A 288,358-nucleotide genomic window follows, 5' to 3' on the forward strand; every position below is an offset into this window, starting at 1 on the left:
CGAGGAGGCAGAGAGGTGAGTAACGTGAAGGGAATTTATTAACTGAAACAAACAAGGACAAACAACGTGGCATGGGGCTAGGGAACAAGGGCAACCAAAACGGGACTAATAGAAAAGGAGGACGAGGAACAACACAGAGCGAGATAAACGGGAACGAGGAGGGGAACAAGAGCATGAGCATGAACACGAACGTGAATAAAGCGTGGTCGTGGCAGTCCGTAGTTGCGGAAATGACCCGACACTGCGTTGTCGGTATGGGAAGCTTAAATAGACCGAGTGATCAGGGGAGCAGATGGGAAACAGGTGTGTGATGAGGGTAACGGGGAACAGGTGCGTGGCTGGTGAGGACGAGTGCTGAGGGGAGGCGCTATCACAGCTGACCAAAACAATAACACAAAACACATGGCGGGAAGGAGGGGACGAAAACAATAACAAAAGCCTGTCATGCCCGACGCGGATCATGACAGTACCCCCCCCTCAAGGGACGGATTCCAGACGTCCCACAAAAAGAACAAAAAGAAAAACCATGTCCAAAAACGAGGGTGGGCGGAAGGGGTCGGGCGGTGGGTCAACGACCCGTGATCGAAGCCGGTCTGGCGGATGTCCGGGAGGCCAGACCAGCGAGTCCTTTCTTGGCCATTCAGGCGGGCGTCCGGAAAGCCAAACCGGGGAGTCCGACTGTGGCCATTCAGGCGGGCGTCCGGGAGGCCCAGATCGCCACATCGAGTGCGCCGCAGAGGCTGAGACGAGAAGCGGCGGCGGACCGGGCACCGCCGAGACAGGAACTTGGAGCGACGGCTGGTCGTCCAGCCCCGCCGAGTCAGGAACGTGGAGCGGCGGCTGGTCGTCGAGCGTCGATGAGACCGGGACGTGGATCGGCGGCAGGTCGTCGAGCGTCGCCGAGACAGGAACGTGGAGCGGCGGCTGGTCGTCGAGCGTCGACGAGACAGGAACGTGGAGCGGCGGCTGGTCGTCGAGCGTCGACGAGACCGGAACGTGGATCGGCGGCTGGTCGTCGAGCGTCGACGAGACCGGAACGTGGATCGGCGGCTGGTCGTCGAGCGTCGACGAGACCGGAACGTGGATCGGCGGCTGGTCGTCGAGCGTCGACGAGACCGGAACATGGAGCGGCGGCTGGTTGTCGAGCGTCGACGAGACCGGAACGTGGATCGGCGGCTGGTCGTCGAGCGTCGACGAGACAGGAACGTGGATCGGTGGCAGGTCGTCGAGCGTCGCCGAGACAGGAACGTGGAGCGGCGGCTGGTCGTCGAGCGTCGCCGAGACCGGCACGTGGAGCGGCGGCTGGTCGTCGAGCCCCGCCGAGTCAGGAACGTGGGGCGGCGGCTGGTCGTCGAACACCGCCGAGGCCGGAACGTGTGACGGCGGCTGGTCGTCGAACCCCGCCGACACAGGAACGTGGAGCGGCGGCTGGTCGTCAAACCCTGCCGAGACAAGAACATGGAGCGGCGGTGGGTCGTCGTCCACCGCCGAGGCAGGAACCAGGAGCGGCCGTGGGTCGTCGAGCGCTGCCGGAACCAAGGCGAGCGGTGGCGACGGGTCGTCGGATGCTGCCGAGGCCAGAGCGGGGCGCGATGGTGGGTCGTCGTGCGTCGCCGAGGCTGAGGCGTGACGCGGCGGCGGACCGTCGTCCATCGCGGGCACCGGAACCGGGAGCGGCGGCGGGTCGTCGAACCCTGCCGAGACAGGAACCAGGAGCGACCGTGGGTCGTCGAGCGCTGCCGGGACCAAGGCGAGCAGTGGCGACGGGTCGTCGGAGGCTGCCGAGGCCAGAGCGGGGCGCGATGGTGGGTCGTCGTGCGTCGCCGAGGCTGAGGCGTGACGCGGCGGCGGACCGTCGTCCATCGCGGGCACCGGAACCGGGAGCGGCGGCCCTTCGTCAGGCGCCGCTGAGGCAGATACGGCAGGCGGCTGCTCGTCGTCCACCACGGATGCAGGGACCGGGGGTGACGGCTGCGGGCCGTGTTCGGCCGAAACGTGAGCTTGGGGCGGAGGCAAGGCGTGCCCCACCGGAACATGGACTTGGGACGGACGCACAACGTGCTCCGCCTGAACGTGAGCTTGGGACGGGCGCACAGCGTGCTCCGCCTGAACGTGAACTTGGGTCGGAAGCAGGGTGTGCTCCTCCTGAACGTGGACTTGGGACGGACGCACCACGTGCTCCGCCTGAACGTGAGCTTGGGACGGACGCACAGCGTGCTCCGCCTGAACGTGAGCTTGGGACGGACGCACAGCGTGCTCCGCCTGAACGTGAACTAGGGACGGACGCCGGACGGGCTCCGCGTGAACGTGAACTTGGGTCGGAAGCAGGATGTGCTCCGCCTGAACGTGAACTTGGTTCGGGCGCACCCCTTGCTCCGCTGGCTCGAGAACTTGGGGCGGACGCACAGCGTGCTCCGCTGGATCGGGAGCTGGGATCGCCATTGGGGCCCCGGGACGGGGCTCGGCCGCCGACGGGGAGCCGGTACAGGGCTCAGCGGCTGGCGGGGAGTCGGGACACGGCTCATCAGCTGGCGGGGAACCGGGACAGGGGTCAGCAGCTGGCGGGGAGCCCGTACAGGACTCAGCAGCTGGCCGGGAGCCGGGACAGGGCTCAGCAGCTGGCGTGGAGCCGGGACAGGGCTCAGCAGCTGGCGGGGAGCCGGGACAGGGCTCAGCAACTGGCGGGGAGCCCGTACAGGGCTCAGCAGCTGGCGTGGAGCCGGGACTGGGCTCAGCAGCTGGCGGGGAGCCGGAACGGGGCTCGGCCGCTTTCGGGGAGCCGGAACGGGGCTCGGCCGCTTTCGGCGAGCCGGAACGGGGCTCGGCCGCTTTCGGGGAGTCGGAACGGGGCTCGGCCGCTTTCGGCGAGCCGGAACGGGGCTCGGCCGCTTTCGGGGAGTCGGAACGGGGCTCGGCCGCTTTCGGGGAGCCGGAACGGGACTCTGGAGGCTGCGGCTGACGTGGAGGCAGCATGGTCTGCGCAGTGGGGGCTGCGTTGGTCACTGCTGCTGGCGTGGGGGCGACAGCGGGCCGGGCGCAGCAGTCGATCCGGGCACAGCCGAACCTGGGGCCCTGATCCCTATCAGCCTGCCGCCATAGGGAATCAGGGGAACGGGGAACACGAGGGACCGTGACTACTGGTGCTGGTGATCGTGAGCCGTGAGACGCAAGGGGGACGTGACAAGGCGTGGGGACCGACGGTGGACGAGGTGCGCAGCGTGAATGTGGCTTACGTGACTTGGGGCGTGAGGCGCGCGAGGTAGAGTGAGAGGTGGTCTCGAAGAACTCGAACGAAAAGGGTGTCAGGAATTGCTCGGAGGAAGGAAGGGAACTGGTCCTAACTGAGCCCGGGTTGCGCTGGGCGTCTAACAGGGCGTAGATGTACTCGGCATCGTCCTCGTGATCCGAGTCAACCAAAATGTGCGGGGCATAGTGCTCGGAATCATCGATGGGGTCGGCAATTAGCAGGAAGTCAGTGGGTGAGGGGGCATGGTGCTCAAAATATTCTGTTAACTCATAATCAAAAAATGCGTGAGGAGGTGCATCGGCCTTGCGGTCAAAATTGTCGTCATAATCGGGATCTATGATAAGGTGGGGAGGAATGACGGGTAAGAAGTCGAGGGTGTTACCGTAAAACGAAGGTGAGGTAAGGGGCTGGTCGGCAGGCTGATGAGGGCGGTTGTCTGTGCGGCGGTGTCCGTGACGCCGCCGCGAGCTCCTCGCTGGGTCCTTCTTCTTTGGTCGGGTCATTCTGTCAGGGTTCGCCTTACGGCGAGGAGGAGGTGGACCCAAAAGGCGAGGAGGCAGAGAGGTGAGTAACGTGAAGGGAATTTATTAACTGAAACAAACAAGGACAAACAACGTGGCATGGGGCTAGGGAACAAGGGCAACCAAAACGGGACTAATAGAAAAGGAGGACGAGGAACAACACAGAGCGAGATAAACGGGAACGAGGAGGGGAACAAGAGCATGAGCATGAACACGAACGTGAATAAAGCGTGGTCGTGGCAGTCCGTAGTTGCGGAAATGACCCGACACTGCGTTGTCGGTATGGGAAGCTTAAATAGACCGAGTGATCAGGGGAGCAGATGGGAAACAGGTGTGTGATGAGGGTAACGGGGAACAGGTGCGTGGCTGGTGAGGACGAGTGCTGAGGGGAGGCGCTATCACAGCTGACCAAAACAATAACACAAAACACATGGCGGGAAGGAGGGGACGAAAACAATAACAAAAGCCTGTCATGCCCGACGCGGATCATGACAACAACTAACGTAATGGTTGCAATACTATTACTTTTTTCTCCGAAAATATCTGACTTTATTATTTTTTTATTTTTATTGTTCACTGTGGCTTTACAACTCCTTCAATTTGAATGTGTGCAGCATGTACAGTAGAATCAAGCTGCTCCAGTCCATGTTTACGCAATCTGTTCTGCTCTTCTAACTCACCCACGATTCTGAACACCCAAACAAGCCGACCTTCAGGTGAGTAATAATAATAGAGCGCTTGAGATGTGTCACGACACCTAACAGACGTCGCCACATTTATGCCCAAAGGCCCCCAGCGTCAACGGAGACCTTGAAAATACAAGAAAACGAGAGTCGGACGAGGCGTGAAGTGAAGCACCGTCACGTCGACACATGAAGATGGATGGCGTTTGACGACTCGAGTCCAATTTTTGGCAGGTCCTCGCCATGGGAAACGGAGGTCCATTGACATGACTTTGTCTTCTGTGTTTTTCATTTACCGGTGAGAAGAGCAGAGAAGGGTAGCAAAACCCTCGAGGCCAAGTCAATCTGGGTAAAGCTCAGGTGGCAAAACACTGCAGGACAGCAAAATGGTGACATGTTGCAATCTCTACTTTCACTTTCATTTCTCCTACTACAAAGGTGGTAAAATTACTCACACTTTATACTTAGAATGGTAAAGGTTCTTTTCCACCTATTATGGTACACACTCACAGGCTTGGCATCCACCTACTGATGACAACGTGTCAGGAGAAATTGGGGCTTCAGTATCTTGCCCTTGGACACTTTGACATGGTCGGGGGTTGAACCAACAACAACATCTGGGTTGGGAAACGACCACTCGAGCACTGAGCAATCCTGTCCCAAGTCGAATAAATTACAAGTGCAGATACTTGTGAAAAAAAGACGGGCAAATTATATTGTAAAGCCTCTTAAATGGACTAAAGTCTCGTTTAAATATATATATATATATATATATATTACATTTCAGCTCACTACACCACATTTGCCACAAGATGGGGACAAAGCACTAATTCTACCTAAATTAGGCTACTCAACTCGTTTCAACATAGTTCCTTGGCACCAAAACAACTAATAATTTTATCTGAATGAAACTCTTCAACTGTTCCTTGGCATCAAGATGTTACAAGATGGCAATGTCACTACTTTTTACTTTTGTTTGAAGACCAAGTGTGAAGTAAACTTGACCAACCATATTTTGAGTAATAAATCTATTTTAAGAATACTCACGTTATTAATTTAATTTTTTTAAACACAAACGTCCTAGATTCATATTTACACTCTAAAAAAGTAAATTATTTTTTGGGCAATCACCAGTATTCTTCGGTTATGACGTAATTTACAGAAAGACGAGTCACCAGTCATCATTGCACTTCATTTTTGATTGCCCGGTGAGCTGCTCAATTGACATTGTTGTTGCGTTATTCGGCGAAATGTCTCTGCGCTGTGTGGCGATGCATTGTTCGCATCTGTTTGAGTGGCCAAAATAAAAAAATAAGGCACGTAATGGACCAATTTCATTTTGGCAAGGAGAGAGAATTTCAAGCCAGTGTCGAGGTCGTGTTCTTTGCCACAAGCGTTTCAAAGATCTCGATTTTCTCAACCGTTTTGCTTATGACAAAGGTTTTGCGAAAAGGTAGGTGTAGTTGCAATGCATTTTGAAAAAAGTGTGGTGTGTTGCGTGTGTTTTGACAGCTTCTGTGTAACCGATGGGTGTGATGTATGTATGCGGAATGCACATGCGCTGAATGAGGACTGCGTGTGTGTGAAGGAGCCGAGGAGAGCGGGCGGGTGAAGTAGAAAGTGTGTATATATACCTTAAATACCTTACCAAGACAACATAGGAAATATAACGTGTGGTACTTGCAAAATAAGTATACCAAGTAGTTGATCTCAACATGAGTCATTTACAGCATCGGATTTAAAACAACAATAACGCAAAGGGAACAATTCCAGCGAATATATTTTACCATTTTTCTCGATGAGTCAAACAGCACTTCTTGTCCGCTGTTCTGTCAAAATGTCCTACTCGTGTGAATCGTCCAACCGGAGTCAGATTTGACAGCTGCACAATATTTTCGTTCTCACGTCAACACACGTTTCCCCAGAACAAAATGCCACTGGATGGCTGCAAAGCAGTATTCTCGTTCAAATGAAGATCCCCAGCTGACTTTAACCTAGTTTCTCAGCACCAAAATGTAGGTAAAGACCAAGAATAACTTGTTAAATATTAGTTGGTGTCTTTTTTGCTGAGTTGTTTCCATTGCAATTCTAATATTATGAACTGACTAAAAAAAAAAAAAAACAGAAAACCAAAATTATCTATTGAGCTATTTTTAGCGAGTCACAGACCTTTGACGCTGTGTGTTCGTCTGCATAGTTTGAAAAATAAAAAAAAACAAGGTTATTTTGAAACATAAGGAGCAGAGAGGGTAGAAAAAAATTAAAATGGGTTTGATTAACAAAGGCCGGAGGTTGATTTTATTTGAATCAGCCCTCTTGTGTTTGATGAACATACTCGCGAAATGGGCAAATGACAAAAATTGCCTCTGGACGCGTCAAAAGCGCCACTACCAACTGTTTGTGGAAAAAGAGAATTGAGACAGCAGTGTGTGCTCAAACGTGCCTGTATTTCCCTATTGTGACATCACATAACCCGCGCCTCCTGCCTGCTACTGGGGCGTACCATTACAAAAGGGGGGAAGAGGGGGGGGCAATACCACGAACCCTTATGCATACTCACTTGCATTGGGCTCGTTCTTGGCGAAGAAAAAAGAAGAAGAAGACGAATGATAAGAAGGCGACGAATAAGGTGGATTTGAATAGTAAATTAGCATCTCTCCCGCAGCGGTGTCATACACGGAAGGTTTCTTTTGGGAGGAGAGGACGGCTGGTCGTGTGGCGGAACAGGGTCAGGGGCTGACAATTTTTATGAAGAACGCCGGAGGGTCGAGGCCGGAACCGTACAGAGATAGCGGCCAGAGGGCGGCAGACTGACCTGCAAAAAATTATCAAGTGCCCAGCTATGTTTAGATATTTATTTAGTGTACACTGTCAGGAAAAAAAGTTCAGGTTATGCATGACAGTAACATTGCGCCAACACAGAGAGAAGGCCAACTTCAAAATAAACCTTACCTTACCAAATAACATGGACATCAATGCCTTGGGATGCTTTTATTTTTAAGTTGTTCCAGGCGGCGCGTCACTGCTGGACGGCTGACGCTATCGCTTAGAATTAGAATTAGAAATCCCTTTATTGTCATTGTACTCAAGTGTGCAACGAGATTAGAGAACTTGTTTACCTGACTTTGGTTGGAGGCCACTTGATATTGCCGTCACAAACTGTTGCCACTGACATCAATAATACGATGTTTTCCTGAAATCAAATTCAATCGCGACATAAGGACGCTAAATAGAACTCTAATTACGATATTATTGTATTATTTGGCTCCTGTTAATAACGTTTAACAGTGTTAGTGGCTTACAGCTGCTAAGCAAGTGCCTTATAGGCTGGTGAGAGTCAGCTGACTGCTTTTCAAAGGCAGTGTTAATTGGTGAAAATGACTGCACACTTTGATGCTGACAGACCCACGAAGTTGCATTTTCAGCAGATCACCATATTTACTCAAATGTGAGAAATCACTACTGTGGTTGTGATGTTACTTCGTCTCATATCCCAAATATGGGGAGAAATATACCTAAAATCTCACTTATGTTTCTAGTTAGTGTTGCACAAAGCTCAGTTTAAATTTATGTTAAAAAATTATTCAAAAATGAAAAACAGCTGGGCTTAGCACGATGGCCTCACAGTTGACAGGAGCAGGGTTTGATGTGCATGTTCTCCCCGTGCCTGTGTGGGTTTTCTCCGGGTACTCCGGTTTCCTCCCATAATCCAAAAATGCATTGTAGCGTTGATTGGACACCTTGAATTTTTTTTTTACCGGAATACATTCTATTCAATATAATTTTTGGTGGGATATCCGAATACCAAAATATTTGATAGCGGCAGCCATGGTAGATATCTTAACACTCCACTGGAAAATACTTTCTACGATATGATGAAGTGTACGGGTTAACAGGGTGTCAAGAGTGCATTAGGATTTACAATCCCAAGCCAGGTTTATGGTTTCAGGTTAGGTTTAGGCTAACCCAACCTATTAAGACTGTTAAGTTTCAAGCACAGGTGAGGGTTTCAAGTTAGTGTAACCAGCCAGCATTAGAGTATTAAATGAGGGTTTAGTTCTTGCCTCAGCAACTGCAGGAAGTTGCATTCTGCTTGCCTCATCGGTACCTGTAGGTTGCCTCTGCAGTCCCACAGGACAAAAAGGCCTGATAGGACTTTTTCTTCAGCTTGACAGCATCCCTTACTGCTAATATCCACCAGCGGGTTCGTAGATGGCTGCCACGAGAGGCACCGCCTGCCTTGTGGCCACAGTTCAGATGGCCTCCCTCAACAATGGAGGAATGAAACATGTTCCACTCGGCCTCAATGCCTGCCACCACCCCTGGGCGCATGGGCGAAGTTCTGTCGCAGGTGGGAGTTGACGATCTTTCTGGCTGTGGATTCTGCCAGACATTTCCAGTCACAATATGTTCGGGGATGCCGGGTCGGGCTGGCATCATCCCCCACCACCAGGTGCCAACGCACCACCAGGTGGTGATCAGTTGACGTCTCTGCCCCTGTCTTTACCCGAGCGTCCAAAACATGCGGCTGTAAATCCGATGATACGACTACAAAGTCGATCATCGAACTGCAGTCTAGGGTGTCCTGGTGCCAAGTGCACAAAGGGTAAGGCAAAGTGAGGCTACTTGTCCACCGCGGGGATCCCTAAAAGTACAGGCACTAAGCTGGGGGAGGGGGGGCAATAAATATGCCCCTACCTGCTCTGAACCTCTCACCTTTGGCAACTCCAGAGTGGAAGAGTGTCCGACCCCTCTCTCGAGGACTGGCACAAGAGCCCAACCTGTGGGTGGAGGTGAGCCCGACTATATTCTGCCTCGTGCACCAGATTGGGCTCCGTCCCCGCCAGAGAGGTGACCCAAGATATGTCCCAAGAGCTAGTTTCCGTAACCTTTTGCCGCCACCCAGTCAACAGGGTACCTGAGCCATTTGGGCCCTCCCACATGTGGTGAGACCATGAGAAGGGAAACCCACGTTGCCTTTTCGGGCCGAGCCTGGTCGGGCCCCATGAGAGCTGGCACTCACCAACGAGCCCCACCTCCAGTCGTGGTACCAGAGGCGGGACCCGGTGGTTGGTTCCCATCACAACTTTGGACAGTGGAGAAAATGTCACTGATCAATTTATTGAAATTATTTCCATATTTTAGTTTTAAAGAAGACCATTTGGCACAAAGATTTAATAATCTGGTTGAATCTCCTTGAGGAGGTTTCTTTGTGCACCTTCTTCAGCTCATCTAACATCACAACGAGTAGTTCAGTTCAGTAATTAACCTGTCAGGGATTATTCTGCTACATTAAAGCCAACGCATTATTCATGGCCCCCATTAAAAGCCTTATAAATGAAAGCGAGAACAACACTTTTTGATTCCCAGCATTGGCACAATGGAAAACAATCATTTACAGCTTGTTCTAAACTATTCTTGTATGGATACAATCAATTGGCAATTTTACCAGGATGAACATCACACTGGCTGGCCCCCTCGGACAATAATGTGGGGAAGATTTCAGGAGCTGGTGAGGGTTACGAGTCAGCGAAGTTGGGCTTTTAAAACTGGGTTAAATTGGGGGTCAAGACGGGTGTAGCGGTTCAAACTAGGTTTCAAACATAGATTAGGGTTTGAAACTAGGGTTAGTGTTTTAGACCAGTGTTAGGGTCTCAAATATGGGTTTCGGGTCAGTATTTGGATTTGAAAGTAAAGTAAGGGTTTTAAATTAGGCGGTCAAATCAGAGGTAAGGATTCAAAATTTGGCTTTCAAGACACAGTCAGGGTTTTGAATCAGGGTTTAAGTTGCTGTTTCAAATCAGTGTTAAGTTTTCAAGCTTGGGAAAGGGTTTCACGCTAAAGTTAGGGTTTCAAGACAGAGTTTGGGTTTGAAATAAGGATTTCAATTCAGAGATCGGCTTTTAAATTAGGGTTTCCATAAATGTTTACGGTTTCAAGTTAGCTTTTAAATTAGGCTTCAAGACAGTGATTGGGATTTCAGAGAAGATTTTAAAAGACATTTTCAAATGATGGTTTAGATCCTGTGTTGATTTTTCCAATTTGGGTTTAAAATCAGGTTTGATGATGCCAACGCACTCCAGCTTCTGCACTCAACCTGCTTCACATTACAGAGATTAAAGGATGAAGTGTGAATCTGGTAAAGAATGAAGCGCCACACACTGGGGAACAATCACAAATATACTGTCTGCTCACACAGAAGCGCCTTATGGAGTCATACACAAATATGTATTTCTTTCTTTCACTGACAAAGAAATTGCAATAAAATGTAAATGACATTCTGCACTTCATTTGATGCGTGTACAAAGAAAAATAATGTCATGTTTTGGTTGATTATGTGCACTATGTTGGTTGTTGGTTGTTTTCACCCTCTTGTGTAACTCCAAGTAATGACAATGTCAATGTCAGTAAAACCGTGTTAGATTTAACTCACACCATGTAGGCATACCTGTTTTCTAATTACATTTAGAATTGTATCCAAATCTAGTATAACTTTTTAGAAAATCAGTTTTAATTTTTAAAGAGTCAATTTCATTTAAAAATTAGTCAACTGCTCATCTCAAGAAATCTTTTAAATTAAAAAATATATATTTCAAATATCAATTTACTGTTGTATGGAATTTTCAAGGAATGAAATATAATACAATCAAGGGGTGCACCGATGATAATTTTTTTGTTCCAATCTTGTTTTTTTTTTGTAAAACATTGAACATTACCTACGAAACAATATAAATGGGTTGTTTTAACTGCACATGAAGTAGTTCTCTATTTAAAAATGAAAAGAATATTAGTCCTCTTACAGAAATGAAGACAGTGGCTGACTTTTTCAGACCTCTGTGGTGGAAGATAAGATCGCTTGACAAGACTGGCTTTGTTTTAAGGGTTTGGACGATCACGATCCCCCAAAAATGGAAGGAAATCGACAACAACCCTGGCCGATCAATCGATACACCGCTAATTACAAATATTTAGGTCACTTAAAAATAATGTATTTACTTGTATGTTTTCATAATCAATTTAATTAAGAAAAATCATTTTAATTTGGTTTATTTTTATTTTCATTCAAAACAAAACATCTTTAATAAAATCAATTGAAAAAATAATGAATGAAATACAGTGGAACCTTGAGGTATGAGTGCCTTGAGTTACAAGTTTTTGGAGATATGAGCTACCACTTAGCCCATTATTTGAGATGCAGGCAAGTGTACTCTGCAGACCCCCACCGCTAGAAGCAAATTTCACAGCCACTAACTACTCACATTGTTTCACTTGTAATGGAGGACAATGGGGGCCTCTTATTTTTTAATGAATGTTTTTTTAAAACATTACTTTAAAGTTGAGCATAAAAGCCCGAGCATGTTCCCGTAGTCAGATAACTCTTGTTGTCCTGATGCTTTAAATGTTGGTGGCGTCAAAAATTGTGGGTACACAAACATCCTTTCGTAAAGTTTCTTCTGGGGTAACCTATGCTGAAGTGGGCTTAAAGGTTGCATCTAGTCACCTTTCCCAAGAATTTTCAGTATTTGAACAATTCCAGGTCGTCTAGCTAGGTTAGGATATTATAGGCAAAAAACGAAAATTCAAAGAGGGCCAATATATTGTCAGAAGTAATGTGCCATTAAGCTTATGTACCAACCGCCACTAAACACCACAGAAGAACAAGGAGTAGTGAGGCCAATATACCATACATTTTTATAAGGTGCAATATAGTTGAGCACAGACTTTGTTTTAAAAAAAAAAATAAAAATAAAAAATACTTTTCAGGGCTCGGAATGGATTAACGGTATTCTATTCACTTCACTCATATTCTCAAGGCACCACTGTAATAGTTATTTTAATTTAATTCAAGCCATTAGCGATTTGACAATTATATACAATAGCCGCTTTGTGTCATTAGTAAAGCTGACCAGCCACAGGTACAAATACAACTGCATTTATTCCACATACATATATTTTTTTTAAATGTTTTTTTAAAATTGTCACAATCTAAATGATTCAACAACAAAATGAGGAACTACCACAACAAAGTCATTTTTTTCTACAGGGGGAAAGAATAAAGAAACGATGCAAATATCACTGTAGCAAAAAGTTGACACATGGGCCAAAAAGTTGACACATGGGCCAAAAAGGTACACTTCAAAGGAATAGAAAGACACTAAAGTCGGACAAAACGGTGGTTCATGTTCATCCAAGGGAAAGTCCTGATATTATATTGGACACCCGACAGCAGTTGAGGATTGATTTTTGACCAACATCATTCATAAATAAAATATTTTATTTGATAAATATGTATTTATTCATATTTCTTATTTCTGAGTCAATTGTGGGGGAGCAGGAACACATCATCACCCATAGAAGCCCTTCCTGAATCTATGGAAACTTCAAAAGTCTCAAGTGTTTCTTTTTTTTTGTTGTTTTTCTTTTTTGCTGAACATACAGTATAGGGTTATATCAATTTTGGCTAATGCATCCCATGAATATTGCTATGAATATTTCTTTTCAATGAGTATGTACATACAGTAGGTGTACATAACAAAGCATTAGGTACACACGGGCAAAAGTATCGAACAGAGGAAGCGATGGTCGCCGTCATTGGTTGATCGGATGGGTGACGAAGCATGTGGCGCAAGACTCAACAAAGGTTATTTTTAGCATAAGTTACAAATTGGTACTGTACACGGTTCAGCCGAGTCCAGAAGATCCAACCCAGACACGTCAAAGGGCATTCCTTTTTTTCGGGAGAGGGCATATAAATCTCAAAAAGCAGATAAATGACACTTAATTCCCTGGAAACTGTTCACTCCTTGTCTGAGCTGAAGCAATTCCGACATCCCACAAGCATTGTATTCAAGGTCCCGCTCATTGTGTCTTATCCCAAAGTCCTTTACGACCACTCGTCCGTCAGCTGTGGTTCCATTTGGAAAAAAAATAGAATGTACTTTGGGTTATTTTCCACGCACGATCAAGATTGTTCACCTATAAAACAAATCACATCATTTTCATGTTGAAACGATGAGGACCGGCCTGGATGTCTGCCGAGTCCACATTAGTGCCGTTGGACTTGGATCGAGGCACGTATTCCACGTCGATGTTGTTTTTATGTTTTCCTTTGCCCCTGCTCCAGACGAACAGGAGCAGGAAGCAAAACAAGACCATCCCTAGGAACGTGAAACAACCCATGGCCGTTGACACCAAAATGGTCTTTAGGTCCAAGCCCAAGGTGACGTTGCTGGTCCCGTTGGTGGTGCTGTTGCTGGGGTCAGTGTAATATTGGGTCCTGTTGGCGTACAGCGATCCCAGGCTCTTGACGGCCAGCGACGTCATCAGGGTGTCGTTCCCGGCTGTGTTGGAGGCGAGGCAGAGGTAGACGCCACCGTCTTGAATCTCGGCCGACTTAATTTCCAGAGTACCGTTGTTATGCACCGTTACTCTGCCGTGGCTCCTGGCCGTCAGGATGCGCCGCCGCGGGGACAGCCAGGACACGGTGGGCCTTGGCGTCCCCTCAGCACTGCATTGCAGCAGAGCGTGCTGGCCCTCATCCACTGTCAGCGTTTGCGTCTTGTTCTCACGGATTTTCGGTTTGGTACAGGTCACGTAATAGGACAGCAGGCTTTCCTTAAACTCCTGGAAAGGCCTTCCTCGGATCCCCTCGGGTGTGTTACACTCCGGCTGGGAATCTCCGAACAAGATAGAGTGCCTTTTTTGTAGGATCCACATGAGGCGGCAGTCGCACACCAGTGGGTTGTTGTCAATGAGGAGGACCTCCAAAGCTTCCGGGGACTGGAACACTCCCTTCTCCAACGTGTCCAGCCGGTTGTGCGAAACGTTGAGCACCTTCAGTCCCCGCAGGCCCTGAAAAGCGTAGGGTTCGATGGCGGTGAGCTGAGCGCCGACCAGGTGAAACACCTGAAGGCGAACCAGGTCCATCAACATTCCACCTTCAATGTGCCGGATGCGATTATAGGACAGGTTGAGGTGCGTCAGGTAGGGCAGGTGTTTCAAGGCCTGGTAGGGGAAGGATGACAGGTTGGTGTTGGTGACTGATAGGGTGGTGAGGTTGAGGCCGTGCAGGGTGTTTGCCGGGACATGGTCCAGCGAGGGCCAGTTGTCGATCTCCAAGTGGCGCAGTCGAAACAACTTTTTGAAGGAGTATGGATGCAAAGTGCTGATGCTGAGGTATCGCAGGTGCAGGCTGACCAGGTTGTGGAGGTGCGAGAGGGCCTCGGACGGCACCACGGTGAGGTTGCACCTCTCCAGAGCCAGCGTCTCCAAGCTCAAAAGTCCGCTGAATGCGCGGTGCGAGATGTAAACCAGGTCGTTGTCGCCCACCTCCAAAAACTTGAGATTGTGCAAGTCCTGGAACATGTAATCCAGCAATATGACGATCTTATTGTCGCTCACGTCCAACCGAGTGAGGTTGGCCAGGCCCGAGAAGACGCCAAGAGGGATAAGCTTGATCCGGTTGCTCTTCAGGCTGAGTGAGTGCATGCCAAAGAGAGCGTTGAAGGCACCCGGTTCCACGTAGCTAATAATATTCCCGCTTAGGTCAAGTTCCTCCAGGCCTGGGAAGGCTGCGAAATCATCCGGGTTGATCATGGTCAACTTGTTTTTACTCAGGTCCAGGATCCTGGTCTCGCCTGGGATGCCGTCAGGGATGGTTGGCATGCGTTTGCGGTGGCACACCACGGCCTTGGTCTGAGCCGAGCACTCGCAGCGAGAGGGGCAGCCCAGGGAGGAGCCCGCGAAGACAGCCAGCAGGGCCAGTCCCAGGACTGGCTGCCAGCATGAGATGACCGTGTGCAGCATGACTTTGCTCAAGCAGTCCACCATTCTGTCACGGCTCTGAAAAACAACACAACACAACAGAAAGACCGTGAGTGACTCAGGTTAGAGCGATCCTTTACAATTCCCAATTTAAGGGAATTTTACCACATTGTTCGTGCAAGTAATTCCTAAATCATTAATGCCAAAGTGAGAACCCACTGAGAGGCATCACTGAGCAACCACATTTTAATAGACCACAATCAAAATAACTGCAATGTAACACGCTCTTCTTTTAATTGTATATAATGAACCAGTTACAAACAATACAGGCACCAGAATGTAACTGTTTTGACATATTAAATAAACTGGTACAATATATTTCATATCATACACATATCACATTTTTTTTTTATCAGTATTGCTAAAGGAAAATAAATACATGCATAAGTTAACATCAGAACATGTGTAAAAAAACACAAGACAAGCCAGCAGCACCATGTTGGTGGGCGGCAAAATGTTTGTCTATTTTTAATTCAGTTGGCTACATTTTCGGAAAATATTGCTTTCACTCATGATTGATGGGGCAATATTTTGTGTTGAATGTCAAAGGTACATTTTAGAATAAGGCCGTAAAATAAGTGTATGGTCTGAATGTAGTGTGATATAGACAAAATAAATAGTATAACATGTTTGTGCTGAACAAAGACATCTTAATTTCTAATATTTTAAGTATTATTAAGAGGGAAATGTGAATACATATTTTACAGTCATTATAGATAAAGGAGCATAAACTGTGTAAGGACAAAATAAATGGCTACGATACTGTAAATCTTTTTTATTTTATTTTTTAATGAATTGGCTATAATTATCAAAAAGGGAGTTTTTTACCTTGTATATTATGTGACTTTTTTTCTAAATTTAAGAAACTAAATAATTTAATAAATTTTTAATGACGATATTTCATGAGAAAATGCGTGACATTTGACTAGGTTTGAAGTTGCAATGCATGCTATAAGAAGTTGCCATAACGAAAATTGTACTGTACTCATTCAATAGTAGCCTTATGATGATAGAGAGATGCTGGCGATGTCACGTTTGGGAAGGAAGAGTAAAAAAAAATTATAATTTAAAAAAAAAAAAAAAGATGTTACAAGTTACATTTGCAGCCCGCAGGCGAGAAACAGCTGGTGAACTTAAGCATTATGAGGCGAGCGTTTATGCATAATCGCCAACTGGAGGAATGACTTATTGGCAAAAACACACTGCAAAGGCTTCATTTTCATGGAAGACAAGTTTTAGCTGTAAAAAAACCCAAAACAAAACAAAAAAAAAAAAACACACAATTTGACAACACCACGCACCCTCTCGGACTGAGACTAAATGAGTGTTAATTATTGAATGTGTTTTTCATTTGACGAGTCAAAACATCAAAAATTCATTATCTCTACATGTGATAGTGGCTGATTGTTGCTTTTCGTAGCACAAGTCAAATTTTCCAGATTTCACACAGAAAGATAAGATGTAAACTGTTATGTATCAGATTTATATTTTTCATCTCATCCTTTACTTTCTCATGTTCATCCATCCATCCAATTATCTAAGCCGCTTTTCTTTACGGGGGTCGAGGGTGTGCTGGAGCCAATCCCAGCTGTCTTCGGGCAGGAGGCGTGGTACACCCTGGACTAGTTGACAGCCAATCGCAGGGCATACAAAGGCTTACTTTCTTATGGTTACAATTGAATTATTTAGTGGAGAGTTTAAACTTCTATGTAGAATATAGATTGACGTCTAATCAAATGGTTAATGACGGGTGAAAAGGGAGAAAAACAAAGTGGCTGCTGAGGTGTCACACTGGGCACAATAACAGTGGCCAACACTGGGGTGTTTTTTTTTTTTTCATCTTTTTTTCTGGGCTCTGCAGGCTCGGTTGCCACGGTGGCAAGGGCCTATAATTAGTCTACGCGTTAATAATTCAGAGCGGTGGCGGTGGTGTCAAATGAAAGCGTGCAGAGAAGAACAAGTGTGATGTTTGCACACAGATTGTCTCTTGACGAGTTCATAAAAGCTTAAAAAGAAAAACACGATTATTAGGATGACAGTCAAAGAGAAAATAAAAGATAAACACAAAAGCGACAAGGCAATAAAACGTTTTTAAAAAAATAAAAACTCACACATGGGCTAAAAGGATACTGTCAAAGTAAAAAATGTCAGTTGAATGGAACCATTTGACCATTTTTGTTCTTTTGTTTCTCTTTGGCTTGGCTTGACTTGCAAACACCACACCTGTCTTATAACCTCAATTAGAAACACAAACACTGTCTTGAAACCTTAATTCAAAAGCTTGTCTTGAAATTATGCCCCGGTCTTCAAAGCCAACTGTCGTTTGAAAACCCCACTCCATCTTAAGAGTTGTATTTGAAACCCTAAAACTGTCTTGACACTTCAACTTGAAAGCCAAATCTTTTTTCACGCCTAACTCTGCATTGAAAACCTGATTTGTGGCTTCATACCCAAACCCTGGCTTGTTTTAAGAGCTTTATTTAAAACCCTAAACCTGACCCAAACTCAGATAGAAAAGGCAAACTTTGCTTGAAACCCTAATCTAGGTTTAAGACTCTAATTTGAAACCCTAACTCTGTATTAAAATCCAAATGTGAAAACCGAAGCCTGAGTCCAAATCCTAATTTGAAAGCCAAATCTTTCATGAGACTCCGACTGTGTCTTGAGAAGCAGCTTCGAAACCTTATCCCCATCTTGAAACGTTGGCTCTTATTTGTCAACAGACATGTTAGCACCGAAAACGATGGCGTGAAGCTCAACGCTGCGCAGCTAAAGTCGACGCCCAAATAAACATGTTGCATTTCCGCGTGGTGATTTTCCACTCGGGCTGCTAAACACGATTACACAGCCAAAAGGGATTAAAAGGCCTTTTGGTAATAAGCGCTTGACCCACTCCACTCTGCGTCAAATGAAAGTAAACAAGACGTAAAGTATTTGGCTCACACATTTAATTCTTCTTCTTCTTGGCATTAAAAAACACATCATTAAAACATCTAAATATTCATTTGAACGCTTTTTGCACGCCACAAATGGAGCGGAGCTGGTGACAGGTTGCAAAGATGGCGGCGAGCTTCCCTGCTTAATTTGCTGTGTCACGGCCAGTTCTAAAATTAAACAGCGAGCGGAGAATCATCTCCATTTTTCCTCCCCGAGGGGGCCGCTGCTACGCCAAGACAACCGCTCTCATAAAAGAAGAAGAACACAACACTGGATTAGACGCAAATACAATGAAGACACAACAATAAATGTCATGTCATTTACAACTCAAGCGTTGATATAACACTTCAAACAGTCACTAAAAGCCACTGTCTTAAAACCCAACGTAGGGACCCCAAATTCCAAACCTTGCCTTGAAGCCACAACACAAAATCCAAACCATCGCTTTCAAAACTAATCTGAAACACTAACACTGACTTGAAACCCCAATTCAAACCCCAACCCGACCTTGGGAACTATTTCAGACCTCATCACTCGACTGGGAATCTTACTCGAAACCCAGACACTAATTTGAAACACTGACCTAATCATGAAGACCAAATTTTTAACACCAGCCCTGGATTGGAGCGCAAACCCTGAATTGAAGACCCAACCACAGCATGTTTTAATTCCTCATTTGAAACACTGACAATAATTCAAAACCCTAACCCTCGCCTTAAACCCGGCGTGGGCAAACTACGGCCCGGGGGCCACATGCGGCCCGTTAAGCGTTTCAATCTGGCCCGCTGAACTTGAAAAAAATTAATGAATAAACCTTGTTAATGTTTTATTTTCTAAATACTGTGGTTTTTCAAAGACATATATATTGTTGTAATGCTTTTCTTCACTTTCATTTTTTTTTCTCCGATGAGGTGAGTTTACCAAAACACTCAATCCATCTGCTCCTGGTCAAGCCAATCTGTCAAATTTTAGAACCCATTGTGGCCCGCTAATCAAAAAGTTTGCCCACCCCTGCCTTAAACCGTACTTCGACACCCTATCACTGCCTTAAAGCCCGTTCATGCTAGAACATTCATTAAAAATACTAAGCCCATCTTGAAGTCTGACTTGTGAAACTGCGTTGAAAACCTACTTTGAAACCCTAACACTAACATGAAACCCTAACTTGGACCTCTAATGCAGGCTCCAAAGACTAATTTGAATCTTAGCACTAAACACTACTTTAATAGCCTCTCACCAATTTAAATTCCTGACCCATGCTTGAAACCCCACTTTGAAATCTTACCACTGTCTTGAAACTTAAATAAAAACATCATCCCTGTGTTTAAACGTAAACCCTGCGTTGAAACCCTAATTTGAAGCCCTAACCCTGACTAGAAACTCAAAGCATAGCTTCAAACTCCAATGCAGGCTTTAAAGACTAATTCTGCATTGACACCCTAATTTGAAATGTCTAACTTGTCTTGAAACTGTAATGGGAAACTCTGATTCTACCTTGACACCTTCATTTAAAGCCCCAAAGCTGACTTAAAGCCTGCGGCCTTGACTTGAAACCCTAACGCCTGGCTTGAAACCCAACTCTTTGCCTGCCTAAAACAGTCACTAAAAGTTCAGGTTGAGTATTTGCCATTCATGTCTGATTATTAGAATTAAATCCACAACGTGTCTGAGCCGCTTACCGTGTAGTTTTTTATTGCAGTAGTTAGCAGAGCTCCATCTGGCCAGCTCGCCGTCACTGCTGACTTGTAAAAGCGCAGCCTAATGCGCGAGAGGCTCTTTAAAACTTCAGATGCTTTTTCCGCCACATTTATTTCTCACGTCTAAGATGGAAAACTTCTCACTTTATAAAGCAAAGCAACTTGACGAACTTTGAAACAAAATTGACCGTAAAATGCTTTGTAGCTGTTGATATTAGCCGAAAGAGGAGAGGAGTTTGAAACCCTAACCCTGTCTTAAAACACTAACCCTGTTTTAAAACAATTTCTGAGACCTTAATACAGCCTTGAAAGCGCAATTTGAAGGCCTAACCTTGACTTGGCTTCAAAAGCTACATTAAAAACCAAGGGCCATCGCCGCAGAAAGCAAAGGACAAGGACAAGGACGGTTGCCAATCAGACAGACACGCTGCACAATATTACAAGTTACACAATACTCCAAAATCAAGTACAATTTATCAATTTATTAACAGCAATACACGTATAATTAGAAACCCTTCACAATGACCAAACTTAAAAAATAAAAAATAAAAAAAATAAAACAAAATGCCCGAAATGTGTCTTTTTAAGATGGATTCTTGGGGATCTGGTCATGATACCCTTGTCAACCAAATTCCATTTTGCAAAGTGAAACTGGCTTTTGGAGGAGAATTGAAGCAAAAAAACAAAACAAAAAAAAAACAAAAACGAAAAAAATAACAGGCGTATACCTCTTGCTTCATGTAAAAGCTGATGTAATTCTTTGACAGATGGGACTGTACCATTTGCATTCTGAGGGAGTGTTGCAGCATGCTGCGAACTGAGACTGAAATGGTTTCTTAGAACTATCTCTCCGAACAATTTCACAGATATTAGGTTGTGATTAAAGTCTTGGCTGTGTAGTAATCGGTCAAACTGTAACACGTAATAATCCCTCTTGTGAGGCAGTGAGCTGCACAGTCCACGTCATACTAAGCATTACTTTCATATTACAGTCGACACCTGCTCTTTGTACGGGATAGGGAACCCGAGTAGCGAAAATCCATCCATAATTGAAATGCATTGGGGGTGGGATGATCAAACCGAAAATGATGATAAACATCTTTGCACGAAAAAAGGGGAGCAGAAAAAAAAATCATGGAAAAATGTTTTTAAAATACATTTCATTCATTCTGCTGTTACCATTGTGAGTTACGTTTTACGTCATCAATAAAGCCCGTTCCAGAAACAGCCATGCAAGCCCAAGCCATGATATTACCTTCAAATTTTGGATCACAAACAGATATACTTTCTTTCTCCAAACTTTGGCGTTCACTTTGGTCGAGGTTCATCTTGGTCTCATCAGTGCGAGAACAAAATTTTGTTCCAAAACATTCGTGGCTCATACTTCATTGCTAAATCCAATCTGTCCTTCCAATTCTTTTTGTTGATGAGTAGTTTGCATCATGATGGTCAAATTCTGAATTTTGTCTGGAAATTTATAATCATCCAAACTATTCGGGAGACGCTTCATTATGCAACAAGATAATGAACCAAAGCACACTGCCTGTTGGCAGCAAAGGAATTCATCTGGGGGGAATGGAAAGTCTTCGACTGGCCAAGTCAATCAGCGGACCTTAACCCAATAGGGCACATATTTCACCTCCTGAAGAGGAGACAGAAGGGAGAAACCCTCAGAAAAAAAACTGAAAGAGGCTGCAGTAAAGGCTTGGAAAAGCATCTCAAAAGGAGAAAGTAACAATCTGGAGAAGTCAATGCAAGCCAGGGTTATTCCACCAAATATGAAGTGTTGTTCATTTTAAGTTCAGTTATAAATGACCGTTCCAATCCTATTACTCATTTGAAAAGTAAGAAGCTTCAAACAAAAAGCCATCTGTCCGGAATTGCTGAACATAGAGAGTGGCTCTGTAATAGTCACTAACAAGTCAAGTACGGTGCGTATAGAATTAAAATATATGCACTCAGAGCAAAATTAAATCTTAAAATGGTATTGCATGGTACCAGGCTTTTAACTGTAAAATGAGAGATACGCACAAAAACACGAAAGCACAAGCTGTGTGAAGAAGCAGTTGAGAGCCAAAATAAGTATCTTCAGTTAATTTGAGCAAAAGGAGAAGTGCAATAAATCCAGCCATCTCTACAGTGCGACCCTAGACCAAGCTCACTGTGAATTTGCCTCGTGTGACAAAAAGCATCTACCAGAAAGGTTCCGGTATGCGCAGTAACTAGAGCGGCATTTGACGTTTTTTACGTCACTCCACTTTATCGAAGTGTTCTTTATAGGGCGATTTGGTTTGCAGCAGATCACACTGACAAGCATACAACAAAACAGTCAAATAGACCCAAACAGTGGCAATACTATTACTACTACTAATGATAAGCTATAAGCAGAACATTGCATCAAATGCACGGGCATAATATAAGGCAATATAAAGTAATGACATAACAGCCGACTGCTCAGCAGCTGCTGCAAATGAAGTGCAAAAACACAACAAAAGAATAAGAGATGACATAACATACTACTGGTCATGTATACCTTAAGTGTAAGTAGTAAACAGGGGCATAAAAAGCGTCTCTGTGTTTATAATATAGATTATCTTCTTGTTATTTATCATCCAAGGCTGACAAATATTTAATTTTGAAAAGTGACCGGCTTCTCTCCATTCCATCCATCTATAATAGACTCTTGATGCATGTCAAGATGCTAATTGTCTCTGTGGCATTGTAGCAACTCCAACATGTCCTCGCACGATTTGTTTCTCACACTCGGACTGGACTGATGCTCGAGAGTCAATTACCCACACACGGACTATGACGTTTTTCCAGTCAGCGCGCCAGACGTCAAGCGAGAACCAGACAACCGATCAGCAACCCGGAAGGCCAACCAATAAGGTTGAGACGTTTACCCCAACTAAAAATATTAACTCCCGAACCAGGTTTATAACCATACTTTAAAACCCTAATCTTGCCTTGAATCCTAACCTTGCCTTGATCCCCAATTTGAAACTCTTACCTTGGCTTGAAACCAGGACTTAAAAATTGAACTTTGGCAAGAAACCTTCCTTTGAAAACCTAATCTCCGCTTGTTACCTTTTTTGTAGTGATGTTGGCAAATTTGGAAGCACTCTTTTATTTTTTAGACACTTCATTAGGCACACCTTCACACGCCAGCACCAGTCACTACAAAAGCCGCAGCAAACATTTTGCCTCTACAAAGACAAGAGCACTCACTTTTGATTGACGCAGTCCCGGAGGTATTCATTGAACAACAGGAACGATCAAAGTGGAATAAGAAACAAATAAGCTAAAAAGAACACTCCAGGAAGGCGATGAAAGTAACATAAACACTGATCCTACTTGTGAATAATGTTGTGGAGCGTAACAAAAACTGTTTGTTGCGTCCATTAGTCGCAAAGTTTTGCTGATGCAGCATAACAACATTTTGCGTGTATATACAGCGGTGTGAAAAAGTATTTGCCTCCTTTCTGTGTTTTTTGCACATCATCAATCACAAGGTTTCATTTCATCAAACCAATTTTAATATCACACTGAAACAACACATTAAATGCACTTTATATATGATGATTTTATTTACCAAGGGGGAAAACAATAAAAACCTATCAGGAAAAACCTATGTGGAAAAGTAATTGCCCCCCATTTGTTAAATCACAAAGTAACTGTGACTCAGCACAGTTTTAGGAAAGCTGAGTTCAATTTCACAGGCAACACCCAACCTCTACCTTAGTGAAATCAAGAAATCTCTTCAATATAATCTGTTAGCCAAAGTGAAGTCGGCTACAAAATCTCAACAAAGAAATGCATCATAGCATGATGCCAAAAAAATTCCAGAAAAAAAAGTGATTGAAATCAATCAGTCTGGAAAAGGTAACAAAGCCATTTCCAAGGCCGTGGGGCTCTGGCGAACCATTGTCAGAGCCATTATTCACTAATGGAGAAAACTGGTAACAGTGGCGAACCTTCAGTGGTCGACCAACTGAGATTACTTCAAGAGTGGGCCGACGACTCCTATATATATATATATATATATATATTCATTTGACTTGGGTTTCACATCAAAAGGTGAATGTCTGACAAAAGTTCAGAAGCCCAGCTTTTATTTTCATGGTATTTACGTCTCGATGTGTTGACCAACTCAGGACAGAGCATCTTTTGTTCTTATATGCAGTACACAACAGTGTGTACTCATGGAAATCATGAACATTTGTTGGTAACCCCAAACAATTTGAACAGTTGGATATATATTCGATAAAAACAATAATAAAATAAAATGTTTTGCTATTCTCGTCAATGAATGTGAATGTTGAGGGTTGACTGTATATTTTAAGCTTCATGCCGCATCTTCCGCTGTTTCCAAACCAGTGTTTGTGGACATCACTGAGCTAATTTGGGTTTCCTGTGGCGGCGAGACGGCTCATGTTGTTCTTCCTGCTCATTAGCATCCCGTTTGATAGCCTGCCGACGCTCTTTTCCGTAGAAGGTGGGCTAATTGCGCTGGCCGACTAACCTGCGAGTTAATAACATCTCTCCCTTCCGGGCGGCATCATTACCAGATGTACGCCTCATTAAAATGAAATTAGGATTTAACAAGTGCGCCTCGCCACTGCCCGTTATTTCGTCGTCCACCAATGAATACGTCAATCGCCCCTTCTTCTTTGTCTCGTTTCTGTCAGTGAAGCAAGGCCATATTCAATAGTTATCGGCCAGATTCTCCGATGTGCAGGAGTCAGAAATGGTGCGCGGCATTCTCCCGTTCATTCAAATGTGTCATTTGCGCACTCTCATGCCAGGCACGCACACTAGGTGGAGCAACTCTAAAACGTTGCCGTTTCCGTCACAGCTGGTCCTGCGCCCCTGCTGCGTGCATTTTCCCATGGACGTAAACACTTCCTCTTCGCACTTCAGAGACTGTAGTAAATCCAGTGCCCTGTGAAGGTGAAACATCTTTTTGCAAATTCTGATTCAGTTAACTGTCAGGTGATAGTACGGCAATGGCTGCCTTGTGCTGACGGTGCAGGACGCATCTTGCCCTTAACGCTCACCTACGCTCACCGACTGCCCACAGCTGTAATGTGACCCTTGCCCAAAAGCCAGAAATGTTTCAGTGGGGTGATTGCTTGCGCCATTCTTTATCATAGACGCTACATTCAGGCTTTCATGATATAAAATTTAAACATAACCGGAAAAATGCCCGTCACACTCATAATAAACAGAAACAATAGATAAAAATAGCCAACACGGTCACTTCCTCTCCAGACTTGACAACACACTCATGTATCGATGTTCAATGAGTTTGTTGCAAATGATATGAACATTTTTAAAAAAACATCTTCTTTCAATACTACAGCAACCAAAAGATCAAGTATGGGGTCCTTTTTATTGTATATACACATTCAATAAAATAGATCACTCAATTTTTTTCATGCTAGTTGACTGTGTATTCTTAGTGTATTCTTGTGTGCGATTTGCCAGGATTTTAAAGGCGCACAATTCAGTTGCAGGAATTATGTATTTTGCAAAGCGAACGCTGATCATTTGTAGGTATGTACCGCGCCTCCAAAGTAACGCTACAAAAATGACACCCATTGTCATAATTCTTTTTTGCATGCTGTGATCAGTGTCTTATTCATTCAAATCATACATAAAATGCACAATTGCACAAAAAGTTCTTAATTCTTCACAATTCTTCAATGTTTCTTTGTACTTTAGTTCCTGCTTGTAGTTTGTGAATGATATGATAAACAATGACTTGTGTGCCATGTTGTTTGCTTGCGATGATGTGAAGGTAATGCTTTTGACTGTAAGAATCGAACGTGCTGTACTTAAGAGAGATTCTTTTCAAATTTGCATTCGGCTCTGGATATCACATTTTCTTTAACCGGGCAGTTAATATAAGTCACTCTTATTAAGTGGTCAAAGAATACTGCGTTCATGTGAAAATGGCAGAAAAAAACAATCACAGATTTCCAAATTTTTCCCTTGGGTTGGTGGTGTCCAGAGAAGTGGCCGGGACGTAACAAGAAGTGGCCATGACCACACCTGGCCACGACGTAGCTGCGCCCTTGCTAGCGCATTACTCCGATATATGACATTACATTTGTTAACTATTTTCTTCACCTGTGAGGAGCTTTTCTGTTTCTATCATGCTGCTTGCGGCATGGAGATTTTTTTTTTGGAATGCGCAGGACTCTCTCTTTTAAAATAGTTGAAGTCAGAATGGTGCAATAGTGAGTTAGATATTGAGTCAATTCTTTCCATTTGCTTCTAAGTTGGTCGTCAAATACGTTAGAGTGTCTCGCCTGGTCTGTGTTGCAAGGAAGCTTGGAAACAACTGAGCTATCCCTTTTTTATTGATGTCCAAACATAAGCACAGTATAGCGATTCAATTACTTTTATTGAATTTATTTCATATTGAATAAAAAAAGAAAAAACGCACAAGTGTAGTTGTGTGTGAGACGGAGAAGTGTGCACATCTCACTGACGATGACACATGATACAGACGGTACGTTCATATTGTGTATTACATTTTTTCAATTGTAAATGCAAGACATTTACAAGCATCACGCAAACTCTATGCAAAATGATTAATAGCCAATCTCAAACTTCAATGAGTTATGTCTTTTTGGTGCTTGCACACAAATTCAACTGGTCAGAATGTGCGGCGGTGTAAGAGGAAAAAAAAAGGTGAATCTACCAACGGAAGCATATGGCTTTATAAGAAATAAGACCGTATTTGAGGGCACAATTTTGCATCGGGCTAAAGTGGGTACGAGGTTGTCAGCCCCATCACTGACAAATCATCAGCCATCTTTTGGTGAAATCATGCTTCTGAATAGTTGCCCTCTGCAGTGATGAATGCGCAACTTTGACATCAAGATAAAAGCTTTGGAATGGTTGTTTACCGTCGAGAGTGATACGCAATTTTGCATCACACATCCAAGCAAAAAGAGCAGTTGCCTGATGCTGATGTTTTTATCATTTACACGCATGATACAAACAGCTCACTGTCCACTGTAGAGACTCAGCTGTCAACGTAGTTGTCATCAGTTAATACATTCAGAAGAAATCCGTGTTTGAACATTTGGTCACCATGGTTACTGATGCATGAGTTTAATATTCCTTATAGAGGAGATATATGCATTTAAAAAGCTGCCCACTGTAGTGATTTAGGTTCAGTCGTCGTAGTGTATGCGAGACAACCTTTACATCAAGACTGATTTCTATAGAAAAATAATATTTTAAAGAGTTGTTCACTTTCGTTATTGATGCACATCTTTCTCATCAACGTATAAAATGACAATCAAAACAAATTTCTGTATATGCTTTTTAACCGCTGTTGACTGTATTGACTGAAACTAAACTTTAATATCAACACTCCCACATATAGAAGAAATCAACTTTTGAATATGCACGACCTTTACTGTATCTTTTGCACAACTTTGACATCAAGACTTAAACATTTAGAAGATTTTGACCATGGTCAATTTGTGGTGATGTTTTCGAGAGCCGCACAAGGCAAAAATGATGCGCATTCTCTTGCCGCATGATTAAACATCATGTTGCTTTCACTTCGCCTCTCTTTCCTCACTCAGTCTTGTGGTTCATATGCCTTTTCTGGCCAGTAGTCGAGTATATATCCCTCTGCTTTCATGCTCTTTCCCCGGAAACCCTCTTCTCTCGAGTCAAAACATCCAAATGCGAAGCTTTGATTCACCCCCCACCCCTCCACCTTAAGAACGGGGTTGTCGATAATTGCCTGGTAAAGAAAACGCCAGCGTGGCTTCTCACCCTGCCATAAAAGTGCGGGATACTTTTTTTTTTTTTTTTAACTCTGTGTGAAGGATCACATTATGTGCCACGATCAGTGCCGCGGGAGAACATCAAACACAGTCGGAGGGGGAGAAAAAAAAAAAACTTTCCAGAGGAGATAGACGCGGGCCAATTTCACAAGTGGCTTTTTATTGGTTGATTGCACAGAGGCCAAGTTGTTATCTAAATCCTCAAACTACATGGGGGCCAAGCGGGAGAAAAGCCTCGCGGCTGTCTGGGAGTGGGGGTGGTGGTGTAGGGGGATATGTGAGCTTACCCACAAGGAGAAAGAAGACCCACGAAAATGTTTACAACCGCTTTCTTTTTTTGTATAGCGAGGAAACATAAAAGTGGTAGTCACAGAGTCAAATGCGAACATACTGCCACTTCACGGAGATTTCTGGTCTCGTTCTCTCTTGGAGACAGATTTTGAAAATTACATCAATGTTTGTGCTTAAAGAATAAAATAGCTTTTGAATAACTGCCACAGTAGTGACGGATGGACATTTCATATCCAGACTCACCCGTATAGAATATGAATGCTTTTGAATAGCAGTATGCTGTAGTGACTGATCGGCAATTTTGACATCAAGGGCTCTATATTCGTACACAGCGCAAAATTGACGCATGTTTATTTTCTTCCTCGGGCAAGTCCAGTTTACCGTGTTTGAGAATTTGTCAGACCGCGAGCGAAGGCAAACAGAGCATTTCTGCCCCTGCGCATCTGACAACATGGTAACAGAAAGTGGACTGGATTTGACTTCATGTCACACACAGACAGGAACAATCAGGATGGAAGTGCCCTCTTAACAGCAGATCCGCTGATATGTGATTGCATTGGCCAATTTTCCATCAGCCACCCGTGGAAGTCTGCTTGCAGTCCCTTACGGGCGTACTTTGGGCGCTTCGATCATCTTTATGGACACTATCGGGTCAATTTCTGTTTCGGCAATGTCAAGGACTGGACGGACTTCAAAGGGAATGAGAGGAGCTACTTTGATTGGCCAGGAAGTCAGCTGTGTTCACCCCCTGAACAGCGCAAACGCCTTTCGTCCTATGCGGTCGTCTACAAAAATACCAAAGGGGGGAAAACTCCTCCCATGCGCACAGTTAGACTGCGCTTTGCACTATTCTTGCGCCCGGCACCAAAATAGGGCCCCATGTGTCAAACGTAGCATTGGCTGCAATCTACCAATGACTGATTTAATTTCTCATTTTCCTAATGACTTCACAGAGGAGTGAGCGAGGGGGGGTGCGGCTAATTAGCTGGTAAATAGTTTCGAGTCCAATACGAGTGCTGGTTGTCCACTGTGTCGGTGTGTGGGGGTGTGTTTGTGTGGGTGTGTGTGTGTGTGTGTGTGTGTGTGTGTGTGTGCATGTGCCTGGCAGGAGGAGAGGCGATGATGTGCAAACTGACCCATGATTGCTCCACTCAAGCGGCTCCAATTAGAGAAAAGTGAACTGACTTGTGTGGAGTTTAGAGAGCTGAAGTTTACCTCACCGTGGGCGGTAAACGCGCCCTCTGGACTCAGTCGAGTATGATTAGCTGCCAGCTTTCAATTGTTCAATTCAATAACATTCAAAACACTTTTTTTTCTCGACTGGGGGGCAGTGTGTGAGTGCGTGTGTGTGTGTCTATCTATCTATCGATCTCTGAAGAATGGTGTTTTGAATGTTCTCGATTTTATTATTTATATATCAAGTTGTTGAACATAATAAAATCATTTGCATCTATTTTTTAAGTAGATGTATAGACTATTTAAGAACTGTACCTGGATTTTTATTATTTTAATTCATGCAAATTCTTGACAAAATTAAATGGAGTGAATTCAAAACACAGGGCGGCACGGTGGGCGACTGGTTAGCACGATGGCCTCGCAGTGAGAGACAGCATCGGGCGTGGGTTCGATCCCGGCTCCGGCCATCCTGTGTGGAGTTTGCATGTTCTCCCCGTGCCTGTGTGGGTTTCCTCCGGGTACTCCGGTTTCCTCCCACATTCCAAAAACTTGCATGGCAGGCCGATTGAACACTCTAAAAATTGCCCCTAGGTATGAGTGTGAGCGCGAATGGTTGTTCGTCTCTGTGTGCCCTGCAATTGGCTGGCAACCAGTTCAGGGTGTCCCCCGCCTACTGCCCGAAGATAGCTGGGATAGGCTCCAGCACCCCCGCGACCCTAGTGAGGAGAAGCGGTACAGATGATGGATGGATGAATTCAAAACACCGTTTTTTGTTTTTTTTTTCCAATGTGCCTATTTTCTTGTTGTTTGGTGACACTGGATTTGGGGGAAGTTAACTCAAAACTTTTCAATTTAATTCACTTGCGTACTGCAATCCAGAAAATCAGAAACTGTGTTTTTCTGTGACCTTGCACTTGTAGTTTTCTTCGTAGATTGCATGTGTGCACTCCATTAAACGCAATGAGTAACATGCTTGCAGCAATTGACTCGCAACAAGATGGAATTTTTGGTCAGTGTATGGATCAGCAGCTTCAGGGGTCACTAAGTCTCCCCCCCAGCAGTGCATAAATGGGCTTCCGCTTGGTGAAAGATGAGCCTTGATTAATCTGTGTTAATTAGCAATGAACACGCTCGATTGAGCTCTTTTGTGCGCATATGATAGCCTTTGGTTTACAGTCAGACTCGTGATCTGCGAGCTAATCCAGCGTTTCATTGTTTGAAAAAAAATAGATTAGATTACAGGCAAGGGTTTACAAATTTGGGCTGGGGTGAGGGGAGAATAAAACATGACAATGAAATTTGCGAGCAAGACAGGCCAAAGTTGCCAAAATGGAGATTGGTTACAGAGCAGTTTGTACCGTATTAGTGGCGTTGTTTAAACGACTGTGAGCCCTGCTTTGCGCTCATACAATATAAATGTTAACGCACCATTATATTTACATTGAGGAGACGCCATTGCTTTTTATCGGGCCATTTAAGCGTGCCACACTGCTCTCTGGAGAAGGTGCGCTAAATAGGACACAGGTGGCAAGTGGTCAGGATGGATGCTGCATTGATACAGATGCATTCGTGAATCATTTTCTCTGCAAATAAAACACCTTCCCTCCTATAAACATGTTCTTTACTAACATGACTCAATTCATTGCAAGGGCATGTTCCACTTGAAAAAATAACTGCCTTGCCTCATATAATCACATGTTTTTATAATTGCCATGTCCCAACACAGCATCCACAAACAATGAATGTCTTTCCCCAAATTAATGTTATTTTCTAACAAACACCATGACCCATTTCAGTGCCAGGCATCCCATACACATTAGAAAATAATTCCCTTGCCTCAAAGAATCACATCAATGTAAAATACCACACCTTACATGATCACCAGGTGAGTTGTCTGATTAGAAAATTAAATACATTGTCTGAGTAATGACAATGAAATTTTTTAATACCATGCCTCAATTGACAGCCAGTTACAGTCCAAAAATAAATGCCTTGCCTCAAATAAAATAGTTCGACTGTAACACAGCACCTCAGCTATGTTGTACCATCCACTAGCAAAAGACAGACCCATGCACGACCACAATTCCTTGATTCTAGTTTGATGGTGTCCTTCCACACAGGCACAACCATCTTGGTCATCATCATCATATCTTATCGCTCCATACTGATAGCCATTGACGAGCGGTGTTATTTGCTAGCTTAAGGTCATTGTCTGTGCACGGGCTGCTCAGGCGACAATCCTGGAGAATGTGGGCCATCGTTTGGTTGGGGTTTCCGCACGGGCAGTCAGCGCTGTTCTTGAGGCCCCACTTGACTAGGTTATCCCCAGTCTTTCCAACCTTGGCTCGTGCGCGGTTGAGCGTGGCCCAGTGACGTCTTGGGAGGTCTTTTCCCGCAGACAGGCTCTCGCAGATGTCGGGTAGAGCCTCGTTTGGGTTGTCGCTATCGGTACGTCTCCAGGTTCTGAGTCGGAAGCTTGGGGCTGTCGTCGCGCCGAGTCCGTCGATAGTGACGAAGCTCTTCCTAGACACGAGGCGCCTCTGCTCCTCCTGGTGTCCATGTAGTGGATGGCGTGGATCTTTTTGCTGCCTATCCCTCTCTGCCTTTGAGATTGCAAGGCGGCGGATGTTGGGCATCTTGGTAACTAGACCATATCGGTGCTCATTAATCACAGGAGCCCGACTTATATTTAGAAAATGATTAAACATGAGTGACCATCTGTACCCTGACCACCAACGAGCAACTCTACTCTGCTGCAAATCTCCATTCCACTGCATAAACATGTCATATGATTAGAATAATAATATCGGGGCTCTCTTCACAATGCTGGTGGCGTAATGAGGCCGCATAGACTTACACTTTAAGGGGATGAGCCAGCCGGGATGGTCGATTTTTCAAGAAGAAGCTCTATTAAAGTATATTTTTAAGCAGGAAATGACATTAGCTTGCATTTTCAATGTTATCAATTTGTTTTGGAAAAATCAATACAAAGCTAGCGCCTTGAATAAAGCCTCCTGGAAATGAGCAATATGGCCACACTGCCCTCATCTTCCTCCATGTCTGGGTGGGAGTTATGTCAGGGACCGATCACAATTTGTCCATTCAAAGTCATTGTAAATATGTCACAAATAATGTTAAAATAACGGGACCAACCAGCCCCAAAATGTAAGTGGACATCTTTACCACAAAACGATGAGTATTTCCATGGCTGACTCAAAAAACGGAAATGAGCACCTTACGTTTACTTTCTGTCATGTCATTTCTGTTTTCTTTAATAAGTCAAGATACGCGATTACTGAAGTCAACAAGGGCAATATTGCAGAATTTTCTGACAACCCTCTCTCATTTTTAAAAAAGATCTCTTGAAACGCTAACAAATCTGGTTAGTGCAGCAAAACTTGCAATATGTACGCTAAACCCGCTTCCTTGCAAACTTTTTAAAGAATTGTTTAGTGTGTTTGAATTGTCTTAAAAAATGTTATAAGTGCAGGACCCTCTATGTCAAATATCATTAATTTATCACTCACTTGTCGATTAACAGCAGCTTTTAAGACTGATCCAGAGAGCCAGAAAGATGTCCGCAGGTTCTGGAGCGTCCAGTGCTCTGGAATGCCTTACCCACGGATATTAGTGGTGCCACTTCAGTAGAAATGTTTAAAACGTAACTAAGACTTATTTACATTACTCTGCATTTAGTTGAACTATTTGTTGGCCTGTTTATAGCCGCTTCCATTTTCTTTTCTGGCCCGTTTTCCCGGACTTGGGAATTAGGTGATGGTGGAAGTCGTTGATCGGATTCTTCAGCAACTGACTGGTACAAGACTAGATAGAGATTGACCACATCCTCGGAGGCGCTGCAATGGAGATTTTGGCAACTGGGCAGCGCTTTGTTTGATTTACTTCCACATTATTTCAACTAAGATTGTATCGCATCATAATGTGTTAAATGTTGCCCACTCAGCATCCATTGCAGCCTGGTCATCCTGGAAGGGGATTCCCCCATCTGTGGTCCCTTTATCAAGGTTTCTAATTTCTCCCTAGATGTTTTTTTTTTTTGTTTTTTGTTTTGTTTTGTTTTTCCTTGCCCTCCTGAGGCTTAAGATCAGGGGATGTCGTTAATATTTGTCAACTGTGGGCATGTGAAGCCCTTTGAGACTTTCTTAAGTGATATAAATCAACTTGACTTGACAAAGACAAAAACACAAAAGGTGAATTTGTAAATCGTGAACAGAAAATATGTGATGGATTATTGTATACAAGTCAAAGCTATTATTCTTATTATAATTATTGTTCATTTTAGTGTTTAATCACTGGCATGCAAGTGATTAAAAAAAAAATCAGGGGTCCATCTACTATTTGCACATTTTTGCTATCCGCAGCATTTCTTGGTCCTTAACCTCTATGAGCTTTTGACTAGAGCACAAAAACAGTGAATAGGAGAATTTTCCCAGCAAAACACAGAGAATAGGGTTCTCAAAAACCTCCACAAAAGTGTACATTTGTAAACGTTGAATCACAAATGGGTGGGTTTATTTTACTTCAAACATTGCCAGTACAGATCATATTTTTATGAAAACGGTAAGTAAACCGTCTCTTTCCTTTTTCTCTCAAATCCCAACCAATGCTTTTCCCAGAATAAGACAAATATATCCAACCCTACAAGCAGTTCAAAAGAAAAGAAAGCAGCTCCAATGCGACCTACCAGCGTATCTCCAAGAGGCCGCACCAATGTCCACCTGGTACGAGATGTGGCCTAAGCACCTGCGGGACATCGCTCCATCTCCTTCCCACATTCATACTTCTCATTAATGCTTTTTTGTGCTCGTGAGCCGCTCGCTCCACTCGCTCGCTAGCTCTCATCCTACCGCTCGCTCTCTTTCTCTCTCCCCTCACTGAATCAATAGATCTGACCTCTCAACCTGCTGCTCAAAGCCAATAAATTCCTTTCAGCTTCGCAGCTTGTAGCCAAAGACAACAAAGCCTGACGCCAACTTTATCAGCCCCAGTAGCAGCGAGCGTGCTTTTCTGTGTGCTTCTGTGTGTGTATTTTTCTCTCAAATCAACTTCGTTTATCCGAACGCTTTAGTATGGCCCAATATAATCTTGAGGCTTTAGTGTGATAAACAATTTAGGTAGTCTGGGGAAAGGTATGTGTTCTTTATGTGCTGAAAGCCTTATTTAGCTACATGAGAGAGAGAGAGTGAAAGAGAGAGATTCATGTTGAGTAATCAAATTTCGCCACCATGAACAGCAAACACGCAATTACAGAAACTCAAACGTTTTATTGGGTCACACGTCTGTCAAGTAGGTCCAAATTTGGTAGCATCCAAACAATTATTTCAAAACGGCTGACTAGCTGCATCTTTTCAGGTATGGTTTCTAAAGAGTTTTTTTGTGGGTCTCCTGACGAAGACTTGATATATTTGTTCAGTACGCTCAATTTCTTATTGCTTGGTGAAACTGGCTTTAGGGTCTAAATTTTCAAATGAGTATAAATAGCTAAAATTTAATAGAGTTTTCAAACCAAAATGGCTTAATTCCTGTGTTTCAAGCACGGGTCGCCCAAGCATCCCTGAGACTTTTTTGTGGGTCTATTTTATTATTGACGGCACATATCTATCCTCTAAATTTGCAGTGGCAGGAAACTGGCTATTGGGGCTAATGTTTTTTTTTAATTAGTCTGAATGGCCAAACTAGCCCTAAAGTGACCACTTCAAACCAAAATGTCTGACATCCTGTTTCTTTATAGGTCGAAATTCTTGAGAGTTTTTTTTTGTGAGTCAAATTATGATAGAAATGCCTACCGAATTACATGGAAGCATGTGAAAATGGCTTTGTGGGCTGATTGTTAAAAATATTCCAGTGGATTCTTCCTCGCCAATTTTCAGGGGGCTAACACCTGCCACTCCTCTTTTGTACACCTGTGAATGTAAAAATGGAAATTTGACATGTTGGAACTTTTAAAAGCCTCCATTGAATTGTACTCTTCAAACTTATCTTGTGTCTTTTCAAGTATGGCTACTCAACACCTTTTTTTGTGGCTCTAATGATGTTAGATAATACCTTTTTTTTTTTGTATCGGAAAGCCCTAAAAAATGCCATCAAACGCTACAAAATGTTTCCATTTGAATGATTTCAAACAGGGTCACCTTCACTATCATCTAATGTGAAACAATATAACAGTCTTGTTGATTAATTACAGATGGGTTCATATCTATAATTGCAGCACCTGTCATCCGACAAACTAAACTTTACAACATTAAAAAACAAAAGCAGAAAGCGAGGTAAATGTGACACACAGGAAAGACAAATCAAAGCAGCCGATGACAGAGATTTGACAGTTTTTATTGCTCGCTCTTATCAGCCTCTCAATATGGCGGCCCTCACGGGATTATGAGTCGCACGAGGATCACAAAGCCTTATTGGATATCGATCAGGTCATGTGATTCACAGTTGTCATAAAGCAGCGGTGGGATAAAACAGATCCACGTAGGTGGCAAATGATTGCCAGCATGATCGTCATCCTGATTCTTGTCTGATAGGTCGCTTGTCTAGCTTGGGAAAAGATGTGGAAATTGTTTCTTCTCATGTTTGTCCTCGCAATCATGAAGACAAATTATTTAATCTGGGTTTAATATTCACGCTGAGTCTCCTCTGCAGAATTTAGTGAAATGTTTTAAAATGACGCTAAAACAGCTGACTTCCTGTGTCATTTTGGGCATGGTTCCTTGAGACTATTTTGGAGGTGTACTAATTATAGACACATGCATTGAATTTCATGTTGCCAAATAAAACTGGCTTCGGTGTCAGCTTTTTGTGTGTTCAGTCATCAAGCTTACATCCTATTTATCCATCCTCACCCAATGACATGAAATCAATTCAGCCTCATCCATTTGTCTACTATATCTTTCCAATCTGAAAGTAATTGTACACAATATTGAGGCCAATGTGATGACAAGAGAGCTGCTTCAATCAAAATAGCATTCTTTATGTATTTTTAGGCACAGATTTCAGGTATGATTCCTTGAATTTTTTTAAATGGGTCTACTCATGAAAGACAAGCCTAAAAAAACTCAAGTTGCTAAGTGGGCTGAATTTTCCAAAGAGTCTGGATCTAGAGCTAGGTAGATATAGGTTGGCAGGGATAATTGGATAGGTTGTTTATAAGTATACTGTAGGGTTTGTTCGAAAGACTAGGTAATTGTAGGCACACTATAAATAGGTAGGGTAGGTATTTTGGTATGTGTAGTTTGTTGGAAGGAATAGGAAAGTGTTTGTATATGCTAAGTAAAGGAAGTAAAATACTTGGATATACAGATAGGTAGGAAGATATGGGGAAGGAGTTGTACCTTTGTGAACACTGCGGTCAAATCATCAGGTAGTGAAGTGACACTGATTAAAACATAATTGAGCATCCTTTGCAGGACTCACTGGATGAATTACAAGAGACTATTTGTAAGGTATTAAAACAGAGGGAACCAAAATAGCCAATCGCGTTATTCATCACAATGACAAGCGAGCGGCACGCAGGAGAAACAAACGCACGGCACACTATTCCTCCTCAGCGTCGGTGTCACATCCATATATTAACACAGAGAGAGCGTCCAGGCTTGGGCGACAAAACATGGCCTTCATCTAAATTTAGTTGTGTGATTAATTATCCAAGCGTGATACTGATGAATAATTCATCAAGAGCTTGCCGGGTGGTCTCTGTGTATCTTTTTTCTTATACTGTGCAACATGAATGAGGCTTGTTGACTTTGAATGGCTCGCTTGTCACATGTAATAGCTATTGGCTGCATTCAGTCAAATAGGCAGGATGTGCGTGGGCGTCGCCCGTGGGCGTGTGCGTAACAATGTTGATTATGGAAAATGTAAAAAAAAAAAAAATGCTGTAGTTGAGTGAAATGAAAATCAACATTCTTATTATTATTGCCTCAAGTACAAACACTGTAACATCACTGGACCTATGCCCGGCAGATTGGGATTTAGGTAGGTAGAGAGTTTTATATATATATATATATATATATATATATATATATATTGCTTAATTTGCGAAAAATGAATAAGCAGCCTCCAAGATATGTTTTTGGAGTCCAGATTACGGAGTTCAGGTGGTTGTGAGCTCCAAAGAGCTGTCTCCCACTGTGGACAGACAGGCAGAAGGAATGGTGAGGTGGAGGGAGTATGAAGATCTGAAGGAGTGAGCGGGTGTAGCAGTGTGAAGTAGGTCCAAAATATATGGTTGGGAGCAGGTAATTAATGGTCTTGAAAGTGCAGATAAGTATTATATATTGGATACATGCCGGACAGAGAGCCAGTAGAGACTGGACCGATGTGTTTGGAGGAGAGCAACAGAGATCAGAAGTTGTAATTTTTAAAGAGACTTAAGGGAGAGAGCATGCAAAAGAGAGTTGCAGTAATCCAGGCGGCAAACGACAAGGCTATGAACAAGGATGACAGTATAGATTTAAAATTTCCCATGACAGTGTCACTGCTCTGTCTATGAAGTAGTAACTGACACCCATGACGGTGATTAGCTGTCATTCTAAAGACAGTCGGTTTTGTGTAGAGTACTGTATACATACATTGTAGTATGACAAACAATTGTAGCATGTGTGAATCCAGAGGATTTCACGAGCTTTAAGATGCTTTGTGGAGTTGAGTCTTTGCCATGAATGTTTGCTTTTGATAAGCCACTACCCTGTCGCTAATGCCGGCGAGTAGTCATTAACTCGGTCGCGCTGGTGGCATCTCGCCAATTTGAGCCAATCGTTCGTCTATGCGTCCTGACAATGATGACTAACTGTCTGCTTGACTTATTGACTTGGCTGCCTGCAGCTCAGTGAAGCGTATCATCTTTTCAGAGGTGACGATGTCTCCTGGATATTTCTCCAATGTAATTAAAAGCCATTGAATTTATCTTTTGCTTAATCACATGCACTGACAGCTGTCAAGAACAACTCATTAAAGTGCATAGAAAAGGAGATTTGTAGGTTTACAGTCGCTATATAGGTATAGGTAAATAGGTAGGCAGGCTGGTCTCAGTTGGTAAGTAAATATTTGTTTAATACTGTTTTAGTTTCAATGTTTGCAAACACTATCAAGGAGGTAGAGCACTCGCCCACTCTGTAAAGAGTTGCCGCACATGTACCGCTGCAGGACAATTATTATTTAAAAAACCTTGAAAAACCCAATAAAGAACCTTATTTAAATAAATTAAAACTTACATTGGGAGTTCAGCTACCTGAACCTTTCTTGCTACCTGCCGGTGAGTGGAATGATATGTCACGCTGGCCTAGTTTGGAGTTTCCCATAATTACGTAGTTTGTGGACATGTTCGGATGTTTTTTTTTTTCCATCAACCAGCTGAAAATTGCAACTACTGTGTCCTGAAGACAGACGTTTTGCCTGGTCAAAGACAGGTGCAAAAATCTTAGTGTTATTAGACATAGGTTTGTGTTAATCAGAAGACTGGATGTATACTGACAGCTAACTGCACATGCATGGCAGTGGAAGTACATTGAAATTTTAATTTGTCAGTGAACTATCAAATGAAATTATCGCCTGGGCACTTAAACTGCCTTGCAAAAATTCTGAAAGGATTATTTAGCTGATAAACATGCAGTAGATGTACCTCACATTTGTGTGAGTTGAATGATTTTTATGATTTTATTTACCAGCTACAACCGTTAGATTAAGTAGATTCTACTCATGAACACCAATGTCTCAACAAAATCACAAATACAAATTAACTATGATGATTGTGCCACATTTCAGTTTCATTTATTGTTATCAGCCTTGGCTCATGTTGTAGCCATGCTGCAGCTATCATGTTTAAGGTAGACATGTCTGAAATCCAAACTATTGATAAGATTTTTTTTTTTCAAGCTTTCTTTTTTGTACTTGCAAATTGTCTTTGAGTATTTGCAGTATCTGAGGGAGCTGTACATTTAACAGGTACAGGTGGTTGATCATCCGTACAAAAATATATATAAATTATTATAAATTATTTATATAAAATATATTATGAATTATTTATTTACTTTTAGCCGAGTGAACTATATTTTATTATATCACGTGTGTGTGATTTTTTTTAAATTTTGCCATTGTTTCACATGTGCAGGAAGAGTTAGCCGACTTCACGCACAAAATAATAAATGCCTGACTGTACATATGAATTGTTTCTCTCGTGCTATATAGCTGGCATTTTCACACAGGTGTTTCTTTCACTAATTGAACATCATGTTGCTCTTTTATAACAGAGTAAAACTTAACAAGGTGGATTTTCAAGCACTTCCCAGATAGGAAGTGAGCCCTGCAAAGACGAGCATTTTTTAATTTCCTCCTCAGTCCAATTCTAACGTCGTAAAGCTTGTAGCCATAACTTTCGCCATTTTTTCTTAAAGAGGTGTTCACCAGCAGAAGTTCTATAAAACGTTAAAGCGCTGTGTGTATTCTTTCTGTACTGACAGAGAGAGGGCCATTGTTTTGTAGTTACCACAAAGACGCAGTTTTATGCCTACGTCACTTGAAACTCATCTATAGGTAAAAACGATATGTCAGTAGTTTAAGGTCACTACTGTATTTTAAGGTAAGTATAGAGAAGTGCTTCTCAAATAGGTGTTGCTAGGTAGGGCAGGTCGCTGCTATTTATGGGTGGGTAGAAAGGGAGGTAGGCATAAATCCAGGGTTCATCGGGTGATGGCTGGTCTGGGTAGGTAAATATTGGTAGGGTAGCTTTTGATGAGTACAGGTAGGTACAATATCGATAAATAGCAGAAGTTGGCATGTCAGTACACTTTGTCATTCATCAATCGCCAGCGGCCGGGCCAGCCATTCATTATCGTCAGTCTGTCATTATTTTAAAACTGTAATCGTTACTTTGTCATCGTTATTTTGACCACACTTCAATGTTCGCGGTTCAATCGCTATTTTACAGTTCCTTAGCGCTATTTGAGGACAATCCGAGCTTCTTCTTCTACGCCGTCACATCGGCGACAGCCAATCGGCGTCTACTCGCTGTGTCATCCAAATTCACAGCACAAGTGGTGCATCTACCCCAGTAAAGAACCACGGCTCGTACTGTGAAAACTAAAAAAATAAATAAATTAAAAAATATTCTATAGTATTCGTAATCAGTATTTGCAAACATCTCTCTTGAAAACCAGTACTAGATAAATCAAAGATAATAAAAGTCCATCACACAACATGATGCTATTTTCTCTCCAGCAGTCTGTCTTACTCTACATCTGGCATAGGAAATATTTACAAAATATTGTTGAAAGAAATAATGTCACCAAGATTTAATAGAAAACCACAATCGTAACGGTTTATATGCAAATCAATACACATATGTACATAAAATATTGGACTATAATTATTCTGCTTGATTCTTATTCAACAAATGCAATATTAATCAGATTATCATGTTTAGACTAGTGAGGAGCCAAAACATATTGCAAAGAAATTTTTTGACTTGACTTCCGCTTTAATGTAAAATTTATGTACACTGTAAATATATACACAGTGTATGTACAATTAATGAGGCGTAAAACATGATCCGACATGTCACATGGAAGCTCACCACGCATTAAAATCAATAGACACATAGCCACGGGAGCAAGTCCACATGTGGGGACAAAAGAATGATCGCGAGTTCCAATTTGATCACAAACAGCGTCAACGGCGAAAGCACGACGGTGCTTGCGAAGCCAGGGCTCAATCATGGCCGCACGCCGCTTTGATTTCTTTCATAATGACCCCTTTTCTTTTTCCAAGGGTTCTCATTAAGGCGTCGTGTGGCGGGCGCAGCCAAAACAGCAGCACAACGCCAGTCCTGCTCTGAGGTTTGCTGCTGAGATCACTGGGTCGTGATAGGAAGGAGCTTCTTTGAAATGAAATCTGGCAGGAGGCACAACGACTCGGAGACGGAGGATCCTCTGGTACCCAATTACAGTGCAGATGGCGTGAATAGGTTTCAGGCTGGAGCATTAATGACTGAATGGCCGGCGTCAGGGTTAAAACCTCTTAAAAGCTAATTAAAATGATCACTCATCATCGTGTATCCCCGAGAAAGGAGGATTTACAAGGAACTAATTGCTTTGTGCTGCGCGAGTAAATACAGTAGATCACAACAGCCATCTCCTTCAAGAAATACATTTTAGGATTGATTTATCATTTTTACTAGTAATTAATTTAAATATTCAATTAGGCTTTTTTTTTTTAATTGCATTGTAGGCTGTTAAGCAGAGACGGAAACTTTAGCATATTTTGGCTGTTTGTCTGTCATCCGTGACCTGGGCACTGTCATCGTCCCTCTGACATTTATTCGTAAAAATAATCAGCTTCAGTCCCAGTCTATCTGCTTCGGCACCAAAAAACAAAAGCAAAAAAAAAAAAAAACCGGCATGAGAGAGAGGAGAACGGCAGAAGTTTCCTAATTATTGCTGGGGCTTCCAGTCTTGGAGGAACACAAGACAGCCAGCTTTCTTTACCGGCATGGATTGAATTGTTTACAACTGTTTAAGTGTCAACCAGGATAGCATTTAGCAGCCAACACAACCACTTTCGGTCCTCCGGCTGACTGGCGATGCCTAAACCTTTCACGGAGTACGAGTGCTCCTCCTCTTGTCGGCTTGAAGCAAAGTGAAGTCACTCTCTTCCGCATACAAACACGGTAAACACGCACAAGACAAGTGGCGCGTCGTGATATTTCACATTCGGTCTGAAGTTGTGTATCAGCGGATTAGACGTGCAAGACAGACTGCGCATGTTTATGTCAGTGAAATGGGTATCCGTGTGTACTTAACCCGGTTCGGGACGATTAAATGGGGGGACGGAAACCCACTTGCAACGTTGCTTTGTCCGTCCTTTTTAAAATAAAACTTCTCATCCTCTGTCCCTGAAATGGGCGGCGTTCCAGGACGAACGGACCTCTTCATAACTGGGACGGAATGCCCATCTCTGCTGTTAATTTTGTATTGTCAATGCAGATGTCGCCTACCAGTAGTCGTAGAGATAACACTTGAGATAGTAAAGTTTGTAGTAGTGCAGAGATAGTGACTTGAAAGTGTTGGGGTGCTGACAATTTTTATGAATAAGGCAGGAGGGGTTAAGACCGGAATCGGACCGAGATAGCAGCCGGAGGGCGGAGGACTGACCACCAAAAAAAGGCTCTGGTATCAGTAGTAATAACAATAGTAGAAGTAGTAGCAGTAATGGAGTAATTGTCGTAGGAGAAGAAGCAAAAATACACATAGCAGTGGTAGGAGAACTAGTATTTGCAGTAATAGTAATAGATGTAGTGGAAGTGGTCTTTAGTAGTAGTAATAGTAGCAACTGGTAATAGTGGTAATGCAATCGTCGTAGTAAGGCAAGGCGACTGCTTTTTAGATATAGCACATTTCGTACACAAGCCAACTCAATGTGCGTCAGACAGGCAAAGACAACAGCTGCAAGCATGAGCAAAGGCAGTAAACGACATTCAGAAGCAAAGCAGAGAAAACAAAAGTAACATGCAAAAATTACTAGAAAGTGCATTTTAGTTGTTGTCGTAGTAGCAGTGTTTGCAGTTGTAATTGTGGTAGAAGTCATTGTCGTAATCGTACAATTAGAAGTAGGAGCAATCGTAGTAGTTGTGGTGTCGGTAGAAGTAATATAGAAGTGGGAATGCTAGCATCATGATTAGTCGTAGCAGTAGTAGAAAGGAGGTGTTTTGCTTTTGTTTTTATTCGTAGTACTCACTGTTTTCCTCATTGGGCATTAAATGTGTCGCTGTGCGCAATGTATTGCATGTATGCTGCAGCGTGTCCAGTATTGTAGATCCTCAGGATGTCCAAAATCACCTTGTGAAGTCTTTTTTTTTTTTTGATCAAGATGAATGAGGAGCTGCCTTTGTCTTCTGGAGCAGAAGTATTTTTAGTAGTTAGGTAACCTGCTTGAGGATTTTAGGGGGCTTTCTTTAGGGAGCGTGAAGGACAAATGTGACGAGAACAGGTGACAGTAAGCTGCGAAATACAACGGTGCTGATCGTAGAGTCATATTTCATTTGCCAATTAATTGGTGATCTGAATTTTACTCTGCCAAATATTTGAATATTGGTCAAGCCACTTTTTTAAAGATTTTTTTGAAAAAAATATAAGCACTGTACAATTGTTTTTGTGGGGGTGGGGTGGTGATTAAATATGATATAATATTAATATAAGTGGACCTGTCATTTTAATGTGACAGATTGTATTTTTTTAGTTTAGCTTCAAAATTGCGTGCACTTTGAACTTATGTCGTTGCACTCATAGTCCATCATGAGATGGCACTAAATTCTACACACTGTCCCTTTAAAATCACATTGAACACAATTGAGGATTGCATGTTGGTGTGTTGGTGTCCCTCGACAACCGAATGAATGAATTGCCCACCCCTGACTTCCAGTATGGGACCAGCCGATCAACTGTTTCAGAACTATTTTCGAGGGCATGGTCTCTGGTTCAGAGGTTTATTTTTTGTTTTTTTTGCACCACGACTGTTGTAGATGCTGTGCAGTGAGACACAACAAAACCAAATGCACTTTGCCACCCTCGCTATCCCACGTGTCACAGTTTACAGGGGAGTTGGCAGGGGACATATGACTTGGTTCAATTGAACTGCGAAAGGAACAAATTATTCATAAAATGTTTCCATTCATTGCATTCACTTAAAAGATTTGTTGGTCTGAATAAATCATTCGTGAAAGAGACAACTCAATTTGAACCCCGCTGAACTCTTTGCTCCCCCCAAAAAAGCTATATTCCTGGTGCTCAAAAGTGAGATGACAGATTTGAACCGAACGGATGTGTATCAGCGCACTGCTTATGTGCACAGCTCTATACTTGATATAAAAACATTTTAAAACAAAACCTCTTCTACTGGCCTTGTCCGTTTCTTCTTTTGAGCACTTTTCTTTTTTAAACATTCTGTTATGTTAAGGGTCAAATTGACCCATTAAGTTCAAACGCTCTAAAAGATTTTTAAAGTGCGTCAACATTTTGGGAAATAACTTCCTCTGGCCTTCTTCTTCGACCCATTTCACTTTGCAACATAAAGTTTGATGACACTGTCTATCATGAACTGACTCACAAAAAATATCTAGAAGACATGAAAATGCACAGGAAGTCTTCCATTTTTGTTTGAAGCTGCTGTATTATTTTGTCCATTTATGATTATTTCGGGCAGTTCCACGTGTCCTTCAAAGTTGGACGAGATATTCTCGAGAGATTTTGTCCACTTACTACCAAATTAGAGCCACATATAGTGGACAGATAAAATATCACTAAACTGAACAATTTGAGTTTGTATCATTACATGTGGGAAGAGCATAGCGGCGATCTTGCATTTAAACATCTTAACAAGAATTAACCTGTTTTATAAATTCAGCTCCCCATTTCACATTGCAACCCAAATTTCATTGAAATTGTCATGACGAAATCCAAATGCAGGAAGCTCGCCATTTTGGATTAAAACGGCCATTTTAGGGTCATTTCGGCCATTATTTATGGGTCCTTAAATCCTAGAGATTATTTCCAATTACAATCAAATTGAAAATTCAGTCCATGGTACTCATTTCATTTCGCAACATATAATTAGCTTAAATTGTCCGTCTTGAGCAGATCCACAAAAACGTGTCATGAAGCCATGCCTGAAGATGAACAGGAAGCATGCAAGGAGGGTTAATGATGCTTCACAATGTATTGTGTACTACATAGTAATAAGAAGTAATTGTGCAAACCTTCTCATTGGTTGGTATTAGTATTTTGTTTGTAGCCTTAAAAAAAAAAAAAAAGAATTTTGTACAAGCCCCGCCGTTATTTCCTTCCATTACTGCCTATGTAAGCAAGCAAATGCATAAAAGTGAGCCGTCTTGATGTGATGTGCATCAGAGCGCACTTGCACCCTGCGGCCTTCATTTTCGGTGCCTCTGGCGCGACGCTGCGATAATTCATACTTGCTGTTAGCGACGCGTTGGTGCACTCGGTCCCTCAAACAAAAAATGTCTCGACTTGACTCATCACATTCCCAAGGTGTATCCAAAAAGCAATTACAGCGCCTCTGGGTAGGAGGATGAGGAGGATGCTCGCCAAGGCCTCGTTCCTCTCTGTCTTTCTCTTTCTCGCCATCTCTCTCTCTCTCTCTCTCTGAAATCAGTTTCACTTAGCAACATAAAATTCGCTTCATATGTACATCATGAGAAGACGGACAAAATATTTCAAGAAGTCTTCCCTGAAAAGTAATTTTGATATGTAGCTGCAACTTTGGATCCACTTTGGCCATTAACATGAATTTTCAAAATTTAGCACTGGAAGCCAGTTTCATTTTGCATCATGCAATTTGTGGAATACGTCTGTTATGAGTATCCTCAAGACAAAAAAAAAAAACCCTGAATAAGCCAAACCTGAAAATGCGCAGAAACTCTGTCTGTTCTTTTTGAAACAAACTCACAGAGATTTAGTCTGATTGCTTTCGCATTTCAACCCTGTACATTATCTACAGTACAATATCTCGACAGATGAACAACTCTTATCATATGAAGATTGTTATCATTGCATGTGAGTTCAAATTGGATAGCTTGCTAAAAAACAAAACTTAATACTTCAACTCCTCAAGGTCAGACACAGTATAACTTAATTTGGTGGATATGTGTATCATAATTGGACTGACAAAAAGAGATGACATGCCTGGAAACGCACAGAACGTTACTGGATCAGCACCAAATTGCTTCAAGACACTTTCCAAAAAATGTATGCGAGCAAAGCAAAGTGTAACTAAAAATATAAATCAAATAAAAACAAAACAAAAAAATCTGGAATTGTGTGCTGTTGAAAGCAAACAGATGCAGATATACATTCTGAGTAACTTCCTTGGCAGAGATAATACAATAGTTACAAATGTAGTAGAGCTTACCATAATCAGAGAGACTTTATGGAGAAAGTGGAAAGCAAAACATTCCCTCTGTTTGAATCCTTCGTCATTTGTTTTCTGTCAGACCTGAAATGCATCCTGAGCACTACAGCTTGAGAAAACCATGCCGTCGAAAAACAACCCACCAAAAGTGTTTTTTGTTTTTCAGTTCTCCAGCATTTCTGAGAAACGACCCCGCGCATGCTTGGTTCTGCTCATTCGGTGAACATTCAATGAGCGCGTTTGTCTGCTGTGGCGCTAGCCGGTTAGCCGCTGGGGCTAATTAACCCCCAGAGGTTTGTGGAGCAAGATTGGGATGGGCCTAACGGGCTCAATCAGGAGCACACAGGCAACAATGCACATATGGCTGAAAATTGTTGGCGTAAACACATTGTCTTGCCTCTGCGCACAACCCACGGGAGCGCTTAATCAAGGCGCAGTGCGGGAGGGAAAGTGCGCACAGCAGCAAGGCCCTTAGTCCTGAGAGTTGAACTCCTCCGTGGCATTGAGTGTCCACGTTCTACTGTAAGACTCGAGAGCCAAACGGTGGACGAGGGAGAGGAGAACAAATGTACGGACTTGTGAAACAAATTTGTCTTTTAAGATTTTGCAGTCCATACCTCATCTATCGACTTGAATATAATAGTAATCTATTAAGGCCATTAAAGTTTATGCATCCCATAAAGGAAATAAAAAAAAAAAATTAAAGCTCCAAGAAGAGATGAATGGGGCCCTTGCACCCCAATTTTCATGACGAATGCTAGAACTGATCAAACTTTGACCTTATGCCCTAATTTTTTTTAAAAAATGTTTTCTGGGGGGTTGAGACCCTGCAAAAGGTTATTAATTTGCCAGAAGCAGCAAATGCAAGAAAATAGAGAAATAAAGTATCGTAATATTTTCAGTAAAATTAATGTTTGTAAAGCAATTTTGATTTTGAATTCGGGGTTTGTTAGTTAGTTTTAAAATTCACTATTGTTTTATTCATCTCTTTAGTTTTTCCTCGCAGAATGATTCACAACGTTTATCCGCATCAAAGGTCCATTTTGTACCGCCACTGTTCAATTCTTGTAACCAAACACGGCTCCTTGTCCAATAGTAGAACAGTCTTGTTCATGTTGTGTTTGCGTGTCGGCGGGTGAACAAATGTTGTTAGTGAATGACTCGTGTCCTTTTCGCGCTCTGCTGTCTTCTCCACTCGAACGTAACGTTTAAAAGAGGCGAGGCTGGCAGGCTCAAGTGAAAGGAGAACAGACACTTGGCAGAAGGCCTCAACGGGTCGCCGTCAACGTCAGCCAAGCGGAAGCGGTATCTGTCTCGCCGCTGTCGTGTAAATCACCGCAAGGTAGGGCTCAGAGATTAATCGATTTTAGCCATTAATTCAAATTGCTCTTTTTTTTTGGTTCCGGAATTTTTTTCATCAGCTATCATTGTCATGCACTGCTTAAACTAAGATGAGCGACAATGGTGTCTTGAGATAAACGGGAGTAGACTTAAAAAAAAATACTGGCTGTCAGGACCGCTTTCCAGCCCTCCATAAAGTCTCTCTGATTATGGTAAAGCGGTGAAGGTGGATTCTTAAGCGCTGACACAGGAAGTGATGTTTAGCAAGGTATTCACCGTCAAGCAGGTTACAAATTATCAATAGGGAGTATTCTCTTATCAATTTCGTATACTATTAGGTTTCTATGATTACAACCGCCGGAATAGACGGAACAAAAAACGCTGGAGGACACAGTCACACCAGGAAATAAATCACGAAATAACAAAAAGCGCTTGCAAGGCAAGGAACCGAAAAACGAATAATTGCTTACCACAAAAAGGGTGAAGACAAATCCAAATACGACGATAACAAAAAGCGAGCCGAAAAGTAGCTAGAAGCGTCAAACAATAAACACAAAAGTACGCACGAGCAACACACGGAATCAATCGCGACAAGAACAAGTACTATGAGCATGAGCAAAAGCAGTAACATGAGCAACGCTGGATAATAATCCGACGCGGGTCTGACCGCGTCGGTGGCTTTAATAGTCCGTAATCAGTGTCTTGATCAGACGCAGCTGCGTGGCTCGTGAGCGCGTCCCGCTCGTGGCCGATTCCAGGAACGGGCGCCGTCGGACCACGCCCACTTAGCTGCAACCACAACAGACGGATCGTGACGCTGGCAAATTCAAAAATAATTTTTACAATAAACAAAAAGAAAGAAGCAAATGTGAATATCCTGAATTTTGGAAAATGCTATTGTATTTTTCTAGACATCTGATTTAATCAGAAAAAGAAACTATAAACTATAAAATATTTTGTCATTTTAAAAATAATTGACCAGATTTTTTTACAGTCAATTTGACAGGAGAACAGCAACTTGAATCACTTGTTGTGATTTAATTATTGTTGAGGCTTATTTAAAAATAATTTAAAAATAAATGAATATATAAACAAAATAAAAATAATCACAGCAGACTTTTTTTTCTTTTTTGTAGATTTTTACTGGTCAATTTGACCCACAACATGAAAGCTGACGAAATCTTCAATGAGCAACATTTGCAAAGGCTGTGCGAGTGAGCAGTTGTCCAGGCTGCAACCATCAGTTGCATTAAACCAACTATTTGTTTCACAGGTCAGTGTGACCCAGTGCAACCACCAGAATTATTTTAAAATCATTCCCAAAAATAAAATGTGACAAAAAGAAAAGAACCATTTGAACATTTCTGCTGCATAACCGGAGCGTTACAAAACAAATGTAGCTGAAGCTAGGGTTACCATGACAACAACAGACCCATTCCCCCATGTTATAGGCCAGAGCCGCAACCACACGATTCCGACGCTGTCACGTCAAATGATTACATTACTTATTTGTACTCCTATGAAATGTTTGCAGGATGGAATATGCAATGGACTCTGGAAAGAAGTTAATCTGTGATTAAGTCAATTGATGTTTGCAGCTAAATGGCAGAAAGTCAAGATGCCGATGGATATTTCATCCACCCAGAGAGAACGCTTCATCACAGTTAAGTGTTTCCAGATATGTGTACAGCTAGCATGGGAATGGTACGGGACACAATCAGAGACTGATTGTATGCATACTAATCCATTCGAATGCAATTGGATTGAAATAATGTATTTTTTTTCCACAAACGGGAGGAGAAAAGGAAGACTCATGAAACACACACTGAAAATAATCCAGTACAGTGGTGCTTCGAGATACGAGTGACCTGAGCAGCAGAATAAATTGCATTGCAGAATTAAATCATGATGTTGTTATTAATTACAATATAATAGGGTGCGAGTTTTTGTTATTGTAAAAATAAAAACACTAAAATGTTTTATTTTTTTTATTGGGGGAGGCTGCAACGGACGAATGACATTCCCGTTCACGTCAGTGGGGAAAGATGATTTGAGATCTGCATGTTTGGAGTTATGAGCGTGGTCCTGCAATTTATTAAACTTGTACATAAAGCCATCACTATATACAATATAGTCAATATTAAATAAAACGGTATGATATCATTAAATATAACATTTTGCAACTAATTATATATAGTTTAATGTATTCAAAGGAAAAAAAACGATTACTTCCTTGCTTTCACTTATCAGTGAGAGACCTTTTTTTTTCATTTAAAATGTTTTTTTTCCGAAAGAATAGTGTAATAATAATAACAAAATAATCTTTTTTTTTTTTTTTTACGATAAAAAATGTGATATTGTGTCTTGGAACAGTTCCAAACGTGTGCCCTCGAACACGAACACACATACATACTATCGATAACAGCGCATACTGGACACATGGACTCTCTGTCTCTCTCGGTTTCTCTCTCTCTCCGTCTCTCTCTCTCTGTCTCTCTCTCTCTCTCTCTCACACGCACACACACACACACCCCCACATACTCAGGCACATGCGCACACATTCATCCTTACTCTCTATCACAGACACACACCGTACACTCACACTCTCTCTCTTTATCTCTCACACACACACATACGCACACAGAAACGGACTCTTACACCCATAGACACCATGTACATGTGCACTCTTTCTCACTCTCTTTTACACTCACACACACACATACGCACACAGAAACGGACTCTTACACGTACACACACTGTACAAACACACACGGGCATGCACATAAGCATGCAGTCCTATATGATCCAATATTATAGGATGCTGCAGTTTTTTAATATGCATCTCCATTTAATGTGCTGAACTATCTCTTCTTCTTGGTCCTCCTCCTCCTCCTCCTCCTCTTCGTGCTGCACCACAGCAGTACTGTCAGCCGCACTTGACAAATGTGCCACAGCGCTGGCGAAATGCTTGTACTGGCACGAACATATCGCCGCTATTTATCTTCCCCGCTGTGTGAGGAATAGGCACGGGAATATAAAAGCCAATCAGGCACATCCATTCGGCCCTGGGAATCAAATCGGACAACTGCGGGCATAAGTGAGACGGCTGATTGATGGCCAAAAAGCACGTCAGAAAGCGTAAAATATCAATTTCACAGCGTAATCATTCTGTGTTTGATATGTGGATAATCTAGCTCATGGGCAACCACCTTTGAAAAAAGTTTGATGACGCCTGGAAATGATGTGTGACCACAGATTCATTGCTACCTACAACGTGAATCCATCTTTGGTCCAGCGCACTGGGTCTGTTGTTGAGCCTATGAAGGAATTCGCCCCAAATGACCTCAAAATATGAGGATGATTTTGTGCATTCTCTGAATTTAAATTATGTTAAAAAAAATCAGCGCCAGAAACCAGTTTTACTGATCAACATGAAATTTAGTGAGCACGTCTATTATAACAGGATGCGTCTCAAGGATCCATGAATGAAAGTACCAGGAAGACGTCCGTTTTGGTTGGAATAAGGCATTTTGGGTCATATTCCAAACTTTACAGAATTGCTACAAGGGAGTATGTCACAATGAATCACTTTAGGAAGCAGCGACCATTCAAATTTGTGGTAATGTAGTTTCAGCCTCCACACACCCCGCCTCTCTCACCCTCCAAATACTCATGGCTGGATTGTGTTCCATATCTGGCCATTGTTTTGTTCGGAGGCCATGCTGAGTGCAGTCACAGATTCAAGACACTCAGGAAAAGTTCAGAGGTCAGCATTTGGCCAATCACATCAGCATTCCCTCAGGGCTTTTTCATCACTCACATTGGCGAGAGTGAGGCAAGGTCTCAAAAGATGCCAATGCTCTATCAACATGAATAGATCATGAATCATCAATTATGTATTTTGTTTGCTGTCTCAAAAGGTATTATACTGTATACTGTAAATACAGATCCATCCAAAGGGAGTAAAGTTAAAAAAAAATAAATAAATAAAAAACTTTGCCTCCAATATAAGCACTCTCTACATGAATACAAATAAGATGTATATTTATATTGCAAACTGACTCAAACAGCATGTGCGTGTGTCGCATCGGTAAACATTGACAGCCTTCCAGCGATGGCCCAGAATTGCGGAGACACGAAGCAGAGTTTCCTCCACGGGTCAAGCACGAGAACTCAAAGGCTAATCTTCGATTGGCTACGCATTGCTGGGAGTAGCCCCCCCCCCTCGGTCAATAGAAAAAAATAAAAATAAAACACAGCCGCTATGACAATAACACGGTGATACATCCATTCAAGTAGCCTGCAGACGAAATTCACGTGACGTCGCCACATAATTAGTACCCGCTGATGTCTATTCAATACAAATAGCGGCTTCTGGTGTTGCATAGTCAATGTTGCGTGCGCGGCAAACTAACTGCATGAATCAAGAGTAGTCTGCAATGTTGCAGCAAATGTAGTCAACATGATGAAGAAAACATTGGGAATAAACTACAATAAGGTTCATTAGCTTCCGTTCGGCATTGTATGCATTTTTTTTGGTCTTTCTATATTAAACGATGCCTTAAATCCAACATACTGTTGCCGAGGCCTCCTGTCACAATATTGCAACATGATTCACTTATGTAAGGTGGAGACCAATCTTTCTGTTGTCCATTGATTGGTTGAGAAAATTACCACTTTCTATCAAACCAAACAGTATTTTCGCTGTCTCCATACTGGACTGTGAGGTGCAAATGTAGCTTTATCGGCCGGTTTTCAGAGCCTCACAGAAAACACCCCATAAATCCATAATTCAAGAACTGTCGACATCGAGAAAACATTGGAGGGAAAACTGAATCCAATCAAAACAAAATCGACTTTCATACCCAAAGGAAGTGTGTTTGCATTTCACTCGATATTTCCAATGCATCATGCCCAGAATCAACACCAAAGAGCAATATGTGAGAAAAATAACCAAACTTTCTTACCAGATGGTCCAAAATGCCATTCAATTACCTTTCGCAACCCCCACCCTAAATTTACATTTAGAGAAAAATACATTTTGAAGGTGGCATTTTCAGTATAGAATTCAAACACTTTCAAAGTAAAATAAAAACATTTGAAATGCAAGTTTAAAATACAAGAACAGTGAATAATTTCCGAGGCCAAACATAGCATCTTGAATATGAAAAGACAATAAAAGGGTCCAAAATGCTGTGGGATTTTCGTTGTCATCAGCCATCACCACAGTTAGTGAACGCTTCAAGTGTCTTATAAGAATCTTAAACACGCCATCGCAAAATCGAGCAGAAACGTCAAGTTCTAGAATTATTTTTTTTAAAATAAAAATACTTTACATTCATATTTGAATTTATATTTTACTTCATAATAGTGGACTCAATAAAAACATCCAATCATAACAATGATTAACTAAATTTAACCCCGATTAAAGAATTTTTGATACATTTTATTCTTTAATTGAACAGATTTTTTGCTGCTGCATTTGTTGCCATTCTATAAGACAAATTCTCTTTGTTTGACGTTTCGTTTGACGGGAAACTTTTGTTCACTACCTTCCCAACTGCTGTTGTTCTGAAGTAAATTGAGATGATTACACTGACAGAATACAACACTGGAATTTCTAAATTTGCTCCCAAGTCAAAGCAAAGCCCTCACATCTCAAAAAATTCGATCACTCGAAAAGTCGCGTCAGTCTTATCTGTGTTGACCATTGTAGAGCATTTTGAGTGAAGGGCAAACCGATTATGGCATCTGCCAGGTTCAATCTAGAATGTTGACTGGACAATAAGAGGGAAATGTGGTTTATTCATGGAGAACTAAAGAATTTTCATTTAAATTCTAATCAAAATCTAGCATTTTTAATGAAAAATATAACTTTTCCACTGTAGTAAATCAGCATAATCGGCTATTTTCACGACAGCCTTAAGCATTTTGAGTAAAGAACAAGTACGGTATAGTCAGTAATATCTCATATCTCGTAAGAGTGTAGCAGTTTGAGTAAGTGACACAATTTATTTTTGGGCGGCATTTCCATTCTTAAACCGCTTGGCGGTGGACCTTTTTATCTCGGGGTGCAAAATGCCATTGGATTTACGTTGTCCCCTGTGCCCTGAGGTGACATCCTTCATCTCCGCCACAGTGAGTGCAAACTTCGAGTGTCTTACGAGGACCTGAAAAGTACCGCCACCACTCTCGGACAAAGGCAGACTGAAATTGTTTTTCCCAAGCCCCGTTTGAGCCGCCCATCAGCCTTTTGGCTTCATACTTAATCAAAGGTTGATATTTCTGACGCCGGTCCAGGCGTCCTGAGAGGTGGGTGTGGGCGCGCGCACGGATGAATGTAATCATTCGCCACTCTGTTGGATGGGAGCGGTTTTGTGTGCGTGTCTTGAAGGATACGCTTGTCTGACCAGCGCGTAGACAATCACACACAAGAGCTGAGTACGTCCATTAAGGCTGTCAGTTAGCAAAGGGCCTTGATTAATTGCACGCTGCGTAGAGGCAAATTAAGGCCATTCTCGTTGCTCTGCACTCCCAACACCACTGCCCACCCCCTAATAATGAAGTAACAATGGATTTCGAGAAAGAATGGCGACCACTCCTGGATGCCAATAAAGGTCTCACATCGTTTGAGCAATAACGGCAGGAGCGCATGTGCACGCACGTCCACGGCTTCTGAGAAGTAATGAGCATTCTGATGCGGCATACATTTACATTGCTCCTTCTGTCGTGGGTTTGCATAACAGGAATGACGCTACATCGGGGCGAGAAGGTGTAGAGCCCCGTCCGAAATCTGTGCAGCCCTACTTAAGCCTTTTATTTGATGTTGTAAAATATATTTTGTCATTATTTTTCGTGTGTTGAATCTAAGCAAACAATCGCATTTAAGGCTTAGTTTTGGATTTTGAGTGTAAAATACAAGCAACGTGGAAATTGTGTTTAAGTACTGTCACATTTAAAATACAACAGTTTAAGAATGATATTCAAGCAAAATATTGTTTTTATAGCACAATGTAGCATTTTCAAGGCATATTCGGCATTTGAAAACAAATACAAGCAAACGAAAGAAGCATTTTTTTTCCTGGTAATATGGTCAACGCTGCGTCTTCGTTTGGTCACGCCATGTCACTCCTAGTCAGGGCTGCATCTACGGCGGCGTGTCAGCTCTGTGTTTTCCATTAATAATTCCAATTTTATGCTGATGAGTGCACCCGCAGCTCAAATTGGATTGGGGAGATTGGGGGAGCCTGCTTCCTAGGGAAAGTGTATCTCAAAAGCCATTTGATGAGTGAAGACATGCTGAGATTTGTTGACAATGCTGTTTACACTCTGGCTGTGTGGCAAATAGCTTGTTGCTTTTTTTTTTTTGGTGTGTATGTGCGTGTGTGTGTTTACGAGAAGGTGAAAGAGACACGCCAGGCTGCGCCAGAGTCCCAATTTAATAACCCGGCTCAGGGTGACATGTACTTTCATAGCTCCTACATCAAATATATACACGATGACATGATTAGCAACCTGTAATAAACACAAGATGGGTTTTATTCTTTTGCGCTGCAATTCTGCATTTTGCCAAGATTGTTTACAGTGGTGTTGCATCACAATACTGCCTGATATTTCTGGGCCCTGAAATACTTTCGCTTTCTTGCGTGATGTACGACAACTCCGCTATTTGTTGTTTATAATGATGCTTGCGTCGTACTGGTAAAGCTAAATGCAGAATTTTAAAGGCAAAATAACATGAAATTAATTATTTAAGTGTAAAATTCGAGCAAAATTTATTAATGTCAAGGGAAAAAAAATACCATATGTGTGTATATACATATATATATATATATATATATATATATATATATAGAGAGAGAGAGAGAGAGAGAGAGAGAGAGAGATAGATATATATATGTGTATGTGTGTGTGTGTGTGTGTGTGTGTATGTAGTGTACTTTATTCGCAGCTGTTACCAAGGCACGGTTCCTTCAACAGTCCCCGCTGCTTGTAGCTGCTATCATTATTCATCCCTCACACTGTAGCTTTTGGATGATATAATCAGCAGCCACACACTAAACACCTCGTCCATGTGACACTTTAGCGCCTCATTCTTCACTCTGCCGTCCACCTGAGAGGACAAATGCGCTTTTTGCGTTTTATCGACGGGGCCGTCAACACTGAGTCCCGCCTCCCACGTCTCCGCATATGGAACTTCATGTCTTATTTATACGCAGAAGTGAGTCCAAGCTGGCTGTTGCAGCTTGATGGCCGAGGAGCATAAATGTTTTCTCTGCTGTACTTTATTTGCATTTTACACTTAAAATGCCAGATTCTGCATTGAAAAGGCAAGGATTGCTCGACACGAACATTTTTATTTATTTTCTTTCTCAATTTAAACTTCTTGACTGGTTAGCACGATGGCCTCACAGTGCAGAGGTCGTGGGTTCGATTCCGGCTCCAGCCTTCCTGTGTGGAGTTTGCATGTTCTCCCCGTGCCTGCGTGGGTTTACTCCAGGCACTCCGGTTTCCTCCCACAATCCAAAAACATGCATAATAAAAGTGCAACTGACAGAGTCGTCTCAGTCGCTGCATGTCTAAATAATACTGCGCCCTGATCGCCCATCCGCACACACCCAAAGAAGTTGTAATGAATAAATCATTTCACACAAATTGTTTAGTTCTCTACAGCCTATCTTACGTTTTTTGCTGCATGCTTTTATAAAGTACAATACGACAGACACAAATTTTCTTATTAATAAGTTACACAATTTTGGGGTTTGTGGATACTATTTAAAATGCAGTGTCTCCTTAATATTAAAACTGTTGAGATGTAATTTACATGTAAAAAAGCTAAAAATATAAATACCATGCTAGTATCACATAAGTGATTGTTTGCCCTGAAAAAGGTCAATTTTGTTTGTACATTTCAACTATATTTTGCCTTAAAAATCCTACATTTTACTGTATTACTCACTCAAAATGTATTATTTTGCCTGGCTGTGACAAAATGTTTTTTACATGAGCAGCTCCAAGACACTCATGTAACAGCATGCATGTCTGCTCTAAAAGGCGGGCCCCCGGCTCGGAATCTCGCCATCCCCCGTGGTCATCTCTCACAAAGAGACAAGCGGTGAGATGGTCGTTTATTTGTGAAGCGAATTAAATCCCTACACGCTTCAGCTCGCTCTGCAGAGGTGGCCATAAAGGAAGATTTTTTTAAGGCTGCCGTGTGGGGATGGATACCGAGCCCCCATACTAAAGTGGCTCCAGGGCTGAATTTTTAAAAACTGCAGTATCAATAAGCTGGTTCTCTTGACAGTCTTGGAGAAATGTCTCCAATTTATTTTGGATTGATTCCGGCTATATGAGCGTTATTTTGCACCGACTACCTTAATGATTTTGTTTCTTACTACCAATAAAATTAATTTGTTCATCGAAGATGCATTTTCACAACCGGAGTTGAGCCATCTCACCTAACAGCGTCATCGTGAGCGAGAGACACCGGTGACTCCTCCCCGTGCCAATATGCTGTGTGATCATATTACGACACGATACATAGTATTATTTCAAAATGTCCATCGTGCCATTTAACACTATAGTTTTTATAGTGTGATTTTGATATGCGGGATTGTTTTTTTGTAACTGCCGACCCAGGCCGACATACTCGGGTTTTGAAGCCGTGCCATCACGGCGTCACCGACTCGGGAGCACGGGCCTCTAAAATGTCAGCAGCTTTAAAGGCTCAGAGGCGTGAGCATTTAATAACGAACACTAACGCAGCAAAAGCTGGCGTTATGTACATTGGGTTAGCTCTGCGGCAACAAAAGTAGCAGTTGAACGTTTTACTCTTGGCATGACTAATCGATTTATACTCAGTGCAACCATTACACTAACTAAGATTTTATCATTTTCATGCAAACGCTGTATTTTGCCCTAAAAATGTTATCTCATTTCTTGAAAATGCAAGATTAGCCATGTGCACAGTACAGAGGTGATGTTGCAGAAAGGAAGCATTCATAAGGGCGCTGTTAACATCAAGATTCCATTGGAGACTAAAAGGACTCCAACAAGTCTTCTGATTGGTCGCCGGCGGGACTAACCCCTCCCGCCCCGTGTCGGAGCAGATCTGTCTCGCCTTCTCATCATAGCGGGGCAATTTCAGTGGTTTGCTATAGCTCCTCTATCTTCTCCCAGGCTACGCCTTATGTCAGCATTACAATTTCCTCTTATGTGCCGACGTTCAGCACCTAAACTACTTGTGACTTTCGCTATCGCAGATGAAAGGCCGAAAGGAAGCTGAAGGAGCAGCAGAACCAGGATAGCATGAGACGCTCTCACACGAGGCGTGCGGCGGAATGAACATGATGCCAAATTATTAAATCTGAAATAAATTAGCGCCTCACGCTCACACGGAAGCAACTTCCACCTATGAGGTCTATATATAAATATATATATATATGTGTGTGTGTGTGTGGGGGGTACGGGTGTGTGTGTGTGTGTGTATATCCATCCATTCATTATCTGTACGGCTTCACCTCACATTGGTCGCGGGGGTGCTTTTTTTTTTTTTTAAATGTAATGTAAGTTAGTGTTCTATTTTGCTTGTATTTAATACTGAAATGCTGGCATTAAAATGTCATACTTACAGATAATATATGTGTTCCCTTAGGTGAGGGCATTAGGGGGAATGAGTTCTCGAGTAATTTTAGTTCGTGATGGCCAAATGAAGCTTCATGAAGCAATGGATCCTTGCAACCAAATTGTTCAAAGCTTCACGTGCTTCATTTGCTCTATGGTGCCTCTAAGTCAGGCATCACCAAATGGTGGACCGCGATCCGGATGTTTCGGGGCGCATTCGCAAACGTTGACGCTGCAATTCTAGTTCATACGGAAAAGGCGTCACTGATTTGAGCCAATCAAATCTTTTGTTTATGATCCACTGCCAATTGCGCAACAAACCAGAAGAGAGTGCTGCTGACAGTATGCCTTGCTTAAAAGTTAGCAAGGTCGATCCGTGTTATTTTAAATGAATGGACGGAGGAATTAATTTTCGTTCTGGCTGCAGCCAATTCAAAACCAGTGTGCATCATATGCTCCGAAACCGTCGCAACATTGCGAAGCGCCACTACGAAACAAAGCACCGCCCTTTTGTGCACAGTTATCCGCTGACGTTTGAGGTGAGCGCACGCAAAAACATCGAACTTCGAGTGCAGTACAACAGATTTTTACATTTTCGTTTACAGCCCAGCGGCATGCAAAAAAATGTTCACTAAAAGTATCATGGATTTTGGGGAAAGTTGTGAAGGAGTGCTTAAATGTGGTTGCACAAACATTATTTAAAGGAAAACACAAAACCCAGATGTGTGAAATAATCTACCAAATCCCAATGGCCCTGAATCCGTTGCAACCCAGAATTAAATCACTGGCAGGGCAGTCACAAACTCATTTTTCTCATTCAGAGAAGTTAAAAAAATATTCAAAAGAAAAAGTGGTGTCAAAGCTCATTTTGAATTAGTTTTTCATGAGGACAGCAATTTTTATTGATTGTGTACTGAACATGTTGACCTGTTTTACTTGGATAATTAGGCTTTCCCTTTTTTTTTAAGGCTGATAACTCCTGATTTAAGAAAAAAAGGTAAAAGATGTTAACTCAATGCTTAGCACTTGATATATTTCTGCAGGAGATATTTTACTGTTTTTTTTCCTGGAACTGGCACCCTTAAGTTCCTGGAGCCACATTTTCTTGAATGTGAAATAAACGCCTTATTTTTGTTGGACTGGCAAACGTGTTTAATGGGAACATTGCTAAATATTTCATATATAAGTGCGCTCTGTTGAAAATGACTAAATATTGAAATTATATAAAAATGTGACCATAGGCTAGACATTAAAGGAAGTTGGACTTTGGTTCGGACCTTTTAATTGGAAGAAATTTTAGTCGTGGATCTCTGTGGCTTTTACTTGAATACCTCTCTTCTAAGTGGTCAAAAATTTACTAAAATCTGGTTGCACAGCAGCAAGTAGAACAAATAAAATATTGAAATACCTTTAAGTATTATGAAAGAATGTCTCACTATGGTGAAATTAAGCATGGGTCATTGAGGCTTTCCTGCCAATTGGTTTGCACCTGGTTTTAAGCAATCTTTCTCTATTTGCTCTATGGCGTCATCAAGCAGTAAGGTATAATTATACACAGAATGAAATTATATTATAGGCTTAACAGTTACTAAATCACCATGAGTAGCAGTATTGTAGTTTTAGCCGTAGGTGTGATGTAAGTAATAAACCTAACATAATGCACACAATGTTTAACACATGAATAACCCTAAATAAACAATTTGTCAAGCCAACCGGAGTAACAATTGTTCATGCTAAGCATGAGTGTAACATGGTGAGAAAAACTTCAAAATAAACCTTACTTTACAAAATAATATACGGTCAGCAATGCCTTGGTGTGCTTTCATTATGAAGTAGTTCTCGGCAGCGTGTCGCGGCGTCACGGTTGATTTGATTCATCTTCCAGACGAGACTGTGCTTGTGACATTTATAGTGTCATCACAAACTGGTGCCACCGGCATCAACAACACGTCGCCCAATCAACAGCAGGTCGCTACGAAAATTATCTTATTACGCTGATATTGTATTTTACGTTGTCTGTTGCCGGCGTTTAGCGGCGGCTAGCAGCATTAGTGGCGAGTGACAGATTATTTTTCAAAGGCAGTTTAAAAGGCTCTGCACCCTTGGATGCTGAAAGCCTGACACAGTTGTCGTTTATATTGATCACATTTTAACCAAGCAGGCTTAATCAAGTCTTAGCCCTCAAAATTGCAGTTGTGGTTCTGACATTATTTCATTTTATAGACCAAAACCTAAGGGGAGAGATTTTTCTAAAACAGGCGTGGGCAAACTACGGCCCGGGGGCCACATGCAGCCTGTTGAACGTTTTAATCCGACCAGCCGAACATGAAAAAAAATAAATGAATAAATAAATGTTTTATTTTCTAAATACAGTGGTTTTTCAAATACATATATATATTGTCGTAATGCTTTTGTTCACTTTCATTTTAAATTAAATGTATTTTTTTCTCTGATGAGGTGAGGTTACCAAAATATTCTATCCATCTGCTCCTGGTCCAGCCCCTCTGTCAAATTTTAGAACCCATTTTGGCCCGCCAATCCAAAAATTTGCCCACCCCTGGTCTAAAATATCAAAAATTTTTCAAGAGAGGAAAGTTGTATATTTAGAAGTTTACGTTTAAGTAAAGATAAATGTTGATTAGGAAAAAAAAATCTGTCATTCATAAAGTGGAAATGTGTTTTTTTTTGGGGGGGGGGCATGGGGGCTTCTGTATTTATAATTGGTCTTTAAAAAAGCAAAAAAAAAAAAAAAGGTTTCATTTTGATCAGAATACCCAATTATTCAATGTAATTTTCAGTAGGATCTCAACATGAAGCATCATTTTAGCTTTAAAAGATGAATGCAGGGCTGAAAATGTACTTTTCAATGGACTTTTTGGAGCATTTTCTTAAGGAAAAATGACAATTGTAAAACATGTTTTAAAATGAATATGCTCTTGCAAATTTGACCCATATTCTTCCAACACAGCCAAATGAATGAGACTCTTTAAATTTAAATCTTTATGTAATTAGGACAAGATATACTGGTCTAAATAAAACACAAATCCCCACAAGACAAGAGTTCTTCATGCATAATGATAAAAAATTCTGCCACACAATGTGATGATGCAGAGCATCATGCATAATTGATTCCTACGTGACACATCAATGCAAAGAAAAAGATGAGGTGCCACAATGTCTAATTAGAGGTAAATATCAACAATGGTAAATAACAACAATGACACTGTCAACTTGTGTTTGCTGTCATCTGCGTAAACACAATTACTCATGGAAAGCGATATTATGTCTGCCTTTCATGTCTGGTACTGTTTGTTTCCTGTAAAATAAGCGCCATGTATTCCATCACATATAAATCAGTTAGGAATTAAGTGATCAAAATTCTTGTTTTTGCCTTGAAAATGCTTGATTTGGGTGTATTTTACACCAAATTCTGTGAGTTGCCTTCAAAGTCAGATTTTGCTTGGATTTGTTTGTTGGGCCTTGAAAAACATTTTGCTTTCTTTCTTGTGCGTTGCCTTAAAATGCAACACTATGTAACAAAAAAATATATATTTTGCTTGTATTTTACACTTAAAATGCTATACTTTGATAAAAGACGCTGAATTTTGCTTGTATTTTGTGGACACTCAAAATGCCATATTTGACTGTAAAATCTTTTTATTTGTTTTATACAAAAAAAATACCGTAGTGTTAGAATGCTGGATTTTGCTCTGATTTTATATTCAAAGGCCAAAAGTTTTCCTTAAAAATGAAATCAGTTGCTTGCATTTTAAAGTCAAGATAGTTGCCTAAAATTGATATTTTGCCGGAATTTGACATGAAAAAAGCTATAGTTTGCCATGAAATGCTTTATTTTGCCTTAAAATGCTAGATTTGGTTTGATTTTCATTATCCAAAACTAATCCAGCCATCTTCTACAGTGAGATTTCCGATGATTTGTGGAGGATTTTGAACTATCTAAGAGGTGACAAGGAGAGGATTATCACGTTACTTTAGAAAAAACAAGAGGTGTTGCACTGAAATAATAATTAAATAATGCTTAGAAAATAATACAAGCAAAAAACATTCCGGTGAAAACATCTGACCAGCGGAGCGGAGAAAATCGTATATCGACAAAGTCCGTGCACTTCCTGCAACCTCAAAGCTGAACTCCCTTTAGCTGTCCCCGGGAGATGTCACGTCACATGTTTGATGCATGAGGAGTCTTCCAAGTGGGGTGTTGGGCTCCACGCGGGAGCTCCTACCTGCAGCCACAGTCTTGTCCAGAGTGATGCGCACCTCACAAAGTGGGAAGTGGCTTTTCCCTGAAGATCCCAGGAAGGCTGGCGGAAAAGCTTCTGATTATGCAACGGATTTGAGGTCGGCTGTCAAGTATAAGTGACGGCCCGAGTGTGGGTCTAGCCTGAGGGCGGTGCGGGTCAGATCTCAGTGAACGCCACGGAAAATCGGGTCAAGCAAATAAGTACTTCTGGGAGTTTGTTGGCTCAGGTAGAAGCTGTGGCTTCAGTGCTCCATCCACGTAAGCACTTGTCAAATACAAGATTCCCAAAGTCAAATCTAAGACGTACAGGGCTGTGCTTGGGCTCTGCTCACACCTAAACTCTGGCACATTACACTCGAACGAGTGCTTTGATTCATACTCAAGTTCATTCAGTACACTAAGACGGCTGGTTTATTACCTAGATTGTTATTACAATTGCGTCTTATTGTGCACCTAGTTCACTTTATACTCTGTCCAAGTATACAGAAAACAATATCTCCACTATGGCGTTTTCCATGTGACGCGAGGCTTTTACCAATAAAATACGGCTGCAGTATGTGAGACAGCAGCATCAACCTCGATTTGGGCTTATGTAACAACGCGAGCGCACCCCTTTACACGCACCTTTACACCTCCACCCAACCCTTGGGAACATGGGGGATCAAACGCGTTTCGAATATTAACCACCACGCCGAGCCTGAAACTACATGACAGCATTTGTGGTAGGGTTAGTGAGTCAGTGTTGTTCCTGCGACTCTGGACTTGTGTGCGTGTGTGTGTGTGTGTGGGGGTGTGTTTGTTTGTTTGTCGGCGTGCGTGTGGGGGTGTGTTTGTGTGTGTGTCCTGAATCTCAATGCAAAACTCATACAAGCAGCATCAGACATTCTTTTTTTAGTTGGAGCAATGTGAAAGGGGGAAAGAGTGGCCACACTTGGAAACCAACCTGACGATCGCCATGGCAACAGAAGATTGCCACAGTGCACAATAGAAACACAGAGAGCAATTTGAAACAATCCACACAGATTAAAAAAAAGAAGTTGACAGCACACTCATTCACATACTTGCAATGCTTGTGTCACAGAATTAATACAAGAGCTCCTCATCACAATCGGTTATTCAGGATTAGATCACCGTGAACAACGGAAATTACGTTAAAAAAACAAAACAGGAAAAAATCCCTGGCACACTTGGTTCGCAAACTGTTTTGGCTCATGTATTGAAAACCTTCATGAGAGCTCTCTATCCGCTGCTTTTATCTTTAATGCTTGCAATCATATTATACGACCAGTAACTATCAGAAGACTGCAAATTCTCACTTGAACAATTTACTGAATGCCAAAAAGATTGCCACATGGCAACGGAGCCTTATTCTGAAAATGTGGAAGAAAGTCTAATCTTTCCAAAATGGTTCCAATTCTTCATTCTCAGCTCATGTGCACTCTCGAAGGATGGCACATCTGCCTAGCCCACGTGACAATGTGTGACTCCGCAGACTTAACTGGTTCCAACTAGATATGTGTGTCAGGGTGCAGATAGAGGTAGGAAGAAAAGGAGGAGGAAAGGTCACAGCGACACAAACGCAAGTCACCTATCTAATTATGTGTGACATAGAGGCCTAATCTAGCAGAACCCCGAATCTTTTTGTCATTCCATGATTACCCAATGACTGTTGTGTTGATAATTCCCCAATAGTCGAGTGGAACAAAACTGATTATTAAACGAAAATAATTGTATTTTGCTTCCTTAATTTGAATGTTTCATTCTAAGGCATTTTTCACACTCAAACATAATAGAAAATATGTTGCCGTGAAAAGACCTAACATAAAGAAGAAAAAATGGAAGCAAAACAAAGATAAAAATCGTCCTCCGCTGGTTGAGAAACGCTGCACTAGGTCACACGTAGGTAGATGCCAGCATACAATGCCATAATTAACACTCAACTCTCCAGTTGTCTCATGATTAACACCCGCCTTGCATACTAAACATAAATAGAATGAATACAAATAATCCACAATTTAAAAAGCATCCATGACACATGCAATAGAAATAAATTTAATGACAAAAACTAATCTAGAAATCAAAGAAAACCCACAGAACACTCGAACATCAATAGAAAGACATATAATGTCTCGATTATACAATCGCTCTAGTTGCCAATTAAAACCAAAAAACCATGGCAACGAACACCTTGCACATTAGAAATAAACAAAATGAGCAGAACGGGCTTTCACTTGTACAGTGCTTTTCCACCTCCCGGGCACTCAAAGTGCTTCACACTGAGTCAGTCGTCATTCACTTACTGATGATGCGGCATGAGGAGAAATTATTGGGGTGTAGGATCTCGCTCAAGGACACTTCAACATGGTCACAGGAGCAGGGTGTCGAACCCACAACATCTAGTTGGAAGACGGACCACTCTATTAATGAAACACGCTGCCTCCAAGTCCAAGAAAGTTCACGTCACACTCAGGCACATCACTACGTGCCATGATTAATGCGACTGCTCCTCAAAAAGGTTATTGATTAAAAAAAAAAAAAAAAAACGACAGCGGAAAAAAAAAAAGTCCACAGCACGTTTAAACATGGGAACATGCACATTTTACGTGTGTGTGTGCGTGTGTCTCAAGTCTCAAGGCAAAGCGCATATAAAAGCATGAGACATTTCTAGGAGACATTTAAGATGGGGGAAAAAAAAAAAGTCATGTCCGCACTTTAAAACCAATACAATGGTCACCATGGCAACAGAGGACTTCAACGTTCTCTCTGCAACAAGCAGGCGTAGAACAAGCGCCAAGGATGGAGTTCTTTCATTAAGGTTTAAGTGGGATGCCGTTGATATTTATTGTGCGTGTAGGTGAGTGTGGGTGTGTGTGAGAGTGCCGGTGCGTGTGTGTGCGTGTGTAGGTGTGCGTGTGTGCATGCGTGTGCGAGTGCTTGCTGCGCCACTAACCCATTCAAGGTGGCTAACTAGAGTGCAGAAAGTATTTATCTTCCAATTTTAAAGTAACAAGCTTTTTGTGAAAATGCTAAGAGTGTGGAATAATAATAAAGAAACAACACTTACCTGCATCAGGGGGAAGCGCAAAAGGGAAAAAAAAAGAGAAGCAAAACAAATTAATGAATTTTTCACACCCTGCAATAGTGACATGACTTCAATCAACAATAACACATGGGTGTCTTATTGACACGGTGAAAAACATGTTTGCATGTTAATTTGAAAATTCAGCCCCTGAAGCCAGAGTCACTTATTAGCATGAAATTTGGTAGGTATGTTTATCATGAGAAGGCAGAGAAAAAAAAGTTGCAGGGAGCCATGCCTGAAAAGACAGAGTCTCTCGTTGTGGTTAAAGCAACCTTTGTAGGAGCATTTTTAATATTCATGGGGAATCACAAATTGAGCCCCCAAAGGTAGCAATGTGAAAGCTCGGAGTAGAGCCACAAAAAAATCTCAAGGGATCATTCCGGAAAAGACACAGGAAGCCTTCCAATTTGCCATTATTGTAGAATTGTGGCCATTCATGCTAATTTGAATATTCACAACCCAAAGAGTTTGACCCAGCATCATGAAGTTTGGTAGGCATGTTTATCCTGAGAAAACCCACAAAATAAGTCTCATGAGTCCATGCGCAAAAATACACAGCAAGTCAGCCATTTTGGTTTGAAGTGTATATAATTTATGTCAGACATTATACAGTAAGTCTCCCGTTGTGGTTTAAAGAACCATTAAGAGAGCATAAGAGGACATCATGTTTTATAATTAGAATAATATGAATATATATAAATGTAGCTGCCAAAGCCTGTTTCACTGTGCAATGCAAAGTCTGTCACAAAAATGTTGCAGGGAAACCATTGTGCTAACCAGTCGTCCACCGTGCCGCCCCTCACGGTAATTATACTAACGTAAATAAATAAATAAATAAATCAGTCAACATAGATCGGCAAAGAAGTCACTAAGATCATGGCACACAGTATTCTACCCCTATCCTCCAGAAATCAATTTTTCAAAGCATGCTGGATGCACTTGAATGTTGGGAGCATGCAAGTGGCAACCATCAGGCATCACACGCTAGAAGAGTGTCAAGTGATTGCTGGGCACACAAATTGTCTTTGGTCTTTAAAAATGTCTCAGAGAATATCGACGGCACATGTCTGCATTCCCCACCCCTCCGCCCTCTGCCTCGCTCGCACACTTGACAAGTTTTTCCTTCTCCACCGGCTTTATCGCCTTGTGCTTGAGCGTGTTCATGTGAGGAAGGGCCCCTAGTGGAAAATTCCATTAGCTCGCTTGGAGATGCCAACGGGAGATTCACACTCGGCAGATGGAAAATCTCTCGTAGAGCCATGGCCAAACGTGTAGACTGATTTGCTTTGCGGAGCATCAGGGAGTAGATTACATTCAAAATCAACAGTATACTTGCTCGTTTGCTGACCATCGATTGAGAAAGTGTGACTAGTTTGGCAAGGACAAGAGAACTTGTACTAATCTCAAGCATGATGCACTTACAAAATACTAAATGAATATATTGCAGTGTTTGCCAACCTTGATTGAGCCAAGGTGCATATTTTGCATTCAATCAGCACACACCAAACTAAATACAGCACTGCAAACCAAAACTGTACAATATATTAAAATAATCATAATACCGTCTCAATTTCCTCACATATTTACTGACATCTGGGGATTAGCCGCAATGGCCAGATGCGTACATCAATAATACTTGCAACATTTTTACTGGCCTATTGGGTTTTTTTTTTTAAAGCTTTGTGGGCTATGACTATGCGGATGCTCTGATTTTATTAGAAAAAAAAATAACCAAAATCTATGGCATGCTAACAAGAGGCCAAATTACTACTGTGGTGCAACAAAGCTAACCTAACAAGACTATCGCTATGTGCCTTTAGCTAAAAAGTATCTATTTTGTATTTTTTGCTTTTTGGATGACAGTAATAGTAATTAAAGACATTTAAATGCGATCTTCAAAGGAGAGAATGTCATCAAACGACATCACCCTGCTTAAAGAGTCAGCAGAGGAAGCTAATTGCTAACCTCCTGTTCTCCCTTTACGACTTCCCGGTTCTTCTCCCCGACATCTGCCATCAAGGGGCCGGGCAATAATGGCTCCTTAACCGGCTAATGCCGTACGAGCGCTGCTAATTAGCAATAACAGAGAAGTCACTGGAGTCGCCATGGAGAAAAGGGACTGGGGGAAGCGCATATTAACGTGTTCATTAACACGCCTTTCACCTCATTCTGCTTTCTGATTAGCACCTCTTCATTCGCCAGATCGGTTGAGCTACATTCCCCTCCAAAATTCCTGGAATAGTGACGCCAAGTCTTTTGTTTTTCTGGAGACAAAAGCGGCTCGGATAATGGATGGATGGATGATAATTGGGTTTGTTTGGAGGGAGGAATTATTCCCTTTGGTCTCCTCTTCAGATCTTAAAAATACATACTCTATAAGGTTTAACAGTGAAGATTGATTTGTGGGCCCCGATTCTGAGCTGCATTGATATGTGGGGTGGATCCCATTTTATTTCATATTAAGAAATATGACAACAACATGCATCAAAACCTCTCAATCATTGTATTAATAAATGTGGGGAGGAGCTGTCACATACAAACACACTATCGTTGGTGGAAGTGCCACCGTCACAGCGACACCTCGTCTGCAAGTGGAGATCTTCTTGCAGTTCCTCACAAACATACTTTGCTGGTGCTAAGCTCTTATATGGATTCAGCGGGTCTGTTATGCTTCCTCAGTGTAGACTGCACGCCTGTCCTACGCTGAATTTAAAAGGAATGAGAGGAGCCGCTTCAGTTGGCTTCGGTTCACGTGTTGATTTTGGGGCATCACCCTGTTGAATGATGAAGGATTTCCCAATCAGTTTAGCTCTATCTTTATCTCAACAGGCAGGCTAAATTTAAGCTCGATACCGTTTCAGTCTAGGGCTTGATTACTGGATTGTCTGGAACTTTAGTACACCAAACAGTTGTATTGGCTCCAGCCCATTTTGCAATAGTCTCTCAGCTTCACAATTGCTTTTTTTTTTTTCACAAGGGCCCCATAAATGACCCTAGGACTAAATTCATATAAAGTTCCCCGTGGGCCAAACATAAAATGGTCCTGTTTTAATTCCTTGAGTGGGAATAAGACAAAAGCCACATTCCAAGCGATAGAGCTAGAAACGTTTAGCTCTTCATTGGGAGTAAAAGGTAGGACTAGACCATTACGGAAAAAATCCTAATCAGGATTATTTACATTGAAATTGATTCGCTGCCTCGTGTTTGTGCCAACATTGAAGCATTAATAAACCCTTATGTCATAATCATATTTATTTTATATTATGTTATAAGTCTTGGGACTGACTGGGCTAACCTGGTACCTTGAGGATTTAATTCTGTGCTGTCATGTGGAAGTGTGCGTTGGTACGACAAATAAAAGGTCATTTGATTAGTGTAGCCTTCACTTTGGAGGAAAGCAAAATTCCTTGAAACATTGCAACTTTAAATATAAATTGAAGGGAAACTACATTAGCAAGTAAGTAAAATAAAACAAATACAGACTGTTCCTGCGCATTTTGGCTTTTTAGGGCCTGTGTGCTGTCGAGCATGAATGGAGTACCCACTTGCAATTGTAATCGCTTTATATAACGAATTTTTCACACATGGGCAATAATTTTTGCCTTTGAAATAGTGTTACCTTACCTGTGTTTCCACAGCTTTTGTGTGTGAATATTATTTGAAAGAAAATCACTAACGAAGTCGATGCCAATTTGCTTTCTGCATTTGAATGGGAGGTAATTTTAGAATCATTTCTCGTAATGTTTTAAAAACGAAGCATGTTTTGTATTTAATTACACAAGGTGTGTATTTTTTGTTGTTGTTGTGTGTTTATCTTTACAGTAAATGCCAACTAGGGTGTCATTAAACAGTCTAAAGCGCACTCAGGGCGGCAGAATCACATACGCTACATGTTTGCTACGCAAGCAACATTGTGCATTTAGGGTGCTTTTGGGAACCGCTCTGTTCGGCACTTTATTTTTTAATTTTTTTTAAATTAGACCGTTTCAAAGATTGGAAGAAGACAAAATCAATATTAAAATGCGAATAATCATCCAGCCCAAGTAAAAGGTTCCAAATGGGCATGTTTGAACAAAAGGTGCCATGTTCTAAGTAAGCTGTGCATCTGCCCCTGCTGTGAATACCTTGACGTGAAAGTTGACCTCTCCACAGAGAGAAGAAGGCAAAAAGACTCCCTCCGTAACATGTCAGATGAATAACAACCTTAAAAACTAGTTTGAGATAAAAGAACCATCCATTCATCTGTACCGCTTCTCCTCACAAGGGTTGCGGGGGGGGGGAGTGCTGGAGCCTATCCCAGCTGTCTTCGAGCAGTAGGCGGGGTGCACCCAGGAGTGGTTGCCAGCCAATCGCAGGGCACAGATAAAAGAATCAACAAATGTAAATAAGAGACAGAATGAACTTTATCAGTTATTAACCGTGCATTATGTAGCAGTGGCTTACAATAAAAATAATAATAAATATATTTTCGGCCTGCTATTCTTCCAGAGTTGAGAATTGTTGGGGTGGTACTTGATGTAAAAAGTTTGGGACTCACTGGCCAAACTGTTCCAATACTTTTGAAAGGGAGTGTATACTGGCCATGGGCTGGCCAAGTAGCATGTTGTGCTTTATGGCTTTGCAGTTAAGCACATCAGGGGGAAACAATTACACATTAACTCAAAGTAGAGTCCATTATTTATTCATTGTGCACATATAGTTAAGGGTTTTGGCCATAACCCGAAGCTGTAGGGGTGCCATTATGAAGTCTGGCAGTCAGAATTGGGTGATAAGCGTGAACGCCTTTGCTAATTTTGTTTCTTTGTTGATGTTACATTTAACAAGCCGTCCGAGTGTACTCTTATTAAGAGCGTGAGTTGTGCATGCACTATACAGTCATATATCAAAAAGCAACTTATTGGTTTGCGCCCGGTGTGATGCGCAAGCTGCTTATCGACTCATAAAGCCAAGAAAATAATAATTGCATGGGCTTTATCTTGGTGACCTTTTGAAGGCTTCGCGGGGAAAAGGAGCCCTTTCTTTAGCAGCCAATAATGAATTGAATTTTGCCTATGAAATAACACAAAAGAGTCTCCACAAGAGGCAAAACTACACCGACTAAATCATTTAATTTTTGCGCATTGACTATCAAGCACTATTCAGCCAATCACAAGCCAACTAGTTCTTGCACTTTTCAAATATCTTCAAACATGTAGCGTAGAATGTCGAGCATTTAGAAGGAAATCTCTGAATTCACTTAACAGTGCCTCTCAGGAACAGCAACAACTGGAGAAAACCCCTTTTGTGAAATTAGAGAGGTTCGATGAGGTTGCTCTCTGAAGCATTGCACTTGTTCAGCCTGAACAAGGATGTGCTCCGCACTTGGATGCCTCCCGTTTGGACTTGTAGGACTTGAGCATCAACAAAATCTCTGCCGGGCGTGACGAGTGGGAGAGATGCAGCGTCACACTCTCATCTCTGCTCCAGCCGACAAGATGACAAACAAGGATTTGCACTTTAATTGCCCGCAATTAAACCAGGAGACGCTTGTGACGTGTTTGGATGGGCGCGATGCTAAATGAGAGAGCTTTCGCCTTTCAATACGACACTTGTAGAAGTGAAGAATACAGCTGCGTCCAAATTCACCATTCAGGCGGAACAGAAACAAACTAGCAGAGATTAGTGTAGTTGCCAACAAGTATGCTCAAGTCAATTTACTGACACTACTAGATGAAAAATATAAAAGGTGTGTGCAAATTCAGAGAGTGCCCAAAATATCACTTCAAGTATTTATAAATTTTTACTTTTAATGAACATAAAAAAATGAAGGCAAGCTCTTGTTTACATCAATCAAGCATCTGGATTTGCGCTGCTCTCGCAAATGTGCAAAATGCAAATTGGGCAAACCCAGAAATTAAAAAAAAAAAACAATCAATTTGTTGTTGACGCTCTAATGAGGTGGTTTTTCAGATGTCAGAAGTGGACGTATATTGCAAAAGTGTAATCGATTTTTTGCATTTCGACTAGGCATGTGCCCTCGCCCATCTTCAAAGGTTGAGTTCTCCAGCTTTCCTTGGGCAAGAAACTTCACCAACGTTGCTTCCAGTGTCACGCATACTGGTGTACGACTGGGCGTGAATGTTCGGTGGTCGGTGCACACTGACAGGCATGCTTCTGCTTGCCTGCCCCAGGACAGCTGTACTTAGTTTACCTCCAGCAGATCATGAATGTGTGAGTGCATGAATAATGTGTCCATTGGGAAGCGTCTTTGACTGTACAGAAGAGCCCCATATATAAAAAAAAATACTCAATAAAAGCAAGCTTTTTACACTCTTTAAAGTAATGCAAAATTTAACAAAAAGTTTACATAAGTTAATATAACAGCGTAAATGTAGCACCTTAATTAAGGCAGTCAAAAACATTTATTTAGAATCGATTATCCTAGCGATTATTCCATCGATTAGGCAAGTAATCCACCACACAACCAAGTTTGCTGTTTTTTTGTTTTTTTTTTTCCGGTAAAATGTTTGACAGTGATAAGCTCGCAAACCGAGTTGGTCGACTATTTACAATAAATATTTATCGATATAAAAGGTTTAAAGAAATCACATCGTAGTCATCACAAATGCTCGCGGGGAGCCTCTGCATGTCTGTGTTGACAAACTGTTCTTCTCATACATGTGCTCAGGAAAATCTGTTTCTCGGGTGAAACAAGCCAGCCAGCAACATTGATGTTTAACTTAGCCTCGTAAAGTCCAATTTTTCTTGAAAAGTGAATTTTTAATCATAGTCTGGCATCATCCGCCATTGTAAATCAAGGTTTAATGCACATTGAGCTAAACCAATTAAAAACTAAACGTAGCAGCTGAGCCTATGCAAGGACGGAGAAACTCACTCGTTCCCGGGCCTACTAGAATACGCCGAGCGATTTCAACAACGGTGTGGGTTGTCGACACCCAAAAACAACATGAAGCAGCATGGCCAAGATGAAATTAATACAAAAGACCGCTGGAAATAAATTATTACCAATTCATGTTGTAAATGTAGGTCTGTGCTTCTGATAGAGTTTGGGCCCGCAGAGAAGGCTTTGAAATGCCTGACAATACACAACTGGTGCTATGCAAAATAGAAATAAACAAAACTAGAAGAAAAAAAATCTTGAAAAAAAAAAAAGTTCACAGTTTACTGTTACATATGGCTAAGTGCCCAATGGTGTCATACGGTTTCTGTGTTTGCTTCTTGCAAGATATTCATTATAAAAAAAGCTCCTTGCACAGTACAACTCGAAATACTCCGGAGCCAAATCAATGTAAACGTTTTAAAAAGGTCACTGTCTCTCTCAAACAGGCACTGATTGTGTCATAGGATTAGAGAGGTAGTGATGCACCTTTCTCCAGTTATTAATTACAATTAGAAATAAACAAAAATATAATTGAAAATTAACAGCTGAAAAAAATGCATGGCACGCACGGTCACCGATAGGCAACGTGTGCAACACAATGCTCAGTTTATGATGAATGCAACAGCTCTAATCATGGCAGCTGCCACCTTGCATAAAAGAAATAAATGCAACAACTAGAAATAATCCACTGCAGCAAAAATCCAAGGCATGCTTGGGCCATACACAAATTATTCATGGTAATACTACTAAATAAAATAATTAACACACTTTACATAGTGTATACTACAAAGTCGCAATTATGCAATAAGTATCAACTTGCTTAACATACTGGAAATAAATAAGGAAATAATCCACAGTTTAAAACAAAAACTCACATGCACTGGGGTATGAATACCACGAAAATGTGTCAAGTTATTGTCATGCATGTTACTGATTACCAACATCTTTTTTACATAATAGAAATAAACAAAACGACTAAATTTATCAACTGTGTTAGAAAAAAAAAATCCTACTCAAAGGCACCCTCGGTCATGTACGCCCATGCAATTTACTGGTCATATGATGGTCCACAATCTACAATAATAATAAAAATATCACTGAATTTACCGTCCACTATGTACTCATTCAAGTGGCCACGCAGACTCAGTGTCATATGATTAATTTGTATAAAAACGGCCCCCCCTGTCCCGTTATTAAATTTGAATGAGGCTTCTCCTGGGAAGTGACGTGACATTACGGATGGAATAATAATGTCTGAATGCATAATTAAAAATAAAGTTAACTTCTTCTCCCCACCCCCCTGGTCTCTTTAATCCGCTCAAATCTGAATGATAAATCAGCCAAAGTGTCATCTTCATTCTGCGCCATCTCAGCTGCATCGCTCAAGTCCTTCATCAGGCTCATCGTTCTGCGTTTCTATGCATAAATTTAAGCGCCTATGAATATTGGGGATTCCTGATGAAGAGCTGAGGGAAATATTGTACTTTGCATTAGGTTGATTCATATACACAACGGATAATATTTATGAAGGGCCAGCGCACAGTTTGTACTGATACGACCAAAGCTACTACTGTGATCCAAGAATTATGTAACGCAGTATTTATAGCGAGAAAAGTCAGAGGTTGCAAGAATGAGAGTTAACTTGATTCTTGTGTCAGACGCTATAATTTCCCATTCAAAGCCGTCCTTTTTCATCTGTCATGTGTCATACCCGCCTGCCAATTGCTCTCATGTTACGAAAGCAGATTAAGTTTAAGGATACAGACTATTAAATCACATTAAATAGGCTTGTGTGTTAAGTGTCTCCGTGTCTGCATGTATGTTTGTACTCCCTATGGACTTAAAATACATAGAAAATTAAAAAAATGACGGGGATTCATTTAAAAATACAAAAGAATAAGAAAAATAATGGATAGGTTAAGAAAGGAAGGGCAGAAGCAAAATTTAGGCGATTAAGCCCTCCTGCAATCATTGTGTACGGTGCAGGCATACAAAATAAACTATTGTATTTATTCACAACTCATTCAGCAACTGAAGATTTGGTCTTTTTTTTTTGAGTGAGGATGATACAAATTTTGGGAAAAAAATCGCTAAAGATATTGATATCGAGTAAGGGAATTCACCATTTACATGTAAATCGTACCTTATACTGCAAATAATGAATAACACTGTCAAACTATTTATTTATTTATTTTTTCTATTTTTAAACCGAGATGGAAATAAACTTTTCTAAATATTTATTTTTTGCACTGAAGCTGCTCTCATTTTTTTCTCGTTGCAAATTGAATTTAATATAATGATATATTCAGTAATATTTATGAATTAACGGGTTAGTTTCAGCATCATTTTTTATCTGAAATGTCATAGCTATAAATAACAACACATGGTAAAATCCATATTGTTTAAGCTTTTTAAGGTCAGACATAACAACAAAATTAAATTATCTCAGAAACCTGTTGTGCGTGGAAAAAAATTCAAGGCATTTTTCAGTCAAAAATATGTATAGGGACACATAAAGACAGCTCTGATTAAAATGTTTCTTTTATTTCCATTTTAAAAGTGGGCATGTTTTTTTTTGTAACAATCCTACTAATTGATTATAATGTTTTTTCAATTGAACAAGCTTCATCTATTTCTGTGACAAGGTGTCAAGAGTTGAAAATTATTTATTATTTAACGTGGCACAAACCCCTTCCGGTGGAACAACTCGTGCATGTGCACACGTGGCGTGGACTTTGTTGACGGTGGATCAGTTCTAGTCACTCTGTTTATGTCTATTGTGTGAGGCGATGATCGGAAACAACCCGAAGGAGATTGATTTTGAAGGCAGATGTTCAACTTCCTCTCTTGTTTTCAATTGTGTACCTAATGAAGAGGTCAACTGGAAGGAAGTGAAGTGAGGTCTGCGTGCAAATCACATGCAAGTCTGTCAATCAAAGCCTTTTATTGCACACATGACGGCGCTTTACAAAACAGGTCTCGCCATAATTGTCCGCCTACTCCTCGTGCGGGTAAGCAAACCTGCGAAAGGTTAGATTGTGAAATACGGACTCTGCCGAGTGGATTTATGCAGAATGCATTGCTGCTGCTGCATAATGCATGCAGCCCGCCCGCTTTAAGAAATGCAAATCATGCGGCAAGTTGATGGAATCCATTCAAGTTGATGGACTTCATCCAGCAGCAGCAGCAGCAGTGTGCCCATGAAATATTTGTGATTCTTCAAATGTTATTGATGCGGCAAAAGTAAAAGAGAGAGCGAGGGAGACAGTGAGGGACAAAGGAGGGGTGAGGAGGTAATGAAAGTAGAAAGTTGGCCTCATACTGTATGATGCCAGATGTTTGCACCTTTCCGGCCACTTCTGCTGCCGCCTTTAAATACGGAATTAAAGCAGTGTGGCGGAACTCGCCAACCAATTTTTTAAACGCCAAAATAAACTTTTTACAGCCGCTTGTCAAGATAATCCGCAATGTGGACCGTTATATGTTTACATCGATACGCGTATGCAAAGAATAATCGGAGTCATGCAAGCATAGAACACACAACGTAGTATTGAGTTAAATTTGCCTTGATGGATTCGCTGCTTCGTTTACAACAGACAAAGTTGTTTTTGTTGAGTCATCCGCACCGACGAAAACAAACATCAGCGCTGGATTAGGGAGGCCATCCGCAAGTGAGACACGAAGACCATCAACAGGGACGAGGGAGCCTCTATCACCTGGAGCAGCATCTTAAAGGAGTGAACGGACAGCGGGGGGCGTGACCTACTAGTCAGAATTGACAGGTGGGTCACGCCTTCATCGAACATCAGAATATCATAAAGACGAGTCACAAGACACCATCATGTGACTCTCAGAAGAAGGCACAAGACTGTCGCCAAAACGTGTCAGCAAATGCATAGTACTCTTAATTTCAAAGAAAATTCTAAGAAAAATGGCGCTCGGGAATCAAATTCAAATGCCAAAAGAAATCTCCTTGGCGTTTCACTTCAAGGGAAAAAAAACTCAAAATTCCACCAAAGTCATGTTTGGAACATGACTTCAAAAGACAACAGAAATACAAATGCTCGGATTTCAATTCTAATGAAAATATATTCTGAACTCCTACCTGCCTTTCTGTTCTCATTGATTACCTTCATACCACCACTGGTTCTTGTCTTTGAGCTTAGCCGCATTCCTTCCATCCTTCATTATCACCTACAACCTTCCTCACATTAATCCAACCTACATTCAATATTTCAAACCAGTGACCCTCCTCCCTCATTTTTTCCATCCTTGGTTCCTTTCACACGCTTCCTTCCTTTCATACCATCCTTAGTCCGAGCCATCCTTACCTTTCTTCCATCTGACCTTCCACCCTTCATTTCTTCCTGTCACACATCGGTTTCCTTCTCATCTCCTTTTCATTCAATAAAACTTCCATCCTACTGTTCTAACCATCCTTCTTCTCTGCCTCCAACTGATGCGCACTTCTTCCCCTACCTAGCGTCTTTGTTTTCTTCCTTCCATCCTTTTCTTTTTTTCTTGCTTCCTTTCACATAATCCTTGTTTCCTCTCCATCTTCTTTCAGTTGAACTTACCTTCCATCATTACATTTTTTCCTGCCATCCTTTCGCCCTACATATGCCCTCCATCCTTCCTTGCGTACCATCTGTCCGCAATTTCATCTTTGCTTCCTTCATTTCATACCATCCTAAGTTCCTTCCTTTTTTTTCTTAGCTCACTTCCTCCCTCATTCCCAGCCTTTCTCCTTCATTCTTTTATTCCTTCCTTTTATACCGTCCAATTGTCCTACTTTCCATCCGTTATTTCTTCCAGCGCTTCATAGATACTGTTTCCTTCCTTCCATCCAACCTAGACTACAACCTTTCTTGTTGATTACCTCCCTTCTGCCTTCTATTAAAAAAAAGATCCTCTTGAAATGTCAAGGAATATATGCTCAGAATTCAAGCTACAATGCAAACCACTCATGCTGAGGTACAACTGATTCCAGGGTCTCCTTTGATGTATTGCATTCACTCACAGATCCATAATCGTTCTAGAACAGTCCAATCTGTTCTTATAATGGAGCCGCGCAGCAGTGTGCAGTCAAGATTCACAAGTGTGCAGATATTTTGGCCGGCGAAGACGAAGAAAATGAGGAGAAGGGGGAAGGATGCAATGTGAATCGAAAGCGCGTGACAGCTCCCTCATTTGGAGCTGGGCCACGACTCCTGGTGGACTCTTTACCTCGCTGAGAAAAGAGGCTCAAAGAAGCCAATCGATTGCAATTTAGGCCAACTTGTCACTTCCTCCCTCATCTCCAACTCGCCCCGCTCGCATCCCGGGAGGCCGTACGCCGTTCCGATAGGACAACAAAAAAAATCAAGCGGAGTGGGGACGAGAGGATTTATGGCCATCGCGATGGGACGCCGCTGCTGATAAACACGTCCAAAAACCAGACTCTGTTACTCCTGTCATTTGGCCTTTAACCACAGCAGATAGAGTCCGAGGTCTGACGTTTGCAATCAATCCGTTGCTTATCGGCCATAAAGTCAGCTGTTATTAATGCAGTGGCCCCGAATGACATCACTACATCATCTTAAAATGATTCACCAACAACAGCGTAGTAGTCCACTTGCAGCGGGGACAAAATGTGTAATGAAAGGAGTAGGAGTCTCCAAAATGATAGTTTATGTAAAAATAGTATTATGTAACAAAATTTACAAATAAATAGATTAAATAAAACAGTGTCATGGTCTGGTTCTGTCGTTCTAGGTTTTAGAATTTAGTTTCAATTATTTTCCTTGTGTTCCTTTTGTGTATCGGTCTTGTCATGCTCATTGTGTCCAACTGTGTTCGATCACCCAATCCCTTGGGATGGCCAATCAGCTTCCTCCAACCCTTTGTGTCTTGTCTAGGTGTTCCTTGTTGTCTTGTCAATTTGTTAGCATTTAGTTCCCTGGTTCCTTTCAGTCCTTGTCGGTTCATTGTCTACTGTTGTGTGTCCATGTCAGTTGTCCTCCAGTCTGAGCCACCTCTTGTGGCTTTTTTTTCCGTGTTATTTTGTACTTGAGTATTTTTTGTTTATCCAAGTACCTTGTTTGCCTTCTGTTTTGTTCTTTTGGATATAAAAACAATTTTTTTTTTAACTCCTGCCATGCTTCCCTGCGTTTGGGTCCTCCACCATGCAGACAAACAGGAAATGAAAAAGGAAACGGCCACCCTTGCCTCTTGTCTGGCATCCGGTACGCCCACTGGACTGGCCCCGATTGGGAGGCACTGATCCCGTCTGTCTAGACACCCTTCTACCAGCTCTGTTTTTGGTCTTTGGTTTCATTTGTCATGATCTGACTGCTGATTGAGTTTTTTTTATTTCAAATTAGTTTCGTGTTTTCCTTGTGTTACTTTGTACAGTATGTGTCTGTCTAGTTCTGTGATGGTCTCCACCTGTGTTCGTTTAACCAATCCGATGTGTTGACCAATCAGCTCCCTCTGTTGTTTCTATTAGTGGTGAGGTTTATTTCTTTGAGTTTAGATTTTTATTACGACTTTGTTGATTTTGTATGATATACTACCACAGTACCCTTGCTGTTGTTTTTGTTAATAAATATGGTTCAGTCCACTGCACTCCTGAATGATTTCATCTGCTTCCTTGCATTTGGGTCCGGAAACATGGCTCAACATGACACTTTCTCTCTTTTTAGACACAAACCTACTTTATCAAAATAAGATTATTCTTTGTATGTATTCAAACATAATTTAAACGCTTTTGATAATGTTGTTCATATATCAGAACAATATTCAACATTCTGTTTTTGTGGAACAGAAAAAAATAGAACGACTGTATGTAACAGGAAATAATTTAGCCAAAGGCTTTTTTAAAATTATGAGATAGTCTCCACGCTCTGGCAGCAAGACACTTCTCTGCCTGATCCACAAAAAGACATTCTTTGCGGATGTGGAGATTTATGGGAGTTTTTGAATAAATAAGGCAGCAACACGTTTTTGGTCTGAGCCACTAGCTTGCACGGCTGTTGAATCATAACAGTGACACTGTTTGTGATGCCATGGAGACGGCCGAAACGCATCGACAAATAGTCGTGTTCCCGTTATATATCAGATTTTCCGCACTTCTCAAACTAGATTATTTTGTTTATTAATTTATTTCTTTTTTTTTTAAAGATTTAAATTTGAAGTCAATTTATCTGCTCGGCTTAAGGTCCCCAAATCTTCTTGTTCCTGTACTAGAACATGTAGCACTTGCAATTAATATTTGCAATCTACTGCATGTACCGTCCCCCAACCACAACTATTACTTCCTCCGCTACCTGCCACATTTTCCACGTCAATGTTTTGCCATCAAAAGGAGGCTGTCAAGTCAGAGAAGACAAACAATGGTAATCAGGGTAGTCTAGAATGTAAACATCTCGTCGAGTTACGGATAAATCGAACGGCAGCTGGCGGAAACTGATATTCAAATATCATTATTGCATCTTCCCGGCTTAGCGAGCGGCAAATGTGCCAAGATGCTTTACCAATCTGTCACCGCCATTATCTTCACAGTCCGGCGAGAATGTCTTGATAATGAGCTTCCATCAATCATCTGTTACCTCCACACCACAGGCGAGGAGCCGGGGTGGTTGGGGGATTTGAGGTTATGTACGAAATATATATATTTTTAATTGAGTTGAGTTTTATTCATGCAGATTTATATAAGGGCGCATATTTTTATGAAGGCTATATGTCTCAATGGCACGTATGTTTTTTTTTCTCCCCTCAGTGCTCATTTTTTAGGTTAGGTGTGCATTAACACACATTTTTTGGGAGGCCGGATAGAATTTCCTGGTAAAGCTACAAATATAACATAGAAAGAGACATACTCAAAATAAATGCAATTTAAAAGTAGAATTGAACTATATAAAAGAAACAAATAAAAAAATAAATACATATGACAGATTCAAAAGAGTATCTAAAAAACAATAAATAAAAGCACAATAGATACATTTAAAAATGTTATAGGAATGAACCAAATACAATATACCTAAAAACAGCTGCATAAAGATGGACACACATTAAGTTAAAAAAATTAAAAGAAAGCTCGAAATGAATTTTAATAACGATAGAAGCTAATAAAACTGGTAAAATACAAATTAAATAGGAATAAACAAAATAAAAAAAATGTAAATCAAGTACAAAAAAATACTGAAATACAAAAATGTAAAATAATTGGAAATTAAATCATGATTATGATTAATATAAAGAAATAAAATCTAATTAAATAAAAATAGCATGTAATATAAAAAATGAAAAATCCCAAAAAGTTAAATGCAATACAATAACAGAGAATGGAAAGGAAATAAAGATGGCAAGTAATACATTTGATAAAATACATTTTGCAAAGAAAAAACAAATAATATAAAAACATATCATGAACAAATACATTAAATGATGTATAAAAAAAAGTATCATGGTAAAAAAGGTTGTATTTCAAATCTGGAAGTTTAACATGTTAGACGCTCTGTGTTTTAGAAGTATATGTCCTAGATTATTGTGACCAAATCATAATGCTTGATAACAAACTGTCTGAGACGTAAAGATAGGCCGCTTTGTAAAAAACAAAAAAAAAGAACAAAAAAAAGAACAAGAATAAACCTTTAAGTTCATGAAGTGTATCCGAATAAGAGCACAAGAAGAAAAGAGCAATAAAATATTGACGAGACTACAGAGCGAATGCACGCAGGAGCAACCCCACCCGACTGTCGCATGAAACAGTTTCACAATGCTGTAATATTAACTCCATGCAATCTTTGACACGCGAAGTTAGACAAAGCCCACCCACTGAAGTGAACGTGCTAAATAACTCCAAGATCAACACAAACAAGAATTATAGTGAAATAGAAAATAATCCAGAACAATTTGTGAAAAAAAGGAGGAAAAAATAATATGGCCAAGATGATGACATGACAGACGTTGGTTGCACGACATTTATGGACTTGTGACTTAGTGGACATGACATGTTGGTCACGTGACATGAGGGACACGACTTCAACATAATGGTGTAATAAACTTGTTGGCCGCATGGCATTATGAATGTGATGTGATTGACGTGACATGATGCACATGCTTGACATGAGATGAAATAGGATCATTTTCTAAAATTCATACTTTTACAGAGAACAAGAAGTTCTAGCCGAAAGGAGGAAGAAAAATCACAGAAGAATTGTAGGTGAAACAATTACTAGTATTTCAACACAATCATCGAAGTAAATTTTGTTTGGATGGATATCAAGGTTGATCTTCTCCTTTGGGTCATTACACAGTTATCCGTAGAGATGGGTGAGTAAATTATCAAGCATTGAGGCTTCCCTTCAAAATGTGTCCAAATAGATTCGGAGCTTTGATGCTTGAGTGAAAATAACATGAGGGACATTCTGGTCGATGAAAGATGTCAAAGCAACCTGCGTCACTAACGAGGCAAACATTGCCTCACTCTTGTCTTTCAGCAATAACAGGAAAATAAATATGATACCAAATCTGTGAAGTTTAAAAAGACTTTTTGTTCATTTAAATGAACAGAGTTGCCATGAGGATTTTGTTTCGGCGTGGAGAACTACAAGGGCGGAAACATTTTACAAGGACGAGGATGGACGAGGTTTGGAGGACGATTGAATTAGGAAGGAGGGACAATGACGGAAAGGTATAATGTGGCCTACATTATGCCCATCTCTGATGTTCACCATTTCTTAGAGCTATCGTTGTCAGGCTCCTAAACTCTTGTGTGAACGAAATGCCCAAATGGTAAATAAATTCTGCAGATACGGTGAAGTGCGTTTTCATGTAGACTGGACCAGACTCATTATTTGCATCTTGTGCATTGGTGACGAAGCCATCTTGAGCTGAAAACTGAATTGCACATGTGCCAAATCAAGCTTTCATTTTTTTATATGAGGGAAACATGTAATTACAGATTACATTAAATCTCAGATTTTATTTTTATTTCTCTTTTTTTTATTAATGTGCTGCACATATTTGCTGTGCGCCAAGCAAGTGACAGAGAGAACATTGGACATGGTCATTTGACTTAATGACTTGGAAGTTGCAGGACATGATGGACATGTTGGTCATGTGACATGATGGGCGTGTCACATGATTTGACATCATAGTAATGGCCCTTTTGGTCAAATAACATTTTAGACTTGTAACTTGTAGGACAGGTGGCATCAAGATATTATGGGGATGTTGGTCACATGACGTTATGGAAATGTGACACAATGGGCATGATGGCTAAGGTAATTGCAGGACATGAGCGTGATATGATAAAGATGTTGGTCGCAGGACATGATGGACATGACATGCTCGTCAGATGACATGATGGATTTGTGACTTCAGCTGGCCATGTTGATCATGACATATGACGGATGTGTACTACAGGCACCCTTGTTGAGATAATTGATTTGTAAAATTCCAGGCAGCCATTTTGGTCACATGACATGATGTAAACGATATGATGGACATAAGATCGCTGGCTACAATGTATGATGGCATGAGAGGTACGATGGTCACATGACTTAACGTATCCTGAGCAAAAGTCAACCAGTAGCTGAACAATTCCAGCCCTTGACAGCAGTCCCACCAATAGATAAGAAATTTGGTGAACATGTTCATCATAACAGCATGCTCCAAAAAAATCCTCAAGGACCGATGCCTTAACTAAAACAGGATGTCAGCCATGTTGATTTGACGCAGCCATTTTGGGGCAAACTCGACTGAAGCAATGCACCGAAGTGAGCCTCAATCAGACTCATGCACTGTGTTCTTGAAACAGGTGTGACACCAAATTGCAAGCCTTTGACGACACGGTATCATGTGGGATGAAAAGGGAGCCAATGATTGAGGATCATTTCAAGAATTTGTCAAGGGGTGCAAGGACTTTAATTGCTTTTCTAATTAATTCAAATGACCTCATCCTGGCTCTAATATGACACCTTTCCCTCAAGAAATATCTTTATTCTGATCAAATAATCCACTCCCTGACTTGCCAACATCATGTAGCGCTGCATCACATGGAAGCAAAAGTCACACAGCAGCGTGCGATGGCAATCACAAGGGTTCCAGTGAAAACGTCGCTTCGCTTTACATGAGCGCAGTGTGATTTTCTCCTTCTGTCGGAAATCAAACCAGACGTAGGCATTCCATTCTGTCAGTATTGACGGATGGTCCTTCAATTCATCACTGACGGATGCTCGTTTTGTTGATGGAAACACGCACTCAGTATATGCATATTCCGCAAAGAAGTTATTTCAGTCTGTGCTGCGAGCCACGAAAAATGACTGGACAACCCAAAAAGAATCACGAATCGTTTGGAACCGGAATCTTTGAAATTCAAATGACGTCCAATCCCTGGCTGTGGCTCCTACATTTCCCCAAAAATATGATGTCATAATGCTACATTATTATGTTCAATATGCTTATTTGCAGCCAAATTGCCTGTATTTCATTCTACAGTCTAGACTACAACCAGCGCGAGAAGACAACAGATAGTGAGGGAGATAGATGAAAACAAAATTGGCTTGCGGAAATTCTCATTGGCAGGTAACTTTAGAGAGTCACCAGACACATTGGCTGCTATTCAGAAAAGTTGATTTAGAACCCTGGGAATAACTCACAAGTGATGATAACTTGTAATACCGTGTATTTGTTTCTGTCGTGCCCCCCTCCTAAAAAAAAAAAAAACAGCGTATTGAAATAAATATGACGCACAAACCACTAACGAGCGTCAGCATGTGCGTGCGCTCATCGCGCCAATGCCGAGCTGTCGCCATGACCCTCTTTCTTCACGCTCTGCCAAGCGCCGCTGCTCCGGGCCTAACAGATGATACAGATGAAGTTGTTGTCGTTGTCTCATATCGCACGAAAGTCTCAAAAATACTAAAATAAAATCAGCATCATGGATATATCACAATATCATAGTTTTACTTTTTGTGGGCGGATCTGGAACTTAACTCCTGTGATGTCAAGGGCATCACTGTCAAATGCCAAGCATTTGATCAAATACAAAAAATAAAACACACAACGCATCTTTAGCTATGAGTGTTGGGTTTAAACGGGCCCATTAAGCCGTGGGTGGGCTTTTATTTGCTTTGTCACTCGCAGAGTTTTACTTGGCTCCTCGCAGTGAAATGGCCAGTTCAACCCGCACGTCGCTGTTGGTAATTTGACGGGGGTTTTACACTTCCATTTGGAGCGGGGTGCAAACATTATCAGTGTTTGCTATTCAAAGCCGCTTGCTGTTAATCCTGTCAACAATTCTCTCAGTGCATTGCCAAAATGTGCAAAGATAAACGAGTTGGCTCCATCAACGAAGCGAGAGGTCAAATATGTGCGCATGTCGTCACGCAAAGAAAAACTTTACATGTAAAACCCAAAAAGTAAAGCCTTTTTGTTTACATTCTTGCATACAGGAGGGAGTCATTAACAGCTTCACTTTAGCGGTTGTATAACGACTAATTCTTTTGAACTGAATCAATGCTTAAGTAGCAGGTTCGCAATGTAATTAAGTGCACAGCTTACAAGAAGCAAACTGCGGTCAAGATGAATAGATTTTAACTTCATGATGATGAGCCGATTAATTCCTCTTGTGCGCGTGCGTGCGTATGCCTGATAGTGTGCGGGTGATTGTGTATTTGTGTGCGCGCTAGTGTGTCGCCCTGAATTGTTTGGCAATTTTATTTTTTTTTTCAAACAATTACTAAATCTTTGTTTTTTTGTTGCCGTTTGTAGAATATTTTTGAGGCGTGGACTAAATATTTAATGTATATATTAAGCACAGTAAAGAAGATTAGATAACTGATAGTTCCAACCAAGCAATTTGATTGGACAAAAGTCCCCCCCTATGACTGCTGGTTTACATTACAGAAGCACTGACTTTTTACTGTACATATAATTCTGCCTGAGTGTTCTAAACCATTAATTTGGCCTACATCACCGGTCAGTGCTTATCATTAATGTGGGTTGTTAAAAGAATGATGGCAAGGACACAAACATCCAGGTGTACTGATGTGATTCAGTGATACATTAATGACACGTTACACGTACAAAGAGGAGTGGACATACGTAATATACTGTCAGGATTTGCCAAGTAGTGGACTAATCGTCCAACTCTGTGTGAAACAAACTCCATTTGTTTATTTCTTTTTGTCAGTGTTAAAAAGTTTGGCTCGTTAGCATGATGTGTTAGTGGCTAACTCCCTGGCTAATACCACTGTTTCCTGGACTATTTGCTTAGGCGGAGCCAAATCAGTTTAAAGGGGACGTCAAACCACGAAAAATCTTTACAAGACTATATTCTATGCAGCCTCTAAACAAGCCATTCTGATAAATATTATGAATATTTATATTATTTGTGGAACATGAATTAAGCAACCCATTTTTCATCCCATCTCACGGGGCGGCAATTTTGACACTGTTGACTGGAAATGGGGACAAAATGTTGATTTGTTGTTTCCTGGTCCCTGAGCAACTGTGATGTCATTTTCAGTCGACATAAAGTGGCAAAATGACCACCCCCCCTCACATGGTTTGCAGCTTCACTCCTATTCCACAAACGGAATATTAATCAAAATTCTGTGTTTGGACTTGTGGAGGTGCTTAAAACATATTGTCAAGACATTTTTGGGATTGACATCCCCTTTCAATGAACTAAGTAGAATTTGTTTTTGCTTACTTTTATTGTTGCATACAAGGCCACAGATAAGTAAATTAAATAAAAATAAAAACCAAAACTGTCAGCAAAAAGTTGAAGCGCATCATTCAAACCGCAAATGATAAAGATGAGTTTTCTCTGTGAGTGTCGGTTGGCATTTTTTTTTTTTTTTTTTTGTAGTTTTGTTTAAATTTCTGTTATGGTCCGTTCCGTCATGTCATGCTTTTGTTTATGTTTTGCTCAACGGGCGAGGGGGCGTTCCCTTCCAGCGCGTGTCGTGTTGGCCGGAGAGACGCGCCGACCAGCCACGCACCTGTTTCTCGTGACTCCTTGATCACCTCGCCGCTGGAGAGACGCGCCACCTGTCCCGCACCTGTTTCTCGTTGACTCATTCAATTACTGCCACTATTTAAGCCTACTTCACGGACTACTCGTCGTCGGTGCACTGCCCTATTTCCCGACATCACTGCCCTTGCTTTGGTTTTTCGTCATGCCACTGTTACTCTTGCTCTCGTTCATGCTCATAGCTCATAGCTCACAGCTCACAGCTCAGGTTATTTGTCACTGTCCCTGTTTCATAGTCAAGTTTAGTTCTGTCAGTCACGTTTTGTTCATCCGTTGTTATTTTGCACTTTGTTACGTTTGTTTTCCCTAGCACGCTGTTTGCCCTGTTATTTCATTAATTAAACTCCCTTTAAGTTACCTTTGCCTAGCTTCCCTGCATTCTGGGCCCTCCTCCACCCACAGAGCTTAACAATTTAAATGTTAATACTATCTAATAAGATTAAACGCAGTTGACATGTATTCACACTTTTGGAAAAAAAGGAGGACAAGATTTAAGCTTTCTAGTGATGGGTCCAGCAACACTGAGGCGCCGTTGCACGCGCCGAGCTTCCAGGGCAAACCCCGTGTCGGTGCGCGTACCGCTTTAAGAAAGTCACGTGACCACTACCAGAATCGTGTCGACACAGCGGTCGCGCGCCAAACTGTGTTCATAAGGAAGCGCATCTGTCAACAGGATGGACGCTCAAAACAAGCATCGAGTTATTGGCGCGTTACTTTGCATTAAATATCCGCAAGATGGAAGACGTCACTGTTGATGCGCACTCAGAGGTGCAGCGCTATATGTCAGCAGGACACGTTGCACGTACGGAAGACCCGCTCTTATACTGGAAGTCCATGGAGGCAACGTTCCCTCACCTATTTATATTAGCCACACAGGCGTTGTGCACACCGGCCTCTTCAGTGCCTTGTGAGAGGATCTTCTCAAAGGCGGGGGAAATTGCCTCAAAAAAAGAAATAGACTGAATAACAAAACGCTGGAGAAACAAATTTTTTTTTAAATAAAAATCTTTAATTACAATGAGTCCATTGTCATTCACAACACTTTTACTTGGGCATTCAGACAGATGTTCTCTTAATTTATCAACTGCGTCTCGAATAGCAAAGATTTTTCTTATGAAATTGCGTGTATGTAAAAATAATGTGAAAGCAAATACCTAATCAGAATCAGAGTCAGAAATCCCTTTGTCATTGTACTCAAGTGTGCAACGAGATCAGAGAGCTCCCCTCTCCAGTGCAATACAACAATAATTCAGATAAATACATAAATTAGATAAATAAGAGAATAGTTAGTGCAATGGGAAATAATACTGAATAGGATATATAAAAACACATCACGTTGCTGTTCTGCAAAGTAAGGGTGGTCGTGTGTGTGTGTGAGAGTTTAGAATGGAGATGGCTCTTGGAAAGAAACTGTTTCTCAGTCTATTGGTCCTTGATTTGATGCACCTGTAGCGCCTGCCAGAGGGCAACAGGTCAAACAGGTGTGAGTTCGGGTGGGTATTGTCTTTGACGATATTGAGAACCCTGCTGAGGCACCGGGCGGTGTAGATGTCCGACAGTGAGGGGAGAGGGCAGCCAATAATCCTTTGCGCTGTTTTGACCGTCCTCTGGAGCCTCACTCTGTCCGCCTCAGTGCAGCCGCTGTACCAGGTGGAGACACAGTACGTCAGCAGGCTCTCGATGGACGAGTGGTAGAAGGCCAGCAGCAGCTTCCTGTCCAGGTTGAATTTCCTGAGGACTCTCAGGAAGTGCAGACGCTGGTGGACCTTCTTTACCACTGCTGTGGTGTTGTGTGTCCAAGAAAGGTCATCGGAGATCTGTACTCCCAGGAACTTGAACGTGTGGACCCTCTCCACACAAGCGCCTTCGATGCTGAGGGGGGGAGGCACCGTCTTGTTCCTCCTGAAGTCGATGACAATCTCCTTTGTTTTTGCAATGTTGAGTTGCAGTCTGTTGTCCTCCAAGCCGTCAGTCTCTGGACCTCCTCTCTGTAGGCTGTCTCGTCACCTTCCGAGATCAGACCGACCACTGTCGTGTCGTCAGCAAACTTGACGATGGTGTTGTTACCGTGGGCCGGGCTGCAGTAATTAGTGCGATGGAAAGTAATACGAAATAGGATATATAAAAACACATCACGTCGCTAATCAATGGAATTGGATAAAATTAGTTTGACAGATCAGTGTCAGGTGACCCTGTCAAATGTTTCCTGCATGTCCACCAGGTGTCAGTATTCAGCAACACAGTGTCTATACGTTGTGTCACTGTGTTGAAACGATACAGGATGCCTCATCTACCCATCACTACATTTTTCACTAGCAAGCTCAGTTTCTCTATTTTTTGATCAGGAAACTTAAATGTTGTCATTTTTTTAATCTAATCATTTTGGAGCAATTAGGAAATAAGTAACAACTTGAAAAACGTGTTAAAGACCCATGCGGGCCAGTAAAATGTCCGAAATACAACCAGTTGGGTTTGTGTAATCAATCGGCACAGTATTTTTATTTTGAGGAGGTAATCACATGAGCTGACGTTTGATGACAATAAATCTAAACTATTGTGTAAAACACTTTTATACTTCGACAGGTTGAAGTGGACAAGGGTAGTCATGAGCATTTGCATTTTGGTGGTGCTGGGTCGCCGTTTAAGACAACAGAACTGACAATTTGAGCAATATTACCTCGCTTGCCTCCCTTTTGTGACGTAGACAGCTAAAACCGGGAAAAAATAAGCCAAGCTCCAAAAGGGGGCATGCCATTTTGTTGGAAATCTCGTCAGAAAAAAACAAAACAAAACAACTGAAATCACTACAGAGTCTTGGAGCCTTTTAGTACTGATGTAATTTTTACATGCAAACCTATTAAAGTGACATTGTAACATCAGTTAAGTGTCCCTTAATGAAGTAAATAGATTGTCTCATGCTTGGTGAAATCATGTAATCGGGTCTGCACATATAATCTTACCTGTTTAAACCTATTCTTCACTGGGCTACAAATACTTGGGACTCCATCAATCTAGTCAGACGTGTTTGTGTTTAAGTCCATCGTTCTTCTCCTGCCACCCGGATGAAATTCCCCGCTAGTTTCCCCACACATCAATGTAAAGCTGGCTGTCACCGCCATAAACAAATGGCGGCAACCAACGCGAGCAGAAGCAAGATAAATAAACTAAAATATGGCTATGTCAGCAGCCGCATTAACGGGCGCACACGTCTGGAGCAGGTAGGATGCATTATCCGTGTATGAATCATTCAGCTACACATTAAAGCACGCCTCGGTCTCCAACGCAGGCCCTCGCCTGCTTATCTCCATTTTCTGGTTGTTTTGCATATACGTGCTCGTAAACCACCCACACAATATATATACACACACGCACAACACTATTTCATTAAATGAATTTACAACAAATTCCAGTTTCCTCATGATCAACTTAACAAGCTTCATTAGGTCCAAGCGCTATAAAAAGTAGCATATCTGTAATAATTCATGAAACAGTGGAATTCTCTCAGGTCAAACGCATGAGGAATGGAAACAGTGGAATGCAAATAATCTGTTCTGTGGTCAAACTGGCACCATCTTTCTAAAATAAGTAAAAACACAAATAAATCTTATTTTGCATTTAGTCTTTTTTAAAATTCTATATAAAAATAAATGAATGAAAAAATAAGTAAAGAAAAAAACATTATATTCATTATATTATTTAAAATTTTTAATGTTATTTACTTTTTATTATTTTGATCTTAGCATTATATTTTTTAAATAATGTTTCATTGTAATATTATGTGGCTGATTAGATTCATAAAACCAATTTAAACTCGTAAATTAAGTTAAAAATGTGTCATAAAATTGTGTAATTTTAAAAAAAGTACATAAAAAATAAATGCAAGAGATGTATTTGGCCATTAAAATTGTATATTCTCATCAATACAATTAACTTTTATATAACATTGAAATAAAAGTAAGAAACAAAAGTGCACCAGATTCAACAATTTGGGAATTTTTTTTTGAAAGGGTAATTATTATCCAGAAATAATTCATTAAAATGTATAGACACTTCTTTTCGCGAGTTAAAAAAATATATATAGTTAACATTATTTAATTGATTTGATTTCAGATTTACATTAAAAAAGCACTATAGCCTAAAGATGGGTGATTTTGGGGGGGATTTTATTGTTGTTGTCACTTATTTTTTTTATTGAGTGCGTTAGAAAATACATTGAAATAAATGGAATCACCCTTTAAGTTAACCTATTTTAAATTGAAAAATCATCATTTAAAATAAGTCCAAAAATTCTGTGCAGAATCTAGTGTAGTTGTTAACAAGCTGGATTTCTAACCTTCCAGCAGCACAGATGCCTCGTCACAGTAACCCAATGTATCACTGTCAAATCTCTTGACGTGACCCAATTAAGGGAGGAGTCGTTTGGACGGCCTGGCATCTGGCGCTTCACCCACACACCTGACGACGTCGGCTCCTCCTTGCCGTTGTCGCTTGGCGTGGCATCTACCCGTTAATGAAGTCGCTTTAAAGTCAAGATACTTCCCTCCTTTCTGACGCTTTGAAGTGCCTGCTGCGGTTCCAATTTGAACTCACACTTTAGCACACGGTAAACCTCGTAATTTGAAATGGCTTACAAATAGTTTGATGGGTAATGTCTGCATTATTGACTTCTATCTACAAATTTTCGAATAGATGAAAAAATAAAGTTATGTTGTAGTTGCTAAGTGATGAAAACGTTTTTTTTATCTGATTTAATTAGATTCTAATTACATTCATCAGACGGCCAATCTCTGATTACAACTGTACACAAAAACAAACAAAATAACAATCCAGTTAATGAGACTTTACAACAAGAAAAATCAAGCCTATAACTCCATCCTGCTAATACATATTCAAACCACTTAAACTTCCAAATATTCTCAAACTTCAGGACACAATAAGGCCGCTATTCATAACACTACAAACATTCCATCTCAACAATTCAACTGATTCCACAGCATTTAATTTTTCTGTCGGAATTGAATTCTCTACTTGGTTTAGTATCCATTTTTTATGCAGTTTTTTAAAATTAGACAACTAACATGACTAATAATCTATCACAAATTTTTTCAAGGACCCCAGGGAGGCCGGCAACCCTATTTTGAGAACCACTGCAATAATATTCCATAAAGTGATAGGAGACAGCTTCCCAGTGCGAACAATATACTTCATAAATCCAGATGTGTGTTTGTAAGACAAACAAGGGTAAACCCGCTGTGTCATAAACACATTTGAACCGCTAAAAGCATCACTGCTGTCGACGCTTTCGTCCAATTTTGACCGGAACGCCGTGTGAGCAACTTAAGCACCCCAGCAGGAGAAGTCTTGGCAAGCTTTGCGCATCCAATAAAAAGATAGGGAAAAAGAGAATACAGTTCCAGCGCCTCCCTGGAGGTGAAGAGAACTTTTAATGAAATTAAAACAAGACAAGGCAAGACAAGTTGAAAGAAAAGGGCAACCGCTGCAATGCATGCTTCTGAGGAGTGGCTTAAGCGACAATGAGCAAGAGAAACATCCATCTATCCATTATCTGTACCGCTTCTTCTCAAAAGGGTTGCGGGGGGGTGTAGGAGCCTATCTCAGCTGTCATTGGGTAGCAGGCGGGGTACACCCAGAACTGGTTTCCAGCCAATCACAAGGCACACAAAGAGGAACAACCATGCGCGCTCACACTCATACCTGGGGGCAATTTACAGTGTCCAATTACATGCATGTTTTTGGAGTGTGGGAGAAAACCGGAGTACCTGGAGGCAACCCACGCCGGCACGGGGAGAACATGCAAACGTCACTCAGGAAGGCCGGGGCCGGAATCGAACCCACGACCTCTGTGCTGTGAGGCCATCGTGACAACCAGGCGTCCACCGTGCCGCAGAGAGAAACACAGATTTGTTACGATTGACAATACAATTGAAGTCATAAAAAATGTTTTTGAATTGGGCGGCGGTGGTTTTTCATGATTAAAAAAAAAAAAAAACTCCAGCGTTGGAGAGCACCGTGCAGACGTCACATTTCCTTCCTTCTGGCCATGTGAAAGGCCAGCGGTGAAGACGTAGTGAGTGCCAAAAACATGCCAAAACATGAATTGTTATTTGATTAAATCTTAACGCATCACATAGTTAAGTAGTTAAAATCTATATTATTGGAACTGGTGTCAAAATCAACATATCAGATGTGAATCATATCCAATCGCAATGCTAGAGTAGTCCGTAGTATTGTACTGCATGAAAAATGTATTGCACTGGTATTGGAAGGAATCATATTACTAATTATTTTTAATTCAGGTGAATCACATTGTATCGCATCATAATTAATGGGAAACTGCATCGTTATTGTTGAGACTCGTAACATTTTGTAATCTGAATTAAGTCATTATAATTGGAGTGAATTCGATTGAACCGCATCGTTTATTCTGTATCAGATCGTTATTCGTATGACTCATGTTGCGTCACATCATAATTTGACCGAATCTTTTTCGATCACATTGTTATTGGAGGGTACTGGATCATATTGGACCGTGTCATTGCCTTTTTGGTATAAATTGCATCGCTTTGTAACTGGAGCATCTTAGATGAGTGAATCACATCATATTGCATAGTTATTGCCATGAATCACATTTGTATCACATAGTTGTCAGAAGAATAGTAGCCTACCAAATAGTAGTTCCAATGAACTATATTTTATTGTTATTAGAGTGAATTGTATTGTAATATATTGTGTCGTAATGGGAAGGAACAGAATTGAACTCATTGTTATTAGAGTGGAAGGCAATGTTTTGAAATGGAAGTAAATCGTCTGTATTGCATAGTTATTGGAGTCAATTGGATCATATCAGAATTGGAGTGAATCACATTGCTTTAGGTGTGAATTGAATCATCTTGTCATCATTTTGTAATGGGAGTGAATCGTGTTGACTTATTAAGTCATTATTGGACTAAAATGTGTAATTGGTGAAAATCTTTTTGCATCACAGAGTAATTGAAGGGAATCATGTCTAATCCAATATTGTGCGAAATAGCCTGGGTAACCTTTGTTAGCCACCTGTTCGAGCTTTTCCCCCCCTATTGATTTTATTAGCATGGCAGCAAAGAAGTGACTTTATTAGCAGAGCTGACACAGGATGAAAGACGCGAGCACGACAATGGCTGCCAATAAAAGTCTGCGCGAGCCAGCAGTCGCTTGATTTCCTGTTTTTATTCTTCCCGAGTTGGTGCTCGAGTCGTTTGAAAAGCGTCTTTCATGCTGTAGTTTGCCAGTGGGGTCACGCTCAGCAGGTAATAATTTCTGCGCACTAACAGCTAATTCTCAATCTGCCCGGTGCAGCTGCACGGGAAGTCAGGGAAAAGGAGGCCTCCCGCTTCCCGACACGTCTCATTACGGCGTGTTTGTGAAAACACTCGTGACGGGAAGCGCTCGTATGTATTTGCTTATTAACGACAACGCACTATAAATAAGCTTAGCAGTCACTCTCAGCAATACTTTCAATCACAAATGCCAGTCAAGCCGTGCATTTCTCCAATTAAACATTAAAGCAATTAAAGTCTATCTGCACTGCAAATTTAATTAAGCGGCATGACACATCAAACTCAACCAGGAATACTTGCATACAAATAGTGACGTCTCTAGAGTGGCTGGCCACCCATCAAGTGCAAAATTCAAGTACACGTCTAGAGAACAGATAATGTCTTTGGAAATGAGTCTTGTGGCAGATTTCGTTCCTATTGTGATGTAATGATTAGAGCTGGACGGGTTAATGACTCAAATCTTTGTACTGAATCGGAGTCTGAGATCTCCTTTAACCGGGATCCGAGAAATCCCTTGGCTGGCGAATGCTGAATTAGTGGACTCGCAAAAACAGCACACTTTGTAGATTCAAGTATTGGAAGTATTGGTTGATTAACTTGAGCTTGCAGACTCCGATGATTCCGATTTATCAGTTCACTGACTAAGTTCAGTCTGCAAGTGGACTCGCTAGAAACAGTGCAGATTCAGACACTGTTTCTGTATCAGTTCAAGGCCTCAAGTTTTCATTCTCAAAACAGATTTAAATTCTTTGATCGTTCCAGTTCGATTGTTTCGCATGATAATTGGAATGACTTGTATTGTAATGCGTCGCAAATGGAGCAGCTGATAGTTTATGGAATCATAATTGATTGAATCACATTGTATCTCATCTGTGTCAAAGTGAATCATTTTGGATTGCAATTGGAGGGAAATCGGAAGCATCAGTTATGGAGTGAATGCCACTATATTGTATCACAGACGAACATGGAGGATTCAAATGGATTAGTTCATGGACTCACGTTAGCGGATTTAACAGGAATGGCATCAACACCAACAATTTGCTCGGATTGTTTTATTTATTCCAAGATGACTTTTGAGTTACCTGGGACAAGATCTGTCAATTTCTCTAAACATAATTTGAATGCCAAAAGCGAAGCAGACTTGCCTGCTGTTGAATGCCCGAGGTACATTAGCGTTAGTGCCCAATAACCATCACATAACTAAAATGAATGCATTCCATCAAAAAGTCTGCTCTTATTTTGTCCTAATACTTTTGTCTAAAGAGTGCTTGTTTACACGTTTGTGTTTACTTTGCTTCAGAGGCCTGTTTGAAAAGATGCATGAATAAATTATCACATTAATTACAACGATGGCCCCGATAACGACATTCATTTACTCGGAAGCCAGATAACAAGCAGGCTATGTCGCCGTTGTGTGCTTTTTTTTTGGGGGGGAGTGAGTGCAACGTCCCGACTGCAGTCAATTACATCGCGTTACACTGTGACCTTATCCAAAGTGACAAACAGCCAATTTCTTTTTTCATGTCGCTCTGTATGCATGCATCACCTTTTCTTATTTAGTTACTTGCCTCTAAATGCCACATTTGTCACCAGGCGTCCCAGAGGAGTCGTCCGCTCTGCCATTTATTGCGGCTAAAATGTGACGAGGATCCACCCAGGACATCACAGTGTGTGATCTAGTGCTAAATAGATGAAAATATCATTAAGGAAACGTAACATGTAAATGCATTAGTAAATGTGTATTGTTTGAGTCACTCACTAAAGTGATCTTAGTCACATGATTCATTTGAATCAGTGTTTTCAATGACTGGAGTGAAGTCTGTGAACCAAATCCTCTGAGTCCCTGTTTTTTTTCCAGTGAGTCCATTAACTCACGCAAGTCTCACAATAAAACTGAGTGAGTGGTGTTTACAGTAGTCTGTTAGTCCCAATTCAACTGATTTAGCAGAGTCCACAGAATTTCTGTGAATCCGCTAAAATGCGAGTCATTTATCCAATTCAACGGAATTATCTGACTCTGCTGTGTTTTGGGTAAGTCTGATGATTTGAATCAGTCTCCCGTTTCAAGTGAATCATCTGAGGCCACAGTGTTTCCAGTGATTTCACTAACTCCAGTCAGTCTCCCAATTCAGCTGACTCATTTGAGTCAACTCTTTCCATCAGGCCATTAACTTTAGTCCGCAAACCAGATCATGCAAGTGTTTCTGTTGAGTCTGCTGACCTGAGTCAGTCTCCTATTTCAACTGACTCATCAGAGTCCACGGTACTTCCAGTGAATTTAATGTTCACTACCTTAAATCCGTCAGTCAATTCAACAGAATCATCTGAGTCCAGTTTGTGCCCGTTGAGTCCGCTAACTCCTGTCAGCCTCCCAGTTCATTGGACTCATCTGAATCCACTGTTTCTGTGAGTCTGTCAACTCAAATCAATCAATCAATCAATCAGCTCAATGCTGATTCAACTTCATAATTTGAGACACTTTGTTTCCCATGAGCCTGCTAATGTGCCTTTCTACTGGACATCAACTAGCCAGCAGGCTCATGACTGTGAATCAGTACAAAGATTCATATCATTAACCTGGTGATTCATGAATGAGCCAGCTTTGGAGTGCATGGCTTGCTTTTCAGTCACCTGGACCGTCATCAAAAAATACTTCCGAGCTGGTGACGACCGCTTACTGCCTCCCAACACCCTCATACCTTATGACCCATGAGCGCAACAATCCTAAAGGTCAGCCACACCGTCATTCAAGCAGTATGATGGAGACGGTTCACCCACTGAGCCCATCACTCGTAACTCTCAAATGAACACATAAAATGGAGTCTCATCGGTTGCTCACCTCGTATATCTCAACATAAATGCTCAGCATCGGCATAAATCCAAAAGAGTTACGTAGTTAGATAATGGGCACACAACAAAAAGACTGTTTTCACTGCTTTAGAAAAATAGCACAAAACATGAATAAATGTATCAGGAAGAATTATGTTAGACCTGGGAGACCTAAAAAGCCATAAAACAGTTTAGTTTTGCTATTACGCATTGTGCCTTTTGAGTACTTTGTTTTTTTTGAGGAACTGCATTTGGCACACGTAAAACAAATAATTTGGACCTGTGACCACATATGACTTGAGCCTGGAAGCACACACATTTTGTACCTGGAAATACATAGCATTCGGAAAAGGAGCCAACTGCAATTTGGACTAGCAAGCACACTGAATTCAGAACAGAAAACACCATAATTTGGACCAGTTACTATTTAGCATTTGGAACTGGAACCGCATACAACTTAGGCCCGAATCCACATACACTTTAGACAAGGTAAAATTTGCACCAATAACCCCAGTAACTGCATAGGATTGGTCCAGAAAACACATTTCTGTATACACTTAAGTCGCCTCACTCCTTTGTCATCTCCTACCTCCACGATTAACTTTCTGGTGGGAGATGCTAGCATGTAAACAAAGGAGCGAGAAGCGAGGACCTCGGAACTTGAAATTAGAGGAAAGAGATGAGCCTATAGTCAAGGCAGTCCACTCGAAGCAACCCCGTTGTAAATTACCCCACATGGGACATGCGGTGCGTGCTTCCGTCAGTTGTCAGAGAATGATTCTACCTAAACTGAATTGAAAACGAAATACAAATATATAGCTTCTTCCCCTCTTCTTTTTACAATCACAGTCGACTGTCGGTGGGGTTACAAACGCATCCAAGCGACCATTAAAAAGTTCACTTAAGGCTCTGGCCTCTTCCATTTAATTAGCAGCCATGACTTGCTAAAACCGCCTGTGGGCATCTCTAATACGACGGCCGACAAGCTAGCGCGCGAGCCACCTCAAGGGACATTGACGATATTGTTAAAATTCTGCAGGTTGTGCCAGCCGCATCAGTCAGGGCCACTGGAAACATTGCAGTTAAAAAAAAAAAAATAAGCGGATAGCGGGAGGGCATTTTTTTGTTTTCTTGGAATTCGGCCAGCAGAATATTGATGGCCCTGCACTCTTGCTCGCTTTCACTCAGCGATTTCTTGCTTGTTCGGGTTAGCGATGCTTATCTCTGGCTAATTTCCTGCAGTTTTTTTTTTTATCTCCAGCTCTACCTTTTTTTACATGAATTGAAATGAAAAAAAAAGCTAATAAAATTAGGAATAACTTAATTTAAGCAAAGGTATTTGCCAATACATGGGAAAATTTGAGTTGGCAAGACTTCTTAAAATTACTCTGACACCGGTTGTACGGGGATCAAACGGCTCACATCATACTCCTGAAGCACCTCTAAAAAACTCCCAGACCCATCCTGTTGAACGCCTTCTCCAAGTCCACAGAACACATTTGGACTTGTTCTGTGAACTCCGATGCACACACGAAGATTCGGCCAAAGGTATAGAAATGGTCCAAAAATGCATGACCGTGATGAAAACCACAATACTGATCCTAAAACTGAGATTAGACCCTCAAATTCTTTTTTTTTTCAAGTTGAGTTAATTTCCATTGTCCAAGGTTGTAGTTACCCTTAATAACTGGTAAGAGGACCCATCACATTTATTACAGTATGTGACGTGTGCATTATTTGACCGATCCTGCTTTAGAATTTTCATTGACTGTGGATAATTTTTAGTCATTCTGTTTATTTCAATTGTGGCTGTTATCGTTAATAACTGGCAAGAGCAGTGATCAAATTAAACATACATGTACACGTGTTTATGCCATAGACTTCTTAATTATGGAATTTTGGTTTTTAGCTGTTTCATCAATTCCTACTGTTAATGTGATTAAAAATACATATCAAGAGGAGCCATTATATTTCTTGTGACTCAAATATTACCGTACTTGACTAAACATGCTGTTGTCATGTCATGGTCTGTGTATTATTTTGAGTCTTTCTTCACAATATAATAGCTTTAGATTAAAGCGAGTGGTTGAACTTGACCTTTCTAAAACAGAATGCTAATATTTGTAATTACGTGGTGCTTTTTGCTAAAGTGAAGCGACTTTAAAAGTGATGCGAGTGCACTTTGTGTACGGAGCAGTTTGGTTGCATGCTCCATATGCATTAACAAGACCCAACAGGAATGTATGTGAGAAAAAAAATGCCGCTGCAGTAAACATGCCCACTGGCAGAGTTACAGCACACTATCAAAAAATGTACTCGCAGCTATTTGAAATCGTCTTAGCCTCTCACGGCGACCATATCTGTGCATAGCCCGATACCTTTATTGCTATTGATCTCTGTCACTGATGCTTTTCAGTGGTGGAAAGTGTCACATGAAATATTTATTTCCTGACACCTGCTGAGGCGAGTTGTTTTTTTTAAGAGTGGATTTAGGCGTTCATGGAAGATGCCTGGTGTATAATATTCGGATGCAGCCGGATGAACAGTAGAAACATAAAGGCGGTCTCCGTGGCGAATGGCGTTATTGCTCCCTATCGCCCTCTATGAGGCTTCGAGTACTCAGTGGATGTAGTTTGTGCTTTGTTTATGTGTGAGATTCACATGAATACGCTAGACCTGTTTGTTTCTATTGTGCTAGATGGTGTGTTGTTATTGATATAGTATGGTGAAATGAGAGATCACATTATTTGGCACGAGATTATTTCTATAGTGTACAACGGTGGTTATCATGAATAATTGGCCAGGAATGATCGCATCACAGTAATTATATGACGAATCTCCTTTAGGCTTGTGAAAAAAAACATACAAAGTAAAGTCTAGACTGTATATGCCCAAATCCGGTTCTCATTCTGTTTTACGTGTAACCCGATTACAACACAACTGATTCAAATGATCAGATCCTTAGCAAGGTTTGCAAAAGCCCGTTAACAATCCTGATGATTTGAATCAGGTGTGTTGTAGTCAGGATGCATCAAAAACAGGCTGGATAGGGTATCTTGAGGACCGGACTTGAGTACGCCTGGTCGACACAGTCATGGAAGTAACCGTACTGCTCTGCCATTGGATAATGAATTATGGTTGCCATTTCAGCCATGTTTATATATATATATATATATATATTTATATATATATATATATATATATATATATATATATATATATATATATATATATATATTATAGGCCTGGGTCGGTTGTTGGCCTTTTGTTAATGGCAAAATGGTTTTTGGTGTGACTGTAGGCTGTTCCGCAGTCATTAAAAAAAAAAATAATAATAATTATGCCTGAAGTCAGCTTTGATAGGTTCCAGCATGCCTGCAACCCTTGCTCGTACAAGCGGATCAAATAAGGGAAGGAATTGTGAGCACAATAGCATCACAACATACCTCCCCAACCACCTTCCGATATATGGCATTTGTCAAACAAAAAAAGTATGTTATCTTAATAAATCTTAGTTTAAAGTTTGCGGGTCGTGTTTGCATGTTCTCCACTTGCCTGGATAGGTTTTCTCCAGGTACTCCAGTTTCTTAACACTTGCCAAAAACATGCTCGCTAAGTTATCTTGAGACTCCAAATAGTCTGTGGGTGTTTGTATATTTATTCTCAGCGATTGGCTGGCGACCAGTTCAATGTGGAGACCGATCCTCGCCCAAAGTCTGGTGGGATAATCTTCGCCACACCCCGCTGAGAATAAGCGGTTAGAGAATGGAAAGATATATATTGGAAGAATTTCTAAAGAAAGCATCTCCTTTTACAGTTTAAAAATCATTAGCATTGTGTAGTGATGTTATGACAAGCTGTGAGACAATATAGCACTCATGCGTGTCACTGCCAGACGATCCAATGTACATCTTTAACTTATTTCTAGTTTCCGTTTATTTCTATATTCCACCATGGCATGACAAGTACATTGCAAGTATTGTGACCATATGACAAGTATTCTGTGAACTTGTACCATCGAATAAAACGCAAGTACTAATCCTTGTGTTGCCCATACCTCACCGTGCACAATAGAAATCAACAGGAGGACAACATCTAAACCACCACAGTTATAGTAATGTAGCGTCAGAATGAGCTGACATTAATATAAACAGTGATCATTTGGTGCATACATGTAAAATGCAAATCGGAGCTTTAACTCACTCAAGTGTTTTGCATGCATGTATGTTGTTTTTGCACGCAAAAACAATACATCAGCACATGCTCATTTTTTTATTTATTTATTATTATTTTTTTCCATTCTGCTGGTTTAGCCTAGGGACGCCACGTTGGCTGAGCGTGTTTGCAGTTACCGGGCAGAATGAAGGCCCACGATGCATGAGGGCGCCACACTCGCTTAAGAGGCATTACCGACCTTTTAATGTAAAGGGGCAGACAGCAGGTAGTCCGTCTTTGTGCTTAACAGCAAGCTGCAATATCAGAGTGCATTGTGGGTATTCTCCCTATCACTCCCTTTCTCCCTGTGGCTTTTCTTCCCGTTGTGTGTTTGTTTGTGTTGGCTGTTGTTTTTCCACGCAGGAAAATAGCAGGCGCCTAATTAAGTCTTGAAGGGGGGAGAAAGAAGCTGCTTAGCAGGGCTGTGAGAGACAAATGCAAAGTGAAAGAAAAAAAAAAAAACATCAAAGCTGAATACACAAGCCATACAATTAAGTACACTAATTCAGTGTCTCCCAAACCTTTTTTGAGCCAAGGCACATATTTTACATTCGGAAAATCTCACAGCACACCGCCGAACTAAAAGGGCACAAAAATAATATATCCTGAAATTGTTGGGATTTTGTCTCAGTTTTCTCACTCATTTACTCAGTGTGAAACCTTGACCAATTTTGGTGAACACAAGGCTATTATTTGGTTGTACAGCAACTGGTTAATGGTGCCTTCTAGTGGAATCGTATTTAGTTGTTCTGCCTCACTGGACTAGAAAAAATTTACAATTAATAATAATTTTATAATGTGTTCTTTCTTGGCTCATGTCAAGCCAAAGAAAAAAAACGAAATGTGTTATTCATGATAGTCGCCACCTTTCACAATAGTAATGAACAGAACCAGTAGATTCCATCCAGTCAAACGCTCAGTCCTGCACAGGCACATATAATGTCTGCGTGCATATTGATATGGCTTATTCCTATTGGTCTTTTTTTTTCTGTTATGCAAAATGTCCATTATCATAAACAACCGAGGGAGGAGGAAATACAGGAATTATATAACATACAGTACACTGATACAGTACATGCTGTTCATTTGGACTGTGGATTATTTCTAGCCTCACTCTTTATTTACATTGTCTAAGGTGTAGTTACCCTTCATTACCGTCGAGAGGATGCATCGTATGAGTCATGACACATACGTTGCCTATGTTTGAACGAGTGCTGGCTGAATTTTTCTTTTAGTCTGTGGATTATTTCTATCAGTTCTGTTTATTTCTTCAAGAGAGCAGTTCACATTCATTTTATGACACTGTTTTGTGTGTATGTACAAGCATAAATATGGCCAACCTTGCTTTTTTTTTTTTTTTTTTTGACTGTGGATTATTTTGTTCTTGTTCTATTTTTATTGTGGCAGCTGGCATTTACACAAAATATTTGCAATTGTAATGATGACATATATATGCTTAGTATCATGTTGCGGACTGTTTTGACTGTGGATTCTTTCGAGCAGTCCTCTTTATTTCTATTTTGGAGCCACATTTCCACACCACACAGTTTACTAACTTGTAGATTCTTGTAAAAATCTACCCATCAATGAAACCCAAAAATCAAAAACTGTGAAATGAGTTGCGATTGAATATTTTCCGGATTGCTGTTTGCCTTGCTCTTATTTGGCTGAGAGATCCGAGATGGACGTCTATCAGAGCTAAAGTAGGCCACCAGGGATGACAGCGCCATAGCAAGACAAAAGATTGGGGAAGAAGATGACGACACTCACGGTCACGAAGGTTCGCTCAGCAAGTATCAAGCTCATCTCCATCACTCTTGACAGCAAAAAAAAAAAAAACGCTTCACGTTGTCTAACCCGATGCCGAAATAAAAAAAAACAAAAAAACAACAGAACTGGTAATAGGCCATAAGAATGATATCTAACATTTGAAATTGAATGTTAGTTTCCTTCTTTTCAAAATCTCTCTCTTTCTCTCTCTCAAAATCAAATTAAAAAATTGATTTCTGTACGAGTTGGGAAAATAGTTGTTTTCACTGATACGATGTATGTAAACTATTGTGGCATTATTGAATTGTGCTCCAGTGAGAAGGAAAAAAAGGTCACCCTGCTCCTGTCTCATTCTTCTCTTCTCTGATTTTATAGTATTACAAAACATTCACCACGGGGTATCTTTCCTGACCCCAGCTGCGTCAAAAGGAAATAAGTGTCTTTTCATATTTGTATATATATGTTTACATGGAATAAAATTAGTCCGGCACTTCTTTGCAACCGCCAGCCTGGTTGTAATTTAAATGTTGCATGAATGTTTTTTTTTTTTTCTTTAGTTTTTTTTTCTTACATTAAATGGCATCGCTCATCCCTCTCAAAGTGCTTGGCCTGTCTCTTGTTTATTAAGGGCTAACATTTTCCCCATGCCCAGTATTGAAATATTCTTCATCAATTTATAGAATGACAATGATTTATTTCACAAATTTGTACATTAACCGTTATAATGTGATGTGGGACAAATTGACCTGTTTGAAGTTTAAAATTAAAGATTCCATAACAAAATATAGGCTTCTACAGGCCTTGTTATTTTCTTTTCTTTATTTTGAATACAAAAATGCCACAAGGGGCTAGAATGTTCTGTTTGTTTACGCAATACACTCTATTCCAGTGTGTTGACTGAATAGTTAATAATAACGGTGTTGCAGTGTGTTCAACTTTATATTGTTCGTTGCACTGTAGATTACATTGACTCATTAATGTTTTAATTGTCTCAAAGAAAGGGACCAAAAGTGTTGTAATTCTTGTAAATGTGAGCTGTGACGCTGAAACTACTGAAATGGTTAGCAATCAAATATTTAATTAGATGTTACTAATTCTGACGATTGGATATTGAAAAGTATTGGAAATATAGCTCGGGTCAAATTGACGCCAAAATATTATTTGTCTTCATATAATTTGAACATAACAGGAAGAGTCCATTTTTTAAGCCTATAACTTTTCCATGTTTCTTTATAACATGTGTGTGACTTGATTTTGTAAAGACCCCAAGAATCAAGAATTAGAGCTAAACAGTACAGAATGCATGCAGCAGTCACGTCACCAAATTTAAATTTCCCCAATCAAATATGTGCAGCTTATTAGAAGCACACATTAATCTATCCAGAAGACGCCGTTTCAGAAATAGGCAGCTAACAAGACTTAGTTGGTTGTTTAATTTCACACTTCAAGGGTGGACAGGCAATCCTGAACCACACCTAATTTTGAGCGACTAAAAAGTCCATTTTACATAATATGTCCCATTTAAGATTATAATTGTCTCCAAAAAGAGACAATCAAGTATTTATTAATAAATCCAAGATGGGTAACATTTACATGCCTCTTGGAAGTCAAAAAAAAAAAAAAAAAACAACAACAAAAACATTTATTCCACAGGCTCACTCTCAAGCGTCATTATTCCCTTTTAAGACATGAAAATGCGACAGCAGATCGAATCAGACCACATTCGACTGATGTGTGGGCCAAGAGAAAAAACAATAACAGAAAACAACAAATCTCATGTCAGCGGACACACTTGGCTGCGTCGTGCAATTAAAAGTCTCATTGCGATCGGACGTGCTTTGACTGCTGCTTTGCAGAGAACACGCTGTACTCTACAAGTCTATTAGAGTTTTAGTTCCACCAGTTCTCTCAGCATGCACATATACGCACACTTATAATAAATATTATTTATATTATTATTTATAAATATTATAACTTACTATATATATATATATATATATATATATTAATTTTATAGACAACAAATCTTTATGAATCTTTTTCATTGCAATTGGGCTTTGCACGGTGGAAAAGTTTGACGACTTCTTAAAACACGCATCTCCAGTCAGCACATTGGCATCAACTTCAGTATGTTTTAAAAGACAATTGATATTGGAATGTATAGATGTACCTAAAGTAGTAGTGAACATATTTAGGTGTCATTGCATTAGCAGGAGATGCAGATGCGGCTTATACTCTAAGTAAGCGAACTGTGTCATTGATTCAAAAGAAAGACATCTAAAATATGTCATCCATTTGATTTAAAAGAAAACGCTTAGCCTACTGGTAGTTATTTTCAGTGTCATTGCTTTAAGTGATGATAGATGGGTCAATAGATACATTACAATGAAAGAGTCGCTTTGGATTGATAGAAAGACAGTCACACACACACAGAGAGAGCGAGAGAGAGAGAGAGAGAGAGAGAGAGCGAAAGATGGGATAGCAATATATCATATGATGTACATCAGATATAGATGATAGAGAAGATTGAATATATATATATATATATATATGACTGGAGATGCGTGTTTTAAGAAGTCGTCAAACTTTTCCAACGTGCTAAGCCCAATTGCAATGAAAAGATTCATAAAGATTTGTTGTCTATAAAATTACAATATATATATAAATTATATATATATATATATATATATATATGTGCCTGATTTATATTGCTTCGGTCCTCGAGCCGATACCTACTAATGTAAGACTCAACCTTCCATAATGTCAGATTTCATCCCAATTGTCCTCTTTCATGCTATCCTGAATGTGAGCGGTCATTTATCTTTGCTTGGGACAGCGAGTTGTCGGGCTTTTAGGGCATTGACGCCACGCACACACAATAATGCCAATGCCTCATTTTGAGGCACTACTACAAGGTCAAATGTATCATGGAATAAAATATTATAGTGCCACATGCTGCAGTTGTAATATTCTTATACACCATATTCAAAAGTCAGCCTGTTTACAAGAAATCCCATCATCTCATGATTTCATGGCAAAGTGCTGCGGTTCCAAAAAGGCAGCATCAGTAATTTTATACTGAGTGCAGTTGTGGTAAATGTACGAAAAGGAAGGGGGGAAAGCATCTTTGCTGAGCTGAAGTTCAAGACGCGGCAAGTGAATAAAGAAGAAGCAAGCGTGTCTGTCTGACCTCAGTTTAACGCCTGTGCTACTTTGTCCTTTTCAGCTTCACTTAAAAAGCGCCACAAGCCGGGTATGAAAAAGGATTATATCACCTTATCCAAACACTATTTTTTTTAAATAATTGACAGCGATCATCTAGCTTCTGCTTACCACTTTGAGAAGCAATCATCCCCTCAGCCATGGTCCGCTCTTTCTCATCCCCTTCACTGCAGTCACCTCAATTCTCAGTCTTGATCTGTGAGAAGATTACAGGGAGAATGATGGCAAAGCTTTTAAGCCACAATGACAATCAATAGTTTTTCCAAATACACTCACAATTTGTCCATATGAGGGTTACACTTTCATAGCAAGTATTCCGAACCAACAAGCAGTTATTTCATCGGTTTAATAGTCATCAAACTTTTCAACGAGGTTCCACCAACACACAATGACAAAACTTCTTTGCATCTTATTGCTGACCATCTGTCTAGTAAATAAACTTGAAAATTGTCCTATTTGCAATAGTGCAATATCTCCAGAACGAGTTGGTCCTGGAAGTACAGGAAGAATTTAAATTGCCAAATATGCTTTGAACCAGAAAGTTTTCATTCATTCTTTGAATTTGGCAGCATGTGTTTTCAGGGTGCAGGGGGGTTCGTCTAATGTCTAATGTCACATGGCTAAGATGAATTGGCTGTTTGGTGCTGAATTTAGGCGGAATGTTGTCCGACTGGTTAGCACAGTGGCCTCACGTTGCCTGTGTTGGTTTTCTCCGTTTTCCTCCCACATTCCCCAAAACATGCAAGGACAAAAAAAAAAAGCATGCAACGACAACAAGGTTGACTTAACACACTAAATCATAGGTGTGAAAGTCCAGTCCTGGAGGGGCGCTTTCCTACATGCTTTCAATCTCTTCTGGCTGCAACACACCTGATTCAGATGATCAGCTCATCAGCAAGCTTGGAAGAAGCCTGATAAGTATCATACTCATTTGAATCAGGTGTGTTGCAAACGATGGGGATGGAAAACATGCAGGAAAGCGGCCCTCCAGGACCGGAGTTTGACACCTGTGCTCTAAATGGTACGTAGATGTCAGTGTGAGCTTGGACGGTTGTTTGTCTTTGTGTGCCCTGCGATTGGCTGTCCAACCAAATCAGGGGGTACCCCGCCTACTGGCCGAAGACAGCTGGGATCGGCTCCAGCAACCAGATGGATGGACTCACTGAGGTAAATGTTATGGGCCGTTGACTAGCACAAACAACAAATTGCTTAGCTGGTCCAAAGTGAAGGAATCCAGTCAAAAACCAAGTCTACTACTTTCAGACTGAGACATGGCCAGTGCTTGATCATAGCTAGTGTGAAAATTTCAACTAGATCAGCGAAAGAAATTCTCATCTCGGCCTATAACGATCCCCATCATTTGAATTAGGTGAAACTATGCAGGAAAGCGGCCTCCGCTGTCATAGAGTGCAACAGAAAATGCACAAAAAAACCCAAAAGGTGATATTTGTAGTATTGCTGAACAGCAGGGATGGGCTCCGCAGAAAATAAAAACGGTGAATAAGAAAGTGACCCATACTGGATGGGGTTCATTGTAATTCTCTTTTAATTTTGTGGAGAGAAGTAATAAGTCTCCTTTCGCATGTTAAGTGGGTCTGGGAGGCCGCCAATTTGATGGTAACATTGCCAGTTCACAAGGTGGTCATTTTCTTTGGAACACTGCTAAAGTGACGCTGAAGAATAAAGAGCCGCAATCTGTTCCGCCAGTTTGTTGGCCATTATTGCTGATGTGGCATCTGTTACGGCCTCCAGGTGGCCCGAGTGCTTTAGCATATTTTTTATTTATTTATTTTTTACAGAGTGCAGAGCTTCTTAGTAGCGGGAGCATCACATCTTGATGGCAGGTGGCAATTGATGCACTACTGCATCCTTGGGAATCAAGGCCAGACTTGTTGTAGGCAGGGGAGTCATTTGCCATTTTTCACAGAGGCAGGATGCAGCGGATTCTCGCTGAGGCCTGATTAAGTCGAATCATATGCGATAATACCGTGCTCCAAACAGAATTAGGATCACTTTTGAATGGTGGCCACATTTAGAGGAGGCATATTATGGAAAAGTGACTTTATACTGGCTTGTATACAAATCGGTGGGTCTCTGGAGTAGTGCCTGCCCACCCACAAGTGTGAAATTAAACAACTAAGTCAATCTTCTATGGGTACCCATTTTCAAAAATGTGTCTATAAGAAAACCATTATGAATTTCACCAAATTGCAATGTTACAATACTGCCCCACAGACCAGTTTTTGGCATCTGGGTTTGGCATCTTCAAGCAAAGAATGACGTAAACAGGAACATTATCATGCCCAACCCAAAAACAGATCTGCAATAGGTACGTAAGTCGGTAGGTAGAGAAATAAGGTGCATGGATGGATGGATGACAGAGCCAAAGATTGACTGAACTAAGATTGATCATTTTCAAGCAAAGGACATGATATATGAAAACAGCAGTGGTGGGCATTTTACAAAATGTTGCTGGTCCGTTATTCGTCAAAATCCAGGGTTATTATCAGTCCGTTATTTTTTTCAGGCCGAACCAAACTGTAAGTGTCAGTTTGTCATGTGATCTTGACCGAACTTCTGTCAGTAAGCTTCACTGGTCAAACACGTCAAAGTACAATCGATGAAAAATCCAATTTGATTACAAAGGTATGGAAAGCACTATCTTTCACTGTATCTACATCGTACGGTGTTTGTTAAGTACATTAGGATAACGCTAGTGGGTGCCTGCCTCTGTTTTAGCTCCCAAAAGAATGGCTAATGGCTTACCTGAACCAGAATCCTGCCCGGCCTTGTGGAAAAGGGTCAAATCTAACTCAAGTCGCTTGCACAGCTATTCCTGTCTATAAATACGAGTTGTAGTCCGTCTTTATTTAGTGTTTTTGTTCTTGTTAGTTCATTTGGAATTACAGCTCTTTGGTGCATGCTGGTGCACACCACCTACTGTACTCTACAGCAAGCGCAAAACGTTTTCATAAATAGTCAATGGAAACCTGCTGTATTCAGCAGTGCAGACAAACACAAGACAGGCAGGGCATATTTCTGTCAGTCGTCAGTGAAACAGGCGTACGTCAGTGACCGACAGAGGACCCTGGTTAGTGACTATTACACCAATGGACGAAAACTCACTTTCGTTAGTGCTTAGTGTGTCATTTTTGGTAAGTTTTCCGACATTTACTTCACATCAGAGGAGCAGCAGTGGTCTCCAGCTACAAGCACCTTGGGGTCCACCTTTGCAAGGACCTCCTCACCTGTAGCCAAAACCTTTCCTGTCTGCTGAAGAAGGCTAACCAACGTCTCTAGTTACTCCAGAAGCTGTGACGCGTCAGCGTGTGGAGTCATGTCTTCAGGAGATTCTAAAGATGAGGGGTGGAGAACGACCTCAGCACCGTCACAGGATCGTCATCTGACGATGAAGGCTGCTCAAAAGATTGTAGAGAGCAGCCATCCCACAACCACAGACACTTTTACATTTTTACCATCAAATGCAGAAGTAGAACTCCTTGCATCATCAAGGACCCAACCCACAGCACACACACCTTCGAACATCCTCTCCCTGCAAGAAGGAGGTGATGGAGCATCCAGAGTAGAACCAGCAAGCTGAGAAACAGCTTGATTTCAGCAAGAACACACCACCCTTGTTCAACACTTTATTCTTCAACACACCACATATTCTTTATGTTAAGTACAAAATGACCATAACAAGTAGATTTTAAGAGTGTTGTATTACTTGACCCTTTGTGTAATTTGACACAAGGATGTCAGAAAGGTGTAATTGAGAGATGTGGAACCGTTTCAAATGGTGAAAAAATTGGTAAAGGATATATCCTTAAAGACTGAGTGCTTTCAGTAATATGTCAATGACTACAATCCAACAAGGTGTGTGCAGAAACATAAAGAGGTTATTTTTCAATTTGGATTGTCAAATGGACTTCCCCTGCCCATGAATATCCAGGGCGGACAAGGAGGGATTATGAATTCAGCTAAATGGTTCCTTCAAATGCATCCCATCAATATTCTGTGGTCATTGTAAGCAGTTGGCTCCAGACTTTAACGAGGGGAGATAAATGAGCAAAAAAAAAAAAAAAGTGGACTGCCATTGTCCTTGAACTCTTAACGGTGTGCTAATAGCATGCCGTGTCAAGAGTAATTTTAACAAGAGTGTCCCGACTCGGACGTGCCGCGTCCTCTCTCGTCTTTGGACTTGGAAGCAGATAGCTGTCGTGCTCTTATCATCACATTACCAAGTCAGGCACGCCTTTTTGCATAATCGCCTCACGCTTGTGTTTTATCCTGCAGTCTGAATGAAGGAAGTCATTATAAGACAGAGAGAGAGGGAGAGTGCCGGGTGTGTGAAGAGGCCTTTGTGCAGTGTGGAGAACGCTTTTTTGACAAGAGGCTGTAAAGCACAGGTGTCAAACTTAAGGCCAGGGGCCAAATCCAGTCCACCACATCGTTTAATGTCGCCTGCGAAAGCATTGGGATCACTTTATTTACAAATTATCTGAGATGAGGTTATTTTGTTGTTGTTCTTACCAATTCCATTTTTAGAATATATTCTATAATCATTGAAGAAACATTTTTTTTCTTGACTTCTGATTCAAAAACTAGTTATTCACCTCTATATGTGTTTACCAGACCAGACAGGGAGACCAAACACTAGACCAGACAAATCATAATTGAAGATGAGACAAGAGCATGAGACATGAGAAAGACTAGACCAGGAGAAAAAAAAAGACAAATAAAACATTGCTTGTATTTTTACATGCGAAGACCATGGAATAGCTCGGGAGGAAAAGATTATGGGATCTGAGCTGGAGACTAGATGACGGGACCAGAACGGGAGACAAGACTGTGAGAATTGAACCAAATAAAATCTAAATAATAAAAATCACATTTATATCGTGTTTTCCTAACACTCAAAGACTGATCACAGCTGAGGCATTATTCATACACTCACACATTCACACTTTAGTGGTGGTAAACTACATTCTGTAGACACAGCTGCTCTGGAGCAGACTGAATGGGCTGTCACTTTTCTACCTTCGGTATTCAAAGCGCTTCACAATATTAGCTCATCTGCCGACAGAAGGAAGAGTGGCAGACAGTGAGCGATTACGGCCCGTCTGATCACCCCCAAACTTTCACACCCAGCTGTACACCAATTTGAGTGACACTGGAAGAAAGATGGGTGAAGTGTCTTGCCCAAGGACACCACGACAGATGACTTGGAGCAGGAATCGAACAGTAGACCCTCAAATTACTGGCCGACGAGCTCCGCCTCTGAGCCACGGCCACGCCATGAATGTATTTCTATTAATGGAGACAAGATCAGAAAACTAGTTGAGGAGACCAACGTGAATGCGTGACATGAAAAGATGAGACCAGGAGATCAGTCTAGACCAAGACCATGAGAATTGTAAAAGCAATGCCACAGCTCTTTTGTAGTATGAATAAATTGTGAATTAATTTTTCCAGGGAATGTGGATTGCAGATTTGTGATGACTGAAATAATTTCCTGTTCACATATCTGGATTCGGTTTGTGATTGTGCTTTCATGAAAATGGGGCTGCAATTAATCTTTGACTCCAACTATGATTGGGAAACTCATTAACTTTGGCTTGTCTGTGATGTTTGTATAGTCGTTCCCTCTGTAGTTTCACCGTTTTACAACAAGTCCTAATTGATCAATCACATGCGAATGTTCTTATGAACAGTTTACGCACACCTTTGTACGTACCACTGGCAGTTCAAGACAGTTTTACCTGGGGTGGCAGGTGAATTAGTTGGGAGGGTGGAGATATAACTAGAGGTGGGCATTCGTCAGTGCGTTAGTCCGCTGTGAATTGTCGTTAGAATTTCAGGCCTGCCCAGTCGGTCTGAGTTGGCCAAATGGCGTTGGGAACGGGCTTACCGTTACCACGTCACGCGCAGGTGCTGCACACCTGACAGGCAGCCAAATTAATAAAAAAGACTATAACAGTGTTGTATATCTTTCAGTTGTTTATATTTCACAATTACCTGTGCAAGTTTTTGTGTCTATAATTTTTTTTTCTTTATTTGACTGAGTTACTTCTTTTGTGGCGCCAGCATGTGAGGTGAAAATTATGTTCTGTTCTCAAAGCCGATCGTCTGTCGCCAACAAGGGACGAGCTGGGCCCACGTGGGTCTGCCGGAAATACTGATGGGAACTTAGTGATGGATTGAAGATGCAGACCTCCGCCTATGGTACGTAGAGATTCTTCATGAATGAAGCCCCTGGGACCCACCAACGGGTGAAAATGATAGTTTTCAAAAAAAAAAAAAAATCCTTCAACTGAGACTCCATCTGCAGTACAGGATATCACAGTACAAATACACCCTTAAAAAGATGTCTATTCAAGCATTTATTTACAGTCTAATCACTTCCAAACCATCTATGAATTATGATGACAACCAGTTCAATCGCCCTACTGGACGTTTTGTCTTGTTTTCAAGATTATGAATAAATCCACATGAATACATCTTTACAGTAAATAAAGCCATTAGGCCCGGGGACAGGCAAATGCCAGATCACATTATGGAGAAGATTAAAAAGGGTCTTTGGGAAGTTAATGTGGGCTATTAAATTACATTCATCACTCCTACACATCCAGTAGGTGTCACATGTCACCAGTTAAGCATACCGCCTCCTGTCTCTGAACCTTTTCCGCATCTAATAAACACATTAAGCTTCCTATTATAGTCTACACATGCTGTTCTTGAGATGATATGCTTCACTTTGCAACAGATGAAAAGATTGATTAAATTGCTCTTAATACATCCTGACAGGAGACTTGATGTGTGGCAGTCTACAGATAAATAACTGCACCGTGTAATAGCTTTGACAGTGTCACTCAAAAACTCAAAACATAGCATTATTAATTCCCCAAGCAGTAGACCTACCAAAATATATATGAATGAATATATATATATATATTCAGGATGGCCGAGTGGTCTAAGGCGCCGCGTTCCGGACCCAGTCTCCCCAGGAGGCCTGGGTTCGAATCTCGTGGCTGCCAGGATGGCCGAGTGGTCTAAGGCGCCGCGTTCAGGACCCAGTCTCCCCAGGAGGCCTGGGTTCGAATCTGGCTGCCAGGATGGCCGAGTGGTCTAAGGCGCCGCGTTCCGGACCCAGTCTCCCCAGGAGGCCTGGGTTCGAATCTCGTGGCTGCCAGGATGGCCGAGTGGTCTAAGGCGCCGCGTTCAGGACCCAGTCTCCCCAGGAGGCCTGGGTTTGAATCTCGAATTTCCCCATTGTGGGACTAATAAAGGCATTATTATTATTATTATATATATATAGTGTATGTATATATATATAGTAATTTTATAGACAACAAATCTTTATGAATCTTTTTCATTGCAATTGGGCTTTGCACGGTGGAAAAGTTTGACGACTTCTTAAAACACGCATCTCCAGTCAGCCTGTTGGCATCAACTTCAGTATGTTTTAAAAGATAATTGATATTGGAATGTACAGATGTACCTAAAGTAGGAGTGAACATATTTAGGTGTCATTGCATTAGCAGGAGATGCAGATGCGGCTTATACTCTAAGTAAGCGAACTGTGTCATTGATTCAAAAGAAAGACATCTAAAATATGTTATCCATTTGATTTAAAAGAAAACACTTAGCCTACTGGTGCCATTGCTTTAAGTGATGATAGATGGGTCAATAGATACATTACAATGAAAGAGTCGCTTTGGATTGATAGAAAGACAGTCACACACACACAGAGAGAGAGACAGAGCGAGAGAGCGAAAGATGGGATAGCAATATATCATATAATGTACATCAGATATAGATGATAGAGAAGAGCTAGATGATAGAGAAGATTGAAACAGCAGATATAGAGGAGATGATGGCTATAGCAAGGCCCAATCCCAATAACCACCTCGTCCATCTCATGTGTCCCTTACTCCTTGAAATGCACGTTCCCAAGATCCAAGACATGTCCCAATTCTCCATAAATTTAGGAGTAGGGTCACAGACAAGTGGCAAACGACCCTACAGCACGAAGACAGACCCTTGACCTCCCTCGACGACCACCCCCTCGGACACTGGCAATAACAACATCGGTGAGCGAAAAGAGAAGGAAAACACATATGTGTAAGTAATATTTATTGATTTTCATGGAAGTGACAAAACCCCCTGTTGTGTTGTGTGAAGTGTAGCAGGAGTTACACAAATTTGTGGCTTCCAAAAACCTTGGAGATATTCAATGTTTCATAGTGTTTCAAACACGTATGGTGGATTGATTGGATAAGCGGCTGTTGTGACTGATGTCGACGGATGTTGGCGCAGCTGCGATGAGGAGAGGATGAAATTTACTGCCCTATACTGCATTGGATTGTTATACAAGTGGGTGAGTCATCCCATTATATTAGGTGATTTTGAAAGACATGGAAAACAAATTTTAAAAAGTTAAAGTTCAGCATCCACATTATCAGCATTTTTTAATTAAAATAAAAAAAAGTGAAATACGCTGAAGTGAAATACGGGAATTTTTGCAGCGCATATTGGCAGAAATGAGCAAGTGGAAGCACTGCAAGACAGTGACCTTGAGTGAGTAAAATCTCCACCATTTTAGGAACTATGGATCACTTGAACGGGCAAGAGCGTGTGTTAGCCATAAAAATATTTTATAAAAACGACAATGGTTTGACAGCGGCGCAGAGGGAGTGCCGACATTTTTACAACTTAGGGTGTCATGATGCTGTTCCATCAAAACCCGCGATAAAATGTTGGCTAAATAACTTTGAAGGGACTGGACCTGCCCTAAAAAAACTAACAGGACGACCAAAAAGTGCTCATACGCCAAATCTGTTTTACAGCGCCTACAACGTACATTTCGTAGTCATGCTGTTGCCAATAAAATGCCCTTGCAGAGTGTTCGCAGGAATACGTGAATAAGCAGACCTACCTTCACTTGGCCGACACAAATCCTAATGAAGTTCATGAGCTCCATTTACACGCTAGTAAGGTACCGATATGGTGTGCTGTTTCATTACATGGGATCGTGGGACCTCATTTATTTAAATTTTAAAAGGAACAAGGGATCGCAGTTATTGTCGCTGAGAGTCCTTTCGTGGAGATGCTACCATACTTTTTTACACCTGAAATTAACAATTTTCCACACGCTCAAGATACCTGGTTTAAACAGGATGGAACGAAGTCGCACAGTGCACGGCAGTCATTGCAGGCTGTGCAAGAATTGTTCGTTAAACGTGTGATCTCAAGAATCGGTAATGTTCCCGAGCACCTTAAATTACCAGAGTTGTCCGCATATCCATGTGCCAAGACACCTTTTATTGGTTAGAGTCATTGTTATTGGTAGTGATTCCCAATAGTTTCATGACAACTGTCATTAAAACGGGGTGATACCTCTGGCAACGATCTCTTAGGGCATTGAGTCCTGGTGAGCTGACATCAGATTGAGTCCTGGTGAGCTAACATCAGCTAGCGCGAGCAGTTGAGCTAGCGCGAGCAGCTGAGCTAGCGCCTTGTAGTGCGGCGCGCCTAGTAGATGCATTAAATACGGAAATAGCACCCTCAACTGGTGTTGCGCCCTTTGATACAGCGCGACTTATGGCCGTAAAAATACAATATGAGTAATTACAACCTACTACGCCAAAGATGTATTGTATTGGTGTACAACTGATCTATTAAGAATGCTAAAATACTACTTCAAGCATTGCCTCCACAGTTAATAAACTACTTTACTTAAGGCCACAGTTTTACAGAAAAAAAAAAAGTTTGACCACCGCTCCATAACCTTCCACTTTCCACTCGGACACTTGGCTTGTGACTGTTGTCCCGGCAACAATTACGTAAAGACTTTGGTTAAAACAGGATGGAGAGAAATCACACAGAGCACGGAAATCATCGGAAGTTGTGCGAGAATTGTTCGATAAAGGTGTGATCGGTCGGTAATGTTCCCTTGGTCTTCAAGCATACTCCATTAAAAAAAAAAAAAAAAAAAAAAAACTCTTTGATCCAGTGGGATTCCATTATAAATACACATAGTCTGTTCTGTAGTCTAACATTATGCATAGTTCAGATGGTGCTATAAATAACCCACATCTGCCCCTACCGAGGAGAAAGCCACTGGATTTGTTGCCCCCACCCTCAAGCTACGATATTTCTACACTAGGCTACTGCTCCTCCTTGGGCATCATATGGCATACTAATAAGACGACAGACACGCTTACTTTTTTAAACACCCACACAATTGTGCTGATAAAACGAATCAAATGCAAAGAAATGTAAAGTGCAATGATCATCATTGCGATCATCCAGGCAAATGACATGCTGGCGCTCTCGTCCACCCATCTCACTACCTGCTAGCAACCCACCCATAGAGGTGACTCTGAAATTTGGACGGTGGCAAATTGAGATTCATCAGGCAACGCCTTCCTCGCTGGCTGAAATCTATATCCAATTCAACAGCATCTGTCATGGCAGCGGCGAGCAGTTTGAGGCATGCTGCGATTGAGAATCACTTATGAAAATGAAAAAAAAAAAAGACAAAAGGAAAGCCATCCGTCCTTCAAGTTACTTCTTCTTGTCAAATTCACACTTGATAGTTTAGCCGCTGTTTTTCCCTCTTAAAGTCTTTCCAGTCCTTGCAAATGTTTTCAAATGAATTTGAATTAAAATACATTTTAAATGAGATCTATCTATCTATCTATTTATCCATCCGTATATATTTGAAAAATCACACTACAAGTCAGACACCGACCAAACCCCGCTCAATCGTCGCGTGCTACCGTCAAGATTCATTCCATTGCTGCAGCTCTGTCAGGGAGGCAGGACAAGCTGCTGTCAAAGTCATGCCATAGTGTGCATGCGCGTTCTGACGTCACAAGAATGATGAAGAACAGTTATATACAGTAGTTTCAAGTCTGAAAAGAGATTTTGAGTTACCATTTTCCCTTCATGTTAAATAATTGAAGCCTCCGCACAATAAGAGCTGATTAAATCAAGCAAACATTCCAAAGATGGATGTCACGCTCAAAGCGAGCACTCGTGTCTCATGGGATGAGACACGTGTGGCTGCTGCTGGTTTGTTAGCCAAATAAATGAAGCTAAACGCGCGCCAGCTACGTGCGGTAAAACAACATGCATTTTGATGTCAACCCCTACAATTGTGCATCTGTTCTTGTTTAAATGCAAAATGGCTTTTCATCAGTCGCTTTGCTCGCCATCAAAAATGCATAATGGCACCAGTAAAGCTCTTTATGAGTCCACCATGAGCAATGAGCTGTGACAGGCATACACATGCGCACAAGCATGAGCCTGCCCCTACCTACGCTTTCTCATTTGGAAAGGCAGCACGTAATGAAGAAACAATCGATAAAGGAATGCACCATTTCCTTTGCACACACAACTTGTGTCATTGCTTTTGAAACGATTATTGAGGGTGTGCTCAACACGAGGCAATCAGTGCTGTGCTTGGGCCTGCTTAACAACGAGAACAATACATTTGTAGAAAGCGAAGCTGCGCTCCAGCATAAAAAAAAACAAACAAAAAAAACAGGCATATCCTGATTGTTCTTCTGATGTAAGCCTCGATGCAAAGATTTGGGAATTAGGTTTAATACGCCATGATGGGCGTTCCACATTACCGAGGGCTTTGGCTTTGACATCACAAATTGGTGGCTGAAAGATGACTAATTGGTACATGTGTGTAACACGATTTTGATGAATGTGATAGGTACGCATATTTCATAAATTTGACAATGGTGTGCATCAAACTCTCTGAATCATCACATAACTTACTTCACTGAATGCAGCATTCTGATCATTTTATTATGAATTTTAAAAAAATCAGACGGCACGGTGGAAGACACACGTCCAACTCACAGTACAGAGGTGCAGGGTTCAATTCCGGCTCTGGCGTTCCTGTGTTGAGTTTATTCTGATGATGTTCTCCCCGTGCCTGCATGTGTTGTCTCCGGGCACTCTAGTTCACCCCCACATTCCAAAAACATGCATGGTAGGTTGATGGAACACTCGAAATTGGCCCTATAGGTGTAATTGGGAGTGTGAATGTTTGTATTTGTGCGATTGACTGGCAACCACATCAGGGTGTACCTCGCCTACTGTACTATTAAGACAGTATGGATAGGTACCAGCACGCCAGTGACCCTTGTGAGGAAAAAGCGGCTCATATAATGGATGGATGGATTTTAAAAAGGATCCCACACCTATTGAGGGTGGGAGCACACATGACATTTACAAAAAGGGTGGAAGGAAGTACTAACCATTTCACTGATCTGTCATCTTGCAAGCCAGCTTTACATCATCCGACTTATCTGCATGCAGTTCCTTATCAATGTACTACTCTGAATCAGTTACTCCTTTCGACATGTTAAACATTGTGAGCCACCCATGAGCTGATTTTAAATAGAATAAGAGAAGCTGCTTCTTTTGGGACTAAATTAAGTCAACCATGTTCACGCCCACAACGGTGCAAAATGCCTGTTTGAAACTAGGCCAAGCTATGCCTCATGCCAGACTTAAAAATGAGCATGAAAATAAAGTCCAAAAAGTCAGGTACATTTGAAGAGAAGAGAGAGAGAGAACAGAACAGGCACAACGCCCTTAAAGGAACTTTAAAAATCTACAATGTTTTTAGTTTTTGCAAAATACGTCTTTAAGAACTACCTTGGATGACAATATTCCGTGTTAAGGCTTCATTTGTTTTTCCATGTATCATATCATATTTCTATAAATAAATGACATTCATATATTTCACTTTTGTCAGAAGACACCAGTTATAAAGAAAATCAAAGTTCTCCAAGTTTGGCTTCAAACCATCATGTAATCAATTCTCTGTTGAAGTAGCGTCAGGTGACGTTCTGCATGTAACGGATACGTACTTCGACAATGCTGTCTTTGGTAACTCACTAAATGTTTTTGCCCTTTTATTTGAAATGCAAATAGGAATAAAACTGTATGTGCAAGTCTTAACCTTGAAGTTTTGAGCAAGTCCCAAGTTACCGTTTTGAAAAAATCAATTAATTCAAGCGTCCACTAAATGTCATGTACATTGAGGTAAGTCATTACTTGGGTTAATCAAGTCACAAGTTAAATCGTACAATCTTTTTCATTCACAACATGTAATCAGCTATCGGTGAATTTAAACTATGAAGTGAACAAATTGTACCTTTCTTATAGTGGCTGGTGGCGTAAAGTTTCTTATTTGTTGTGTTTGAGGTGCAAACCGTAGCTGTTACCATGCACTTTTAGTTCGAAGAGTTTCCGATTTCATGTCAAGTTATCAAATTTCACCAACATGCTAAGTGGGATTCGCCATTTAGTCTCAATCAGCTGTCTCTTGGATGTGCTTCTAATTCAGTCACACCTGGAAAAACTCTCGAAAGACAAGAAACCTGGGAATGAGTACAATGAGCCACTTTAAAACAAATTGGCAGACTTCCTGCATCTAATCACACATGGCATCTCCTGAGAAACAGATCTACCAAAGTTCATTTTACTTAGTTACTTGTAAAATGGCTTCAGTGGCTGAACTTTTAAATTTGTTCAAAATGACATGGATTTTGAAACCTTTTGTGTTTGATAGACACGGCTACCGAACCAGAAAGGAACACACCTACACATTATGATGCGTGTTTGGTTTAAGGAAACCCCCTCAAAGCGGCCAACTTTTACCGTATCTGTTTGCTTGCTTTGCTTTGATGGAGCACTGCTGTCTTGTAGCGTCTCCCCACGCTGCACTCTGACCGTAAACCAAAGCCAAACATTACGCTGCTCTCTTTTTACTGTCTCGCTCATGCTCAAATGACTTCTGCGGGATCACAGCACGCCCCAAGGAGCTAAAAAAGGTCACAGTATGGAGATAGCTGCAGTGGGGGGTTGATAGAATGGAGTGTGGCTACAAAAATGCTCTATTCAGAGATACGTTCAAGCATCTCCCAGAGCTCCATCGCCATCCATCTGGCCATCAACTTTCTATACCAATTATCCTCTTCAGGGTCATTAGAATCTGGAGCCAGTCCCAACTGACGTCGGGCAAACGAGGGTCTTCACCCGGTCTGGTTGCCAGTCAGTCGCAGGACACACACAGAGACAGACAACCATTCACACACGCATTCTCATACTCACTTCGTTGGAACCTGAAACCTTAATGTAGTGGTTCTCAAACTAGGACCCCTGAACCGCCAGTGGGACATGAGCCATATCTTGGGAATAAGCAAACTAATTGGGAATAAATTTTTATGTCTTAAAATTAAATAATAAAATACATACCTGTCAGTGGAAATCAGCGGGAAAGTAAAATAAAATTAACAAACCAATTCTTCCCCCATACCTTAGCTTAGGGATGTTTAAAAGCTCTAATATGATTCTGACATATGACATAAATCTGATATCCCTGCAATAATTAGTGTTCTTCTCAGAAAAAAAATTGTTGAAAATGGTTCGCTAAAACCCTGCATCTCCCCGTGCGGCTGGCACACAACTTTCATGACATGGTCCTCAAGCATCACCCACAAAACTTTAATGAACAGTTATTGTTACTCTGCAGACTAGTGACGCTTTTCCTTGATTCGTCTCACACCAAATACTCCGAGCTCCCTGTCGGTATCTATTAGAGTACGCCAGGTCACCGATTCTATTCATAACTGTGATGAAGAGAATTTCTCGGCGTTGATGGTGTGTTTCTCTCACCAGAGCGATTCACAGTCGAAAGTGAAGCAGTCGGGGTGAGAATCAGCACCTCTAAATCTGAGACCATGGTCCTCAGTCGGAAATAGGATGGAGTGCCCTCTTCAGGTCAGGAACAATATCCCCCCCACTTGATTCAAGTATCATAAAGTCTTGAACATGAGTGTGGAAAGTACAAAGCGGGAGCTTGACGGGCAAATCGTAACAGCAACTGGAGTGATGTGGAATCAGTGTCAGTCTGTTGCGATGAAGAAGACGCTGAGCCGAAAGGCAAAGCTCACAATTTACAAGTCAGGCTACGTTCCTACGCTTACCTAAAGTCATCTGTGGGAAGTGATCGAAAGAACAAAATACAGGATTCAAGTGGCCGAAATTACTTTTGTCTTGGAAAAAAGGTGAGAAGACCGGTCATCCAGGAGGGGAAAAACACAACTTTTCTTTTTTTCTCTATAAGCGGTTTGGAAAATGGATGGGTGGATTATGACTTTTTATCATGATAAAATAAGTCTTTGATCTTGGCGATCTTCATTATGGCGTGTTTTCAAAATGCAAAAACTGAATTTTCTTTTCATTTGAATTTTTTTCCTCTTAAAAAAACTGACATTTTTCATTGTAATATTAGGACGTGGGTTTCAAATAATTTTCAAAAAAAATTATTTTTTTAGTTCTGATGGCATTTAGTGAAACACATGTTTTTTGTGTTTAATTTACATCAGGATTATGAGCGAGTCCTTTGTAAAATGTTTCCGTGACCCAAAATGTTTCTGAACTCTTGCCTTAATGTCCTCACCTCACGTGATCAATATTGCAGAGCAGCAAAGTGGGATGTTTTTTCACCTACACAGTTATGGCTGGCTTTATCAGTAATGGAGGAAAAAAACATGAGTGGGGACGTCTGGCGCTTGTCAATTTACACCCGCTGTCGACCCAGTTGTCAGTCACAGCACTGACACATCGAGAATGAGTGACAGCAAATTCAATTCTTTGACCGGTACAAAAATAGAAATGGAAATGGAAAAGGGGCGACAGTTTCAACCATGATGCTGCGAATAAAATTTACCAATTATAATGGCCACACAAGTAATGTAGAGATGACTATTGAAATTGAACAGGGCTCTTGATATCAGATAAAACATAGGTGCCCAACTCCAGTCCTGGAGGACCGCCTCCCTCCATGCTTTCAATCTTTCTTGGCTGCTACACACCTGATTCAAATGATCAGCTCATCAGCAAGCACTGAAGAAGCCTGATAAGTATCCTGCTCAGCTACAGTGAAACCAGTGATCGATCAGCACCAAAAATGCATGTGGCCATCTATAATTAATTCCACCTCAACCTTGGAAGAGTCCTGCTTTAACGCTAATCTAAACCTCTACAGCAAACTCTGACATTTGACTCTAACCCTCAAAATCAAATCCCTCACCACCTAAACATTCAAAACGAATATTTTACCATTAACCCGAGCCTTCTCACTCCAACCCTAACCTCTAACTCAACCCGTGTCGTTGCACGGGATATGTTCAACTTCCAAAGAAAGCACTCTTGTGGTTATTACGATGGCAAATCCAATTGACTAGAACAAGCCAATGCCATAAAAATTAAAATTGACAAAGCTATTTCACAGCGATCAAGTCAATAGACAGAGCACTACGTCGTCAGTCAACGTGTAATAAAACACACACACCTTCTTTATTTACGCTAAAGACCATCGAGCAAAGCGTCCATAAATGTCTGGTATGCGCTACGCTGCTTTTATGTGGCAGCAAATGATGTCGTAAGGTTAACGCTGATTTAATAAGCACTTTGTTTGTCGCTTGGCAAAGGATTTAAATAATATTACACTTGGGTAGTTGATGGAAAGTTTGTTTGTTGGATAAGTGGGCCTGCTAATGAACCCTTAAGAGATCCAGGGGATACATAATTTTTATTTAAATATTAGAATTTTTTGTTATTATTATATTCAGTTTTTCGGCATTGGTTTTATCATTTTCAGTTTCCAGCTTTGGCTAAGAATTATCATTTTTCCGCAGTCAGGCTGGAGTAGCTTTAAAAAATATTGATTTGATGTGGAACAGAATTTCTTTACCGCAATTTTTTTTTCTGACATGAAAAAGAGAATCAAATAAAATACACATACATCAAGATGACAGCCTGCTGGTGGATTATTGTTTAGCTGTTTGTTCTTTTGCCAATTAGTGTACAGTGCATCATGCAGGAGGAAGCCTTTCATTTATTATCCACACGTAACAATGCACATGTCAGAATGAGCTCACACAACCATATGCCGGCCATCCCAGGAGATCTTTTACGGCCCGGAAATAAAGCCACGGCTTGCTCTGATGCATGATACCCGTCATTAGGCTCGGGAAAGGGAGGCCAGCTAACATGTCCTCAGAGGACATACACTGTTAACTTAAGCCAGCTAGCATGACCACAGGACACCTCATTTAAATGAACAAAGGGTTTATTTTAGCCAGCTAGCACCTATATTTGTTGTAAGTACTTAGTATTAACTTTAGCTAGCGAGCCTCTATTTTTAGTCAGCTAGCATGCGCATGGTGCACCACTATTTTAAATTCAAACTAAACCTTAGCATGACCATTAGATACTGCTCTGCAGAATCCACACTGAGCTTTAGCCTGCAGGTGGAAGTCAAAATTACAAGCGTAACATCATGGTGATTGGCCCGGGTGCAAAAAAAAGGTTTCTGCCCAGACCCGTGCCCGAAACACAAACGCAAGCACACACCACTCCTTTTTTGGGTGCACACAAAATAACGAAGGGCACATTTGATCAACACTCTGAGCTTCCGAACACTCGGGATGAAGCAGTGTGTGCTCAGAGTGTTTCTCTAACGCGCCCCTAGACTGGGGGGAATGGAGCGTCCAAAGCGTCAAGTGGTACGGATGGAAACAGTTCAAGGATGAGCTCCTGATTGGATGACGCTCTGCGTCTCTGAACACACCACTTTCTGAGTCGTGTTTGTGTGTCAGAGTATATTCCTGAACGCATCCCTACATTGATAGTTAGCGGTTGCCAGCTAGCATGGCTATTTTTCACAATTGAGTACACGCATAGCTTTAGCAAACTTACATTACCATAACTCATCACTATTTGTATACACGCTTGATTTTATCTAGCTAGAATGCCAACAATGCACCTCTATTTTAAGGGGTGTATCCCTTTGGATTGAATACATCTATAAAAAAAACAGATGTCGTAATAAAAGTGTGATGAGATCTGTGGGGAATAAACACACTCAGGCTCATTAAAGTAATAGCACGCTCACACACCACTCACCCGCTCACCAATAGAAAGTCTTAACAGCTGCTGTGATAATAGCTTCACTCATGAAAATGGAAAAACATAATTACTGCTTTTTTTTTCTCTTTTAAATGATGTAAACAATCAAGTGAGATCCGTTGTTGTGATCGTTGACTGTCAATGGGATTTAACACCGCAATTGAGTGAATAGGGGGGGGGACTAAAATACATGTGATTGTTCTAAATACACAGATAGGGCATCATGACAATGCCTTATTGTCAGGAAGCACACACCCTAAAAACAAGTGACGTGTGGTCAGCTGAGGCAGAGCCACCCATTTTATTTATTTTTGCTCTGTGCTTTATTTTGAATTGCTACCTTACTCTGACCCAAGCTTGACACCCCTACTTTGAATCCCCAAATCAACTCACTATTTTGACCAACAATCTATTAAATATCGAAAAAAAATTTCATTCCATGTCTGACTGGTATGGAAATTCACGCAACTTAATGACATCGGGTTTCCATTTGCAGTGATTTTTTTTTCCTGTCATGTGTATTCACTCGTTTTTACTGTATCTACTTGCTTCACTCCAGGAAGGTTCCTTTAATTTCCTGCTCTTATTAACGTTTATCTTTTATGCGTTTAATCTCTTCTTCATCGGCAGACCACTTTAGTGGAGCTGGCGCGTGGGCACATGTGGAACGCTCAGTACTATAAAAAAAGAAATAAAAAAATAAAAAAAGGAAAGACCATTTTAATTAGTTAGGGAATTTCAGGTGGACTTGAAGAAAACTGAGTAAAACTTCCTTTGTGGCACTGCTGATCAACATGTAAACTCACTCTACCTTTACATTCACTATTTCTATTCATTTGCAACTACTGGGGGAATTCTACTTTGATCAAAATAGATGCAAATGACAGTAGTAAGCATATAGTGTATCAAACAAAAAGTCGTTTAGGAATAGCAGTTTACTATAGTCTTTTCCACAATACTTCATCCATCCATGGTTTATCTGATCTGCTTCTCACGAGGGCCACGAGCATGCTGGAGCCTATCCTAGCTGACTTCAAGCAATAGGCAGGGTACACCCTCAACTGGTTGAACAAAATGCTTATTGTGATCTTTTTTATTTAAAATTGTACTCAACAAATACTCCATACATCACTGGCATCGGGCTGAAATCTCATGTCACAATTTTCAAATTTGATTTTTTTTTTTTTCAGAATAAATCAGTCTACAGTGTGAATGTTATTTTAGCAAAATATTGGCCAATCTAAAGCCCGGTGCTCACGAGGAGCCATTGCGTGCGGGGGCAATTTTTTGGAGCACGGATGGTGCTGTGCCATTGGCGTAGCGTGTCAAACATGATTGTCAATGTCGATGCTCAAGCGTCATCTGCTCTAGGTGTGTGGGGAACAGGAGACAACCACACATGGCTATTGCCTATGGCGTATGCGCATTTCTTACAACAAATATGGCAGCACCGTGTGAGGACATTTCAGAGGCTCCCGCTGAGGATAAATTAGTTCATGTTTGGCAAGATTATGCCTGCCTTTATGATGTCCGGACCGCGGAATATAAGGATAAGCACAAACAGGACAAGGCAATGGAAGAGATCGCTTTTAGAACGTCTGACTCGAAGGACAGACTTGATGAACGGATTTTTTAGCAGCTATGCCAATGGCACCCAGTGTGCGGAGAACAGTGCCATTGGCTCTTGGAATCTGTCCGCACTCGCAGATGATGGCGCAGCGCTGATGGTGCCTCATGTGGACTGGGCTTAAAGTGTTGAAAATGTCTCGCTCTCTTTGACGATGCGATGTTAATGGTTGAACAGTTTTTGGGGTCAACTTAAAGGTGAAGTTGATTTAGTCCTGCTAACCTTGTTTGTTTAGCAATCGAATGTATCGAAATTGCTCCCTGAACTTTTTCACAATTTCCAAATATTTTTTTCTTACAAATGTGTGGAAATAAAGTCAAAATTTGACCAGAATATAGTTCAAATATTACAAGAAAAAAATAGTAATACAGTGAGAATAGTCCATATATAATTAATATTAAAAAATGTGAAAAATAATAATAAAATAAATTAAAGTAAAAATTATACCAAATTTCCTTTGGGGGAAAAAGTTATGTAGAGTCCACTTTTTGACAAGAAATAATGGTAAGAGTCAAAATATCATCAAAATATTAGTGAATTTTTGTTTTTCTTATATACATTTTTAGAATTTATGTCAAAATATTACAAGCCAAACATTTATAATTTTACCTGAAGTCAGTCTAAATATAATAAAGAAAATATGTATTTGGGGCGAATTGAGTTAAAATATTACAAGGGGAAAAAGGTACATACCAAGAATAGCTGAAATATTAAAATATTAGCACAAATACACATTACATTTAAGAGAAGATATTACCCCAAAAATGCGACTTGTTGCTTGGTTACGTCTACTTGCATAGAATTCCATTTACTAAATTAGTAGCTTAGTTACATTACTTAGTTCTGTTTGGTACTTAATAGTAGTTACAGTTACAATTATTTATTTACAAACCCAGGATGAGGCTGTGTTCAAAATATAAAATCCCATTCAAACTCAAACAACAGGAGTCAGAAATGCACCTGTCGCCATTTCTAGTGCCACCGTTCGACAACAAATAAAGTTCAGCAAACTTCCTCAGGCATTTTTGCCGTCACATCTTAGAGCGACTCAAGCTTCTAAGCACTCTCTGTTGGTCTTGGGCTGGTTCTTCATCTACAGTCAGGCAACATTTGGTGTTTGCAGACAACAGTGTCCTCTGTAGTCAATAATTCAACCCGACGTGTTTACTCACAGAGGCGCTCTACTTTAGTGGGGTGCACTCGGTCGGCTCGTCAATATTTCACGAGGAGAGGTCGAGATCACGCCGCTATGAAACCATTGCACTAAAAATGATTCACATTTTTACTTTTACACGCACAAGTTCTTAAATGAGCACTAAGAAATAGGAGACGAAGTTTAAGTGACTATTTAATAACTATTTTTGGCGGGGTAGTGTGGTTCGTATTTTTATTTCATTCTTGTAAAATTAAATTTTTGGGGGGGAAAATAATTTGCTTTTATTCAACTATTGTTGTGACTATATTCTTGTCATATACGTTTGATGGTAATATTTCTATTTAATAAATGCATTTTTTTTTACATTTTCTAGTAGTATAACAACATTGTTTTCCAGTAAAGGTTTGTCTTTATTCTCCTGTACAATTGCACTTTATTTGATTTAAATTTCACATATTTGTTTAATGAAACTTTGATTTTAAGATAAAGCTTTAAATATTGTGACATTGCTTTTTGTTGTTTTTCTTGTGGCATATTTATGGTAATATTTCGACTCAGGTCCCATTTAAAAAAAAAAAATTCTGGTAATATTTGGACTTTGTCATACACATTTTATGGGAATTATTTTTACACTTTTCTGGAAATGTTTTGAGTTTACTCTTATAGTATTGCATTTTTTTTTGCCCATGGATATTTTGTAATTGTTTAAAAAAACATCACAATATCCATAGTTCAATATCAGTGTAAATTTAAATTATGCTTTTTTTGTGGGGGCAGGTGTGTCAGTGTGTGTGTTTTGTTTTTGCTTTTAAAATGGAATTTAAGTGAAACACCAATTGTCCCGATATCATGCAATTCAATGTGCGCTATATCCAAGTGCACTCAAGCATAAAAACGGGTGTATTCTGATTTCAACACCAGTGCAAGCCTCAATGTAGTTGCTTGGGCATTTGAACAACCGTGGAATCTGGGTGTAAGGGGGTCTCCAAGTGCCTAATTCAGAGACCTGTAAGCTCCCTTCCCAACTTCCCAACATCATTCCCCCCTGGAAGTCTGCTTGCTGTTCCTTATGAACGTACTTTTTACGCTCCTCAACCTGCTGCAAGACTCATGCAAATAAGTTGTCTTCTTCCAATTTGTCAAGGACTAACAGCACGGCTCTCTCACACAAAATTTAAAAGGAATGAGACAAGCAGCATCGATTGGCGCACAAAGTTCGCTGCCTTCACACCGACAACGACACAAAAAGCCCTTTTTTAAAAGTACCATGATGCGCTGGATTGCTCTGGTCGACCAAAATACCAAAACTTAGTCTAGCCCGCCCCTGTGCAGATTTACACCACAGTTTGTGCCAGACTTGCCTTGGGGAAAAAATAGATTCCAATAGACTTCCTTCTTGTAACACAGTGTGACAGAGCGGCTCACAAATATGAATATGAAATGAGATCTCAAATCAAGGACTAGCATGTCATAAACACTTGAGTCACAACAGCATCACACACCTTGGACCTTTGGACATCATCCCCTTTGTCAGATCACTGACCTTATCAAGTAGCATGTGGCAAATATTTAAATGTATCCTATGTAGACATAAATGCATAATTCGGCGTTGCAGCTCTTGGCACACGGCGCACATTGACTATTCATATTGGAAACAGCCTCGATGACGTGACCTTGAAATAATGACTACTTTCAGGCAGATGGTGGCGGCAATACGTGTTTTACATTTCATTTCAAGTGAGTCTTTTGCACGATGTTCTCCGTGCTGTTATTTTTTCGTTAGACTTATGGCGTGTGCATACGCCCTAAAAGACAATAATCTTGTAATTTTACATATCTTTAAATGGGAATATTTTGACTGCTGACATTAAGAAAAAAAAAATTGTTAATATCTAAAAACGCTTGAAGTCATACTGTTAGTCCCATAATATGTTGCCTTATTTTCAGAATATCTAACATTTTACTCTAACATTTCTGTATTCCCTTTTCTCATATTTCGACATTTCGCTTTATTTCAGTTTTTTTAATGGTAATAAGTTACATTTTTTTCCATTTTTACTCTGTTCATTAGATTACACATTTTTTTCCCAAAACATTTTATTTAAATAGTACACATTTGTAATGGTGATATTTTGATTACAGTTGTAAAAAAAAACCATCAATTCATAAAAAAATCAGGTAATATTTGATCTTTTTCAACCTGAATGCTTTGATTTCAAGTGAGTCTTCCCGTGACCTTCTCGATGTTATTTCCTAATTCGAGGCCCCCTTAGGGCGCATACGTATGTCCCGCTGTGCCATCCGTCACTGATATTTTATGCCCTTTCCTCTAAACGGGACTGTCACCAGACGGGGCGCAACACAGTCATACGCTTCTCTGCCGCCTTGCATCTCTAAGGCACTTCTCGCAAAAATGCAGTGCCATTATTTTCGGCCTAACATCACCTCCTTGCTATTAATCATAAATGATATTTGACAAATACAGGTGATTCCGTTTCCCATTCTGTCGGAAGGCAGAGAAGCAGGAAACAGATGACAATAACATTGTTACTATTGTGTCATAAATTTACAGATATTTTAATGGAATTATTTCAACTTTATTTTTGTAAAATGTATTTTAAATCAAGACAGGCTTGTAATCTCAAGCTTATTTTGATATAGACTTAATGCAATTTTCAATTCAATTTAATTTTCATTTTTGAAAAATCTGTTCGGTAACAAACTCTCTTCTTGTAACCCTTTGAGTTTATATTACTCAAATTAACAAATTGTCTTGTAAAATATTCGCTTAATTATCGAGATATTTCGATTTGTTTTTCATAACATCACATGTTTTTTTCCCGGGGTAATAGTTTGGACATTAATATAAAAAAAAAAATAAAATACATTATTCTGGCACTACTTTTTTTTCCAAAGAGTATTTTGTCTTTCAATACTGTATTTTCCTATGAATATTCTGACATCATTATTTTTTTTTTGCGGGGTTGGCAATATTTTTAATGATTTCTTGTAAAATTAAAAGTTTAGTCTCACAAAATAAAATACAGAAATACACCAACATCTAGATAATATTTAAAATGTATTTCATATTTTGTCTGTTTTTATTTTATTTTTCCAGGCAGTATTTTGACGTTATTCTTGTGTTGTCGAGCAATATTTTTTCCCATCATAGTTTTTTTTTTTCCAAGTAATATTTGTATTTAAGTCAGGGGTGTCACTAGTTCTTATAGACAGAATGGACACAGCATCCAGGACTGATAATTTGTAAAAGTTTGAAGTCAAAACATTATATTTTTTTCGTGTTATTTGAGTCTGTTTATAACAGTCCACAAACACAGGAATTAATTTGTCACATCAATGACACCCCCACAAAAAAAGAAAGTGTGTGTCGATTGATAGATAGATAGATAGATAGACTGTATATATGACTTTTGCTTATTACTGCACAACAGCTGCAACAACTGGACACAATTGCGTGAAATTGGCCGTTAAAGACCAACGCTTGGACGAGCAAGAAGCGATCCGTTTAGCAGCGCGAGAAAGCAACTGTTAGCCGACAGGGTAACGCAGCAAGGCAACATCTGGCGCTTGATGGATGTTTCCACTTAACGAAACGCGCCTGCCTCACTAGCGCACGTGTTTATGTCGCGCTTGACCTCTTTTAGGGCTCATTTCGAGGCAATTTCTCGCATGGTCGAATCAAACGTTTATTTCATTGGATTGTAATGCTTAACCGCTATTTGCTTCCATGTGGCCCAATGGCGGATTCCTACGCACGTAGTTTTCCTTTTGACTTCATTCTGGTAAAATTATCTTTGTTCTAAATCATAATATTTGATTAGTCCTGACTTGGGAATCCTTAAAACACAAACCATGGTTTAAAACCCTACTTAGGATCCCGAACCCTGGCTTGAAACCCTAATGGGAAACCAAACTAAATTTTCAAAACCATATAAGGCTTTCAAACAAGGGGCAAGTCTCAAATTAAGGTATTGAGGCATGGTGAGGTTCACAAAGGGTCTAAAATTGGGATTTCAAGCCTGGGTTAGGTTTTAACAGTAGGGTTTTAAGACAGGCTTTGGATTTCAAAATAGGGTTTTAAAACTGATTCCAGAGTGGGTCTCACTTTAGGGTTTTAGGGTAGAGTTGGTGTATCAAAGTAAGTTTTCAGGACAGGTTTATGTTTTCAAATGAGTCTCAGGTATCACATTAAGGTTTCCAAGCCAGTTAAGTTAGAATTGCAAAGCCAGCTTTTGAATGAGGTAACAAAAGCAACTCTCGATGGAATGATCTCTCAATGCAAACATCCGCCATTTTGTGCACATGCAGCCTCTCAGGACCCACCCAGCCAGCCAGCGTGGCTATGAAGGTCCATGAATTTACATAAAGATCTGGCTCGTGTCCAATCAAGTGGGGAGGTTCCTGTGTCGCATTTCATTTGCCAGAGTGATGAGAGCAACATAGGATAGGTGAGGGCGCTGTCCCCGTCTGTTGATTACAAACCATTAAATGGTGGAGGAGGCTGCTCACACTCAATTGCATCCATCATTACGGAAGAAAGAGCACCCCTACCCACTCCCCTGCCGTGTATATCATAGCGTTAAGGAGCTGTGTTCTGGGCTGCGGTGTGTGAGTGCTGCGGTTCCATGAAAACATATGATGCAACATTAAAGAAAGAAACACAACGTGTGACGAGGATGGTGTAATACATCCATGAAGTCTGTCCAGGCAAAACGGTTCCCATTAGGGTTTCAAAGGAGAGCTTGGTTTCAATTTATGGTATATTGACATGCACTGGACTCTCCAGTGTGGTGGACGTCAAAGTGCAGTCAGGTGAGATGTTGCTGTGATGAGGCCAACAACTGACTTGGTAACAAAGCCATTGATGAGGTGTGAAGACCCTACTTGAGCTTCCTCCCCCCCACTCAATGAAAGACGTGTGCACTGAAAGTCAAGCTTTAGACAGATGACTTTAATTTGACTCCATAAGAGAAAAGAGAAATGAATTGAGTGCATCTTCAATTCTTTGATTATTTTATTTGTTTTTTTTAATCTTGGGATGAAGTGAATTAGGTAGTGGCGCGATTGTATTTCCAACCGGAGAAATAAAAATTCTCTCACTGGGACAGCCAGGTAAGGTTTGCACCTGTCCTTGTTCTGCTCAGACTGCAGCAGCGGGTTTTGCATGCAGGGCAACTAATCACAAACCTCTCGTTCGAAGTTAGAATAACCTGACTTTAGAACCCTAAATGGAAACCCTAACTCAGGTTTTTTAAACTGCAACTACGACGTAAAACCTCACAATGACTCCCCAGCATCGCCTACCATGGCTTGAAACCAAACTTTGAAACTCTGTGACTTTCCAACATGACTCGATTTCAAACTCCAATTTGAAAGTCTAAACCATAGTTCTAAGCCTCCTTTTAGCTCCTCGGCCGTGGTTGAAACATCACTTAGAAAATCGCAAATTTGGCTTGGAAGACTAATTTGTCACCGTAAGCCTTGTTTGAAAACCCGATACTCCAAACCTCATTTAAAGCACTTCGTTGAGACGTTATTGATACGCTACTTTGAAACTTGTCACTCGGCTAAGCTAGCTCGGTTACTACAAGATTCCATCAAAAGACTCTTGTCGTAAAAATATCTCAACGAGCCACTCAGTAAAGAACAGATGGAAGAGCAGCCCGTGGTGCGTTCAGTGACAATCCTTTTTAATTACAGACATCATTAGTCGAGCTTTGCCTCAAGCACTTTTTCCACTAAAATCTCTCTCTCTCTTTTTTGTCTATTTGCGTTGAGCCGCTGATCCATTTCTTTATTTCTTGGGAAATCATTTTTTTTAGATGTCACAAAGAAGCAAATTGGCAGCAGAGTTTTGATCACTGACATCTTAGTGCTTTAAGTCCACTCATCATGAAATGGTGGTGTAGTTTTTGTTGCACATCAAACGAGCATCTGGCACTAAAGTGTTTGTTTGGATTGGGTGCGAGTAAAATAGCAATTATAAGCTTCACTGATGACAAACCGAAACATTTAAAAATAATTTTAAAAAAATTAATGCATTCAAGTGCTAGGACAATGAGCGCAACTGATCCCTAAAAAAAAAATCTGAATTAATATGTCAGTGTGTTTTTTATCAAATAAAAAAAGTCATTATATTTTGCTTGATATATCAAATTATTAGTTCTTAATCAACATCCCTGTCGCAGCACAAAATATAATTATGCAAAAAAAAATAAAGAAATACTTACTTAGCGGCGTTTAACCTTTTACTTGTTTTAATAATAATGTAATTTATTTAATATATGATCAGTTTTGTACTTCACTGAATTTAGGTTGAATTCCAATTCACAATATATAATTTAGACGTGATGTTGCAGTTATATAAATGAACTAAAAACAATTGTATAATTTATTTTACCACTAGCAAAAATTGTTTTGTTAACTGAAACAGCCCTTTTTTTCCTTTCACTCCATGTTTTGCACTCTCAAATTGGGTATTTTGACTAAATAAAACAGGATATTGCTGTAATTCACAGAATAAAAACCTTTGGGAGTGTTCTCCGTATTTTACGGTAACAGATTATATGGAATCGATGCAGCATACAGTAGATCCACTCAGTTTTCATCTGCGCTCCATGAGGCTGTGTCCATTTTGAGACACAGCTATCAATAAAAGTTTCACCACAAGCTGGGAGACATTATTATGTTCATCTCGGCAGTAATGCCCTCACTCTCCCCACCTGTCCAAAGACGGCATCCAGCAGTGGGGGTCCGGTGTTTTCCTGGGCACTTCCTGTGGAAAATGACACAAATCTCTCTTCACCTTGCGCTTAATCTCCTCCCTGTGTTCCAGATAAGATACTTTTTTTCCCCCCACGACATAAACACACCCGGAAAGGCACCATATCAAAAAGAAATGTGGTTGTCAAAGATAATCCCCCTTATATAGTATATCAACAGGCGTCTTTCGTAAACCGTTTCAATATGCATGTTTTTTTTTTTTTTACAGCCAGGTTGAAGACGCTGTAAAGGGATTGCTTTAATGTGCTTCTAAATACATTAAATATGTTGAAGACAAGCTTAAAAGTGCATTCTCGAGTAACACACGTACGTAAGAAAGGGTCAATTTTCCAGTCCCGTTTGGTAACCTCGCTCGCTTCACTTTACTTTTAAGCGAGTACTTTTAAGACCTAACTGACATTCCTTTCCACATCTCTTTCAGGCTTCACGTTGACGACGCTTTTCACGTCGCAACCAGAGTCCATAAGTGCCGACATTTTCTGCTTAACACAAATGGGGACGTTGCAAAATGCAGCCTGTTAAGGAGCAAAACAACAAGTGCCCCGTGACCACACCACGGCAGTCAAGCGGTGGCAGTTGAATAGCGCCAACATTCTTCTCAACAAAAACGGTGCTTATGCAAACATCCTTCCATATAGTCGATATTTTCCTCGAAAAAGTGTAACATCTGAATGCTGAAAACAGCCCACAATGTTGCCAAAGGACATACAATGAAAAATAAATTATCCTAAATGATGAATGCTAATATTTCAGCTTGCGTATGAGCCATCCATTCACAGCGTAAAACGTGATCGTCATGATCATCCATATGAGACCATCCGCATGAGAAACTCAATTGTTGATCAGAAAGTTTGCCTTCAGACGTACATGAGCAACCTGGCAACGTTTTGTTTGTCTGACTCACGTGTGGCCTTGACAGGAGAGGACAGCTTTACCAGGTGCAAGAACATCCGACGGCGTGACAATAAAGGCAGTGAGCAGTGTGACGAACTTTTCTCTTCACCTTGGCGTGTATGTGTAGGTGTATGTGGGGGTGCGTGTGCGTGCGTGTTCGAGTGACTTTCAACACAAATGAGTTTATCGATTGACCTTTATGAGTCACGTTAATACGTCACCACTGAACCCTAACTTGAAGCCCTAACCTTTCTTCAAACTCTAAGAGTGGCTTGAAACTCAAATGTGGAATCCTATAACTGGCCTGAAATTTACCAGAACCCAAAACATTTTTTTAAAACCCTCATCCCTTTTCGAAACACTCATGTAATACCATAATCTATGCTGCCCTGTGATTGGCTGGCAACCAGTCCAGGGTGTATCCCGCCGCCTAGTCCCCCAAGATAGCTGGGATAGGCTCCAGTACGCTTGCGACCCTTGTGATGAGACGCGGCTCGGATAATGAATGGATGGATAATCGATGCTTGAAACCTTAACCTTGTTTTGAAATCCAAATTTGAAATGATAAAATTTGCTTTAAATTGTAAATCTGGCTTGAAATCCTGAATTGTACTTGACTTTCAATTTACACCCTACCACTTTCTTAAAACCCTAATTTCTCATCGTTTGAAAACCTTTTGCTGAATCGAAACAAGAAACCATTAATCTGAAACCCTAACCTTGATTATAATCCTCAACCTAAGATTGAAAACCTAATTTGGAATTCTAACATTTGCTTGGAACACTAACCTTATATTGAAAGACTCCGATTTGTTCGAAACCCAACTGTTGGCTTGAATTCCGAATGTAAAGTGATAACCTTTGCTTGACACCCGAACACAAGCTTTAAAATGCTAATTTTCATGCAATTGAACACTTTATACTCACACAAACGGACCAAAATGTATGCTGTAAAACTATAAAATCCACAATGAGCATATTTCTTCCCATTTCCCAAAAGAGGAATCACAAACCAATTTAGCTGTTTTTCTGCCATTTGATTGTGCGGGCGTACCTAATGTTGTGTCTGTCTAGCGCAGATTGTGTATGTCGCCGCTGTTATTCCCTTCCTTTCTGTCCCCGTTTGAGCGTTCCAAGTTAGCATTCTGAGCATCAAACTAATCTGTGAGTCACTGAGTCCTATTTCCAGTCGCACTGTTTATGCCAAAGGCGGCATTAGAGGGAAAAAAAAAAGAAAAGAAAGGAAAATCTCATGAGGGATTTGTGGCGAATAAAAAAGCTATTAGGCTAGATTAAAGTGATTTGAAACGTCCAGTTACAAAACATGAGGAGTCCATTAGAAATACTGGTTTTACTGGTAAAATAACAAAGCAGCTATTTAAAAATCTGCATGAGTCTGTGTTTAATCTTAAAACCTTAACCATGGCTTGCAACCCCAATTCAAAGCCCGGACTATAGTTTGAAACCCTAACACAGGGATAAAAACTCATTTTAAACCCTAAACACGGCTTCAACGACTGGGGGACACATCGATTCAAATATCAGTCTCATCAATACCAAGTCAGTATCAATATTGGGGTAATAGTGGCGCAATGAGATCAATACAGTAGTTTTGATCGTGAATGCACCACTACAGTCTATTCTGAGGCGACAGCCGAGTTGCCAAACTTCCCGCTTCGGTCTCAGTGCCGAGCAGGCAAACTTTGCTGAAGGGGAGAACTGTTTGGGTTTTGTATTGAATTCCCTGAAAACACACTGGAAGCAGAAAAAAAGAATAGTTATATATATATATTTTTTTTTTGGTACCAAAATTATAATCGTTTTAATAATTGTGATTTCAATTATTACTAAAATAATCATGATTCATATTTCTTTTTAGAATGTCGCGGCACAGCAGCCCTCCCTTCAAATTGCCTTTAAAACTCACTTATCCATAGTTTGAAACTCAAGCCCAACCCTAATTTATAAGTATGCATCTTTGAAGGCTTAACCTCATTGGAAACGCAAGCTTGCCTTAAATCCCTAGTTTGAATGCGTAGCACTTGTTTAAAAAGCTCTTTTGAAAGCCTAGCTATTCTTTGAAACCTTAACCTGAACACAGGGCTCAAACCTGGGAACCCCGATTTCAAACCCTGGCGCTCATAAAGAAATTTTAATTTTGAAAATAAGACCATTTTAAAACCATAACCCAGCGTTAAACTCTGACCCTGAATCCCTTCCCTAAAGCCTAACCCTGACCTTAAATGCTAATCCAAAACCCTAAACATGTCTTAAAACTCTACTTTGAAATCATCGTCATGGCTTGGCAATCGAGCACTAGTTTGAAAAACAAGCCCTTGCTTGAAACCCTAATTTAAAAGCCCTAGCCTTATTTGGTTTGAAACCGTAACCTAATTTAGATCAATTACCATGTCCTGAATCCTACTTTTCAACCCCAATTTGAAACCTTGACCCTAACTTGAAATCCCCGTTTGAAACTAAGAGCATTAAACGTGGCTTGAAACCCTAATTTGAAACCCAAACTCGACAGTGACAATCTAACACAAACCTGAAATCCTTCTTTAAAACCTCAAATTAATTTGTGAAGTGAGACTGAGAGGTGCATATTCATGTCCTTATCATATCAATAAATTGAACTTTAGCCTCTTGTGAATGAGTCACACAACTAGAAACCACAAAGGGGCAAACGTGTCTTGTCGTACCTGCGAGGCAACCCGATGTCGGAATTCTCGTCAACCGTTAAGACGTCGATTCAAGACCTGAGCTTGCGTGGGACGCTCCTCGCAGGTTCCTGACCGCGGGCTGAAAAGGAGAAGAAACAAATGAGAAGCGACGTGGCGAGTGAGCTCGCCCACTTGGACCAACCGAGCCGCCGCAAATGTGCCGCCATCCGGAATAAAACAATCCTGGAAGAAATGTCAGTCCGAGCGAGAGCGGGAGACAAACGCCCAGTCCTCGCATGGCCGACTTGTTCATTTTTCCGCCTAAACGGCAAAACTGCGTTGGCTCATTGTGTCGCCGATGCAACGTGGAAAGTCAAGCAAGTGGGGATGCGTTTTTTTTTTAAGTTTAACTTGGGAAGCTCCATTTGCGTCTTTGCTCACCTTCCGGTTACATTTTTCTTTCTCTGAGACACCCAAAAAATGTTCATGAGTAAATTGACCTGCTGAATGACTAACCTTTTCTTGCGGGTAAAATTGACCCCTTAAACCATTCAAAGTTTAACTAGGCAAGCTCCTGAAATGACATCTGCTGAAGTTTGCTCGTAACCCTCCTGTTAGGTTTGTGTCTTTGGAACACTAAAATAGTCATGGATCAAATTGACCCACTGTATATTTAATGACCCAATTACTGGATGTTCCAGTTTAAAAAAAAAGCCTTTTTTTTTCAATGATTTTTATAGTAATCTTTTTTTACACTTTATTCTTTGGTTACATTTGCTTCTTTTGTACAACAAAGGTCATGGGTCAAATTGTCCAGCGGAGCACTTAACCCTCCAGTTATTTTTTACAACGCATTTTAGTAAAATTTACCTGTTTCAACCGTTTAACCATTCAAGTTTTAGCTGGGCAAGCTCCTGAAATGACGACAGCTATACTTTGCTCTTAATTGTCCTGTAAAGTTTGTTACCTAAAAATGTCCATGGGTCAAAATGACCCGGTCCATGTTAAAAATCTGTTCTTGTTTGCATTAACATTTAATCAACATTCATTGTAGCACAAAGCCACGGTGGTCACATTAAGAAAAAGTCATTTCGACAGCAAATACAAAAAGAGAGAAAATAAGAAAAACAGGTTTGGAGGAAAGATTTTCAAAACAATTTGTTCTTTTTCAAAATTCAATATTTTTACAGACACTTTTGAATATCAAAGTGGTTCGGTTTGACAAACAACATAACGGAATACATGCAGTAAATTTTTGCCTAAATGATTTTTTTTATATCTGACTTGAAATGAGGTCATTGTGACCATTGACAGAGAGGATGGTTTAAAAAGAGACAAAAAGTCGAAGACGGCACCATATTTACACATGATTTATGAAGGTTGACATCACTCAGAGATAACAACATTTGACGTCTCGCTGGCGCCTTCGCAGTTTGTCCCCGCCTTTGATGTCTCAGAGATTATCATCTGTAAACCTGTCAATGCCCTTATTGATTATGTCTGGGGGACTTGGGCGCAAACAGTGGTTTGCGATAAGTCTCCGAAATGTGATTGGATGGAAAAAGTAGAAAAAATAAATAAATCCCACAAAAATCATCAGAAGTCAATGTATCAATGTCAATGTTGTGGTAAATATTAATCATGTCTCTTGTTATTGGTACTTGTGCTTGCTTCTGTCTCCTTTATCTCCTAAAAAGAAGACCAACTGTTGAAAGGTTGCACTTCAGTTTACAACATTTAAGTGTAATATATTTTGTTTGGATCAGACTATTCTTTTTCTGTTACACTTGCCTGTTGAGTTTCCTAAAAAGAAGACAAACTATTGACATTGTATTTACCCAAAAGGAAAAAAAAGGCGTAATAGTGAAAAAGATTGTTCAAATGGTTGCTTTTGGACATTTGGCTCCTAAAAACATGACTAGTGATGTTGAAATACTGATTTTACGTGTGTCCTGAACAGAAAATATTTTGTTGTCGATCAAATGTTTAATTAAATCAACAAAGCCTCTGCTGGTTGCATCTAATCAGTGCTCACCATTCCTCCTCAATTGCTTTAAGTCACAATTAATCAAAGAATTGCACATAATCGACAGAATTTTCTTCTACATGGTTCTTTACAAGGGCAGCTGCTGATCCACCGCCAGGAGTGATTTGAGCATGGTGCCACGCGGCAATTTGCGAGGCTGCTTAATTGAAGAAAAGGCTTAATGAGGCTCCCAAGAGCATTGAAATCTGGGCCTCATAAATGGCTCAGGTAGGAAAAGACACGGTCAACAGGATCAGTGTACAAGCCCGTGAAATTGGCATGAGAGGGCTGAGCTGCTTCTTGATGTATTTGGTTAATAATGCAAACTTAAAGGGACAGTGACTCGAAATGTTTGATCTTTCAATGTTCATTCATTTAAAAAAATTTTAATAATATGCGATTTTTTTATTTTATATAATTGTAGGTCTAGTAATTGCTAATTATATTTCATGTGTTGTGCCTCATTTTTGCTGTTTTGCCGCCATAGTTCTGCTAGTGATACCCGATGGAGACAAATCACTCGAACAGATTTGCTGAATCAATGACTAACGCATTACAAACGTGATGCATTACTTTGTCACTTGAGGAAATATTCAAAGTTATTTGTGATGAAATTTTGCTTGCACCTCTGCTGAAGAAACCGCCGTGCGCACGCTTCAAAATACTCACGGTTCGGACTTAGATCGTTGCATTCTATTAGGTCACTACTAGATTTTTAGATATTGTTGGGGGAAATTATTTTTTTTCTTTTTAATTTTGATTAATTTAGCATTTGTATTAATGCGTTTAATTATATATATATATATATATATATATATATATATATATACGAAGAGAGAGAGAGAGAAGGCACGGTGGGTGACTGGTTAGCACGATGGCCTCAGAGTGCATAGGTTCGATTCCGGCTCCAGCCTTCCTGTGCGGAGTTTGCATGTTCTCCCCGTGCCTGCGTGGGTTTCCTCCGGGTACTCCGGTTTCCTCCCCATTCCAAAAACATGCATAGCAGGTTGATTTAACACTCTAAATTACCCCCAGGTATGAGTGTGTGCGCACGGATGGTTGTTCATCTCTGTGTGCCCTGTAATTGGCTGGCAACCAGTTCAGGGTGCACCCCGCCTGCTGCCCGAAGATACCTGGGATAGGCTCCAGCACCCCCGACCCTTGTGAGGACAAGCGGTACAGATTATGGATGGACACATACATATATACATACCTACATACCTTTATTTTTTTGGTACCAAACAAATCAATTTGAAATCACCCTAAGAATTTTTTTTTCTGTTTCCTATTGACATTATCATTAGTTTCAGCATTTAATTTTTTTTTGTTTTATTTAGTTATTTAGTTTTTAATTTTACATCTATATTTGTTTCTATTTTTTACATTTGATTTCAGAGAATATTAAATACACTTAATAAATATGCAATAAAAATTCATGTAAATTGAGTTGTAATTCATTTGAGATTATAACAATGTAGTATAGTCAGTCCTTGCATTGACACATTGATATGATGGCATTTGAAAAAAAATATCCTAGTCTAACATTTGTTATCACAATTTAAATTACTGTTTAAATATTATAGATGGTCAAAGTCAGAATATTGAGTCAAGTTTGATCAATTTAATGTTATGTTTGATGTTGTGTTTAATGAGATTTATTTTTCCATGTCCTAGTGTGTCCAAAATTGATTTTTGGGGCAATCCGAAAGGTTTGCAAGCGGCTCATTTCTCCGTGTGACAGCCGTACATCAAACAGGAGCGGGCGGAGATAAATGGCAGGGACATGAAGTTGAATCAATTCCATCTCGCGAGGTTCCTCGCTGGCGAAACAAAAGAGCACGGCTGTCGACAAAGCTCAAGTCACTTCACCATGTCCTTCATGGGAACATCCTGACCTGTTTTTTTTAGAACAGGTGTCACGATGGTGGCAGTTTACAGAGAGGTGAGCTTGATTTGTGTCACTGGTAGAAATACTGTGGAATTTTTGTGGGGGCATTGGGGATGGGAGTTTGCCTTATGAGCTGTCATTCTTTCAGCATCCCTTTTGAATAAGGATTTATTAAATGCTGTGAATTATAATCCAAGTACCATAATATTGAAGTTGTGTAACTTGAATACTTTAAATTACTTTTGGATTACTCAAGACTAATTATGTTTAAAAAACTCAAACTTAAAAAACACTAAATGATATGTATATATATATACATATATATATATATATATATATATATATATATATATATATATTTACATCTTATATTCGTCTGGTCTTTTCTGTCCTATGGTTGCTTAATGTGAATGGTTTTGGAATGACGGAGGAATCCTGCGCTCCAATATAAAGCACAAGAATTGTGAGGCAGACGTTCTAACCACTTGAGCACCAAGCTGGATGAGCTTAGATTGATAGTTAGATAGATAGATAGATGGAGTATAGATGTGGGTTACTCATGATAGGAAATAGTTAAGTGTTTACTTCCAGGTCATGAGCATAGTGTTAGTCCTCATATGGTGTAAGAAAGTAAAGCTGAATAACTCATATCATAATATTATATCTAATGTTATATTATTAAGACATACGCATAAAAATAGCAATAATAAAGCTGAAATATGTACAAGTTTTGTTGTTCACTTTTTATACATAACTTGCAAATTAATTGGAATTGTGTCTTTGAATATGTCGAAACCATTATCTTGGTACAAAAATAAAAAAAAAATTGGGCACCATGCAGTAACACAAATGACACTCAGTAACATTAATGATACAAAATGAAAAAACATATTTTTTTAAATGTAGGCTGGTTCAGCGATTTGGACCAAAAGATGTCTAAAATTCATGGTTATGATAAAACAACATGAAAACTTAAATGAAGGAACTCAGATATGAGTATGAAAGAGAACGCTGACTGAAACACTCAATATTTCGGGGTTCACACTGCAGGACATTTCGGGGTTTTTTGCCCATGTGCGTCCTGTATCTGCATTTTTTTTTTTTTTTTAATGACAGTCTGAATGGCTCATTTTTTTCAAATCCAATAGGCTACTTTCATATATGGATAAATCTGACATTTTTTGGAATATAACGGCTGCCAAACGGCCAGGTCTCATGTATCCCTCATTGACGTCATTCAGAACCCAAAATGCGCCCCAAAAAATTACCATTAAAATAATAATAAATTAAAATAAATATATATAATTCAGAACAATGGAAGACAGCCATTTTAGGTCTTGTGTGCTTTTCAATAGTAAAATCTTAAGGCATGAAAAACCTCACCTAAAACTCAAGATAATTTGCACTGCAGCACTACAGTGATTACACTGCGACATGCTATTAGTTTCAACTGGTTGCCAAGGACAACAGACTTGTGCTGCTACATGAATTTAGCATGATTGGAACTAAGCCTTCAGAGCGAGAGAGTCTTTATTAAAATAATTAAAGAGCCCTCAGTGATTTCATTTTCTTTATCTGGGTTTCTTCAAACAGACTAGACAAGAAGCTAATTCAACACTTGGCGGTGTGTTTCATACGCAAAAGAAGAATTAAAAAATAGACAAGACAACAGAGAAAGTAAGGAGAGACGGGGGGAATTTGGTTCAAAAGGTCGCGTAAATGTCAGACACGAGTTGGGACAAACTTTTCCTCGCAGGCGGCAGCGTAAACTTGTGATTAAACCGTAAGGGGAAGGGGGGAAAAAAAGGTTCAAGAAGGTGGTAAAAAAGAGAAGCCAGAAAATAAAATAAAAGCCAGAACCCGCCTAAATTAGACCAACAGAAATAATGACAGAGTCAAAGAAACAGGGACAAGGTAAGAACAATATTAACTCAGCCGTGAAGCTCAAAACAAATCAGTAACTCTGGCGGTTTCCTGTCATAGCACAAAGCCACAGTGGCCACTTAATTAGGTACACTGGCATTAATAAGACTCTGTAAAGTAAATTCAGACAAGAACCATCATGGGTGGGGGGCCGCTTCATGCCGCAAATGTTCTTTCACCATGCCAACATTGTGGTGTGCAACTGACACGCTGTACAAAGGCAACGAGAGGATCCACTTTGATTGACCATGATCGAAGTCGGTGATGACCACACCCGCAGTGTTGCAGACCTCCTTCTCCCAGGTCAACTCAACTGTAAAATGAACCCGCCTGCACAGAGTTATGGCCCAAGACATTCACAAAAAAAGAGACCATAGTGTTAAACAGTTTTTCACTATTTCAGTTTTCCAGTTTTTTTGGGGTGTGGCATGAGCAAAAAAAAAAAAAAAATGTAAGCGGCCCTATTTGCATTAGTAGTTACCTACACACCAAAAATGCATCCTTCCTTTGGATAGTCCCCTGCTGTGGTCGCTTTAGAAGAAAGGCGGAAGAGTCATGATAAAAAAAAAAAAATGTCCAGCATGTCAGCCAGTGGTGTGGACTTACATTTCACATTTGTGTGGCCACTTTAGAGTGCTTAATTGTTGGCCGTGAATGTGCACACATGAAGGAGGGGAACGCGGACAAGCGAAGGAAAAAAAAAAAAGTCCATGAACAGGGACAGGCTACTTTAGAGTGCCTCATTGTCATGCTGTGAAATTGCTCCACAACAATCTGTGGGAAATATATCGTCCATCTGAGACTTTACACAGATACATTTTCATGGCTCAAAAATGTTACGTGGGGCAGTATGGTTTCACAAATTGAACGGTCAATTTTTTTTCACAATTTTGAAGACTTTTTTTTTTTCATTCTCCGTGGTAAATCCTCAAAACTCTCATTGAACTGACTCCATGCTTAGCCAACATTAGACAGGATACTTGCTTCTGATTGAGGTCCATTGGACACAATTTTGCATTAGGAGTCCGCCTAAGAATGAGCACAATCAGAAAGGTTTGTGTTCAATTTAGAACATACGAGAGACTTTTTTGAGTGCACTGTTACGATACACACGTCCATTAAAGTTCATGTTAATTGGTGAAACTGGTACCAGTGGCTACTTTTTTCTGACCTACTTAGGGGTGCTACTTTTGGCAGTGAGGCTGTTTTTGGAACCCATCAAACAACCTTCATCCATGTGCTCCATGTGCTTTTGGTGCGTTTAGTTAAACAAAAACTTACAAGGAAAACAGCAAGAGAACATTCTCAGTAAGAATCAATCAACGAACAATCAATTTTATTTTATAAAGCACATTTTATGCACACGGCAAATCTAATGGTTAAGAACAGTGATAGTAAAAACAATAATAGTGCAAACAACAAAAAGTGTGGAACTTTTTAAATGAAAGACAGGAAAACAAATTGCTAAACTGTATATGACATGATATGCAGACTACAACCACAAGCAAATCTACTTTCTGGCCCAGGCCTCCCAAAATATAGCTCGCGCTCTGAGACAGTCTAGACCAGCGGAAGGAGAACTCCGGTGAGAATAAATAAGACATGGAGTGCAATTGCTGAAGGGGCAGCAGCAGTCAACCTAACTGAGCACCCCTGTGGATCTCTGACCTGACCTTTTTCTCCTTATAACACAATGGAGAGCAGAAAATATACAAACTATATATATTTCAGCAAAATCTGCATTATGTTGTTTTTTCCCCGGGTGCTTGCAAACAGTCTAAAAAAATAATAATATCGCAAACAATTACATTTGAAGCACCATAATGGGCTGTTTCAGCAAATTTTCAATATTATCAATTTGTTTATTATTAGCTTTGGTGAAAATGTTGCAGAAGAGGCCGTGACAGTAGGAATAGTGTTTTAACAGTTGTGTAGTGTTCATGGTCGTAGTCATGTTGGTAGTGATGGTAATTGTTGTAGTAGTTTCAAATCATTACAAATTTTGTGGCACAATTTTTACTTAAATATTTATCTTTGCAGGTTAACCCAAGCAAATGTGTTACTACTAGCATACAAATATGACAATATTGATGAATAATGAACAGTTAATTAAATTTTTAGAGACATCATCAGTTTTTATTTCTAAATTCATATTGTGTATAGCAGCTAACTATTTTCCTGTCAAGAAGCAAAGCTAGATTGATTTAAAAAAAAAAAAAGGTCTGCTGTAACGTGAATTTGAGAGCATATATTGCGCAGTTTTTAATCGTAGCAGTAGTCGTCTTTTTAATAATATAGCATTCAAGTACAGGATGAAAATAAGGTAAAGACTAAAGACTGTAGTAAAAGGATGTTTCGTAAATGCAGAGAGGCAAGTCAATGTCACAACTCACATCAGTGATCAATAGCGCAATAGCAGAGTGAGCTGGATGGCTGATTAAACACAATCATATTGTTAGCCCTTAGGGTTGCGTATGATTGCTTTTAATAAAAGACACTAAGAAACGCTCCTCAAGTAGCTCGTCCTGAACATTTAGTGTGGCTAATGTTTTGCTCAAGGACACGTTGACACTGGAAGCAGATGGATTATAATCATTGTTATTATTATTATCCATGGGCTCTAAGTCACGTACACTAAACTGCCTTTATGATTTCTTACTGTACACAGGTTGGTTAGCATGTTAGCTTTTCATCAATTCTGTTTTGAAATAGCTCTCAAATATGGGTCAGGATTGAATTCATTTTGAGTTGAGAAAGCGTCATCTTGCTACATTATATGTGAGCATAGCAAGTTTTAGCATGCCAAGAGTTTATCAATTCTCATTAGGCATTATGCCGGACTTCAAGGCAAGATGTAGAATCCGCATCTTCCTGTTACCCAATGACTGAACTACTAGAAAAATTCTTTCTTTCTCTGCTTTCACACTTTGCCCAGTTATGTTGTCGTCTTTGTAAATTGTAGTACACACCATATGTTATTGTGATATTATCTGATGAATGTAATGTTCAACGAGAGGGCAAGATGTAAAACCCTTATTAAGCTCTCTTAGTATTTTGTCACATCTTGATACATGCTAGCATACCAACTATTAGCATGTTAGCATTGTATCAGTTCTCATTAGGCAAAGACAGGCAACAGAGAAAGATGTAAAATCCTTTTAGGATTTGCTTTCACACTTCTCTGTACTCATGTTACTACCCGTCTTTATGTTAGCATACCATTGGACAGCATCTTAGTGTTTTATCTATTCTCTTTAAGCATAGTCCCAGACTACAGGGCCAGATATAAAGAATCCTCATTGATCTGCCTTAGCAGTTTCTCTCCTCGTGTTGCTATCTTGCTATATATTACAACATTATGATAAATGTTAGTATTTTATCAGTTTTCATTAAAACATAGTGTCTACATTTTTTTTCATAGGCTTTGGTTCTCCATCAAGCTCTTCTTTTTAATCTTATGCACACATGCACTACAGCTGAGGGATGTGATTTTAAAAAAAAATAAAATAAAAAGAAGACGAAAGAAAAGTGCTGGCCCCCGAAGATGAAACACCGTTCAACACAAGCGATGACCAGATTAGGATTGACACTGACAATCCAAATGTGATAGCATGCGCCAACAAATCCAGCTTTAATTGGACACTTCTTCTGCAACGGGGCCTGTGCAGTAAACAGTGACAGGCAAATAGAGCTAAAACAAGCAGGGGGGAAAAATCTGCACGAACGCAAAAAATAGAAATGCACATTCTGGCGTTTCGGGAACAACGGCAACATTTCTTCTTTGACTGCATAATCCTCAGCATTGGGCTAAAGTGATTAGCTTTCCCTCCGTGCTCAACAGCCCATGTCTTAGTCCAATTTGTCCATCTCTTGGAAATGTGGAGCAGACTCATCACGTCTAGCGGCTTTTCCGAGCCAACTGGAAGAGCTGTTGGCAGGAAATGGTCAGCAGCCAGGTGCTAAGGAGGGATTGCGTGTTATCAAAAAGGGGATTGTGTTGAGTCAGATTTATGGAAATACCGAGACCGCATCACGCGGTGGCTTTGGAGAGCCTGGCCAAGCTCACAAGTGATTGCAGGGCTAAGTGAAACACTGACTCATGTATGGCGAGCTCCTGAGACAAAGTCGCAGTGATTGAAGAGCTCTGAAAAAAAAAAGAGTATGCCTATTATAGCGGTTATGAATCCTCTGAATGTTATGTAAGCTTGCGACGGAAGAAATAAGACTGCGCTGGATGCAATAATGAGCAGCTATTAAAGATTACACTCTTTAGATTGTGCGTTAATCACTATCACCACCACGACAACTACTGCCACTGTCAACACTACCATGACTCCCACCATCATTACTACTGGAGCAGACGCTGTGGATGCATGGCATCCTCTCCAGGTGGTTGGATAGATGAATGGATGGATGGATGGATGGAGACAGACAAGCATCGCAACTTTCATCACTATTTCAACAAATACAACTACTATCAATATTACTATGACTACTTTTACCACCACAGCAACTCTCAGTAACTACTAAAACCTCAACCACAACACTACTAGGGATAATAATAACAATAATAATAATAATAATGATAATAAACATTGATAGTAATATAGGGTAAGAAAAAAGTTGAGCTGCTTTTAGTTGTGCATGCAAATGCAAAAAAATAGTCTGTAGTTACTCCTCACCACGAAAAGGTTACATGCTCCTTCCCGGTAATATATGAAAGTAAAATGGGAAAATGCAGTGGTCCTTTAAGGCTCCCTTGGGGAGCCTCACCATTTGTTAGACCACATATTAGACATAAGTCTACTCTCATGTATCTGTCTTTGTACTTCACAATACATGCATGCAGTTACATCAGAAGCGTGAAGACTAACATTAAATAGCCATTGAGCATGCAGAATGTTGACAAACACGCCGTTAATTTAACCTTGTACTCACTATGAGGGGCCCATCATCCTAGGAGATGACCAGTGTGCAAATGTGTCCACACATCACAATTTTCAATTTTTTATCACCTCTTCAGAGTCAGTCTAATGAAACTTCAATTTCATGGATGCTGGCGATGGTGTTAATGGGATACTGGTTCCCAGACAATGAGATTCCCTCCCACAAATCTGCAATGTGTTGTACACTGCATGGTACACAGTACATTCCATAGAGTATATTTGACTCCCTCAATTATATTATTGATAAAGTAAACGGAGTAAATTGTACGCTGATTATTTTACTCTCAACTTTTACACTCTTTGGGACCAAACATAGTCTTTTAGAGTAAAGTGTACTCAACGAAATACTGTTTACCTGTACTTCATAGCCAAAGTGACAAAAAAATTGCACGAGGTCCATGCGTGTTATAGTGTTCCATATGAGTTTTCTGGATCTTAGTGCAGCTGTAAATGACGACTTGTGTAGAAAAGTGCCATGCAAGTGACAGCCCATTTTACTACACGAACATGATGTTTTTGTCGCGCTTTCTCCTCTGGTAGTTGTTTCTTCCTTATTCAACTTGATGAGCGTTAACACCTATAAAAATGTTAGTATTTTCACTTTAGCATACATTTGAAAAAAGGAGAGGATAAAATATAATGCCAATGCGTTTTTGATTAAATGTGAGGATTACGTTTTTGTTAAAGGATCCTAAAATGACATTTGTAATGATTCATTAACAATTGTAAAAAAAAAAAAAAAGTGGATCGCCTCAACAAAAAGCATCCGTCTCATAGAAAACCTTTTGACCAGATACTATTTGTGTCCTTTTTAATTGACAACAGCCGGCATGACTCAAGGTTAGACCTGAGTGTTGACAGGGAAAATAAGTGAGTTGGGTTGGTTCAAGTCTGTCGGATGCACTAAATGTCACTTAGGAGAAAAGGGCTTTATCATTATGACACGGGACGCGTTCGCACATGTTCATTCATTTGCCTTTTGTCCTTGCTGGAAATCAATGTTTTTATTGCCTCGAGCTACAGAATGCCTTTGGCTGCATGCTAAAAATGTATCAGTTTCAACAAGCAGTAATAACCGCACATTCAAGGAAAAAAAAGCATAGCCTACCTAACTGGACAGGTTTTGCAGTTATACTATTATTTAGCATGTCTGTGTTAGCTGCATCTTTTACATTAGGCTTTGAACCAAATGCACAGTAATTACAGTGGTATTAAGCATTTTGAGAGAGCCGGGAAACCACAAATTACATTAGTATAAGTTGCCCATATGATGGATGACTTGAACTGTCGAGTGGTTTGAAGCAGGCGAGAGGCAACGTTTGAGCACTACACTAGAGTAATCAAAATCCAGCAAAGGCCTGAATGTTGGACATCTCTGAAAGACGATCATGAAGAGCAGAGGTGTGTTGGGGGGGATTTTTCCTCTCTTCGTGTGTTGATTCGTTCACATTTCAGAAAATGGTTAAGGTGATAAAAATTGATACGCATGTACTCCACTTAAGGTGCTTCATTCATGTGGTATTAAATGAATCCCACTTCTTCCGCACCAAAATCAGCATCCAAAGACAAGCTGCGAGGCAGACCATGAGCGGCGATGATATTTGGTATTTAACATGATCCCCAAACTTCTGTCAGTTGAGGCTAAATACACATCAAAATGTCAGCACTTTCATTCAATTGGCTGCACGTCGATGAGATGCCATAGTCATTTAGCGGAGGATCCCAGCTGTGACAAATGCAATCTCTTAAGCTTGACCTTTCCTCACGGACGATCTTAAGCGACTCCAGTCGACCGTAGAATGATATACTAGAGCAAAAAAAAGGCAGTGTGGAAGAGGACCCTAATTCATTTCCTGACGTGTCTGCTGTTCTTGTCTTCGGGAAGACCGGTTGCCATTTTGGCAGGGATGCGATACAGATGAGGAAGGAATTGATCGCAACACAGTCAAGGTTCTTTGATTTAGCTGCCTGGAAATCAATCCGGGGCCCCCAACAAAGAGCAGCGCACTATTGGCATTCATTATTTGCATAGAGCACCCACTAAACATTGGTCCTACATTAGGTCCATTTTGGTCGAACCACCTGTAGGGTCACATTGACAGCAGTTAAAGGGGGTATATTTTGGAACAGTGACTTTTTGATTGCTTATTTTGACATCCTCGACACGGGGTTCTCGGTGTACCACAACTCAAACGTGCTGGGTTTTGATTAATGTGTAAGAAATATCATACCTGCAGTGCACAGTGGACAAATGAGACATCAGGAAAAGGAATTATGAGATTAAACAATGGATGTCTTTCAATGTTTTGCTTCTTAACTCTGAGATGGTGATCAAGGGCCCTGCTTTTATCATAAGCACCAGTTAAAGCGCAACACTCATAGTCTAGGTGTCGATGACTGAACGCAAATTACGTAAATTCGGACGACAGGACTTTTGCATGTCGGAGTGCTTCCTTACATTGCTCAGATGTCATAGGCCGTAATACGAGCACTCAAAAAATGGGCTTCTGGAGAGCTGCGCCAAATTTACACGAGCTTTTTATGGGCATTATTTGCATGAGTGCTTGATTTCTCAGTTATTGACACATTTCACCATCTGTGCGTACTGAGTGGATTGGACATTACGGTTGCTCTATTGTGACCGGTTGGCACCACACAAAAGCCATGCAGTCCTTTAGTAAATTCGGCCCTCAGTTTAATCAATTTAACTTGACTTGACTACTGCCTGACCACCCGTCAAGTGTGAGATCAGATAACACAAGAAAGTATATTTTATTTATTATTATTTACATTTTTTTTTTTTTTTGCGAGGTACCTATCGGCCTGTCAAAATAATTTCTCTACCCATGACTTGGCGGATATATGCGCAAAGATCCACCATTTTCTTTGTAGACTACAAAGAACCACTAAGATTACAGCAGAATAAAAATTTACTCTTCACAAAAACGAAGGTCTAAATTAATGATGACAGTCTTATAACTTAGGTAACGTAGACGGTGCAGTGAAGTACCCACACCCCACCCTGAGCCGAAGGGAAAGCTGGCGGCAAATTGCTTAATTTAATAGGCTCATAGTTGTGTAATGATATAGAAATGTTGTAATAAGATGTATGATGGGGTTGCTTGGATTTATTTTTAAGGTTGCACTCATTTATTCTGCTGCTACCCTGCTGGTGAGTAATGTAGCTTTACGAAGAACCACTTAGTGTTCTATACCATAAAGCTTAACAAAAAAAAAACCCATTAATTTCAACTTTTAGTCTGTTTTTTTTGTTATTTTACGAGATTTCGATATTAGTGCTTAATGTAGCTGTCTATCCATCGCTCCATTTGCTGAACAATTTATCGTCTTCACTGTAACCTATAGGTGACTTGCGACAGAAGGCTCACAACACCTCAAACTGGTTGCCAGTAAGTTGTAGATGTGAACCAGTACTGTACTCATGTTGCCATTCATTGTATCCCTTATAAAATGCTTTGGAAAACCAAGAAAATAGATTGGTCAACACTCAAAGCCTCAGATCTAAACACAAGTTAATTTAACACCTAAATCCATCTTTAACTTGTGAACTGCTTGGGAAAAAACACAATATATTCAAGTTGTTATGGGGTATCAATCACTTTTTTGATAAGTGAATGGATCAGTTTGCATTTTTATTTATGCGCAGTTGGGTTCATGAAAGAAGATCATGTAAAACATAATGCGGTTGACTTGCGACCAAAGGCAACTGCTCGGTCGGTAGTTATTATGAGTGAAATTTGGAAATAATACAAAATAATACAACTTTATTTATATAGCACATTGCACAGCAGCTGGAGCTGGAACAAAGCGCTTTCCATATGGATGCTCTGTGAACAGTTGATGGGAAAATGGAGCTTCATGAAGCACTTTATTCACTTTATTTAAAAATAAAACGTAGTTCAACGGATATTCATTACATTTCCACTGCACCTGCCATCTAGGAGTCAAAAAGTGCTTTATGAAGCTTAATTTGTCCATTGCTGCACATATATCTATCTATCTATCTATCTATCTATACATATATATATATATATATATATATATATATATATATATATATCTATCTATCTATCTATCTATCTATCTATCTATCTATCTATCTATCTATCTATCTATCTATCTATCTATCTATATATATATATATATATATATATATATATATATATATATATATATATATATATATATATATATATCAGAAAGTTGGTACACAGCGACCTGAAGTACCATTCAAGATTTGAAGATTTGAAAAGCTCTACTCAGTAATTTGGCGTCCAATCAGCGCATTTATTCATTTTGTGCATGTCGTGCCCTCATTGTTGAGTGTTAACACACGGTGACACTCTTGGGTCAATTGGATTCGGGCCTCATTTACCAGCGACGTGCTCTGCTTCTGCACTTGGTGTCACGGGTGAAGGTTTTACAACAAAAGCACCCACCAACGTGCTGCTTTTTGTTGTTGTTGTTGTTCTTGATGGTGACCTGCCGCCACTACCTCGACCTTTTGGCCCTCTGACCTTTTGTAACCCTTCTCCCAACTGCACGAATCGTTAGTCTGCGTAATGCGTAAAATAAATAATAGACTCCATGATCTGGCTGCTATTATCTACCCGCTCAATGTAATGACCAGGCAGGTGTTAATGATGATGGAGATGGCCAAAGTGGGGGTGAATGGTGCGTAATGGGCTGCAAAGCTTGTCTTGGAACAAAACTAAATCATGCCTCTTTCCCTCATACCCGCACACCAATCGATGGCGGGGGCGTGACTGGAAGCTGATGGGGGCTTTTACTTCACTTCTCATTAGAATAGAAAAGGCATTGAATTCCCCTCCTGTTACGCAATCTGAGCCATTGATTTTATTCTTTCAAAATGATTTGGAACAAGTTCAAAACAAACAAAAAGGCTCTTGTCTGGCTCATTTGCAAGTTCTGCTTGGGTGTGTTTGCATCGAGGTTAATTTCATCTTTGGAGGACATATGTACTTCCCAATGTGGCCTATTTTTTTATGCACAATTTAATGTATATATATGTAATTATTAGGCATTTTGCATAGACACCACCGAATATGATGTTAATTTAGTAATATATATATTGTAGTAAGGATAGATATCATTCCATAGGCCATCAAATATAATGTGTATATATATATGTGGTGTAAAAACTCTGTATACCACTAAATGTGTATGGAACAGTAGAGGTGGATACACTGCAAATATACCTAAGTTTGGGGATGGCGTTAGAAACAGAATATCGGTGTTACACTAACGCCACTCAAAAATTAATGATATGATGTCACATTGATACATTGTTGAAATGGGCTATCACCTTAATTTGAACCGGAGTCATATCTATTTGAAATTTACACCACCCCCTTACGGAATTCCTTTTCAGAGTCAAGACCGTTTTCTTCTGCGTCATTTTCCTCCTCGATTGCAAGACGGAATCAAGCATCCCTAAGGTAGGCAAAACTCTCACATCATGGTTTTAGAAGAAAAAAGCATTTGGCTCGTAACTTGGTTTTCATTTGAGTTTTTTGTCTCATATTGTTTTAAACAGATTGGCCAATCATAGTTGGATTTGCTTTGATGTGTGGTGGTCACATGGGCTATACGGCCGCTTGGGTTCATTATCACCATATTTAACAAGTTTTGGTTCAGGCAGGTGTTCGCAGCACGCATGACAAGGTGCCCATTTACTCGAACTTATTTCTGTTCTTAAAAATAACAAACTACAAATTAGTTCTTATAATAAATGTCAATATGATCCGCATTGTGTATGCATGTGCAGACCTCCAAATCAAATGTTAATATAATAATTTTTTTTTACTTTTGCTGCTGCTCTTTTCACCCCCATTTATTAATTTAATTTTTCTATGTATTTTTATTTGATTTATTTATTTATTTTTTCTGTTCCCACAGCACAGCAGCAACGCATCATTAGGATGATTCATTGGCTTTTGACATGCTTTCATCTTAATGAAATAATAATTCCAAAGGTTGCTCTGACCTGATGGCAGAAAAAAAACAAGAAAAGGAAAAAAAAAAAATGGAAGCCCACTTCATCATGCAATTTCAACTTCACGACTGTCGATTAATTTTGACCACTTCTTCTTCTTTTCATTGATGCACAGCATGGCGTGTGCAATGAGAATATGATAAAGCCACATTGACAAGTACAGCAGTTTATTTTTCTTAATATGGATTTTATATTTGACGATGGCACAGCCAGTTGTGAAATTTTAGAAGCAATAAAAAATATATGGTAAGTTATCCAACTTTGCCGGCATGCTTCACTCACGATGATGAAAACTTAAATATGTCACAATTTAGTGTCGCTGATTTGTTTAAGTGCATAAGCTTCACATTTGATGTCCATCAGACAAAATCTCTCGAATGAAGTTCGCTTTCTAGGACACCTGGAAATGGCCATAAAATGTCAACTTTCAACCAAAATGGCAGACTTCCTGTCTCTTTTGGTCATGGCTTATTGACTCTTGGTCTACTCATTATGACAGTCCCGTACGACTGACTGACAAATTGTTGTTTCAAAACAAAATGGCAGCACTCCTGTGAAATGTTTTGAGGCTCTCCTCATGATAGACATGCATACCAAATCTCATGCTGCTAATTCAAAATGGATTTGGAAGGTGGGGAGGATCTTTAAATGATTGCGGGTGCTCTTTTTGTAGTAATTCTCTGTTTGGCCCTTGAAATGGCCTTGAATTCTGCCTAGCAACACGTGATGTGAGCTCACGTTAAATGTCTTTTCAACGGGTCAGACCCAATAAAGTCTTGGCGACCTCGGCCACTACTTGTAAAATAAATAAATAAATAAATAAGCAAGAGCAGCACGCCAGCAAGTTGGCTTCATTTTCCCTGAGTCGTTTTTTTTCTGAGTAATGACTGCGGTCCATCTGCCTCCACGCTGCAGCGCACTCGTAAGAGTGTCTTCTGCAATGCTCGGACATGGTACCCTTGGCCTTCGCCAACCAGGGTGCTCTTTGCATATTTATTTAAGATGCTTTCACAGTTCATTAAACAACTACAAGAACAAGCATCTATGCCTATTCAACAGTGTTAAATGATTGTATTAGATTTCCAAGTGTTGCAAAGATGCATTTTAATTTACAGGCATTACACTTTTGTGGCCCAATAAAGTATTTTCTTATACAAAGTGGGCCAAAAGTACAACCACTTTTATTTATTTTGATTTCATGTACACTCAGTGTATTTATGACAATTACATTGATTAAACACAGTTGAACCATAAATTCAAATTAAGGTTTCAAAATTGAGTTTGTGGAAAGGAAAGGATTCCGGTTTCAAATGGGGTTACTTCCATCATTCTTTTCTTCCTTCCTTCCATCGCCCCACATCCTCTCCCTACCTCCTTTTCTTTCTTCCTTCTTTCATTTTCTCTACCATCCCACCTTCCTTCTTTCCATGCTTCCACAGTCCCTTGTCTTTCCTTCCATTTTCTTTCCAGCTAGCCTCCCTTTCTTTTCCTTTGATTGTCCATTCAGTGTTCCTTCCTTCGTTCGGCAGCCTCCCTTTCCCCAAACGTCTTCCTTCCTCCCTCCCTTCCTTCATTATGCCCTTCTTTTCATCCTTCCTACTTAATTTGTCTTTCCCTCATTACATTTATTCCCCCTCCCCTTTCCTTACTTCCTGCCTTCCTTCTGTCATTCCATCCTGCATTACTTCCTAACCTCCTAAATTTTTCCATCCTTCCTTCCATCAGCTCACCCTCACTTGATCCTCACTTCCCTTTTCACTCTCTTCCTGCTTCCCTTCCTTAACTACATCTGACGTTCCTTCTTTCATTCTTCCATCTATCTTCCCTTCTGCCATTCATTAAGACCTTCTTTTTCTTTCCTTGCTCCCTTCATTTCTTCCTTCTCTCATCCTTACTTCTTTCATTTCTGATGTCTGATCTCATGTCATCTATGCTCCTTTTCTTATTACCACCTTACCTTCTTTCCTTACTTTCTTCCTTCTAAGTATCTTCCCTTCTTCTTTCCATCATTGCTTCATCTATCTTCGTCACTTCTTCCATCCCTTCCTTCCTTCATCTATGCACCCTCTCGTCCTTCATCCTCCCTTCCTTTAATTTGTCCTCCCACCCTCCCGCTCTTTTTCTGTCAGGCTTCCTTTCATCTTTCCGCCCTGTCCTGCCTAATGAGACGAAAGTCTACAGTACGTGTTTTAATGTCAGAATTGCATTGCATTAAAGATTGGGTTTCACTACTGACCATCAAACTGCATACAGGGCGACCAATCTTCACCCTCCCAGCCCGGAAGTGTTGTGCCTAATGGTGGCTGGTGTTTCCGAGAGCCAAAAATCAATGAGGGGTATTTTAACTGGGATCCAGCTCATACATTAGGCGTGAGGATCCATCTTAGAGATGTTCGAGTAAATTGTTGAATAATCACAGCGTGTTGATTTCATCCAGTCCTACAGGAAACAGCACATACACCCATCTACAACAGAATGGCACACTTGATTTTGCTTCAAAGCAGAGTTGTTGTGGGTTTTTTTGTTGTCGAATGTAACTTTTGGCGACCAATTCACGCAGTTTTATTGGCAAAATATTACATTTCTGTTTTTGGAACGATACTTTTGAGGAGAAAGTGTATTTTTGAGTGCTAATTCCAATTTTTGGCACGTTATCTGTAATATACTGTATTTATTTAGTATTTTGAGGCCATCGATTGTATTTCCGTGCACACTTTTTGTAGCCAGTAGAGCATAGCAGTTCCATGTCCTTAATACAATTTGCATTTGCATTTTGCATAAAAATATTTTCCTTTCGAGGAAAAAATACACAATTTCTGTTGCAAAGCATCCACTGTATCGATTTTTTGTCTATCCAGCGTATTTACTGCCAGGACAACAATTTGTGCTAATGTTGAGGTCTGCCTATCAGCTGTGCAGCAACACATTGACAGCGATCCATATGAAAGGTCCTTACCCCCGCAGGCGCTTTGGGAAGCTCACTTAAGGACATCGATACAACAGGAAATGAGCGGCCCCCACATATCTGGGAAGCGCTTATGTTTTGTTTAAAAAGCAACTGATTATCATCACAGTCAATCCAATCAGGACATTTTGGCCAACAAAGACACTTAATTCAGTGTTTTTGTTGCAATTAGTTTGATTTGGAGCAACTGTTTAGCAAAAAGAAGACATTGATTTAGGGCAAATTAACACTAACAAATGCATCAGTACACTGAAAAGTTTCTTGCGTTCAAATTTGACCAGTTTTTGTCTTTGAAATTTGGTTGAACTGTACTAACAGGAGAGCAGCTTCACATTCAAAGCATCCGTGAGGTAATATTTTTGTGGTCTAATGTAACATTTTGTGACCAATGGAGCATTTTTTACAGTGAATAAATACCATTATCTGGGCCAAATATAACAATTTGCAACAATGTACATTGGTGTCTTGTTTAGTGCCGATGCTCATAACGCAAATCACTCTTACCTCAAATTAATGCAAATGGCGTTAATCTATTCCAGTCCCCCAAAATTCAGCACAAGATTTTTATATTTTGAATAAGAAAAATATCCAGCCATCCAACCTTTATCTGTACCGCTTCTCCTCACACGGGTTGAGGGGGTTGCTGGAGCGTATCTCAGCTGTCTTTGGGCAGTAGGCGGGGTACACCCTGAACTGGTTGCCAGCCAATCGCAGGGCACACATAGATGAACAACCATCCGCGCTCACAAACACACCTAGGGACAATTTAGAGCCTCAGTTTTCATAATGTAATCCAAAATCTAAAATTTTTTATGCAAATATATTTTTTCATAGCCGAATTGAGCATTTAATTTCCCAACTACAATCTGCTAATTTTTTCTCATAGTTTTAACTCATCAGCTTTTAATATGTTGCGGTTAATTCTTGTCGGCCCTTTGCCGGCGAGACATTTATGAGACAAAATGGCTTGTCAATCGAGGGCACGCAAAACAAAGAATTTGCAGCCACGTAATATCAGTGTGACTTGCACATTTAAGGTATCACAGCCTCAGTGTGAGGCTTGTATGATGAGCGGCGAGAAGGTTTTCACTAAAACTATGCATGTGCATTCTGTCTGCGGATCCTGACATTATTGTACAGCGTACTTAAAAAAAAAAATCAACTATTTCCAACGGGTTTCAAAAGGCTGGACTCCTGTGTGATGAAGAAGACAGCACAAGCTCATCTGTGTATTCGCCTCGTGACGTAAGTGACACTGACAGCGACAACGGGAGAGAATAATAAAGTGTATAACAAAAGCGTTGTGGGGCTGTTCCTTTCCAACATTGAAGAAGAGGGCTTTGATAGGTTTAGTGCACAGGAGGAGGAAGATGAAGATAGCGATCAAAGACTTTTCTGGAAGGCTCCTGTCTAACTAGCATTGTTTGGGGAAAATGTGTTTATCGGAGTTTAAGTAAGTTAAAAGTTTTTTGTGTTTTTTTTTTATTTTTTAATTCAATTTTCCGTTGCAAATATCCAATGTTATAAAGTAAAGACCCACGGCTAATAAAGCAAAGTGGCTAATTTAAATGTCCGTATTTTTTATAGTTACATTTAGCTGTTAGGGCTTTAAATCAGGTGTGCTTTGTAGTCTGGAAATAATGGTACTTTAATGAGCAGTTACAGCATTTTTGAGACAAGGTGTAAAATTCTTGTGCATCAATAGATGAACTGTTTGCTTATTCTTTGTCTTTTTTGCTTTACCTTCATAAAAGCCAACGTAGAGGTTGGTTGTACTAGCGTGACTTGCATTCTTCCCATCACTTGACAACCAGTTCCCCCATGAAGTACCGCCCTGCGCCCCTCAAAACTGAGTCTTCAGAAGTATCGGGATTATTCCTTCTGATAATCTCCCCGCCTCTCCCTCGTGTCAGTCAATTGTCACACATTCCCGTCCTCACTGTCAAACTGCGCACTGTTCCATGGTGGGAATACATGTCAGGCAGTAGGAGGGGTTTGCTGTGAAAAGACTCTGAGGGAGTCGCAGACCAACGTATACCCTCTTTGTGAGCAAATGGTGTCTTAAGGGCAAAATATTACATTTGCGTGCCCGATTACACTGTAGGCCAGATATATTCAATTTTCAATGGTGCCATGGGACACATTTTCAGACCCTTTATGAGCCATCATTCATGTTTGCCTTGACTTGCGAGCAATGCATCCATCCATTATCCAAGCCGCTTCTCCTCACGAGGGTCGCGGTCGTGCGGGAGCCAGCTGTCCTCTGGCAGTAAGCGGGGTACACCCTCAACTAGTTGCCAGCCAATCGCAGGGCACACATAGATATAGTAGATACATTTGCAAAATGCAGTTGTTTGGCAGATTAAAATAAGACTCTTCGAAAAATTGGTTTCAAACTGTTTCGTGCCACTTCTGGTTGAGATTTACTGTCAAACTAAACATAAAACAAAGAATTCGACAAGCTGTGCATATATTATAACTATATAAATATTGAATAGAACTTAGGCAAGTCTGCTAGATTAATGCTAACACATAATGTGAATAGACCAATGTATATACTTTCTTGAGAATTTATAGTCGTATAGCTTTTTGTAGTCAGCTTATTAAAGCCAACTATTGGATTCTGATCACAAACATTGCACTGCTGAGCGTAAAGTGTTTTCGGAGATTATCCTCGTTGGAAGACTGACAGAATTTATCTCCTTTTTTGGTTTAGGGGCAAAACAACTTTTTCATAGCCTAATGTGTCCTTTTAGTGAGCAAAATGCATTGTCAAAGCAGTAAAATATTGCTTTTATGTGGTAAACAACCTCATCCCTGGCAAAGTATTTCATTTTTGTGACACTATTCAGCAATTTTCAGTGCAGCATTTCTGTTTGACAAATACACTTTTTTTGTGGAAATAGCATTGTTGGAGACTTTCTAAAATAGAATGTTTTACTATTAAATATTGCCCTCATTTTTTTGACACCGTCGTGTCTTTAGGATGTTTTTGTGCCTAAACTACTTTATTTTGTGTACAGATATTGCATTACGTGGCCGCACATACAATTTTGTTAGGCGATAGCATGATTGGAATTGAAAGTACAACTTTTTGTGGTCACTCATTGCCTGTTGCATGCACAGAAAACACGTTTCTAATCAAGTACATCATTTTTGTGGTTTTGTTCTTGCTTCAACTCTCATTTGTCTCTTACAATTTTTTCCCAGCTAACAAAATGCGTGTACCACTTTGTCACACGGCACAAAGATTACAAGTGGCAAAAGCAGCACCTGAGTCATTGGTGAAGGCGAGTCACTGTTTAAGAGTCAAGAGAGAGAAGCAGGGAAAAAAGAATAAGAACATGAGCCGTAATTCCACCGTGTCCGATCAATGAGATCGATTGCGTTTCCCCCTTGCATGTTCACTCCTAACTTACTGCTGGGAACTGTCGGCAGTTGCTCTAACACTGGCTCTTAGAGCACTTACTGCTACGTGCATTAACACCACCGTCATATCACGCAGAGATTCGCAACCGATAAACAGAGTTGACAAAGTAAAAAGAAGAACATAGTATTCAATTGCTGTCAATGAAGATTCATGGCTAGAATGCAATGTCGATAAAACCGGACATGGGAAATACGGTGGATATGTGCATCATAACAGGAAGCCTGAAAAATTTCCAAGTACTCTTCCAGGCATTGAACAGGAAATTTACCAATTTTGGTTTGAAGCAAATCAAGGGCTCACATCATTGAAATCTTGCTCTGGAGTTTGTCCATAAAAACAACGATAGGAAAGAGTATTCCCAGACAGATGGTGACACTAAATTGCAAAGCCTTTTTGCATGCTCCATCTAAAATGGATGGAGCATGGGGTCAAAGCCAGATGATTATTTTGAGGATTGTTGGGGAGGGTTGGAGACCCCCCCCCATAACCAGTTTCAATGAACATCACAATAATTGTGTCGACATTTCTAGAATAACAGTTCGCACTGAAACTCACGGAGCCATGCCTGAAATTGAAGAGAAAGTCAGCCATTTTAGGCTAAAAAAGTCATTATTTGTGATATGGAAAGCCTTTAGTTTCTGACATAGTCAGAATAAAGAACAAATGGCATGCAAAAGAGCTGAGTGTCCAAGACAGTTGGGAGATACCAAATTGTAAATTGTGTTAGCCAAAGCCATCTAATTTCACACTCCAACAGAAAAAAATCCTCTCACGGCGAAAGCTACATTACAAATTTTACAGCTACATTAAAAAAAATAAATAAAATAAAAATAAAAGATTTATCCTGTACCGTCCCAATCCCGTGATTAAATTAACCAAAAGTTGTCTCCCAGCCCGGGGGGAATTCCCATGACGCATGGAATTTCTGAAAACATTTGAGCCTAAACATTTAGTTGCTTTTGTCGTTGGGATGGAACACGGCAAGAACGTGTGACCGGAAAAGGTTTCACCTCAAACTCCCACCTGAGCATGTTGATGACAGCAGAACTGCTGTTACACCCCCCCCACCTCCTTAACCGCACCCCAAAAGCGAAAAATTTGTTTTTCCATCCCGAGACAACTTTGAAGGTTCTCAAGCCGTCTGGAAATTTACTGTAGAAATATATCTTGTTGTCAGTAACTGCAGGCTGGTATACCATCAACGAGGACACACATTTAGGCCTTCTCCCCCACAGCCATCAGCTTTTACTAGCATCTCGTAAACCTCAGGCAGCATAGTCCCCGTTTCTTTGATTGATTCCCTCGACTGTCCCTGATAAAAAATGTATCAAACACCGTTGCTCCACGTTCCAAGGTGTAAAGAAAGTTAGACGGCAATAATTAACATGTGCATACTTAAATAACAGCACCCTGTGAGCCTAATATGCAGCACCAACCTACTTGTTTCATGGTCTTAGGTATGTAAGGTGACAAGAACACAACATCTTAAAACGAGGATTCTGGAATTGTGTCCTCGGGCCGCAATTACCAGGCAGTGATATCAAACCTCTGTAGCTCCAGGAGTGTGCAGTGCAACAAAATGAGATTGTCCAGAATTTAAGTCGTAAATTTAAGTTGAAAGAAAGAAAAAAAACAACAACAACTCATTAATTTTAGGAATTGACAATTAAAAAAATATATAGTTAAAAATAGTTTTGGATTTTTTTTTATTGAAAAATTTAATAGAGTTTAGAAGAAAATAAGCTCTGAATCTGGTAAAAACAACATTTCAAGAATGAGTAACTTGAAATAATTAAAATAGTGAAGACTAAAAGTGAAAAAAATATTAAGTTCTTTATATTTTACTAATTTTTCCCACACAAAGGACCAATTATAAATATTTGTTGGTTCATTATTTTTATAAATTGACTAGATTTAAAATGCTGTATAGAATGAAGGTTTTCCTAATTAGTCTCAGAGGAACAAAAATGTTCTCCTCAAATGACAAGTTAAAAATGAAAATAATGAAAAAAGTATTAAAAAAAAAAAAACATTTATTTTTGAATGTAATTTACCTGTGTCTAAAAACAGCTCCTTTTCAGCTTTCTTTTTTTTTTTAAATACTTATTTTGTGAAAATATTGTAAATAGTAGTTTTATACGTTTGATGTGCATTTCTAACATGTATTTCTTCCATTCATCCATCCATCTGTGATCTGCCGCTTATCCGGGGTCGGGTCGTGTAGGCAGCAGCTTCAGCAGGGAAGCCCAGACTTCCCTCTCCCCAGCCGCGTCTTCTAGCACTTTCGGAGGGATCCCCAGGTGTTCCCAGGCCAGCCGCGAGGCATAGTTGCTCCAGCGTGTCTGAGGTCATTCTCAGGGTCTCCTGCCGGTGGGACATACCTGGAACACCTCGCTGGGGAGGCGTCCAAGAGGCATCCTAACCAGATGTCCGAGCCACCTCATCTGGCTCCTCTCAATGTGGAGGAGCAGCGGCTCGACTCTGAGTCCCTCTTGGATGCTCTCACCCTATCTCCAAGGGAGTGCCAGGACACACTGCGGAGGAAACTCATTCTGACCGCTCTTGTCCGAGATCTTGTTCTTTCGGTCACGACCGAATATATGACTTTTTTTTTATATCATTCAATGGGGTTGTGTTTTGAAAGGACGTTGTTGGCAACCATTTGTGTTCAATTATTGGTAACAATATCCAATGTTATTTAAGATGTACATAAATAACTCTTTGTTTTTGCACTTGACCAATATCCAAGCAACCTGTGCACAACCATGGCAATTTCTAAGGAATTGACACATAATCACACCACATCGTCAAGGTGATTCTGCGTCCGCGACGGCAACACCGTAGAGTAATGTACAGTAACAGTGAGCAACCCAAAAGTAATACATTTCTTATGGCCTCTTCAAATGCGCTGTGACTGATTCGCATAAAACGAATGTGTGAAAAAGAACAGCGGGTTCTGGTGGCCTATTTTGAAGAGCCGCCCACGAAGGCTGCAGTCACCATCATACCTGCAGCTTCTTTTAGATACATGAGAAGTGTTTATGCGCACGTGGGTGTGTGTGTGTGTGCGCGCATATACGCGTGACATCAAGATTAGATCTGTGGATGAAAAGTATAGCCAAGTAAAGCAAAGCTCCTGGCAGCTGCTGAGGTGCGCCTCTGAAACACACGTTTTCATTCCATTGGAAAAGCGCAAACGAAGTGATGTACCTGTGCAAAACTGCTGTTTTATTCATTAAAAAGATAAGTCATTTAATTTTGATGTTTAGACTTTTTTCTCAAAATGATGGGATTTTTTTCAAAACAACTGAGTAATAATTGAAATAAAAAAGAACTGGCTAATTTTAATACAGATTGTAGATCAAATCAAGATTTTTCTGAACATTTTGGGGAATAGATTTTCCACACAAATTACTAATTAAAAAAAGTTTCAAAAAAGCTGAAAAAAACGTGTTACTTTTTTAATTGTAAAAGAATAATTATGAGTATTAAAATAAAAAGTTTAAAATTTTATGACATTTAAATTCAAACTTGAGGAAAAATATATTGTTTGTCTGAAATTTTAAAAACGAATATAAGTCATACACATTTGGTATTATTTTTAAATATTTTCGAGTTTAATCACACTGATTTTCAAGGAAGTTTTTTCCTTTTAGAACACTTGAGAATTTACGAAATGGAAAAGTGCAACAGTAAAAGTTTGTATTTTCACATTTATAATGCTATATTCACACGAACGGTGTTTGATATTTGTGTATAATACAGTATTGTCCAAGTGAGAACTTGCTACTGAACCGAAAAATACCAAATCCAAATATGGTACAACGGCAAATCATTTTTATCCAGAAAATAAATTACCTTCGTGGAGGAGAAACACCAACGTGATGAGTCTGAAAGGCAAACAGAGACACATGTGTTAGCAATGGCGATGCTTTGGGCACACAAACACACACACGCACTCACATAGAATCTGGCAACGCATGACATCATTCGCTCAACGTATGTGGTGTCACGTCGGTTACCAACTCGAATGATCATTACTTGAGAGACGCCACTCACTAATACACAGTATAAACTCGACTGTTGTGTTCAGGGAACTACTGAGCAAATTTTTATTTAATTATCTATTTTTTTGCTGGGGGTATAGGTGGTATGTTTGCAATGTTTAGGGGTTTAGAACATATCCCCATCCACAAAAAATAAATAAAATGACTCAGTATTGCTCCCTGGATGGGAAAAAAAAAAACCACCATGTTTATCAATTATGAAATTGCATAACTATCACAGCAAGACACACGGAAATGTCTCAAAGACCCGTGCTCGAGTTGAACAGAATGTTGGCCATTCTGGTTCCAAACAGCCATTTAGGTCAAATTACGAGAGTTCATAATAATAATAATAATAATAATTTGCCCTTTATTAGTCCCACAATGGGGAAATTCGAGATTCGAACCCAGGCCTCCTGGGGAGACTGGGTCCTGAACGCGGCGCCTTAGACCACTCGGCCATCCTGGCAGCCATGCTTTGACAAACTAGGGAATTTGTCGAAATGGGCCCAATCAGAAGCAGGTGACCTCGAGAGAATGGCAGCATTACACTGCAAAACTTTTTTAAACTATGCCAACTAGTGTGAGCGTGTGTGTTGTATGTGTGCGTTGTGTGCTTTGAAAAAATGACTGTTTCAAGGACACTCATTTGAAGGGCTCGTACGTGAGTGAACTCTATTTAGGGAATTCACTCTGACCACAAGCATTTTTTTTTTTTTTTTTTAACCCAAGCCAACAAATGTGTTGAGTTTGATGACCGTTTTGAGAATTCTTTGAAAGTAAGACAGAAAAAAAATTCAGCCCCCACAACAGCTTCAAGAATTAACATGAAATTGGTTAGACATCTATCATAATGGGACAAAAGTCTCAAGGACGCATGCATGAAATTGAACAGGAAGCCGGCCATTTCAATTTGAAGCAGCAACTTGCAGGGCTCTGACTTTGGAAAACCTCTACTATGAAATATGCAGCGCAGTTTATGAAGTGTATACTCGAAATCCCTCAAAAACAGCATGTGAATGTCGAGCATCAAATGGAACATTTTACTTTCAGTGGGATCATGTGACTTCAAATTGAAGCGAGTCCACCAAGAGATGAGCAATTTAAATGGATCCAAATGGGCCATTATGTTGACAAAAGTGGCGCATATGTGCAAAAAAGCCTTTTCACACACAGAATGTTTTGATGTTTTTTGTTCCCCCCCATGCGGGTGCTAACATGAGCGCCAGGCGGCCTCACGCTGCTGTCAACAACCTTGCTGACTAAAAATGTGTCACTTTGTGTCGAGGATTTTACTCTTAAAAAGACACTACCGCAGAATTTTTATATTGTCATCATTACAATTGTAGTTGATGGCTTAATTAATTTGACTGCATTCACAAGATAACTCTTATGTAACTTCCAGAAATAATGTTTTATTATTATTTACAAATTCATCTATTTTTCTTTTCCTTAGTACCTATCCTGAGCTACAGTGCATTCATCCCTCGCTATCTATAATCGCTGTTCACTGTAGTTCAGTGCATCGCTGATTGTTTTGTTGGATTTATGTTGCGGTTTATAGTCATCTATATTGATTTTTTTCCCCTGCAGACTCATGGACCAAAAAGTACCAGACAGGTGAAAAGAATGTCCAAAAGACAGTGTGCCCAATTTTGTGCGCTCGATGTAAAAACTGGTGCATCTTAACTTACGGACCTGTCTCGTTTAGCATTTTTGAGAATTTAGCAGACCATATTACACCTTGTTGGGCGTTCCGACAGACTGAAAGACTTTTAATTACACACCCCCGGGTCAACTGACAATTTTGTGACAGAAAGTAGACTAGACATTTAGACCAGATGTGGCGCAGGTGGCCTAACGCAATTTTTGTGCATTTGATCCAGGTGCAATCAGACAGATTCAGACGTTCACTGATGTGTGGTGTATGTCATCATATTTCATTCACAAACATGATACCAGTGTGCATCAAACGTTCTGAATCATAGCAGAAATCCATTCATTGAATGTCTCATTCTCGACATTACTGGTGTGTGTACATGTTCCAGTAAACAGCCGAGCATCTTTACACTCTGCCACGCTCACTTCCACATCTCCCAACAGGTCGGGCCCATTTTTTAAAGGCAGGAACATGCTAAACGGCACAGTAATTGTATTGTAGAAAGTGAGGATGGTGACCCCAAAGTGGACAAAAATAATACCTGCACCTCACATGCATACATTGTATAATGTGAGAAGCTTTGCAATAAAAGGAAATAATATTGTAATAATATGGTCGCCATCTTGCGTATTCAGTGTGCTGTGGGGATGGTCTGGAATGTAGACCCCATAATAAATGAGCGATCACGATATTCTCTGAAACACTTCCCATGGATTTGTGTGCTATTTCCATTTTGCCCAAGATGCTAAGACGGTGCCAAAGCCTTATGCATGATATTTCAAGGAAGTCTCCGGTCCCATTACTGCATTACATTAAACTTGTTAACTAGTTCGAAACTGCTTTGTAGCTATATGGTGTCTTTTCATCATGTGAGCACCAACTAAGCAGACAAACTCATCAAGAGGCAAGAACATACGCACGTAGACGGTCGGCCGGAAATCGCTTTGGATGCACATCCACACCCACCCACACACGCACGCACGCTAGCTGCTGCCTCAAGACAAGGTGCAGAAACGAGCTAAATGGAGCATCTCGCTTTACATTCATTCCACCGCACCTCCACAGTTCATGGCACTTTGGTCCCTATTTAAAACCACAGCAATAGCCTATAGCTTTAATGTATTGTCGCTCATGTGGGACCAGGCCGCAGTCGGTTGGGATTAGACAAACAAGGCGTTAACACTGTGAAAATGTGTCCAAGGTGTTTAAGGTTGCATGTCTTGGTTGGTTGGTGGTGTTTGGGGCATAATGTGAGTTAATGATGTCACCTGGCATCTTATTAAAAAGCCAGGCAGGCTCACACTTTGTCACATTCTATTACCAGAAAATCCCATGAGGCAAGTGTTCATTTAAGCGAGGTTATTCAAAGGATAATTCACATACATCCTCAATAACATGATGAAATAGACTCTAAACATTTACGATAAATAGTGATTAACTTCTTTTTGAACTTGTATAATGAGCTTCGTTGGAATTCGCCAATTTTGAGTGGGTGGTCCTGCCTCATGCACCCTGTATCCCACCAACTTTGGGCTGTGCCAGCAAAAGAAAGCTAGGGGTCAAGGCCCAAAATGGGAATGTCCCCCTAAACGCATTGTTTTTCATTCTTAGAAACAGCACTTCATCACTAAATTGCTGTATTACACGAACCAGTAACTGTACCGATACATGTATGTCCCGCATGCAAACCTCCCAGCCACTTCGACAACTATGCTGAACAATCACATGCTGCTAACCAGAAACAAACGCTGAGAACTGTTAGCCAACGCTAATTTGCGCAACAATGGCGAATCGCCGCGTCTGCCAAGTCATGTCCATAGAAATTTATGGGAGATTGGGGTATTATTTAAATTAGCTCCACTGCTGCATCACAATTGGGCAGAATTAATAAAGGCTTGTTCACAGCCACGTTTCGGGAAACGAGCAACTGACAATCGACAGTTTTTTTTAATTACACAATTGACAGGTGGGCAGGCCTCCAGACAACTATTTGATCATACGCTAAATGAAAAGATACTTTTTATCGTTTAAGACAAAGGGTTTTATTGTTATTCTTCCTTCCTTTAGACTAATTTCTTTCATCAAAATGCATATTAATTTTCATTATTTCCCAAGGGAAAAATGATCACAGACCGCTTGCAACTTTTTGCATTGGAAGCCAACTACCCTGAGCCCTCATATTGTTAGTGTCTTTGGTACACCAGAAATGTTCACGGGTCCATGTGGGACTGTGTAAACGATGTAGTTCAGCAAAGCCTACAGATCAAAGAATGCATCCATCCATCATCTTATTGTGCAGGTGCAATCTATCACACCAAACGGTTGCAGATATTGCAGTCAAAAGAAACGGTTTGGGAAACCGCTTGTGGGACACATGATCCATATTCGCCCAATCAGAGTAAATTGTGTCCAGCTCCGCTGGGGCAACATCTTTGGTCTGTTCCTATAAGCCAGAAAGAAAGATTGCATAACTATGACATATCCTCTGATATGCAAAGAAAAATCAGGAATATACCACTACTTCCTCACGAAATGTCCAAAAAGTTGTTTTATGTCAAGGTAATGGTGAACTCTTATTAGACATATTGAATAATGTCACCCTGAGTGCATCATTTGTTCTACAATATGCTGCAAACATAACGACTCGCTGTTATCATTATAGACAAAAGGATTCACATTCAAATGTATAACTTTGCATATGCCCTTTTACAAAAATCCATCCAGTAAAGTGTTGTCCTTTAGCGAGATGATAAAAGAATGAGAAGACAAAAACTCTGGACTGTGTATTGAACTAGTTATCGACGCTAAATCATTGAGGCTTATTCATTAGAGAAGGACACTATGTCCGTGTGGAAACCATGGTGATAATGACAGATGACCGCGTGTAACTATGCACTCAAAGTCAGACTGGACAAAAATCCCATCAATCTCATCGATATTTTAGGGTACTGCATTGATACTCCAGCAAAAGAGCGCTTGTGACGTATCAACTTGCAGGGCACAATATCAATACGCCAGCAGTGGATATTGCCTCATATTACATTATCTGTGAGGGTTCAGTAGTAAATTGTATCTATAATCGAGATCACAAAGCGGCCTATCAGACTGCTATTTCACTCACGGTAACTTTGATACCACTAGCATTACATTTTGATGCAATTTATCATTATTTTTTTCGGGTACAGTATAGATACAGTAGCAACTGTTATCAATCATGGGACCCTAACCCTTTCTCACAAGGGACAGCATCAATGTCACCGGCAAGAGAGAGAGGTTGCTCCTTATCATCATGCATGCTATACTATCGACACAACATTGATTTGGGATTGTGTGGTATCGCAACGATACCGCAGGCATTAAATAGAAATTGAAATATTATCTTTGGGTTCCAAAATCAATACACTAGCTTCAGATATTGAATTTTGGATGCATCATTAACTGTCAAGGCACAGTGTCAATACAACCCGCCTATTAGATATCGGGATCGCAACATGTTATCTCTTGCAATAGCAACATCAGATATCAATATCACAAGGATAATATCGGGATAAAACAGACCAACATACAATCCACCAGCAATAAATATCCATCTTCTATTGTAAATGTTCGGCATTGTTACCTTTTAGGCCGCTTTTCCATTACAGCTTCCAGAATGGCTCACCCCGCACCATCCCAACCTCACTTGCCTGGCCTGGCGCAGGCACCAATCAAATGCAAGTGCGGTACACACCGCACGCTAAGATTTCTACCACAAGCTTCACTAATTCATCCACTGGTACACACATACATTATGAAATTGTATCGATGGTTCAGTATTGTCGTAAAACACAATTGATGTGGAATGTGTCTACTGAATTTTTATGACTTTGTGGCAGCCTGCACTTTCAAGCTCACTTAAAACCAGGAAATGGATATGTGCAGTGGAGTGACTTGCTGCGTTGCCTAAAGAATCGCCTACATCTCTCAGCCAATCAGATGACAGTGAGATCATGTGCCTGCTCAGCCTGATTTTTAGAATCACCTCAGAGGAGGTTCTGAAAGTCAGTTTCATTGCCACGGTAATACCGGTAAAATGTATATATTTAGGGTACAGCAATGACTCGATCAGTCTTCACGGTCGAACGGTTGTCATTGTGTGCCCCGCGATTGGCTGACAACCAGTTTAGGGTGCACCGCGCCTACTGCCCAATGATAGCTGGGATAGGCCTTGGGGGTAAAACATTGATAACACCAGCCTTCAATTGAAAGCGAATTGATCGCAAAATTGCAATGAATCTATTGCAATATCATTTTCAAAAATCATGTTTTAATAGTTTGCTAGATTCTTACAAATGTCATTAATCATTAAGACCTAATTCATGGACTCCATCTTTAAAAGTAGCTATTTATGGTTTGTTTTTTTCTTCGCTGCCGACTGATTGCATTCATCGTGCTGATTTCTCCAGAGGTCCCTGAAGGCGACTGGCAGCCTCAATAATTGATGGTCTCGAAAGGCTGCGTGTGGCTGTGCGAAAAGCAAGCGAGCGAGCGACAGAGCGCCCACAGCCCCTGGCGGGAACGCTCAAAGCGGCGGCGGCGGCATCGGAAAGGCGAGCGTGCCTCAATCGAAAACGACTATTGTCTTCAGCGCGCCAAAACATTTAGCGAGTGAGACAATGCGACAGTTTGATTAGAATGTCGCAGCCTGGCGGGCGCAAACATCAAACGGGAGGGCGCAATGCAGATGCGTTACGCACTCTTATTTCAATGTCAATTATGGATTGTTTGACTGGGAGCGAACACGAGGCACAGACCATGAAAAACGAAACAGCAAAGCTCCTGGCGGCGGGAAAAAAAAAAGCTTTGTGTCTTTCATAATAAAACATCATCCATCATTTGTCGCTACGCCCTCAAGTCGTTCAGTATTGATTTGGTAAAATAATAGCGACGGGATGACATTGTTTTCCATCCCGTTGGTCGTCTCATCTATCATTTACAGTACATGGTTTCTTTCCAATGCGAGGGGGACATTTCGATTGCGATATTCCGATATGTGCACATATATTTGGATTCTTATTAAGGTGTTGGCTTCGTCCACCCAGTCCATGCCATGCCCATGCCACAGACTATTATGGAAATTGTTTTTGAAGTTGCAGAGCAGATGTATAGTCAAGACTGACTCAGATGTGAAATTTGCTCATTTTTTCTCTATGGATATTTTCTTTTTTTTTTTTTTTTTTACTATTCTGTCCATTGACAACCACATCTTCTCGCTCTTTGTTTGTATAATGAAAAGTTGCAACATTTTACTAGTATACAGTAGAAGACCTCATAGTTTTGTGTGTATTTATGGTATGCATTTAATTTTACATCTGAAGTAATGGAGTTTTTCTTTTGTGTATTTTCTCATTTAACTTATATCTTTTCTTATTGTTATTCCTACAGCTGACAGTTATGACATATTCAAAATTTTCAGTGATGGACAGTCAAGATTTTTTTTTCACGATTTCTGTTGTATTTACGATTCACTTTTGTAATGATAGTTGTATTGTTTTGAATGTACTGTAGAAGGACAGTTATGACAATTTTTAGTCATTTCGTTAATGATGGACAGTTACGAGTTATGAAAAAAAAATTCTCGGTGTTCTCATTTTGATGGCTCACTGTTATTTTAATTCTGTGACGGTAGAAATTTTCTTGCCTTGCAATGTATTTGCCTTCTCTAGTTCTTGTTCATTTTCCTCACTTTAATTTTTAAGATCATCACACAACGACAAGCCAAGTAAATATAAAATGCTGTTTTCAAATGGCAAATTTTATCTATTGAGAGCACGCCATTTTCAATACTTAAAGACCAAGTGTGAAGTAAATTTGACCAACCGTATTTTGTGTAATACTATTACTTTAAGAATACTATGCTATTATTATTATTTATTTATTTATTTATTTTCACACAAATGTCCGAGATTCATTGTAGGACCCATAGCAACGTCCTAACAACAAAAATGGTTTTGTTCAGCAATCTCCGGTATTCTTTGAGAATGACGTCTTTTGCAGAACGACGAGTCACCAGTTGCTACTGTACTGCATTGTTGATTGTCCCGTGAGCGGCATGACAGCTGCATGATATTTTCGGTCTCCTGAGCATTTGGCTCGTACATGCACGGTCCAACGAACATAATTCCAACAAGCTCCTCTTCCTCCAACTCTTCAAATACCTGGATCCGCACAGATACGTTTGAGATTGCGTTTGGCGAGTCAATTTCTGACTGGCTTAATGCACTTTCTATGTTGAGCTCTGCCATACTTGTCTTGGAATGACGCCACACTTTCGGGTTTATTGCTCGGTGGAATCTCACTTCGGGAAAATTATTATTTAGTAAAATACACCAAATAAAAAATATGCTTTCATGCTTTATTATCTGTATTATGTGTAATTATTGACGAACCTATTTCAAATTAAGTCTTTGACTGGTAAAAATAACATCCAAACGTGGACTGACCAATTGTTTCTATATGGGAAAAATGTGACATTAGCTAATTTGAGCTGGTTATTATAACATTGTTATTATTATTATTATTTTATACGCTCAATTTTGCTGTAACTGCAACATAGAATGTGACAATATAGGCTTTCAATTTGATTTATTCACTCTTAGTGCAACACTTTTCATACATTTGTGGTTGTTTATACACCCTTTAAACAAGCTTACGGTGAGCATGTCAAAAGAAGTCATCCAAATCTAAACATGTACATCAAAAAAAGTGAATACCTCATGAAATAAGAAATGCTTTGATCACTTTGCTGACACTTGGATAACAGTACCAATTAGAATGCAAATGTACACCACGCTTTTCAGATCATATTTTTTATTTATTTTTGCTTATTTTATTCATTTATTATTATTTTTTTTACTAATACTTTGTATAATAATACTAATAATAATAATAATAATACTTTGCCAAACAAACAATCTTGACAAAATACATTCATGTTTGAAATTGTCAAGGCTTCTTTACGTCATTGTGGCAAATCCGCGCACAATTTTACTTCGCTTGTGCAACACACACGCGTTGTTTTGAAAATATGTTGCAGTTTCACTCCAAGTTGTCACTTTAGCACGTGTTGGCTGGGGCACCAGGGTGGAGTGTCTTCTGCATGTTATCACCAATTCTGGTCGCCGTTATTACTTTGCGGAGTGTGCCTGCTAAAACAAAGGGCCCTGGACAAGTACATGATGCATTTAACTGTACTTGGAAATCGATCAATACGGCGGCCACGTGAGCAGTAAGTGCGTGTGTAGGATTCGTTACTGATGCACATACCACATAGCTACCTTGATTTCCAGCAGCAGCAACCAGATGTGTGGTGCAAATCCTCTCCTCTAGGGTACTTGTGCATTGAGAAACACAGCCGGGGAAAAGCTGATTACTAAGTCATCACAGCAAGCGACTAAACGGACCAATCACGAGAGATGAGGCGTGCGGCATTCAACGTGTGCGCTTCATGTGTTGCAGACCGGTCGCAGAGGTGCTGCGCGGTATAATGCGTTGATTACGTGATGCAATGTGGCCCTCGCCGCTCCCGCCGCGTATGTGGGAGTATAAAGAGGCCTTGGTTTAAGGCACTGTAGCTTTGAATACTTATTATTCCTTAATGATGATAATGATAATTCACCATTTGAAAACTGCGTTTTACAATTATGTATAATTGAGCTAACTTTGCCGGATATTTACATTTGTTTGATGATCTTAAATATTAAAATGGGAAAACTGCAAAAATAAAAACCAACAATCTGAAAAGAGGCGAAACGGTCATGTTTGATGTGGAGGTGGACCCAAACGCAAAGAAGCGAGATAAGAGTGCAGATAAGGAATTGTTTAATTAAAAAGAAACAAAAAGCAACAAGGTTCTGGCATACTCAAACACTAAATTCCAAAACAACAAGGATCAAAGAAAATAAAACACTCGCAAAAAGGTAAAGGACAAATGACACTTGACAAGGAACAAAAAGGAAACAGGGAGTTCAACACAAACAAACTGACGAGACAACGAGGAACATCTGGTCAAGACAAAAGCTTGGCGGGAGCTGATTGGTTAACATAAGGGTTGGGGCAAACGAGCACAGGTGGGCACAATAAGCTAACGAGTGACACAAAGGAAAACATGAAACTAAATTCGAAGCCAAAAACCAAAATCAACAACCACAAACAACTTTTTTGGGGACGATAGCAATACCACACTCTCATTTTACTTTGAATATATGTCACAATAGTTTATTTTGTTTCACTTGTGACTGGATGGAACGTTACATCGTCTCGATTTTCCTATGAGATTTTATTTTTATTTTACCTCTTAATTAATATTAAGAAATAAATTTTTGTTTCTTGGTTGATGGGCAGCAACGATGTCTTTTCTCATTTCTGGACAAATTTTGGTGTGGTTGGACGGTTACTTTTGTGAAGGACTTTTACCTCATTTAATTACAATTTTTCATTTTCTTTGTGCTAATGATGTTTTCTCGTTTTACTCCTATGGATGTTGCGCCATTCTACTTCTGTGATGATGGCCAGTTAAGACATTTCCTTTCCATTTCATGTCATGCTTTTGATTAACCCTTAAATGACTTTCCATGTTTTTATTTTATTTTGTGATGGACAGTTATATTTTACTGTTTTTTTCCCCCTCTATTTTTTTTGTCAGTTACAAAGTTTGTCGTTTTACCTTTGTGATGGTGGTTGGTTACGTTTTCTTTTTTCTTCGATTTTATTCCTACTAAAGCAAGCAGCTCAGCTTGTTTCTCGCGGCAACTTTGCTCCGACGTGTCGACGAGCCTGATTGGAATAATAGTCCTTAAATAAAATATCTGGAGCAGTCTTGTAAACAGTGTCACATTTCCCACCGGGATCTTTGCAGCCTGCTTTTTCTGAGGGACGCTGAAAAGAGTCCGTATGTAGGCCAAGCTCAAATGGATTTTTGGCGCACAATAAGAACATGTGATTAATGTGTGAATCTTTTTTAAAGAATGTCACGGCAGAGAGGATTGAGATGCTTCTGGGAAGATGTGGTACAAGCCGGCATACAGCCCAGCATCAAGGGAATAGCGGGGGGAATTTCCGATTCAGTGCAGCCAAGTGGGTGGTCCAAGCACCCCCGGAGAGTCAAAGCCTTAAGAAACAAAGCGATGTACCCGAGAAGACTTGCATTATACAATGTTGAACAATGGCAATACTACCCATACAAGCATGGCATTATTTTAGAGGTGGGAGTCAAACCACAAATAAATTGCACTAGTGCCATTAATAGAATTTCCAAGTCCCAAAGGAGAAATGTTGTGCCATTGCATCACAAATTAAAACTAGTCCCATGTGTGGTCATAAATAATCTGTGACACGCATGATTCGGTCAAGGGTCAAGAATTACAGCGCACTCAAACTCTTTAAAACAGCCCTCCTGTTTAGGGGGTGGAGGCTGTCCTGTCTCGTGCAATGAACCGTTGATCACCAATGCGATCTAATTATTGGGAGCCGTATATCATCATTTCGAGATCTTGCTTTGAAAACAACTAGAATATGATTTTATTGTTTTTTTTTATCTTTTATACATTTGATGAGATGATGTTTTTTACAAGTCTATTAGATATCTCACAAAACAAGGTGGTTAGGCTGGTCAGTCGTAACCAAGTCTTGTTGCATGAAGCCTTCTGAGATGTTAGGCAAAACGTTTTCTATGTAAAACAGAGCAGTCCAGATGTAATGGCCTGAGAAAGAAATAATCTGGAGATCCACAAGCATGGTATTGCTCTTTCAATGTCCCTTAATCTTTATGTTTAAAACATTTCATTTAGGATGGGTGACACAAGGGTTGTGTACTTTGTTGTTTGTAACGTGTTGGGAAATTATGGAAAACTTTGATGAAAACCTTTCATTTTGCACAAACACAATCAATTTTGACAACAAATTTAAACTGCCGGAGTATTTCCATTTTCCCTGATTTTTAAATTTATAACCATAATGTTAATTTTCAAAACATTCAATTTACAATTATTAAAGGCTGCCACATTGTTTAGTTTGTTGTTTGTAAGATGTTGGCAAATGAGAAGAACGTTGACATTTAAATAAGATGTTAATACATTTTTTGCCCAAAGGAAACCCAATCATGTCTCATGAGGAATCATTAGCTCAGATTCTCAACCAGCCGCACTGTCCATATCACAGCTGGAAGGAAAAAAAAATCATTGTTTACTTTCCGCCTGAGCAGTTCAAGTCACCATCCCATCCTCGTTGTGATGCCAGCAAATGGAGCAAGAAATGAAAGAAATTGGAATATTTGCATTAAAGCCCCTCTCCGCCGGTCGGTGAATCGGCTGCGTGCAATGAGAGATCATTCGGCTTATATATTAACAGAGTTAATGTCTGCAAGAAAAAAAGTCTCCATTGAAATGGTAATAATGGGCTGTTTGTAATAATAAGTCTAATCAGAATCACGACACGCTGCAGCCGACACACTGTAAATGATTGCTTTGGCGAAGATATTTCACTTTAATGAGATTTGTGCAACTTCGGTGGAAATAAAGTGTAAACATAACGCCCCGAGAAATATGCGAGTTTATCGTGGCGAAAGTTCACACAGCCTAATCAGACAATAGGGACATTCAAAGCAACACAATTAATGCAACACTATAAAAGCAATTAAATATATCAGCGCCTATTTAATTAGTCTTTTGATCTCTCTGCTTCTTCTATGCATTCAATCCTTTTGTTGCTTTTCAAAGGCTAAATGCCATGGTTACTAAGTGATTCGGCTGATTTGACAACAGGAATGTGCAGTACACATGAACCCATGGGTCACACAGCATGGAAATATCTCAGCAATTAAGCAAGCAGATATAATGAATTTCAAATACGGATATGCTAATGAGGTGTTCTGGAAGTGGAACTCGATGGCCAGCCCCAGGTGGGCAGGCCTGCACCCACGGGGCCTGGCCTGGCAAAGACTGAAGAGGCAACATGCGTCCCCCTTTCCATGGGCTCACCATCGCTGGGAGGCGGTCAGGTGAGTCGGGAGCTAGGTGACGGTCGAAGGCGGGAGCCTTGGCAGTTCGACTTTCGGCTACAGAAGGTGGCTCTAAGGATGTGGAATGTCACCACTGTGGCAGGGAATGATTCTGAGCAGCTGTGCGAGATGGAGATTTTCAAACTAGATACAGTTGGACTCAACTCGAGATGAAGGTTTGGCGCCCGATGCCCCCTTTTTCTTTGACCTCACATCAGATGAGACAAAAATCCAAATTTATGCATATCAATAAGCAAAGAGAAAATTTGATCTAATTCTCTATCTTGGGGTCCCTCATTTATTGCAGTGTCTGCAGTGAGGCAGACTCCGTATTGGTCTGTCACGGCGAAGAAGGAGCTGAGCCGAATGTTTTCAGTTAATTTACATTCCTATCCTCGCCTTTGGTCACAAGCTGTGGGTCATAAGAATAAGATAACGGACACAGGTGGCCAAAATTAGTTTCCTCCACATGAGTGTCAGTGCAGTGCCTTACAGATTGAGTGAAAAGCTCCGTTTTGAGAAAGGGTCAGAGACAAGTCGCTTCTTCTCCTTCATAACGAGAGCAGAGGCCACTTCCAAGATAATTTTCAGGGGTTAAACCTAAGATGCCTATTAAATGTACATTTTCACCAAGATGAACAGAATTTGAAATATTTGGGGGGCAAGACTGAAAACGGATAAAAGTTGTTCAAAAGTAATGAATCACTTCAATATATTTTCTTGAGACCGTTTACTTCTTGCCTGTAATCCACAGCTTTGGTGCGATGGCATCTTGGGAACAATTCAGAAAAGTACAAAAAACATGAATAGATGAAACGATTAAATACTAATATAGCAACCTCCGAAATTATGCAATGATAGATATACTTACATAATGCCCTAGGTCAGGCATCACCAAATGGCGGACCGCGGGATGGTTCGGACCGGACCCATGGCCAATCTATGATGAATTTTTTAAGGGCGCATTCGCAAACATTGGCGCTGCAATTCTAGTAAATACGGAAAAGGCGTCACTGATTTGAGCCAATCAAATCTTTTGTTTACGATCCACTGCCAATTGCGCAGCAGACCGGAAGAGAGTGCTGCTGGCAGTATGCCTTGCTAAAAAGTTAGCGAGGTCGATGCGTCTTGTTTTAAATGAATGGACGGAGAAATTTAGTTTCGTTCTGGCTGCAGCCGATTCAAAACCAGTGTGCATCATATGCTCCGAAACCGTCGCAACATTGCGAAGCGCCACTATGAAACAAAGCACCGCCCTTTTGTGCACAGTTATCTGCTGACGTTTGAGGTGAGCGCACGCAAAAACATCGAACTTCGAGTGCAGTATAACAGATTTTTACATTTTCGTTTACATCCCAGCGGCATGCAAACGAATATTCAGTAAAAGTATCATGGATTTTGGGGAAACATAAAAAAACATTCAGTGATGGGGAAGTTGTGAAGGAGTGCTTAAATGCGGTTTCACAAACATTATTTAAAGGGAAACACAAAAACCAGATGTGTGAAATAATCTACCAAATCCCAATGGCCCTGACTTCGCTCCAACACAGATTTAAGTCACTGGCAGGGCAGTCACAAACTCATTTTTCTCATAAAGAGAAGTTAAAAAATATTCAAAAGAAAAAGTGGTGTCAAAGCTCATTTTGAATTAGTTTTTCATGAGGACAGCCATTTTTATTGATTGTGTACTGAACATGTTGACCTGGTTTACTCGGATAATTAGGCTTTCCGTTTTTTTTAGGCTGATAACTCTTTGATTTAAAAAAAAAAAAAGGTAAAAGATGTTAACTCAATGCTTAGCACTTGATATATTTCTGCAGGAGATATTTTACAGCTTTTTTCTGGAAGTGGCACCCTTAAATTCCGGGAGCCACATTTTCTTGAAGGTGAAATAAACGCCTTATTTTTTTTGACTGGCAAAGGTGTTTAATGGGAACATTGCTAAATATTTAGTATATAAGTGTGCTCTGTTGAAAATGACTAAATATTGAAACTATATAAAAATGTGAACATAGGCTAGAAATTTCGGGAAGTTGGACTTTGGTTCGGACCTTTTAATTGGAAGAAATTTTCGTTGTGGACCTCTGTGACTTTTAATTGAATACCTCTGTCCTAGGTCATCACATCTCCCTTCTGATTAGATATTATGGGCCCTTCATTTCAAAAATACACACAGCGAGATTGCTTCTTCACAACTTATAATTGAGCGTCTTAGCGTGAGAAGGTGCGAGCGAAGACACCTGTGACATGTGCAAGTGGCACTTGCACATTCGCATAATGTGGAGGAGGCTCGAAGAGGCCTTGTGAAAGATGTGGAGGTCACAGCAGAGAAAATGGATGCCCCCTGCTGGGATGTTGATGAGGACGCAGCAGCAACACCCTCCCCCGGGTTTCCAGAAGAAGAAGACAAGGAATCTGGGCTGGAAAAGAACATCCCAGCCGCCGGCCGGCCTCATTTCATCAGCCCATTAAACAGCCGTGATCAGTCATCATCGTTAATGCATATATGGAAGGTCGTTTGGCGTCATAGGTCACCTAGTGCTACCAGCTGTGGCAATGCGGTCGGTTCAGCGGCCCTCCTGTTGCCTTTTATGACCACAAGGGTTCTGATCAGAGAGGCATACTGTATCACCCACAAATTGTGAAAAAATACTAAATTGTCATCTAAAAGTCAATACCTTGATCCCCAACCTTTTTGCAATTTGCTAGTTCCAAATGCACATTATTTTTCTACTGATTCTTTTTTGGGGAATTAAATGACTATGGAAGAATTAAAGACGAGGATTAAGACCTTAGTGTGTCTAGGAAGAGCTGAGTTCAGTCTGGGCTGTTAGAAGAAGTTATGAAGTTTCCCAGTAGAGAGGCGGGAGGGTGAGCAGTGGCGCATTCACATGAGACAGGACTGACCACTCCATAAGACAGACGGATTTCAACGATGTAAAAACAGTTTGGGTTTGGACCGTTTTAAGTTTGTTTGTGCTGTTGTAGGTCAATATTAGCGTTTGTGATTTTAGTTAGTGTTTGTGTCGTTTTAGGCTGTTGATAACTTTTGTAATGTTTTAGCTTTTTGTTTGCGTCTGTGCTATTTATGCCAAATTTGGTGATTAGCATTTTTACAAATTGTGTTTTTTGTTTGTACTGCTTTTTGTTTTTTTGTGTTCGAATTGTACCATTTTGGAATTTTATTCGTGTTTGCGCCATTTGGTATTATGTTTGTCCCGTTTTGAGGGTTTTGTCTGTACTATTTTAGGTCTTTGTTCCCATTCGCCCCGTTTTTTAGCTTTTGCTAGGGCATGTCATTTCAGGTTTTATTCATTTATTTAATTATTTTTTTCAAGCATTTGTGCTATTTTAGGTTTTTGCTAGCGTTTTTTTCCATCAGTCAGCAGCCCGCCAGCAAAACAGGAGGGCATCAGTGACAGACTGGGGGACCTTACGTTGGTACTGGCGGACAGCCTACGTCTGCCAAAGACAGAAGAGTAAAATAACTGAAAACACAACATTTTCCATCAGCGTGAATGTGTGAATGGTAGTTTGTCTATATGTGCTCTGTAAATGGCTGGTGACCAGTCCAGGTGCAGAGAATCCCACAACACTAGTGAGGCAAAGCGGTGTATAAAATGGATGAATGCTCATCCCTTTGATTTATCCAAGCTAAGCAGAAAAAGGATTTAGTGATGAACTGGACCTACAGAACATCAAGCAATTCACGGCGGAAGGACATTCGGGGGTAATTCACGGGGTGTGGCCGCGTGATCAAGTCTGCAACAGAGAGAGAATGTAGCGATTGAAAACGCTCAGCCATTATTGTTATATCCTCTTTCCTAACGGGTGAGCAATCCAGAGGATGCGGATGGAGAGTCAATAGGGTCCTAATGAGTGATGGAGCATGGATTATGAGAATGCTGTGCTTTTAAAAGTTACCCCTTGTCGTCTTTCTCCTCCTCCTCACGGGTTCATGTTGCTGAGCAAGCATGTTTTATTCATTAATGCCTTCGCAAAACTCCAGCGGAGACAGTTCGACTCCCCTCAGAAACGACTATTCTTCTTAAAGGAGCAGAGGCGTTTTATTAGACCACAAAGAGCAACGACCAAAGTCAGCTGGCTTATTATTTGACCCGGACATTTTTCATGCTAGGTCATGTTTTCACACCGCATCAACTTCTTCATTTCCTTTTAAGTACGAGCCTCCCTAAACTGTACCGCATTCATGCTTTCAATTCATTTTTTGACCAGATAAAGGCACATCAATGTAGTGTATGAATATTAAGCAAGGTAGAAACTTCAATATGTATAAATTGCTGGGTCTGTGCAGAGCCTGTCCACCCGTTAATTGTTGACACAAGTGGTTTAATTTACATAATTAACACCCCCCCACCCCCAGTTTATAAATGAGATTTGGCTAGGTTGGGCTAAATTGGGCTTAATTTTCAAGTGACTGCCAGATAACGTCCTAGTATTTGGTTTTGTGCATGCTGCATGCGCCACAAACACAAGTTTGATTTTGTTGCTAATGGTCAAGCGCTTGAGGCATGAAGAGCATGTTGCAATGTACACTCGCCTGAAATCATGCATGAGTGAGTTGGTCAGGCTTTGGCAGGGTTGTGATGTCACATTTGGACTCATTTTCATTATAACAGCCTGCACACCACATTTTTCTCCCAAGACCTTGCAGCTAGGGTGGGCCAAGATCTGCCATTTTCACGTGATGGCCAGACAACACGGATGTAGTATCATGTCTGAAATGAAATTTAAGCAGAGCTGCAGTGTTGTTGGATGTATAAATCTGCCACACGAATTGAGAGATGTGATTGGATGAAAGTGTGGCCACCAATAGTGAAAATACAATCCATGCTTTTACTGTCTTTATAGAGGATCAAATTCACGTCACAATTAGCACTCAAAACAAGATATTTCTGGATGGTGTCACCATTTCGAACATTTATTGTACATAGAGCGTGTTTTACTGTCCATGACACGGAGGGTACGGTGAGCTAAGTTCCGCCACATTCAAGCGATGGACAGACAGCACAAAAAGCAAAGGAGCCAAAAACACTGGCAAACCCGGCAGTAGAGTGTGGGAAGAGTGATTCTGAGAGACTAAAAAGAAAGAGGGTGAAAAGTGATATGATTCTTGATCTGCAACACACTTGGGAACCATTTGAAATTATGAAAAAAGCTAAATATGCCTCCTTTAATTAGGCTTTGCAGCGTCTTTGTGACTGCTTGACAACATACACGCCAACACATCCCGCCAGCATGAGTGTTTTTTGCATAATCAGCAGCAAAAATCATAAACCACCTCCAAGTACTCGTAACTCATGAATAAACCACGCTACAACCTGTCAGAAGCGACTGCGGGTCAAAATTTCCGCAAGGAAATTCGCAAGCGTAGGAGTGAGTCGGAAGTCATTAGATACATAAATAGATACATAAATCTGTAAATGTAAAATATTCTGGACGTACCATGTGTCAACACAGTGGCTATGTAGCCATGAACTCTGATATTGCATTTGGAATCCAATGAACACATCAGACTGCCATGAAAACAACATGGAGTAATATTGACTATCACGTAAAAATAAAAAAATTAATTAAAAAAAGCACAAAGCCCCCCCAAAAGGATTCAAGGCATTAATTGGCTTTTAAAATATCCTTGATTCATATTTTAAACATCCTTACAAAAATGAAAGATGTCAAACATTGGCTTTGTCTATGTTTTTTTGCTCTACCAGAGTACCATTTCAACTCCCAAATTGTTCATTCTGCGACAAAAATGTATTTTTTTTTGGGGGGGGGGTCTACGCCCTGCAAAAGGTTTACCAGTGGTGCCTTGGGATAATTTGTTCTGTGATGATGCCCACATTTATATTTCAACTCATTCTTCCCCGGTGAAATTAATTGACATGATATTAATCTGTTCCTCCTCCAAAAACAAGTATAATTCTCTTCATTATGCCTGTGTGGGAACGGTGGTGACCAACTAGTTAGCACATCGGACTCACAGTTAAGAGGTCATGGGTTCAAATCCAGGCGCTGGCCTTCCTGTGTGGGGTTCTCGCCATGCCCATATGGATTTACTCAGGTTACTCATTCCACATAAAAAAAAAAAAGAAATTCTTCCGTTCTCCGTTTTTCTCCCACATTCCAAAAACATGCGTGGTATGTTAATGGGACGCTCTAAATTGGCCTTAGGTGTGAATGTGACCGTAGACGGCTGGGATAAGCTCCAGCACACCCGTGACCCTCGTGAGAGAAGTGGAACAGATAATGGATGGATGGATGGTGTCTCTGGAAACGTCCTAACTGTCCATGACAATGAATCCCTTCATGGCAAGCCTGTCCACCTATCTAAAAGTGCATCTACTTCATTTTCTGGGAGTAACACCGGCAATAACAACGTTGTCCTTACAAAACGGGAGAAGTGTCACATTCACACTTTGGTGACCACAAATGTTACGATTCCCAAGCTCGACACATTCATTGACCTGAGCAGAGCTGGCGACGGCTGTGGTAGCTCTTAATGTTGTGCAAAAGGGCCTCATTCCTCCATTTTATACACCTAGCACCCGTTCTTTAAAGCACTCAAAGAGCAATTGATGCGAGATCTGTGTGAGCAATGTAAACAAATTAAATAGTCATGAATTGAGAGTGTCTCAACGTTGTAAATGTGGCCACTGGGACAGAACACAGCCTTGCTTATTTGTACAGTTATTGTGTGTTTTAAGACTATTCATGTATAATTTAAAACCTCAACAGATGTGTTAAGATGCGAGAACTTATTGGGCCTGCAGCTCTTTGAGCAGTTTAGCAAAACATACTGTACATATTCCCCATAATGGAACAGATAGCATTTGCATGGTGAATTCAAAGTTGGAGTGACTGGCTGGATATAATCAGTGACCATTCCTAATTTCCATTTTTAATTCTTATTCAAGAAATTGTGTGAATATTATGTTGTTTATTATAAAATCAAACACAAAAAATGAAAAGTAATGTCAGTGTAACCACGTCGTAAATGTTGTTTTGAATTCACTGTCATCATACAGAACTCCTATTTTTTTTTTTTTTTTTGTCCATTGGAAAATCGTCTGAGCGATTCTTAAAAAAAATGCATTCACAAAAAGTGATTATCACATTGTCACACTGATGCATTATCATCATTATTATTATTGTGGTAGTAGTAGTTCTGGTGTCACAAAGAAGCTCAATGCTCCTAAAATGCTAATTAACGCTCCATTTCGTTGATGGGATTTTTCAATACTCACACACACATTCAAAATACACATTTTGAAAAAGGAATTTTTGTATATTTTTGGATGGTTAAATGTGCAGTATTGCGCATTGACCCATGAACGTTGTTGGCATACCAAAGAAACAAACATGACAGTAGGATGGTCATGGTGTCTAATGCTAACAATGGAGGCGATTTTCTCAGTATTTTTAGCCATCTCGCTCGCAAACACAAGAAAAAAGCGTGTTTATTGCGAGAAAGAGCATCTTGTTGTTATCCTCATACCTTCACACGAGGAGCCTTATCTCGGCTGCGCAGTGCTCCCGCCGTTTTGTTCTCCCATTGTCACGCTACTATTCATCCCCAATCTGTTCGCGGCAACATATCACCATTTGGCTCTTTTTGTCTTCAGGACAACCAACTGTCTGTTTTTTCATATTCAGGCTCACAGCTTTGCTCAACACATTGTCCCTCTCTCCTGCTCATTGTCTCCGTCTGGCCCCCCTCGCTGTTATTGAGTTGCACAGAAGACACCAGGAGGTAGACTGAGCCCAAAAGCCAAAGTGAGGCGATCGCAGCCAAGAGATTACGGGGAAGATTTTCACGAGCTAGACACGAAGCCTTCTGTTGCCGCCCCAAGTATGAGCCTGGTGACGTTTTTAGACACGATTCATTGTTGCAGCCCATGAATTCCACTTTTCCTAATGTTCTACAAGCTTTTAGGCTACTTTCCTTTTCCAGGCAATGGTGAAAACCACATCGAAGGGGGAAATGCGAAACGATTGGCTTGCTATTTGGATACCCAATGTGCTGTCCTGCCTGCAATATCCCTAGGATTGGGTCTTAGTCCTTGGTCTGTCGAGGTTTTCTATTAAGTCTGAACTGGTTTATTACTCTGTAAAAAGCAATTCCACAACTTTTATTGAGCCAACACACAGAAAGAGATGTCCTGAGTTTAATTTGCTTGGTGACTGCAGTCGTAACTCAAAACACTTGGATTGCAAATTTGTGAATCTCTTCCAACATCCACAAAAAAAAAAAAAAATTTTTTTTACTTCACTTCAGTGGTCATTATGCTTTTCCTTCTGGTGTGCACACCTTAGCCACTGGGGCTCATTACTGACATCAAGACACACATAAAATAGTTTTCACAACTGACTCTGCAAGTTGCTGTTCGTCATTTTTTGCAAAGGATAAAGAAATAAAGAATCCCAATGAGTATTGTTCTATTGTTTGTCAACATGGGTTGCATCACCGTTTATACTCAAATATCCTATGCTTAATTAGACAAGCTGTAATTCTCTACATTTTCTGTTTAGTTTGACAGAAAACCTCAACTGGGAGAGGCAATAAACAATCTGATTTAAAGTATTGTTCATTATCTGTTGTTAGTGTGACATTAGTTTAGTTCACTGCCACCATACAGTGGCAAATATTTGATGTAAATTAAAAGTTAAAAAAAAAAATCAGTAGAGCAATGGGTCGTATCTTGAAAAACGTTTTAGTCAAAAAGAAAGATTTCACGGCATAAACCAAACTATGAGAAAAAAAATTTACACTATGAAGTCAATTAATGATGATGTCATCTCATTATGCTCACAAATTTGGTGAGGGTCAATTCTTGGCTTGTCTATTTAAACACAATTTATCTATTGTTCTGTTGAATGACTGGCAGCAGAGGAATACACAGTTTAATTGCACCTTTTGACATTGAGTGGAAGCGCATTATTCTGCTTGTTGCTTTTGTTGCTGGCATAGATAGTCGATCAAAGCAGAAATATTATTGTAGTAAATCATGGTTGGACCAATTAAATCAAATTGAATTAAGAAGCATTTAGTTATTTAAACGGCAGACTTATTGGTTTCGCATGTCAGTTGGACAGACATCAACAAAACAACTGGTCCTGCAAGAAGTAGTCCCATACTTCCAAATATACTCTGTTGTGGTTTGCATGCATTTTTAGTCATCCTAGTACAGGAAAGTTTCCTGTTCATATTTCTGGGACCGATAAGAGACAGTAGCGACAATTCAGTTTGTGACAAAATATTTTTGTCATATTTCCAATTTTTTTCCCCTGTGTAATAACAAATCAAGTCACTGGGTCACACTCTTTCTAAAGCATCAGGGGATTCACACTAGAAAAAGGCAAAACACCGCTATGAAAGCGGCCTTATCTTTTGTTTCTATAGCGAAGGATGCATTTTCAGAAGCCGGCCTGGTTTCTCTGCCAGGTAAGATCGCAAATACACCACCAAAATGACCCTCCAAAAGATAAGACAATGTGAGTATACGCCTTTCTGTTGTGTCAGCCTGCCAGCTCAGTCTCCACTTATTGGAAAAAGCACATAGGCTTCCCCTCCACTCCCAAAGGCAGTACAGCTTCCCACCTTGATTCACTTCAAGTGCCAGATTAGTGCTGAAGTGGTCAATTTCTTGATGTTCTCTTCAAAGTCAAGAGTGGCCAACATAACCACAAGGGAAAAATGAAGTGATGTCCAGTGTAAACCAGAGGAAGATGGCATCAAAAAAAAAACATACACACCGGCCTGAAGGTCTGAGGTGGAGTTGAAAATAGAGGTCCTCTGGGATACAGCACGCAGAACTTTATCTGCAGCTTTGCAACGTACAGCGAGATTAATGGAAAATGCAGTCCTCAGCAGAAATCAATATGCCGCCTTAAAAACAAGCTATCCCATGCTACAGTGGTGAAAATCCAACGCTAAGAACCTGGAGTCTTTGCGATAAATATTCCAACTATATTCTCGAAGGTGCGATCGTTCACTGGCAATGGCCCATTAGACATGGTGTGTTGGGGTTCGAACACGGGGTCCACAAATGTTTATCGAGCGGCTGCATGGATAATTAGACGCACTTTGTTGTTTTTGCACTCTCAACATGTTTCGAGCTTGTTTTGCATGCACGCTCCGGGCACCTTCTCAGATGTCCACCTGACCATCCCGGAGGTGCTGAGCAGAAGTTCAATAGTGCCTTCAGTTGTAGCAAGATGGCTGTGTAAGGTCAATAAAAGGCCAGCATCAAGTTAGAAAAACTCCTGATCCTCCTTTCGTGATAACCACACTTGTCAGAAGTGTCTACTGCAGGTCACCAGTGATGGGACAATGTGATTTACTGGGCTTGTTGTAGAAGCGACCAATTGAAAGTGGCAATACTTGCACAGATTTATAGAAATAAACTATTGTGTATTGATTATTGTGAGAAATCATTGATATAATCAGTGTCTTCAAATAAATAATCATTAAATATTAACCACAACATATAATGATATTAAAGGTAATTAGAGCAAATATGTTATTTCAGAAGAATGTGTCCAACTGGCATCCGTTTGCATTCATCACTTCCCAAAGAGTAGTTCTAACACGCAGTGCACGGTTCACACTTCAAAAAGGTTGGTGACCCCTGGTCTATACCACAATCGCAGTAAGGTTGCACAATATCGAAATAATATCGTTATTGTGCTCATCGCCAATGTAATATGCGTATCACAATAAGTTTTATATGGAATTGTATGCTGTTAGCTGACTTTGACAAGTCCAGTGCAACCTTAAATGTCATCAAATAAGTGAACAATAAAGAAATTACAATTAATTAGCTAAGAACACATTGAGTTTGCCTATTTTGCCAGATTAAAAAAATGTGTTTCTTTTCTTATGTAAAAAAAAATCAATTCATTTACTTAAGTACATGTTAAATGTTGCAATAATATAAATATCGCTATATTCAACACCCATGTGGTATATATATTTTTTCATAAATATGAAAAATGAAATATATTTCATTGTTGCTAAATCCAACAATGAATAACATTAACCCCATAACTTTAAATCATCTAACACAAACTCATCTACACTTAAACAGAACCGTAATCCCTCAGCCATCAAAATCCCACTCTAAACCAGAGGTGTCAAACTTGTAGTAAAATCATAGCATTGTTCATAAGCAATTCAAAATGTCAGTGTTTTTCTCATATTTGAATGAAAGAAATACAAAAGCATTGGGAAAATTGTTATAACTAATGAAACATCCTTCTACCAAAACAATACTAAAGGGTATTGACATTGCTAATTGTGGAATCGGCAGTTCATCTCCAAAAATAAAAAATAAATAAATAAATGCAATTGTATTAAAGGCAGAGCCACACATGCAAAACCTGCATGTTTTCAACAGGCACAAGATCTAATTATTCCTTGGTTGCTCTTTATAGGGCAAGGGACCATGTTTAGTCACTGAAAAAAATGACGCAGACTCAATAAAAGGCTGCGGACTACTTTAATATTCTGAAAATAGGCTCAATGAGTAATGCTATCACGACGAGAACCAGGGGTGCACATAGAAATATGTTCTACAAGGTTCTCAGATGAGCACCAAAATTCCTTATGCTAATGGCAGTTTACGAAAACAATATAATTTACTCTTTTATAAAAACACATTTCATTCTTATTTAACTATTTAACACAACAATGTTGCATGGCAACATAAAAAAAAAAATTGCTCTCAGTTTGCCAACTCGCCAATGACAAGCTGAAATAGGGAGTGGCAAGATAAATATTTCCCACACTTGCCACATGGGCCGGCGGCCAATTTGTCTTTCAAAATTGCACTGGGGGAGCCTGGCTACCAAAATATAAATGTCTGTATGCAAAATGAATAAATACAAAATATGCCTGCATGCAAATAGCATCGAGTAATCCCACAATCCTCCGTGTGGCATACACATGATTGGTATGTATCAATACTTTGAAAAGTATTGGTACTTACACAATCTGAATACAATACTAATATGTCATGGTGCTGCAAATACAATGCGTGTGCCCGCAGCATGCAACGCGTGTACTCTGCAAGCATCGCAGCCTACCCGGTAGAGAGCTTCCGGCAGTAGGAGAGCCCTCACTGCGACTCCGCTTGCGGTTCTTTATTTTACTGCTGCTAAGTATGGTCGGTGTGGCAGCAGGGCCAAATCAGCCAGTCTTGTCGGGAAAAAAGGTATTGTGTATCCAGTATCCATATGGAGTCTGACATTTTGGTATCATGACAAACCCAGATTGGTTGCAGTAAATCCAATAAATATCAGGCAGAACAAAAATAGGGCTGGTGATGTCGCGGTTGACCTCTGAGGCTTAATTTCGCTTTGCCTTGCATATGTGTGCTCATGTTATTCCACTGTCATTTCTATTCAAGCACAATTGAATAGCGGTACATGTGCAATAAATCAACACCAGGAGGACTGATGAGACACCGACGTGACTTTCAATGCACTTCACCGTGTTGCATGGAGTGCCTTTATATTGTCATGTCCACGACAATAACGGATGACAAAATAATGCTAATTTGGTCTAAATTTGGGCCATCCGTATGGCGGTGTTGACGTCATTCTGCATAAATGTCATTTGTTTTCTTAGACGTCATTCATAAAGTAAGCGTTGTAAATCCCCTTAGCTTTATGACGCACATTCTTCTGTCAATTCTTGAGCTTCAAGTGCCAGATTCCTCCAATCAAGTCCAAAGAGCATGTGTGTGTAGATTAGGAGGGAAATTTGAGGATCAGGAGATGAGCTATTGAGTCAATACTTTTCCGCCTGTGAGGCATCACACACAAGACATTTGGTCAAGCAAGTAGAGCTGACTTAAGAGGGTTGCATTTGCAGTCATATTCAGAACCATGGACAGCGACCAAAATTAACATTTACCATTTTAACAAAATAAAATTAAGTAAATTCAACAGACCATTTTTTTCATTGGACCACATTTCATGTTGCTAACGAAAATGGGCTGAATTTTCCAAAAATGAACGAATAGCGATCAAATTTTGCCACCATCTTCAGCTTGCTCACAATGACAAATGCTTTCAAGTTTAGTGTCGTCCATCAGTTTAGTAAAACCTGCTTGAAATTTGGGTGCAATCAAACAAAATCTATTGGTCAAGTTTGTGCAAGCTTGCTGTTTATTTTTTGGGGGATGGCTTCTTGATACATTTTTTGTGGCTCAACACATTATAGACATGAAAAACGGTATAACATAATGTTGAATAAAACTAAATGAAAGCAGAGTAGTCGAGTGTGATGCTGATGAGACAAAACAGACACTGGACTGTCACCTTTGACCCCAACTTCATCCATTGTGTACATTGTATGCACACACACGCACCCACACGCACGCACACACACGCAGACACACCAGTGGTGCTTATGCAAAGGCTCTCCATAGCGCTTTCATCCTGATTCATTATCTTTGAAAGTATTTTGCACTGATATCACATCTTTACAGAGGTTTCAAAAGCTATTTAAAGACTACTTCTAAACCATCCCCTGGCTTGAAACTGTACTTTGAAAAAAATAACATGGACTTGAAAACCTAACTTGAAAAACTAACATAGACTAGAAAGCCACATTTGAAACTTAAATTTGAAACCTCAATCTAGACTTGGAAGTGTTGCTTGAAAACAGAACCAAGGCCAGAACCCCAAATCTTGAAACTGCAACTCTAATTTGGAAACTTTCAACCCCTAAGCCCTCATGTGAACCCATAACCAAAGTTTGAGACTCTAATTTAAAAATGCTCAACCTTATTCAACACTGTAGTATCAAACCCAAACCCAGTCTCTAAAATCCTTAATTCTACGCACTACAAGCCTTGTTTTACTCATTTACTCCCATTGACGGCTAAATACGTCAAAGATCCTTTTTTATTTACTTGGCTGATAGTGAATGAGTTTAATAATGAAAAAAATTATTTCCGCAGGAAAACTGTCCTAATCTCCTGACTCATTAAAACCGTAACCCAAATTTAGAAACTTAACCCCCAGTCTGAAACCAAATCTTGAAACATTAAACCTAATTTGAAAAATGCCAAGTTGAAACCCAACACCGAATTTGAAACCCTCAATAGAAACACTTTTTTTTTTAATGGTGACAGCAATTGTACTTCCTTGAGTAAGTTTTCTTAATGTCCTGACACATACTGTAAAACGTTATCCCGGACTTGAAACCTAAACACAGGCTTGAAAACCTGATTTGAACCACTAATTATAAGCACAGACACTTTAAAAGCCTAACCCAAACATAAAAACCTAAACTCTAGTTTATGAAACCCTCACTTGAAACTCTAAACCTAATCCAAAAAAGCATAGGCCTGCGCTGTGACTCAATTTTTAAGGGTGAAAAAGAAGACATTTATTTCCTAAAGTAAGTTAGTTAATGTACTGAGATCTATTGGATCATTAGCAGATCAGCTGGTGTAAAATAGTGGCTAATAGTCGCTGTGCGTCTCTGTTAAGTAAGTGCTTGAGTTGTTGCGATGCGGCGGCGTCTTATGTAAGCTAAAAAGGAGGAGGCTAGTGTGTCATAAACCGGGAAAAAAAAAGAAACATCATCTTCCCGCCTTGTCGCGTAAACACAATTTTCTTGCCTTTAGTCGGCTGCATGAGTTTCCTCAGTGGCAAACATTTGCATTCTGAGGTGTCGTTCCTTCTCTTCATGTTTGACTTTCTTTTCATTCACGGGTGCCGTGTTCATCTTTTATTGACACGCTCTCACACGGCAGTCATGTCCTCAGCAGCACTGCGCTGGAAACTATGCGAAGCTAACTCGCTGTGAAAGTGAACTTGATTCAGCAAACAGAATGTTCTAGTTGTGTTTATTTTTTTATTGGACAGGGTGGTGATTCTCATAATAATAACGGGCGAGAGGAGCCATCGTGTTAATTATACGATGTACCCTGCGTGACTCAGCTCGCAGACGGCTTTTTTGACTTGTGCATATTTATTTCATCCCATTTATTTCTTCTAGGCAACATGCCAAGGTTTATTTTGTAACACGCGCACCAGCGACGCCAGCACAACAATAAAGCCATCGCAAAGTTGTTGTTTCACTCGGCAGGCTCTCAGCAGCTCCCCGATGCCATTTGTGACAAAGACGGAAATGGACGACTTAGGAACTGATGGATCGCTGCTAAATGACCACAAGAGCCTTCGGGGAGAACAATAAGAGCCACTCTCACCATGAACCCATTTCCAAGTATCATCATCCTTTCATCAAGTCATCACATCATCCACTTTCAGTGAATTCCGTGAACAGGAGACAGGAAATGATCACTGTGTGGATGCAGACAGTATTGCATACTGAGATTGACTGTACTTTTTTTTTTTTTAAATAACAGAAGGAGCAGCCTCAATAAGAGAGAAATACTTTAAAGCTTGTTTGTACAGTTACTGGAGTGGAACCTCTGAATTTAATGCCAATCCATTCTGTGATGCTGTGTGATTTTCAAGTTGTTGTTCAACGTTGGTATGCTTCAAACAAACACCTGTTGCTTGTAATATTAATTTAACAATCTCACAGGAATCAGGATCATAATTAATACTAGAGAAGGGGTAGGATTGATTAAATTGGACTTCTTCCTACGCCTTTTCAGGCATGTTGAAGAGGACGTGTATGGAGGAAGTGTATCCTCTCTAAACCCAAACTAGATCCTAATCCCGATTGAAATGATCCATTTCGGTATGAATATGAGGCAAGATGATCCATGAAAGTAACATCGGGTATACAGTGGGGAAAGTGAATGTTTTGCCATCATTGCAGTGTTAAGGGCGGAAGCATCAGATCTGCGCCGTATCCAAGCCGCACTGACAGCCTAACGATGACAAACAGCGATCGCTTGTGACGCGCTACAAGACGTCTGGAGACAGAATGGCTGCCGCCGCAACCGCTGCCGCCGCCGCGAGACGGGTGCAACGCGCCACATAGCTCCCTCTCAAGTCTACTCAACAGCTTTAAAGCGCCGCTTTCTCTCCTGTCTCCGTAAAAATGTCCGCTTTCGCGCTTTCACCCGCTGACTGGTGACATTAAATGAACCCCTGGTGTCCTGCCATGGATGGATTTAGTGCATGAGCTCTCTTGCAGTGTTTCTCAACTAATATTGAGACAACATGTAACCCAGACATGACATCGGGCGACTGGTGTGTGTGTGTGCGTGTGTGTTATTGGGGGGGCAGGAGGGTTTAAAATTAAGGCCACAGCAGAGAAATAAAATGCGCACATAATGCTATATTGTGGCCACAAAATACTATTTGGTCCAAGTTTATCTAATTCATGGCTACAAATTAATATTTTATGCTCAAGTCATGTCTATTTTATCGCTAAAAATTCTAATTTGCAGCTTTAAAATGATTGAGGTGAAGATCTTCCGGGACACCTGGCTAAGCAAATGCAGCTAAAAACTATTATTACTTTGCAATGTCACGCAAGGTCCATATTTTTCCATTACAAAAATCTCAAAGCACACACACAAGCAACCAACAAATGTCTCAAAAAGTACAGCTATAAACTGAAGTAATGACAATCCTGGCTCAATTTACTCATACATTCAGTTACAGTAAAATGGAGAGGATCAAAAAGGGGTGGTGACTGATCTTTATCTGTGACTGATTTTGTTCTACAATATGGGACTATTACATTTTTGGGATTATAGCCACATATTAAAACTAGAGCTTAAGGCGTTTGTTTATAGTAACTGTCTTAAGGATTTTTAAAAGTAAACATAAAAAAACAAAATTCAAAAAGGTTGAAGGCAAAATATCAGCGTCTTTTTGAGCAGCAGCACATTCTTGATCTTTGGCTGCAAAGGATGCTGGGAGAAAAGCCCAGCAGGAATCCTCCAATCCCCAGAGTGTGACCTCAAGGGAGAGTTCAATATTCAGAGTCATGGCTTTCGACTCAACATGAGACTGTTGCTGTTCTTCTGGTATCTATTGTAAATGTGTTTAAATTTTTGTGCTAATTTCCTGCTAATTTATATGACACCATATGGCAAGTGCTTTGTTACAGCTCCAGCTGTTGTGAAATGTGCTATATAAATAAAGTTGTATTGTATTGTATGTTGCATTCACATGCGTACTCCTCATCTTTATTGTTTTAGTTGTCCACAATGCGTTATTTATTGTTGTGTTTATTTCTATTGCGCAAGGTGGCAGTTTTCAAATTTAACATTTAGAGAGAAGCAATGACATTCATGTGACTGGTGCCTTGAGTGTTCGCTTGTGCCCATGATTGCCTTGGACTTTTCTTGGGAATAGCAATCTCGTCTTTATATTTCAACACTAAAAAAAGTTCTTTGTTTGAATTTAGTGACTTTAGACTTTAATATAAGTGAACTATAGAGCTACTTCAAAAAATGTATTGGTATCCAGAAGATTTTATTTTGTGCAAGCACTTGAATGCAATAAAACTGAGTAAACTCAACAGTATGCTGCGCAAGGTGCCGTTTATCCTGAATAAAGGGTGAGATAAGTGATCTTATTAATCATAACACATAAAATGTGCCCCCTTTTAATAAAAAAAACAGACATAGTTGTTGCCTTTACAAAGAGGCCATCAAGTTGTAGTCTTTGTTTGGAAAACCTAAGTAGGGTGAGACCTCTTTAAGTCATCGCAACGAAAGCGCAGAGCAGAGACATGCCTCGATGTTTATATTTATCAATGCAGAGAATGCCTACAAGATAGAAGCAAAGATGCTTTATCACAGCCAGGCAAGATCAGAGGACAAGATGTCGGGAATGTGAAACAGTTTGCGTGGTGACGAAGGAGGTAGAACATTTTCTTTTCTTTTTTTTTTTTTTTACAAAACAGTTGCACAATGAACACGGCAATAACCGTAAAAAGCCTCAGTGGATTTCCAGTCATGTTATTTAAAATACTGAATTCCTGCAAATAAAAAAGAAAAAAAAGGAAAATGATGTGTAAACACGCAGGTTAAAACCGCCCGCAGGAATGAAGGTGAGTCACGCTTGTTCTGCGTGCATCAGCCGTGCGACATGGGTGAGGTCGTGCATCACCTCTAAGCACCCTACCACGCCACGCCACGCCAGCTCTGAGTGGACACGGCACATGAGTGGGCTGACAAACCGGTCACAAACACAATAACAAAAGTGGCCTTCATTACTCTCAAAATGCTGCTTTGCAAAGCTCGCTATTTAGGCCCAAGGTGAAGCCTTCCTTTAATTTAGCTGCGCTCATTAAAGTGCAACGCAAGGTTATCGGCAAGCAGATACTCTTCATTCCATCACAGCACAAATTTAATGATGTCTTCATTGTGCACAAACGATGTGGTCAAGGTTACAGTGGCCAGTGAAGCTGCTTTTAATAGGTTGGCAGGAAGTACCTCAAACAATTAACATGCACTAGCAGCAATTAACATGAGTTTAAATTCTGTTACGGCCACATTCCACTTCTAAAAGAGTGTGCATAGTCCTGTCGTGATAACATATTTTGTAGGACCATATATTATCACATTAAGCCGTAATCTTTTTTTTTTTTTTTAATGCCACCGATATAACAATATTAGATGATAATTATTCATGTACTTCCATTTATAGAGCAAATATTTTTTTTTCATATTTAAGAATTTAAAACAGACAGCCTCTGGAACGTCCTCTTTTGACCGGTTGTACGGGGCTAGAATGACTGTTTGGGAAATATGCTGTCCGTTTTTTGGAGGCAATTGGTAGTGTCGATCAGAAGTCTGCAACCTTTCTTTAAAATGTGGTTTCTCAAAAGCATTGAATGGCTGCATCCCTTTTGTTATCAAGAAAGTAATGCTTTCTGTGAGGCATCATAATTGCAAGCTGTCGGAAAATGGACGGCTCTAAGTGTCCAGCCATATTTTTTTTTCCCCCATCTGAATAAATTGAGTTGGATAGTTGTTGTGAGTGGACTTTGAGGTTGGTTGTGGTGCGACTTTCATACAAATGTGACATAACAGCTTGTTAATAGCGGGCTCTGCACACCCATCAGGCTTGAGTCTCAAATCGTCCACCACGGCACTAGGTTTTGGAACTTTTGTAATTCCATTTCAACAACGGGTGTCAGGATATCGAGGAGGTTGAGGAAGGAGGACCCAAAAATGCAGGGAAGTGAGGCAGGAGTAACTTAGATGGGATTTTAATTTAAGAAACAAAAGGCAAACAAGGAACTTAAAAAACACGATACTAAATACTAAACCATAAACCACAAACACGGATCATGACAACGGGAATCTGTACCACATAAATTTCTCCTTGCATTGCAGTGCAAGTGTGCTCTGGAGGTTGCAGTGTGCCTACTCAAGTGTCAGGGTTGGAACGTCCCAGCTTGATCCCCGACAAGTCCATGCATTTGAGATGTCTTTTATTCATGTGGCACTTTGCTGAAATTTGTTTCCAGACCTCACACTGTGCCCTTACCTAAGAGGAGCATAGTTGGGGATGTTTTTCTCCCCCTGCCCCATCCTTTTATTTTTCTCTTGTATCTAAGAAAATCGGGGAACCTCTCGTTGAGTCGTCAGCTCTCCGGTTCCGTCTCCGCCTGTTGGTCATTATTTTGTCTTTTGGACAGGTTCAAAATAAAATAAATTTCCTTGCTCTGTAGTGACAATAAATTTGTATTTAAATTTCCATTTAATATCGCTGAACTTTTTGTAATTATACAAATACAGCAATCGGAAAACTTTAACTTCGCTAATGCTCTCTGCTTCAAACATCTCTGCTTCAATAGGTTTTTGTCTGTGCGTGTGTGTATGTCAGTTTGATTCTCACATTCCAAAGCAGTGGCGAGAAGAAGAAGCAGCGTGACTGAATGTTGATGACATGTATGTAAACAAACATGCGTGTAAATGACAATTTATCGCATCTGGGGGGAAAAAAAACTATCGTGTCCATTTCATTTAGCGAATGATAATTATCGTGACAGGCCTAGGTGTGCACACTTGTGCAACCACATTGCCTGGCTTGTTTATTTTTACTTCCCCTCGAAAAGATTAAAAACATATTTTCAATTGAGTTATACAAGTTCTAGGTCCCATTAATGATGTGAAAAGATTCAACAAATGTGTATTTTCTCGAGTCGACGTGAACACAAAAAAGCACAACTTTTGATACTTTACAACAAATTCTCTTTGATTCAGGCAACCCTTACATAGGTTTAATAAGCAGTGGGCAATGATTTACAATGAAGCCAAACGAACGTCACCGGACCCCAACAAAGTCGTCAGCGGTGAGTCATTTGTTTCGCCCCAGCAGCAACAACAAAAGCTGCCACTCCTGTTTGGGCTAAAATCCCACGAGCAACTATAATATTTATTTTTCATTTCAGTTTTCATAACACCGAGCATCGGTGGCGGAGGCAGCAGCTGGGAGTTAATGCGCTATGACGTCCAATCAAAAATGTAATATAAAAAAAGGCCAGGGGGTGATGTCATATTCTGTACAATATGTACCAGTTAATGCATAATGTATAGCGCTGCAAACACATGCATATTTAAACCCCGCATTTATAATATATCATGAAAAATATTGTTATGTGCTTGGAATTTGAAACGCAAAGACCGGCTTCCCACTAAGCTGCACAGTTTTTGCAACGCTACGCTACTTTTAGAAGTGCACATGAAACGCTGTCTCCACTGATTACCGGCGCTACAACATCTGAGTCGGCCCAGCAGGCGCGCGGCGACCGCGCCAGAGCGCCACACCACGCCGCCCGTTTGATGCCCACGAGTGCCGACCTTTTGATCTAATTTTAGCGGAGCACCTTACCCTTCGCTCAAATGCTCGATAACACTAGCACATCCACAGCGGCAAGGCGGAATTCGGCAGTGTGTGCTGAGAGGGGCGGTGAGGAACGAATGCATTGGAGGTACTGTAATGTTGATTTGCAGTCCCAGGAAAAACTGTGAAGAAAGCTACCGTTTAACTAGTTGCACAGTGTGTTTACACCGTATGTTCTGGAACCCTTTGGATCCAGAGACCCCCCTAGAAGGGATTTTTTTTTTCAATGTCCCCCTCTTAATCCATTTATACACTACATGCACCCCTAAATGTCAAAGGAATTTAAAAAGTTTAATATTTTCGAGATAAAAAGTCAAAGTTACAATGGGATTTTTTTTTGAGAAAAATTTAATTTTGTAACTTATTCCCTGAATTTTTCAAGAATATTTAAACAGACAAAGACATTTTGTGAGGCTTTAAATTAATTTTGATGAAGTCATATTTTTTTCCAAAGATACAGTTATAATTCTGTATTATGATATCAAAGTCAAATTTGAAACGTACAACTCACTTTTCAGTGCTCTACAAGTCACAATCATAAGATAACTGTCTTGAAAATGTCAAGGAATGTATGAAATTACAGTACAGAGTTTAAAAAGTTAATATTTTAAAAAACAGCTCAACTTCCTTTTCAAAACCCAAACATTGACAATACATGGATGGCTGCCTTTCAAACTGTCATTGAATTTTGTGAGGGACCTGACAAAAGATGGGCGGGGTCGAAACCACTTCAAATTCATTTTCAAATATGAAACCAGTTCAATTTCCCAATGAGTGCTATGCTCGACCCAGACCTCATATGAGCATCCTTAAAATGTCATGGGATGCCTGATGTTTTCCAATAGTTGTTGATTTTGAATGGCATCATAGACAATAAGGTGAAGTGAGTTGAGGCGAGAGGAAACGTCTGTTAATGTTCCTCTATTGGGGCATCCATTAGGGCTTCCGCTGCTCGCTTAAATGTTATGAGCTGCTCCGTCAGCTGCTCTCGAACACTCGAGTGTTGTTTAATTGCTCGTTTAAGTCCGACGCTGTTCGATGGGAACGCCGCTGCCCCTCTGTCATCCCAAGCAATTCTCGCCATTGCGCTCTTTCCTCATCCCGAGTCTTCATTCCATCTGCTGTCTCAGTGTCACCAAAGATCTTACCCGTCGCCTCGCTGAATTCAAATATTCGCTTTGCGCACTTTTAAATAAGAGCTTACCAACACATGGAAATAATTGAGTCTCAGCGGGGCCGGCGGCGGAGAAGAGCATGGTGGGGCGAGGGGGCGGCATACAGAGGAAGTGATCAAATATGGCCTTGAGCCAAGTGCCTTTGTAGATGGTCTTTGTGTTGCCATTGATCCGGAGGCGGATACACTCGAGGAATACATTATTTATGCGCTTCTGCTTTTTTTCCCCCCTGTTTCCTATCCTGTTGACAGTTGAAAGTAGCGAGTCTCTGAAAGTTAATGGGATCAGAAGGGTGTCGCCACGGTTAAAAAAGGAAAACGAGGGCCACCGAGGAGGAGGGCCAAAGGCGAGGGACGACATCTTTTTATCTCAAGTTCCCGACCTCACTGTACAAAACACGCATTTGTTGCAGGCACGTTAAATTCGCCCGCGATGGGCTAAACCTTAAAAAGTTCAAACTGTCACAGCCAGAGAGGCACATTTATTCAATAGGAGACTGTGAGAGCGATGCGAGCCAATGTTAGCATTTCAGACACATAAAACCAGTTCCACTTCCGAGAGTCAGGTTGAAGGAAAATTTGATCCAAGACTTCAAAATGGAAAAACTGAAAAAATACTCTGTATATGGCACATATCAGTCAAAACAACAACAATGGAGAATATGAGACTAAACCGCTGACGGCGAGACAACTGAGTAGAGAGCGTGGAGAACAAATTCACCATGAGCAGAGCTGTGGTACAAAAAGCTGGGCAAGCTAGCACTAGCCTCTTGTGTTTTTACAGTCGAAACTTGTTCAACTTTATATTCAGTATTTGAGAACAAGGGAGGTTTGAGACAAATTTTATCCAACCGGAGATTGCGGAGTCATGTACGCGTGTTCTCTATATCTGGAAACACTGTGAACACTAACTAGTTCAGAACATCAGCAAGGCTTTAATGTCCCTCAAGGGGGAACTCCATTTTATACATGCACAAAGTTGTTTATTCACTCCTTCTATTCCTGTTGTTTGTATGAATTTTAAACAAACATTGCCATCGTTTTATACACACGCACGCACACAAACGCGGGAATTGAATGTAATGAATGTTGACGCTCCACTTGTGTCAGTCAAGTTCAAACGGGGCTGATTCAATGTTGTCGCTCAAATGCGTTCTTTTTCATCTGTTTTGCTCACGACTTCACTGATGAAAGTCCCGCTGGTGGGAACATGCCAACGTTTTTGAAGGAACATCACTTAATAAATGTGAAGTTACACAGTAATAATAGTAACAATAATAATAGTAATTTATAATAAGTTAAATGTCAACACTGCAAGTTTTTCCACTGTTTTCTTCTTGGGTGACTTGCACCTGAAGCCTTTTCTCTTCCAAGTTAAGATGTCAACTGCGTATGATATTATATTTGTCAACCAGATGGTCCATCTTTTTCTCATTCAAAGCATGTAGCGCACTCAACCAGCTTGCAACCCAAGCCCTGGCTTGAAACTTGAACACCTCAACTCAAAACTCTATCCTTGACTTGACACCCTAATTTGCCCTTGTTGGAAACCCTTAGTTTGAAACTCTGAATATGTGTTTGAAACCCTATTCCTTGTTTCAACCTGTATCCATGGCTTGAATCCCTAATTTCAAACTGGGGTTGTGGTATAATGACACACAAATACTCTTGCGCTTTAGACCGCAACTGCTAGATGACAGCACGGCACCTCACAACATCCAGCCACCATCACTTTACATTGGCTTCCTTGAAGTGGGAGGACAAAATCAGATGGTGGCACTATTAAGTTGCCAAGTGCAGTTTGAACGGTTTGCCAAGTGCCAATAGAGCCCACAGAAGCACAAGAACGAAGCAAAATGAATCAGATGCAATCGTGCTTTGGGCTCGTGTTTTCAGTGTTCAGTGCGCAAATGTGTGTTTTTATACAGTACTAATCTTTTGAGTGCAATTAAAGAACAATGTTAATGTTTTGGGGTATTTTTAGAGGGGCTAGAATCGATTGATTGTATTTTCATTCATTTCCATGCAGAAAGGTGTTTTGTGATACGTTTAAGTATAGTCATGTAGCAAATTTAAGTCCGATCTCGAGCCACAATTGTATTGTTAGTATTTCAGTGTGACGATGGCTGCTGCAAATGTTGTCTACCTCACTCCCAATAATGTATTTTTCCTAGTCTGAGGTTGGAAAGGTCCCATTTTCCTGGAATGCATCTCATGCAATTTTGTCTTGTTCTCCAGTATGTGAACAACAATTTCTATTCCCTCGAACTACACACATGCAAGTCCACGCACACACACACACACGCACACACCAAACTATATTTAATCTCTCTACAGTAGCTATACACAAAGCCCCTCCAGGCTTCGACTAGAAGATGGAGCTGGACAAGTTGACCTCCCCCCGAGGTGGTCCTTAGACAGCTAACCCCCACCCTCCCCAAACTCTTTCATCCATCTAGAAAATAGCTCCTAGTTCTGGACGAATAGCGGAGCAAACACAGGAGCTAATTAAAGCTCATTGATTTTGCATTCAGGAGGCATGACGGCGACACACGTTGACAAGAGCAGTGGCTTGTGTTTACTTGTGATGAAGGTCAATGAACGGTGGCGTGTTTTGTGACTATTTATGTATATCTGTATGTCATTAGAAACCACATTTGAAACACGATTGCTGGCTCAACAACCTCATTTAGAATGCAACATTAAAACGGTAATTTGAAACCGTAACCCTTTTCTTGAAACCCTAACCCATGCCTGAAACCTTCATTTGAAATTTAAACCCGGATTTGAAACTCAATTCCGGTCTCAAAACCCTACTTTGAAAGCATTACTATGGCTTTGAAGCACAATTTGAAACCCTAACCCAAATTTAAGATGCACATTTGAAAGCCCAAACTATCTTGAAACCGTAACCCAAGCCTGAAACATACATTTGAAACCCTAAACCTGGCTTGATAACCAAACCCACAGACGCACTGTCGTGCAGGTGCGACGTGGTCTCCATTTCCCCATGGCACATGCATGGCCGACTACACCATCCGCAAGGGGGGGATCTTGCAGTGTACCTGCACATTTCATGCACAAACTCCAGCGAGTTCATTTCTTTTTCCGCAATGTCAGGCATGGTGTACGATGACGTACTTCACTCGGACCGGCCTGATTGGCTGGGAAAATGCTACGTTTTTCCTAACGTCTCACGACGGTACAAATGACCCATTCAGCCCAAATTTATCTGTGACAAAATGCCAAGAGAAAGAAAACTCCACCCATGCGCACAGTTAGACCACGCTTTGTGCGACAGTTTGTACCGGCAAAAAAAAAATTAGGAACGCTAATTTGTCTTTTCCACCATCACCCTCATATGAAGCCCCACCCCATGCTTGAAACGCCGGCCCGCGTTTAAGTAGCTACTGTGAAACATATTGTATCATTGTCTGTTTAGCCAGAACAATAAGTCACATTGTACTGGAGTCGCACTGAAGGTGACAGAAGGTACGTGTGAGAAAATCCATTGATTAGTCTGTTTGCTACTTGAACGCCAAAGACAGCCCCATGTCTTCATCAATAGTGAGTGGAGTTGGGCTCCAGTGATCACTCAGCCTCATGATGGGGAGTCACGGATCCAAAACGTCAATCAGAGGCACGATCAATGAGTCAAGCAGCCAACAGGAACATTCATTACAACACACTCACTTATGTCCTTGTTCTCGTTCTGCTGCTTGCAAAAATAAAACTTCTGCGTAAATGTGCTGCTCGTTTCATGAATTACCCCCGCACATGGACAGTCAAAACCTTCATTTGAAATTCTAAGTCTAAATTCAAACTTTAACCATGACAGAAATCCAAGCCCTACCCCGAATTTATAATAACCCTAAATTGAAGTCCAAACCATTGTTTGACATCTAACCTTAAATAAAACACTAATTTCAAACCAGACCCAATTTTTCAGTGAACAGTCAATCACAGGGCAAGGTTTGAAAGCCCAATCTGAAATCTTACTTGAATTTGAAATCCTACCTGTTGTTTGAAACTAATTTTAAAGTCGCTAATCCTTCTTTGAGAATCATAACGCTTTAATTTTGAAACCCTACTTTATAAACCTTTGGCCTGGGCTTCAAACTCTGGCTTGAAATTCAAATTTCAAATACTTACCCAGTCTTAAAACCTTACCTTGAAATACTGACCTTAATTTGAAAACTGAACTGCTTTTAAACCTTAACCCTCATGTCCTGTGACCGGAAATGTTCAAACTATCATCCTTCTTTAAAACAGACTTGAAAAACAATTTCGTAAGCCCAACTCTTTGTTTCAAACCCTAACTTCAGACCCCAACCCTATCTTCATCCATCCATCATCCGAGCCGCTTATCTTCACAAGGGTCGCGGCCATGCTATCTATACCAGCCTTCTTTGGGCGGCAAACTAATTGCCAGCCAATTCCAGGGCACACAAAGATAAACCACCAATCACACTCACAATCACTCCTAGTGACAATTTAGATTGTTCGGTTAACCTACAAAGCATACTAGTGGAATGTAGGAGGTAATCAAACCCCAGACCTCTGCACTGTGAGGCGGACATGCTCACCAATCGTCCACCGTGTTGCCCCCAGCCCTATCGTGTAATAATTAAAAGCATATGCAAGGTATATAATCCTAATAAGAAACCTTCACCCTGTCTTGAATCCCTACTTTTAAACCCTAACCCAGTCTTACAACACTACTTCAAAATCCTAACCCACTAATATGTGTTTGAAACCCTAAGCAGATGTGAAAACCTCATTTGAAACCCATTGATGAAACCCAAATTTGAAACCCTCGCCCTACGTTAAAAGCCAAATTTGAAAGCCTAAACCAGGCTTGAAAGCCTCAATGTAAACCCTAATCCAAGCCATTTCAACTGCTTTTCATCGGGTTTGTTCCCTATTAGTTGAGTTCAGACTGCTGACTCAGCAACATCCACTTGTTTGTTTTAATGGAGGTCAAAGTCACCATAGAAAGCGTCTGCTTTTAAACTACCTGAGGGGTTCTTTCTCTCCACTCCCCAGCTGCCCCCACCTTTTTTTTTTTTTTTAGCAGCGGCGTCACCCCCTCGACCTCCACTGATGCTTCTTGTCCACACTCGCACAAAGGAGACTTTTGCCAAGATGGCGCAGCGCTCGTTGCCCTCAGCGGAACCGCAAGGGAAGGTCGCGCTTCATCGCGACACCAGCCGCCAGGCCCGGGTCAACCAGAGCAGGCCTGGTGGCCCCGCGGCCCTTTTTACGCCTCACAGCAGAACCTCCAGCCCACCCGACGAAAAGAGCCCATGTCTGCTAGTAGCACTCGGCACATGTCCCTCGGATGCGTGGTGGATACTTAATGACCAATAGCGATCTGCTGTAGTTCACTGCAGCAGAATTCTGAGAGAAAGTCCAAAACGCAAATGATAAATACAGCAGGTCAGGAGAGAAATAATATTTGTGGAAGTATTTTTTTTCTTTCACTACATTACATGTTTTACGACGGTATTTTTCCAACCCTTTTCTGAATTAAAAAATGATGGCTTTTATAATTTGTAATAGTAAATAAATATACTATATATACTTTATGTAATATTATAATTTAAAGCAATAAATTGAGAAAAAAATATGTATTGCTTTTATATTGCATTTCAAGAAAACAGATTCAATATTGCAGTTTAATTATTGTCAGTACATACATTTTTGTATTTGTAAAAACATAGATAGTTATACTTAAAATATAGATTTAATAATTAATTTAATTTCAAAGATGAGACAAATTCTGTGCTCTAACTTAAAAGATAAAATACCATAGTAAAAAAAAAAAATATATATATTATTGTGTAGTTAAATAAAATGCGTAATTCCATGTTAGAATTGTTAAAAATATATATATATATATATTAACTGTAAAAAAAATGATGTTAATAATTACACATTACAGAAACAGATATCTGTAATAGGTAGAAAACCCAAAGAAACATTTCTATAGATTATTGTACATTTTAAAATCATTTTGTTTTAATTCTAAAAAAACAATGAATTGGACATTCATATAATTTATGAAAGGATATAGGTTTCATGTGGTTAAAAAAACAGAACATTTTCAAGGGTATGCATTTAAGACTGCAGAGAAAATTTAAACTCCTCACAAGGAGTTGAACCTGAAAAACGGAACCTAAACTATCACTGTCAACTACTTTAGCATCAATTGAATGATGAGAATACACAATTTCAATTCATTTAGGTAATAGGTATTGTACTTTAAATGGTCACTTGCTTCGATATTACTGATAAATCCAAATATAAGCACCACAATTGCTGCTTGATCTTCCATCGTACATTGCATGAAATTTCTTATTTTCATGAAGGCAGCACAAAACAACTCCCCCCCCCCAGCCCTCCTAATTTGACTGAATCCAGCACACAAGCAAACACATACTGGCATATTTCTATAACACTAATACTAATGAACAGCCCGTGATGAGTGAGTGAGCACGTCTCATAAACGACACATCTGCTGGAGCATATTGCGGCGATGGTCTCGTGGGGACCGATTCAAAAGTGGTGGGACCAAGTGTAAATTTTTCCACATCCGGTTCCAGCTGACCCAACTGAGTTAATTGGAATTAAACACATCGCAGCCTCGAATATGGTCGATGATTGGAAGCGAGGATGCTACATATGCTGATATGTATAACTGTTAAGATTTCACGTGATATGTTACCGGTCCCAAATGTAGCCAAAGGTCTTTGCGGAGAGGAAAAAAAAACACATTTGAAACCCTTCGTCTCGGTTGTCATTGATTTTTTTTTTTTCCCCTGTCCCCGTGTCCTTGGACAAGCTAAAAATACAGTGTTGTGCTTTGGAGTGAAGGATTTGTTTTTGACCGTGCTCTCCAAGTTGAAAAGCATCAATATATTAATAGCACATACAGTACATGCAGCGGAGTAGCCAGACATTTTCCAATGGGGTGGCCAGAGTGACAAAACATCTCAGGGAAGAGTGGCGAGGGGTGACTGAGCATGCGTCAGTCACCCACAGTCAGGGTTTCATGAAATAGAAATTTAGAAATTTAGAAATCCCTTTATTGTCATTGTACTCAAGTGTGCAACGAGATTAGAGGGCTCCCCTCTCCAGTGCAATACAACAATAATACAGACAAATATATAAATTAGATCACTCATAAACAAGCAGAAAAAAAGTCTAATAGAAAAGAAACATTTGACTGAGTTTAATTTACTAGATAATTCAATTTTCTTTGCTGATACTTTGCTTTTTTGTACTATGCCAAAGTACGTCTATCTCATACACTGATTCACAAACAAACAGCTATTGATCGATTTTCACAACGGCTGACGCCATTTTGCCTCCTTTATATAGCACATTCATAAAAAATATTTTTTAAAGTTCTAAACTTAGCTTTTTATTTAGGCTTGTTCCGGTTTCTAGTTCGAATGTGTGTGCAAGAAGGGTATGCATGCATTTCATTTGATGAAACCATGACTGTGGCTGCTGTGAAAAACAAAGACTTTTCAGCTATATCGTTTGCTTGCTATGGTGTGAAAGTAAGGACTTTTAATCCATGCTCACTATAAGAATCAAATTGTTAAAACAGATTATTAATTTAGTGGATTAAATCTTTAAATATGCAGTTAATATGAGCAACTTGTAGCAAAGTATCAAGGGGTCTAACATGGGATCGATGTGAGATCCAAGTTTTCACGTGGACGTAGGGGTGGCCAGAGAGTCACTGGGGGTGTCCATAACCATGCAGCTCCGCCCGTGAGGATAGGGGTTTAAAGTGACAAATAGGTGGCAGGTTGAAATGGTGTTAAATTGCCCTAGTCGTGACTTTAACTGGTCGATGGTGAATGCAAAGCTCCCAATGTGGATTTAAGTACAGTATCTTGTGTGGCTTCGCTAATTAACACAGACAGTGTTAATATGGGAGAGGTTTTCATTAACGTTTATGTGGTACCTAAAATGTCATTGTAACAACAAAGCTCGAGACTACTGTAAAATGTCACTCGGGACAGGAACAAAAAAGAAACTTGTAAGGCTCTTCTTTTGTACCCTTGACACTTGGCTGTGACCTTTTTGTACACGGAAAGGGTTTTAACTGGCACGTTGTAGGGTACATTCGTACACCAGCCTTTCAGATCTTTCACCCCTCCGCCTTAGTAACATCCAGACGAAATTGGCGAATCCCTTAGAAAAAAGAAGTATTGCTTTGACTTCAAGAAATTTGCAATAAGAATGTTTCAAGTGGCGAAGAAGAAAAAAGATCGCCGGACTCTCAGGGGTCTGCAATATATTCTAAATTACAAAAATTGCAAAACTATGTGGAAGAAGCACTCCAGCAACAAGCTAAGCTCACTTAAACCAAGCTAAAAATTCAAACATATGTCACGTAAGTGTGAGTGGTCCCCAACCAACATTGTGCGCCCCGGTATTAATCTGCAGACCATTTGTGCCGGGTCGCACAGGTAGGGAAAGGCTTTTTTGCAACCAGCAATTCCACCATCCGCTAATGCCAGCCCACAAAAGAATATTGCCATTTTAGTATAACAGTGTTGCAAGAACAGTTCTAAAATGTATTATTTGAGTAAATAACTTTTTGTTATTGAAGTTAGCCAAGCTAATTAGCCTTGTTATCTGCCTTGCTAGCAAGTCTCCAGTAGTTAGTTCACCAATTGCAAACATGCTCAATCTCACAGCGAGTTTTATTTATTTTCACTTCAGGACGTTCTACTTGCTGTATACATTAATGTCACTTGGGATTAGCTGAAGAATTCTGGGTGCCACTGTTGGAAATGTGATATGGTGTTAAAAGTATTGCCTTCAATAATAGCCATTATTTCTAAGCATAATGTGCATAACCTTCCTTCAGCCGTCATACATGAAATGTTCCTAAAACTGATGACTTTTGAGACAAGGGACAAGCCGTCAGCATCGTTAACTGCTCACATAAATGACAGGTGAGGTTGTTTGCACTGATGACTCAAAAGAATAAAAAAAAAAAAAAAAACAGCTAAAGCTGCTGATGGGAAGTCTTAGCTGTTTTGAAACTATGAATTTCTTCATCTAATTGTCGGCCTTGAGATTTCATTCTACCCTCCTCAAACCCAAGTCACCAAATGCAGTTCTTGAACGAAGACACTGGGTAACAGATCATACTCCAGAAATATTAGATGGTCTTTACGTGTCACGTTACTGGACACAGATTCAAGACATCTTCTGCCGGATGCAAACAAAGCTTACTCAGTAGGTAGTGTTCAAATGACCTCATGGGTTAATCCTTCTTTAACAGTATTTGCAATATTGCAAAACACCACAGGAACTGATTATAGACCACCGTTACACTTTTTAATCTCACGCACCCCTGGGGGTGCCCCACAATTTGGGAGTCCCCTGGTGAAAGACCATACCCTGAGGGGCACCTCCAACAACCTTTTCCCAGGAAGCAGCACAGCAACGTTTAACGCTGGTCAATCACAAAATAAATCCTGACGTTTCCTATGCGTAAAAAGCGGCCGTCAACAGCGGTGAATAGCGCCCACACCCCCACCCATCCGTTCGTCTGTCTGTCCGGTGAGTCAGTGGCTGCATAATCACCCCACGACAAAATATAATACAGGAAAACGTCTTTTGTTTCTTTGTGTTAAGGATAAAAAAAAACAACAAAAAAACACGTTTTACGCAGAGCTTGGCAAGGATTACACACCGTAAATAACTTGGGCACACCTAATTCAATCCAGTCTTATCTCTGTTATGATATACAAGAAGATCCTGTTTTTCTTGTGCTTTTAATCACAGCTTGGCACTCAATAAAACATGAAAGGCAGTGGGTAAGGGGACAAGCCTCTCACCCACGCAGACACCAGTTACGCTAAACTCAGCATCCACTCAAATATGGCCTGATATCAGGGCTGAGCAAACAGAATATTTGAGTGCATCCGTGCAGTCGGACTGCTTTGCAGTGGTCACTTGAGCCACCTATCGGCTTGTCATCAACTTCTCATCATCCACCGCACAGGGGGAAATACTTTATAAATTGACTTTGGAAATATCTATTTTGTAGACCTTCTACACACAAAAGGGGACATTTAATTGTCACCAGGTAGGTTAGTATTCAGTCATTTTAAATATTTCACAAGGGTGCAGCCACCACGACAGGATGCACATGAATATTTCAGAAGCTTTTTTTTCCCTTCACCTGCATGTCTGGTGGTGATGCAAACAGACATGAAGCGTTTAACTTTTTCAGAGGGCGAAACAACATCCAAAAAAGGGGCAGCAACAGCAGAAGGCTGAAATTGGAGACATGGAAGCAAGTCACAATGAGTCCTCTGTAATGGTGGGCTTCAACATGCATACAGCATCTCGTTAGGGGGTGGCGCTGGATGGCAATTCCACGCGCTCAGGTGCAAACTGGCGCACAGTTATGCGTGTCACTATGCAGTCACCGTGGGAGCGCACATCATATGGTATGGCACCCCCCCCCACCCCCACCCCTACCAAATATGAAGAGCGGGGAGCAAAGCAGACATTCGATTGTCAGCGTATTGCAACTTTGCGCAAATGATGTGTTCCAGGCTTACCTCGCAGCAGCACGAGAAAAAAAATCCTCCTCCAAGTCTCTCTCACCCAGACTCAATCCGAATCCGATCTGAATTTACTTGGCGCGACGCACGCCTAATCCGTGTGAAAGCAAAGGCAGGATTGTGAGGAATGCGTCCGTCTATAATTCCTCCACCTCGATGGTGAACTTGAAGATCTCCACAAGAGCTCCTCGCCGCCTTCTTCGCGGCTCCGGCGGGGCGGTGCACCCCACTGACAAGAAAATAAATTAAAAAAAAAAAACTGCACAAGGAAGTGGCGGTGGGGAGGAGTGGAAACTTTCAAGCAGCTCAAGCCCAGACAAGAGGAAGTGACGGCAGACTATTCCTCTCGGTCGTGTGTCCTCCCGTCAGCTATTGATTTTGGCCGCTCGCGCGTCTCCTCCGCTCGGCGCCACCTGCTCTCCGGAACATCGTCTCATGCAGGATGGATGCTGAGACAGCAGCGGAATTGGGAGACTCGCTCTCTCTCCCTCTCTCCCGCTCTCGCTCTTTCCCTCCGTCCTCCCACATGCCTCCTCCTCCTCCTCCCTGCACCTTCCCTCGCTCCTCCCCATCTTCATCATAGTTCCCTCTCACTTGAGCACTTTCTCATGCATTCCCTCTCAACCACGAGGCATGCTTCAAGACTATTAGCTTCAAATAGCGACATATAAATGCGTAAAATCAACAAACAATGATCAGCAATTCATTAAAAAAAAATAATAGTTTTTGTTTACAATTATTTGGATGTTATTTTTAGAGGCAGTAAAATATTTGGGTTTCAGAAGTTTGGGTTGAGACCAAAAAATGCACTAGACCTATTTTTCGGTAGTCCGTGATAATTTGAGATTTTCTACAAACAAATGCATTCAAATCAGTGATTCCCGTGCTTTAAGTGAAAAAAGTTAGTGCCAGTACTCCCTTTATTTGGCTGTTGGCAGGTAAATTAGGTTGTGGGTAATAGAGGATCATTCAGTTCATTAATTAATAAAATATATTAAATAAATTAAAAAATATGTAAAAATATAAAATATATATAATATATTAAAATATATTAAATTAATACCTTATTAACACGCACTAACGTTATTTCTAGCTGGCTGATCTTCACTCGCAAGATTAACGTGTGTCATCCGGGTTCTCTTTGGGCCCTTTTGGAACCGCAGGGTAACATTTATGGGTTCAACTGTTTTCAACCTTTTTTTTGCAGTACACTCGTGAGATCGCCTTTCGAATGACAGGTGTTGGCACTTACCAGTTGGTGGTACATTTAGCCCATTAAATAAAATAAAACATTCAACACAAAATGTCAAATATTAAAGAATTTAGGAAAACAGCTTTAAGTGCAATGGATAGCCGACCTTATAATTTTACACATCTAGGGATGTAACAATATCCAAATGTCATGATACAATATCAAAATATGACCCTCACTATATAATTATCACAATATTGTGGGAAGCATGGTGTTATTAAAAAAGCTCAAAATACTGTACATAATATTGCATAATTTAAAAAAAAAAGATTCAAGACCTCACAATTTGGTGTTTTTGTACATAATAAACGCACTGACGAAAAAATAGGCTTGGTAAGTTTTATTGCCATAGGCTCCTATTGTCTCAGCAGCAGAAAATTATGAGTACGGCTGAAGTGTGCAAAAAGTCATGTATTTTTGAGAGAGATATTGAAAAATATTTGCTAGTATAACTTATAACTTCATGTGGGGCCTTAAGGCAAATCATGTGTATGGATGCATGTTTCTTGCAAATTCTCTTCCCTTCCCACAACATTGACATAGGAGATATTGCAAGTATTTTTTTCTTCCCAATTCCCTCTGTAAAATAGTTTGAAATATATCTGAACAACCAATTATTGACTAAGTTATGATTTGAATGTTATCCATCAACTTGTGTATACAGTATTGTGATAATACACTGTTCGGCAGTGGTCCCCAGCCACCGGGCCACTTAACACCCATCTATGATGGACTCTTGAGGGATGTCAAGATGCTAATTTTCTCGGCTGCATTGCACTAATATTAAACCCACAAGCTAACAAAATGAGTAAAAACAGAAAAAAACAGACCATGTACGAAGCTCCTCCGCACATTATGCAGCAAGCGCCTCTTGATAAATCGTTATGGTGAGCAATATATGCTGATACACTTGTTCTATGGTGCCTTATGTGGGCACAATTTAGAAGGGTGCTGCTAATATAATTTCATAAATATTAATAAATGTGGCTTCACGTTAATAGTAATCGCTACAAAATACCTCAGTTTTTGTGTTGCTCGTACATGTACGCTACAATCAGTAGGTGTCTGGTACGTTACCATAGTGACCATATTAAGGGACTGGACAAAACACAGTAGATTTGCGTTTGTTGTTGTAGCATTTTTTTAGTCATATAACACCCCAAAGACCCCCAGCCCCGTCCAAGGTGCACAAAAGGTAATGGACTTGTATGAACCGGTCGGCGGCGGAAAAAAGGTTTGGGACCACAGCTGTAAGGAGATCATACATCTCGTATATGGGTTCATGGTCATAACGGCCCTTTAAGGGAAACCATAACTACAATATGGCCGGCAAAAAATAAATAAAATTTGATACCCCTGCTTTAGTTGGTTATGATTTTTTGTTGGTAGCCGGAGAATCACTTCTCTAAATGATAATATTCATATTTATAATTTGAGAGTTACAGTGTCGTTAGTTTTTGCAATGAAACAAAAAAATTTATTTTACTAATAAGAGTCCAGGCCACAAGAAAAACTGTTTCCGACCATTAAAACTGTTGGCGGGACGTCTTTGAGACCATTTGTTACCTTGATCGAACATTAACAACCTCTACTCTTGCTGCCAGGATGGCCGAGTGGTCTAAGGCGCCGTGTTCAGGACCCAGTGTCCCCAGGAGGCCTGGGTTCGAATCTTGAATTTCCCCATTGTGGGACTAATAAAGGGAATATTATTATTATTATTATTAAAAACTCAAATATTGGAGGTAAAAAAGTGATATTTCCACCAGCTCATGCATTGTGTCTCATAATAACATAGGATCTTGAATGTTTACTAAATCCCCACTGTTACAGCTAACTTGCCCAGAAGTGTGACTAAATAACAATGTGAAGCGCAATTAGATGCTGATGTCTTGAGGAAAGACTCCCCCTCCCTTTCGCCTCCCACTCACCACGCTGAATCCCATCCGAGCTACAATCATTTATTTACACAGAGGCCATTAACACGGCACACTATTTGTCATGCATGGAAGCCAAGTGACAACAAGGCACACTATTTTCGCACACCTGCTGTGAATAAATGACTTAGCAAAAGCAACACAATTACACTGCGTTACAAAACCCAGACCACACACGACCAATCACGGAAAAATCAATCATCTCAGGGAGAATAGGATCATTTAAAATTAATTCGGATGAAATATTAAACTGTCAAACTTTGTGGATGTTAACCCTTTAATGCAGGGGTCTTCAATCCTGTTCCTCGAGGGCCTGCCTGTTTTCCACCTCGTCCTGCTGCAGCACACCTGATTCAAATGATACGGATCGTTATCTTGCTTCAACAGACCGTGCTGATTATCTGATCATTTGAATCAGGTGTGTTGCAGCAGGGAGGGGTGGAAACCAGGCAGGACACCTGCCCTTGAGGAACAGGATTGAGGAGTACGGCGTGGATCCCTACCCCCAAAACAAACCACAATCAAAATACAGTGCAAAACTCAATAACACAAAAGCAAATCGACAAAGCACACAACCACTCACATATAGAAACACACAAATAAACTATTCAAAATGACCTACACAAAACACAACGCACACACACGTACACTCTCACACTTACACATCCAGTTTTACAAAAAGGTGCTAACAACAAATTAACATGCAAACAAAAAGAACCACTCACAAACACAACTAAACATAAAAAAAACAATTACAAAGATACGCAACCACAGACAAAAACACAACCAGGCATTCAATCAGGACACAATCATTCAAATCATACAGCCGCAAACACACACAACACACAAAACCCAACCAATTGCCCAACACACACTTTTACACACACATTTGAAGCGCACACACACTCAAACACCAAAAGCACCCAACAAAAACACACTAGGAAACTAATGAACAAACCGCCAAAAAAACACACAATCAAAAACACCACACGGCAAATCACAAAAAGTCCAAATCAAAACTAAAACAAAATACACGCTCACACAACAGAAAATATTGTACAACTACAAAAATACATGACCACAAAAAAAGAAAGAAGACAAATAGCGCACACACAACCACTCCACAAAAACACACAAGCTGCATAAAAGCACATCCAGTCCGAACAAAACATACACTTCACGCAAATACATACAACCACACAAATACACACGCACAGCACACGCCCACAACATTTGCAGCGGCACACACATTTCAGGATTGAGGCACCTTTGCAGAAAACAATGGGCATTTTGCTGCATGCTTTGAATGACAAATAATAGCACCATCTGTGTTGTGACTGGTTGCTCCTTGATGTATCTTGATGTATCAGTTGCTATGCTGTTGCTATGGTCCTTTGATGCTTTGTTCCTTTATTATGTCATATAGGCCTGATATCTTAAAGCTTGAGTTACTCAGTGACAAATTGACGCTACGTCACGCTTCCCGATGTCCGCTTTCTTCCATGTCCTCTGAATCCTGCCCTGCTCTCTATATTGATAGACTTTTCAACTTCTGCATTATATCTGCTTATGTGTCCAAATCCTGCTCCTCACGTCGCAATCTGGTGTAAGCAGATAAACCACAATTTGAAATCCGTAATCCAAACAAGAAAAAAAAAAAAACTTTTTTTGTCTGCGAACGTGGACAACGCATCTTTCCTGTGCACTGCTAACATTCCCGCTGAAATATTTTCAGTTTAATGAGCATTAGGCTGCAGCTTGCGTACAAGGCTGGCCAAAGCGAGACAGCCGAGGTGCCAGCATGCTAAGATGCACTGCCTGCATCTCATTGTTGAGCGAGTGCAGCTTCCAAGCAAATGGTCAGCAAAGCCAACCACCTTGTTTTGTTTCTATGTCAGGCCAACTGCTCAGGAAACTTCAAGAAAGCTCACAATGTCAGAAATTCAGTGCTCACTAGTGGTTGAGACATAAACAAAACTTGTAACCTTTATAGTTTGATTGTTGTTGTTTTTTTTATTGCATTTTGAATTACACTGCAACTTGTTCAAAAAATTATGGGACAGTGGCAACAAAAGATCAGGAAAAGTTGAGCAATGTTTAAAAAAAACTAAAAGAAAAAACACTTGTTTGGAACATTCCACAGGTGGATGGGTAAATGGGAAGAGGTGAGTGTAATTGTGTATAAAAGGAGCCTGCCGCGAACAAGCAAGGATGGGGTGAGGTTTAGCACTTTGCGAGCAATGGGAAGCAACACTCTGCATGAGTTACAACAGTGTAGCTTCGTAGTAAAAGAGTGAGTACTGGACTGGCCTGCCAGGAGTCCAGATCTATCTCCCATTGAAAATGTGTGGTGTATTTTAAAGCGCAACATATGGCAATGGAAATCCTGGACATTTGCAAAACTAAAGATGATTCAAGCAGGAGTGGTAAAGAATTCCATTTACAAAAGTTCAACAATTAGTGTCCTTGGTACTCAAATGCTTAGAGTCTTGTTAAAAGGAAAGATGATTCAACACAGTGGTTATCTTTGTAGTGTATTTAATTGAATGTTCTTTGAAAATGATTTGAAAATCACATTTTATTATATTTACATTTTTCACAATGTCTCAACATCATTGGATTTGAGGTTTCTACATTTAGAGTAAAACAGTGCCACGTGAGTTTGGTCCCAAAGTTCCGAACACAAAATACTCATATACAAAATAGATTGACCCCATTAAAATTTGCTGTTTCAGTGGCTCAAAAACGCCAATGTGTTTCTAATAGATAAAAAAATGCACTTTGTCTAAAACCTGAAAAAGAACGAACCACCTCGGTTGCAATGTTAAGACACCGGTCGTGGAAAACAAACAGTGTCGCAACACATGTAGACAGAAAACGTAACAACATATTTTACCTTCTGTGAAGAATGAACATCACTACGACTTATAAAGGAATTTTGACTGTCGACATGTTCTGCCCTCGGTGGCCAAGGAATGTACGACAGAAGCAGTTGCACAATGTCCACCGAATTCAAGCAAAAATGGGGCAAAAACACTTTACTTTCTTTCCATTCTAATTAATGATGTCATTATTGTATGTTTTCAAAAATTACAACAGTGCTAATTTCTTTAAGAACAGCAAATTAGTACCAATAATGTCCTGATTCATATTTGTACCCTTTCTAGGGTCAGAAGAAGCAACTATACCCCCAAGCACTTAAAGGATTCAAAAGAAGAGTCCAATCCTCCTGATGAGCTCTAAAAGACTGTACTTCCTGACAGATATTCTCAGCTACAGCTATCTAAAAACATCTAAAATGCCAACGACAAAAATTACACCAGGGACCAAATCACCGCCTCTGATCCTAATTGAAGCTTTTGCACATTTGTGCCGCTTCTCTAAAGCTGGTGTGTGTCGAGCATTTTCCAACCCAAAACACAGACAACAAACAGTGCGTCGATTCCCTCTGCCAGATTCGCCCGCGTCCAAGTATTGAAATACAGAGGTTAATCACACAGCCGCATTCAGCTGCCAGTCATCAAGTCAACGGGCCCGGCTGGCCCCGTGTCATCGGCAGCATGGTGCCATTGCTCACAACAGCTTGTCCACTTCCATGCACTCATCTTTTTAACGGAGCTTTCATGAATATAAAAGCCCGACTTGCACGGAAAAGTCTGTATGTTTTCTACATATGGGTGGGTTTGTGTCCTGAATTTGACTCATTTAGTGGACATTGAAAGCAAGATCAATAGCAAAGGGTGGCCAAAACAGTCATAAGCACCACACAGCGTCACAGAAATAATTCAGCATTGCGCTGAATAAATGGGCTATTGTACTTCTAGTAATTGAACAGAAATGGGACGAAGCTAGGAAAAAAGGGGGAACAAAAAAGTCTTGGCAACTAGTTAATAAGCAATAACATGTATAGAGCTATATAAAATCTTAGCAATCTTACTAAATGGGCCAGTATTGAAAACAAAAGTGAAGAAGAAGCAATGGTTGAACAAAATACAGAATAAGTGACAAGACGAGTTTTGCAAGAAATACAGTAGCAATGCATTTAGCTACGATAAACTGACAGCTTCTGGAGTTCAGAGTGAACCGGACAAAGCTAAACACAACCGAAATGTGAGGATGCATGATTGTATTGCTTTGTGCTGCCTCATTGGACTGCTATGATCGAACATGGACACTGCTAAAAATGGGCAAACACGACAGTCCTTAGTAATAAATGAATGATCCTTGTTGAATAGGACAAGCTAACAAAACAATGTTAACTTGGCCACGAACTAATATAATATAATATAATATAATGACATTTATAGTTTCACACAAATCATTCTGCTTTTAGCTGCCTACAACGGGCTGCTGTGAAAATGGAAAGTAAACCTCACAAAGCTAAAAACAGGTGACAAAACAGTCTTTGATAACAAGGTAAGTGAAGTGACAGCACGTACAGTGTCACGGGGATCCTGGTCGTTTTTAGCCGTCTCAACAGGCTGCTGTAGGAATTCAAAAAGAACAGGACAAATTTCAACAGAAACAGGTGAACAAAAGTCTTTGATAAGATCAGTAACCACACATACAGCTTCACAGTAATGACTTTTATGGGGTTGCCTAAATGTAGAAAAATTAAAAGTGGACTGGACAAAGTTAACAAAGAAAGCAATCTTGATAGGAAAAGCAATGACACATATAGTGTCACGGGAAATCTTTTTTTTTTGGTCTGCAGTAATATGCTGCTGTAGGAACTGAAAGTGAAACAGAAACACTCTTTGATAAGATCAGTGATTACGTCTAAAGTGACTCAAGAATCTCTATTCTCACCACTGCCTAAATGTGTTGCAGAAGCTTCTAGCAAGCCAACCTTGCTAACACTTGACTGCAAAATGTGCTGCCAATGAATAAAAGTTGCTGTTGCTTTATTTATTTTTTTACTACCCCTCATTCAATTGAATCCGGCGCAGTGCTTCTGGTGATAGTAGGAACCAGTTACCCTCTTAAGTTCAAGCATGCATCTCCCAACACTCTCCATTTGAACGTAAATTAGCCAAGTATTCACTAATTCAATATTTATACCTTGTCACCTCATTTTGTCATTATTACTCGGGGAGCGGGGTGGGGTTCTGGAATCCTGCTGACCCACAGATAGATGTACACAGAGACAATCGTCACAGCTCATTGGCCGTGAGGAAGTGTTGCTGTAATGTCCTTGTTTGTACTGGAACGTGTCCAACAGAGCTTGGCGCCTTTTTTTTTTTTTTTAAAGTCGCTTTAAGACCCTGCTTATCCTCAAATGGACTGAATATTCATCAGACCTCTCAGGATCATTACATAGGATCCTTGCATAAACCTTTGCACTGTTTGCCCTTGTAGTGTGCTATTTACTATCAATTTTTACAGCATCCAATTTAAGCAGTTAAAAAAACAAGGAGCTTGTGACACTGAACTTTTTACCTGGTTGACAAGAAATGTTATGTTGATCCTCTGTTTACTATTGATCGGCACCCCAACTCATTCAGGCAACTAAAAGCAGATTCCTGAGAAAAAACACATTGTCACTTGTTATCTAGGTTTTTTAATTCATTCCGGTTAGCTTTGTTGTGTTCATTTTCCGTTTGTACAGCAAACGCAGCGCTATTCTTGCCATACTGTACGTGTCATCATTTATCTGTTTGTCATCAAATGCGTGTTTGTTCATATACTTTTAGTTATGTTCCGTTTCCTTATATTAGTTCTGATGCGTCCTATATACTTTCCAGCAGCCCGTTCAAGCGGCTAAAAGAAGATTGCCCTGACACTCTTCTTCACTTATCTTTTTTCAGATTATTTTGTTTACCTATTGCCGTTAGTTTTGCTCAATTTACTTTCAATTTCTACAGCATCCCCCTTCGGCAGCTAAAACCAGCGTACCAGCATATTCTCGTGACACCATACGTCTCGTCACTTGCTATCGAAGACTGTTTTGTTGAGCCTGCATTTGATTTGTTTTATGTTCAATTACTACATCAGTCAAAACATGGCATTCTGATTAATATTGCATTTGTGAATATGAGGTAAGCAGCAAATTCCACCTGTTTTTAGCCATCGCAGGGGGCGGCCATTTTGTCACTTCTGTGGACTGAAAATGACATCTGTTGCTATGCTAAGAGCTAAGGTTATGAACAAACACAGCTCACCTGTTTTATGTAGCTGAGCCATGATTGGTTGTTAGCTTGGCCCTGTCCTCTTTGCTTTCAATCCCATCAGAAGCCTGTTCATGAAGCTAACTCGCAGGCCACACAACATTTAATGCATCATATTATAAAAAGCCTATGATGAATCACAAAATCATGATATTTGCTTTTGTCAATAACACCCAAGATTATTTTACATTCATATACACACCAAAAACTCACACAAACCCACACAATGTATTTGTTTACTTCAAAAGGTCGTAGCACTGTGCGAGGTAAACACAAAGATACTTCCAGCCCCCTGGAGGTAAGTGAAATGACGCATCACCGCCCCCATCGATCAACAGCTCAATTGACATCCTTTCACGTTAAGGGAGAACTAATTAAAAGGACGCAGCTCATTACGCCTCATTAAAATAAAGTTCAGGATGACACCCAGCACATTCTCAATGTTAACCCAGAGGCATCGAGGACAAATTTGGGCTTGAGGAGGAAATTGGGTTTCTTTAACAAATTCCAATGGCAGTTGAAAAACAAGTTGACTCTCTTTAACATCAGCTCAAGCTCCAGAGTGACACTTCCAACCCGTGTTTTTCACCAGAAATGTGGAGAATTATTATCAGACTGTGGCAGTACAAGCAAATAAATCCGAGCTTCAGACAGATTTTCAAGCTTTTCTCTTCCTGGGCTTGATGAACTCATGGTGCTTAATTAGTCCCAAATTAGCTACTGTGCCAAAATAGTTACTGTGAAACATTCAGGGCATTCGTACATTTTTTTAAAACACCATTTGACATTAAGTATTCCAAATGTATGTTTCGACTTTCTTTTTACGCAGCAGCCCGTTAAAGCAGCTTAAGCCAGTCCTGTTTACTTTCTAAGGCAGCCTCTTTAAACAGGTAAAATCAGTAATATTACGGTGACACAATACACAATCACTTGCGACTATCCAGTGGCCAAAGACGTGATGTTATCTCGCGATAAAAGTTTTTTTTTTTTTTACTCACAGTTGGTTTTACCCTGTTTAATTGCAGTTTCTGCAGCAGCCCATTTCAACTGTATTCATTATACAGGAAAACAAGCTAGCCTTTTGACATTCCTGACAGAGGTGTCAAAAAGTGTAAGAAAAAAACGTTTAATTAGTTTAGTACGACTTTCAATGTGTATTTCTCTGAAAATGCTGTTCATCTTACTACCTGATTTGCATTTCACTTTAGAGCCTTAACTGTATATCAATGAATATTATAATAAACTGTGGTAAGCCAATTATCTGTTGAACAAATATAAGATTTCTTAATCTGGACCGCAAAGGAAAGCACAGTTCATTGGCAATCACCTACGAGGAGGGCTCGCAACATATTTTGGAAAGCTCCAAATACGGTGCATTACTGAGAGGATGTCACGCAAAGGAAAAAAAGTAGATTATTCAAACCCTGACCCAGAGGAGTGTTTCCATCCTAAGGGCCTCCTGGCAAGAGCAAAATGCCACATATCTTTTCTGTCTCCCTAATACGAGTCCCCCAAACACTCATTAGGATGATCCAGCGTAAGGGCCTTCAAACCCCCCCCCCCCCCCCCCCCCAAAAAAAAGAGCTTTTAGGATGCGTCTAACAACGTCGGCCCCAGTGGCAAGGTCCCACTTTCTTACCGAGCCATCCGTCCAGCATCCATGTGTGGACATTGTCACTACACATGGACATCATCCGTTACCCCACTCCTTGGCCCCCGGCAGAGGACGTCTCTTATTTGCAAAGTAAATACAAGTCCTTTTGGGGGCACTTTCATTCATACCCAATCCCGTCATTCTTCTCGGGCTCAGTGCACCATTTGTTGTGCCGCTTCTTGGACGCAAAAGCGGGAGCTGAATAGCTCAATATATATTGTCAACGCTAACAAAAGATACACCACATAAGCTAAAGAGTGGAAGCAAGCAGAGGAGCACACATGATGAGAAGAAGACCAGAAGCCGATGAAGAGAAACAAAGACTGGCTTCGTGTTCATGATCGCTTTTGCATTTCATGCTCCAAAGTAAAATTGCCTGCGGGGCAGAAATTTCTTACAATAATTTTCTCCATAGTTTATTTTCGCCCAATTTTTTAAAAAAATAAACTCAATTAAGCACAGTTGTAAATTACTGTTATAACCTACCAGTGACTGTTAGATGTTCATGATAAAACTACACCCAAAATTAGATGATGGGTCATGTTTTAAGTTCAGGTAAAAGTGACAGTTGGCACCCACTATTCCAACACAACCCCGAGGACTGGAGTGGAACAGAAGTACAGTCGTAAATTGTGCAGCACACTGACTATTCAAAGTGTGCCTTATTCAAGTCATCCTCCCACCTCATCGCTCAGTCAACACGACCTCTCCTCGATCCTCTGAATTAATCACCTGACAGGGTTTGGATTTGACCCAGCAGCAGCCAGGTGTTTTCTATAATAATCTATAATTATCTCTCGAACCTTGAAAGGGCTTCTCCTGCTCACTCCTGTGCAAAGATGCCGCCTGAAGAGTCTTGCTAGACTGTCAGCAATCGCTGAGTAAGTGCTGCGCGTTGACTCAGCGGCCGGTGCTTTGGTGCCTAGAGTACGTTTCCCCGATTAGAGTCCATCTCCAGATCATAAAAAGAATATAATGCGCCAGCCAATAGGAATTTTGCATATAAAAAACTGAACGGACAACTGGGCTCGCTTTTCATTGTTCTCTGTGGGCACGTTGGGTACCAATATTGCCAATTCAAGGTGTAACTGTACAACGAAAATCACAGTCTTGTGCGTTTCTGTTTTAAAGCAACCGTTCAGTTCACATTGGGGACAGTTTGACAGACAAAATGGAAAAAAACAATTTTTGGGGGGTGAAAAAAACTAAATAAAACAAAGCTGCAAAGTGCAAATATTGTAAAAGAGCATACATATAATACATTAGGAAAGAGCAAAAAAAAGTTTGACTTTTGCTATGAGATAAATTAATCAGAGTATGTTTGAACTGTCGGCATAAAATATTTCCAGAGATGCAACTGTTTCAATCGTTTTTTTTTTCTGTATTTTTTCAATTTTATTTTTTTATTATTTAGGGCCTCAATATATTTTTTTTCATATTATTAGGAAATGGATGACAAAAACTAAAAATATGGTAAAATTATTTAAAACTGCTTAAAGATTTAGCAAAGCACAACAGCAATAGTTATTTGTCTTTTTAGGAAATTAACAACAATCCTGTCATGATCCGTTCTTGCCTTGCTTCATGTTTTGTTATTGTCTGCCCAGCTGATGTGGGGGCGTTCACTCCAGCACCTGTTTCCTGTCTTGTCGTCACGGCTGGAGAGACGCGCCCACCTGCCACGCACCTGTTACCCATTGATTATTATGATTACCACGCTATTTAAACGCGCCACGCTGGCGGCTCAGCGTCGGATTATTCCTTGTGCTCATGTCACAAGTGTCTATTCTCGCCATTCTTGTTATGTGCTTCACGTGTTTCTCGACCTCGTTTTCGTCCATTGACTCTGCATCTAGCCTTTGTCCTTCTCGGTCGTGTTTGCTCGCCAATTGGTTCAATTTACCCTTCTGTGGTAAGCTATTTTCGTTCGCTTTATGTTTCTTGCCGTTTGCAAGCACTTTCTGTTTTTCGCGTTGTTTTCCTGGTGTGAGTTTTCCACCAGCACTTTCTGTTGTACTTTCGGCACCGCGTGATGATTTGTATAGTTCGTTTTTTGTAAATAGTTTGTCTAGTCGGAATAATAAATTCCTTGTCAACGCATCTTGCTTCTCTGTGTCTGCGTTTATAGAGTTTATAGAGTCCACCCCTTACAAATCCAGGCACATGAAAAAGAAAAAGTTTCAACAGTCTGGACAAAATATTTACAGTAATATACCACACCTTGTTCTTTTTAGGAAAAACAACACCAATGTTTATTTTAAGAAATGCGATGCAGACAAGTGCAATACTCACAGTTTGAACGGTAAAATACTACCCTATAGAAATAACCGCTTTAGTATGTTGCTTTGAGGAAAGTGCAACATAGCTTCTTATGAGGGAACAAACATTGCAAACAATTACAACAGTTTGAAAAGTCGGAACTAAATAATTTAAAGGAGGACAAGCAACACAGAAGACTAAATAATATATCGTTTTAAGTTTAAGTGCAATCGTAACAATTTGAATAGTCTTAACCAAGCACCTTAAATCTTTTCTTTATAGGAAAGCACAACATCAATAGTTTGTCTTCGTTTTAGGAAATAAATAATGTAGTCAAATGAAACGCTAAGAAGTGCGTGAAGTATAAACACCAAGCGCATTTGCGATTGCTTGGGCTCCATTTGACAGCCATCTTGAGTCGCTCTTCATTCGAAATCAGTGGGGTGATTTCCTGACTAATAGAAATCACTTCAGAAAAGCTGGCAAAAATGACAGCCGGTGAGTGCAAACAGCTGAGCCATATTGAAGAGTGAGCTCATAAATCATTAGGGTTCTTTTTTCAGTGAATCTATTGATCCGGGAGGAAATTGAGTTTAATCTGAGGTAATTTGCTAAATATGTGCAATTAAAAAAAATAAAATAAATCGGACTAACCAACATGTCTGAGGAGTCACTTTTCACTTATAGTTAAGAGACTCCAAAAACCTCAGGCTATGCAAGGGCTTATTGCTGCTGAAGATCAGAGTCATGATAGGAAAGCTGGGTTGTAATATACTGCATAAATTGATGCTGGGGGGGCTTAATGGATAAATAAAACAGAGTGACTCGTGTGTGTTTGAAGAGCGTCACAGGAAATGAAAAGCAAACGGAAAGAGGGAAAAACAATTTGAATGAGGACAAATACCTTTGACAGCAGCTGTGATTTTATCTTTGACGACAAAAACGGTTTGTCGTATTGTCCGTCTTTTGTGTTTGAGGTTCTTCGAGGAGGGACATCTGGCCTGATCAGTGACCCCTGCAGAAATGGAAAGATCTCAAACAGCAAATAGGACAAAGACTCTTTGGAATACATCAGAGGAGCAGTTGTCTATTAATGAATAATAAAGCTGAAAGCAGTGATGATGGGTCCTTTTTCATCACAAATGCTGCAACTGATCAAACTTTGATGGCATGCTCAAGCCACAGATAGCCTGGGCAAAATTTTGCATCAACCCATCTGTCTAAATTTGCCTGATCTCATTAGGGTTCATTCGAGCAAATTCCCCAATTGAATTCTCCAAAGTACGAGCCCTAGAATTGGCTGCTTCAAAGCAAAAACATGCATCCTGTTATGTCTAATACTGGTGGCAACAAATTTTGCCACCAAGGTTCTTCAGATCTCATCACATGCAGTGGCAACAGGTCAAACTCTGTCAATTTATTCATCAATTTTGTATTTTGTCAATCTATTTAGGATACTTAGTTCTAATTTAGTAGCAATCGGAAGAACTGACTGATTGGGCTGAATGATCATGGAAAAATAAGCACCACAGTTATTTCAACGATTATTCAATGATTTCATTTTTTTAAATTCAGCTTCTAAAACAAAACTATTCAAAATGATGATCATAGCCTTTTGCCCATTTTCCCTGCACATTGAACACTTCATTTTGTCAAGTACAAAATGACCTTGTAAATATGTGAGACGAAAGCCTCTTGCATTTTCATTCTGCTACATCCACACCTTTGATGCCTTGTGTCTTTGCACACGTTGAAGCATTACCCTAATCTCTTTAGCATATTTACGTGATCTTATGTTATTTTCACAAGTCTGACTTACTGGGCACACCTGGGATCTCAAGGGTTTTGTCTCATGCTATGTTATGTGGACATGTGACCATAAGAAGTAATTGGCTCTTTGTATCCTGAGGAAAGGAAATTTTCTCATATCTTTATACAGCGTAATTACGAACCTAAATACCTTTAGTATTATAACTTTAAATGAAAAAAATAGGCACAACGTAAATAGAGTAATGTTGTACTGTCGACTTGAGGGAAGAAATGCAGAGCCAGATACAAAGTCATTTATTCTGTACATAAAAAAAAGTTGCTTTCCATTGGGTTTGACTAAATGGAACGGCCCTAAAATAAACGTGTGTATGGCAGGCGAATAAAGGTCAGCTATTCCTGCACATTTTGGCCTGTTAAGGGCATTTTGGTGCTAAGCCTGAATGGAGTGCATATCTTTTCTTGTTTGGCTTTCTGAGACTTGTGTTGGTCTGCTCACGATCGGCATGTCCACCAGATGTCATACCAATTAAATATGGCTTCGGGGGATGAATTTTCAATTTGGCAAGAATGACCAATATGACGCAAAATTAGCCTCTTCAAACCTAAATGGCCAACTTCCTCTGTGTTTTCCGGCGTGGATTCTTTAAACATTTTTATTCATCTACTCATGATATAATGCAACCTTGTAGGCATGACTTACTGAAACTGGCTTCGGGGGAGGACTGTTTCAGGAATTGGATGGCGCGCTACAGAGGCAAATTTAGTGAGTGTTTGATAATGGCGAAACCTTCAAAATGTCATTCCATCTGGTGAAATGTATCTAAAATGAAAGCACTGCTTTGCATTTCAAACCACAGAAATGACAAACAGTTGACACATTAAGCTGAGTGTGAAAGTAAAGCGGCATCAGGTGGATCGCAACGCGTGGGACGACAACTACTCCGCAATAAGTCATGAGCACAATTACTGGTGCTAAAGTGGCGTTTAAAAAAAAGGGCATCTATTACTCATCGGCTTTATTTATGCCAAGCTGCTAAGTGGAAGACTTGTCCAATGTTTGTGCATTCGTGCGTAGGATCGTCTGCTAAAACAGCCAAGCGGCGGTCAGTGTTTTTCACATGGGCTCAGGGCCGATCTATTTCATGGCGCCGACAACCTGCCGTATGTCCGCTCGTTGGTGGGAAAGACGTGACAAACGACGCGAGCAGATGTGAGGCGGCGTGTGTTTATGATCATCCTTGCTGGGATATTAGTGTTGCTTAACCTCTAAAGAGGTTGAACCCAATACTATCTCGGAGCAAGTAAGAGAAATTGAATTCATCTATTCACGGGTCAAACACTCCGACTTCATAAAAGCTTTATTAAAATTAAATCGAACTTTATCGCCATTTGACCAGAAGCGGATCAGTTATGCAGGCAGCATGCATGAAATGGCATTTCCATGGGATCGCATAAGTGCAGGCAGATCCTTCCAGTAAAACAAAGCAGCAGAGATACAAATGAAAATGTCCTTGATGGCACATTTTATCAAATATAAATATTTATAGACAAATCTGAAAATACACATTCATAAGGAAATTAGATTCAAGTAATTCTCTGAATGTGTGTCAAGATATGTTCAAAGTAGCCGTTCAAACCTGGATTATGAGATCAAAATAGGGATTCAGGGCAGGGCGGACGTTTCAAAGTAGAGTTTCAAGCCGTGATAGGGATTCAAAATAGGGTTTCAAGTCACACCAGGGGTTTGAAGACATATTTTAAGCTTCCGATGAGTGCTCCCAGTCAGGGCTATTGTTTCAAAGTTTAAAATATGTTTAATGTTTCAGACTAAGGTTCAGACCAGGGTTAGGGTTTCAAGTTAGTGAGATCATTTCAAATGAATGTTTCAATCCACAGATATCATTTCAAAGTAGGGTTTTAAAACAGGTTTGCAGTTGCAGATTTAAATTTTTTGTTAGTTTTTTTTTTCAACAAGGCTAATATTTTAAAGGAGGGTTTAGAGTCAGGATTGGAGTTATAATTTTAAAGTGATATTTCAAATCGGGGCTCTAAAATTTTCAAGATAGAATTATGCTTCAAAATAGAACTACAAAAGCCAAAATTAAGTCAAAAATGTTTTTTCCAATAACATGCCACATCCATGCATAGTCTAAACATGGTATTTGGATTAATATTGCAGATGCATTATGAAGAACAATCTAATCATTTTTTATCCATTTTAGGGGATGGCCGTTTTTCTTTGTACTGCCACGTTAGCAACTGTAAATGACTAAGGCTCAGTTTGCGAACATTACATGACCAAACATGGAAAACAGGTGAGTTGTGATGGTTGTTGCCTGTCAACAACTGAACGAATTACAGGGAAAACACTCATAATTACCAAACGAGCCAAATCATTCCCTACTTTAACATCTTCACCCTCGTCACAACCAATCGCATTCAAAATGCAGATTTGAATCTACTTTAATAACAGCGGCCCCATCAAGTTGAAGAGGAGCTCGATAATAAAGGTGTCAGTGTTCGTTTTGAACACAAAACGTCTCTCTCTGCTCTTGCTGAAGCCGAGCTCAGTAATTGCATTTGAATCAGATTCACCTTCAGCCTTGATTCCATCTCTTATGCGGAACGAGCTGCGGCGATTAGACAAAGGCGACTTTTATTTGAACGGCAGCCCCAGAGAAGTTAAGTCGAGCTCAGTTCGGAATTCATTAGAGGGATGAACGCAGGAAATGTTTTCCCCTGTAGCTAACACTTTCACTGTAGCATTAGCAGTAGCAATAGCGCGACTCGCTGGATTAATTTGAACAGTACCTAATATAAAGTAGAGGCATCAGCATCAGTGGGAATAATATTTAGTGAACAGCATTAGCCATAGATGGGCACTTTACCCTATTCTGACAGTCCGTCCTCTGCCCACGGCCAGGGTACCCATCAGTCATCACCCCTCCGTCCTTATTCATAAAAATAATCACCCTTTGTGCGTGCATTTTGGCTGTCTGCCCCAGCTCCCCCCAAAAAAAGAAAAAAAAATTATGTGCAAGTTGAAGCCGTGAGAGAGAGCCTAACGGCAGAGGTTTCAAAGAAGGCAACTGTGATAACTTAATGGTACATGGTACACAGAATAATTCACCAGATGGTTGGGGTTGACTTTTTTTTTTGTGATTAAAGGGTTGGCGTACTTATTCTGGCAGGTGCTGCCAGAATCTGTATCCCCTGGTAACTTTGCCAAGGAAAAAGGCATCCTGCTCAAATTTGCGACACTTACTCAAAATGATCTCAGTAATATCAGTATTAGTCCTTTGATTGTTGGAGTTCATCTGTTTGATCACCTGTGAGGTGACTGCCTGCCATAATATCCATATTATTTTGCGTTGAGTAGTTGTTTGATGCTTTGAATGAGTATGACGTTTTCAGATGTCCTACTGTGTGAGTGGTCATGAATGCACCTCGAGTCCGAGTATCTTGCCACTTAATTTGATCTCGCTGGAAACATGATATAGCTCCGTAGTACGGCCGTAGTTTGCATTCATAGTAGGAGTTAAGTTGGCATCCTCAACAGTCACTAATGCTAATGTAGCAAAGTTATAGCAGAAAAGTAGCATGACCAGCGCTAGAAGCAGTTTTAGTATTAGCACATGGTTTTCATGATGTGTGAGACACATTGGGGAACAATTAAACTGCACTTGTTACAGAACATCATCTTCTTTGTCATTAACAGTTTGCAAAGCGAAATAGTGCATTACCGTGACCCAATGAGCTGTAATGATGACTGTTTTGGTGTACAATCTAATGTGTTTGTTCTCAAAAGACAAGAAATATTTTTTTTTTCAATTAAACAAAGATCTTTTGCCTTTTTCTTGAATTAGCTTCTCCCTCATAGTTTACACTTCATAATTACAAGTGACAAGTTCAAATTCATAAAGTAGTTCCATATTCCAACATAAATATTTACTTATTAGAATGCATTTTCACCTACATATTTAATTCATATAGTACACTTATTTTGGAAAACAAATGAAAGGTTTGTGTGAACTTCTCTCGCTCTGTTTATCTTTTACCAGAAGACCATAGATCTATATTATCTATTATTGAACTATTTAATAGGCGCCAATAAGATTGAGACATAGCCGTGGAGCCTTTCTTTCTGCCAGATGTGGAAGGAGGTTTATTCTACCCAAAATGATGGCTTGTTTTTAGACTTTAGAAGTTGCGCCCAGGTATGGTAGCGGGGATTTTGCCCAACCATTGTGAAAATGTGTGACACCACAGTCTTAGCTGGATTAAACTGGTATGTGTCCCAAGACCGAACTACACAAGGAAGGCCAAGCAAGGTCACAGCAAGACAATGGCATAGGTCAAGTCACCTCTGTAATTGTGTTCCAAAGAAGACTAATCAAATTGCATTATTCATAAATACAGTAATTCTTGGTTTATTGTGGCAAATGGGGACCAGAACCGTCCATGAAAAGTGGCAAAGCAAGGATTTTTTTTTTTTTTTTTAACAATTACTTTTCAATTTTCATTTTATATTTTTATTCTGGAGAGATTTATGCCTCTAAAACACCTTATTTTTTAGATGAATATTTTGGAAAAGCGCGGACGGTTGTTCGTCAATGTGTGCCCTGCGATTGGCTGGCAACCAATTCAGGGTGTACCCCACCTACTGCCCAAAGACAGCTGGGAGAGGCTCCAGCACCCCCCGCGACCCTAGTGAGGAGAAGCGGTACAGATAATGGATGGGTGGATATTTTGGAAAAACCCACAGAGCACTGATGTTGCAAAATGTGACGCGCCCAGTGGCGAGGGAACACTATATCCATAGTTTCTTATTTATTTTTTCCCTAATAATGTTTTTTTAGCCTCACATTAATAGTCGTTTTTTAATATCAAGAATGCAGAGTACAATCTCATTAACGCTGCACATTCCTAAGAACTTGAAACGCTACTTCCTTAGAATGCTGGTCACGTTGTAATTGGAATGACTACTTTGTGAACTGCTATGACGTATTTCCGTAAAATGATGAAAGGGAAAAAAAACTAAAAAACTTACAGATGTGAGTCTTCTCCTCCTTCTCCATTTTTGCAGGACAAAATGCATTTGGGTATATTTTATCAACCACGTGTTCACAAGTAACCGCCCAATGCAACCTCGGTTTAAGCAAACACACAAGAAAAATATCGGAGTATTCCCTGCATTGATGGTTTATGCATACTTTTCATTGAAAAGGTACTGAGCCTCGAATGATGTTTCACGAGATCACATGGACGTGAGAAAAGACAAGAGCAGCAATTGAGAAACGGCTCGTGCTACATAGCATTTATCAACATGGCAAATAAATGCAGAGCCATGCATAGTGGTCGGCTGTGCTGACTTGGATGCTGATTGGCAGACACGAAATGGGGTGGGGTAAGCCAACAAGAGCGGGTGAGATTGAAAGGTAATCAGACAAGAGAAAGTCTACTGAAAGGGGGAGAGGGCATGTGGGCAAAGGAAGTTGCTCCAACTAATTAAGTGCCAGCATCAGTACAATAATGAATGTGTGCGCTTGTGTGTGTGTGCGTGCTGTGTGTGTGTACTTTACCACACACACAGCAAGAGTCAGTATAGAGGACTTCATTAAGGAGAACACATCCTGTCCTCCCACCCTATACGCCGCTGTCACAGCAGTGGGGGGCTGCGGTGGTCATAACAGCGCCTCAGTTAATGGAATTAGAGCCACCATCAAGAATATGTAGTCGATCCATTTCCCTGCTTGTTACTCAAGCCCAGCTGAACAAATTGAACCCTCGCCTTTGTGAGTGCACGCAGCCAAGCTGACTATAAAGGAGACATATTATGCTTTTTTTTCCCATTATCTAAAAAAGTTCCTGGGAGTCTTAACTCATTCACTACCTGCCCTGGTAAAATGAATTTACTTTTTTTTCTTCTATATCCGTCAATGGCAGTGAATGAGTAATAAAATGTGTGTGACTTTTTTTGTCAGAGCGCAGTGCACTTCACTATATATAGGGCTTGGCGATATGGCAAGAGAGTTTTCATTGTATGAACATTGAATGAAGGCTAATGTATTAACAATATTGTTTTGCAAATAAGCATTAATGCACTGGTGGAGGTGAAACGACATTACAATATACGCAATACAGTTAAAGGTAAAATAAAATCAATTAAATCCAATTTTTTCCCATGGGTTAAACAGGAAAAAAAGAAAGGAAAAAAAAAAAAAAAATTCAATATATATCGATATTGACCAATATAAAATTTTGCAATATACTTTTCAAGCCATATCGCAAAGCCCTAACTGGTGGTCAGGATTATGGTTTTAAACCATTGAGACTTCTTGGCTTGGCTCCACTTTGGCCTGTACAGAACACAAGTTGCCGCCATGTTTTTGCGCAGATGCCCATTTATCAGTGTGTGAATAAACTGCTCATTAATTCATTATCTGAGGTGTGTGTGGGGGTATGTGTGCGTGTGCAGGGGTGTGCGGGTGTGTGTGTATGTGTGTGTTGGGGGCTGGGGGAAGGATTTTGGGGGGGGCCCAAAGATGATAATCCATTTTACAAGTCCACCTGGTTGCAACATTCACTATTTACACTGATAGATAATTTAACGACCCGGCTGGCGACTCTCAGGGCATTTGCAGATTCTGCAGTTATTCCTGCGATTCAAATTTGCCGCTACCCTAGTTCTCCTCGTTTGTCAAGTGACTGCACAGATTAAGAAAGCTGGTGTGGATATTGATTTGCACTGGGCTTGCGGCATCCATGTGTGTATAAAATATTAATACAGTGTTGTCTCGGTTTCACTTACAGCTCCAGAATAAGAAATGCAGTCAAGGGTGGATCAGGCATTTTTTCTTCTTCATTTTGAGACACTGCTTTGAAGGCAGACTTTCAACTAGCGCTTGTATAATACAATTTGTGGGTGGAATAGATTAGAAGAATGTGAGGTGGCTTTGTCATTTTATGTTGGGGTAGGGGTTAAAAAAAAAAAAAAACAAGAAAAAAAAATGGAGAACGCTAAGGGTCTTTTTTGGGTTTCGAGCAAAACGATTCTCCAGCCGCGGCTCTTGTGACATCTCCATGTGCTCCTGACAAGGTGGATTAAAACAAAACAAATCCTCTGCAGCCCGGGATTTAGCCTCTACCACCGGAGCAAATTGCCACTTCTCTGCAAGTCAGTAATGCCTTTAATACACCACCACTTAAAAAAAGAAATGCTCAAGTTAACCCACTACCTAGGTGGTTGCTTCAAATTAAGCGTGCACTAATTGTGCATGAATGAGAAAAGACAATATATGTATATATATATATATATATATATATATATATATATATATATATATATATAAAGGCTGTCAAAATTAACTAACTCAGTTTGATTTACTTCAAAAATAATTTGCATACATGGGCCATATTAGCTGTGTATCTTTAGCACGTCTCGGAACAAAATACTGTGTTCAAATTCTTGACTGCATATATATATATATATATATATATATACGTATTATTTTTAGTTAATTGTGCATTTTATTTTTGGTAAAAAAAACACCTTTCTTTCTAGCCCATTATTTTATCACCCTTATTTTAATACCCTTAACATAAAGAAAATGATTGATTTTCTTGTTTAAAAATATGTGTTGTTTTTTTTATTGAAAAAACAAGCATTGGGCTCAACTCACTCAGTCACAAAAAAAGCCCATCAAGAGCCCTTTACAAGGATCAAAATTGGGGCAATTTAAAATGCCAATAAAGTGCATGTAAACTAGGACTCATCCTGTAGTCCAGGAAACCATTTTTAAATTTGTTTTAATTTTGCAGCAATAATGTGGTCTTTATTCACCAGATCAACCCAGTTTCTGAATGAACAGAAATGGCTACCAATAAAGGACGCCTCCTAATTTCTTTGTGCCAGTCAATCAAACAGACATTTTCAGTCAACAGTGAAGCAAGTTTTTTCTGTACATGACGAAAACAACCTTTTGCAAATACATATGTTGCCGGTTTCATTCTGTACTTGCGTGCAAGGCAGGTCATGCCACTGTCTGACCCTTCATGTGTGGCCCGCCATTTACGCTGCCTTGTATTGGTCTAGGCTATCCTCAACATTGTCCTCTCTTCTTCAGATGAAGACTCCCGTACAAGCATGAGAGTTGGCTTCTTTGATGGCGGTTCGGGTGTGGCCCGGCTCACTGGCTCTTTTTCAATTTCATTTATTGAGCAAACTTAGACATACAGTATGGATAGCCAGGAACTACACCACAAATTAGGACTACCTGCAGTGCTCCAACACAGCCTCAAGCCTCTCTGGTTTCTCCAGCTCAGCAACTGTTGGCATGGCGACGGTGGGTGTGTGCAGGGCCAGCGTAGCTCCCAGGGAAGAGCATTCCGCAGGACGTGCTTGGTCATTTCCAGAGTACTATTCCATCTGGATGGCACCTTTTGGGCAAGTGACGCGTTCTGGTTGTGGGTAACCTGTAGCTCGAACCCCGCTTAGTTTGCTGGACACTAATTAAAGTATCCCACTGCATTTTGCCAGCGTGCTGTCAAATGGGCTGCTGCTAAGCGAAACGGTGATAGCTCGGTGCGCAATGTGTGTGGTGCACGGCATGTGTTCAAATGGCAACTGGCTGGCCACCGCGATCATATTGCGGGCGCCATCTGCGGCCAGTGAGACAACTTTGGATTTCATGTCCCACATACGAGATCCGTAAAATGCCTGTCTTCTGTCTTCATAATAGTCAAAGCATGGGAGCGAAGCTCCCCGTCAGGGTCAAAATATTGGGCAATTACCCCAAGGTAGCGTTTTCTCCAAGGACTCCTTTACCTTCGCCTTCTTTGTTTCATGCAAGCCTTGAATGCGTGTAGTAATGGTGGCTCTCGAAGGCAATTTGTAGGTGCAGTCGTTGGGAGCAATGCATAGTATTTCACCCAGACCTTCGTCCTCCACAATGTTAATAGGCCTAAACGTAGCTATGGCTTCAGCGAGTGTATTTTGAGTTGATTCATCCATCGGTCTGAGTCATAAATAATTTTTAATCCATGGTTGCCAGGGTTTGACGAGTGGCCGGAGAATTGGCATCAATGGAGTGCTTGGCCATCAAATGGTATTTTAAAAACCGGACGTGCTACGATGGTAGTTGAGATTATGATTGTAATACACACTAATGACTTTGATATATAATATTTGACAACATTTAAAATCGATCAGCACAATATTTTTTGATTTTGTGGCGGTGATAATGGTGGCTATAAGGAGCTCAAATTTCATGTCAACAAAAGCCTAAATATTGTGCCGATTGCTTTTATTTTCATGCGTTTAGCTGGACCTTAGTAGGGCCTGGCGAATGATTGGTCACAATGTTTGGGCACTAGGCAAAAACTAAACACAAAAAAATAAGCCAGGAAACATTTTCTGACGTCCTCCTTTCACAACAAGCAGTCCCCGCCGATAAATAAGGGACGTTACAACTTGTGCTGGAAGTCAGAATACAATCTTAAATGGCTACTGAGTTTTCCAGGGGGATGAATTTTAGTACTGACATAATTTTTACATACACGCCTCTTACATAAGCGCCAATGTTCAGCCCATTCAACAGTCCCTCTCACTAAGCTACATGTTAGTGTCAGTCACGTTTTGTATTCAAGAGTGTATGACTAGACTTTTGACGCGCTTAATCCAAGTAATGACTTGACTTGACTTTTTAGTGGTATTGTATTGTATGTTGTATGATGTATGTTTTTGTGAAAATCAAAGAATTTAGCCAATAATGCTAAACTAGCATCCTTGTTTTTAAAACATCCGACTTTTTAGTCCTTCTTAAAGGCATTATGGGATCACAGATGATTCAAGCCATCCGGCCGCCTGGTTTATCGTCGCTGAATGTGTGTGTCAGTCAAGCGCAGTGGGCTCCTCCCCCCTGTGTTTTCACGCCGCATCATTGAAAAAGCAGCTTTGTGTGAGTAGCATCAAAGTGCAATATGCCTTAACTCTCATCTCGTGTCAACACGACTTCTAAAGCTGATTATGTCTGCCTGCTCTTGTCACGGTGGACCTTACAGTGGCCATATTGTACTCCATGACATTGTCGGCGGAGCATGCGGCTTCAGAGGAGATGAGGGGGAGGTGGGATGCAGCTTTACTAGAGTCGTATCCCCGCTACAGACATTCTTAATTATGATTTGTTTCTCGACTGTTTGATAGGATGAGCCGGCAATAACAGAGGGTCGAGAATTCATCCGGGGACCCGCTGCCATCGTCCGGCTTCCGTTTCAAATTGGGGAGTCTCGTCACATCAAAGCGTGTCTCTGCGGTGAAGAACAAACAAACAGGAAGCAGCCAATCATACAAAGCTCCGATGAGACAGGCTTAACTCTAAAAAGTTCTCTTAACGGACGGAAGATGAGCTTTAAAGCCGTCGTTTCACAACTTTGATTGTGTAAAACTTTTGATGGCGATCTTACTCTCATTTTGTTTTTCTTTGCATGTCTGAAAGTGGCAATAACAAAAATAGCACTGTGACATTTGTGAAGACATGTCCAGATTGAAAAATCTGTGACACCCCAGGGGGTGATGTCGTCCATGGCAGCGGGCATTTGAAAGCTTGACAGCAAAAGAGAAGGATACTCATGTTAACAGCATGAAGAAGGTTTCCCTATAATCAATTATGATCGCTGTATTCCGAGAACTAGGAAGGAAACTCATCTGAAAATATTTTTTTATTTATTGCCCTTCAAACATTCCCTCACCTTCATCTGGATGTAAATATCATATAAGACCCATCCCCAGAGCTCAGAATACAGTAATCACAATTTATACTAAAACAAATAAACCATGGGATCAACTTGAAAACAAAATTAAGTAATCCATCACACAAGAGTTGAGCTTCATCCAATGTAAATAATTCATTTGGGGCACCCTTTATAAAATTTCAACTTCATGTAAACTCATTTCTAAAGGTGACGCAAACCAATTATTTCAAGTAGTCTGTAACAGAAATAATTCCATTGCCTAAATGATATCTTTGAAGAAGGCCGCGCGTTGATCTGTGCTGTCATTTTCCATCTTCCTGAATGCAATAAACACTTTCTGAATGACTTTTCAAATCTTGCTGAAAATAGGCTCAAACGGTCGTGTCTGCTGCACCCCTATACCTCTGATGCTAGAAACACCCATGCACCCAAAATGCCCATGGTATCATTTGTGATACCAATATGAAATCACATTTACAAATATTTTTTAGTTTTATTTTATATTTTTGGATTTTGTTGCAGAGCCAAATAAAATTTTCAGATTCCAAAAATCAGAATTTTCTGGCCATTATTTCTGGGGTCAGGCATTAGCGGGTTAATTTCTTCATGGATCCTTGAAACCTTTTCATACGTCCAGTTGTGATGTATATGTCTTCCCTTTCTCATGGTGAAACCAAAAGTAGACATTTGGCCCAACCTGACAAACCCTGCAAATGTTCCCAAAAGGCCTGCTTCAAACCAATATGGTTGACTACGTGTTTAGCTGTCCGTGAGACTTTTTCAATGCTTCCTCTAATTAGAGATATTAGGGGTGAGCCAGGTACTCGTTTTAGTAGATTAATCTTTGAGGATCATGCATTTAGTACGAGCATAGAACGAGTACAGTTCATCATTGTTTATACTCGCGCTAAAGGAAAATCCTCATGGGGAAACGACTTAATAGTCATTTTTCACACTCTGTGATTGGCCAGTGACACAAAGCGAGCATCCCTCCGTCAACAGACTTGCTGCAGCCATGCCTCACTCTTTCACACACAGACAGTGACTGATGGTCTCTCTGTGCTTGTTTGGCTCACGTTGGTCGAAGCGGTACTCAGTTTTCCTCAGCTCGCTTCTTTTTATATGATATACAGTATATGATATATTTCGGTTTATATGATATTTAAAGTTAGTTGGTTAACTTGTTTGATAACCTATAAATGAATTGCATTCGGTGAAACTGAGCTGTAAATGTGTTGCGTCTGTCACTGCCTGTGTCTTGATTTTTATTTCCACATCTGCTTGCTTCTAATATTGCTTGTGATATAAAGTCAGTTGGAAAACTTTGCTCATAGTCCTGGCCTTTTTGAGAAAAAAATACAGTGAACAACAACAGAATTTTTCTGTTTGCCATCACTGGATTTTTGCATGAATTATAAAGTTCACACAGATCATTTAAAGTAATTAAAAAACAAGTCTAACACGTCATGTAAACCTTTTTAAGTAGCTTGTTTCTCTTATACAATTAGTGATTCAGAAAAAAAACATGAAGATAAAATTTTCATTTAAAAAGGATTCCTTTGGAGGAACATTGAATCTCAATTATGAGACTGTTCGGTAAATATTCTTGTGTACAATTAAGCATATTCGTGTTCCGCCCCAGAAAATCTGCAAGTGGTTCTTTTACTTTTGTCATCAAAAACATTATAATCTCAATTTTGAGATGTGTTCTGTAAAGATGTTTCAAATAAACAATAAATGTAGCAACTGATCGTCAATCCATGTCAATTTCAGATTTAAAATGTGCCAATTTAATCTGTGTTTAGCCACGCCCACTTCCTGTTGATGCACCACCCAGTCCCTGTTCAGGTTCCAAGTATCCAAGATCAACCAAACTACAACACCATGCTTTGTACTTTTAGGCGAAACATCTTCGCAGTGTAGCCTGGAATACCTGTTTCTGGTTTGGACTAATTCCCAAGTCCGCGTTTGTCAATGAACGAGTCTTTCGATGTAACCCATAATGGCCAACCCCTTGCTCACGTTGGTCATCTGTGGGTTACCTGCATCCCACTGAAATGAATTCCGGTAAATTCCCTCATACATGCATGGAACTTCTACCCTACTGCCGATTCAATTTCAGGCATGGTTCATTGAGACTTTTCAGTGTGAACACCAAATTCTTTGTTGATGGGTGAAGCTGGCTGCCTTGAAGGGGCCTCAATTGAGTGAGTTCGGGGGAGGAATTGGTGGGCGTTTGGGCGCCCAAATGTTGACTACGCCACAAGATGATTAATGTAGACAACGATTAGAGGATTCCAATTAGGGTTATTTATTTCAGTATCCTATTAGAAAATGGGAAACCATCTAATGAAATTTGAGGTTAAGTTGGACTTTAGAAGTGTCATTGTACTTTGGTTGCAATAATGTTGTACTTCGAGAGGACGGGAATGGTTCTAACTTGAACTCCCTCCTAACATGTAAGAAGAAAGAAATCTTTTGAGATTGAACACAATTTGGGTGCTGAAACATAGTTTTCTTTGCAAAATGAACACAGTGTGTAAAGTACTACCCATGCTTCGACTGCATTTCAGTGGTGAGCTCCCTTGAGGCCAGACTCTCTCTACATGTTTTAGATGCTAACGCTGACGGCCCAGGGAAATTGGGGCTCGGCATCTGACCTCTTCAACGCTGCCTGTTTTTAATGAGACCTGCTCGGCCTGAGGTCGGTGTGATGTTGCTGTAGGAGCGATCATAGATTTCATGCAAACAAAGGCCAAGATCAGCGGCAGACCTCCGCGCACATGCTAATATCTTACAAGATGTTGGCAAGCAATTTATTTCCCTGAGCTGGTAATAATATCACAGTGAAGAGCAAGTAAGTCAAGCTCACAATTAAGGTTGACACTGGGCTGGCGACGCAGTACATCTTCATCTGCGCAAATTGCCTCTAAAGCACAATGAGAAACTAAGGGGGCACACTGTAATTTGTTTTGCTAAAACATACTCCAATCTGTTAGGCTGGATTATAACTATACGATTCAAGTGACACAATTTTTTAATATGCTTTTACCGTAATTCTCCAGAAATTGTTTCATTGTCGTTAAGCCTCACAAAGTCAACAATTTGACCAGCTGTATCAAATGTTTTAAAGTGGCCTCTTTTGATTTATGCAGTCTGCAGACAAACATAAACGTATACAAACAACCATTAATAATCATATTCCCTCTGATGGGCAATTTAAATATCCATCCATTATCCTTGAGCTGAAATTGAACCCATTCCACCTTATGTTTATCCCACTGTCTACTGACTAAAGCAGATTCACTCTCCATTACAACACTACGGCCACCATTTTGAAGTGCAATCAAGAATTTGAAATTGAATTTTGCTCTGGAAAACATTAACTGCGCTCTCACACGACTTTTTGTAGAAGCTTGATGGTCTCCAACGGGTACAATGATGATGATCATTCCAGATCAGTGACTATGGTAATGTATGATAATAGTAACATGACATAATATAAGGTGTTATTATTATTATTATTATTACTACTAATAATAGTAACAATAATAATAATAATGCATCAGATTTATATGGCGCTTTCCTGCACAACTGGACACTACTCATTTACATGCTCGTTTATTTTTTCCATTTATTCGTTCAATTCATCTCAAACCTAGGGAAGCCCATTTCCACCAGTAAAAAAAAAAAATAAATAGATGTAAAAAGCAGGTTTCCGCCAGTGTATTTATTTATTTTTTAATATCACGGGCGGGAATGGGATTCCACACGAACCGTTGTCTCCATGTAGGAAAGAGAATAATAACTAACTGAATTTGACAAATGATTGCTTCAAAATCATCTAATAAAATATACATGGGGATCTGTGTATATACGTATACACTGTGTATATTTGCATGCTTTTTATGAATGTCTGCTGCTAATATTATACATTAACGGCTACATTACGCCGCCGCCTCTGTGTGATCTATATCACTGCAAATTTCCCCATTGTGGGACTATTAAAGAACATCTTTATCTTTATCCTTATCTTTATCTTTAAAAATACATACACATTTCCGTTGTGTGTAAACTAATTTGAGTATGTTGTTAATTTTATTTTATTTATTTACCGGACCAAAGATGAGCTCCAATTAGGGCTGACTCGATAGAACATTTTGGACTTCCGATCCAATAGCGATTTTTTGGCGTAGAGTAATGTCCGATAACGATATCGTCTGATGCAATATCAGCAGGAATGATACATGCTGTAATTTATTTTTTAGTATGAATTGCTAGAACATCAGAATGTTCTGCACTTGTATAAAATAAGTGCAAAATAAGGGCTGTCAACTGTTTTTGTACTGGTTGTAAACGGCGGAGCCAACTTTTTCACTTGGTTGTACCAAAGTTGCCATGCCATGGAGATCCCGCTGGTCACACGTTCTCCTCTGGGATGTTGAAAATTCTCGTCAATTTGTACTGTAAGCTAATGTCAATTAAGTCCACTCAATTTTAATATCCACCAGCAAAGGTGTAAATACAGTTAAAAATGAAAGAGCACGACCGTTCGTCCTCACGTTCCTGTGTCCCTCGGGCAGCCAGCTGCCTGAGGCCGTAACCCCGGAGGTGGGCCGCAGACCGTCATGCTGGCTGACCACTGAGGCGAGCCTGCACTATGAATCTCTTTCATTTAATGGCAGCAGAGCGTGTGCGTGTGTCTTCTCGAGATCCTTTACAGGAGTGGTTGTTTTGATCACGTGGGCAATGCACGCTCGCTCTCGCCTCTGCTGCTTGCAGGAACAGATTCTCGAATGGAGTGCTTGTCTATGAGCGCTAATATCGGAAATTTTGTATGTAGACTGATAAAATCCAATATTGTTTTTTTGACTGATATCGGATCAGGACAGCCTTATTTTCAATATTTATACTTTACAAAATTAGATGACACATTGACAACTTGCAACATTGTACCTCTTGAGTCACTGATGGTGTAGTGGTGATGACTTGTGTGCAGGCGGCATGGGTGTGATGTCCTGTGCTTTTAATGTTTGGTGGAGTCTATGACTGGTCTTTCAGGGCTTGGGCAGCGTCCTTGTTCTACGCCCAGGCACGCCCCTGCAATTTCTGACGCCGGCCCCTGCGCACCTGCAGCTCATCAGCACAATCAGCAACAGCATAAAATCTCAGCGCAGCCAGAAGTCAGGCGCTGGATTATCCCGTTATACTCGTGGTGCTTTGGCCGCAGTTGCAAGAAGAAGACCAGCATTGCTGGCGCTGTCCTTGGTGCTCGTAATAATTCCGTTCTCTTGTGTGCTTCCTCACGCCTTCTTCCTGCCCGCCCAAGCCCGTGACACCCCCGCCTGCCCGAAAAGACCAGACCGCATCTCCCACTCCATCGCCTGACCTGCGCACTCCGGACCCGCCGTCTTCACTTGCTTCCCACCGCGCCGCCTGACCAGCGCACTCCGGACCCGCTGCCTGCGCTTGCTTCCCGCCGCGTCTACCACTCCCTCGCCTGCCCTGCTGAACTCCGGACCCGCTGCCTCTACTTGCTTCCCCACAAATAAATCCCATCCCATATCCAGGTTGCTCTTGGGTTCTTTTTCTCTCACCATTACGGTTCCCCAACCCGTGACAATGGGATTGGTTGCCGCTCAGTGACGATTTGTACCCTGTACAGGATAAGCAGAGAGGAAAATGACATGACAATACAATATACAGTACATACGCAACATATTATACACTGTAGTATAAAAATACACATTACAAGTTCGCCAGCTACAGTTTGGATGCAAATTTTGTTTCCCTTTTAAAATGTCAGAATCAGTATTAAATAAATGAATCCCAAATTTTCAATATATATCACATATATTACCTAAAATTAACTGATTAAATTATTACTCAAAACAGGCAGTAGTGTTTTAAAGAAACGTTACTTTCAAATGAAAGGAACTCGTAATATGACATCTGTAGTAACTTGCAAACATGTGTGTCCACGATCCTTGAGTTAAAGTCCTGACTCCTTGTTTTAAATAGCAGTCAAAGAGCCAGATGGCAAGATGGGGTGGGGTGGGAGATGAGTGGGAAAGACGTAGCAAATGCCTGTAAAACCCTTTCAAAATGTATTATTCAATCACCGTGGCAGGCTCTGGGAGTTGCAAAGCATCACTGTCAATTGTCAGCTTAAATTACGTGGAAACAGCATACAAACACACAAGCATGCAGTCTGCCCGTCAACACGTATCACCGGTTGGCTATTTACATTTTTGTTGGGAAAGCTGCCGAAATAAGTCTTATCACACTAACTAAGCGCACAGTCCCCAGGAAACTCAAAACCCAATGTTGTATTTTAAAGGAAGCACATGACCTTTGTCTGGGGCATCTTCTCGTGTCCACTCCCAACCCCCACCCACAATGTCTGCTCACCAAAAGGTCATCATAGTTTTGGCCGGGTGGCACAAGAAATGGAATACTTCGAGTGACCAAACAACTGTACGTACTACTTGCCGTGAAGTAAAATTTTGCTTTGGTGTGTAAATGCGTAAATAAAAATGCATTTTTTAAACCCCCCAAATATTTAGCATTTTGTACTAATGTACGTTCTTTTCACATAAAAATTAATATTTTTGCTTGAGACTTAACAGCTTCAAGCAGAGACTGAGGGCTTCGAAATATGGCCTGAAATTCATATCATGGTATGAATTAAATCATTAGCTCCTAACAATAAATGTGAGCGTAAAAAGTTGTGATTGCGTTGCTTAGACGTAATAAGGTGATGATTTCCTTTTAAAAGGGGTTGCAAAGTATTTTATTTCTTCTTTCTGCTTCTCTTCATTCAAATTTAGCATTTTATGATTGTTATTTCATGTAAGGAAAATTATTTCACAAATAAAAATAAATAATAAATCGGGAAGTTTGAAGATTAGTGGTGAAATATTTGTGATGGTTGCTGATGTGAATTATGTGCGGGCCGTGGGGATTTGGTCCCGCTCAGTGATGGTGTCTGTGTGTACCCTGTGACTGGCTGGCGACCAGTTCAGGGTGTAGTCCGCCTTTTGCCAAAGTCGGGTGGAATAGGCTCCAGCACCACCCCCGCGACCCTGTACAGGATAAGTGAGAAAACAAATGATTTGAAATGAAATATGTGTATGTGAGGGAATGATTGTACCCTGCCGTTGGCTGGCGACCAGTCCAATGTGTACCATGCCTCTCGTCCAAAGTTACTTGGGATAGGCTCCAGTTCAGCTGTGGCCCTAATGAGGATAAGCAGTACAGAAGTTGGATGGATGCTTTGAAGAATGTCGGTGGAAGACCTGACGGCTCGAGCGCCAAACTAATTTTACACATTATGTACTGTACACGCGTACTGAACGCTGTTTCTGGTGTTTCACATCACATATTTTCCAATATATGTTTTGCGTGTGAAGATCAGTGGCACTCGAATGATTAAAAAACGCTGAAGTTATTACCATTTTATGTCCGCTCATAGCGGGAACAGACAATGAAGGAGATGCGTAACAATGTAACGAGCGTCGTAAACGACTACGTTGAAGCGGGTTTCATTTCATTTGGGTTGAATAAAAAGACCACTGCGATTAAATTCACAAGTAATCGCTTTCCTCTACAGCATCTGCATATTGTCTTTCTTTTAATGCGTGTTTACTAATCAGTACATTCCGAGTATGGCCGCAATTAAAGAGAATAGTCATAATGTGTTAAGTCTATTTTGTGAACCGGCCTGGATAATCGCACTACTCGGCTCACGTAGCGGTTAGCACGTCATCCCTGCCGCTGTGCCGCACCTTGAATCTGACAGCTGGCGCGCAAGACGTGCAGCCTGCAGCCTCTCCTCATTAATTCAACTGAGGTGGGTCATCCAGGAAAGGTAAAAAAAAAAAGTAAGAAAGAAAGGTAAAAAAAAAAAAAGACATCATAGAGCATTTCTCTGACAGTAATACGATCATTACTAAGTATTATGAGTGTAATAATGCTTACTGAGGATTCACCAGGTACGGAGGGCAATTAAATCACCTCATGCTCCATGTAGTACATCCTGCAGGCCTCGCCGCAATATTGGCCGTATTTCAAATGAGTCATCCCTGTCCACATGGTGGAGTAAAAAATCCTGCAGGGTGCAGAAGGTTTGCATTCATATGACATTTTAAAGCATGTCAAATATCACTACTTTGTTTTAGTCATGCTGACATTCCAGAATGGACCGTTTTATAATGTAATGGCAGAAAGATTACAAACTGCGTATTTAATGTCCGTCATTTAGGACATTTTAACCACAAATGCGTCCAATTTATAACCACATAAAAAATACTAATGTAGACAAATACATTTGGCGACTTATCTGTGGCCGGATGGATGTTTTGTGTAAAGTGAAAATAAAATTGACTTTTGACATTTGACATACCACAGAGAAGAGTGTCCAATATTGCAGTCAGGTCCAATTAAAGGGCTACTCACCCCCCATTTTTTTTGTGATAAACTTTATAAACAACTGTCTACTAATGCTATCTACGTGTCCTCATTATTATTGTTGACATTTTAGAGCATGTTTGTTGAAATATTGATTTTATGGCGGGGGAGGGGGGGGGGGGGTCTGTGTGGACTCAGGAGCCAACTTGAGATTAAACACTGCACTCACTGCATGAGAATTTGGATTTCTTTCTTCTGATTGGGCAAGCAGGGGCCCCTGACGTCATTTCTGGAATCTTGTCGTAGTCGCTCTGCCACCGTGGTGTATGTAAGCGGTCAGTCTCGTACATACTTCCATAGCGAGTTGGAGTCGGAATAGTTGCGCTTGCAATCAACTTTATACTGATTTTCAGGTTAATTATTTTTTTAGCATAGCATTTCGTTAGTTTATTTTGAAAACTTGTAGTGTAGATATTTAGGTCCTTGTTTAGTCAGATGGGCAGATGCAAGCCCAATGGCGCTACAGGCAACGCCCCCAACTATTAATGAAGGGTGTAGCAAGATTCTGGTGGGGGTGAGTAGCCATTCAATTGGCTGAAATCACGCCCCACTCAACTGGAAGAGAGGAGAGGTCAAATGTTTTTTCATAGTACTTGAGGTCCACACAAAACAGACACTTGAGGGAAAGTCAACAGTTTATTAAATACGGCAGCGCATCTCAACAACAAACCTTTCAGCCTCTGATTCACACTACGTGACAGAAATTTGAGCGCATATTTCCTGCTAGTTATATACCCACAATGCTTTGTGTTTTAACATATTATGATTGGCTGAATAATAGCACGAGAGATGCATTGTTGGGGTGTAGGTTTAGCTTAGCTAGCTAACTCCAGGTTGCACTTGTGCTGGATTATCCCTGGTGTTCAGTTCGCATATATTGGGAGGGAGGCAACTAATCCTCATTTTAGAAAACTGAAATGGTGCAAAACATTTTAAGGCATCAACTCAATAATTTAATATTATTATTTACCTTGTTTAAGCAGTTATCTTTTAACATGTACCATGTACTTAGAAACATATAAATTCACTTTACAGTCCCTTTAATATTAACTTTTAATAATATCACAAAAGTTTTTATTAAGTTTAAATGTGACCTATTTAATGATGTTTGACCCTGAATGGATTATTTATTTTTTCCATTAGTTCCAATTGGTATGTTCTTCAAATCCATGCAAATCGGCGGTCAAAGCGTGTTCCCAAAAGGATTGTGTTGAACCACAGGTTATGCACCCGCCTCGGTGATTATCAGCACGGAGCCGCAAATTCCTGGAGGTTATTTTTCTTTTGTTCAGCGATAGCCCAATGGATTTTGATTGACATCCGACACAAGCGGGACGAGATCACTGCGGTCAAAACGACTGATCTAAGAGCTTTGAGGAAGTAATTATTTGACTATTTGAAAATCAAGAGTCCGAGTGATGACAACCAGTTGTGTGGTTGACCTAAATTAAAATAATAATTGAAGCTGCAAGAAGAGATCAACGAGCCCTTGCACCCTCATATTTGTTGCGAATCCTCAGCTAAGAGTTTAAATTTTGGCTCACATCTTGCAAACTTGCTTGCCTATTAGAAGTTCTTCATAGTACATACTGTAGTTTTTTTTTATAGTTTTTTTATTTTGTGCCTCATCATGACAGTGATGTCCTCCCAATTTATACGTAGATTTGTGATAGTGTTATCGGAGCTCATGTTTAAAATGTGCATGGGCAGCCAAATTGATCCTAAAATAGCTGCATCAAACCAAAATCAGCGACTTCATTATTTAACTTCATGCATGGGTCCTTCATACTGATCCGTTATTTACGTTGATGTGGACAAACAATTTCCAAATCCATTTGTATCTTTTGTACTGTTTCGAAAAAAACACATCATAGACCAGGCGTGGGCAAACTACGGCCCGGGGGCCACATGCGGCCTGTTAAAATACTGTGTTTTTTTCACGTATATATATTGCTGTAATGCTTTAATTCACTTTCATTTAAAATTAAATGTATTTTTTTTTCTCCGTTGAGGTGAGGTGACCAAAACACTCCACCCATCTGCTCCTGGTCCGGCCCCTCTGTCAAATTTTAGAGCCCATTGTGGACCGCCAATCAAAAGGTTTGCCCACCCCTGTCATAGACCAACAAATTAAAATTCCAATTTGATTATACTGGTCAATGGAGTGCATTTTACTAGCGCTGTACCTACATTACAGAGGATAAGTGGATTGGAAAATAAATGAATGAATGTATCTACATCATACGGTTGGTGCCCTCTTAATACTTATTTTCAAACGTAATCAACTGAACTTGAATGAACAGCTGCAGGCAGCCACCAGTGCTTGGCTGCTGTTTTAACTCCTCAGCCACCAGTGCTTGGCTGCTGTTTTAACTCCTCAAATGTCAAAAAGTTTTATTTATTTTCAAATGCCTTATTTTACCCAGGATCCTGCGCCGCGTTGTGGCCATTGGCGGAGTCTAGGTGGGTTGTTACGCTTTTTGGTGATGTACAAAATAAATCCTCCACTCTGGCAGGGATCTGCAGTATTTTAAAGCTAAGCTAATTATCTGAAGAGACATTATTTCTGAGGCAAACAGCTTTTATATTTTTATCATGCGTGATGGCGTGGGAGAGAGTGGCTAACAACAGAGGTGTTGCTCCTCTGCCGAGATGGACTTCATTGATCGTACTGCTGAACAGTTGATTTAAAGCTCATTAGCTGGCTTACTAACGTTTCATATACATGTGCATCTACTTTCGAGTGAAGGGCTTGACAAACTGCTTGGCCACATATGACGCATGCATGCACACTCCCTACATAGGCAAAGTAGTTAAAAATATAGCGTTACAAAATTATATAAATCAAGTATAAATATGACAAATTATACATGCACACTTTAATTAAAGTGTGAATCTTGTATATAAGTATTTGTTCTACTTTGGGATCCTGCTCTGTATAAAAATAACTAGTGAAATAATTTGATACGTGAACTAAGCAGTAGGACGTGATAAGTATTCTACTTCTTCCCACTCCCTTTGAACACGTAAACCGAGTTGTACCTAATGATAATTTTCTTTCCATATGTAACCCTGGTTAACATAGCCTCATAAAATAAGAGCCTGTTATTAAAACAGTCATTAACAAAATATTCATTGTGGATGCGGAAAAAATGATCAACATGACTTAGAAATATATTAAAAGGTTAAAAACTGGTAAATTCATTGTTTAATTAGTGTTTTTGTAATTCTTCAAAATGATTCCGCGCTAAGTGAATGCTTTTATTTTGAAAGGCACATAGCGACATAATGCCGTTAGTCACGTGACTAGAAATGCGCACTTTATTTTATTCTTCTCATACCTGATAAAGAAGCTGAAGGAGAACTACGGTTAAACGAAAGAGAGACCGAGCTATTCAATGTTATTTTTGTATGTTGAAGGAGTCGTTTTTGAGTTTTCCAACCTGTCCTTCAATTGGTGATGCACTAATTACTGAACGGGTCTTGGTGAGTTTCAGACTTTTATTGTATTTTATTTCATGCAATGAACATTTTACAGTTGTATTGGTCAAATGGAAAAAAAGAAAAGAAACCTTTCAATGTCAGATGTATATTGTTTTATTTTAAGTAATGGCTGTAAAAGGTGAATTGATGCTTAATTGAATGCTAGTTGTAGTTTCCCTGCAATGTTTTTCCATTCTTCACCGGCCACCTCCATTATTTAAACTGCGTCATTGTGTGAGCATCGATTTCATTCGACGAAAAAACGAGTTTAATTTGCATTTGATGCCACCTGATGTAATATTTAGGTTTTGTATAAGTATTATTTTGTTGTTATGATAGGCCATTAAAGTTTGGTTCAGAAACTTCTGAGCTAAATGACGGAGCTGAACTCTTGAACGAGACACAAGATGGCGAGCCACCCACGAGCCCCTTGAGCTGTTTCTCACGCAGGAGCGGAGAGCAGTTACTGGACGTTGTGTTGATTCATCAACCTGGTAGGATTAATCCGTTTTCTACTCTGCTACACTGCAGTGGATTCCCGGAACACAGGATTGACTATTCAGGACAACTAGAGGAACACAAATATTCAAACAAGACACTTGGACATTGGGATCGATTCAGTCTTTTGCTGAATTGTTTTTGAGTTTTGTACATTGTGTCACATTTATTTTTGTAAACCATGCATGATAATGCTGTAACGGTATTATTGAAATGTTGACTGTGTGAACCACATCCAGTGAAATGGTTGAAAATTGAAGTTAGACTTAACTGATCAAACAAAATACTTACTTCTTACTGAACTTTATTCAACAAAGTGAGGTAAGGTAATTGAGTATAGATTAGGTAAGATTTGAACATAAAATTAGACTTTATTAAACAACAACCCGGGTTGAAATTATATTTTCCAAACTAAATAATAGTTGAACAGAAAAGGATATTGATAAAGAAAAATTCACTTGAAAGAAAGGGGAAAACATTTTTCCTTTGGGTCAACTGTGTGTAAATTGTATGTCAATTGTGTGTAATTGTATGTCATTTCTATGTCTACAACTGTTATTTACTAAATTACGCCGGCAGTTCAAACTTATTCTATTGTCTGTGGTCCTTTATTTGGTTGTTAATATTATCTATATCTTAATAGTCGAACCTAGTACTGGTCTATAATTAACTGTAATCACTCTAGAGGTGTTACACATACTCTCTTCCAATTTGTGTTTTTATCTTTTAATGTGTTCGATCAATTAATCAATCAAGTATGTCACACATTTTGAGCTTTCTATTAAAGGGACAGTTCACACATAGTCGCTTTTTTTCACGCCCACTCGAATGCCCATTCCAATCACCACCAATTTTAGTACATCCCTAATAAATATTTATATTTAGAATAAAATATGTATTGTAAATATTCACCATGATAGAGAAAAGTAAGCGAGTTCCCGAGCATGCTAAGGCTACCCCCAAAAGTGAAATTCATACGCCTGAAGTGCAGTTGCAAGTATTGGGATGTTTTGTGACTGAGAGGTATGGAGGCAGGAGTAGAGTAAGACTGGAGGAGTAAACTGACTCTTTGGCTACGCCAGCTCGACTCCCACTCACCACAGTGAGCACCACCGCCGCCTGTGATGCAAAGTCCTTGTAAGCAGAATTACTTGCAGACAAGTGGGGCAGAGATTTGCTGCTGTGCACAATGGATGAAATACTCAGCAGGGGGAGGAGGTGTAGGACAGAGAGTGAGTGAGTTGGATGTTTCTTGAGAACAAGAAATCATGAATTATAATGGGGACAGCGAATGCCTTTCATGGCTGTTTTTTTTTATGGGGGGGAGGATGATTTGCTTTAACACTTGTTGAGATGCAGTTTTGCACATGTTCCTCATCACAACTCAAAACTAATTTGTGTTGGCTCATGTTAAAATTCATCACGCGTTTCATTTAATTTCTCTATCTGGTGCATTCCAGCACTCTTTTTATCCAACATAAGCAAAAATTAAAACAAACTTCACCGGAAGATCAAGTGAATGAAGGGAAACCATATAGTATTTCTGTTTACGCTTCTGTGACTATTAACAAAGTTTAAAAAAAAAAAATGACGTGAAATTTGTTATGACTGCAACAAAATTTCATTTGATTTTTCCTCCTGGTGCATTCCAGCACTCATTCTTCAAGACGTGAAAAGATGCCCTCACAAAATTTACTGAACAAGTTGATTGTGTTGACTTATATTTGCTGGTAAAGAACGAGCTTGTCTACAAGCTGTTTTTTAATTGTAATTTAAGATAAATAGGGGCTTCCTTCTTTTTGCAGTTATGTGATAACAATAAATGTTGATAAGTTAAATGTGACGAGACATTAAGATCCATTAAACTCAAGTTCTCGTATTTTACTGTGGAAGTGTTAGAAGCCAAGTTTGTATGTAGTGATGAATACATATATGAGGCTCTATCTGTCGTGTCTGTAGTCTCAGGCTCTGCGTGTTTTTTTTTTTTTTTGCGGCAACAGCAGCAGCAGCTGCCTGATCGATGTGGGCGGTTCCTTTGGCGACACACCTGTGGGATTTTGTAATTAGCTGCCTTTAAAAGGCAGCTGAAGCTATGACCTGGCGTCAGACTATTTACTCGCTCTCCTCTGTAGCCCAACTTTAGTCTTGACTGCTTGTACTCCTTCACTGATTGCCTTGTCATGTTTTTTCATTGTCTTGACTTGTCGCTTATATGTTCATTCAGTAGTTTTTGTTTCTCCTTGGATCCTTTTCGCAAGCTCCCTTTGTTGCGTTTGTTGTCTTTCCCACGGTTGCACATGTGCTTTTTGTTAACATCCGTTCCTTGTGTTTTTTATTGAACTTTGTATTGTGTGTAGTATCGTTTTTGTCACCACTTATCGGTGTCGGCACTTTATGGGATTCCCCTGACCGACCTTACCACTATAAATATTTTCACACATTAATCAACTGGCAATTCAGGGGGAAAAAAAGTATTGTACAATGCATTTGACCGACTATAATGATGTTATGCATTTATTGTGCTTGATGACCTTCCTGAAAAAGATTACTTTTGATTAGGGATGCATTGATCGATTGATGGGGATTATCAGCGCCGATTTCCTAAATTTTGGGGGATCAGTGATCGACCGATCCCTTGATATAAAACCGATCTCGTACACCGATCTCATCTCACTCCGTAGATGTATGAATAATACTCAATACAATACTTTATTAAGAGTTTTAGCTGTAAGAAAGTTCTTTTATGCAGAGTAAAACACAAGGTAAAAATAATTCAACATCAAAGACAGCGAAAACACTAAGTTAAAATACAAATGAAGGATACTAACCCAGTAGACACCAGAAAACGCCAGAACAGTGACCAGTCTCAAATTGCATTAAAAGCCAAGGTATAAAAATGTCTTCAAACGAGTTTTAAAAGATGACAGAGAGAATAAAGTGCATTACAATCATTAAGCCAAGATGTCACAAAGGCATGGATTACTGTTTCTGAATGCTGCTGAGAAAGAAAGGGTTTACCTTCGCTAGCTGACGAAAATGAAAGAAGCTCAATCTAATAACAGCACTGTTTTGTTTTGCTAGTCAATTAGAATTTGCTGTCCAATTTAAAACTCAAGTTGGCTTTAAGTAAGATGCCAGATGGCCAAGGTCAACAGGGTTGAAAGTAGAAGGGCCACTGGGAGCGAACACCATAACCTCCGTTTTCTTTTCATTGAAATTTTGATTTCCTCAAGACAGGACAAAAGTGGTCTCAGGGAGAAAGCATCTTTTGCTCAGCGCTTGAAGGAAATTCCCCGTTTTCATTGGATGGATCCAAGGGCCAGCAAATCAAGGGCCTCAAAATAGAACCCCGTGGAACACTATACGACAGAGCGGGACTCAGAGCAACTTGGACTCACACAAAAAGTCCTACCCGCCAAATAGGAACCAAACCACTCCGGAGCGCAACCACTAATGCCCACCTGATGTAAACGAGCCAGAAGAATACTGGGGTCCACTGTATTGAATGCTGCAGTTAGATGGAACAAAACAAGGCACACAAACTCCGTCGTCATGTAGCAAGGTTGACTCTGTGCTACGCGTCATCTTGAAACCTGACTGTAAAACCTACATGACATTATGTTCATCCAAGAAAGATTTCTAACTGCGTGTGCACCACTTTTTCGAGAATATTAGAAATAAAAGGCAGCCTGGAGAAGGGTCTTAAAATTTGACAGCACACCTTGATCACAGCCAGGTTTGAAAGCCCTGGTTGTAGCAACCTTGTCATTGAAAAACTGCAACAATGTATTGTGCCTTTCAGGGGACGAATCTGTGCAAATTGTCTGTCGAGACTTTCGTGCAGAATCAATAGTTTTAAATAGAGTACGAGGATTATGACGATTTCCCTGAGTACGACTTGATGTTCCAATTTGGACTGTGTCACAATTCTTTCTTGTAACAGAGGCAGTCGTTTAGGATTTAAGAAGAGACCTGCAAGCTGTCTTATTTCCACCTGAGTTTTGCATGTACACTCTCAGGAAAACCAAGTGAAGCAAATCACAGCAACAATCGTTCATGTTGTGCATGAAAAAAGGCCAACTCCAAAATAAACCTTACCTTACCAAATAATATATGGTCATCAACGCCTTGGTACACTTTTATTTTGAAGTTGTTCTTGGCCGTGCGTTGTGGCTTGACTGTTTCTGGAGCATTTATAACGTCATCACAAACTGTTTCTACTGATTTCAACAACAAAAAGTTGTCCTGAATTAACGTTGAAACACTAATTAAAAATGCTAAAAAAAACAAAAAAAACAATGTTCATTACGTTGACACTGATTGTATTCCGCCTTGTGCCAGCATTTTGCAGCAGCCATGCTAGCAGCTGGCAGCGCTCAAGTGCCCCATGGAGGCTGCCGAGAGCAGTTGGATTACTTTTCAAAGGTCGGTTAATAGACGAAAATGACTCTGATTACTGATCACTTTCTTAACAAACCAGGCTTACTCAAGTGTGTTGTTTTAGCCGGCAAAAAATGTAATATAATTTGTGCAAAAATCATGAAAATGTACATAACTGCTTGCCCCTCAGCCTTTTGCCATTGGAGACTCTCAGGGTGCCACACAATCAACATTCCATCCCACCTCATTTTAATTAATCCAAAAATAAACCTTGATCGACTTTAACAGCCGCAATGCATTCAAAGACCTTCAGAAGAAATAAATAAAATTCATAAATCAAACCGTAATCTCATTTGTGTCGAGCGACTTCACTTTGTGTGTGTGTGTGTGTTTCTTTTAATCACTTTTCATGAAAACCCAAATACCACATGCCCTGCAGCCCTCTTTGCAATTGAGACTCTCTCGTGTTGCCACTCTAAAAACCAGGGAGATTTCTTTCTTTTTTTTCTTTTTTTTTTAATATAAAAGGTCGAACAACCATCTCTCCGTCTGCATTTGAGTTTGAGGAAATGCAACACAAAGCCATTGATTTACTCATTTTAGGCATAACATTTCTCACTTCAATTCACACTGGCACAGTTCAGATTACCACTGGACTTTTTTTTTAACGCAGCATATGGCAGAAGGATTGAAAATTGTTCAGTTCAGCATGTCGAATGAAACAAACAGTGGCTTGTGTGGCTGCAAAAAAAAAAAAAAAGGAAGGGATTCCAAATTGTTGCCTTGCGTGTCAGTCCTTGTGATTGACAGGCAATCAGTCCTGGACATTCCCCTCCTCTCACCCTGTATCAACCAGGACAGATGCCATCTCGAGCAGTTTTGAAGGCTTTTTTTGAGGTCAAAGTAAGAGCGGCAGAGAGAGTTTGGAACGAGAACAGCTGTGAGGAAGAGGAGACTTTGCAACAAAGCGAATCAGAGGTGGCATGGTGGGGAGTTCCGCCGTTTAATGTAGAGAAGATTGAAGATGACTGGCAGCCAGCGGCCCAACACCTGTGTACCTCAACCCAGTCCTGCCATTGGTATGCTGACTGACAGGCAGAGTGAAGATGGGGAGAAGCTCATCCGTAAAATGAATTTAAAGGGAACTGTTACTGTCCGACTTGTCTGCACCCTTCGTTTCCTAAAAATAATACAAACTATTGATATTGCGCTTGCCTATAAACAATAGATTTAAGATGTGTTTTTAGTTCAGACCGTCAATGTTTCACAGACAAACTATGGATGCTGCACTTTCCTAAAACTACATTATTGTTTAATTCAAAACTTAGTTGAGATTGTTCTTCACTGCTGCACGCGTCTGCATCGTTCATTTCCTAAAAAGAAGACAAACTATTGATGTTGCAGTTTCCTGAAAACGAATTATTTAGTCACCCCACCCTCCCAAAAATTATTTGCAATAAAATGTTCTATGTGCCTTCACGAATCTAAACATGGCATTCTGATTAATATTGCATTTGTGGAATATGAGTTAAGCAGCAAAATCCACCCGTTTTTGTCTATCTCAGCGGTTGGACATTTAGTCAACTGAAAATGAAATCACAGTTGCTCAGGGCTCAGGTAGCAACCAATCATGGCTCACCTGTTTTCTGAAACTAAATCATGTCAGGTCATTCATTACCTGAGCCTTGAGCAACTCTGATGTCGTTTTCAGTCACCAGCAGGTGGAAAAATTGGAGCCCCTTGATATGTACAAATAAATTTTACTGTTTCACTCATGATTCGGCTCGTGGGTCTGCAAAGAACATATTATAATAAAGAAAATTTGGGGGTTGACTTGGCCTTTAAGCTGCTTTTAATTAGAAACGTTTTAGTCCAGACTGTTCAAACTGTCCCGGCTACACTTGTCTTCGTGGTTTATTTCCTAAAAAGAAAACAATGAATGTTGCACTTTCATTCATCAAACATTACTGTCAACATACATGATGAAATGTTTAGTTCAGACTGTCCGTAGTGTTCAGTGTTACTGTTGAAAACCAGAAAGACAATCTATGACAGTTTCATTTTCAGTTCTCTTTGCATGCTTACAGTATGTGTTATAATGCACCGCATGACCTTCACAACACTCGCGATGAGCATTCCAGTTGTAGCGATGAGCAGTGGGCAGGTGACCTCACTATCTTGTCGCAGCAGATAGCTTCTTTAAATAGGGCTTCTCAAAATGTCACTTTTCACACATCAGCAAGCAATATCCCAACCACCCGCACCCGCGGCAACTCCTGACTAACTCACTTCAACCTGGCCAAACATCCGCAGTCCTCCTACGTGTCTCAACTGACTGACATAATGTTCTCCATACATACAGTACACCTGATGACGTTTAAAGATCAACTATATAATAACTAAAATCACCACAATTTATGAGTCAGTGGCAAAGACAGACGGTACATCATGATGTGAATCATCCTGCACATGAAGATATTTCAGTCCATCGCTCAGGTTGGGACGTACTGTATTATCTGGACAAAGGCTATCTTTTTTTTTCTTTTCTTTTTGCTCTTCATACAATATATTTGTCGAAGGTGACCAAAGTAATACATGACGTCAAGGAATACACTCAAGTGTCCGAGATGTTTGGGTGAAAATGAATCATTTAGACAAATGAGTCATCCTTCAGTGGTCTTCTCTGTCTTCTTGTTTGAAGAGCTAAGCGACCCACTTATCACTTTAGACACAAAATAGCTTGAATCAAACGACATTACAGACATTTTTTATTATTTTTACCATATTTCTGTACGGGCCTTGGCTATAAGGTCACAGTTCTATGCACATTTGGTACAGCAAGTGAAACCATTGCAAAACATAAAAGAACCTGAGCTGCTTGCCATTCGGTGTGACAAGCGAGCTTCATACATGCTATTGTTACTCATTTCACTACCTTGTGTGTTTGATATTAGCATAATGTGACAGACAATTAGCATCTTGACATGCGTCAACTGCAAGTTTTCTTGTCATGTTTTTTTCCATCAGTGTGACCCGCGGACAGGAACTAGTGGTTGGGGACACGATACATGTCTGTGCTGTGAATGAATGTGTGCTGCTGTGTTGATAAAAGGTTGATTAATTATTAAATGTTAGTTGACACTGGTGTGTTTTCAGCATATTCAGCGGACACGCCCCAAAAATTCTGGAGCGGTCCATTTTTCATTATTTCCTAGCCTCATTTTACATACTGGGTGTCACGGTAGGCGACCGGTTGGCACGATGGCCTCACCGACCAGCGGTGCACGTTTTGATTCCCGCCGCTGACCTTCTTGTATGAAGTTTGCATGTTCTCCCCATGCCTGTCTTTCTCCAGGTGATCCGGTTTCCTCCCATATTCTTAAAACATGCATGGTAGGTTTATAAAACACTCTAAATTGTCAGCGCGTACGTTTTTTTGACATTGTGTGCTGACAACCAGTTCAGGGTGTACCCCGCCTACTGACCGAAGACACGAAGCGATTGCCAGGGTTGTTCAACACACAAGACGTGCCGTATTTTCATGATCTGCTTCTGTACCTATTCAAAAGTCCAAAGGAATAGCATATTTAACATTATACCGCTCATATGTAACATGGTGTAAGTTTTGCGGCTCAAAAGGCAAAAGGTATTTTCTGGATCAATAACAACTCTATTGGGTCACAAGCAAAGTACTCTGTATCTGCCCTACTCAATCAAACACGTGAAGCAAAAGTGCATTTAATTGTCCAATGATGGCTTCTTTTAATCATTTTGAATTAAATCATGATTTGCCCTTCTGCTTTAGGCGCTGAGTTTATAATCGTCGCACGGTGCAAAGGCATTAAAAGTAATAGTCATTGGACAGGCACCATTAATATTGTCTTTCCTGCCTTGCTGAAAAACATTAACACCTGCCTCGTTTTTATGCCAGAGTGTTTTAACACAGTTATGAGAGTTTGGGGTTTTATAGTGAATCATTGTACTTTGTTGCCGTGCTCCAACTTCATATAATGTTGAAAACTCCGCCTCATCATGATATAGCTTCATAATACTGCCAACTTCCCTACCAAATCGCATGTTGCTAAGTCAAATTGGTCTTTGGGGCCGAATTAAAAAATAAAGGCAGTAAGACGCACCTGAGCTCATTAGCCGGGTTTACATGGAGACTTTATTGTCATTCTCATTGAAATCATTCCGAATGAAGACCTGCGGTCGCCTGTTTACATGTGATGTGATATTTTCCGAACCATCGTTTACATGCTCCTCCCAGATCAGCTCTTTGACACATGGCGATCCACTTAAACATTACATGATTTATTAAGATGGAGTCCATTCATCTATTCAGAACAGTATTCGCGATAGTTTTAACACTTTTATCAACGCAGCAGAATAATTAAAAACAAGTTCTTGTGTCACAGACGGGCTCAGTTAAGAAGCTGCCATTTTAAAGTGCATATATGACAACGTCACTACCCATTTATGTCAAGACAGACGTAGCCTGGCTATTCTCATCAAACTGTTTACATGATGCTCGTTCGGATTGGCAAAAGCCCCTATGAATCTAATTAAAATTCAAATCGGATTCAGCCTTTTAATTCCGAATGAGAGAATTTTCATTACATTTCGTCATTCCCATTCTTGATAATCGGAATACATGACTCCATGGAAACCTGGCTACTGAGTCCAAAATTGCTGCATCATACCAAAATGACAGATGTTTTTTGTGAAAACGACTTTTTTTATGTTATTTTTTTAATCTACTCATGATAGACTTGCCAACCAAATTTCATGTTGTTGAGAGAAACTGACTTCAGGGACTTCAGATTGGATTGAATCCGATTGGGTGCAATTGAGCCCACTGAGCCCCAAAAAGCTTCTTCAACCAAAATGGCAGAATTCCTATGTCTTTTGAGACTTTTTTGTGGGTCCACTCATGATAGATGTCCTCCAAATGTCATGTTGCCAAGTGAAACTGACTGACCTTGTGGAGTTGAATTATTCATTTAATTTTCAATGAGGAGTCATCATACTTTGCCACTATTTAGCTAGGCCCATCTGCCTGTTCTAATGGTACATGGTGTATTTGGTGCCAATCAGACAAAACCACTTGGACTAAATCTTTTTGCCTGACCGAGTGTTGTCAGAGATCTTGATGCTGCAACCTTTATTACTGTGCAAAGTCAAACTCTGTCCCTTGATTAATCTGATTGAAGCAGCATGACTTGACGCGTTGTCTCTTTGGAAGGCCAATCAGTTTGAGTGCTCTTATCATGTCAGTCAAATGGTCCTCAATAGAACTACTCAACAGTTATTAATCCGATGAGTAAGATTAGAGAAAACCCGAGAGAATCATCGCCCCGAAACAAACGAGCTCTATATTGCATGCAGTTATGAGCATCTTTCACCACAGAATCGCTGTCAACATTTTTTTTTGTGAGAGCAGCTGTTGCAATTTGTAAATCACTCCCTGTGTGTGTGTTGGTGGGGAAAAGGGGTTGGGAGGGAAATAAAGAAAACGTTTTTCGAGCTTCTAATCAGAGGCAGAATGAAAACAAATCTCTTAAACTGGCAAGGAGTTTTTATTTTAAGAAAATAGATTCATCCTTGTGATGTACCACTACAAGAAGCTTTCATGTGTTGAGTAGTCTCCAGATAAATGAGGATGGTCTTAGCGGTTTTATTCTACATGTCGCCAAAAACGAAGCAATCCCGCCACTTTGATTTTTCTCCTGCAGGCTCAACCTTTAAAATCCTCCCATTTGATGAACAACATTTTTGGCAGATGTTTATCTCATCTCGTATTTGGCAAACGTATGACCAAACATTTTTACATTTAGGCCTGAAGATATCATCTACATGTTTCTGCCATTCATTTATATAACACTTTAAAACAACCATTGCTCCATACAAAGTGCTGTACATGGAGTAGAATTCATCATGCAATAGCCAAGACAATGAAAACATAAACAAAATAACACAAATTAATATTTTTTATCAAATTAATAATAATTAACCATTTGATTAATTTCATCCATTATCTGAGCTGCTTCTCTAGCCAATCCCAGTTACTTTCGAGCAGTAGGCGGGGATACACACTGGACTGGTTGCCAGCCAATTGCAGCATTTAATTAATGAATCAATTAATGTATCAATAAATAAATACTAATTCAAATACAGCACTCATCATAAAACAATAGAACAATGCATTCGTCTCATGCTGAGTCAAAAGCCAAAGAATAAAAATGTCTCCTCAAGGAACAGATTGGTCAAAATTAATTTTCCAGCATTCGATTAGTCAGTGCGAATGAGCTACGAAAGTGCAAACGTCGTGGAATCTGATTTTATGAAAAAAGGTTTCTCACATCATGCGCGCTGTATACTACACTGTTCATTTCGGACATGTTTAACAGTCTATTGAGCTATAAAAATGCCAGATAGTGTCATCAAGTACTCCCATAATTTAGATTGACCAATACATGTCAGAACCTCCTCAAAGAAGTAAGGCGGAACACAGTCATTAGATTCTCTTTATGGCTTAATCTGGTAAACCACATGCTCTAAAAATGTCAAGGAAACCGCTTCAAAGGAATTTAACATCACAGGAACAAGGGACATGGACAGAGGGGTCAAATGTGGTGTTAGAAACCTGAGCCCGAGTTGTAGGAAGCTTGTCAATGAAAAACTGCAGAAATCAATTGCACGTTTAATGGGAAGAGCCTGTGCAAAAAGACTGAGGGGGTGTGAGTACAGTAAATGGTTTCAAATAGTGCACGTGGAATATAACTATTTAAGAGATTATCAGCAGGTGTTGTGTGAGCTGGGCTTGGCGTAGTTTCCTGAGGAAATACATTCTTTGCTGTTCTTTCTTCACCCAATGGGAGACCTTGGTAAACTAGGAGAGGTCTGGACTTCAAAGAACTTAAAGCTTTCAACACTCTTCACCTCATCTCCATCGATATGGAGTGTGGTGAGCTCAGTGCAGATTTCCAGAAGTCCATGATCATCTCCGTCATCTTTGTTGTATTCAGGTCCATTTTGTTGATTTCACACCATTATCTGAGATGACAGACCTGCTACTTGTAAGATGACTCGTTGTTGTCCCTGTTGAGTCCTACAATGGTGGTGGTGTCAACAAATTTAACGATGGTTTTGATGGGGGTCAATGGGAGAGTAGTTATGTGTGAAGAGGGGGAGGACTGAGGACACTTCCCTGAGGTGCTTATGATGTTCAGGATGAGAATGGAGGAAGTGGTGTTCCCATCCTAACACCATGAGGTCTGTTACTGAGTAAGTTCAGTATCCAGGTGCACAATGAACTGCCACTCACCAAGTTGCTCATCTTTATAATCAGTTTATGGGTTTCCTCCAGGTAGTCTGCTTTCCTTCCACATTGCAAAAACATGCATGGCAGGTTGATTGGACACTCTGAATTGTCCCTAGGTATGAGTGTGAGCGCGGATGGTTGTTTGTCTCTGTGTGCCTTGCAATTGGCTGGCAACCAATTCAGGGTGTCCCCCGTCTACTGCCCGAAGGTAGCTGGGATAGGCTACAGCGCCCCCCCTCCTCCAGAGAGGAGAAGCGGTATAGATAATGGATGGATGGATATTGACACAGTGGGCTAAAATCTGATTTCAAAATTAGGAAGCAGTGGAACCAAACAGAGCATCAGCAAATAAGGACTACTGTGAATAATGTAATGTGAGTCTATATCAAGGGTGGTCAATCTTTTTGATTGGTGGGCCAAATTGGGTTCTAAAATTTGGCAGAGGGGCCGGACCAGGAGCAGATGGTTGGAGTCTTTTGTTAACCTTTCCTCATCAAAGAAAAAATACATTTAATTTTAAATGAAAATGAACTAAAGTCTTTGAAAAACCACAATATTTAGAAAATAAAACATTAACAAGGTTTATTCATTTAAGTTTTTTTCAAGTTTGGCGGGCCGAATTAAAACCTTTAATGGGCCGCATGTGGCCCCCGGGCTGTAGTTTGCCCACACCTGGTCGATATCATCCAAGCGCGACAACTAGGGGATGTAAAAGTGAGACGACAGAACATGTAAACAGGCGCAAATGAGTTGCAAATGACTCAAGTGCTGTTCTTTGTTTCCCTCACTTGCTCTTGTATTGCCTTTAGGAAAACAGGGTGACAAGTCAAAATTTGCAGGCCGCGCAAAGAAGCCCCGCTTGTCCTACTTGTTTGTCCCAGATCTGCTGATGCAGTCCTCTACTCCTCTTTTTTTTTTATTCCCCCACCCGTTGTGGACATTCATTATTTAAGCAGTTTTCTTTTGAATTCTCCCCACTTCTGTGTTTTGCATAAGCATCAGTGAGGCATGCAGCGCTTGTTATAACTTTTCAAAGAACAGTAATATTTAATATTTGAATACAATTAAATAGGTGGATTTAAAATTTGGGATTCGTCACCCGGTTTTCCTGAGGCGATGTGAGAGTTAGGGGAAACAAAGCACTATTGGATCCTTTGCAGTTCATTTGCACATTTGATAATGCTCCCCTTTGGTTGTGCTGCTTTATGTCCAGTCTTTTCGCATCAGACTACAGTAGCTTTTAACCAATCAGATTTCAGTGTGCTGTGTTGTTAGGTAGAAGAAAATCTTTCTTGACCCCTTGATAAGCTAATTAAACATTCTAAATTGTCTGAAATGTTAGTGCGAATAGTTATTTCTCTGTGATGGGCTGGCAACCAATTAAGGGGGTACACTGCCTCTCCCCCAAAGTAAGCTAGGATAGGCTCCAGCACACCTGCAACCCTACGGATGGATGGATGTTCCGATAACAAAATTGATATGTTGGTATGCGGCGAATATTTTCACGAGGAAAAAAATGTTTACGAAAAGAAAGATAGAGTGACAATCACTGGTGTAACCATTCAGATTTGTATTTGTTAACGCTGGAGTCGATCAGTAGCTGTTTTATTTTTAAGAAAATTCAGCCCCCAAAGCTAGTTTCATGAGTAGATGGATGGGGGGGGGGTCTCCAGGAGTCAGATTTGAAAAGAGACAGAAAGCCAGCCATTTTTTTAAAGTGGCCAAGACAAATTTGCAAATGTTAATTAGGAAGATGCGATCCTCCGGCCTCTCGCATTTTACATCATACCCAACCCACCCCCATCCACTAACAGCCGTGTTCCGTTTTGCTTGTTCCCAGTGTTGTTTTGTTTTCCCTGACAAGATGTCCATGCTCTGAGTGAGCAAATTAAAGGTAAGTGTTGCCACAGCTCAGCAGGTTGCGAGATGCATTTTATGCGGCCTGTAATGCAATCAGCAGTCACTAATTGAAAACAGTTGTAGCTCGTTGTTTTATAATTCATGGAGCTCCCATTTGCAACCGTACCGCTCGTCTACTTCACGTTTGTCGACCAACATCTCAGGACGTTGCTCTCCAGGGATGCCAGGAGTTCATAAACGACCGTTTGACACTGTCGACCTTGGACGGTTTAAATCAAATCAATTGTGGCTGTAAGAGCGGAAACATTGCAGGCCACCACGAAAATAAGAAAGTGCTGTTATTCTCCAACCAGAACAACAAAACAATTAAAAGATAAGGTATCTCCATGTATCATACAAAGTCACAAACTTAAAACTTGACATGCAAGAGAGTCTTGCTGCAGTCACAATTTTCTCCTCCCCACACTCTAGTAGAGTTCAAACCTGACAAAAAAAAAAAAAACAACAAAGTCCAGAACACAAATGTTGTAACAGTTTCGCCGTGTAGCTCTGACACTTCTCCATGCTGATTTACTACAGCAGCAGCTCTTTCTCGTGAGCATTTTTGATGAACGCTCTCAATAAAAGGACTTTTTTCCAGCCTCCAATGAATTCAATCAGCTTAAAAAAAACAACTTCTCGGTCAAATGGTTATATTCTGCTGAGACAATAGTTTACTGTATCGTCAATAAAACATACAGTAGCTGAGAAAAAGAGAGTCAGCATCTTTGGCTTTCAATGCTCAAGTCATCTTTTACAGCCAACGTGAGTCTGCTCTTAAAGACACGTACAAAACTCTAAACAAATTCCATCACAATCAGTCTTTTTGATAAAGGCTGACATTGTTTGAAATACAAATATTAAGACTAGCAACTTACCATTTTCTTCCACGTGTGTTCAAATGAGCGTCTCTTAAGTGTGGAATAAATGAGGAGATTTCGGTCTGACGGTGGTGCTTGTAGAGGTGTGGGGAGGGTGTAAGTTTAAAAAAGAAAAAAAAAATCTATGAATGAAATCAATTTTCCCTTTCATAGCCCAATATCAATTCATAAAACCATAATCCATCCTTTTAATATGTCTAGTCCCATAAATTCATTTTTCGAGATGTCCTCACCGCGTGAGAGCAGCGTAGCATAACAACATGGCGGAAGCAATGAAATCAGTGCCAACAAGCTTTAAGGTAGATGACTGGAAGTTTTGGGGTTTAAAAAACACAAAGACAGCAATGAACTTTGTGCCACAGTCACAGAATGTCGTGTGTTTACATTATGTTTTTGCCTGTATATTTACACAGCCTGCCCTGTGGTTGCAATTGATTTAAGTCAGGGGTCTCAAACTCGCGGCCCGCGGGCCATTTGCGGCCCGCGGGATGATAGTTTGCGGCCCCCGCCTTATTTATAAGTTTAATGTTCGTGCAGCCCGCAAATTTGATATGACTGGCACTTTACAGTGTAATTAAAGCTTTATAACTACAGAAGTAGGCCTACTCATCCCAGAACTATGGTTTATGCTTAGGATCTCTGCTATTTGACAAGATTTTGATTTGATTGACAGGAGACCCATGCGCGAACAGGATGTGCAGTCTGACGGAGCTTTGCATCAGCACTAGCACAGACGGGGACTAATTGTAAAACGTAGGATTACCTGGTCACAGTGGATAAAATTGAACCGCGGATTATTGTTGGGCACATCTTCAGCTTTAAAACGAGGGTAGGATTGTAATTTTTTTTTCGATGTTTTAGTAGGGGTTTAATTGATGAATGTTCCACTCATGTTCAGGACAATTCATGTTCAGAAGAAGATTAAAGAACTGTTAATACAGACATTTGACTCATTATTATTATTATTATTTATTACTGATTAATTTTCTTATTAATTCCTTATTTATTTTTAAATCTTATTTTGTGTTCAAAAATAAAAATAAAGACATTTGAGAAGATTAGATTTTTTTTATTTTTTTCTAGCGGAAAACCTGATGCGGCCCAGCCTCACCCAGAGTCTGCCTCTAGTGGCCCCCAGGTAAATTTAGTTTGAGACCCCTGATTTAAGTGATGTATTGTTTGGATCATGTCATGACCAATAAAATTTACAAAATTAATATAACTGCACTGGGTTCATCTTTAATGTAAATATTTATCAAGTTAGAGCAAGAAGTTTCTCCTATTTGCAGCATTGCTTCTTCTGAAAATGTCTTCCATATAAAATTGGTACTACGTCGTAGCAAGGAGGCAAGCATTGTAATATTGCTCGGTTTGTCAGATTTGTTGTCAAAACTACATGTCGCAATGACGTCCAATTCTTATCACTGTCTTTCTTTACACAAGTCACAACTCTGAGTACTATTGCCACCTTTGCTGCATTAGCATCACTTTTCCAGTTTCCCGTTTTTTTATTTTTTGTGTGCAGAAATAATGGAATGATTCATGACACTGTGTATTGCTCATGTTACCTGATTGCCCATTTTCTATGTTTCTATTTTGTCTGAACGTCAGTATTCTCCCATTGCACATTTAATGATGCGTTTTGGCAGGTTTACCACAGTGGAGTTTACTTCGTTATACTTTACTAGCAACTTTCTCAACTTGACTTGGGACAGAACATAACAATTGTAGCCAAGCAACGCTGCTGCGCAGTCTATATTCCAGCTGTGCAGTGGCCTTGTTATATACATGCCAGGGTGCCAAAATGACTTCCGTCAAGGAAACATCTGTGCTCCTTCCACACTGCACCCCCACGTCCAACCCACCACCCTGACACCCGCCTTCTCCTTTCTCTAAATGCATTTTGGGAATTGAGAGATCTGTCCAGATGGTGTGCCAGCATCCATTTCTGGGTCACAAACAGGATGACACTGGAGACAGTGAGCTTCTTTGCTTTTTTCTTCTCTGAGTGACTCTCTGGATATTAAGCTTCGGACTTTTTTTGTCAAAATCTTGTCTTCGTTGGCTCTCAATGCTAACTATGGGTGGGTGCACTGTGCGAGATGATATGAGAGAAGTCCTTATATGTATTGTATTTGCTTTTTTGGACTTGGTCAGATTTAACAAAACAAAACTGCGTTACACTTTGTACATGGCTAACAATCTCGACGAAGATTTACCAAGACTTTGAAGAGAAAACTATGTCCCTCAATCGAGAAAAAAAAAGAAAGAAAAAAGAAAAAAAAAATGTTATTTGAGCCATTTATCGTTTTTGTCCAATTCATCGTCTTATTTCAATATCATAAAACCGTATCGATGCATTAGACGATGTCAGGCACATAGACTTGAAAGATATTATTGGCATCTGATCAACTTTATACTCGGCGTTTGCAACTGGCTGGCAACCAGTACAGTGTGTACCCCACCTACTGCCCAAAGAGAGCTGGGATAGGCTCCAACACCCCCCGCGACCCTCAAGAGAAGAAGTGGTACAGATAATGGATGGATATACTCGGCGTCGTTATTTTAGCAAAGTTAGACTTTCAAACTCGCATGGCATTAGCACAAATGGCAACGAGTAGATTTGTGCCACTGTCACAATATATTCGTCGCATCTGATTTACTGTTAGGTAAATGAAAAAATGGTTAGAATATGGGTGGCACTCCAAACGCTTTGGAAATACTGTAGGCATGCGTCATGTCTAGAGCGGGCTACACCCGTATGTAAAATCAGGCCAAACTTGAACATTAAATTTATTTGGCTTTTGCTTTGACGGGAAAGACTGAAGGGCTTCATAAGTGTCCAAGTGGTGGTCTGGCTGAAGCTAGTTGATTGGCCTCAAAATGTACGTTTTTCCGCTTCTCACAAATTCAAAATAGACTACAAAAAATGTAAAAACAAAGGTAAAAAAGTAATGTAAAACATTACTGATGCTTAAACAAATAAACTGTGAGATGTGCTTCTTGACGAGCAACCAAAAGGGATAGAGAGCAATTGTTTAGCTATATCTTTACCATGTAAAGAATTCATCAGGTTATTCCATGGCAAATAACGGACCACCCCCTGTCCCCCCAAAAAAATTTTGATTGTAATGAAATTTGGAGTAGTTGTTAGTGATGACACAACATAAAGAAATTGAGCTCAATCGGAGCAGAGGTTTGGGAGCTGTGGGCCAAAAAGTTTTGATTAATTTGGGCGTGGCCGGCTTCCTTTGAATCCTTATATCTCAGGATCTACTTCATCAATTGTCATAAAACATGTGACAGGTCGTTGGAAATTCAAAATTTAGCCGATTGTTGCATAGTTTAATAACTTGAAATTTTTACTTAGACTTTGACCTTGATATCTACCTTGTGGATCACATGACCTAATTTTTTTTTCATAAAATGTAATCAAGGTAATTTTTTATTTTACTATGTAAAATGTTTGATTTAGGCAATACAAAAATGAGTCAAGGTGTACTGTCCATACCTCAAATAGTCACTTAATATTAAAGGAAAGTTAAATATTTATTGAATATTCATTGAAAGTTTTATGTTCATTGAATATTCATGGTAAATCTGAGCGTATATATACAATAGTGTATATATTGTAAGCCACTGTAACATTTGTGCAATTTAAATATTTACACTGATAATAGATATATAAATAATATACATTTAAAACACAACTTAAATAAGCATTCAATCAAAATGTTCGGCACACTAAAGTTAAATAAAAACGTTACCTAAATATATATTTTTGAAAGAATTAGAATGAATTCAAATATATTACACATAAAGGTTTCAGAACAACTGTTTTAGTGTGTATTTTTCCAGCGTGCATGTCACGCCAAGGCCTCAGTTAAATCCACCTCCATTCAATCGTCCTGAAAAACCGTCGCAATTCCCTCCGGCCCGATTGCATTATTTTTTTTTTTTTCCCGCGGACCTAAGCCCACCACAGCCCCCACCAACAGGTTTCCTGCTCGTACGCAGTTATTTCCCCACTGTCACTGAGCTACAGTATTTCAGCATTTTCTACTTGACCTCGCTGCATCAACTTTAGTCATTCCTTGTTCCCTCGCCGGCTCGTTCCGCGTGCCGTTTTCCCGAAGCCGCCCTTAACGCCTGGAACGCAAGCTTTGCGATATGCACCTGCGGCCACGCGGGACACCTCGACTGCGAGAGAACCCTCTCGGCATTGTGCTTTGCTGTTCTCTGGCGAGTCAATTAAGCAGCAAATGACCCCTGGAATGCACTTTAATAAGCCCAGCTCCACAGAATTGACTTTAATACATCACGATGATGACAGTAATTGGATTGGACGCTTGATTGCGTTTTTTACAGAGCTGTAAAACGCTACTACGGGCAACATAACATAAAAAGAAGGAGCGTTGCCAGTAAGAGGAGATATAAAAATCATTATTTCCCATCAAAAGTGTCTCAGGTGGACTCTCATGGACAAGCAACTGCTCCGAAATGTCTTTGTCATCACAAAAAAAAAAGTCTCACTGTCATAAATGCTGAATTCTTCTGAGGTTCACCTGTGTTGTTTAGGACTGACGCAAATTTAATTAAATAAAACAAAACAATAGAGGACATTGCTCGCTTGTTTGAAACCTGAATCTAAACTTAATTTTTCCTTGAAAAATTTAAATCCTTAACCTTAGTATGAAATCTTTATTCTGGCTTGAACAGCAAATCTGAAAGCCCACTTTAAAACCATAACATAGGTTTAAGACCCTAACCCAGATTAACGCCTTTAATGAAACATTGCCCCTTCCTTGAAACTATAGTTCATAACTTCAAACATAATTTGAAACCATAACTCTGTACTGAAAAGCACAAGTGAAACCTTAAACTCGTCTAAACCATAATTCAGATTCCAAATCCAGGATCTGAAATACCTTCCACATTTATTTCCCTATTCTTCCAACTTCTAATTATCGAGATCATTCATGTGATCAAAATCAAGATCATTTTATTAAAATTCTCAATTTCAACAGAACGTAAAATGTTCAATGTCAAGATTGATGGAAATGTTTCATAATAGCTTGTCTTTTAACCAATTCAAACGATTCCTAATTTGAAATGTTCACATTCTGATCGGGTCCTCCTGTTTCGCAAAGTCTGTCAAGGCTTTCTATTGATGAAATGTGGCACCCGACAGCTTTGAACAACGCTCGTTGCCCTGGTGGAGTCAAATAAAGCTTCCCTGCCTGGCACAACCAGTGTGAGAGAGGTGGGCACATACTGCCACTCAATATGCATTTCCTCTCAACAACTAATCAAGCACTAATCAATCAATTGTACCAAAACAAACAAACGAGGCCATTACTCACACACGCGCTGCACTGACACCTGCTCTCCCTTACTCTTTCACACACGCACACGCCAAACATGAAGCTTCATGAACAAGTACTGTATGTCATGGCTGGCATTTGAAGGAAAGAACACATGGCTTTGCTTTCAAAGAGTTGTAGGTGGCGAGTGTAGGATGTAGGAGAATAAAGGACATACAGTATGGCTCTCATCCTACTATGAACCACCTCCACATCACCCTACACTGTCCAGTCTGGTTGTGTTCACTTAGTAACACAGTAACAGTTGACTGCCGTGTATCCACGACAATCGGAGGCTGTCACCTTTGCCCATCCCCCGCGCTGTCTCAAGAGCATCCCGTTTTGATCACAGTGGCCTGAAACGAGGCTGCTGAGGCCGCCGGGTACAGAGTGCAAACAATTTAGCCTGAATAAACACCGTGTTGAAATGTGAGACAGGGTCACACCCAAAGGCACCACCACCTGCCCAGAAACCCTCCCGTATCTTCCACCCACTTCTACTTCCCTCTAAACTACATATGATTGCTTTTAAGCTTTGACACCAGCCAATTAAAAAAAATAAATAAATAAAAATAAAAAGCTTTGCAGTCCAACGAGGCTGTCTTTCGCCGAAATTTAGGGTTGTTGGGAAAAATCCCTGAGCGCCTATTTCAGCTTTTCTGATGCCAGGGGGTCCAAGCGAGCACGTCAATGTTGATTTAAATAAGTGTTAGTCAGAGCAAGCAGCGACGGTTGAAAATAAAAATACACCGCGGGGGGATTCATCATTAAGATGCAAAAAGAAAATTAACCGTCCATCACACTGACTTACTTAGATGTTTGACTGCTCGGGCCTGTCATCCACCTAAATTAGATCATGCTATATATTTTTTTTCTGAATAAACAAACAGTGCTTTGCTTAACTCGACCTTCCAGTCTTGACATTTTGTTCCTGGCTTCCATTGCTGTTACCATGACAACTAGTGGTCGTAGTTTCCATCACATGGATGAAGTGTTAGGATGTGTCAGCAGAATTCTGTCAAAGTGATGCAACATCAGCAACACTTGGGGTTTGTGCAACTCTGAAGTGGGGATCAATAATTAAAAAAAAAAAATCTCTTATTTTTCTTTTCAGAAAAAAATGTTTGGAGATAAGAAGTTTGAAAATAAGAAATTCAAGAAGAAATCTCTCTCTCTCTCTTTCTCTCCCCCCCCTCCGCCCCCCACATCCATACAGCAATGAGCAGACCAAAATATTTAACTGCCTAAACGCCCTGCCAAGTAATTAGATATAGGTACACGTTGGGCATAGAAAATAAATTCAGACCCAAGTATTCACTGCCTAAACGGTCTGCCATGTAAATAAGTACTAGAGCGAGAAAAGTCAGATACTGAATACTTTGTAACTAAAACATCCATCCATTTTTTATGGGAACTACTGACAGAGGGTACAATAACGCCAGACCCAAGGAATTGCTGCCGAAACAGGCTGCCAAGTAAACAAAATGAGGGCAAATTCAAGAACAGCCGCCTTGTCACCAGACCCCAGTTTTTTTTTTGTTCTTTGTTTTTTATGGGACAACCAACATAAGGCACAATACAGTCAGAGTGGTTGCTGTCAAATCTTTTGTATATTTGAATTGTATTGTTTCTAAATGTGGTGGAGTGTTTGCTGCCTAAATGGGCTTCCAAGTAAATAGCAAGAGGTTCAATTCAGGTACAGGAGCCTTTAAACTAAAACATTTTTTCTTAACTGACTGACTGAATGTGCAATAAGGTCCAACCTGAGTGGTTGCGAGCTAACGGACTGCCATCAAACAAAATTAGGATAAATTTAGGTAGGATAGCTTTTCGAACAAAAACATCACATTTGTACAGTTCCAAACAACAAAGGTAACAATATACTTAGGCCCGTGTGTTGGCAGCCAAAACAGACTCCCTAGTAAATCGGTAGAAGGAAAAGGCTTTTGTAACTAAAAAAAAAAATCCATCTATTTTGTACCATAGCAACCAATAGAGGGCACTGAATGGTTTGCTGCCTAAACAGGCTGCCATGAAAATAAGTCAGAAAAGTCAGGAACATTTACACAAAAAACATCAATTTTTCCATTCATTTATTTTCTTAGCCACTCTGACATTTGTAAAACGCTAATTTCAGACTGCCCCAGACAAAATGAATGTTTTATTTTTCCATGCTGAATCTTCCATGCTTGTGTGCGTGGAGGTTCAGTTAGTGCTTTTTACTCCTCAGTGTGAAGGTCGGCGTGAAGGCCACAGGGCACAAAGTCTTGGTACAACAGGATGCCTCTGAGGGGAGATGGTAGACAAAAGAGGCTCTGGCAGCAGCGGATGTGGACTTTGCGGAGTGACCTTACAGCCCTTCACCCACATCATAGAATTTGTCATTTCATCTGAACAAATTGCGGATAAAACTAGTGGCAAAAGCTCACGGATTTTCCACTAAGATGATATTGTTTGCCGGATTTACACTGGGGAAAAAAAAATCCATGGTTTTAACAGCATGTAATGCAGCCTCCAACACGAGTAAAAATAGCCCCTGGCTTCTGCCTCATTTGGTAGAGAGGAAAAAACAGCATTGGGAACGCAAAAAGCAAGTTCAGCAGATTTGACAAGCCCGATAAAAAAGCATGATGGATCACCTTGAGAAGTGCGCCAGTGGTCTGCGTTTACACGCCTTCATGTAAATAGGCCTCCACGTGCCAGCAACATTGCACTGCTACCCCTACCACCACAGTAATAAATGTACTGAAGCCGGACATTTATTTCTGACACAACCACTGGGTGATTCATGGTCATGTTTGGAGGGAGATTTATATTTCAAAGTGGAAAAAAACTTAGTTGTTGGTTTGTTTCTGTTTTTTTTTAGCGTTCATCATTTTGAAATGTATTGTTTTTAAATATAGTGCAAGTGTTTGCTTCCTGAAAGGTCTACCAAGTTACTAGAAGCAGAGCAAAATCTGAATGGGGCCTTTAAAAACTGAAACACCTCTCCATCCATCCAACCACCCATCTATCCATAAACAGGGTGTAATCAATATAAACCTGTGTATTTTGTTGCCTAAATGGGCTGCCAAGTAATTAGAAGAGCAAGGTAGTTGGGTGCAAGAGGCTTTTGAACTCGAGCATCCACTCATAAAATTTCTACCTTAGCAATAAACGCTAAGAATGCAGACCTGAGAATTTTCTGCCTATACAGACTGCCAAGTAAGAAGGATCAATGCAGTTAGGTAAAGTAATCCTTGTAAGTAAAATATACATCCAATTTATGCCCCAAAAATGAAGGGAGCTAAGTAGTTGCTGCATAAACCGGCTTCCAAATAAAAAAGAAGAGGAAGCGGTTGAATCAAACCCATTTACATGCTACTATTGCAACAAACAAAAGGTGCAATAAATTCAGATGCATGTATTTATAGTCTCAACAGGCAGCCAAGTAAAGAGATCAAAGTCAAGTAAGGGAGCCATTAAATCTAAAACATCCATCCATTTTCTATGCAGCTGTGCAACGAATACAAGGCACATTAAATTTGCATTGCAGCCTAAACAGGCTGTGAAGTAGAACAAAGAAGGGTGTGGGGGCCTTTTGAACTCAGACATCTATCCATTTATTTTCCATCGCAGAAAAGAACATAGGATGCTAAATATTGTGAGTATTTTCTGCTTAAACGGGCTGCCAATCTGCTTTGCGATCTGTATATGTCAACAAATCTGTACTTTTTTTCTATTTGGGTCAAATCTCTTTATGAAGAATAAAAGAAAAAAAAATGTACATCTCAGGTTTGCTTCAGACCCGTGCTCAGAGTCCCACAATTGGCGGTTTTACAGTGTTTCGCTGTGTTGGCTCGTATACATCTTCACAGAGTTGCGGCACTTGGTTACCATGGTGATGGGCGCTTCTTTGAGGCTAGCCACCTCTGTGACTGGGAAGCTGCCAGGTAACATGTTAACACTCGTTTGGGGCTTTGTAGTGCAAAAACTGAGCAGAGGGTGGCTTAGCTCTACTCTGATTGGCTTCCAAGACAATTAGTCGGCCTTGTGGTTTATACCTGCTTGTTTCCATGGCGACCACCCTCTTCCTCCTCAGCTTGTGGCAATACATAAGTAAGTTACACGCTTATATCTTGATAACCTTCACCACTGCACAACGCAGCGACACAGGTGGCGGCGCAGCATCAGTAATGGCTGTGTTCCATTTACGTGTCCCAGAGAGGCTGAGTGCGCTCGACCTCTGCGCCTACGAGTGGCACAGCTGAGTGGAGTACAGCCAAAAATAATGTATACAGGCCTCTGTGTTAAAAAGACAACCACCTTTTCCAAGGTTGAGGTTTTTAAACAGTGTCAGCCTCAGCGCTGTCATTTTTCAATACCACTGAATATTTCATTGGGAGATGAGTAAGGTTGGTACTACAGTTAAGTAGTTTCAATAAAAAAAAGTGGTAAGTTAGTAGTAAGGTACGGTTGGTCGGTGGAGGGTTAAGTACACACAGTTGATCATGTATAGCATGTAGCTTGAGGATTTTAACTGTCTCACCCTGAGTGCTTTTATTTTGCAAATAATTCCCCCCAATGGGGGGGACAAATTTTCTTAGGTAGGGAAGTAGGGTAGCAATTTGGAAATTTAGTTAGTTAAATCTTCAGGTAAGTCAGTAGAGGCAATAGGTTGGTAGTTAGCTCAGTAGGTCTGGAGGTTAGTTGCCCGTCGCTTGGTTGGTAAGTAAGGTATTACGAAAGGCACATTAATAAACATATTGTTTAATAATAAAATCATGTAATAATAGTTTGGAACCATGTTTGAACCTTAGCACTTATACATTTGTGATACTTTTTCCCCTTTCGTGGAATATTTCTCCCTATTTAATCAACAAACAATTCAAACGGAGCAGTTGATGGATGTGTAACCCTGGTTAACATAGCCTCATAAAATAAGAGACTGTTATTAAAAACAGTCATTAAGAAAATATTCATTGTAGATGCGTAAAAAAGGATCAGCATGACTTAGAAATATGTTAAAAGGTTAAAAACTGGTAAATTCATTGTTTAATTAGTGTTTTTGTAATTCTTCAAAATGATTCAGCGCTATGTGAATGCTTTTATTTTGAAAGGCACGTAGCGACATAATGCCGTTAGTCACGTGACTAGAAATGCGCACTTTATTTTATTCTTCTCATACTTGATAAAGAAGCTGAAAGAGAACTACGGTTAAACGAAAGAGAGACCGAGCTATTCAATGCTAATTTTGTATTTTGAAGGAGTCGTTTTGAGTTTTTCCAACCTGTCCTTCAATTGGTGATGCACTAATTACTGAACGGGTATTGGTGAGTTTCAAACTTTTATTTTATTTTATTTCATGCAATGAACATTTTACACTATTGTATTGGTCAAATGGAAAAAAAGAAAAGAAACTTACAATGTCAAATGTATATTGTTTTATTTTAAGTAATGGCTGTAAAAAGTGAAGTGATGCTAAATTGAATGTTAGTTGTAGTTTCCCTGCAATGTTTTTCCATTCTTCACCGGCCACCTCCATTATTTAAACTGCGTCATTGTGTGAGCATCGACTTCATTCGACGAAAAAACGAGTTTAATTTGCATTTGATGCCACTTGATGTCATATTTAGGTTATGTATAAGTATTATTTTGTTGTTATGATAGGCCATTAAAGTTTGGTTCAGAAACTTCTGAGCTAAATGACGGAGCTGAATGCTTGAACGAGACGCAAGATGGCGAGCCCCTTGAGCTGTTTCTCACGGAGGAGCGGGGAGCAGTTGCTGGACGTTGTGTTGTTTCATCAACCTGGTAGGATTAATCCGTTTTCTACTCTGCTACACTGCAGTTGATTCCCAGAACACAGGACTGACTATTCAGGACAACTAGAAGAACATAAATATTCAAACAAGACACTTGGACATTGGGATCGATTCAGTCTTTTGCTGAATTGTTTTTTTGAGTTTTGTACATTGTGTCACATTTATTTTTGTAAACCATGCATGATAATGCTGTAACGGTATTATTGAAATGTTGATTTTTGAACAACATGTAGTGAAATGGTTGAAACTTGAAGTTAGACTTAACTGATCAAACAAAATACTTCTTACTGAACTTTATTCAAACCAAAGTGAGGTAATGTAGTTGAGTATAGATTAGGTAAGATTTGAACATAAAATTAGACTTTATTAAACAACAACCCGGGTTGAAAATTATATTTTCCAAACTAAATAATAGTTGAACAGAAAAGGATATTGATGAAGAAAAATTCACTTGAAAGAAGGGGGAAAACATTTTCCTTTGGGTCAACTGTGTGTAAATTGTATGTCAATTGTGTGTAATTGTATGTCATTTCGATGTCAACAACTGTTATTTACTAAATTACGCCGGCAGTTCAAACTTATTCTGTTGTCTGTGGTCCTTTATTTGGTTGTTAATATTATCTATATCTATATCTTAATAGTCGAACCTAGTACTGGTCTATAATTAACTGTAATCACTCTAGAGGTGTTACAGAAGCATGCAGCCATTTAGATGCCAAAGCACATTCGATAGCTCATTAGCAAAAGGGCAAAGAGCCACTCAGCTCTCACTCTTGCCTGTCTAAAAAAAGCCTTCACAATGATAATAATGCGCAGAGAAATATTCTTGTATTTACTTGTTTTGTTGTCGTTTTTATTGTTGTGGTTTGCAGCGGCAAAAGGAATTGCAGCGTATAATGTTTTGGTTATCTTACAGTATGTAGCTTCATTGAGGATAAATTAGCACTGTAGTCTATGAAAGGATACTGTAGGTAGATAATAGGGTGCTAAAAAAAAAACAAAAGTCGGGAGGAAGGTTGATTGGACAATTATTAAGTAGGTAGGATGGTCGTTATTAATCCATGGGCAGGTAGATGCAAAAGTGCTTACTAGGAGCGGATGCTAGAGGAGGCAATGATTCCAATGCGGTATCTCTTTTACGACTACACTCCCCTCCCAATTCAAAGTAACGGTTAAAATATTACTAAAACACTGTATGGATGTCTTCAAATGGGCTTTAGCAACAACCTACAAGAGTACGTGTTTCTAAAATATGTGAAATAAATACTAGAGAATTGTTACTGATGCAAATAACTACCTGATAGCATGGCCAACAGTTCGTTTTGACTCTGATGCTACTTTACAACCTGGAGAAGATAAGAGAAGTAGATACTTATTTTATTTATTTACCAAGCCTACTCAGTAGTTGGTATTTTCACAAACATTTCAAAGTTAAGTATTTTGGGAGCGTTTAATTGCAATACATGGATACAGTTAAACTCTGATTTGCTTAGAGTTGTCATATTAGATTCTGACAATCTGAAAGCAGCCGATAGCTAGTACAGAGGTAGTTTTTTTTTGGTAAGGAGGTCATGTAGGTCAATAGATAGTAGTATTGTAGGTAGGTACTCGGTACCTTTGAGGCATGTAGCGGTGGGTTGGTGATGGAAACTTTAAATGTAAATTGTTTATCATGTTAAGACCCTGGCAAATAAAATAATCTCAGATTTGCAGAGCCACTACATTCTGATCAATTTCTACCTGCCAATATCACTACGGGGATGTGTGACACGCCATTTATGATCTATGTCACAATTAGAACTTAGAAGGTCTCCCACAGTGAAAAATGGAAGGAGATTTTCTCTATCTCTAGTTCTCTGCGCCTGGTGTGGGAATGGATGGCAAAAGGCTAAATGGTAATGATTCTTCTCGAAAAGGTTCCTGATGTCTATCTTGACCTCACGGGTGGCAAAGAGCTGTCACTCTGAACGCATTGGCTCAGTTAAAATGATCCGGGTGTGTGTGCGGGGTGGAGGGTGATTTCTCACTTGTGGACCTGACAACCGAATCAACAAGCGAGATGTATAGTTTGGAACCTCTTGAAATTGCTTTGCTTCTTTGCTGTGATTATGACCAAGGGTATTGCCTTCTGAGGGCTTTCACTCCAAGTCTTCAAATGTGCCTGCATGCGTGCTCATCCTGTTGAAATTGTATGTCTGACTGGTGGAAAAAAAATTGTCTCAGTTGCGCGTTGCAGAAAGTTTTGAAAATTCTGTTTCTGAAGTTTCCCTTAGCAATATGAAATTTGGTATAATGAGCAGACCCACAAAAAAAAAATCAAATCTATACCTGAAAAGAACAGAAGTGAAGTCTGCCATTTTGGATAAGAATGAGAATTGCTGGGACTTTTTGGACTTTCCGGCAAATTCATCAATTCTGCAAAATGAAATTTGAGCATCCCCAAATTTCTTATGAATAGACCAGTTGCTAGTGATGGGAACATGAAGCTTCAAATTTGCTTCATGAACCACTTGTATTTTTTTAATCCTCTAGATCCCAGTGTGAGTTTAAACAAAGGGGATTAAGAAATGGCATGTCAGTGTATTTTGAGCCCAGTGTTGAACAGAGAATGGTATCTAGTCGTAAAAAATATACAACTGGTTCAGGAAGCAAATTTGAACCCTCATTTTCCCATCTCTCGTGTGCGCCTTGGCTACCAAGGGGCTGTATAATGGAGACATACATTGTAGTATTGTCTGTCCACGTTTTGCTCTACTGTTTTTATTCAAATATCAGGTGCTTGAAACATCGAAGACCAATGCTAATTTAATTAGCCTGTCAATGATTTTTGCATTGTGTTACTAGCATATATGCAGATTGTAATTCTGTTTAATGTTTTAATGTTAACAAGGAATGAGTTGAAGCAAGCATTTGGCCTTTTTCTAAGTACTGTTCACTATCTACAGCTTGTTGTAAATTTTGCTTCCAGCAATTAGAGCATGTATCTTGAAAAACTAAGTCTGATCACCAGTAAATCGAGTTACCACTGTAGTATAGATAAAAAAATAAAATAAAATAAAAAATTTTAGAGCAAATGCTTCCGGTTCACGGCAATACTGCTGTTTTTTCAGTCTCCCAACTGACTTGAGTTGTCTCAGTCTATCTGGAAGTCGATTAAAAGATGTCCATCCGCTTTTAAAGAATTACTTCTCGGTCGAATTGGGGGTGTGTGCCAAAAGAACCATCAAGATAGAGCTGGACCTCATTCTCCTGTGGAAGCGCCTTATCAGTTCCGCGAGGTAACAATTAAATATCTGTCAGCGGTGGAGTTTGTTCGTTCAGGAGGTGGGGGCTTCTTCCCACCGACGTCCCACTGACTGTGACCTTGGCGGCAAGACAGAGGCAAGCTCGCTCGCACCACATGCCGGCTGAAAGGGGGTTCGTCTAGCCAGCCCGCCATCTGGGATGGGAGTATCCATCACGCGAAACAGTACACACACTCTGCCGCTGGCACAGACGCTATCATCATCATCACCATCATCAACACTCACCCACGGCAACATCGCCTTCCCAGCACTTTTGGGTCTAAAAGTGTCTCGCAATGTCACCTGATAGCACAAGGTGATAGTACAGGCACGGAGCCAGAAGCACCATTTGTCTCGTTGGCTCAGTTCATCGGGGAAAAACCCAGAAGGCAGAAGAGTCAGATTGGCCCGTTTGGAAATAGGAGCACTCACAAGCTGTGCTGTTTTTAGGTTGGTTACACCTCAACATCGCACATTTTAAACAGAGAAACTACTTCAATATTTAGTATTTTCTATTCAGATACAGTTTATCATTAAATGATGAAGAATAATTTTGCCTTGATAATTATCTTTGATTATTATCTCGTTTTGGGTTTTCAGATATCATGGCATGTTTTAAAATGAGAAACAATTTTAATACTATGTATTCCAGAAAAAAAATGAAATCATGAAAAAATGATTGCCTGAGATGAAGAACCAATTATTGACAATGTTCTTCTCATGATTGTATAAGACCGAACCATTGTCACTCCTAGAAAACACAATTTAAATTATGCACCAGTATTCCTCCTTTTTAAAATAAGCACATACAGTACATGATAAATATTCAGGCTTATTTTATCTGCTGGAGCTCCACACGAGGCACGCGGACCAGCCTGAACAATTATTCTTATTATTCCAGATGATTAAATACACACCTCTCTGCAGGAGTATGCACACCAGGAGGGAAATAATGAGCGTATGTATGTGTGTCGGTGTATGTATTCGACAGAAGCTCAAGGCATCAATAGAGAAGCGACAATTATCATGTGACAAATGAGTGACGGGACATAGGTGAGTGAGAAAATTAATGACGTGAACCCAAAGTGACATCATAAATAAATGAAACTGAATGTGTGCACGTGTGTGCGCGCGCGCGTGTGAGTGTGTAGGCGCACGCATCAAAACCTGCAAATGTGTTCAAGTTAGGCGCGTAAATCAGATCACAAAACCGGGAGGCACTTTTAGGTGTAATAATTTGATGGCACGTGGTTTTGCAAGGTAATTAAATAAGTGATCCCAGCAATGTTTATTATTGTGGTTGTCTGCACTGTATCACGGTGGGTGCTGTTCCTAATATTTTGGTTACATTGAGTTTTCTTTTTCACTTTTTCATATCACCGTGATGGCTTGACATACCTGCATTTGTTCAGTTCGTTTTGTGATCACGCTTGTAACTCAAAACACTCATATCTCAATTTATCTTGCCGCAATGCAGTGAATGGAAATTACATTCCAGCTTTCCCAGAAAAGAAACAAAACGTTTTTTTTTTTATGCTTTTATATAGCGCATTTCACAACAGCTGGAGCTGTATCAAAGCGCTTCCATATGGTGTAACTGTGTGACTGGTTAGCACAATAGCCTCACAGTGCAGAGGTGCAGCGTTTGATTTCGGCTCCGGCCTTCCTGTGTGGAATTTACATGCTTCCCCCGCACCTGCATGGGTTTACTCCGGGTACTAGGTTTCCTCCCACATTCAAAAAGACATGCATGGTAGGTTGATTGGATGCTCTAAATTGCCCCTAGGTGTGAGTGTGAGAGTGGGTGCTGGGTTGCGGTAGGGGCCAACTTTTTTTAGGAATAAGGAAGGCGGGTCGAGGCCGGAACCATACTGAGAAAGAGGCCGGAGGGCTGGGGACTGACCGGCGAAAAAAGGGTCAAGTGCCCAGCTTTGCTAATAACACTTACACTCATCTAGGTTCGGAGAGATGGATACCCAAAATTAGTAATATGACTCGGAATATGACGGAAAGTTAAACAGGATGAATTCATCGCCATCACAACACAATCTTGCAAACAGTTAAGTAAACTTAAAAATAACACTTCTATGAACAGCTAAAAATGTAAACATTTTGTCGTGCATGTGAACAATGTTCCAATTGTTCTGCTACTATCAGGGTAGTTTCTTGTGTCCTTATCTGTGTCAATGAGGAGAAAAAATTTGAAGTTTGACATCCTCATGGCAGATTCCACAGCTGGCCTCACAACCTGTTCAAGTCAAGTCAATTTTATTTGTATAGCCCTTAATCACAGACAGTCTCAAAGGGCTTTACATAACCACAATCGACATCCCCGATCTTAACCCCCAGGAGGGCAAGGAAAAACTCAAAACCCCATTAGGGGAAAAGTGAGAAACCTTGAGAAGGGACCACAGATGGGGGAATCCCCCTTCCAGGATGACCAGGCTGCAATGGATGCCAACTGGGCAACATTTGACACATACAATGATGCTATACAATGTTAGATGAGATAATGTGAGAGTCGATTAAATGAAGTGCTGCAGGAAGATGACTTCAGTGGAGTGGGTCCTCATCCAGGGCCGTAATATCCATGGCAGCATATCCGAGGATGAGCCTGTTGTGTATTGTATTGTTTGGGACTGACGGTGCTGTGCATGAGACAGGTTCATCTGGGCTGCAGCTGATCCTTGATTACGGCCTGCAGCTGATCCTGATTACGGGGATGGTATATATTGGGGAGGCACTGTTGCTTTGGGTGGATGTGTAAGCAGAGACAAATAAAGCCACCGACAAGCCTGCAGGTGTGCCCCCGTCTACCTTCTTCCGTTGAAGAACACGACATGGTGTCAGGAGTGCTGTGAGGCTATTCGGGACGGCACTTGGAAGCAGTCGAGTGAGAAAGAGGGAGAGAGGTGAGCGGAAATGTTTGAAGAGGACGACGTACAGCAAGCAAGGGCAGGAGTTAGCACTGTGGCTAGCACTCCCGGCGCTACGTTTAGCCTACAGCCACCGGAGCCCTTTGATTTCGCCAAACCGCACGACTGGACAAAGTGGGTACGACGCTTCGAGAGATTTCGTCAAGCAAGCAATCTGTCCACAAGTTCGGAGGAAAACCAGGTCAACACATTGATATATTGCATGGGAGACGAAGCGGATGATGTCTTGAGAGGATTAAAGCTAACTGAGACAGAGCAGAAGGTGTACAATAAAGTGAGAGATGGCTTTCACAACTTCTTCATAGTCAAGAAAAACATTGTCTATGAGCGTGCACGTTTCAATATGCGCAAACAAGAGCAAAATGAGACTGGAGACCCCTTTGTTACTGCACTACATGCGTTAGCGGAGCATTGCAATTATGGTGCGCTTCATGACGAGCTCATAAGAGACAGAATAGTAGTGGGCTTGGCCGACACGAGGCTGTCTGAACGCATGCAAATGGAAAAGGACTTGGACTTGGAGAAAGCTATGAACATGGCTAGGCAGTCTGAAGAGATTAAAAAGCAACAAACTGCTCTGAGAAGTGATGCTAACATGATACAAACAAATGTGAGCTCTGTGGATAGAGTTGTTAAAAATAAGCAGAAAAAAATGTTGATTACAAAAGCAAAGCGGTGAATTCACATCAACAAGTTAAAGTCAAAAGCTATGGCACACCGAACACACGATGCTACAAATGCGGTGGATCTCCTCACCCAAAGTATGAATGTCCTGCCAATGATGCCAAATGCCATTCATGTGGGAAAAAAGGTCACTATCAACGTGTCTGTAGACGTATTCGGAATGTCCATTGCATCAAGGAGGAAGAGGAGCAAAGGGGTTTCCTTGGCTCAATCTCAACAGATGACCAGGCATGGACAGCGGAGATAAATGTGAGGGACACAAAAATCATGTTCAAGCTCGACACTGGAGCGGATGTTACTGCCGTATCGCAGTCAGACTTGAAAAATATATTTTCAGGATCCACAATGCCTGTTCTTCAGCAGCCGGAGAAGCCATTGCTCGGTCCTGGGAGGGATCCACTCAAGGTTGCTGGACTCCTGGAACTGCAACTCAACTACAGAACAAAACAGACGGTGGAAAAGGTCTACGTTGTCAGAAATCTTGGCATGCCACTGTTAGGCCTTCCTGCCATCATAGCCCTGGGTCTTCTTGTACGTGTTGATGTTGTTTCGATGGGCACTTTAAAAGCAACCTACCCCAAGCTGTGCAGTGGATTAGGTGAAGTACAGCAAGCATACCACATAAAACTCAAGCCAAAAGCTGTGCCATACTCATTGAAAACCCCTAGGAGGATTCCAATACCTTTGATGGGGAAAGTAAAGGAGGAACTACAAAGAATGGAAGAGCTCGGCGTCATCACTCGAGTGGAGGAACCTACAGACTGGTGCGCTGGCATGGTCGTTGTTCCGAAGAAAAATAGTCCAAGGCTGAGACTGTGTGGACTTTACCGGACTGAATGAGTATGTGTACCGGGAAAGTTTGTCTTGCCATCAGTCGAACAGAGTCTTGGGAGGTTAGCAGGAGCCAAAGTGTTCAGCAAACTGGATGCAAACATGGGCTTCTGGCAAATTCCTTTGTCAGCTGAATCAGCCAGACTAACGACTTTCATAACACCCTTCGGGCGATTCCACTTCAATCGCCTTCCTTTCGGCATCAACTCTGCGCCGGAGCATTTTCAGCGCATCATGTTGGAAGTCATCGAGGGAGTTGAAGGTGTAGTTTGTCACATGGACGATGTGCTAGTATGGGGACGTAACCAAGGGGAGCATGATGCCCGACTTCATGCCAATGTACTGGCAATGTATGATCCAAACAGAGACACTAAAGTATCGGCGGATGCTTCAGCGTATGGACTAGGTGGTGTTCTTCTTCAGCTGTGGGGGGAGGAAGGATGGAGACCGATCGCCTATGCTTCAAGAGCACTCTCTCCTACAGAACAACGCTATGCACAAGTAGAGAAAGAGGCTTTGGCGTGTACATGGGCGTGTGAGCGGTTCCGTGATTTTCTGATCGGCAAATACTTATGTCTGGAAACCGATCACAAACCCCTTGTGTCTTTATTGGGAAGACAAGCTCTGGATTTACTGCCACCTAGGATCCAGCGGTTTAGAATGAGACTCATGCGTTATGCTTACAAGATAACGTATGCACCAGGTAAATCGCTTTCAACAGCAGATACTCTGTGACGAGCACCACTGGAAAAGGAGTCGACAAAGTCGGACATAGACCTCATGGAGAGCACAGACATATATGTCGACAGCATTATTGGACATTTACCAGTCAGTTCATCTTATTTGCAAACGCTAAAAGACCAATTGAAATTGGACAGCGTGTGTGCTCGTGTCATGGATTTGTGCAGGTAAGGTTGGCCGGATCACGCAAAACAAGAACCACTGCTGAGAAACTATTGGCCCGACCGAGCCACGCTCACAATCAAGGACGACTTGCTGTTGAAAGACTCAAAACTCGTTATTCCTTCAGCAATGCGAAATGATGTGTTAGCGAAATTGCATGAAGGACATCAAGGAGTTGTAAAATGCAAAGCCTGAGCTCGCCAGACAGTATGGTGGCCTGGGCTCAGTCAACAAATGAGTGAGATGGTGTTGAAGTGCAGAACATGTATACAGGAAAGTGAAAACCCTCATGAGCCACTGATGCCAACTGAATACCCCAAACGCCCATGGCAAAGAGTGGGTACAGATTTGTTCGAGCTAGGAGGGAAAATTTACCTAATCGCTGTGGATTATTTTTCCAGGTTTGTTGAGATTGCCTGTCTGAACAAAACCAAATCCAAAGACATTGTCACCCATCTGAAATTTTTTTTTGCCCGTCATGGCATCCCTGAGGTCCTGATGTCAGATAATGGACCCCAGTTTTCTGGTCAGGTGTTCGCAGACTTCGCAGCGGCATATGGATTTGAGCACGTAACAAGTAGCCCAAAGTTTCCGCAGAGTAACGGGGAGGCGGAACGTGCGGTACAGACTGTAAAGAACTTCCTGAAAAAAGCTGCGGATCCATATATAGCTCTTCTTGCTTATAGAGCTACTCCTCTACAGAATGGATACAGCCCTGCCGAACTACTCATGGGTCGTCGCCTGAGGACAACACTACCTTCCTTTCCTTCGCAGTTGGACCCGTCACTGCCGGACAGCGTCGTGCTCGCACAAAAGGAAAGAGAGAAGAGGATATCGGACATGTCTTACTACAACAGACGTCACAGAGTAAAACCCTTGTGTAAGGTGTCATCAGGAGAGCGAGTGTGGGTGACAGATGCAAGAACACCAGGCACTGTTATCCAGAGTCACACAACACCAAGATCCTATACTGTGGACTTATCACCGGGGACAGTGAGACGCAATCGCAGACATTTGATCCCATTACATTCACATTCACCTTTGGGTGATGAGTATAAAGAAAAGCAGAATGAGGCAAGTGTATCTGCGGAGCAGGTAAAACAATCACCCATTGTACCTCCTGTATTTCCTGTTAATACTGAAGTTGTGAAAACTCGATCAGGAAGAGTCGTTATCAAACCAGTAAGGCTAAATCTATGAAGCGTAGCTAGACATGCGACATACTTCTCATTCACGTTCGTTTTTTTTTTCTTAAAAAAAAAAAAATAAAGGGAGATGTGGTGTATTGTATTGTTTGGGACTGACGGTGCTGTGCATGAGACAGGTTCATCTGGGCTGCAGCTGATCCTTGATTACGGCCTGCAGCTGATCCTGATTACGGGGATGGTATATATTGGGGAGGCACTGTTGCTTTGGGTGGATGTGTAAGCAGAGACAAATAAAGCCACCGACAAGCCTGCAGTTGTTCCCCCGTCTTCTTTGTTCCGTTGAAGAACACGACAGAGCCTTCGATCTTGTACCGGTCAGTTGGTGTAAATTCAGAACAGCCACTTCCAAGTGAATCACCATCACATTATTCCAAGTCGGGGAATTGGGAACAGAAAAAAAAGAACAGAAATAGTAAACAAGCCAACAAGTAGTTCAACGAAGTGTTGAAATATAGGGAAATCATAAGAGGCGCTGCATGAAGACGACTTCGGCAGAGCAGGTCCCTCCCCGGTTGGTCAGTGCCGTCATCTTCATAGCAGGTCACCATCACCTAATTCCCAAGCAGGGGAAGGGGGGGCAGAAAAGAGAAGAAGCGGCAGTAAACAGGCCAACAAATAATTAAATTAGATACTAAAGTATATAAATAAATTGATCAAATGTCGCGCTGCAGGAAGACGACATCACTGGAACAGGTGCATGCCCAGTTGGTCAATGCCTTAAACTTCCTAGTGGGTCACCGTCACCTAATCCCCCAGCCGGGGGAAAAGGGGGCAGAAAAGAGAAAAAAAAGCAGCAGTAAACAGGCCAACAAATAGTTAAACTAAATGCACACGACTATAAATGCGTCTTTAATTGTGTTTTGAACATTTCTACTGAGGTGGCGCCTCTAATACCTGTTCACTCTTTGTCCTGGGTTTTGGCTAACCTCTGAACAACTCCATGTTCAAAATCCAAGATCTTTTCTAACTAGGGCTGGGCGATAAACCAAAAATTTACCGTTACCGAAATGTATTAGAATGACCGACATCATTTTGCCCATGTCGGTAAATTCGGTGTCTAAAAAAGAAAAAGAAAAGTCTTTTCTGTCTGCGACGATGTTCATGCCTCTTTAAGACGGCTCCAGTGCATGTAGTCACGTGACTCGTGAGCTGTAGAAGAATGTAAACAGAAGACGCGTTCGTAGCTGGCGATTCAAATCCTGAAGCGGCTGACACGGCTGCAGACGAAGTAACGTTAGTTGAAATTGTTCCTGTCGCGCTTGTCCCGAAAAGAAATTGGACATCTGTCGTTTGGAAATGTTTTGGGTTCCATAAAGACGATGTTTGAGCAAAAGAACATGAACTACAAAGTGCGTCGTAAGCACCTGAAACAGCGCGTCCAACCTTTTCTTTTTCACCACCCACAACACAACCATGCTGTTGACTTGGAGCTTGTGCTAAAAGTTCAAAGTGAGAAGCAAGGTTGGACAAGTGACAACAGCCCACTAACGGAGGCGACACCATACGAGAGAACGTCTCAGTGGTGGACGCGATAGCCTAGCACATAGCTAAAGATAGAGCTCCTCTAGTTACAGTGGAGCGCACACGATTTAAACGCCTCATGAACGTAGCCGACAAGAGGTACAAAAATATTTGCCGCAAACAGCACTTCCCGATATGGACAAAATCGGGACGGGAGCTTAGACATGTCAAGCATTTTGCATCCACATCCGACTTGTGGTGGAGTCGCAATATGGATCCCTGTTTGAGCCTGAATGTGCGTTACATAGACGACAAGTGGCGACTGCGCACCGGAGTACTCGAGACGGCACATTTTCCTGATGAAGCACACGCATTTATTTGGCATTGGCATTCCATTGACATTTTTTTCATTTTTTTTAGCATTTTGTTTGACATGGCATTATTTATATTGTTTACGAGATACCTTTACACAAATCTAGGCCTTTGCAAATGGCATTACAACATCTCGGCACAATATATTTACATAAAAAGATTTTGTGAGAGGTACCCTTTTTCTCCTGTTCTTTGTGACATTGTTCAAGTCATGCAAAGCATGCTATTTTGAATGTTTATTCAAATTATTTTTGTACTTCTATTTTTCATTGAAAGTAATGTGTACCAGTTGGTCAATAGAAAAAGCAGTTAATATGCATTTCCTGCAGTTATTTTGATTTTGGTCCTCAGGAGGAATTTATCGTGCATTTATCGTTATCGAGGTAAAATTGCCCAATTTATCGCGATATTGATTTTAGTTCATATCGCCCAGCCCTAATTCTAACCCACTTCCCCCAAAAATATATATAATCACGATCAATTGATCATGTTTGTCATATATCCTCAAATCTAATTTATTATATTACTCAAAGTATCTTTCTCTTACTTAGATTATGTATCATGTACAGTCCATCCATCACAGGCAACACAATACAATGTTCCCTCACTACTACACTTTTTGTGGCCTCATCAAAACAACAAAAAAGATGTGTGGCAGCCATATTGCGTTGTTTCAAAAAATTGAGGCTTGGAGGCTTTGTACACACCCACGGGCACTCATACAAGGTGAGTGATTTGTTCCGGGCGCGAGATCGACCAACGAGAGCATGAGGGTATTCATCCTGTGAACTTATTGGCTGCCATGATCCAGCATCTCCCAGAGTTGTACGTATATCGCCAGTCTCGTCCATGTTCATAAAAGAATGGCACTTTTGAACATCCTGTTCATAAACTCATAATGTGATTCAAATGTGCCGTTCAGTGAGTCAGCCGAACTGGATAAGTGGATGGTAAACAGCTGTTCAGAAGCCGTAGGCGAACCATGCTCAGCTATCCGACAAGCATGGCTCGCTCAGCAAGCAAGAACGACGGAAAATTGACAAATAAAATGTTTAAGTTTGTCTTAAAACAGCTTCTCTTAACTAGAATTGCATTTTATTCAAAGGTCCTTGATGATGTTATTGTGAAAAGTGAAAGTTAATTACTGATTACTTCCGGCAACTACTACTTCTTGGTCATCGTAAAAGAAGTGGGAAGACAGAAGACGACGACGAAGCAGCAACAGCAGCAGAAGTAATGACAGTAACTTCCGCTATGCATAACAACAGCAAAATTATGCAATAGTCCACCGGGAATGTACTTTTGGCTGGAATGCACTGCGGGATTCGAGTTACGGTAAGCCAATTTTACGACAATAATTAAAACTTTAACGTAGTTATTCGGCATCGTAATTGTAATTGCCCCTGTAACTGTCTTTTTTTAATTTTATTTTTTTAGCATTTGCTCATATATGTTAAAATGCTGCTTAAAGTGAGTTTAGTATTACCAGTTTGGCTATAAATGCAAAGCAAATGACTCGTATCTCGACCAACTCCGAAGTGAAAATTTTAAGCTAATGCTTATGATGTTCACATTCGTATGGACGGACTTTGAGAATGTTGCCGTTTCATTGGTATCAGTATTGTTTGTTTACGTTAGGTCTCACACATTCGCAGCGCTTGCTAGTTTACTTTTATTTTTTCTAAACATGTTGAAATATCCCGCAGGATGGTAATTTGTTGCAAGGCGGTGGTGCGAGAGGTAATTTCCAAGATGCACGACGTTATTTGCCCACGTGGACACATCAGCGGCATTACATTAATACGGGTGTCACACCTGAGGTGCGTCGACGTCAGATGTTAACATACATGCTAAATTAGTTTATTTGGAACACAGGCAGAGAGTGGGCAGCAGTGAACCTCAGGAGTATACAGACACCAAGACATTCAATTGAAGGGAAGACATCCCGGAATACAGAAGTTGTCAAACTATTTGGGGTGCAGGGACCACTTGCAGAGGAAACTTATTTTCCAAGAATCTCCTCCATAATTTTAACAGCAAATAAATATACCTACAATGTGCATTTCAGGTTGAAAAAAATTGCCTCTAACACAAGCTAACAAAAACTAGTAGTACTCGTTTTCTTCCCATATGTTTGTATGCACTTTTTAAAACTGATACAACATAATTTATTGCAAATTATTTTGTGAACCGCCATTTGAAAGCTCTCAAGCCCACTGGTCTCTGGGGTTCCCATCTTGAGAACCACTGCCATAAGTGACTCCTGAAGCTGGAGAAATATTCTACTTGAGCAGCCGCATGGCTGAAAATCTCACAGCTGGATGAACATCACCGCCTCCCACCCGCTTCTATCGGCGCTTCACCCCCCCGCCCCAGACTCGCGATTCTCTTTCAATTTCTTGTGTCACTGCTTCCTCGTCTTTCTTTTTCTTTTTTTTTTTCTCCTCATTTTTTTTTATCTCCTCGCTTTTGTCTTCGTCCATATTATTTGCTGTTCAATTACTAGAGACCAGTATTCGTTTTCAAACAAGGGTTAAACTTGGAGTTGGGTGAGGATTCCAAATTATTAATTATTAAATATCAAAAGAAAATTTCCCCCCTCCCTGAGCTATCACCTAAAGGACCTAGTGTGAAGTAAGTTCTGAAAGTGGCAAATTAAATCTTTTATTGTCAGTCAGTAATATTAATGAAGCATGAAAAAAACATATTTGGTCTATTTGACAAAAAATAGACTTTAGATTCTACTGAGCGACAAACCCGAAAGTGTGACGTCATTCCGAGGCAACTATGGCAGAGCTCAACATAGAAAGTATATAAGAAAGCAAAATATCAAACTTATCTGCGGGGATCGAGGTATTTGATGGGTTGGACGAAGAGGAGCTTGTTGATATTCTGTCGGTGGGACCGTACATGTACGAGCCAGCTGCTCAGGAGACCAACAATATTGTGACTGAACGACCAGACATGGAGTGGAGACTAGACTCATCAAGACTGGAAGAATGGTAAGCTATATAGGCTGGGCTTATTAGCTTTGCCTTATTGTTTTAAATTTGATGCTCTGCCGTGCGGTAAATAACGCAGGGTAAAATTAGGTCCATTTATTCTGCTAGTACTGAGACCACACGTTAAAGTGGGTTGGTTTCCTACGTTGTCATTGTTAAGGTCTTTAAGGTATATACGCACTTACTGTTTAACTCTCTACTTAACACCCGCTCGCTCGTTCTCCTCGGCTCCTTGTCTGCGCACTCCGCATACATACATCACAGCTGTCAGTCACACACAAGCTGTCACAATCCACGCAACACACCACACGGTTTTCAAAATGGATTGTAATCACACCTACCTTTTTGTAAACCCTTTATC

At 40.4% G+C, this 288,358-nt stretch overlaps 1 protein-coding gene and 1 long non-coding RNA gene across 6 annotated transcripts; one reads left to right on the top strand and one right to left on the bottom strand.

The window, feature by feature from the left end:
- Positions 1 to 11,135: 11,135 nt before the first annotated feature.
- LOC148338014 (leucine-rich repeat and immunoglobulin-like domain-containing nogo receptor-interacting protein 2) lies at positions 11,136 to 137,007 on the bottom strand. Of its 5 annotated transcripts, XM_088294807.1 has the most exons (4): positions 136,904 to 137,005; positions 133,247 to 133,299; positions 105,823 to 105,907; positions 11,138 to 15,293 (listed from the first exon to the last, which is right to left on the bottom strand). In XM_088294807.1, the coding sequence occupies exon 4, from the start codon at positions 15,279 to 15,281 to the stop codon at positions 13,440 to 13,442; it is 1,842 nt and encodes a 613-aa protein (XP_088150933.1). In that variant the 5' UTR covers positions 15,282 to 15,293; positions 105,823 to 105,907; positions 133,247 to 133,299; positions 136,904 to 137,005; the 3' UTR covers positions 11,138 to 13,439. The 5 variants fall into 5 exon arrangements, 3 of the variants coding, with proteins under 3 accessions (XP_088150934.1, XP_088150933.1, XP_088150932.1); XM_088294806.1 differs by lacking the exon at positions 133,247 to 133,299 and having other exon boundaries at positions 11,139 to 15,293; positions 136,904 to 137,007; XR_015842967.1 differs by lacking the exons at positions 11,138 to 15,293; positions 133,247 to 133,299 and adding an exon at positions 88,268 to 88,416 and having other exon boundaries at positions 136,904 to 137,007.
- Positions 137,008 to 246,884: 109,877 nt separating this feature from the next.
- LOC148338015 (uncharacterized) lies at positions 246,885 to 248,254 on the top strand. Its single transcript, XR_015842914.1, has 2 exons — positions 246,885 to 247,170; positions 247,507 to 248,254. It is a non-coding gene; the product is annotated as an uncharacterized LOC148338015 (long non-coding RNA).
- The last annotated feature ends 40,104 nt before the right edge of the window (positions 248,255 to 288,358 follow it).

Source organism: Idiotropiscis lumnitzeri, chromosome 4 (assembly GCF_059441095.1).
Source record: "Idiotropiscis lumnitzeri isolate Australia: NSW breed Sydney's pygmy pipehorse chromosome 4, RoL_Ilum_1.0, whole genome shotgun sequence".
NCBI classification, from domain to species: domain Eukaryota; kingdom Metazoa; phylum Chordata; class Actinopteri; order Syngnathiformes; family Syngnathidae; genus Idiotropiscis; species Idiotropiscis lumnitzeri.

What these genes read in the sequence shown, in the direction of transcription:
- LOC148338014 (XM_088294808.1), bottom strand. Translation starts at nt 15,281, where the DNA reads ATGGTGGACTGCTTGAGCAAAGTCATGCTGCACACGGTCATCTCATGC.